Raw genomic sequence first — 288,358 nt, 5'->3', positions numbered from 1 at the left:
TTTCACCCGTACGTTTGCGCTTCACAGAACGTGCGGGCAAAGCATAATCATGATCCATAACTAAGTTATTGATTGAGGTATAAATACGAATATAAACAATATAAATATAAAATATAATAGTCTCGATCAAGGCTAGCTACTACTTTTTCTTCTTCGTCTCGTCTTTGCTTCTGTTCACCTTTGTATTTGGTGGTTCCGCAGGAAGTTAGATAAACTAGAGGGGTCAAAGTTTATATGACGCCATAGACGGGCGACAAAACGGAAATAAAGAAACGTGCCGTGTCTTCTAATAAAACTATAATTTTCTCCGGATTTGAAAGTTTGTGGAAACTTTCGGGATAATGTAAGTACACAACTAAAAAATATATATAACATAGATATAGTGATTTCTGCTATTTTTAAAGCAGAAAAATTACATATTGCGCCTTTTAGAACATCAGCAGCGTTGAAAACGTGGCTGGAACTGCACTGAATTGAAAGCAAATCTGCAAAGGCTATTATTTGCTAGCGATGGAGATCCTTATTAGATGAACACCGCGTGTGCCGTCTACTGTTTTACAGGTAATAACTTGGGCTACATTCGATTACAGTACACGATACCACTGTGACATTCGTTTGTTGTACGTGTGTGGCTTATAACAGAGGGGAGTCAAGTTGAATGCAGCTTCCAAAAGACAAAAAATAGCCGATTAAGATTTTATTAATTTTAATACAATCACACGCATTATAACCAATCACACATGATTCTTTTGAGCTTATAAAAAAGCATTGGCCAATCAGAGGCGTTCAGATGAGTCATCGCTAAAATGCCGGTGCTTCCTTCACTCGCTCACTGACTGAATACCTCTTTCTGGCGAATTCTCTCGTCAGAAACAACAAAGTGCAAATGTGTGTATGAATCCATAATTAAGATATTGATTTCACAGTGTTAACAGGTTCAGTGGAGTTTCTGAGAGTGATTGAAATCTAGACTGTCAGTGAAAATTATCTTTAATAATGTAAATGTTATTTGCTCTCTTTCTGAACAATGAAAGATTAGTAGCAATATTTATATCACATTAACTTTCAATGTTAAATTCACATTTAATACAAAGTCAGTCGTATTAAAAATATGTTATGGCATGACACCTATATCTGTTACTTAAGTAAACAGACAGGGTTTTATAATAAATTACATAAATTGGAGTAAAGGCTGATGAAATATATACATTTATACACGCACACATACATTACATACATTTTATCTATATATCTAAATAAAAATAGGCTCAGTATATATGACCCAAAGTAACTAGTAACTAACTACTTGAGTAGATTTTTTATCCGATACTCTTTTACTCTTACTCAAGTAACTATTCAAGACTAGTACTTTTACTTTTACTTGAGTAAATATTTCTAGAAGTACTTTTACTTTTACTTGAGTACAGTTTTTGGGTACTCCTACCCACCTCTGGGTATTTATGAATACTAAATCTTAAAGAGAAGAGATTCTTACACTATCCTGTCATTTACTGTTCTAATAAATCTTCACTGTGAAGCAAAACTTAGGCTATTGTTTTTGCACTGAATTGGAAATGATGATGTTTTTAAAAATACAATGAATTACAAGGCTGTTGGGAATTATATTCTGAGGTTTTAATTGAATTATTTTAATATAGTCAGTTGTGAACTAAAGTGAGCCGGTCTAAGGCATGAAACTCCAGGGCTGAAAAGGAGTCCCAATACAGCCCTGGGTACTAGTGTTTATTCTTTAGGTACTAGTGTCTTTTTTTTTAAGTTACTACTTATTCATTAGATACTAGTGCTTAATCATTAGATACTAGTACTTATTCCAATAGTGACTAGTATTTAATTAAACTCTTTGTGTTAACAAAAAAAAATAGAACTAGTACTTATTTTTTAGTTACTAGTAACTTTTTAGATGAGAGATATCTTGAACTTAATAGATGCTAGTACTTTTTAAATTTGCATCTCTGCCCATTATGGTAATTGTACGTTGAAAATTAATGCAACATATAGGAGTGAGATTAAACAGGAAACTGAAACAAGGAGATGGATGTACTTTTTTAAGAAAACCAAATAGAAAAGAAACAATTATTTGTACACAAGCACATAGAAAACGTTTTTTTTTTTCTTCAGTTTTTTAACTGTAATTTCGTAAATATAGTAGCCTAAGGTGTTTATTGGTCTTTGAGTGACCTCTGCTGGCAGGATGGAGATACGACACCACTTTTATTAGCTGTTATTTTCCTATTTTTCCTCCAGTAATATATAATAACATAATAACATATGTATGTTAACTTTTTTTTATTTTTTTATTTTTTGCATATACAGTCATGCCCAAAAATATGGACACCCTTGGTAAATACGATCAAAGAAGGCTGTGAAAATTCATCTGCATTGTTAACCTTTTGATCTTTTATTTTAAAAAAGTATATTCCCCGTCATATTCACAATTTTGAGTACTCCAGGGTGATTATGAACATGAAATTATCCAGCCATTGCTTCCTGTTTCACAGAAATATAAATGGGGGGAAAACAAAGCCCAAACGCCCTTAATCATCCATCACAATGAGAAAAACCAAATAATATATTTCTGATGTGCACCAAAAGATAACTGAGCTTCACAAATAGAGCAGAGAAAATTCCCATTTCCACCATCATGGCAATAATTAAGAATTTCCAATCAACAGAAAATGATACAAAACTGCCTGGAAGAGGACGTGTGTCTATATCGTCCTAATGTGCGGTGGGAGAAGGAGAGTTTTAATGCGTATTGTATTACCATGTGGACTCTGATTGGACGGTGGAGAGGTACTCATGTTTATGTAATGATCTGTTTAAATGAATATATCCCTAAATGCATTCTCACTAGTTCTTTGTGAGCTTGAAGATATCTCTAAACGAACAGGGACTCAGAGTTATTCTGTTTTTGATATCATCTTTTAATTTCTGAGTAGTAATTAGTGCAATAGTAACTAGTATCTATTTAAATATTACTAGTAAGTATTCATTAGATACTAGTACTTATTTTTTAGATACTGGTACTTATTCATTAAATACTAATTCTTATTTAATAGATACTAGTAGTTAGTTAGTAGTTCATTAGGTACTAGTTATTATTCTTCTTTAGACACTTCTTTAGGAGTGCCCATGAGCTTCAGTAGAAGGCACTCCACTCAGGACTCATTCTGAACTCCATTTCCCATCCTGCCTCATTCCTGGTACTGATTGCACACACACACACACACACACACATTCCTGCATCTGATTTCACACCTGCATCTGATTACACACCTGCAGCTAATACACACACACCCATATAAGCAGCACACTCACTCCACCACATTGTGGTCTTGTTTAGCCTGTCTGACATTTCCGAGTGGTTTTCCTAGTGTTTGTTCTTCCCGTGTATGATCTTGGATTGTTTAAACCGACTCTGATTCTCTGCTGCCTGCCCTGATCTCTGCTTGTTACCGTTAATGATTCTGGATATCCCTAACATACCTGACACCGTTCCTGATTTCTGCCTGTATGACCATTCTCTTAATAAAGTTCTGCACATGGATCCGAACGCCTCTGACTCCTCGTTACAGAAGACTTCGCCAAACCAGGATCCAGCAGCCTAATGAGTAAATCCGGGTCAGTCATGAACCCAGTAGCCCAAATTATGTGTCTACGTCAAATAATTCGGCCCATCAAGGACTGTGTGAGGGACTTTGTTGAGTTAGCCCATTTGTCTATCATGGACAAGATATGTCTGATGATAATTTTTCGTGGTGGCCTATGTGAGCCGCTCGGCTCACTCATGCCATTGCACAAACCTCACGGGACACTTGAAAGTTATATAGATCTGGCACTTCCAATTAAGTGGCATTTACTGTGGGTGTTGTGGATGACGAGATGGCTGCCAGCCCAGCGCCTCTGCACAATAGGGATCTTTCCAGAGTCTAGTCAGGTGCCCGTCGATCTTTCCAGAGTCTAGTCAGGTCCCTGTCGATCTTTCCAGAGTCTAGTCAGGTCCCCACTAACACCCAAGAGTCAATTAAAACAACAGTTAAACTTCATGTGTCAAGTCAGGTCCCCGTTGATCTTCATGAGCTAAGTCGAGTCACCATTAACCTCCATGAGCTAAGTCGAGTCACCATTAACCTCCGTGAGCTAAGTCGAGTCACCATTAACCTCCGTGAGCTAATGGCGGGACCCTGTTCCCGAGTTAAGCCCATGGCGGGACCTTTTTCCCGAGTTAAGCCCATGGAGGGCCCCTGTTCCCGAGATAAGCCCACGGCTGGCCCCTGTTCCTGAGCTGAGCCCTGTTCCCAAGGTAAGCCCACAGCGAGCCCCTGTTCCTGAGTTAAGCCCTGTTTCCGAGTTAAGCCCACGGCGGGCCTCTGTTCCTGAGTTGAGCCCTGCTCCCAAGTTAAGCGTACAGGGAGCCCCTGTTCCTGAGTTAAACCCTGTTCCCGAGTTAAGCCCACGGCGGGCCCCTGTTCCCGAGTTAAGCCCTGTTCCCGAGTTAAACCCACGGCGGGCCCCTGTTCTCGAGTTAAGCCCACGGTGGGCCCCTGTTAACGAGTTAGGCCACGACGGGTCCCTGTTCCCAAGTTAAGCCCATGGTGGGCCCCTGTTCCTGAGTTAAGCCCTGTTCCCGAGTTAAGCCCACGGCGGGTCCCTGTTCCCAAGTTAAGCCCATGGCGGGCACCTGTTCCTGAGTTAAGCCCATGGTGAGCCCGTGTTCCTGAGTTAAGCCCTGTTCCCGAGTTAAGCCCATGGTGGGCCCGTGTTAAGCCCACGGCGGGCCCGTGTTCCCGAGTTAAACCCACGGCGGGCCCCTGTTCCCAAATTAAGCCCACGGGGGGCCCCTGTTCCTGAGTTGAGCCCTGTCCCCACGGTAAGCCCACGGCGAGCCCCTGTTCCTGAGTTCAGCCCTGTACCCGAGTTAAGCCCACGGCGGCCGCCTGTCCCTGAGTTAAACCTATGGAGGGCCCCTGTTCCCGAGATAAGCCCACAGCGGGCCCCTGTTCCCGAGTTAAGCCCTGTTCCCGAGTTAAGCCCACGGCAGGCCCCTGTTCTTAAATTAAGCCCCACGGCGGGCCCCTATTCCTGAGTTAAGACCTGTTCCCGAATTAAGCCCATGGCAAGCCCCTGTTTCTGAGTTAAGCCCTGTTCCCGAGTTAAACCCACGGTGGGCCCGTGTTCCCGAGTTAAGCCCACAGCGGGCCCCTGTTCCTGAGTTAAGCCCACGGCGGGCCCCTGTTCTCGAGTTAAGCCCACGGTGGGCCCCTGTTCCCGAGTTAAGCCCACGACGGGTCCCTGTTCCCAAGTTAAGCCCATGGCGGGCCCCTGTTCCTGAGTTTAGCCCTGTTCCCGAGTTAAGCCCACGGCGGGTCTCTGTTCCCAAGTTAAGCCCCTGGTGGGCCCCTGTTCCCGAGTTAAGCCCATGGCGAGCCCCTGTTCCTGAGTTAAGCCCGGTTCCGGAGTTAAGCCCACGGCGATCCCCTGTTCCTGAGTTAAGCCCTGTTCCTGAGTTAAGCCCACGGTGAGCCCCTGTTCCTGAGTTAAGCACTGTTCCCGAGTTAAGCCCACGGCGGGCCCCTGTTCCCTAGTTAAGCCCACGGCGGGCCCCTGTTCCTGAGTTAAACCCACAGCGGGCCCCTGTTCCCGAGTTAAGCCCATGGCGAGTCCCTGTTCCTGAGTTAATCCCTGTTCCCGAGTTAAGCCCACGGCGGGCCCCTGTTCCAGAGTTAAGCCCATGGCGAGCTCCTGTTCCTGAGTTAAGCCCACAGCGGGCCCCTGTTCCTGAGTTAAACCCACAGCGGAGCCCGTGTTCCCGAATTAAGCCCACGGCGGGGCCCTGTTCCTGAGTTAAGCCCACGGTGGGCCCCTGTTCTCGAGTTAAGCCCACGGTGGGCCCCTGTTCCTGAGTTAAGCCCACGACGGGTCCCTGTTCCCAAGTTAAGCCCATGGCAGGCCCCTGTTCCTGAGTTTAGCCCTGTTCCCGAGTTAAGCCCACGGCGGGCCCCTGTTCCTGAGTTAAGCCCTGTTCCAGAGTTAAGCCCATGGCAAGCCCCTGTTCCTGAGTTAAACCCACAGCGTGTCCCTGTTCCTGAGTTAAGCCCACGGCAGGCCCCTGTTCCTGAATTAAGCCCTGTTCCCGAGTTAAACCCACTGCGGGCCCCTGTTCCCGAGTTAAGCCCACTGTGGGCCCCTGTTCCCGAGTTAAACACACAACGGTTCCCTGTTCCCAAGTTAAGCCCATGGCGGGCCCTTGTTCCTCAGTTAAGCCCTGTTCCCGAGTTAAGCCCACGGCGGGCCCGTGTTCCCGAGTTAAGCCCACAGCGGGCCCCTGTTCCTGAGTTGAGCCATGTTCCCAAGTTAAGCCCACGGTGGGCCCCTGTTCCTGAGTTAAGCTCTGTTCCCGAGATAAGATAAATGGTGGGCCCCTGTTTCCCATGTTAGGCCCAGGAAGGGCTTCTGATCTCCATGTTAAGCCCATGGCGGGCACCTGTTCCTGAGTTAAGCCCATGGTGAGCCCCTGTTCCTGAGTTAAGCCCTGTTCCCGAGTTAAGCCCATGGTGGGCCCGTGTTAAGCCCACGGTGGGCCGGTGTTCCCGAGTTAAACCCACGGCAGGCCCCTGTTCCCAAATTAAGCCCACGGGGGGCCCCTGTTCCTGAGTTGAGCCCTGTCCCCACGGTAAGCCCACGGCGAGCCCCTGTTCCTGAGTTCAGCCCTGTACCCGAGTTAAGCCCACGGCGGCCGCCTGTCCCTGAGTTAAACCCATGGAGGGCCCCTGTTCCCGAGATAAGCCCACAGCGGGCCCCTGTTCCCGAGTTAAGCCCTGTTCCCGAGTTAAGCCCACGGCAGGCCCCTGTTCTTAAATTAAGCCCCACGGCGGGCCCCTGTTCCTGAGTTAAGACCTGTTCCCGAATTAAGCCCATGGCAAGCCCCTGTTTCTGAGTTAAGCCCTGTTCCCGAGTTAAACCCACGGCGGGCCCGTGTTCCCGAGTTAAGCCCACGGCGGGCCCCTGTTCCTGAGTTAAGCCCACGGCGGGCCCCTGTTCTCGAGTTAAGCCTACGGTGGGCCCCTGTTCCCGAGTTAAGCCCACGACGGGTCCCTGTTCCCAAGTTAAGCCCATGGCGGGCCCCTGTTCCTGAGTTTAGCCCTGTTCCCGAGTTAAGCCCACGGCGGGTCTCTGTTCCCAAGTTAAGCCCCTGGTGGGCCCCTGGTGGGCCCCTGTTCCCGAGTTAAGCCCATGGCGAGCCCATGTTCCTGAGTGAAGCCCTGTTCCTGAGTTAAGCCCACGGTGAGCCCCTGTTCCTGAGTTAAGCACTGTTCCCGAGTTAAGCCCACGGCGGCCCCTGTTCCCTAGTTAAGCCCACGGCGGGCCCCTGTTCCCGAGTTAAACCCACAGCGGGCCCCTGTTCCTGAGTTAAGCCCTGTTCCCGAGTTAAGCCCATGGCGAGCCCCTGTTCCTGAGTTAAGCCCTGTTCCCGAGTTAAGCCCACGGCGGGCCCCTGTTCCTGAGTTAAGCCCTGTTCCAGAGTTAAGCCCATGGCGAGCTCCTGTTCCTGAGTTAAGGCCTGTTCCCGAGTTAAGCCCACAGCGGGCCCCTGTTCCTGAGTTAAACCCACAGCGGAGCCCGTGTTCCCGAATTAAGCCCACGGCGGGGCCCTGTTCCTGAGTTAAGCCCACGACGGGTCCCTGTTCCCAAGTTAAGCCCATGGCGGGCCCCTGTTCCTGAGTTTAGCCCTGTTCCCGAGTTAAGCCCACGGCGGGCCCCTGTTCCTGAGTTAAGCCCTGTTCCAGAGTTAAGCACATGGCAAGCCCCTGTTCCTGAGTTAAACCCACAGCGGGTCCCTGTTCCTGAGTTAAGCCCACGGCGGGCCCCTGTTCCTGAATTAAGCCCTGTTCCCGAGTTAAGCCCACTGCGGGCCCCTGTTCCCGAGTTAAGCCCACTGTGGGCCCCTGTTCCCGAGTTAAACCCACAACGGTTCCCTGTTCCCAAGTTAAGCCCATGGCGGGCCCTTGTTCCTGAGTTAAGCCCTGTTCCCGAGTTAAGCCCACGGCGGGCCCGTGTTCCCGAGTTAAGCCCACAGCGGGCCCCTGTTCCTGAGTTGAGCCATGTTCCCAAGTTAAGCCCATGGCGGGCCCTTGTTCCTGAGTTAAGCCCTGTTCCCGAGTTAAGCCCACGGCGGGCCCGTGTTCCCGAGTTAAGCCCACAGCGGGTCCCTGTTCTTGAGTTAAGCCCACGGCGGGCCCCTGTTCCTGAATTAAGCCCTGTTCCCGATTTAAGCCCACTGCGGGCCCCTGTTCCCGAGTTAAGCCCACTGTGGGCCCCTGTTCCCGAGTTAAACCCACAACGGTTCCCTGTTCCCAAGTTAAGCCCATGGCGGGCCCTTGTTCCTGAGTTAAGCCCTGTTCCCGAGTTAAGCCCACGGCGGGCCCGTGTTCCCGAGTTAAGCCCACAGCGGGCCCCTGTTCCTGAGTTGAGCCATGTTCCCAAGTTAAGCCCACGGTGGGCCCCTGTTCCTGAGTTAAGCTCTGTTCCCGAGATAAGATAAATGGTGGGCCCCTGTTTCCCATGTTAGGCCCAGGAAGGACTCCAGTTCCGCCTGCTCTGCCCCGGTCCCCGGGCACTGCACTTCCACACGGACCTGGCCCTCCGTCCCTCCCCCTGTTCTGCCTCCGCTCCACCGCCCTCCTAGGGCTATGTCACGATCATTAGCTGGAGTGCCCATGAGCTTCAGTAGAAGGCACTCCACTCAGGTCTCATTCTGAACTCTATTTCCCATCCTGCCTCATTTCTGGTACTGATTGCACACACACCTGCATCTGATTTCACACCTGCATCTGATTACACACCTGCAGCTAATTCACACACCCATATAAGCAGCACACTCACTCCGCCACATTGCGAAGTCTTGTTTAGTCTGTCTGACATTTCCGAGCGGTTTTCCTAGTGTTTGTTCTTCCCGTGTATGATCTTGGATTGTTTAAACCGACTCTGATTCTCTGATGCCTGCCCTGATCTTTGCTTGTTACCGTTAATGATTCTGGATATCCCTAACATACCTGACGCCGTTCCTGATTTCTGCCTGTATGACCATTCTCTTAATAAAGTTCTGCACATGGGTCCGAACGCTTCTGACTCCTCGATACAACACTAGTACCTTTTTGTAATCACTACTAGTAACTATTCTTATCCCACTAGTCAGTTCTGACTTTTGTACTCATCTTATTTTATGACTAGTCCAAATGGCTACAGTAGAGTTCAATAAAAAAAAATTACTAGTAAAATAAAAAATCATAATAGTAACATTTAGAATAAGTACTAGTATCTAATAAATGTTTACTAGTATCTATTAAATAAGTACTAGTATCTGTTTAATAGGTACTAGTATCTAATGAATGAGAACTAGTTTTTAATAAACAAGCTGAAGTACCGAATGAAAAAGTACTAGTATCTAATAAATAAGTACTAGTGTCTATTTAATAGGTATAGTACCCAATGAATAACTACTAGTACATAAAAATGAAGTACTAGTCACTAGTGTAATACATACTAGTCAAAACTGAATAGTTGATATCTCAATGACGGATCCCCATAGAAGTCAATAGCAAAAATTATAAATTTGTTACTAGTAACAATATAAAAGTTATTAGACACTATTGAATTATGTACTAGTATCTAATGAATAAGTACTAGTGTCTAATAAATAAATATTAGTATCTAATAAATACTAGTATCTAATAAATAAGCACTAATATCTAATGAATAAGTACTAGTATCTAATGAGTAAGTACCAGAACCTAATGAATAAGTACTAGTAGCTCTACTAAAGACACTAGTACCTAAAGAATAAACACTAGTACCTAATAAATAAGCACTAGTAGTTAATAAATAAGTACCAGTACTTAATATACTAGTGTCTAAAAAATAAGTACTAATAACATGAAAAAGATACTAGTGCAGCTTATAGATTAAATGTTACAACAGCTTTCCATAAGAAATTAACATTGTCACTAGTGACAATTATTGATATAAATAATACTATTTTTTACTTGTAGAAATTGAATTGCTGATATCAAGAATTCAATTTCTGCTAGTGATGATGTCATTGTTGATATCAAGAATAAACATGGTTAAAATAGCAATTGTTACTAGTAGAAATCTAATTCCTGATATCAAGAATAAACATTTTAACTAGTAAAAATTGAATTGTTGACATCAAGAATACATATCCTGAGAATAAATAAAAGTCGACTCACTGATGTAATTGCATATTGAGTCCACTAGAGGGTTGACTGCAGTGGGTTTACCATGTCAGACGAGTTAGACAGTGGCATACATGAGCAGATTAGCAGCAGGAGCTGCTTGTGTTCTGTAATAAATATGTTTTTCTGAGTTGTAACTCTCTGTGTACATAGTCTATTGGATACACTGCAATTGAAGAAACACTACAACGACCGAACTACAAACTTTCAAGTGATGAAATGTATGTTCACTCGACAAGCTTGCATGTCTCCGCTGCTGTGCACTCAATCCACTTAGTGTGCTTTATGAGCTTGCGCATGTCAGCTATACAGGAATTAATACTAAATGTTTAACATTATATTAATTGCATAGATATCCTACGTGGACAACCTTAATCTCTAAAAACTCCATTCTGCTGTCTGTTGTTCTGTTGTCTATGTTTCTTTGTCTGAATATGGCACTTATCACATGCTCTGTTGTATCGGCATTTGGTATCGGAGCATTTTAACGATTATGAGTACAGGAGCTCAGTATCGGGCACGATACCGATACCAGTTTCATTATCAGTGCATCCCTAATAAATGTATTTAAATACAAAATACATTCAATTTTTCCCAAATATATTTAAAATATAAAATAGTATTGAAACTAAGGATGAAAACCTGAGGATGAAAACCAGAGGACATACTGACACTTTCCGCCAGTAAATGACAAAACTCCGTCCAAAATTTAGAAACAAATTAGGCTTTGTCAAAACAACCATATTGCCCTGGGAAAGCAGAAGGGCAGTGACAAAATCGAGTGCAATGTGGGACCAGGGTCTCGAAGGGACAGACACCCCTCCTGGGGTCGGTTGGAAGTCTTACCACGAGCACAAACTGAGCAGGACAAAACTAAATCCTGGATGTCATGAACCATGGAACGCCACCAGAATCACTGTTTAATAAGAAGGTTAATACAATTCACTCCCCGATGACAATCCACATTGGAATAATGACCCCACCGAATAACGTCAGACAAAATAACCAACTCGGTGGGCAACTGGGAGGAGGTTTTACCCCTTTCTAGTTCTACAAACTGGTTAATTTTGACAAGACTAGAAGAAAAAGTACAAGAAGTTGCACATTTAGTACATTCCCATAGCGTCTGAGCATCAACACCACAGAGTGTATTAAAGGTGCCATCTGTCATGTCTGGCAAAAAAATCAAGTCATACTCCACATTCCATACCAGATGGGGGCAGTATGCCTCAATAAATTGAATTGGTCTACTCTAGAGTAACAAACGAGAAACGGCATAGTCTCTATGCTCCGCCCCTGCCTTCACAACAACCCTAGAGCATAGCCGAAGCCTACAAAACTGCGGTTCTCAATTGCAGTCCTTGCGCCCCACTGCTCTGCACATTTTGAATGTTTCTCTTAGCGCTTCAGACATTTGTTCTATTCGAACATAAGTGCCCTGCGAAGTGGACATCACAGGATATTCAGCCATGATTCCAGTTCGAAGCGAACATGGCTATATGTTCCAATCAAAGTGCATTGAAGTGTGCAAGACGTGAATTTAAATTGTATCGATTTACAGATGTATATGATGTCACAGTTGTCCATGTTTAAAGACGCTGCACAGCACAAATCAGTGAATGAATGTTTCGATGTGAGGTAAACTTCAACAGATTTCCCCTGCTCAGGGAGTAGGGAGCAATGAACAATTGGAACACAGTTCATGTACGGAGTTCATTTCTAACAAGCTGATTATCTGAATCAGGTGTGTTAACAAACAGAAACGTGCAAAATATGCAGAGCAGTGGGGCGCGAGGACTGGAATTGAGAACCGCTGCTATAAGAGGACGTTTTGCCTCTAGAGGAACGTTGGGTGATGGCAAGTGATTTTGAAACATGACATCTTCGAGCTACTCCCCTTCACCTTTACCAGTGAATATGTTCCTATTCGTTTTGTTCATATTACATTTTGAGTTGTATATACACATTATTTGAATTAAATTAATTTGACAGACAGCATTCTGTCAACATCATTGGTCAACATCAGACAGCAAGCTAGCGCCAACCAACGTAACCAGAGCTGCCAACTCTCAACCATTCACCGTGAGACACACGCAATTGACTCTTTTCACACGCTTTCACACCACACATCAATTTTCTCACGTACAGAAAAACCACGAAGCAAAGAGGACACGGAGACTAACAGACTACACAGAGCAAACGCAGCTACGGTTAGCCATCGCTAACATTAGCACGTTTATCGAACAGCCTTCGATACATTTCTATGTTATAACTTCCCGAAAAAAAATACACAAACATATAAAACAAACTTCTAGTGAAATACTAACAGCATCTAACTTACCAATCCAAAAGAAATGTTGCAAGTTCGGTGTCAAACCTCATTTCTTTCAGGTCCATCAGTTGTCTCCAGCGATTGAAAGCAGTGCCGATGTTTACTCTGGTTCGGCTCCTTTTCTTATCGGATTTGATTTGTGATTCCGAGCGCGGTTGTTTCCCTGTAGCGGGTGGTGGTCTCTTGCCAAGAGCTTCAGTCATCCTTCCGCTCTCTTCCCTGAACTGAAATGAAGTAGTGGGCTGTACTTTCCACACGATTGACATCAGGTTAGATTACGCCCACAAGCCGTGCGAGTTATTAATGTATTGCAGGTTGGCTGGTGGTTATGTTGCCCGCATACCCCCTCCCATGGCCGAAACTGGTATTACGACACCTGTTGGGCCGGGGCTAGTAATGCTAATGCTAATTAAGGTTGATATCTCTGCAGCACTATAACTTGACATTTTTTTAATGACATCATCGCCCTTATTTCTTCTCATTCTTTTGATGCGTGTAGGTCATTTTTTGGATATTTTTACCTTAATTTTTGCACATGGCACCTTTAAAGGCTAGGAATTCCTTTATATGGTATTTTAAAGAGTTAATAAATACATGATTTGTGAGTAGCAAAATGTTAAAGCGCCATCTAAGGGCCTTTGACGTACCTCTAGATCAGTAATCCTCAAATCTGGCTCACGAGATCCACTTTCCTGCAGAGTTTAGCACTAACCCTAATCAAACAAACCTACCTTTGATTTTCTAATTCCTAAAGACATTGATTAGCAAACTTAGGTGTGTTTGTTTACGGTCAGAGCTAATCTCTGCAGGAAAGTGGATCTCTCTATCTCATTTGGACAGAAAATAGAAGCCAGCACTATCCTGTCATTATATATGTTTTGAAAAAAGTGTCAAAAACTGAAATTCATTGACTGACCGCTAGAGGCTGACTCCAAAAGGGAGTCAGTCCCCATGTTAAAATGCCTAACTTTACAGCAGTAAAAAAAAAAAAACGTTTACAGCCTTGTATAAATAGTGGTTTTGGTCTTTATAGCAAATTTTGCCCTTCATGACAATTGTGTGGGGGGTGAATTTTTTTATAACTCATCCGTTTAAATTATATAAAGCCTTAAAGTTCTGCATATTTAAGGGAGTGGCCACTTGAGTGACAGGTGGATTGCCGCTGCTGACACTGCCATCAAGCTATGTCGGTATGTTTTCAGCAAACAGCTCCTGCCTCTTTGTCCATTTTTGATTATCCTGGAGTGACATGTGGTGATGCACTGCCAAGATGGTGAAGGCCCGTTCCACCCACTTTGAGCTTCAAAAACGCTCTTCAGAAATCTATTAATGATGTCGCGGACACTACATCCAAGTACTTATACAGTCGTAGAACTGGGTAGAACCAAAAATAAAAAAGACAACTCTATACAAGAAACTAAACAGATTGAAAACTAACAAATGTGTTGCTCTGAATAAACAGAATAACATATATTTGATATGTGGTCAATCCACTACAATGCAAACTATGACCCCAAATGGCCCACTAAGTCTTTAAAGTCAGCGCTTTAACAGAATCGTTGATTGTTTGTATGTCCATAAGCAGGTCACGCAATGCAGGGGTCAAGACAGAGTCTCCAGTTTCTCTTACTGTTGAGGCTACATTTGAATTCAATTTACGCTGTTGCTGCTCCAATGTCAACATAATGCCATTAGCGATAGCAGCGTCAAGATCATCCCTGGAGATTGAGTCTTTGAATTTTTTCTTAATTAGTAATTGCTCAATTTCTCTTTTCCAGCTGTCTTTGATTAATGAAGTATTCATGGTGGGTTAAGCTGAGTTCAGACTGCACAATTTTAGTAGTCAGGTCACTGTTCTTTTTACACTGCATGACTTTCTTGGCCAGCATTCAATCGCTTCTGTGTTCACACTGCATGATGGATTGGTGACAGAAGATTTCACACTGCTTGACTTTACAATAGGAAGAATCGCAGACAACTCTGTCTGGCACGCAAACTACATTTCACAACCAAACACACGCGAAATGTGACAATGAAACAACTCAATATCACGTGTGCAAGACCGGAGTTCTCACGTAAGAATGGGATTATTATTAAAAATGGTAGCCCACAAGTGTCACGGTTCGTGAATGCACCGTCTCCAGCTGTATTCATGTTACGTCATGTTGATTGTTTCATGTGGATGTTGCCGCTGATCATCTGATCATCAGGTGCTACTCATTCCAACTGTCTATTTAACGCCCTGTCTTTCGTCTCCTGTTCGTCAGATCGTTGTTTGAGGTCATCTGTGTCTGATGTCTGATTCGTGTGTTCCTGCCTTGCTTTGTCTCCTGTTCGGTTTCTGTTGGATCATTACCTTCGCTCACGGATTATCGTCACCTCACTTGGATTTACCACCGCCGTCATCATCATAAGCGCACTCAATTCACCTACTCACCAGTCTGTGCTGCCATCGCAGTTCGTGCATCATTCTCCAAACTACCATCATCTCAAATATTATAATAAACTCTGTTAACTTGCTTTTGCCTCCTGTCCTTCAAAAACCAGCATCACAGAACGATCTGACCAACATGGAGGCAGCAAGTACTCAACCATCTGTTCTGGAAGAATTTCTCAGCGCCAGTGTTCGGAGGATGGACTCCCAGGAGAGGAGTCTTAACGACACTGGTCGCGCGGTTCAAGCCCTGGTGATGCAGGTGTCCGAGCTCACCCAACAACTCCATCTACTTCGAGCTCCCACTGCGCCACCCACACTGCCGGTTCTCCCTATACCACCAGTTACCGCCTCCCCGCCAGAACCACGCCTCCCCATCCCGGAGACATACTCGGGTGAGCCTAACTTCTGTAGAGCATTTCTAACCCGCTGTGACATGCACTTTTCCCTACAGCCCAGAACCTTTGCTAACGAAAGGGCCAAGGTGGCCTTCGTGTTGACACTACTCTCTGGGAGGGCGGCACTATGGGGGACGGCGGTGTGGGAGAACCAGGATCCATGCTGCTCCTCGTTTCAGGCGCTCTCCGCCGAGGTGAGACGGGTCTTCGATCGGGTCGTCGCAGGATGGGAGGCGGCCAGCAGGCTGGCGGAGTTACGCCAGCACGAGAGATCTGTCTCAGACTATTCTATCGAGTTCCGGACCCTGGCGGTGAAGTGCCATTGGAACGAGGAGGCGCAGTGGGACATGTTCCTGCATGGGCTGGCTAACCGCGTCCAGAAGGAGATCTACGCCCTGGATCTCCCCACGTCCCTCAATGGTTTGATCGAGCTGGCACTACGGGTCGACGCACGTCTGACACGGATGGAGAGGTGGAGCCACCCCAGCACCACATCCAGGGGACCGGCAGACGTGCGATTCAGCGGCGGGGACGCGGCCAGCCCCGTCTACGATCACGAGCCCATGCAGGTAGGGCGAGCTCGGCTTTCCCGGGAGGAGAAGGAGAGGCGGAGGTCCCTGGGCCTATGCCTTTACTGCGGGGGAGCCGGACATCAAGCCCACACCTGTCCGGTAAAAGGCCAGGCCCGGTAGTACGTATGAGGCTACTATCGAATGGGATCTCCGCCGAGAAGGCCTCATCACCATCATCATCATCATCTACGCTCCTCCCGGTAAGACTGTGGTGGTCAGCACAGACCCACCACTGTCAAGCACTACTGGACTCTAGGGCAGAAGGTAACTTCATGGATAGCACATTGGCACACAAACTCCACACTCCCCTCAGACCCCTTCCACACCACATTATGGTTCATGCCCTCACTGGACAGCAACTCCCTACCATCTCATACATCACTGACGACATCACACTCATCACATCTGGCAATCACTCTGAGACTATTTCCTTTCACATCCTTGACTCTCCCCTGGCACCCATTGTCCTCGGGCACCCTTGGCTCCTCGTCCATAACCCCAAGATAGTCTGGTCCTCTAATTCCATTTTGTCCTGGTGTAAAAAGTGTCATGAGTCCTTTTTAGTGTCTGCCTGTCCGTCTGTGTCTATGTCTGTGTTACAGGAGGAGGCGGTGGATTTGTCTAACGTGCCCGCTGAGTACCTCCATCTGAAGGAAGTGTTCAGTAAGTCTCGTGCTGCTTCTCTTCCTCCGCATCGTCCCTATGACTGTGCCATAAATTTACTGTCAGGTAAGTCTCCGCCTAAGGGCAAACTTTATTCACTTTCTGTTCCAGAGAGGGAGGCTATGGAGAAATATATTTCTGATTCTCTATCTTTTAAATTCATCCGCCCTTCCTCTTCTCCTGCGGGGGCGGGGTTCTTCTTTGTGGGAAGGAAGGACGGATCACTGCGACCTTGTATTGATTACCGGGGACTGAACAACATCACGGTTAAGAATACTTATCCTTTACCGTTGATGTTTTCGGCCTTCGAGAGGTTGCAGGGAGCGTCAATTTTCACAAAACTGGACTTACGCAATGCGTATTATTTGGTTCGGATCAGGGAGGGGGATGAATGGAAGACCGCTTTTAACACCCCCAGAGGGCACTTTGAATATTTGGTTATGCCCTTCGGGCTTTCCAACTGCCCAGCGGTCTTCCAGGCACTCGTCAACGACTTGCTGCGAGATATGATTGTTCAGTTCATTTATGTCTACCTGGACGACATATTGATTTTTTCTTCCTCTTTCCAGTAACATGTGCAGCACGTCCGACGAGTGCTTCAGAGGTTGCTAGAGAATGGGCTTTTTGTCAAGGCAGAGAAATGCGAATTTCATGCACAGTCAATTCCATTTTGGGGTATATCGTGTCGACTGAGGGAACACGCATGGATCCCGAGAAAGTTAAGGCTGTGGTAGAGTGGCCAAGTCCAGATTCCCGTAAGGCCCTACAGAGGTTTCTGGGGTTCGCTAACTTCTACCGGCGTTTCATTCGCAACTTCAGCCAACTAGCCACACCTCTGACTGCCTTGACCTCCGCCAAGACTGCGTTCAGGTGGTCAGACACAGCTGAGGCTGTGTTTACCAAACTGAAGAGCCGGTTCATTTCAGCCCCCATTCTGATTACCCCTGACCCTACACGTCAGTTCGTGGTGGAGGTCGATGCGTCAGAGGTCGGGGTAGGAGTGGTGTTATCACAACGTTCTCCCTTAGACGACAAGGTCCATCCTTGCGCGTATTTTTCATATCGTTTATCTCCTGCAGAACGAAATTACGATATTGGTAACCGAGAATTGTTGGCAGTTAAGATGGCATCGGAGGAATGGCGACACTGGTTAGAAGGATCGGGGGTTCCTTTTATAGTATGGACTGACCACAAGAATTTAGAGTACATTAGCACCGCCAAAAGGTTGAACTCCAGGCAGGCTCGATGGGCACTTTTTTTTGGACGTTTTGACTTTACTATTTCGTACCACCCGGGTTCCAAGAATATTAAACCCGATTCTTTGTCACGTATTTTTGACCATTCCGAACGCCCGTCCACTCCTGATTGTATTTTTCCTGAGACATTAGTGATCTCCACTCTCACATGGGAGATCGAATCGAAGGTCAGAACGGCCTTAGAAGGGGTAACGCCTCCGCCCGGGTGACCACCGAACCGCTTATATGAGCCGGAGGGATTAAGGTCTAACGTTATCCAGTGGGGACATTGCTCTAATGTAGCTTGCCATCCAGGAGTTAACCGTACTAGATCTTTAGTCAAACAACGATTCTGGTGGCCACTTATGGCTCGCGACATTCACAATTTCGTTTTGGCTTGCTCGGTTTGTGCCACTGGTAAGACTTCCAATCGGCCCCCTGATGGGTTACTCCAACCGCTGCCTGTTCCTTCGAGACCCTGGTCCCACATCGCACTAGATTTTATTACCGCCCTCCCAGGGCAACACGGTTGTTTTAACCGTGGTGGACCGGTTCTCGAAGGCAGCCCACTTTATTCCCTTGCCCAAATTACCCTCAGCCAAGGAGACAGCGTTGACCGTCGTAGACCACGTCTTTCGTTTACATGGCCTACCGATTGACGTGGTTTCCGACAGGGGACCCCAATTTGTGTCAAAATTTTGGCAAGAATTCTGTAAACTACTGGGAGCGACTGTAAGTCTGTCCTCAGGGTTTCACCCCCAGAGCAATGGTCAAACCGAGAGAGCCAACCAAGATTTGGAAAGGGTGTTGCGATGTTTGGTCTCCAAGAATCCTTCCTCCTGGAGCCAACAATTGTCTATGGTGGAGTACGCCCACAATACCTTACCAGTATCAGCTACGGGCCTATCTCCTTTTGAGTGTAGTGTAGGTTACAAGCCACCTATTTTTCCCAGTATGGAATCCGAAGTTGCGGTCCCCTCCGTTCACGCCTTCGTCCAGAGGTATCACCGCACTTGGACCAGAGCCCGCGAGACTCTACTCCAAGTGGGGGCGCGCACCAAGGCCAAAGCCGAACGCCACCGGTCTAGGCCTCCCGTATACGTCGTGGGTCAAAAAGTGTGGCTTTCTACCAAGAATATTCCTCTCCGTTCCGTATCTAATAAATTGGCTCCCAAATTTATTGGCCCGTTTACTGTCACCAAGATCATTAGTCCGGTGGCAGTCCGCCTTAAACTCCCTCCTACGTACAGGAGAATTCATCCCGCCTTTCACGTATCCAAAATCAAGCCCGTATTTCATTCTCCCATTAATCCGCCTACCCTGGTTCCTCGTAGATGGGGAGACCACCTATTTGGTCAATCGCATTGTGGACTCTAGACGAACTGGGAGGGTTACAGTCCGGAGGAGAGAAGTTGGGTACCTGCTAGGGACATTCTGGATCACTCCCTTATCGATGATTACAATCGACAGGTAAGAGATTCTGGGGACGCCAGGAGGCGTCCTTAGGAGGAGGGGTACTGTCATGGTTCGTGAATGCACCGTCTCCAGCTGTATTCATGTTACGTCATGTTGATTGTTTCATGTGGGCAGGTGCTACTCATTTCAACTGCCTATTTAATGCCCTGTCTTTCGTCTCCTGTTTGTCAGATCGTTGTTTGAAAAGTCATCCGTGTCTGATGTCTGATTCGTGTGTTCCTGCCTTGCTTTGTCTCCTGTTCGGTTTCTGTTGGATCTTTACCTTCGCTCAAGGATTATCGTCACCTCACTTGGATTTACCACCGCCGTCATCATCATCAGCGCACTCAATTCACCTACTCACCAGTCCGGCTGCCATCGCGGTTCGTGCATCATTCTCCAACCTACCATCATCTCAAATATTATAATAAACTCTGTTAACTTGCTTTTGCCTCCTGTCCTTCATAAACCAGCGTCACAACAAGAAGCTTGCAATACGAATTGCCTACTAATTTTCTAATCCAAATAGACAGAGAAGAAGCCTTTTTCTGAAACGAAGCCATGCTTGCTGATATTGTGGTCTATCCCAGAACTCCCCACTGCTCTGTACCTTTTACTCTCATTGGCTGTCGGTCATCGCCAAGGTGTCTTCTAATCCACCTGTCATTTTATGTCAAGTCCAGAATGACTGTACTTGCCAGTCATGTCATGCCCTCAGAGACACTTTCTTCCAGTCATGTTCACAGAGTCCTTTTCTGGGATGTTGTCAATGCCTGCTGTCAAATTCATGGAGGCCGTTCCCAAGCATCCTATTCTCATGGCTGCAGAGGACTTTTCTGAATCTCTTGCCAGTCTCATCCAGTCCAAAGAATAAATTCTTGCTACACTTGTTGTGGCCACCAAGTATGAAATCCCTGAAAGCAAAACTCCAGAGTCTGATCTAGTCCTTGAGCCTGCAGAGAGGAAGTTGTTTCTGAGCCTGCTGCAGAGGAGGAAGTTTCTGGGCTTGCCGCAGGAGGAAGATGTAGTTTTCAAGCCCACTTTTTAGAGAGTGGTCACAGAGCCCACTCCTGCTCCTGAGAGAGCAGTCCAATTTTCAGCTCTAGCCCCTGAGCCCCTGAGCAGCTAAGCATTATTGGCTAATAAATTGGAATGATGGTATGAGGGCCTCAAACATTTGTCACACCATGGGTGTTCCCATAGTGATGACGCAATCGAAGAATACATTTAGGGAACCAAGGTTAAATATGTAACTAAGATGTTTTCCTTCAGCTCATGTACAGCAAACAATGATGGTCCTGATTGATAATAGTTGATAATCAAGCTAATCTCTGTAGGAATATTGGTCTCAAATAACATTTATAAAATAAACATGAAATATTAAATGGGTGTTATGTTATAAAATGGTCTTTAGAAATATTCATTCCAAAAACTATAGACTGTTAGATCTAAACTATAGATCTGTTTTCTTTTTATTAATTTATAATATTTTTCATTTCATTTATTAAAATAATGTGATCATAAAAATAATTTGTTTGTGATTGGGATTACATGCACTCTATGGTTTTAAGTAACAAAATAAAATTGACTCATGAGAATAATTTGGTGGTGAATCAGATGAGGTGATCATTGTTGCACTGCTTTTTGGTGAGGGGGGTAGGCAGGTGGGTAATGGGCACCAGTTGCTAGTATTAGTTACTGAGGCAGGTTTACCTAATATGTTTAACGATAAAATACCATATGGAAAAACAGTGTGTAAAATACACACACACACTGGTATCATTATGGGGATATTACATAAATGGTTGTACTGTACAAACTGTATTTTCTAACCCTTTTACTCCTAAACCTACACCCTCACACAAAACTTTCTGCTATTTTAGATTTTTAGATATACTGTAGATCTCATTCTGTATTATTTTTCAGCTGTTTTCATCTTGGGAACCTAAAATGTCCCTTGTGCAAAAAATGCAAAAAACATGCAAAGAATAAATGTGCTTAACTTGATACAATAACTAAAGTGATGATAATGATGATGATGTTGATGATAGTGGTGTGTATGTGGTCAGCAAACTTCCTCTTATTGATGTGGCAGAAGTTTGTTCCTGTCTTTGCTTCAGAGCTGCAATAGACTTCAGCTTCAGTGTCTTGAGGAGGGAACAAGGTTTATTTACAGCAACAACATGAAGATCCTTCAGCTTCTGTTCTTTGAGTTCATTTCATGTTATGAATATATTTACGTGCTAACAAAAACTGTATAAAATGGTATGCTTTAAAGTGGTTTTAAAAAATGTAATCATAATTATTTTTATTATAAATTTTATAAAAATTAGTTTTTTTTCTTACAGATGTATTAATCTGTTGTCAAGCTGCAGTTTCAGATCTATTGACTGATCTGGGATCAAATGTGACAATAAACTGTGATCTTGATGAAAATGAGGTTTATTGGATTTTACTGAAAACATCAGATCCTCCGACAGTGATTCTATGAATATTTCCACACCCCAAACCACCTTTTTACCCAAATAAATCATTCAGAAACAAATATTCAGTGCAGTTTAAACATCATCTGGTTATTAATAATGTGACTGCTGATGAATTAGGAGTTTATTACTGTATGAACACACGCACTCCTCCAAAACTCAGCAACAGCACCAGAATATACTTCACCAGTGATTTCATGTATCCTTCACGGATAAAGACATATTGCTAATAAATACTTACAATTTTGTCTCAGTTTTTTAAATACTTTTAAATAATTATAATTATATATCCATGTATTATCTCCAATGTTCTATATATTTTCAGTGACAAAATCACAGCCATTGTACCAACAGTAAAAGTTGTTATAATAACAGACTGTGGACACTTTCTTTTCAGAATCAGCTCATCTACCTGAGTGTCACAATCATACAGTGGTGAGGTTTATTGACCAGAATCAAACACAATGGCAGATTATTATCATCATATCTGCTCTGAACGGGCTTCTGATAATTGTGCTGATAGGTGAGTTAATTTCTACCATCTGTAAAAACATTGATATGATGCTGTTCTCCTGTAAAGGTTCTTAGTTTTTACAATTTCATTGGTATTTTGCCATTTATGTGACATTTATGTCTTAATAATTATATATATATATATATATATATATATATATATATATATATATATATATATATATAATACAATCTTTAGTAAATACTACATTGTATTAAATCACTGTTCCTTTTAGGAGTAATAAAAGTTTTTGTTGTTGGAAAAAGAAGTTCAGCAGAACAACTCAATAACAGCAGATGCAAGTTATAGAACAGCATCAGGACCCAAACCTACTGTGTGTGTGTGTGTGTGTGTCTGTAAGTGTGTAATAAATTAAAAATACTGTAATATTTTGCGTAGCCTATGTAAAATATGTCTCAAGAGAAAAATAAAAGATTAAAATGACTACGTTTATCCCTTACGAAAATTAACCATGGTTTTACTACAAATAAAACCAAAAAACCATGGTTCCTATAGTTAAACCATGGTAACCACAAATTAACCATGGTTTTGCTATATTAACCATGGTTTAACCATGGTATTTGTAGTAAATCTGTGGTTATACAAATGGTAGTCAACACGCCAAAAAACCATGGTTTACTACAGTTTTACTATAATAAAACCATGGTTATTTTTCGTAAGGGATTATACATTTAATTATATATGTTTACATTTTATTCAAGCTGTACAACTAATGTAGGTAGCCTAGTATTTTGCAGCAGTGGTATCTTGGTATAATTTATAAACAACGGTTTGAAACAAATATGATGTTATTTAATATAAAACTATGCAGATGGCGCTCTGTGGCGCGGCAGGAATTTGAACAGAGTTCTGAGTCGTAGCTGGGCGCCGCGGACAGACGCCGAATGGCGCCGCCGGTGTGTATACAGTCATTGAGAATAATGTGTTCGAATTTTAAAGACGTGGCGCGACGCGACGCGGCGCTGCGCTTCTCATCCGGTGTGCGACCCCCTTAACATTCTACATCAGAAGATTTCAAACTGGGTCGGTAGAAACATTTTAAAAAACATAGTGTAAAAATGTGTTTTTGTTTTTGTTTGTTTGTTTGTTGATGTATTAAAATGTTTAATTTGATTGAATGTTATAAAAAACAGTTTGAAAACATTAAATGAATCACACATGTACTGAAAGCTATAGTTTTATACTTATTTTTAGGTTTATATAGTACATCTAAGATTATTCTAATAATGGGCAGGGAAAAATATGCAGTTTCTTAAAAGAAAGTAAAAAAAAATTATTAATATTTTACTTTTATTTAAAATTGTGTTATTGTTTAATATTGTATGAATGTCACAATGTTATACATGAAAATATATAACTGCCTTTATATTTTAGGGTATTGTCATATTCTGGAATGTGTGGCATCAAACGTATGGAACCCCTGCTTCAGATTAAATATTGTTTAAGAGTGTTTATAAGAATCTTTTTGTTTACTATTTGGTCTACTTTCATTTCTGTTAGCAAGCATACCTTTGTCTGTATATTATATCTTGACACAAATGGAAGGATCTTAAAATATCGAATGTGAACATTATTTATCATTTTTGTGGAGCCTGTTTGGTTGAGTTTTTACATGCGTTTGGACCTAGAAGAGTTCGAAATATCTGGAAGATTTCCAAATTATTATTATTTAAATTTATTTTTAGAATAGAGAGAACTGCTTATACTGCTAAAATGCTTTATTAATACCTGTGTAATTTAATCTTAAAAAAAGTAAATCATCTTTGATAGTTAACTTAAAGATTTTGTTGATTAATAACAATTTATAATTGATTTTATTAATTTTTGCCTTTGTAAATATTTTCTGGATGGGAAACATTGTTTTATTATTAAACAATTAAATAATATAAATGACTCTCTTTAATACCTTAAATTATTATATCTACATTAAATTTGCAATTAGATTTACAATAGTTTATATATATATATATATATATATATATATATATATATATATAAACTATTGTAAATCTAATTATATAGCGTCATATTAAATAAAGTCACAGTCTCTTTTGATGAGTGTATGACTGTATGAACTCAGTATGAAACACTGACTGTATGAAACACATCCTTATCAGATACAGTGTGTAAATAAATTTTCAAATGAATAATAAGTAAACCTTATAAAAGTCTTATGAAGTTGTATGTACTCGTTTGTGTGTGCTTATAGGCCTATATGATACACACTGCATTCAAATATACACACTGCACAGTGTGGTTAAACTCAACTGAAGTGCTAAACCAAAACCATGAATATGTTCCACTGGTTGTCACTTGACAGCCATTGACAAACAAGGTCTGTCACCTTTGTCTAGAGTGGAGGTTTAACCTTAATAGAGAGTAGGTTTTCTTTTTCCGGTACCTTTATATATTTATGTATCTCAGTTCTCATACTTGTGTCTAAACCTCAAGTGGAAACCTAGCAGTGTTGCAGTTTGCTGTCTGTTTGTATACTAGGTCTACATATTTACTGTCAGATAATTTTATATTAATTATTATTAAGTGCTTTACCACATTGACTCTTGATACTGAGTGTTCTATTGCCGTGAATATCCAACATTTAATAGACACCAAATCTTAAAGCCATCTCACATGGATTTATAGAGTCTTTCTCAGAGGCTTTGATTTAAAAAAAATTGTTGTATTATAATTGCTGAAAATCTAGGGCTCATTAAAAAGAAAAAGAAAAAAGAACATAACATGAATGATTGCAGTTTTTCAAATGGATTGCTGGCATGTAGGGATTTTAACTTGAAAACTTGTTCCATTTAATTTGACTATCATTGTTTAACCCATATAAAAATAAAAATCAAGTTTCACACTAATGTATTTGATGAACGTGTTTCTATAATTCATGTACATTGAATTTACATAGTACTTCATGGTACATGTTTAGAAAATAATGAAAATACATGGTGGTGAGTGTGATTTCACCAAGTACAACATGCAATGTATACTGTTAAGTGTGAGTCTGTCTTTCTTTGCAAACACGCAGAACCTGTGGCTTTGATCTAGGGCAGACCCTGTTTCCCGCCCATCTTACAAGCAGTGGTCTATTCCAGTTTTGCAAAGTCGCTTGAGCTAAACCCCCACAGTACTCATTTAAAGTATTGGGTCACTTATAAGCCCAGAGTTTGAAAACAAGCAGCCACATGTAACCAGCACTGCGCTTGTGTAGAGATGCACCATAGTTCAAACAAATCTCAGTGACATTACACAGACATTCAATACTGACAGCTGAGTGAAGATTTATTATTCGGTGTCCAGGGCCGTCACTACCGGGGGGAAAGTGGCGATAGAGTACATAGGGGTTGAGAGGGGCCCAGAATGATGTTCAAATTGTTTCATAGCAAATTGTTTACTGGTTTATAACGCCCCACCTGAATCCTCTCCTCCATTACTCTGTGAATAACTGTTAACTCCTGAGTAGATTTGTGTGACAAAATCACATATATACACAGAGATGCAAAATAATAAATCGACTGTGTAGATTGAACCTTATTGTTTTTTAAACAAAAAGTCCCATAATGTACACAACATAAAAAAATCTATCACATAATGTAAATACGTTGACCCAGAATAAGAATATGTGAATAACTTAATTTTGACAAAAATGTCAGATAGAACCTTATAATTTCAAGGGGACGATATATATTTCTATTTTCTGTTATCACATAAACTTGTTGTTACCTCAGCTCAATGTTACTAAAAATAGAAAGATTACCAATAATTTAAACAATGAATTAGCTTATAAAATGCTACATTTTTCATGTACAGTCGTGGCCAAAAGTTTTGAGAATTACATAAATATTGGAAATTGGAAAAGTTGCTGCTTAAGTTTTTATAATAGCTATTTGCATATACTCCAGAATGTTATAAAGAGTGATCAGATGATTTGCATAGTCCTTCTTTGCCATGAAAATTAACTTAATCCCAAAAAAAACCTTTCCACTGCATTTCATTGCTGTCATTAAAGGACCTGCTGAGATCATTTCAGTAATCGTCTTGTTAACTCAGGTGAGAATGTTGACGAGCACAAGGCTGGAGATCATTATGTCAGGCTGATTGGGTTAGAATGGCAGACTTGACATGTTAAAAGGAGGGTGATGCTTGAAATCATTGTTCTTCCATTGTTAACCATGGTGACCTGCAAAGAAACGCGTGCAGCCATCATTGCGTTGCATAAAAATGGCTTCACAGGCAAGGATATTGTGGCTACTAAGATTGCACCTAAATCAACAATTTATAGGATCATCAAGAACTTCAAGGAAAGAGGTTCAATTCTTGTAAAGAAGGCTTCAGGGCATCCAAGAAAGTCCAGCAAGTGCCAGGATCGTCCCCTAAAGAGGATTCAGCTGCGGGATCGGAGTGCCACCAGTGCAGAGCTTGCTCAGGAATGGCAGCAGGCAGGTGTGAGCGCATCTGCACGCCAGAGGTGGAAAGTAACGAATTACATTTACTCGCGTTACTGTAATTGAGTAGCTTTTTTGTGTACTTCTACTTTTTTAAGTATTTTTTTTAATCTGTAATTTTACTTTTACTTAAGTATATTTTGTTTGAAGTATTGTACTTCGCTACATTTTAAAACACATTAATTACTGAGTAAAAAAAAAAAATCGCTCCCTGGAAGGTATGGCAAACTGGCGCAAAAATCACAAGAAAGATGCAGACGGACAAAACAGGCGTTAGTGGTGCAGACACCGCTGAAAACGAAACCCCGTCATATTCTGAAGTTTAACTCGAAGGAAATGAAGTGAACCCCTGGCCATATGTATGCTCTATTATGCTGTGTATGCTGTGCTTGCCTAGGGAGACCAAACTAGCAGTTTATAAAATCTCGACAAGACATCAACCCCACGTAAGCATATAGAGGTGAGCTAAATAATTGCGTCATTGCATTGGTGGTTAAAATGATGCTTTGACATTTTAGCAAGAGGTTTTGCACAAATTAGCCAAAAAGACTGGTGCGGAGTGTGCGATATATATTGTCTGCGATAATATCATAATTGTTGTTTTAATGATGTACGCGCGCATTTAGAGTGTTCTTTCACTGTGTGATTCAGTCTGTTGAAATGCATTTAGAATGAAATCAATCAAAATCATTTAGAATCAAAATCACACAAAGAATGCTGTCTTTTCCTCTAAAAATCATAATCACACACACACACACACACACACATATATATATATATATATAGATCAGTGGGGATTTCTTTAAGACTGCAAGGGAAGCTCAGCTTCCCCTCTAATGTAAAAAAAAACCCAACGGTTAAATATGTACTATTGTGTATTATGTATTGTGTTAATCAGCTACATGTCGGCTGACTCGATTTTCTTCTCATACATTCCCGTAGCGTCACAGTGCATTTCCCTGTTGAAGCCGAGCGTCCATTGACTTCGATGGGGCTGCTTTGAACAGTTTTTTTCAGTGCTCCGAAGCTAGACGGTCATTGGATAAATGCTGCGATTATGTCCCGCCCACGGACGCTCAGCGTCTCTGGAGGTGAATGAGGACTGGGCTTCCGCGTGATGATTGGAGGATCTGTCGATCTCCTTTTGACTGACAGCGGTCTGCACCATAAGAAGTCGGCAAGGCTGTTTCACGCTCAGTCCCATGATCGCGGATTTCTCAAGTGTATTCGAAAGACAAACTGCGGCAATATTTCTTGATATTTGTAAAATGCAGAACCACCACAAAATTAAATTGGTAACTAAGACAGATTGAAAATGTGCGCGCGCACACACACACACACACACTATAGCCATCTAGTGGTTAAAGTGATTTATTACAATTTTTAAACTGAATTTCCCCAAAAATGGGCAAAAATCTTACATTAAACCTTATAAAATTATCCATGGTATCCCCATGTATGAAAGTTAGAAATCTGGGTCTTTTATGAAGTGAATTTTACCTGAAATGCTTTTTTCTTTTTTTGTAAAAAAAAAAAAGCCTATTTAAATAAATATTTATTTATTTATAGAAATGTAAAAGATTTAAATCCTCCAAAAACTGTACAAAGTTTAGTAAAAACATAAATGAACAGAGTAAAATTATATTTGTAAAAAATTTAAATATTTTACTATTACAAAATGAAATGTTATTGTCTGGGGTCAAAAAGACCCCGAGTGTCACTACAAATGAAGACCATCAGAGGGTTATAATGTAGGCCGAAAATGAGCTTCCCCTCTTTGAAAGACCAGCAGCCGCCACTGATATATATATATATATATATATATTTTTTTTTTTTTTTTACAACAGGACAGTAAACTAAGAGACTTGCGTTTTAGACACCATATTGCCATTGTTTTTGCTCTATTTCTACAACAGAAAATAATTCCAAACACAGCCACCAAAGCAAAATTTTGCATCTCTGAGCAACATGACAGTGTTTTGTTTCTGAATGAATCAACTGTTTAAATGATTCGGTTCAATCGCAATGACTCACTTATTAACAGTGACTTGCTGACACATACTGGCCATTTTAATTTCACATTTAAAGTATCTTTTGATTTTTTTTTTTTTATAATTAAGTTTTTATAATTTCAAATGAGTATTCAACATTTTATGTCTGGCATATCAAAACATTATTCATGCATTTGTAACTGCAGGTTAAATGCATTCTTGTCCTGCACTAAACAGTGTAATACATCTAAATGCCACTTCCAATGAATCTTCTGCATTTCCTCTGCATTAAAAGATGAGTTTGTTGACACTGATTTGCCTGGTAACAGCCCAAATGTTTTATTATTCTAAATAACTGATTCCTTTAATTAAAAACAACTAGTTTGAGATTAATAGACCTATCCCAGGGGTGTCAGACTCAGTTCCTGGAGGGCCGTAGCCCTGCAGAGTTTAGTTCTAACCCTGCTCCAGCACATATATCATGTAGTTTTCAAATAAACCTAAATGATTAGATTAGCTGGATCAGGTGTGTTTAATTAGGGTTATATCTAAACTGTGCAGGACTGTGGCCCTCCAGGAACTGAGTTTGACACCCTTGGTCTGTCCCATTTTTGACTCCCTCCCACTGTTAAAATGTAACTAAGTAATTTTTACTCTGAGTAAATTTTAAATGAGCTACTTTTTACTTTTACTTGAGTGGATTTTTTAGACTGGTACTTTTACTTGTACTTAAGTAAAATTTCATTAATGTAATGGTACTTTTACTTGAGTAGAATATTTTTGTACTCTTTCCACCTCTGCAGTGCACGCACAGTGAGGCCAAGACTTTTGGAAGATGGCCTGGTGTCAAGAAGGGCAGCAAAGAAGCCACTTCTCTCCAAAAAAAACATTAGGGACAGATTGATCTTCTGCAGAAAGCATAGTGAATGGACTGCTGAGGACTGGGGCAAAGTCATATTCTCCGATGAAGCCCCTTTCCGATTGTTTGGGGCATCTGGAAAAGGCTTGTCCGGAGAAGAAAAGGTGAGCGCTACCATCAGTCCTGTGTCATGCCAACAGTAAAGCATCCTGACACCATTCATGTGTGGGGTTGCTTCTCATCCAAGAGAGTGGGCTCACACACAATTCTGCCCAAAAACACAGCCATGAATAAAAAAATGGTACCAAAACACCCTCCAACAGCAACTTCTTCCAACAATCCAACAACAGTTTGGTGAAGAACAATGCATTTTCCAGCACGATGGAGCACCGTGCCATAAGGCAAAAGTGATAACTAAGTGGCTCTGGACCAGAATGTTGAAATTTTGGGTCCCTGGCCTTGAAACTCCCCAGATCTTAATCCCATTGAGAACTTGTCGTCAATCCTTAAGAGGCGGGTGGACAAACAAAAACCCACTAATTCTGACAAACTCCAAGAAGTGATTATGAAAGAATGGGTTGCTATCTGTCAGGATTTGGCCCAGAAGTTGATTGAGAGCATGCCCAGTCGAATTGCAGAGGTCCTGAAAAAGTGTGTGTTTGTCTTGTCCTTTGTCAGATCATTGTTACTGGTTCTCTGTCTCGCTCCATGCAGTGTCCTCCAGTTCCAGTTTGTTGGAGTCTTCCTGCCACTAGTGCTAGTTCCTGGGACTGTTTACTCAGGTTGGCATGTCGCCATTATAGCTTCATGTTTTTGGTTTGTTTCTTCAAAGGATTCTGCCCACTGCAGTCCCTGCGCTGCCAAGGAAGAACTGCCGACCAGAGACTTGTACCTACTATCTGGCCTTGTTTGTCCTCTTGAGCATTTAAATAAACATCATTGTTCATTCGCAACTGGATCCAGTGTTTCTGTCCCTGACATAACGATCTGACCATCATGGATCCAGCAAATGTAACCGAAGTACGAGAGATCTTAAAGATGAACGACGTTTGGTTTGATCGTCAGGATTAACAGATCACTGCAACCGGTTGAACCGTTCAGGCCTTGGTAGCACAGGTCTCGGATCTCACTAGCCAGATACAACATCTGAGAGTCGAGTCTGTCTACGTTCCCAATGTGCCTACACCATCCGCAGTTCCACCCACCAGCCGACCTACCAGCAACACGGAACCTCGTCCGTCACCTCCTGCTGCTTATTCGGGTGAGCCCAAACTCTGTTGTGCATTTTTTACTCAGTGTTCACTGTTCTTCGCTCTGCAGCCAACATAATTTCCTACTGAGGAGTCCAAGGTGGCACTTGTCATTACGCTGCTGTCAGGGTGAGCGGCGCTGTGGGGAACAGCAGTATGCGAGTAGCGACATCGGTGTCTGGATTCATTCCAAACTTTCAGTAATGAACTTAGGAAGGTGTTCGATCATGCTGTGTCTGGCAAAGAGGTGGCCAGGGTGTTGACGGATCTACGGCAGCACGTCAGGTCGGTGGCTGACTACTCCATCAAGTTCCGGACGCTGGCAGCAGAGTGCAGCTGGAACAACGAGGCGCAGTGAGACATGTTTCTTCATGGGTTGGCCGACCGTATCCAGGACGAGATATACACTCTGGACTTACCTACAACATTGGATGGGTTGATTGACCTGGCCATTCGAGTGGACGCACGGCTGCAGCGTCGAGATTGTCTGAGACAGAGAAACCAGGTTCCAGACATGGAGACTCGTTCCACCACCCCTCCATGCGATACGGTCGGTACCTCACTCGATCCCGAACCCATGCAGGTGGGCAGAGCTCGCCTTTCCCGGGAGGAGAAGGAGCGTCGTAGAGCACAGGGACTGTGTCTATACTGTGGAGCAGCGGGTCATTTCATGGTAAAGTGCCCAGTAAAAGGCAGGGCCCATCAGTAGCAGGGAGGTTACTGACGGGTGGCATTTCCTTGTGTGAATCCTTCCGAGAATCGATGCTCCTCCCTGTCAGACTGCAGTGGGCCACCTCTCACCATCAGTGCAATACCTTGGTGGACTCTGGGGCAGAGGGAAGCTTCATGGATCAAGGCCTGGCCCACAGACTTGGACGCTCCTTCTCCTCCCGGGAGAGGCGAGCTCTGCCCACCTGCATGGGTTCGGGATCGAGTGAGGTACTTGGGATCCCCATCATTCCCATTAAACATCCCATCGCTGTCAACGCTTTGGGTGGTAAACTCCTGTCCTCCGTCACACACTCTACTGGACCGGTGAGTCTTGTCACGTCTGGCAACCATGTGGAGGAGATTCGGTTCCTCCTCATTGACTCTGCTGGTGCTGGTGCTGGTGCTGGTGCTATCATTTGTTCTGCATCAGGGAGGGTTATCTGTCCCCTTTCTAGGATTTATTGTGTCGTCCGAGGGGATGCGCATGGATCCTGACAAGATTCAGGCAGTGGTAGATTGGCCAACTCCAGATTCCTGCAAGGCCCTGCAGAGGTTTCTAGACTTTGCCAATTTTTACTGGCGTTTTATTCGCAATTACAGCCAACTAGCCGCGCCTCTGACTGCCTTGACCTCCACCATGACAACCTTCAGGTGGTCTAGTGCAGCTGAGGCTGCATTTACTAAACTCAAGGACTGCTTTGTTTCAGCCCCCATTCTTGTTGCCTCTGATTCCTCTCGTCAGTTTGTGGTGGAGGTTGATGCTTCAGAGGTCGGGGTATTATTCGTGCCAGAGAGGTTACAGTCCAACGTTATTCGATGGGGTCATTGTTCCAAGGTGGCTTGTCATCCAGGAGTAAATCATACTATTTTTCTTATTAAGCAACGGTTCTGGTGGCAATCTATGGCTCTCGACACTCGCCATTTTGTATTGGCCTGCTCGGTCTGCGCTAGTTGTAAGACTTCTACCTGACCTCCATAGGGGCTGGCAGCAGACTGAAGAAGTTGTGTGATGGGAATGTGGGATCACATGTGATGCAGAGGTCTTTGTGGGTGAGACGAATTCCATAAATGTCCTGGAGGGAGGGGAGAGAGACACCAATGATCTTCTCAGCTGCTCTCACTATGCGTTGCAGAGTCTTCCGGCAGGATGCATTGCAGGCCCAATACCACACAGTGATGCAGCTCGTCAGCATGCTCTCGACAGTGCCTCTGTAGAAGGTGTACATGATGGGGGGCGGGGCTCTGGCTCTCCTCAGTTTTTGGAAGAAGTAGAGACGCTGCTGTGATTTCTTGGCCAGTGCTGCGGTGTTGTCGGTCCAGGAGAGATCCCCTGTGATGTGCACACCCAGGAACTTGGTGCTGCTGACTCTCTCCACAGTAGCACCATTGATGGTCAGAGGAACATGCTGAGTGTGCATTCTCCTGAAGTCAACAACAACAATCTTCTTCATCTTCTCCAGAAAGAGATTGTTATCACTGCACCACCTGGCCAAGTGGCTTACTTCACTTCTGTAGTTTGTCTCATCTTTGTTGCCAATGAGACCCACCACAGTCGTGTCATCCACAAACTTAATAAAGAGGTCGGAGCTGTGTGACAGTGTGCAGTCGTGGGTCAGCAGAGTGAAGAGGAGAGGGCTCAGCACACATCCTTGGGGGGCCCCAGTGTTCAGTGTGATGGTACTGGATGGGTTGCTGCCGACCCGTACTGCCTAAGGTCTTCCAGTCAGAAAATCCAACAGCCAGTTGCACAGCAAAGTGTTGAACCCCAGCTAGACCAGTTTGTAAATGAGCTGTTGAGATATGATTGTGTTGAATGCTGAACTGAAGTCTATGAACAGCATTCTGGCATATGAGTCCTTTTTATCTATATGTGTGAGTGCTGAGTGGGGGGCAGTTGCGATGGCATCATCGGTCGAGTGGTTAGACCGATATGCAAACTGGAAGGGGTCCAGGAAGGGCAGACTTGATGTGGTACCTGACTAGCCGTTCAATGCACTTCATGAGGATTGGAGTAAGCGCAACAGGATTGTAGTCATTGAAGCAGGATTGAGATGACTTCTTCGGAACCGGAATGATGGTGGTAGCTTTGAAACATGTGGGAACAACAGCCTAACTTAGTGAGATGTTGAAAATGTCTGTGAATACAGCACATCAGTGAGTTCTGCTGCACAGTCTCTCAGTAGACGCCCAGGGATGTTATCAGGACCCAGAGCTTTGCATGCATTGATCCTGCTGAAGGCTCTCCTCATGCTGTCTGGGATCAGCATCATCACCTGGTCACTGGGAGGAGGTGGAGTCTTCTGTGCAGTGGTGCTGTTTTGTTTCTCAAAGCGAGCGAAGAAAGTGTTCAGCTCGTTCAGCAGAGAGATGTTGCTGTCACAGGTCCGCAGTGGGGGCTTGTAGTCTGTACTGGTCTGTATCCCCTGCCACAGGCTTCGATTATCTGTGCTGTCGCTGAATTGATGGGCTATCCTTCTGGAGTGCTGTCTCTTAGCTTCTCTGATGCCGTGGGACAAGTTGGCCCTGGCTGTTCAGGCCCACCTCATCTCCAGCTCTGAATGCAGTGTTCTGTGTCTTCAGGAGTCTGTTGACCTTCCCTGTCATCCAACATCAATACACTTGGTGATGTAGGCAGTGACAGTCTCAGAGTACTCTTGGAGGTCAGTGGTGTTATTGTATGTGGCAGCCTGCTTAAACATATTCCAGTCAGTTGTATCAAAACAGTCTTGAAGAGCCTGTGACGGTCCTTCCAGCCACACTTGAATCTATTTTTAAACTGGTTTGGTGACTGTAACGATAAAGACCTTCATATTCGGAAGAAGGAGGCGGGAACCGGCGGACAATCAACATGAAACTTTAATTACAAAAATAAACACAAAACCGCGCACCAGCCCCTCACGGACGACTGGTGCGCTCAAATAAAAACCTAAACACAACTAAAAGCCCAGGCCTGGTCCTCTCTCGTCCTTCACTGTCGTCGCTCCAGTTTTATATCCTTCCATCTCCTCCGTGGGCCTCGAGACCGGCGGGTCGAACAGGTGTAGCTCATCTCCAATCACTCCACCGGCCTCGATCCCATGTCCCTCGGCCCCGCCCCACTCGTCACATACCCCCATCGCCCCTCGCAGGCCGGGGGGTACTCCCGAGACTGCGCTCTACTCCCCCCCCCCTCCCTCCGGGGGGGACCGCTCACGGGGACCTGCGGGAACCTGGGGGTAGGACAGGCGAGGCGAGAGAAAAGGAGATGGAAGGAGGAGCGACAGAGACGAGAGAGGGGAGAGAGGAGAAAAAAAAAAAAATCTGGTTCCCAGACGCACCGCTGCTCGGCCCTCCACCAGCTGGGTGATCTCCTCCGCGGTGCCTGGCGGTGGCACTGGACGGCCCTCGGCGGACGGCACGACACTCCTCCGCCGCCCGGTGGACGGCGACGGCTCCTCCGGTTTTGGGCAGCCGGCAGGAGTCCCCCGTTCCCTGCTCCTCCCCGTTCCGGCGGATGGCAGCAGGCTCCGGCCACCTGGTGAACGGCGCCGACTCCTCCGCTCCCTCACGGACGGCAGCCGCCCCTCCAGATAGCGGGCGGTCGGCAGCGAGCTCGTCCGTCCCCGGCAACTCGCTCCAGTCCACCGCCTCGAGCGTCCATGGCGGCACACTCCTCGCCAGCTCGTTGGCACCGCGGATTCACCACAGCGGCGAGGGATCTTCAGCAGCGCGTCCCTCCTTCTCCCGGGCTTCGGCACCACTGTAACGATAAAGACCTTCATATTCGGAAGAAGGAGGCGGGAACCGGCGGACAATCAACATGAAACTTTAATCACAAAAATAAACACAAAACCGCGCACCAGCCCCTCACGGACGACTGGTGCGCTCAAATAAAAACCAAAACACAACTAAAAGCCCAGGCCTGGTCCTCTCTCGTCCTTCACTGTCGTCGCTCCAGTTTTATATCCTTCCATCTCCTCCGTGGGCCTCGAGACCGGCGGGTCGAACAGGTGTAGCTCATCTCCAATCACTCCACCGGCCTCGCTCCCATGTCCCTCGGCCCCGCCCCACTCGTCACAGTGACTTTAATGAGTGGTCTGTATGCAGGCATTAGCATGACAGTGATGTGGTCTGAGGCACTAAGGTGGGGGAGGGGAAGGGCTTTGTAAGTTCCTCTCTGTGATGTGTAAACAAAGACTAAAATGTTATTATCCCGTGTTGGAAAGTTAATGTGTTAGTGTATTTTTGGAAACACACTCTTTAAGTATGCATGGTTGAAATCCCCAGCTATGATGAGAAAAGCATCAGGGTGGGCTGTCTGCAACTCACTGATGTGCTGGTATAGTTAATTTAGTGCATCGTTCCTGTTGCAGTTGTTGTTGTTTGGAGGAATGTAAACAAAAATGAGCAGTATGGCAGTATATTCCATCGGTAGATAGAACGGCCAGCACCTAATAATCATAAACTCCACCAGGGTTGAGCAGTGTCTGCAGATCACAACAGCATTGCGGCACCACACATCATTGATGTAAACACAAAGCCTATCACCGCTGGTTTTTCCTACCGCAACAAGAGCTCTGTCCGCTCGATAGCATGTCGGCTGATTGAGCTGAATAGCGCCGTCTGGAACAATGTTGCTAAGCCATGTTTCTGTGAACACAAAAACACAACAGTCTCTTACAGTCCTCTGAGTTGAGCATAGTAATCGGATGTAGTCCAGTTTATTGTCTAAAGAGCGTACAATAGCCAGTACGATGGTGGGCATAGATGACTTGTGTGGGTTAGCCGTTAGCCTAGCCCGGATACCTCCGCACTTACCCCTCTTCTGCTTCCTCTCACGCCACTTGTGGTGCCTCCGCTGTGGGCGAGATGCAGTAGTCGGGGTCGGTGATGGTAAAGGTCTCCGGAGCATCGCAGATCCCGCAGCTGTTCTGCGTGCACGGAGTTTAACTCTAAAAATGCGGTTCTGCCAACATCCAGCAGAAATTCACAACTGTATGCGCGCTTAAAGACAGGTAGACGCGATGAAGACGTACAAAAACAAGATACGTGGGCAAGAATCAAAAACCAGGAAATACAACGCAAAACATTCTTGGAGTCTCTTGCATCTGGTGTGCTTGGTTAGGGAGACATACAAAATGTGCAGTGTTGGGGCTCCAGAAACAAGGTTGAGAATCACTGCAGTAGATGAAATACTGCAGCTGTTCTCTGCTGCCCTCAAGAGGCTGAAAATTGTAGTTTTCCCACCCAATTCACTAAGATCCAACCACACCTGATTGATGTGGAAAGGTTTTTTTTTTTTTTTTTAGAAAAGAGATTTCATTCTGAAGCATTTTAATCACAACAGCATGAAGGTCATTCAGTTTCAGCTCTGTGAGTTTATACATGTTATGAATATATTTACATGCACTTCTTCATAAATTGTCTTATGTTAAAGGTTCAGCGTATTAATCAGGTAAACTTAAATATGATGTATATTTATCTATTTTTTTAAATCATACATATGTATTAATCTGTTGTCAAGCTGCAGTTGCAGATCTACTGACTGATTTGGGATCAGATGTGACCATAAATTGTGATCTTGATGAAAATGAGGTTTATTGGATTTTACTGAAAACAGCAGATCCTCCGACAGTGATTCTACGATCATTTCCGACAGCCAAAATCATTTTTTTACCCAAATAAAACTTTCAGAAATAAATATTCAGTGCAATTTAAACATAATCTTGTTATTAATAATGTGACTACTGATGAATTAGGAGTTTATTACTGTATGAACACAGAAACACCTCCAAAACTCAGCAACAGCACCAGAATATACTTCACGGGTGAGTTCTTTTGCTCTGTGATGGTTTTCATTTGGTATTAACTAGTTTTATTTATTTTTTTTACACTAAAAACATAACTGGGCATCTAATTTGTTTGCTCAGAAATAATAATGTCATCGATATTGCAGTCATTGTGTGATATAGTAAGACTGTGGACATTTTCTTTCCAGAATCAGCTCAAGTAACCGAGTTTCACAATCATACAGAACTGTTTATTGATCAGAATTAAACAAAATGGCAGGTTATTATCATCATATCTGCTCTGATGAACGGACTTATTATTCTTCTTTAATTAGTTCAGCCAAAAAGGAAAATTATTTCATTTATGACTCACCCTCATGTCGTTCCAAACCCGTAAGACCTCCGTTCATCTTCGGAACACAGTTTAAGATATTTTAGATTTAGTCCGAGAGCTCTCAGTCCCTCCATTGAAACTGTGTGTACGGTCTACTGTCCATGTCCAGAAAGGTAAGAAAAACATCTTCAAAGTAGTCCATGTGACATCAGAGGGTCCGTTGGAATTTTTTGAAGCATCGACAATACATTTTGGTCCAAAAATAGCAATACTCGACGATACTACTATCTACATCTACATATTTAATATCAGATCATTTGATAAAACATGTAAAGGGCTTTCAAACTTGGTTATACTTCTGTAAATGTTCAACAATGACTCAGACATTTCTTTCATAATGATATTTCCCACCATTTTAAATTCTTAAAATCCAATGAAAGGTCAGATTTTTACGAAGGTTTTAAATAAAATATCAAAAGGATTTACAAAGCAGATTCATTTTCACAGCCTCTTTAAAAACAGTGACACCATGTGGTTTTCTGATTCACTTAGAAACAATGAAATAAAATGGTACTGTAACATGTATCAGACCATAGTTTCAATTCAGATTTATTTTTACATTGCCTTGACAATGACAAAATGACAAAGCCACTCTCCAAAACCCTCTTCCTCTATGAAATTCATGTCCATGGTATTTACATAAGGAAGCAATCATGGTAAATGTTTAGAAAATCACTGTAATACCATACTTCCTGGTGCGTTGTTGAATGTGACATGTAAAGTTTAAGTGTGAGTATATCTTTAATACAGAATTACCAAACTTGTAGTTAGTATCTATAGCTGACCCCAATCTTCCATAACTTAATAGTTAATCACTGTTACGCCTGATATAAACCCCAGTACACTAATAGATCGGTGTGATAAAATCACACAGATTTACACGGAGATACAAACTAATAAATAACATTAATTCTCTCAAAGATGAACAATCAGCAATGACCTCCAAAGGGCAGCAGAGGAACTGCTGAGCTGCAGAGAAATGAATAGCAGCAAATGTTTAAAATATCACGTGAACGGATCTTACTGAGAAAATATGCCTTTTTGCTGGTTAATTTTCAAGTTATATCTACAATAAAGATATATATTTTTGAAATATATATTATCATATAGACTTATTAATTGATATACCAAGCTTGATTTGGAACGAGAAAGATTCCCAAACTTCATGTATAATCATTTTTACCTGAACAAACATACACAGTCAACACCAACAATAATTGTAAATAAGCGCTTTAGTAAATGGACTGCATTTATATAGCGCTTTCAACAGACCACATGGCCATCCAAAGCGCTTTACAATTTGCCTCACATTCACCCCTTCACACACCGACTGCAGTGTCAGCCATTCAAGGCGCCATCCAGCTCATCGGGAGCAGCTGGGGTTAGATGTCTTGCTCGAGGACACCTCGCCACTTGGTCAGGTGGAGCCAGGGATTGAACCACCAACCTTCCGGTTTGTAGACAACCTACATGAACCACTGAGCCACTGCCGCCCCAGTAAAATTCGTAAAGTTAATTTAAAAAAATTAGTAAAATTCAGCAAGTGAATTTAAATCAGTGTAAAACGGAGATTAGTGACAGTATCTTGTCTGATCTTCTGACGCTGTTGAAAATTCATAATGTGAGCAAATTTGTTTCCTGAATTTGTTTTCTTCAGAATGAACAAAATCGCCTTCTAAAGAAAAGAACTAACAATCACAATAATTTAACAATGAACAGAACAGACACACTGTAGTACATTTTAATAATGAAGTGAAAGTGGAGATTTGATCATTGGGGAACAACAGATTTGCATAGCAGCTTCTTCATCAGTGGATTTTGTGTTTAGTCACTTAATATTTTTATCGTATAATTTTTAACTTTATATTTTCATGTTTGAAAATCATACACATCATACTTTTTCTACCTACACTGCCTATATTTAGCAATAATGCTGTGCATCTTTCCAAAGAAGGACTGAGTCTGTCTTTGACTCAACGACTCTTGTCTTGTCTACGTCACATCTCCTCACCGAAGCCTCTACAGTCATGATCTAAAATAGCAGCAGCTGAAGAGCTTCCTTCTTGAAACAACTCAGCTCAAAATATCCTGCTCCTTAATTTAGAGGTTTTTTTATTTTTATTTTTTGCATTGGCAACATTGAGAGAAATTAAGCAGAACAACAGCAAGAAACAGTAAAGTATATATATAAACGAAAAAAAAAATAATTTGTTAAATTTGGTCCTTAAAGGGACAGTTCACCCAAAATTTGTTGAAATTGTAAAAACATCTCAATAATTCACAACTAATAATCTTGTGATGTGAAAAGCTGTGTGTTTATATTAAAGTAAAATCCTATCTATCCAGAATATTGCTTTCTCCATGTCATCTTGACTGAATCAGCAAAAAAATCTGCACAGATCAAAACAGTGCTAAACAAATATGTGGGTGGATTTTAATGAGGAGTAGACTTTTTCACTGAGGGAAGCATTGTTTTGGATTATGGACTCATGTTTTGGTCAGAAGCAACAATTTAAAGTTAAAACTACTTGATGTATTTGTTTCTTACAAACCCTTAGCTTGCTTTTCACAAGATGTTGACTTATGGTTACTTGTAGATTATTGTGATGCTTTTATCAGCTGTTTGGAACTTCATTCTGACGGCACCCATTCACTGCAGAAGATCCATTGGTGACCAAGTGATCTAATGCCAGATTTCTCCAAATCTCTTTCGATGAAGAAACAAACTCATCTACATCTTGGATGGCCGAAGAGGTTTTGGGTGAACTATTCCATAAATTCTTGCCTACCCCAAAAACTGTATAATTGTATTTATTTTCCTGTAGTGAATTTATCACTTTCAAAAACCCTTTATTCAGGGAAAAAACGTGCTAAACCATGTTTCCATGGTTTTAAATGATGTGTTGTGTATGTTATCAGCTGTGTATGATGTTGGGAAGCCACTCCCCCTGCTGCCCTCCATTGAGACTGTAGAAGAGACAAGCCAGAGTCTCATTCAAACCAGCCACACACTGAGACAGCAAGGAATTCACTCACACACACACACACACACAGAGAGAGAGAGAGACAGATACACACACACAGACACAAGCGCATATTAATACAGACGTGCTCCAGTACAGAGGGTTTCAAGGGGCTTCCCTTGTGAAACCACTAACACACAACTGTGTCTAGACTATATCACTTTCTAACTATTGCTTGCATACACACACACACACACACAGACACACACACACACACTCTACACAAGCAACAGCTGTCAACATGTTGCTGCCAAGAGCTTTGACCTTGTTCATCCTGTGGGGTAAGTTTTTTTATGTATTTATTTCTTTATTTAATTTTTCTTCTGAATAATTGACTGAAGATTCTCAGTGTTCGGTCTGTCAAGTTTGAGTTTCTGGAAAACTTCTGCAAAGTTAAAGGGAGAGGTTTCTGAATTTGCATCACATTGTGTCACAAGTTACAATACTCTCTACTTTTGGACATTGTTGGAGAATTATACATTCTTAGTTAACATGTTAGCGTGTTACAGCCTAATTGGTCAAACCTAGTGATCCCTAGTGTTTGTATGTGATACTTAGTGTTTCATTAGGTATAAAGTAATGTTTAAGGCATAACAGGCACAGTGAACAAACTTCAAGGTCAATGTACTTACATGATAAGTTTTTATTGCATGTGAAATAATGCTAATTTTAAGCCAAATTTTTCAACTTAATTAAACTGTATCCACACTACAGTTATGTTGTATGAGTTAAAATAAAATTTAACATTCATACCTATACGCAATTGGGAAAGTAGTGGAAAAGTATTTGATAATCTTTATCAATTGGAGTTTTGGATAAACTTACCTGTTTTTTGCATTAATTACTCTTGCTCAGTATGACTCTGCTCAAATGTGACAATATTTATTCATGTATTAAACCTCAGAATTCACTGAATTTTAACAGGACAATCCTCAGCATTCTTCTTAGAGAATCTCTTAGAAATGTCATGTTTGCAACTGAAACACTAACACCTGAAACCACCCGTCAAATAAAGGTGATAATAATGTCCTGTATCTGTATTATTGATAACTAACAATCGTACACATAACAGAGGCCCTGACATGAGTAATATGTCTGTTCTTACACTGGAAACATGACTCAGCATCTAAGATTATATGAATATTTCAGTGATACAGCATCCGACTGATCTGTTTGATAAATCTGCATGTGATCTGCTAAAATGAAATACTTGAAATCACAGTTTTATAGACTTCCTGAAAAGAATGAAAATGTTTTATACTAATACCCAGGGCTCGAATTGAGGGTAGATGCAGGTCTGGTGAAAAGAAAAAGAGAAAAAGCACCCCCCCCCCCCCTGTTAAACCACCCCCCCTTTAGATTAATACTGTTGTGTATTATGAAAAATGAATTGTGCAAATTAAATGTTGAAATTCCCTACTTATAATAATTCACAAATGAAGTAATGGTGATTGGCCAATCAGAACTCGGTAACAAGCTCCCGCAAGCTGAAGCAATTTCAGTAATTTTTCATGCAAAATGGTTCAAGCGCAACTTCCGAAGTTCTTTAAAAATAAGACAACAGAAGGAATTCTTTTTTCCTTGATTAGACTTTAAAGACATTGCCCTGACACAGTGGTGTAGCCATAATTTTATTTTTGGCGGGCCAGGGCAAAAGTGTGCTGGCATACAGTGGCTTAGCGCAAAGCAGCAGCCCACAATCTCAAACCCTGAGCCAATGGATATCAAACAAGCAACATGAAAACTTTGCGTAAGAGTTAGGCATTGAAACTCTTGAATTTCTTAATCTCAGTTGAAAAAGACGGTGCTTTTGGCATCACATGCTACATTGACGACATATATTCTCTGAGACGCTGAGAAACTAATCTACTTCATCAAAATAATTAATAAATAAATGTAAAAATAAAGAAAAAAGGGTAGGCCTATTTTGTGTTAAAGAGGTTGTTCTTTCTTTTTTTTAAAAGTCGGTGCTTTAACTAAAGCTTTTTTTATATAATAATTTTAATTTTAGGCCTATAATTAATTGTATAATAAACCTCTTTTAAAAAACATTTTCAATGAGGAGCAGCCTAAACTAGTCTAATCTTTTTTTTGTCCTCGCAGTGCGTCATGCCGTGATGCGCTATGAAATTACTTCGGGGGAAATTAATTGTAATAGAAACACAATTTTTTTTAAATTGTAATAATTTAATAATAAAAGTAACTTAATAATATGAATAGGCCTAATAATCAGAAGAATGTAACTCAAATTTGAATGTAATTCAACACGCACAAATGTACACGCGCAACATGCCCGAAACAGCCTGGATAACAATTGGCTAACACGGCTGTCAGTCAAACTCATCAAGAACTATGCAAAAACACATAAGTTTTAGTTATTTCAGATGTTATAATAGTTATCTAATTGTGTTAAAATAGATGAAACTATAATTATTTAACAAATATTATATTTGAATAATAAACTGGGGAGGCTGTGCCCGCCAGGCCCGTCCGCTGCCTTTGCCCCTGCCCTGACATAATATAATTGTGCTGTAGGTGTGACTGTAAGGGACTGAGACGAGCTGACGGGTATGTCACCGACTTTGCAAAAAAGAAACAAAAGCACATCTTGAGAATCCAGAAGCATTCACTGCACAAAGACCATTAGAATGCAGTTAGAATGTGTAAAGATAAAGCTTCCTAATCATTGGGAAGAAGGAGGCGGGAACCGGCGGACAATCATATGAAACTTGGATAATCAGAAATAAACACAAAACAGCGCATCAGCCCCTCACGGACGACTGATGCGCACAAAATAAAACCAAAACACAACTAAAATCCCAGGCCTGGTCCTCTCTCGTCCTTCACTGTCGTCGCTCCAGTTTTATATCCTTCCATCTCCTCCGTGGGCCTCGAGACCGGCGGGTCGAACAGGTGTAGCTCATCTCCAATCACTCCACCGGCCTCACTCCCACATCCCTCGGCCACGCCCCACTCGTCACAGAATGCCATTTTAATTCCAGCAATGAAAGAAAAAATACCCATGTATGAGTTTTTATGTTTTAATATTCATTGCACAAGCAATGTACTTTTCTGAATATCGGCACATAAATATGCTAATAATTTTATACAACAGTGTAGACTAGAGCAACACAGTGTTTCATTTCTTGAATGAATCTGTTTTTGAATGAATCGTGAGCCAGTGATTTAACTGTCCATTCACTTGTTTTCCACCATATGCACATAAACTGACAGTCACTATTGATAAGCTACTACTAAATATTGTAGAAACTTAATTTTCTTAATGATTTGTATTGTAAAAAGCGCTGTACAAATAACCTGAATTGAATACAAACCCCAACCCTACCCCATACAAAGAAATTGATCACACCACCCTCCCCCCAAATTTGCAATTCGACCACTGTTAAAACTTATGACATTTTGTGTATTCCATTGACTCTGTTCAGGTTCTGCCTCTTGTGTGCAGTATCGGGCTGACTTCAACATGATGGGAGTCACTGGTTGGATCCTTTTTGACTCCACAGAGCAGAAGTCCACCACTAATCTCACAGGAACCGGCACATGTCGAATCAATATCTCCCTCACTATATTCCCGGTTATGTACGGCCATTTTGCTTCACCTTGTCAAAAGTCACACATAGGAGAGAGTGTGTTCACATTTTCTGTAGATCAGCCTCAGGCTGTTGTGAATGTGTCCACTCTATTTGAACAGAAAATTAGCCTCGATGACCTCTCTGTATTTGTGGACACATGCACTGGCACAAGGATTTGTGCTGGACTTACATCAGAGTCCCAGGTAAGGACATGGCAGGCACGGTTTTTCAGTCCCATAGCTGGAAACATCTACATCCGGCAAGTGACAGGAGAAGCAGGGGCAAGGGTTCTCTCAGATCTAAAAAATGTAGATCAGACCAGGACTTTTCCAAATGTCACGATTTTAGTGTCACAAAGCTCTGCCACCACCTGCAATACACTTCTTGGTAGTCTGGATCCCAAGAGTCTTACAAAGCTGGGTGTTTTGAATGTGGGATCACCTCTAGAACCTGTGAAGTCTCGGTTGGAAATATCCACTCTCAATTCTAATGTCCACTTTGCCATTCTCAACTTGACCTCAAGCTACATGTGTGCAGAGATCCGAAGCGTCGCAATGAAGGTAGTTAATGCTGTTGTGAACATGCAAGGGATTAAAGGCTACTTCACCTTCCATCAACCATCTCCGTTTGATCTCACCACCATCATTGTTAACCTGACAAACCTGGACAGAAGAGTTGGCCCTTACCACGTTCATCAGTTTCCCCTGCCCCAAATGAGATCTCCATCTGATAGCAGCTGCAGTAACAACAACCTTGGGGGTCACTGGAACCCCTTTAATGTGAATACTCAGGCACCAGCGTATCCGCCACCAAGAGGCTCCACTCATGATCTGTTTGAGGTGGGAGATCTGAGCGCGAAGCATGGATCTCTGGAGAAATCAAATAACTTTCAAGCCACTTTCACGGATTGGAACCTACCTCTGTTTGGGCGGAATAGCATTGTGGGTCGCTCTCTCGTTATGCACCTTCCCAATGGGACCAGATTTGCTTGTGCAAGTCTCGGCTACCCAGGCGAAGTGTCTGTCGCCAAGGCTGCCTTTCGTGGACTGGTTGTGGGGACGGTCCTCTTCACCCAACTCATTAGTGACCCATATTCCGATGTCTCTCTATTTATGGACCTATCCTATGGACAACTTTCTGCACCTTCTACGATGAATCACAACTGGCATGTCCACAACTATCCCATCAGCACAGAGACTGACAGTGACAAGGGAGGTTGTCTGTCCACTGGAGGACACTGGAATCCATACAACGTAGACACCACAGGGAGTGTATACACTGTTAACTGTGGTCCCAACAGTCCTTTTGCTTGTGAAGTTGGGGATATCTCCGGCAAGCACAAGACTGTGGACCTACAGTCTCAGATGGGAACAGTGGCAACCAAGAACTTTTTTACTGACACCACCTCTTGGTTGACTGGAATGGTTGGACGTTCTTTGGTGATACATGGTCCAAACCAAGCAGGTCCACGGATTGCTTGTGCAAACCTCACCTTGTACCGTTTTCCCTCTGCTTGTTCGGATTCTTGGCTTGGACCTGGAACTTCTGAAGGTCAAGTCAGATTCTCCCAAGTTTCTCCTCAAGGGCCAACAATCCTAAATATCTCCTTTACTGGGCTTAATGCGAGAGCTGGTGGCTACCACATTCATATTCTTCCAATCAAGAGCACCCAGGAACCTTGCTCTGACACCAACATCATGGGACACTTCAACCCGTTTTCTGTGAACACAGCCTCATCTCCAGCTCCAGGGAATGGCACAGTTGACCAGTATGAGATTGGAGACATCAGTGGGAAGTTTGGAGACCTGACGGGTCAGAACTACTTTCAGAACCAGTACACGGATGGTTATATGCCACTTTCAGGACCGTACAGCATAATTGGCCGGTCTCTGGTCATCCATTACGCTAACGGATCAAGGTTGGTTCCTTTTACGAATTATACATCCTCAAACATTTTGACCTTTAAAATAAATAAAAGCTATTAGTTTTCTTCTCCAAAAACTATTAGAAGGGGAACCATAAATAAGTGAGACAGGAAAACAACTGCAGGTGCAACTGATTCCCATTTCTGCATTTTCTCTTATTATTATTATTCACAGAATGAGATGTGCAAATATCTCAGCAGAAGTCTCCCAAGACGGAAACTGGGTGATCGCCAAGGCCATGTTTAGTAATGCTGTAACTGGGACAGTAATGATGGTAAAAAGCAAAATACATAATTTGTATACATAATTGTATATTTCTAGCACATTTTGTCCAGAGCATTTGACATCTGTCTTTAATTTTTTAACTTTGCTTCAACCCATTCCTAAACCCCACCCTAAAAACTAAATATTAATTTAAAAACAAATGTTAAATGTAATAAATTAATGCTAAGTGATACACTGTGCATGTCTTCAGTCCCAGCTATCCTTTCCAGATAGCAGCTTTGGTGACGTTATGTTAGAAGTGGATGTGCGGGCATCAAAGTCATCAAATGTAAGTTATATTTTATCCGTTTTTTATTAGTCATGTCAGCTATCACAATGATATTTAATTTAATTGAATATGAGGAATTCTGCTATTGGTTTCTAGTTTGCAGAAGCGTCCTGGTACATTGCAGATAAGCCGGTGGAGTCAGATGGTACATGTCCTGGTGAAGAAGAAATGTATAATCCATTCAACATGACAAATGTGAGAAACTGCTATTTTCCCATACATAGAAATACTATGCAAAATAATTTAGACAGAAATCATTCTCTCTCAGATAAACAACTGTTCTCGGGACAGGACTTTGTCCTGTTTGGTTGGAGATCTGACGGGCAGACATGGATCCCTAAGTTTTAAAAAGAGACAACTGTACAATGACATTCTGCTGCAGTTGGCTGGAGACTTCACAGGTAGCACATGTGAAGAACTTGCACAGACATGATATTTTAGAATAAAATTCTGCATAACGATCAACAATGAAATTGTCTCAAATGTTGTTCCCCCTAGTTGTCCATAGGGCATTAGTTCTCAGACTCAATAACACCACAACCGCATGTGCAGATATTCACCCAGAATCCCCTTCTGCCACCCAGATTTTCCCCACAATGGCCTCCTTCAGCAGGTATATTCTTCAAATTGATGTTCATGCTAAATATTTAGATATATTATCTGTATCAACGTTATAACAAAAAAATATATATTTTTTTTAAATATTAGATAAGAGAGACGTAGATCCTTAAGGTGACAATTGCATATTTTCCAAAAAATCATGGATGGGAAATAATTATTATAATTCAGACGACTTCTTGTTTCATGTAACACACAATAGTTCACCTTCCTGTTTAGTTTAGTTCATCTTCATTTATTTCCCAAAGACAAATTTGTTGCAAGCATATCACATAAGATTAAAATGCACAAACACACAATACAAATAAACACACTCAGTTTCCTTCCTATTATTTATTTATTTATTTATTTATTTTTGACCAGAAATTTAAAAACTTTACAGTTGAGGTGACAAATGAATGTCTAAACCGATATATTTTACTAATAGGAGTTCTGTACTGAATGCCAGAAGGGAGAAGGTGAAACTCGTGATACATAGGGTGGGAATCGTCTAATAATATGCTCTGGGCTTTACACAAAACCTGTCTATGATAGAACTGGGCCATAATCATCTGCTTCCTTCCCGTCATTTTACTTCCTTTGACAATTCTTGTTTTCACATTTAGAGAACCACTGCTTCATGAACATTGGTTTTGAAACTTGTGAATCCATTAGGTTTCGATTCATATATGCACAGATTTTTACATGCACCTCTAGTTTTCTCTTCCTCTTCTCTAAAGCAGCACAACATGGCCTAGCCCCCTTTGTTGCAGTTTATCTGGGTTTGTGATGTAACAGACCCAAGAAGAAGCTTGTTGTAGTCCCTCACCAGGCGTTTTTGAGGCATTAAACTGCCAGAATTTTAAAAGACATTTCCATTTGCAATGAACTTTCAGCACTGCAACTTTGCAGATATTCTTTATGCTCAAACAGCAACTTTACAAACTAACTTAAGTTAAAAAAAGTGAAGATGCAACCAACCACCCCTTTGACTCTCTGTGTTCTCTGCACAAAGAAATCTAACCCAAAATCATTAAAGAGTTTCACAACTAAAATATGAGGCTGAATGGTATAAAAACGTTTTTTAGTACATGCTGTTATGATAATGGGATTTATTTATTTTTTTATCCTTTAAAGCATAAAAGAATAATCACAGGTCAATTATTACATTATATGTAAAAGATATTTTTTGCATAAGAAATACATGCTTTATTATGACACATTGTAATGTGTAATAATTTTGTGTACAGGCATGATTTCCGTAAGAGAGTGGCAGATGTGTTAAACCTGCACATATCCAGAGTTTCCATCTTACCTGGTTCTCCTTCTCAAGGGCCTGATGGGAAATGCCAGCAGGTTAATTATCTGGTGTCAGGTAAACAAAAGCACAGAATATGAAGTGCAGCTTTTGTCGCTTTTCAAGGAATTGCTTTCAGCTTCAAATGACCTCTTAAAAAAAATGAGCCCATTGAGCGAGACACTGAAGAAGAAAAAAAACAGTGAAATGTTCATCAGACACATGTATACATTGACCAAAAGTTCAACACAGCTCACTGTTTAATGGCATAGAAATAAAATGAATAATATATTGTTATACAATAAACTACTCTATAAACTATTCTATAAATATCTGTATGTATATACAAACATATTTTATAATGTGTAAATATATACATTTAAATATTATGTAACTAAATCAAACGCAATTTATTTATTAACACTCCTAAAATGTGTAAATGATTTTATGATTTATGTGATAATTTATATGATCATCTGTCACACATGGGTTGCTGCAGGAATGAGAGTATGAACTGACTTAGTATGCTTTGTCTGTTGAAACAATGAACAATACTGTCCTTTCAAAAGACACACAAAAAAAGAAAAATGTTTTATATGAATCACTTTGAATTGTACACCTTTAGAGTAGTAAAAAAAAAATTGCCCTAGAAATATAAAATACTAAATTATCTATTACCAAAATGACCAAAGTTATAGTGACAGGTTAAACAGATAGAAACATAAATGTTGTTGTAACAACTTGTTTTCCAGGTGAAGTGAGCCAAGAGAAGCTGAGATCAGTTAAGACGAGTGACATGATGGGTGTTTTCAAAGAATCAAAGACGTGCACACCAAGTAAGTCTGTGTTTCTTAACATTTGAATCATTATTAAGTATTTTACACTTCATTACCCGGAATCCCTTCCTTCCTCAGCTGGAAACACGGGACTGATGCTGGTCCCCTGCAGGATGTTACTGTCGGTTATGACGGCTGCAGTCTGTCTGATCAGGTTACTGAGACACTAGATGGACCTTGCAGTGATAACACAGCACTGCCTTTACTTCATTACCTGAATAAACCAGGACACCTTTGGCCCAACTGCAGGGATACATCAAACTGTTCAAATCATACCAAATCTTTAGAGAACATTCCTCATTTTGTCATGTTACACAAAACAAGTAATATGATCATGTTTTTGGATCTTGCTGCTCTGTTCTTAATAGTGTGTTATGGGATTAATGGAATTGTATTTGTTCTAAATTCCTCAAAAACCCAACTTAATATTATACTCCTTCCCTGTAACTCTGATTTATTTCTATTCAGTGTAAATTTGTATGATGCAATCTGTGTGAATACAATACCTCCCTTGTTTTCATGCAACACACTCTATAATTTGTTATATGAGCCTGTGAAACGAAGTCTTACATCTTACATTGTTTGTGTGGGTTTTTTGTTTTTGTATTTCCGGCAGGTGATTTGCTAAGAATATTACTCATATAAATGTTATGTAATTGTGGGGGATGTAAGAATTTTAAATAAATAAAGTATTCAGCAAGGATATAAATGTTACACTGTTAAAAATACATTATTTCAAATTAACTTTATGTCAAAGAATTCTGAAACCAGCCTAACTTGTTTTCAACGTTGATAGTAATAATGTTTCATGAACAGCAAATCAGTATATTATAATTCTTTCTGACACTAAATACATAATGATGCTTAAACTGTTAAAATATATTCATTTTTAAATATATTTAAATTAGATTAGTTAGTTTAATTTGTAGTTATATCTCAGAAAAAGGTTACAATATTTGTAATAAAACAATTGCAACCTTGGTAAGCATGCAGTCCTTTACCTAACCCAAATATGCATTATATATCTCCAAAACAAAAACACAGATGTAACATAACACATTACTTTTTATAAAAAGTAACAAACACATTTAGTTACAGTTTTAAAGAATAACGTGTGTGTGTGTATATATATATACACACACACACACACACACACACATTTAATATAATATGTACTTTTTAAAATGCATTCCTCTATAACTAAACATGTCTAATGTCTATTACACTGCTGTCAATCCAAACACTGACCGCTGCGCGCGCCACGTGACAGTCACATGAGCGCACGCGTCATCACTGTAATGGCAGCTTCCTTTGCACACTAACACAAGGAACAGCAGAGTTTTCCCAATAGTTTACATTTCAAGGCTCGCTTCTCTAAGGTAACTGGTGAATTGCTTGATGTCAGTCGTTCGCTGTATGTGCTCCATGCTCAGGAAACAGTGGTTCGTGCAGCGCGAGTGTTATTGTTGTTGTTGTCGTCACTTGCATAACACGCGTGTGTTTTGATAAATGGAGAAGCGTTGGCACGGATCACAAATTCTCCCTCATTTGATAAGAATGAAGATATGTCATGATACAAGTGCAAATAAATAACACAAATAAAGTAACTTATGTTTGCAGATTAGGATCATTGTTTTGTTTTGGAAGCATTCCATTTAGATGATACGGAACGATACGGAAACTGCCACACCTACCACGAACAAAACATAATACAAATAACTTCCATCCAAGTTTTCTTTCTGTTTAATTTAATTTAATGATGCGTTGTCATTTCCTCGTACACTGCCGATTTTCCGTGTAAATTAATGCTTAAATGTTTCGTTGTTTATGTTGTCGAACTGTGGATCCAGTTCGTCCAATCAGCTTTCGATATGATAATTCCATCGACATGATTGGATGATGCAGTGTTTGCCTTTTAAGAACAGTGCGTTTTATTTGTGAACGAATGAATGAATTAGCACAGCCCAAATGGGTTTTAACCATACACATAAATAAGAGGTATTTATGATATCTGTGACTTGAATTTCCTGAAATCCTTACAAAAATTAATTATAGTAACCATACTTTCCACCAAATTACATAGTACTTTTATAAGTACTATAAAATTTTAATATTCCTTATTCCCTAATCCCTAATAGTTCCTTATAGAAACAGTGTAAACTTGAATCAGAAAATATATTTATTCATTAAGTTGATTCCCTCATTCACTGATATCAATGACAGAAAGTGGTATCTTTGAAAGAGGACGTTTAGTGTCTTTTGTTTCGCATTTGGTAAAGGTTGAATGATCACAGGGCAAGATGACAGTAAATCTTTAACTATGGGATGGCCGCTTCATGCCACCCGAGAGACCATCTGTGCAAGGTACAGGTTAACAATCTCATATCTTTCCAACTTTGAGCTCCATGTGACCAGTAAAGTCTCAGGTTCACAGAGAGAAAATGGCTTCAGGTAATTAATTGGTTACAAAAGGCTTCTTTTTTTGTTTTTTGCACATGCACACATTTCTTACTTTGCAAGTGTGTTTATATCTCTGTTCTGTCAATGCATTAGTAACTTGTTAATTGTGATTTCATATCAATAGACATTTATCTGATATCACTGAATCTAATATCAAGGTTACATTTTTTTCTCTGTCTTGGTTAACAGGTCTGAAAGTGAAAGGTCATGTGTACTAAATTAGATATTGGCTAAAATATTACATTGGAAAATTAGTGTGAAGATGACTAGTGTAAATTTGACCACTTCTCTCAGCAGACGCTATGTCCCCAAAGATCACAGTGGAGTTGCTCAGGCAGCTCCGGCAGGCCATGAAGAACAGCAAGTACATCACAGAGCCCATCCAAGCATACATCGTCCCGTCAGGAGATGCACATCAGGTGATATCTCAATACACTCAAACCTGCTCTAAAAACCCCTGAGCTGGGCTCCACAAATGTGATTTCTGTGATATATAAACATACGGCCTGTGATTTAAAAACATACAGCTTGTGGTGTGTAAACATGTAAGCCTCTAAACACACAACTTGTGTTGAATAAACATTCCACATTATAAACATAGCCTGTGATTAAGAAACATTCAGGCTTATAAATATAGAGCCTGATTTAGAAACATACAACCTGTGATTATTAAACTTGTAACCTTGTAACCCTAAACTTGTAACATACACCCTGTGATTTATAAATGTACAACTTGTCATTTGTACTTTACTATATACTGTTTTTATAAACAGAGCCTGTTATAAATAAGCTTTCAACTTGGATTTACAAACATATAGCCTGTGATTTGTATAAATACTGTTTGATATGTTTATAAGCATTTCACTGTGTAAACATAGAGCATGAGATTTAAAAATGTTCAGCCTGTGTTTTATAAATGTACAGGCCGTGATTTATAAATTTACTGTTTTTAGACACACAGCCTGTGATTTATAAGCATTCAAACTCAAACAACTTGTGATTTATAAATACAGAAAGTGTACAACACTTTCACAAACAAACACTTTATCGTTTGTAAAAACAAGTGTGATTTTATATAGCTTTTTTATTTCTAAACATTCAACCTGTGATTTTTAAACTCACAGCCTGTTACTTCTAAACATTCAACCTGGTTTATCAACATACAGACTGTGATTTGAAGAAAACACTGAATGTGATTTATAAACATTTCACCTTATAAACCTAGAACTTGCCGTTTATAAACATTCACCCTGTGATTTGTTTTTAAAACATTTAACCTTATAAACATCCAGAACCCTAGAATCATAAAATTACATAATTCACAGTGTAGTTGTGTGTGTGTAGTGTCTCTGTTCCCTCAACACCCCCGACCCAAACCCCAAATCAGGTAAATCGGCAGTAATTATGACCGATTGCTGACAGAGCTGATCTCACTTTTTTCCTTCATCTCTCTCTTTTACTCGCTGCATCTGTCCATCCTGCAGAGTGAATACATCGCGCGCTGTGACTGCCGTCGTGAATTCATCTGCGGATTCAACGGCTCTGCAGGTGCGTGCAAAGGATTCACTTTTATAAAATGAACTACAGTAACATTTAATACCCTTTTTACTCAGTCACAGCGGAGATTTATCAACTATACAGAAACGAGTTACAGAAACATTATAGGTAAATGATGGCATTCATATAAAGATACTGATTATTTACATAAATAGAAATAGATCAAAAGCAGACAATATAATCCCATAGTTAAAATTGGCAATTCTTGACATTGTCAAGACGAGACAATGCTGTTCACTCAACGAAATGCCATTCAATCAAAGAATGGGGAAGTCAAACTGGGATTTGAGATTTATATTTTATGACTATGAAAGGCTGCTTATTGTACATGATTTACAGGTCAGTGGTGTGACAGGTTTTTATTTATTTTTGGACTGTGGAGGTCCATGTGGACACAGATTCATTCAAGGGTGGCATGAGGTGTAACTCAACTCAAACATGTAATCAGTGATTTACAGATGTGCAGACTGTGATTTGTAAGTACTCCACCTTACAAACATGCTTGTTTCAGGTACTGCTATTGTGACAGAACAGCATGCTGCTTTATGGACAGATGGGCGGTACTTCCTGCAGGCCAGCCAACAGATGGACACTAACTGGACCTTGATGAAAATGGGTACAGTGAATGATAGCATAGTTTTATGACATGCGGTTGCTACAGTAGTTCATTACATCTGTTATGAGATTGTTGTAACGTAATCGTGAAAGCATGTCAGCCAGGGTGCTGCTTTTCATAAACCATGGCAAAACATCTATTAAAATATATTGTTGAATGTGAGACTCAATTTGATGACTTCACATAAATCAGTACTGAGCATATACACAATGATTAGACTATATGCAACATTGATTCTGCTGTTTTGTATTGTCAGGACTGAAGGAAACACCCTCTCAGGAGGACTGGCTCATCAGCGTTCTCCCAGAAAACTCCAGAGTGGGAGTTGATCCTTGGATCATTGCTGCCGGTGAAGAACTCAAGACCATAATGAATAGAGTTTTGCATTCATGCAAATATTTTCATTCATATTAATGGGGGTGGCATGTTTTTTTTTTTTAGGGGAACGTGTTATGTATACAAATATATGTTAAAGTTATATTAATATTTATTTAAAAGTAATTTTATTAATATGCTAATGAAAAGTATTACTTGTCTCTTCTGCATATTAATCTAGACTACTGAAAATAATGAATATAGTTATCCATACAAATATTTTCATTCATATTTTTTTTTCTTTACATTTTTGTGCAGATATTTTAGTGAATTGAGAATTTTTTTTGAAATAGTAATAAAATTATAATTGTTTTAAATATTAATAATTAAAGTTTAAAATAATTTAATAACTATACTATATTGAGTAATATTTTTTTAATCTGATTTGTTTCAATGTGCATGACACTTTAGACTATTGAAATGAATGAATATACGTCTATATCGATATTCATATCAGTAGGACTGTAATGCAACATTTTCTTTATTTTTATTTTTTATAAATAAAAAATATATATAATAATTGTATTACTGTTTAATATTCAAGATTTAGCATTCATTTGTTTCTTTTATAATATGTTATCCTGGACCACAAAACCAGTCTTAAGTCACTGGAGTATATTTATAACAATAGCCAAAAATACATTGTATGGGTCTTAAGTTATAGATTTTTCTTTTATGCCAAAAATCATTAGGATATATGTTCTATGAAGATATTTTGTAAATTTCCTACCGTAAATAATTTAAACCTTAATTTGTGTTTAGTAATATGCATTGCTAAGAATTCATTTGGACATTTTTAAAGGTGATTTTCTCAGTATTTCGATTGTTTTGCAACCTCAGATTCCAGATTTTTAAATAGTTGTATCTCGGCCAAATATTGTCAGATCCTAACAAACCATACATCAATGGGAAGCTTATTTAGTGTTCCTGTAGCTCAATTGGTAGAGCATTGAGCTTGGGGGTTGAGGGTTTGATTCCCCGGGAACACATGATATGTAAAAATTGATAGCCTGAATGCACTGTAAGTCGCTTTGGATAAAAGCGTCTGCTAAATGCATACATTTAATTTAATTTTAATTTATTTTATATTTATAATATAATGTATAAAACATATTAAAAAATTTACCCTTATGACTGGTTTTGTGGTCTAGGGTCACATATTGTCACGTAGTATTGTGGAGATATCCTAATTATTTGAATTGTTAGATTGTTAGTCATGCGGATGCATCATGTGTCTGTGCTCGTGTTTTTCAGACCAGTGGAAGAACATGTGGAAGGCTTTGAGCAGCGCGGGTCACTCTTTGGTTGCGGTGCAGGACAATCTCATTGATGCCATCTGGGAGGATCGGCCACCTCGTCCCAGCACCAAACTCATCGCACTGGGACTCAAATACACCGGTCAGCACATCTCACTGGATGATAAACGATATAGAAATTTGTTCCTGAAGGTCAGTTATAAAGCCTCTACACAAGTTTGTGCCACAGTAAAGTAAGAAAAATGTTTTTGTGGCTTTTTTCCCATGCAGGTCTCACATGGCAAGATAAAGTTACAGCTCTGAGGGGGAAAATGGCAGAAAGGAAGATTTCCTGGTTTGTGGTCACAGCTCTAGATGAGATTGCATGTACGTATCACCAGACTGCACACGCTGTGTGTGTGTGTGTGTGTGTGTGTGTGTGTGTGTGTGTCACAACCCAGCCCTTGTTCCCTCTCCACTTTCTTATTAACCCCGGTGTGTGTGTGTGTGTGTGTGTGTGTTTGTGTGTGTGTGTACACCTATTTATTATTCACATTCTTAAGACTTTTTTCTGCATGAGAGAAGATTTATGAATTAATACTGAGAATATGAAATTACTGTTTCTCTCCACAGGGCTTTTTAACCTGCGCGGGTCAGATATACAGTACAACCCCGTGTTCTTCGCCTACGCGATCATCGGCATTAGCAGCATAAAGTAAAAATGCATTCCTGATTCTTCACTTTATACTGAAAATGTCCCAGATTTCAATTGAGCTCACTTCTTGTTTTTAGATTGTTTGTGAACAGCAAGCGTCTGTTGGACCCTGTGGTCCGGGAGCATTTGAAACTGGACAGTCCCAGCAAACCAGATCTGACCATACACTGTTTTCCGTACGAGTCTGTGTACACGGAGCTGCAGGCAGTTTGTGCGGCGCTGGCACCCAAAGAGAAGATGTGGATTTGTGACAAGGCCAGCTGCGCTCTTACACAAGTCATACCCAAGGTGTGGCTCAAAAGTGTTACTGATATATTATTTCTTAACTATATATCAGTATATGTTTTCAATGTAAATCATATTATGGAAGTTAAATGTTTTTTAATGGTTGCAGTAGGACCAGTCCTCAATAGCTAAGGAATAGATTACCAAAAATTGTAATTAGCTACAAATGTACTAATCACTAGGCCATCCAAGATGAACCAAGAGAATTTTTGCATTGCATCACTTGCTCACCAGTGGATCCTCTGCAGTGAATGGGTGCCGTCAGAATCCAAACAGCTGATAAAAACGTCACATTAATCCACACCACTCCAGTCCATCAGTTAATGTTTAGAGACAACAAAGGCTGCATGTTTGTAAGAAACAAATCCATCATTAAGATGTTTTAACTTTAAACCATCACTTCTAGACAAAATACCAGTCCATAATCAATAACAACACTTCCTCCAGTGAAAACATCCATCCTTTGTTGTCCTCTCACATCAAAAACATTGTTATACCGTGTTCTCTTGTAAACAGTGTTTGATCTGTGTATATTTCTCACCCGATTCATTAGATAAATATAGAGGATACATCGTAATGATGGATTTGTTTTTACAAACATGCAGCTTTTCCCTTCTCAACACATTCATTTATAGACCGGATTGGTGTGGATTACTGTGACGTTTTTATCAGCTGTTGGGACTCTCGTTCTGACGGCACCCATTCACTGCAGAGCAAGTGATGCAATGCTACAATTCTGTTCTGATAAAGAAACAAACTCAAATCTATATCTTGGATGATCTGTGGGAGAGTAAAGTTTTAGCAAAGGTTCATTTTTCTGTGCACTATTCCTTCAAGAGGTCTTGATATTTGACTTTTTCCATCTAAAGTGGCTGAATATGAATCAATATTGTTGTAACTGTCCAGGCCCACAGATCTGCAATCCCATACACACCTTTATGTCTGGCTAAAGCCGTCAAGAACCCCACAGAGATCCAAGGCATGAAGATGGCACACGTAAGTCCACGTGCCTAGAGATATTTCAGAAACCCTTCACTTGACTTGCTTTATTTATTCTCTTTAATTATTTTTTATCGCAGATCAAAGACGCAGTGGCGCTGTGTGAACTTTTTGCTTGGCTGGAGAAGGAGGTATCATTGTATACAGATGTTTTATTAATTGGAAATATAATTAGGAGTCTTTCCTGATGTTTATAATATAAATTCCTTTTTTATTGAATGAAAGAAGAAAATATGAGGCTTGTATTTTTCATTTGTACAGATTCCCAAAGGTACGGTTACAGAGATATCAGTGGCAGATAAAGCTGAAGAACTGCGTAGGTGAGTCAAACATGCTACATTTGACCTGCAAAAATAAGAAAATAATGAATTTATCCACGCTCAATGACTTAATTAAATTTGTATATATTTCTATAAAACACTGTAGCATTATAATACAAATTTTAAACGCTGCCTTGTCTTGTTTTTGGCGCCACTAACTGGTGATCTGTGGAACTGCAGACAATGAAAAAATAAAGCTACTCTCTAATGAAAATCTTTTATTTCTATCTAGTCAACAGAAAGACTTTGTTGGGTTGAGTTTTCCAACCATCTCTAGTGTGGGACCAAATGGGGCTATAATACATTACAGGTCAGCTCTTCAGCTCTTGATAATCCAGTATTTAAGGAAACACTTAATGGAATTTCTTTTCTATTTTTAAGTACCCTTTTCTATCGTGTCTTTTAGGCCTCTTCCAGAAACCAACAGGACTCTTTCTCTAAATGAAGTTTATCTTATTGACTCCGGGGCTCAGTTCTTGTAAGTACATGAACACTGCTCAAAAGAAATCACAATCAACCTAAGATTACATGTATTTGTAAAGTTATGTGTTCCTGAGTGAAATGTAAAAAACACATGCACATTTCTACACATTTTTACACATGCATATATGCTATATATTGCAAAAAATTATAATGTTATATATGTCAAATAAAATATTTGTACATTTTTAAGATTATTTTATGTTTTTGAAAGCATTCTCTTATGCTCACCAGGGCTGTATTTATTTAATTACAAATACAGTAAAAACAGTAATATTGTGAAATAATATTACAATTTAAAATAACAGTTTTCTATTTAAATATATTTTGTATATATAGCAATTTATTCCAATGATTTAAAGCTGAAATCATTACTGCAGTCTTCAGTGTCGCATGATCCTTCAGAAATATGCTCAAGAAACTTTTTTCCTATGAAGTTTTTGCTGCTTAATATTTTAGTTGAAACTTACTTTTTTTCAGTATTTTCTTATGAATAGAAAGTTCAAAATAACAGCATTTATTTGAAATATAATGTTTTATAAATGCTTTTTTTAATCAATTTAATGCATTATTTCTATATAAATTCACCTTTAAGAATGTATATATATTATTGTATATTGTAATGAATCATTTTAATTTAAAAGGGAACATTTATTTACATTGTCTGAAAGAGCAATAATTTAAATATGTAAATACCTGAGTTCAAATAAATACAAATAATATCTACTATGAAATTATAATTTTTTCTATCTTTGGTATTCAGAGATGGAACAACAGATGTGACGCGTACGATGCACTTTGGGACTCCTTCTGATTATGAGAAGGTAAATAATAAACCATTTTCATTATTTTTATTATTTTTAACACTCCTACTTCACAGTCTGAAAGCTATCGGTCTACCCATAATGCTAATAGTTCTGTCCTTCCACGCTCTGATCTCCACAGGAATGCTTTACATATGTCCTAAAGGGACACATCGCTGTCAGCGCTGCTGTTTTTCCCAATGGAACCAAAGGTACGTCTTTAAAACCAGTCTTACCAGTGAAGCTGAGAGAAATGTTTTGTCTCAGTGGACTGTGCTCTTGTGTGCAGGTCATCTGTTGGACTCGTTTGCTCGCGCTTCTCTCTGGGACTCTGGGCTGGACTATCTTCACGGTACCGGCCACGGCGTCGGATGTTTCCTGAACGTGCACGAGGGTCCGTGTGGCATCAGCTACAAAACGTTTGCAGATGAACCTCTGGAGGCTGGAATGATTGTCAGTGATGGTACGGAAATGCATACGCGCTTTAATAATTATTTTCTTTTTGTTATTTGAGTGATATCTTTATATCTTACATAGGAATGACATCTGAGGTAAATTTGAGTCTCGTGCATGTTTCGTTTCCAGAGCCTGGATACTATGAAGATGGATCTTTTGGCATTCGCCTGGAAAACGTTGTCCTGGTAATTCCTGCCAAAACTAAGGTAATTACTTCATCAGGTCCCACCATAATCTGTTCATATTTATGTCTATAAAATACATACATTTTCTGACACAGTTCATTTTAAAGATGCACTAGCTAAATTGTTTTCTGAATGTCTGTGATGCTTCATCCACACCAACAGGTGTCAGTGTTGAGTTCAAGATATAACGACACTAAACCAAAAACTATTTAATGCATCTTTGAAAGGGCTAGTGTATGTTATTTCAGTTTTTCCTTTCCTTTCTTTCAGTATAACTACAGAAACAGAGGTAGTCTGACCTTTGAACCCCTCACCCTGGTCCCCATCCAGCTGAAGATGATCAACACAGACCTGCTCACACAGAAAGAGGTAAGAGCAGCCCAACAGATAGTAGGGTATAGTTGTATAAACACCCCCAATTAGCATGCTAATGTTGTTTTTAGTTATTAGGCTGTTTGTAGTCTATTACTTTGAAAAAAGTCTCACAAACATTGCTTGTTACAAAGTGTTTATTTCACTACTCACTGCTGTGTGTGTGTGTGTGTGTGTGTGTGTGTGGATGGGTTAAATGCAGAGCACAAATTGCGAGGATGGGCCATACTTGGACTACACGTCACATACATACCTTCCTATTTAAAGCCCAAAGTATACTTTAGTTTTGACACGAATGTTAGCATACACTTGTAGCAGAACACACAACCTTTCAAAGTAATACTCAAGTAGTTGCATTTGCATTAGTTTGTTGTTAATCACAGTGGGTCAGTGTTGCCACCTTGTGGACAAACTAATTAGTGCAAAAATATTTACAATATTTATATCAACAATATTTACATCATTTTGTTACGATTAGGTCATTTACATCAATTCATGACATCAGCACACATGTAAAATCTGAAGTTTACTTGCTTTATCCTTGAGACCTCGTGTGAGACATTTGAGTTACATAAGTCCTTCAGACCACCCTGAATTGGCTTTCATTATAGCATGGATTGCTGTAATAACACATATTTGTTGTCCTGCAGCGTGACTGGGTGAATGACTACCACAGGAAATGCCGGGAGACGATTGGGGCGGAGCTCGAGCGCCAAGGCAGGAAGGTGGCTCTGGATTGGCTGATCCGAGAAACTCAGCCGATTGTCTAAAAATATTGTTAACTGGTTTGTTTTGTCATCGTCATATCGATGGCCATTGATTTTTTTCCCTCTTGTTCTCTCTCTCAGTCTTGGTCTATATCTGCTTTTCTGGTGGATATATTTCACTTTCTGCTTCTTTTGTAAAGCACGCTTTCATCAGCTGTTTTATGAGCCAATTAAACCATATGGAAAAGATGCACAGCCTTTGTCTTACACAAGCATTCGTTTACATTTTAAGAAAAATAGCAGCACGGACATTCTGCTAAACGTCTCTTTTTGTGTCGTATCACATGATGGTGAGAAAACGGTTCCTGAAATACTACCTTTCTACAGCTGCATGTAAAAAAGGGGCGGGGCTAGGATGATGCCGCTGTAGGGGGCGTTGGTGTAGTCCTGCAGTGGGAGAGGGGTGTGTATGGACACCGTGTGAGGGGGGATCCTGTCCTCCTCGTGTCCCACAGGCAGAGGGTTGGTGTAGATGTAGTGGATGTGGGAGTTGTCCTTCAGTTTCTCCTGTCTTCTGAACAGAGCAAGCGGGTTACAACAACTATGGGTTTTCCTCACACACGTAACACCCACCGGCTCTTCAGGAACCTCGCAGGCCACGGCGCTCTCATAGACGTGTGCACGCTTACACTTCCTGTGACACAAAGATAGATAATGTTGCAGATGTTAGACACACTTTAGGATCCAGTTAGATAGTCTAGACCGAATAAGACTATAAGGGACCTGGTGATGGAAAGAAAACTTTTTCAATGCTTTTGCATTCTCTAGCAAACTTTGGAAATTCTTGAGAAACTTTGTATTCGCACTCAAAACCTTTACATTCTTTTGCAAAAAAAAGTACTGCGCTTCTGTGGAAAACTATGCATGCACTTACAAAGTTTAGCTTTTTTCCTGTGAATTTTTGCTTCCTCTCGCAAAACTATTTAGTTCCTCCAAAAAACTTGACTTTGCTCACAAAAGTATGGAGTTTCCCTGAAAAACTTAGCATTCTCTCGCAAAACTATTGTGTTCTTTTACAATAAACGTTTCCTTCTCAGGAGAAACGCAGTCTTTTTGCAAGAACAGGCAAAAGTTTTTCCTAGCAAACTCAGAAGCCTTGGAATAAATATATTTCAATGCTTTTGCATTACCTCAAGAAATTTTGGATTCGCTTGCACAACTTTTGTTATGGAAATAATATAAGTTGGGAGAAAAAACTCAAAAGTGCTAAAATAAAGTATATTTCAATGCGTTTACATTCCCTCATAAAAATATTGTAATGCACATAATAAGGGGGGGGGGGGGGGGGGGGTTGCAATACTTTTGAAAGTGAATGCAAATTTTCTCGGAGAAACGCAATACTTTTTTGAGAAAACAAAATCATTACAATATTTTTTTTCTCCCATCTCGTATACTTCATCATCATGTCTCTGCTCTAAAGCTATATAAATACATATATCTTTATTTATATTTAAAAAATACTTTTTTTTTTTTTTTTACAATATATATGATTTTAAAATAAAAATTGCAAACTTCATGTGAAATAGTTCGCTAAAAAAAATTGTTTTTGTGTTGTTTCATTGCAATTGTTTTTCCCCATCTGTTTACTCACCTTCTGTGTCTTCGGTACGAGATACAGCTGAGGATTCCTGTCACTGTCAGGATGCACAGAGCCACTGAAGAAAGGGTGATATTGAAAACCTTGACTTCTGTGTGAGAAAAGAAAATATATAGATAGATAGCATAAGCACATTTGCTTGGTGAAATATACTGTTCAAGATTGCTAAATTCTAGCAGATCATATTAATGAGTTAAAACACGGTTTACTCACCATAGAGAGCGGCCTGTGTTTCTGTGTCATTTGATTTCAGTAAGGTGGTCCCGTTAAAAGACAGATCGATCCCTGTTAAGCTCATGCTGATGATGGCATAGGCCAAAAGTGACCAACAAACTGGTCGGTCTGGAAGGAGCTGGTGAGAATATTCATTAGTATGAAGCCATGTGACTGTGTGGATTTGTTTCCACAGAAACTCTGCTACCTCATCGCCCCAGTGGCCCCCTAACTTCATTCAACTTTGACAGTTTGGGGTCTTTAATCATCCAGGCCACAGCCCAACAAAACAGAATGTTTTTGTGCCTAATCCAAAGAATCCAGAGCACAAGATTCATTTGGAAACTTGTTAAAAGTGTTTGCACAAAATAAAATGGAAAATGTCATAATGTGTGCAGCATCTCTTTCAACAGGGCCTGCTGCAGTCTGAACAGATAAACACAAAGCCTGCATTCATTAGCATCCATGCTTCACTTCATCTGGGACTTAAAAAAAAACAATATTACATAATTAACCCTGGCTCTGGACATGAGAGTGCTTGGAAATATTCCCATGATGCTCACACATTTTCCCACATTGTTTACAAAATGCTGCATATTCTTAACCCTCAAGGTTCTTTTCTGGAATATTTGGTTTCTATTATTAGAAAATCCCTCTGGTCTTTCTATTTATAAAATAAACAGTTTTCGGCTGAACATTCCTTAAGACACAAATCTACACTAACATTGTGAATCTGGCCACAATGTGTTTTTCAAGATTCAGACGGTCCAGTAAGCCAGCGCAAATGCATCGTACGTCTTCAGCGTCTTCATACATGCTCTGATCATATTTGTTGAGATTATGAAAGCTGTTCCTTATTAAGCCAGACCTAATTTCAAACGGCATATTTGTACACAAAACACATGTACACACATCTAAGTGCAGTAAATGTAATGATTTCATGAGTCTACTGCTCGTGCAATGCTCTGACTAACCGCTAGATGTCAGTGTCGACGCTCAAATCATGACGATACTCAGGATATTATTATTGAAGTCAATACTAATTTAATACAAATTATAGACACATAAAATGTAGAAAAACATATAAATGTATAAAACACGAATCTGTTATTTAAATATAAAAAATAAATACAAAGGCAGCTTTGGAGTCTTGTATTGTTTCAATGTTTTCAAAACGATAAATAGGCTACTTTTGATAATTAGCAATCCATTTTCTTGTTTTCTTCGGCGAATGTACAATTTGGCGACTAGTCGACTAAAAGTTAAGAAACTGTTTGTTTGTGAACACTTAGGGGTTCCTGACGAAACGTTCAGGTGATGTTGAACTCGTTATGTTCATTAAGTTTACGTTTTTACACATTATATCAATAACAAGTCATGTGAATTGCCGTAGGTGAAAAAATAAACATCAGACTTACCGTATAAATATTCGCGTATATCGAGTCTGTATCGAGCACGCGCAGGACGTGCTAAAGTTACACGTAAATATGAGCAATAAAACGAGTCATATTTCACATTACTACACATAAACCTCTCTGAGAGGTTTTGTAATGAGTCATGAATCATTGGCCTCTGAGCTGCAGATTTATTGGCTCTTCACTCAGTAATATTTGTGTTTGTGAATGTAGGCCTACCAGTTTTCCTGGAGGAAGTTTTGCTGTTGTGTCTTGTAATTTTACAGCAAATGGAAATCAAGTATTTTCTTCTCTTTTTAGACAAATGATGAAAGGCACAATCATATTGCACTATATTTAAGGCCTGATACCAACATGTGGAATAAATTACCATCTCGTTTGGTCTCCAGTCTGATCATGGGTTGTAAACGAGCACTGGGATTAATTATTTGTTTAATTGTGTTTCTCTTCAAGTTGTGCCAGAGTAGATTTGATGCAGAACCGTGTGCCCGGCTGGCGCATAAGAATTCATGGGATCACTGACACCTCACCGCCCTCCACAGTGTGTTTGCTGGACAGCTGCTGGGTAAATATAGTTATATTGGACTCAGACATGGGTCAGTGAGAGGCTTCAATGCTGATTTATGACAAATGCCAGCTATAATAACACAGACAGATCATTCTCAACATATGCCAAAGGCCGCCACACAAATACCAATCAATTCCTGTGGGTCGTTCCCAGTGTCTGCCTACAATTTTCAATTCAAGAGTCTGAATTGTGAGATATAAACTCAGAATTGCACCAATAAAAGTTAAGTGTGATATAAAAAGTCACAATTACCTTCAGATGGTGCAGACTCCAGATTCCTATGAAATGACTGGATTTCATCTGCGAAAATTTGCCAAACAATTAATTAAACAATAACAGGTGACTGACAAACACAAAAAAATCATAAAGTGCATAAGAATGCCAGTACACAAACCAAGCATGATGTTTGTATTTCTGCAGAACCTACACTTTATGTAACCATTTATTTTATTGGGTTTATGTTATGCAAACTAGACGTCTGATAAAAAAGGAAACATATAAAAATTAAATGTTTACTGTCTTGCTAATTATATCCGAATAAGTCTATGTTTCCACATTTGGAAATGGCATATCTCAGTGAAATATAGACTACAAACTGCATTACAAATGGAAACTATTTATGTGCATGATGTATATAATATATCAGTAGTTTTACATGGACCATGACCCATTAAACAGACTAATAGGGGTTTTGTGACCCTAGTCGACCCTACATACATACAGAGGATAAACACAGGAAATTTATAATGCATAAACACACAATATATACATATGGACATGCAACATAAAAAAATGCAACACAGAGGCATAAAACACATTATGAAAACAAGTATTTAGTTAAAAGTAAAATTTTGAAATGCAGAAGTAAAGTATAACAGTCCATTTTATATATAATGTTCTAACAATTTGCAGCAGTTTCCTGAAGAAAACAGTGAATAGTGTTATGCAACACAGTCTTATCTAAAGCATCAGAATATGTTCATTCATCTGAGAAATATTGCTTCAGAACCAGCATTGAACTATAAACGCACAAGGTTCTTAGTCTCAAAGTCTGACTTCATCAAGCAAAAATGTAAATCAAATTTATATTCCTCATAATGGTGCTTTTGTTTTCTTCTGCTTTATTTTTGATTACATTTTGCTAATTATATTTTAACCTAACTCTGCAGGGTTATATAACCTAACCTTAACTTAGAAACTTTTTTTTTAATCGTTTGATGTTCCATTTATTTAGTTTCTTTGTAGGTTTGGTTTTATTGTATGCATTTGTGTTACTCAGACTCAGCGTTTCTTTACTTTGCCATTTACTTATTTTTTTAGTTTTAATTTAATCTCAACTTAATTATTTAGCAATTATATGTGATAGTTAAATTTAAAAAAGAAAAAGTTTGTTTGAGTTTTCATTTTAGTTTGGTTTAGTTTATTATTCTTTTTAAAAATATTTCTATTTAGTTTTCATTTGTTTTTTTTGTTTTAATTTTAGTTTGGTATAGTTTAGTATTATTTTTTAAATATTTCTATACATTTTTTGTTTGTTTGTTTTATTTGAGTTTTAATTTTAGTTTGGTTTAGTTTATTTTATTTTTTTACATATTACTATATCTTTTTTGTTTGTTTGTTTGTTTTTGAGTTTTAATTTTTAGTGGTTTTAGTTTTATTTATTTCCAGTTATTAATTTTAGTGCTTCATCTTAAAAACTTAAGGCAATAATTGTAATTTTATTTTAATCTACTGTAATTTTCTTAGATTTATATTTCATAACTTTCTATATTTATATTTTATATTTCCACTTCATTTATTTATTTATTTAAATAAAATATTTCTTCTTCTGTCTAGAAACAACCGTTGAGATTTCAAAATAGTAAAGCTTTCTTTTAAAAAGTTTTTTGTTCATAAATGATAGTTGGACTCTTAAGATAAATGACTTATTTAAATGATACTGACAACATTCAGTAAAATGTTTGGCAAAATATGCTAGACTGAAAAGTTGTCTGAAATAATTTAAGCTTAAGGCTTCCTACACATGTTTATTGCTGCGCTGATGCATGCATTTAACAAAGAGATGGGGTTTGATCTCCTTCACGGGTGTTTGTAGGTAACACCTGTCCCATCTATAGAAATGCAGTCATATTTGGTGCTAGTGGCCTTTCAGAGTTGAACTGACTTTAATCCAGACGCTCAGATGTGTGTGTGTTCGGCTGGACTCTCGAAAACCTGCTGGGCCAGAGCTATTTCTGCTCACAGGACTGCTTACAGTTTGACAAGTGACCCGTGAGCACAATGTGGGAAGAGTTCATTCATTCAGTGAGTCAGAGACAGAGCCGAATGACAGTGAATGGAAGCAGCGCTCAGACTCTGTCAACGATTCAAACACAAACGTCAAACTGCAGGTTAACAACATCTTACCTGACAATGTGCAGGAGAAAGACGCTGTGCTGTGAATCGTTTCCAAATGTGACGCGGCAAGTCTAATTAAACTTCATTTGGTAACTTACAGTAATAACTGTATCCCTTTGTAAGATTTTCAGCTTTGAGAAAGATCACAACATGTAATCGCAGCACTGTGTTGATTTGGAAAAAGTCAGATTTTTTATTTATTTTTTTGCTTTGCCAGCAATTGCTCAGACAGTTTAAATCTGTCCCATTAAAAAGAAAAACAAAATGCAGAACATCAGATGTCTTTGTAGTTAAAAATATTATAATAATTTTGTGCCAAACAATGTTACTATTTACATTACCACACTGATTACAAATATGACATATATAATGACATATATTTTGTTTATCTACAGTGTGCAATAATAATAATGATAATAGGCAAAAAATAATTTTCTGTTTTCCTCTCCAAAATGTAAAAATACAGTATTTAAAAGCAAATTCCAGAAAATGTAAAAATCATTTATAACATATATGTTATATATATATATTTGATTACTGCTTTGCACACTCTTGGCATTCTCTTGATGAGCTTCAAGAGGTAGTCACCTGAAATGGTCTTCACTTCACAGGTGTGCCCTGTCAGGTTTAATAAGTGTGATTTCTTGCCTTATAAATGGGGCTGGGACCATCAGTTGTGTTGTGCAGAAGTCAGGTGGATGCACAGCTGATAGTCCTACTGAATAGACTGTTAGAATTTGTATTATGGCAAGAAAAAAGCAGCTAAGTACATGAAAACGAGTGGCCATCATTACTTTAAGAAATGAAGGTCAGTCAGTCCGAAAAATTGGGAAAACTTTGAAAGTGTCCCCAAGTGCAGTCACAAAAAGCATCAAGCGCTACACAGAAACTGGCTCACATGTGGACCGCCCCAGGAAAGGAAGACCAAGAGTCACCGCTGCTGCGGAGAATAAGTTCATCCAAGTCACCAGCCTCAGAAATCGCAGGTTAACAGCAGCTCAGATTAGAGACCAGGTCAATGGCACACGGAGTTCTAGCAGCAGACACATCTCTAGAACAACTGTTAAGAGGAGACTGTGTGACACTGCTGGTGACACTGTTGGGGATTTATTCAAAATTGAAGGCATACTGAACCAGCATGGCTACCACAGCATCTTGCAGCGGCATGCTATTCCATCCGGTTTGCGTTTAGTTGGACCATTTATTTTTCAACAGGACAATGACCCCAAACACACCTCCAGGCTGTGTAAGGGCTATTTGACCAAGAAGGAGAGTGATGACCTGGCCTCCACAGTCACCGGACCGAAACCCAATCGAGATGGTTTAGGGGTGAGCTGGACCGCAGACAAAAGGAAAAAGGGCCAACAAGTGCTAAGCATCTCTCGGGGAACTCCTTCAAGACTGTTGGAAGACCATTTCAGGTGACTACCTCTTGAAGCTCATCAAGAGAATGCCAAGAGTGTGCAAAGCAGTAATCAAAGCAAAAGGTGGCTACTTTGAAGAACCTAGAATATGACATATTTTCAGTTGTTTCACACTTTTTTATGTATATAATTCCATATATAATTCCACATGTGTTAATTCATAGTTTTGATGCCTTCAGTGTGAATCTACAATTTTCATAGTCATGAAAATAAAGAAAACTCTTTGAATGAGAAGGTGTGTCCAAACTTTTGGTCTGTACTGTGTATATATATATATATATATAAAATGATTTTTAAAAATTAATTGAGGGAAACAAAATGAGGCTGGAATATACATTTTTTTCCAAACCAAACTTGACACGATCAGACCATACATCACCTTTGAACAAAAAACATCATTAATTGTATAACCATAGTACATTTAAAAGAAAAAAATGCAAAACTGCAATCCAATCCATAATGTTATCTACACATTCTAACTCCTGCATTTATCTGTTCTGATTGGCTGTTATTTTATCACATCACACAGCATTTTCAGTTTGAGAGTGAAAATGACTTGCTTTGTGTTTTCTTCGTGTATATTTAGTATGCAGTACAATCTAGTTTTGTTACAGCACGTGGTGTAAACCTGACCTAAAGTATAAATGAAAGCTGTCAGGTTGAATCCGGCAACATGAACATGCCACTGGGCCTCATGTCTGACCGTATGTGGGTGGCTTTGATTGTTTGTATGAAGTGAAGTGGACCAACTACTATCGGCACACTGGTGATTGTGTTCAGTGAGCTGCGGCGCCTTTTACAAAAGATCAGAACAGAAGACCACCCAACACACACACAGGGAGGGAAGCCATGCTGAAACAAGGAGGATAATGGTGTGAATATAGATATACATGAATATAAATCAGTCATTAATATAAATCAGTCATTAATGCATAGTATGTGTCTGAAATGGTGTTTAAAAGTCATGTATGAATTGTAAGCAGTTGTAAAGTATTATTTGCCCACTCTGTGCCATCAGCATGAATGCTCTATATGTCTGACATATTTCAGGCTGAATTATATATCACAGATTAGTCTCTGTCTGTTCTTCACTTCAGCCTGTTGTACAGATCCTAGACGGGGGATCCTGACAACCCACACAAACACCCCATTTGAGACGTCCCAGCGTTTCTTTAGTGATTGCAAGTCCTGTCTGAGCCTTTTACTTGTATAAACACAGATTCTGTCCAACTTCAGTGGAGTAGAAAGAATGAATGAGATGAAAAAAGAGAAAGGAAAGGAAGGGTGAGACAGAATGTTATGATTAATATCCATTTCAGTAAGACGAAAACATCTGATCACAAAGTTGTCCACACTGTTCCACCTCACTGACAATATTAACATTTGCCTTTTTTTTTGCATATCGGTGAGTGAGAAGGACAGAAATCTTGAAGGGCCAGGTTTCTTATAACTTTGTTTGTCTCCATAGCATGCCAATATACAGCAATATCACATGGCTGTGAGTGTAATATTGCATTCATACAATAGTTCGTAAGTACATAAGAAAATACATAAGAAACTTTAAAAATCCTATTTTGTTTCTCAGTTTGCTTCATTAAAAGCTTAAAGCGCTCTGTTTTATATGTAGAGTATTATGAGAGAGAGACTGAGCAAGTGTAATTACATCAGTTTACATCAACAATAACATTAGTTTGAATATCTGCTGACGATATCTTTGTTGTAGTATCCTTTCATCTGTTCAGGGTGATTTCCGATGACAGCGCTGCTCACTGCATTTGTTAACTGTGTCTTACACGCTGTTGTTGAAAGTAAAAATAACTTCCTTGTTTACAACCCAGTCTCAACACTGTAACTAAAATCACCATCACAAACACAGTTTCTCAATTCTAAATACTATTATTAAATACTACTATGATATATATATATATATATATATATATATATATATATATATATATATATATATATATATATATATATATATATATATATATATATATATATATATAATATGATTTATTGAACAATAATATTTAATAAACAACAACAGCCATTATAAAGTATCCCATGGGTCTCAAACTCAATTCCTGTAGGACTGAAGCCCTGCAGAGTTTAGCTTCATACACACACACACACACACATATATATATATATATATATATATATATATATATATATATATATATATATATATATATATATATATATATATATATATATATATATATATATATATATATATATACAGGTCCTTCTCAAAAAATTAGCATATTGTGATAAAGTTTATTATTTTCCATAATGTAATGATAAAAATTAAACTTTCATATATTTTAGATTCATTGCACACCAACTGAAATATTTCAGGTCTTTTATTGTATTAATACTGATGATTTTGGCATACAGCTCATGAAAACCCAAAATTGTGCCAGGTCGTGCTGAAAAACGAAATCTTCATCTCCATAAATCTTTTCAGCAGATGGAAGCATGAAGTGCTCCAAAATCTCCTGATAACTAGCTGCATTGACCCTGCCCTTGATAAAACACAGTGGACCAACACCAGCAGCTGACATGGCACCCCAGACCATCACTGACTGTGGGTACTTGACACTGGACTTCAGGTATTTTGGCATTTCCTTCTCCCCAGTCTTCCTCCAGACTCTGGCACCTTGATTTCCGAATGACATGCAAAATTTGTCCAATAGTCCAGTGCTGCTTCTCTGTAGCCCAGGTCAGGTGCTTCTGCCACCGTTTCTGGTTCAAAAGTGGCTTGACCTGGGTAATGCGGCACCTGTAGCCCATTTCCTGCACACGCCTGTGCACGGTGGCTCTGGATGTTTCTACTCCAGACTCAGTCCACTGCTTCCGCAGGTCCCCCAAGGTCTGGAATCGGTCCTTCTCCACAATCTTCCTCAGGGTCCGGTCACCTCTTCTCGTTGTGCAGCGTTTTTTGCCACACTTTTTCCTTCCCACAGACTTCCCACTGAGGTGCCTTGATACAGCACTCTGGGAACAGCCTGTTCGTTCAGAAATTTCTTTCTGTGTCTTACCCTCTCGCTTGAGGGTGTCAATGATGGCCATCTGGTCAGCAGTCTTACCCATGATTGCGGTTTTAAGTAATGAACCAGGCTCGGAGTTTTTAAAAGCCTCAGGAATCTTTTGCAGGCGTTTAGAGTTAATTAGTTGATTCAGATGATTAGGTTAATAGCTCGTTACGAGAACCTTTTCATGATATGCTAATTTTTTGAGATAGGAATTTTGGGTTTTCATGAGCTGTATGCCAAAATCATCAGTATTAAAACAATAAAAGACCTGAAATATTTCAGTTGGTGTGCAATGAATCTAAAATATATGAAAGTTTAATTTTTATCATTACATTATGGAAAATAATGAACTTTATCACAATATGCTAATTTTTTGAGAAGGACCTGTATATATATATATATATATATATATATATATATATATATATATATTATTAATGTATACAACTTTATACATGTTATATTTAAATGTTTACTTTAATTTTACAAAGTATATTTTATATAATATTTTCAGAATACTGAAAATTACAATATATATGTTCCTGTAGCTCAGGTGGTAGAACATTGCGTTAGCAAGTGCAAGGTTGGGGGTTCCAATCCCAGGGAACACGTTAGGAGAAAATTGTTAGCCTGAATGCATTGTAAGTCGCTTTGGATAAAAGCGTCTGCTAAATGCATAAATTTAAATTGAATATATATACAAAACATATACCAGTATAATATATACAGTACAGTATTATTTTTTTTATAAATGTAAGATTTTTTTATAAAATATATATATTTTAATACTACTGTATATTGTACAATATATAATAAATATAATAATACATACTTAGATTACACTTATAATATAATAATATATTTAATTACAACATATTTTTGTATATTTACATTTGATAAAATTATATTTTTTGACCTACACATTAAAAAAAAAAATCACAAAACTTTCTTGCACCTTTGTTGTTTTTACGCACAGATATAAAAAAAAAGAAAAAAAAAAAGTAAAAATAAAAAGAACTGCATCAGTACACCTGCCCAAACATGACATCCATAAAAGCTTCATATATATATATATATATATATATATATATATATATATATATATATATATATATATATATATTAATAACTATGGCTAAACCAATCAGCATCACCGGATCCTGCTTTTGTGGAGGTGTGGATTGAATCAAACTCATCCCTGGAGCAGAAAGCATTTTGAACTTCACTACATGTCAACACAGCCTTTGAAAAACCGCCAGTGTGGGGCAGTAATTCAGTCTCATCTCGCATCCATCTGCATCATAGACGGACACGTGATGATTCATGATGGGAGTGTGAACACAGACACAAACCATGCCAGAACACAGCAATTCCTCTCTGTCTGTTGGCTGATAACACACATCGCCTCTCTTACCTCCTGCAAAATCCCTCAGATCAGCGGTGACAGAGGATTCATGTGTCATACCCATCACTGACTCGATGTTTTATGAATGAAATACCATCTTTTACACCTACAAAATGCAAAAACAAGATTTGTACATTTCTGGAAAAAACTGCCACTAGCACTGAAAAAAATCACCACTTTAAAGCTACTGTTGGTGTTGCTATGTGGTTGCTTAAGAGGTTATTAGGCCACTTACAAGTTAAAAAAGAAAACATTTTAGGAATTTAATTAAATATTTTCTTGGATTTTTATATTAATATAATACAATATAATACACACATTTTGGGGTAATTTGATTACTTAATTTGTAACACTTTAGTCATGCTTAATACTTTAATTCAGCAAATACACATTAAATTGATCAAAAGTGACAGCGAAGACATTTATAAATTCTATTTCAAATATATATATTGTTTAAATATTACATTCACAAGAAACTTTCAAAAAAATTTTTTCAAAGAAATTATTTAATTGAGCATCACAAAAATGTATTAAAAATTTATAGTAATATTTTTCGAGTATACATATATACATACATATATACATATATATATATATATATATATATATATATATATATATATATAGAGGACTTATTTCAAATTAAAAAAATTCTTATAAATTCTTATAATTATCAAATTATATAAATTCTATTTTCATACTTATTTTAAAGTGGTTGTATTTTCAATGAGTGAATGTTTAAATTTCCTTCTTAGCATCGACAAGTGGAAACTAGAGAAGTAGATGAGGCTTATTTAACCCAATTCTAACAACTGCCAACACAGCTGTGTGTGAAGATAAAGGCGCAAACACGCTAATGAAGGCTGCAGTTTTAGGAGCACGTCCAATACATCTGCAAACACTGAAAATTAGGTTCTAAGGGCCCGAATGGAGAGCTGGGTGCATGAATCCTGCTGAGAATAAAACTCAAGATCAGTCTCATTTAACCATTTCCGGCACTGTAATATACACCCATTACAAGATCATTAATCTTCAAGTCTGACAGCTATTTTCCCTCACACTCCATGCTCTTTACGAGAGACATTTTATTTCTGCCGTCTGTCCAACAAGTTTTGCCGCTGGAAAGATCCAGCTCAGATCCATCAGGTGGGTCTGGCACTATAAGAACAATGTCAGGGCAATGTGTTTCTGTACAGCTTCAGACTTCTGAGAGTGTGCCTGATACTGCACAGCTAGCGCTCGTATCAGCCGCCTCGGCACTACCAAACGCATTCCAGCGGTGAAGTTTATGCCAAGGAGCCGTTTTGCTACATTACATATCCGATGCTATCAGCAGATCTCTCCTGAAGCAGGAAAATAATGCTGGTGTAAAAAAAACCATGAGGAATGAAGCTGCGTTTATTGAGGTAAATGTATTTACTGCAAAATGGCAAATGGAAAAATGAAAACGGTCTAACTTCTATCAGTCTTAAGTTACGAATGGGATCTAGGGACAGTTTGTGAGTAAACTCATGCACTTATATCAGTGGGAGGAATTTCTTGCAAAGTTTTTTGTAATGTAAAAAAGCTATTTTTGTATTTTCTGATAACCAAAGGGTTGTCATACCGTTGCTAAGTGTTCTCATTGTTTAGGCCATTGCTAGTGTTTTCAGATTGGTTGCTAGTGTGTCACCATTCCCGTTGTAATATCTGCCAGATAAAAATCTGTCTGATCAGATGGAAAAGAAACAGTATCTAAAACACATGGTTGGAGATATCATTCATGCTCAAAGTACAGTTTACAGCAAATTACATGCCAAAATTCATTAAAATCCCTAACGCAACAGTAATACGATGCTAGCCTTCATAAACACTGCTAATGAGGAGTGTAATATTCTGTATCTCTTCAGGAGAAACACTGTTTCAGACTAGCATACCTACATGAACAAACTCACCTTGGAGTCGTTCCAGAACAGATGTAGTTTTGGAGTCCGTCCATCGTTCGCCTCCTTTGAGAAAGTACAGAGCCGAATCTTTTGATTAGCACAAATCCAAGAGATTCATCGTGACACATTTACGCTGCAGTTGTGGAGATGAAATCTTAAACACAAAAAGATGCGGTTCTCATTTCTACAGCAATATAAAATATCTCGCCACCTTCACATTGGCTTTGAGTCAACTGTGATTGAATACAACCCACAAAACAGCTATAAAACTGGCAGAAATCTTTATTCCGATGGCTTAATTTGAGCATTCAGCAGGCCAGACATTATAGGACTGGTAAATCTTTTTAAACCTTTAAGTGGTTAAGATTAACCCATCGTTCAAACTTTCAACTCTTACAAGCAGAGTCTGATGGAGGAACTTGTTCGTATGTGTCTGGTTTATGGGAATATGCAAAAGATGGACACTTTTCCATGGGCACAAACTCATCAAGAAAGATATTCTTGCAAACACACTCTCGGTTTCTCTGGGAAAGAGGCTCGGAAACTCTGGGGAGAGATGGATGTGGGGAGGCAGGAGGAGGCACAAAAATAGATTGACATCTCTCACATGGATTGCGTAGGAAAAATGTGCCCTCTGAAGAACAGTTTTCACAGGAGACAGAGGATCACAAACTGTCAGAACATCTCCAGAGCACCAGAACCTATGTATAGTCTTTTAGAAATTACTTCTGCTTTCTGAGGATATCCGTCAGTCCAAGAACAACATGGCCTAGTCTGGATTTGACATTGTATAAGTAACAGGTTACAGCATGGAGACCACCAGGGTCCACAGAGGAATAGTCATATAATATGAAGCCCCTAAATATGAATATGTAAATGATTTTGCATTCTCTTGCAAAATGTTTGTGCTCCCCCAAGAAACTTTGCATTTGCTGGCAAAACGTTTGCGTTGGAAATATGATGATGTGAAAGGACAAACCACATTTTAATGGTTTTGCAAGTGAGATGAAGTTTCTCAGGAAGCGAAATACTTTGGCAAGACCTAAAGAGTTTTGCAAGCAAACGAAAGGTTTCTTGGAGCGATTACATTAATTTTGTGTATATTTTAGAAATAATATTTCTCTCTTCCAAGTCATATTTTTCTATTACCATGTCTCCATAGGAGCTCCGTTATATAAAACATTCTTAAGAATAAAATTCTTCTTAAATGCAATTTAGTTTTTATCTTCTAAACTTTAGGAGGGGAAAGAAATAGGAATGATTTGTATTCGAAACAAAAATGCTTTATAAGAATTGTTTTTTTAAGAAAAGATTTTTAAAAAATTATCGTAAATAACTTCTAATACTTAATGAGGGTAATAGAAGTTTTACCATGAACATTTATCAGTATTGAATTTGTTATATTAAGGTACAGTCACAGTCACTTCTTGTGGCCTTATGGGATAGTAAAGTGCCCATCAAATGCAAACTTCGGAATGTTACCAGAAGTAGTAGGTTTTCTGGGAACTTTTTGCGTACTGTTCTACGAGTACTAAATTATATATGGAAGAAAGCATTATTAGACACAGGGAATGACTTCTTAAGACAATCGTAAATAATGGCTTATTACATTATATTATCAAACCTTATTAAGCTATAGTCACATTTACCATTGTTCTGGGAATTTTCGTGGGCGAAATCCAGTCATTTCAACAGGAATCGACGTGATTGGGAATTTCGCGTTTTTACAATGGGCTAAAGTTGATCATGTGAATTCGTCAGTGAAAATCAGCAATGCCAAACTATTGACAAAATACATTTTGCAGAAATTACAATTATTTTTTAATTTTATTCTTAAGAATTACTTGCTTTTGTTCTGTCACATGACAATGATGACCTGTCGAAAGTAGTATGTCCAAATTTCATGAAATTTGGATGTGTCTTACATTTGACATGTCATCATAGTCATGTGACCTACAGTGTCAATTGTGCGCTTCACTTTCATTCTCAAATCCTCTACCAAGGCCTCATGGGATAGAAATGTGTCCAGCAGATGCACACTTCAGAATCTTACCAGAATTAGCAGGTCTTCCGGGAACTTTTTACGTACTGTTTTATGAATATAGACATACTACTCAGCTCACCTACATTATAGAATGGAAGTAGGCATATTCGCAGTGAATGAGTTTGCAATGGTAAATAATCTGTAAATAATCGTATATACAGTATATATTAAACCTTTGCTAAAATGCTAATCAAGCACATACATGACCACTGCTACACTCAGATTCAGCAGGTGCAAGACTGGTCTCTCCAGTAGGATGCTCTGTGAAATATTCCCATAATTGGAGGAGTTTTTCAAACAATGTTTTGTGCGAATGCCTCTCTTTTTTCCTCAGCTATTAGATGGGCTTTCCTGAGGGAGGCAGCAGGCAGGTTTAATCCACGTAGCCAACTTAAACACTGAAACTTCATCTAGTGTAGTTTACGCTACAGTGCACGCAGTCATCCGAGCGTGGAGGTCCGGAGAGGGGAACAGAGCCGGACTGTGTCCCAAGAGAGGGGATTTAATGGGAGCTCAAAGCAACGATCCCGCCGCTGCCAGCTGCAGCTCGGGGGAAAAGGACTGTCCATTCACTCTGGATCCTGCTGTTTTAACTGGCATCCCTCAGAGAAGGACCAAAAACACTGTTCTGACAAATACGTTGACTGGGATGTAAAACATAAGACATACAGCATGATTAGACTCTTATATGTGGGATTTACTGTAAATGAGAGTCGGATCATGAGCTGATTGTCAGGAGCTAAATGTTTGCTTTTCCAGTGCTTTGTGTGCAGGACGAACTGCATGCACTCAAAGCAGCAAAAATGTGCTCGTGATGATGGTCAGTTGTGAACGATAATTACAGTGTCCTCTGAGAGGTCCAGATGGAGAACAGTATTTCAGCAAACACATGGAACTATTTCTGAAAACAATATATTCCAGGCCAGTTTTCATTAGTTGAGTCCTACATGCTGAAGGATCAGAACAGTCATGTTATTTACCAGTAAATCTTGGGATCAACTATGAATAAATACATCAAGAAAACAATTCATACATTCAACAATTTGAATACATATTTTCTAGATAGAATAATCATTTCTAAATTAAAGTTCTTTTTAATATTTTTGTGGGACATAAAGTCAAAATATCAATGGTCCTGATGACAAAGAAGAAATATAACCAACAATTGACTTAATATTATGCCTCTCTCCCTCTCTCCCTTCAAATTAATTTTTATGGGCTGTTTCAACCACCTAGAACAGGTTTTTTTCAAGGTGTAAGAAAATTTTATTACTTTTAATTTCATGGTTACATGAGACACCTTTTTTAAAGCGATTAAATTAAAACAAGCTGAAAAGTTTTAGTTTTAAACACATTACTAATAACTCATTTCAAACTAGACCTCCATTGTCATGAACAGACAAGTAATTGTCACTGATGAATTGCAAGAAAAAGAAAAGTCAAAGGTTCAGTCTGCCGCGCCCCAAACGTCAAGGTTCTCACAAAAAGAAAAGCCAAGAGGTTGAATGAACACTGAACTTGAGTCAGAGCCACGAATCCATGAGCCAGACCCTTGACGATCTCTACTGGATCACTCTCAAAGCTGTCACAGTGTCTAAAAGATGAAAACCATATCAAGAAATCCACAGTAAGACAGTTATTCCCAAGCCTTCAGCCTCTGTGAAATATTCAAAGTTCAAAGGTGTAAATGTGAAATGACTGTAAGCTTTGTAGGCCTCAGGTTTCTAATTTATTCTACTTCTGAAGGAGTGTTTCTCAGGCCCTGCCAACACATATGTCTACCATCATGTTTATTTCCAAGTTCGTTTACAAATCTGCAACACTGAAAATGTATATTGAAACATGAAATCACATTATGCTAGGTAAGATTATCTACAGGTAGATGGTTTCCTGAAGTCCTGTCTGCATTACAACATAAACAACAACCTTTCCAGACTCACTGTCAGTATGCATTGTGTTTGATGAACAATGAGGAAACTGTCAGTATCAGTGTGTGTGTGTGTGTGTGTGTGTGTGTGTGTGTGTGTGTGTGTGTGTGTGTTACAACATGATTTATTGTTAAAACCTTCCAAACTAAGTGCATGTTGATGTCAAACTGTCCTTAAATGATGTTTTAATTTTGTTTTCAAAGGACATAATATAAAATGTAGGAAACAAATACATATTTCATCATAAACAGCTTTTTACTGTGTGAAAAAAAGTTACGTTTTCATATAAACAGCTTTTTAATGTGAAAAAAAAATTGTTTTGCAAATTGGTTTTGTACTGAAGCCAAAGCAAATTATTAAAACATTATCACAAAAATGTTTAATTAGCATTAGAGTTTATTTTCATTGTAAGTGTATAAACATAAACCCTAGAAACTACATAGCAACACTCTGGTGATGCGTGGGTCGGGGTTTTTTTTTCCAACCGCGGGTTATAAGACTTCGGAGACATCGCGCAAGTTACATTGCTATACGTAAGCCTTCACATTGTAACCTTATCAAAGAACCGAATACAATATGAAAACAGATATTCCAAATGTTCAATATAGACTACAGGGAATTGCACGCAACATATATGGATTTTTTTATTTTGTTTTTAATGACCCGCCCCACAAATAAAGTGACAATGTCTTTACCCGCCCTAACCAGACCCAGGGGTTATGAGATGAACCCTGCAGCAAGTTTCACACCCAAAAAAAATGTAAATATAGCTTAAAAAATTTTTTTCCCGAGTAATCATTACGTCATCACATCAACTGCATGAACTTCGCTCCAGTTGTGAGAGGTTTACGTGTTAGGAAGAGCGTTGACAGTAAGCAGGGAAATGCCTTCAGAGATGTATAGATGTGGCGGACAGTAGCTGTATTGTGTTTGTTACGTACGGAGTGGTGTAAAACAGATCACTGCCTGCTCACCCTCATCTCACACCACCCAGATCACTGCGTACAGACACGCCTGAGCGACCGCCAGCACTCCCACAATGCTCTCTGCTCCTTCATACTCAACAGAGAACAGGAAAGCACATTCTGCAGCACAGTACCTCTAATTTACCGCAGTAAAAAAACACTTCAGAAGCACTTCTACAGTGTTTGCAAGAGCTACTGTACCCTTTTGAAAATGAAGCGTGGTTTTACTACAAATAAAACCAAAACCATAGTTAGTAATATAGTTAAACCATGGTAACCACAAAATAATCATGGTTTTGCTACACTAACCATAGTTTTACTCTGGTATTTGTAGTAAAACTGTGCAAATGGTAACATGGTTACTACACTTTTACTATAATAAACTCATGGTTAATTTTCATGAGGGTAGATTTAGCATAATATCTTTCTCAGTGCTAATATGCTAGCCAACATAAACAAACCTTTGTCTCACAATTAAACATCCAGTAATTTCCTTTGTTCCAGCTGGTTCTACACCCACGATTCCACTGGGTTCACCACACCCTCAAAGAAAGGGTTAGCAAGATTTTAAAAACACAGCGCTCTGAATTAGACATCTGCTTGACGCTAATTGCTAGGGAAACTGGAACATATTGACGTGCTAGCGCGCTACATGACGTTTTGGGAGATATGTGCTCTGTGAGAACTGACTGGAGGCCCAAATCAGTCCAGAGTTGATTTCCAAATCCCAAATAAACTGATTTGAGTGGGTGGCATTGACAGCTATTTCGCTAAGATATATAGCTTTGTTGAGAAGAGGAAATGAGTGGAGCCACAAAGCTGCTCCTATAGTGCAGTCTGAAAGTTAAATGAAATAATAAAAATATGTATGCATAAAATAAATAAAATAAAGGAGCCACACCCAATTCACTCAAATTTTCACACATGAAAATGCATATTCATAAAATAATCAAATTAAATATAAAAAATAAAGGAAACTACACTTTAACTCATAAACATAAAAACACATGAACAAACAAATAAACAAAAAGTGACTGTAGAGATGAGAGGAATGTGTGTGTGTGTGTGTGTGTGTGTGTGTGTGTGTGTGTGTGTGTGTGTGTGCGTGCGTGTGTGTGTGTGTGTGTGTGTGTGTGTGTGTGCGTGTGCGTGTGCGTGTGTGTGTGTGTCTGAAAACATGAAACATGAGGGTCAGAAATGTGTTAAGTGGTCATTAACTTTTATGGCTAGAGATCTTTAGGCGTGTCCTAGAGACGGTCAAGCATCAGGAGTGGTCGTGCTGCTCATCTCTATGAAGCTGATCTAATGCACACTAATCTTCTGCGGTGACCTTCAGAAGTGTCTGGACAGAAGAGGTCAGACACATACCATAAAAACAGCTGCCAATACTGATTTCTCCAGTTACTTTTCATGCTTTTAAATGTAAGAACTTGGGAATGTAGCTTGCAACATTTCAGCAGCTTTAAAAGAATTTGAGTTATTGAAGCTGCAGTTTTGGGATGAATGGAGCGAAAAATTAAATTTCTCTTGTGTGAGTTCTTGAATACAAAATGTTATATATCTATCCTGTTGATAAAACTTGTATCCAACCAGGAATTCACGTCCTTGTTTTCTCTCATAACTCACATTCACTGACTGCGACTTTAATTTCACGGTTTATTGTTTCTAAAGTGCTTGAAAGTTTTTGTCATAATTATTCACATCATTCATGCTGGCACGGTTATGTTTAAGCACGACATAAAGACATTATTTTCAACTAACTACCAACTAAAACTTTAAGCCAATTAATATTCCCCCTTTTTATGACAGATCTCGAGCCGGAGGCCCGGGACTTGACACAAAACACATTTTCTGGCTGCTTAAATGTGCTAATAAGGAGGAAATGTCTGTGGGGCATGAAATTCAGGTCAGATAGAGTGAAAAACCCTTTCAAATAAACCACTTTCCTCTTATCGCACCACACTGAGTGAGGGGACAAAATGTGTCATTTTACACAGTATGACCTGGTCATCAGTTAACAGCCGAAAGAGCAGGACTATCACACAGCGTGGCCTCTCTTACTGTATTTCAACAGCCAAAAGCAATAAACAAAGCCGAGGATGTAGATAGTTGAAAGCCACTCACCACTAGTCAGAGAAAACACACATCACTCAATCAGAGAACCAAACCACAACACAATCTCAGCCACATGAATGAGTGACGAGGAGACGAGCGTCAAACACACACACGCACAGATCAAACAGAGGCGTCTGCTATATATAGATGTGAGAAAGAGATATGAGATTCAAATACAGATATATTAAATATACAGTGATCGCACACTGTGGAGTTTTTTTGTTTCTTTTTACTTGGATTTTGTTATAACAACTTTAAGATGTAAAAACATAAAATATTATGGCTTTAAAATAATGTATTTAAAAACATTTAGGATGTCAAAAGATTAAAATAATTAAAAATAAATAATATTTCAATTTAAAAGCATAACGTATTCAATTCGTTTTTAAGGAAGGAAAAACAAAATACGTAAAACAAGGTGAATGTTTTCTAAACATGTAACTGCACAGCTGGAGAATCAAATTACACAAATTAAATTATATTAGATACGAATAAGTAAATAAGAAAGATCAGAAAATGCACTCACAGTGCTCACACATAACACAAAAACTAAAACCAAAACATGGTAAAACTAAAAAAACAAAAAACAAAAAAAAAAAACAAAGAAAACTTAAAATAAAAGGCAACACTTAATTAACTCAGATGCTAAAAATGACAAATAAAAAAATAAATAAAAACATTTAAAACAAAGCAATGATTACTTTTGCACAATTATTACATTTTGTGAATTATACATTTGTGTGCACTTGTGTTCATTTTTATTTATTTTATGTTGCAAAATCAACACATCTTCACTAATATATTGATAACAGGAGGACAGAAAATACATAATTTAAAATAACTTAAATAACACAGTATGATTTACTTTATGTTTCTTATCCTAGACATGCTACAGATCTCTTGTGGAGAATTTTTCTCAGGCCAAAATCTGACACCCATCAGAGAATCAATCATAATTAACAGAAATACATCTGTATAAAGGAGGACAGTTTCTCTCTACAGGCTGATGATCACAGGCTCAGGGTTTGAAGGTTTGTCTTGATGTTTCTGGCTGAACTCCAAACCTGCAGCTTTTCATCCTGAGCTGTGCTTGTTAGTGATGCATGGCGCTCACTCGAAGATAAACACTTTTAACTAGTGGCTATCAGGATATTCTCTTTAACCGCACGAGAAAGACACAGGGGAGGAGTCATCAGCTTCATTAGTCATTTAAAGTAAGTGTACACTAACAGATGTGTGAAGTTTGCCCGCCTGTAAATCACACAACCGAACACCTCCGAGCTCTAAATCCTGAAGCGACTGACAGAATTTCAGGAACAGATTCACTCAGTATCACATAAGCAAGATGTCAGACACTGAGAGCTCTGTACAGGAGTTATGATGTGAGCTGAAGGAATGAGCAGAGCCTTTCTGGCTGGAGGTTTGTCGATCCATCAAAAACTGCCTTTATATTAACACAAATCATACTAAGGTATGTGCACAGTATGCAAATTCTTTATGTTTAGAACTAATACATTTGCCAAACTGCACAGTATACAATACAGCAAACTATGAAGAATACTGTCTTCCACAAAGCAATGCCCCTAAAGTAATACAACCCATAATTATTATTAAAAAATACAATTGACATGGTACATAATCATACACATTTGCAAAAATGCACCATCTGAGAGTGTAAGACACCACATTCTAAATTAAATGCAACTTCATAAAGTAACGTGACAACAACTTACTGTTGTTGTACAAAATGTAAAAAAATAAATAAAAATTACTAAAACTTAAACTAAAATTAAAATATAACTGTGTTCATTTTGCCTTGGCAACCAACTGAAATAAGCAGTTGTTAATAAGCAAATGTTGAAGTTGAAGTATTAATAAATACCATAAATGTAAGTAATAATAATAAAAATCGGCCAACTGAAAAATAAATATAAATTTTTTTAAAAAATTATTTTGCATGAAGAACAAGTATTTGTACAAAAAATGTAAAAAAAAAAATAATAATTACAAATGATCTTGCATGAAGAACAAGTATTTGTAAAAAAAAAATAAATAAAAAAAAACATGATTTTTATGGAGGGGCATCAGGTCCATTCAATGTAAGCAGATTGTAAAAAAAATAAGTACAAGTTAGTTTGTTCAAAATAATAAGAAAATCATCAAAATGTAAAAAAAAAAGGTTACAATTTGAGAGTGTGTTGGAACACCACATGCTAAATTAAACACCATATAATAAAGTAATGCAATAAACGTACTATGATATTACTGTGTGAACATTTATTGCCATATTATGGGTCCTTTTCCATTTTAAGACTGACCCACAATGCATCTTGTTGAATGATTCCCTGAGGATCATAAATTACTTGTTACTAGTTTAAAAATATGCAACATCGTTTTCCAATTAAATTAGCTATCGTTTCCTGTCAAATCGAAAGTGATTTCAATCAATCAGTCAGTTGTAGTCGTGCAGCTGTCAGCATGTGTAAAACCAGATTAAAAATACAAACAATAAAAACCAGAACAGATCCACATGTTCGTGATGACCTGCACTCTCACTAGAAACCTCCAGTGACGAGCACTGCTGACCTCATCGTGTCTGCAGTATCCCAGAATGCTCTATTCAGTTTTAATGGAAGGCTCGTTAGCTCTGATTGACAGCCCATGGGATCTCCCTCCATTAAGTTGCAGCAGTAGATTGACCCTTCGAGTAGGAAACATCATACAGTATATTAACTCAAATGGGTTGAAGACAAATCAAAAACTTAAGCCAGCTCTCCATCCTGAAGGAAACTAGACGATAAAACACAACATCCTATTTTAACATACAATGGTAAAACTAAATGACAGGAGATTTTGGTAATTATATTATGCACTAATGAGGAATTTTGGTCACACTTTATGTTTAGATCCAATTCTCACTATTAACAAAACATTAACAACAACTTTTGCCTCAATAAACTTTTAATTTTCTGCTTATTAATAGTTAATAAGCAGAGGTGGAAAGAGTACAAAAATATTCTACTCAAGTAAAAGTACCATTACATTAATGAAATTTTACTTAAGTACAAGTAAAAGTACCAGTCTAAAAAATCCACTCAAGTAAAAGTAAAAAGTAGCTCATTTAAAATTTACTCAGAGTAAAAATTACTTAGTTACATTTTAACCAGTGGGAGGGAGTCAAAAATGGGACAGACCAAGGGTGTCAAACTCAGTTCCTGGAGGGCCACAGTCCTGCACAGTTTAGATTTAACCCTAATTAAACACACCTGATCCAGCTAATCTAATCATTTAGGTTTATTTGAAAACTACATGATATGTGTGCTGGAGCAGGGTTAGGGCTATGGCCCTCCAGGAACTGAGTTTGACACCCCTGGGATAGGTCTATTAATCTCAAACTAGTTGTTTTTAATTAAAGGAATCAGTTATCTGGCAAATCAGTATCAACAAACTCATCTTTTCAATACAGAGGAAATGCAAAAGCTTCATCGGACGTGGCATTTAGATGTATTACACTGTTTAGTGCAGGACAAGAATGCATTTAACCTGCAGTTACAAATGCATGAATAATGTTTTGATATGCCAGACATAAAATGTTGCATACTCATTTGAAATTATAAAAACTTAATTATAAAAAAAAAAAAAAATCAAAAGATACTTTAAATGTGAAATTAAAATGGCCAGTATGTGTCAGCAAGTCACAATGGCAATATGGTGTCTAAAACGCAAGTTTTTTAGTTTACTGTCCTGTTGTAAAAAAAAAAAAAAAAAAATATATATATATATATCAGTGGCGGCTGCTGGTCTTTCAAAGAGGGGAAGCTCATTTTCGGCCTACATTATAACCCTCTGATGGTCTTCATTTGTAGTGACACTCGGGGTCTTTTTGACCCCAGACAATAACATTTCATTTTGTAATAGTAAAATATTTACATTTTTTACAAATATAATTTTACTCTGTTCATTTATGTTTTTACTAAACTTTGTACAGTTTTTGGAGGATTTAAATCTTTTACATTTCTATAAATAAATAAATATTTATTTAAATAGGCTTTTTTTTTTTACAAAAAAAGAAAAAAGCATTTCAGGTAAAATTCACTTCATAAAAGACCCAGATTTCTAACTTTCATACATGGGGATACCATGGATAATTTTATAAGGTTTAATGTAAGATTTTTGCCCATTTTTGGGGAAATTCAGTTTAAAAATTGTAATAAATCACTTTAACCACTAGATGGCTATAGTGTGTGTGTGTGTGTGTGTGTGTGTGTGTGTGTGTGTGCGCGCGCACATTTTCAATCTGTCTTAGTTACCAATTTAATTTTGTGGTGGTTCTGCATTTTACAAATATCAAAAAATATTGCCGCAGTTTGTCTTTCGAATACACTTGAGAAATCCGCGATCATGGGACTGAGCGTGAAACAGCCTTGCCGACTTCTTATGGTGCAGACCGCTGTCAGTCAAAAGGAGATCGACAGATCCTCCAATCATCACGCGGAAGCCCAGTCTTCATTCACCTCCAGAGACGCTGAGCGTCCGTGGGCGGGACATAATCGCAGCATTTATCCAATGACCGTCTAGCTTCGGAGCACTGAAAAAAACTGTTCAAAGCAGCCCCATCGAAGTCAATGGACGCTCGGCTTCAACAGGGAAATGCACTGTGACGCTACGGGAATGTATGAGAAGAAAATCGAGTCAGCCGACATGTAGCTGATTAACACAATACATAATACACAATAGTACATATTTGACCGTTGGTTTTTTTTTACATTAGAGGGGAAGCTGAGCTTCCCTTGCAGTCTTAAAGAAATCCCCACTGATCTATATATATATATATATATATATATATATATATATGTGTGTGTGTGTGTGTGTGTGTGTGATTATGATTTTTAGAGGAAAAGACAGCATTCTTTGTGTGATTTTGATTCTAAATGATTTTGATTGATTTCATTCTAAATGCATTTCAACAGACTGAATCACACAGTGAAAGAACACTCTAAATGCGCGCGTACATCATTAAAACAACAATTATGATATTATCGCAGACAATATATATCGCACACTCCGCACCAGTCTTTTTGGCTAATTTGTGCAAAACCTCTTGCTAAAATGTCAAAGCATCATTTTAACCACCAATGCAATGACGCAATTATTTAGCTCACCTCTATATGCTTACGTGGGGTTGATGTCTTGTCGAGATTTTATAAACTGCTAGTTTGGTCTCCCTAGGCAAGCACAGCATACACAGCATAATAGAGCATACATATGGCCAGGGGTTCACTTCATTTCCTTGAGTTCAACTTCAGAATATGACGGGGTTTCGTTTTCAGCGGTGTCTGCACCACTAACGCCTGTTTTGTCCGTCTGCATCTTTCTTGTGATTTTAGCGCCAGTTTGCCCTCCTGCCCATTATTTACTGACATACCTTCCAGGGAGCGATTTTTTTTTTTTACTCAGTAATTAATGTGTTTTAAAATGTAGCGAAGTACAATACTTCAAACAAAATATACTTAAGTAAAAGTAAAATTACAGATTAAAAAAAATACTTAAAAAAGTAGAAGTACACAAAAAAGCTACTCAATTACAGTAACGCGAGTAAATGTAATTCGTTACTTTCCACCTCTGTTAATAAGGTAGTTGTTAAGTTTAGGTATTGGGTAGGATTACGTATGTATAATATGGTCATGCAAAACATGTGCTTTATAAGCACTAATAAACAGCCAATATGTTAATAATAGGCATGATAATAAGCAACTAGTTAATAGTTAGGAATACTGTGATAGTTAGAACTCTGAGACTAAGCTCATTACTCAATCTACACTTTGATGCATTAACCAACAGTTTATGTCATTTGGTGTTACCTACTTTTGACCAAAGTAATATAAGCAGACAAAGATGTATTCAAAATGGCCATTTTTAGTAAACTGCCTCTGTTAGATGCTTGAGATTTTACTGATGCATTGATCCCAACAATGGTAGGTAGGCTACTTACTGTACTGTGCTGCACACGCTAAAGGGAAACCATGGCATCACCAACCACATTAAACATACCTTCTTCTGTGAACCCTCATGTAACAGTCAAACAAAAAGTGAGGTTTTTATCATATCTGATACACCAAAACTGTTCCAATATGACCCTGAAGATAGATAAATGGGGGGTAAAAACATACAGACATACTCCCTGCCTGTACAATTTCGGACAAATTATCAAGATAACATCACCATTAAGCTCCTGCTGATGACATACTCCCCGTTTTCCCATTCCTGCGATGAGGAAAATTCCCTTTCACCGTTAGCTTTTGAAATCAAAACTTGAACAAACAGAGTGGTGCGCAGAAGTGCTGGATGTCTAACTATATAATATAAACAGCTGAAGACATGCACTCATGTTAGATCTGACACTAAAAGCAAAGAGAAAGCGAGAACATTGGACTGGCTCCTAAGACCCCATAGCTACATGAATCCCAATATTTTTGATAATGACAAATTATCTCAAGAGTAGAATGTAGTTTTTTCACACAAAATTATTTTTAAAACCTCATTTCTTTTTTCTAAAAAAATAATTACAGAGAAAGAGAGAAATATGAAGCTTATATATTTTTAAAAAGCACTAGGATTAATTAGGCCAATAATTTTAACAATACTTTTAGAGTTTAAGGGTGTATAGCTTTATGTTGTCATGGCGATATAAAATTAATGTACATATTATCTGAACTGTGGACAGTGTGCAAATTTTGTATGTTTGAAATACATGGATGAATTTATATATTTGCCAAAATGTACAGTATGCAACAGATAAAACTGCAAACAATACTGTCTCAACAAACATAATAATATTGGCCAAGAATATACAGTATATATATTTTTTCATAATTTAATCGACTGCCAAAATATTATGGAAAATTGCGTTAAATGCACAATAACTATATTTAAATTTCAAGATATAAATTGAAACCTAACTCGATCTCATTGGAAAACGTATCTATTTTACGAGTTGCCAATTTTATATGAATTTGTACAATTATATTTGTATGAAAATGTAGTTTTAGGGTTTTTTTAAGCAAAAATGTACGAATTAGATTTGTATGAAAGCATAACAATTCTCCACCAGTTCCCTAAACCATAAACTAGTTGCGAATTTGCCACCAATTTACAAAAAAAAGTTTAAAAGTTTTGCAGCGAATTGGGACACCACGATCTAAATTAAACATAATAAAGTAATGTGACAACAATAGCACACTACCGTTTGAAAAATGTGTTACTGCCGAATGGATACTTTTTTTTAAGTCGTAGTGATGACGCATGTTATCGTGCAACTCTTTTACCAGGTGTTTTGAAGGCAGATCAATGTTTGCAATTAAAAAATATGTGCAAACTGTAATGAAGCAGAGATCAGTTAGCTCTTCACTATCGAAGCTGAGATCGTTCGCAAGCTTAAATGAAATTTAACGTGCATAGTGTTTTCGACTCGTACATTACACGTAACATCCTGATGTCACGTGTCTTTACGGGACCTTTACGAGTTGTGTGTGAAAGCACGCACATATTCCAGATAATCACTGGCAGTGTGAAAGTGCAAAATCTAGCGACCCGGGAACAATTGCCGGGACACATTACCCATGTATTTTCCAGAACGTCAGTGTGAAAGGGGTTTAAGTAGCGCAACAATGCATGGAGGAAAACAATCTGAATCGGTTGGCATTTTCTTCAAGCGCACATGCGGCACAAACACTAACTCTCCCGGTTCTGGATCAGTGGAGGCTGACATGCCGCTAGGATAAACAGGAATGGAATCCATGAGACAGCTTAAAGCCTGGCTTTCTGGCATGAGGGCGGGGGTTGTAAAGCTGTCTTACTCAAAGGTGTCTTCTTACCTTCAGGTCAGGCCAAGAGGAGGGGAAAACCACAGGCTGACCCGCTCCCTGCATTCCTAAGGGATCTAAATGACATTTTATGAGGAACATACAGGCCCAAAGATCATCAAGAGTTTATAGCCAACAATAAACAACAATAAAGTGAAACGGAGCTACGGAAGCCCGTGACACATGTCCTGTCTCGAAAGATTAGGGCTTTGCCCTTTTAAACCCACTCTCTGGCTTTTCCTTTCAACATCTCTCAGTCGCTTTTATGAGCGAAGCGCTGGATTAATGCCAGCGGTCGTTTCACACTCCATTGGTGCTATAAATCAATAGCTATAATTCTGACCATACAAGGCTCTTTAAAAACATTTAGTTTTAGGATTACATTTATTTGACATCAATAGGTGTGTTCACCTCAAATCATGCTGCTTGTTGAGGATGTGCTCCAGTGATTGAATTTGCAATCAAAAAGACACTTTTTTTTTTTTTTTTTTTGATTTACAAGCAAGGATGTCATAGAGATTTGGAGGCAAGTTTTTTTTTTTTTTTTGCTTGCAGCCATATATCAGCACACTAACAACCCCTCCGATCACCTTACTTAGAAACCACATAACAACACAAAAATCTGTGTAAAAATTTATAAACACTCTTCCATTCAAAGACATGATGATTTTGGCCCATAAGCAAGTGCTTGTTAAACCCACCGACCTGTTATGAGTCACACAAACATATTGAAGGTTCATGCTTATTGACCTCTGTCTCTGAACACACACTCATATTTGAGCCTTCAGTACCACCCGAGGAGGAGGTGACAGTACTCACTGAGTAGAACCAGGCCTGCTCTATAAACCAAAGACTGGGTCAGGAGCAACAGTGCTGAGGAACCATGGCAGTGATTTATGCTTAAACCAACACAGTGTGACTGAAGATCAAATGCCAGGATAGATGCCTGCAGAGACGAGTCGAAGGGATAGACAAATGAGATGTCATCTAATATTAATGTTAAGTGTATTTGTCGATGTACGTCATTTTGAGCATGTTAAGAAAGACCTGCTGAGCTTCAATCAACATCCCTGCAAAGTAGTTGATAGCATAGCTAGCTAATATTTTGAGTATCTTGCCAGAAACTGTAGCTATCCAAGTAAATTTAATAAAGACATGGCCGCGTCGTGACTGTTGCTGGAATGTCTTCAGTTTAGTTTATTTTCCTTCTGTTTAACACTTGTAATGACTAGCTGTTCCACAGATAGCAGCCCAGAAATCAGAAAGCCTTTTACATAATTGAGATTTAATAGACAAACTGCTGCATGGATGATGAAGCACTCATGCTTATTATGTAACCAGCTGTGAAAATATGTCTCAGGTTTCACTGAAAGGAGGGTAAATATCTGCCACTCTCTGCCAAAAAGAGCCCACTCATTTCAAATATGTGTTTTATGACACAAACTTGATTAGAAAGACATTGAGGTGCTAAGCAGTGATATTCCGGCAACATTTTACAGCTAACATTTAATTACTACAGGTATTTATGAACTATTATTTATGGCTTAACTGCGCTAAAGGCTAATGCTAATCTAAGCATAACGCACTGTGATTATGTCGTTTCCTCTCGACTATTTGCTGTCATCTCATGTTTATGAAGTGTCCTGTTATGTCTTCAGCCTATGGTCAGATATCTACACATACATTTTCACATAAAAAGGTCCATTAAGTGCTCACTCTCACCAGCTGCCTACTGCAAGAAAAATACAACATAGGCACAGGAGTTGCTGAAAGGTTGAAGACTATGGCAAATAGACCAATCAGTGGCTGGGCCTTTGATAAGCAGCCCGGCTCGGAGGTCAGGCACTCTCTGTGAGTGTGTGTGAGGTACAGATTGACCTGAAAGAGGTCCGGACAGCCATAATTCAGACTGAGAGGGTACTGTGAAAGGGTATGTGGTAGGATTTAAACTCCTCTGCCCTGACAAACATTTCTTTTTTCTACATACACAGTGTGTGACATGTCTTAATCTCACTCTTTAATTATAGATTGCAGTCTGTCTGCAAAGAAACACAGATCTAAGACTGAGCTACAATGGGCTTAGTTAAGTTGCTAGTCTTCTTAAAGGGACAGTCCCCCCCCCCCCCCCCCCCGAAATTCCTAAGAGCATTTAACAATTCATTATGCAAACACTTAACCGATGAACAATTCAAGTTTTTTCATCTTAATCTTGCAGGACTGGTCTTAATTTTGTAAAAGTCGGTTACATAAAAAAGTAAATTGGTCTCACTTGAATCCAAAAGTAAGACTGATCACCATTTGGGTAACTGCCTGTCAGTGAAACTAGTTCTTAAGACAATGTGACTATGATTATGCAACTGGTCCTTGTTGGTGTTGTATTAACAACACAAACATATAAAATGTTTTTTGAGCCAAAAATATTTATTTTATCTGACATCATGAATTTCATCATGCATCACATGATTTTTTTATGCAAACAATTATCCTATGGTAAATTAATTTAGAAACTTTATCGACAGTCACAAAATTTGTTTCTCATCAAATGTGAAATCGACACAGTATGCAATTTTTACCCATGACCCTTTGTTTTTCTAAAAGGGATTTTTTTTAATGCTCACTCAATAAGTTCTGCAGACGTTTTGGCTATGAATCTTTCATTTAGCAGATCATTTGTAAAGTGGGTGTTGCATGTGTGAGCAGGACAAAGAGAAACAAGTTAGATTAATGGAAGCCATCTTGTAGCCGTCCGTGAGGAAACCTGTAACATGTTACTCTAAATCAGTGTAGCTAACCGATATAAATCAAACGTCTTTGTGACATTTAAATAATAATCCGAAACATCTCTCAACGCGTAAAGGAAAAAATAACCATTTATTACACACAATGGCTTTAAAAAGAAAAGGGGGCACTTATTCAAAGAATGGTGGTTGAGTTTGACCTTCAACCTTTTCTCTTTAAAATCATGTTAATGGGCATGTGTGAATAGTGTGAATAGAGAACAACTCCGTCTGAATGCGCTTTCACACTTCACAGTTCAAAGCCAGACTCAGACGGAGACCTGAAGGTTTTTTTGTTTTTTGCTATGTGAATGTGCTCTTGCGTTTACATTTGTGTGCAGAATAATGAAAAAGAGAAGATTTCTTTTGGCAGAGAGGGCTACAAACTCAATGTCCAGACTGGAGTCTGGAAGTCCAAGCATTGTCTGCAGAAGTTTGGAGTTCAGGGAATTCTGATCGGAATTCTGTGAGCGACGCTGCCTGTGTAAAGTGGTACTTGTGAAAGAAAAAGTGAAAGAAAGGGAAACACAAAGGCAATGATTGAGTCAATAAAGTGACAAATCCCACCTGATTACAATTCAAGATGTGGCGGAAGTGCAATTTGATTTTCCATGATAAAATCTGCAGTTACAACCTGTTTTGATCTCTTAATCAGGCTCATTGAGCAATAATGCTCCTATATACTATAGTTCTGAAATGGCAGGTCTAAAGTACAAATCTTTTTCTAAGGTAGTAAAAGAATACTGTAAGGAAGTTTTCCAGAGTTTATTTTAATTGAGTTATCAGGAACAGGTTTTAGAGATGGCAATAAAGTCCAGGAGTACAGAGCTCAACGCATTCAACAGAGTTTGTATGTAGGAACACTAGGGGAAAAACGCCAAAGCCTCTAATCCAACCATTAACACACACAGATCTGACAAGACTCTTAAATCAGCTCTTTAGTAAAGCTGTGTTTGACGAGTGGCCAAAATGTCTGTTCCTTTTGCCCAGTTTAGTTCTCCCTGTAAACAGCACTGAATAGTCAAGAAGTTTCTTACTGATTTAGACAATGTCTATTTAATCTAGTGAACTGTTTTTGAATTAAATCAGCTTTTAATGCCCTAAAGAGACTTTCCAGCTGACACACGACATATCAGTTATGTCATTTAATTGGTACTTTTTGATAATTTCATTACTTACTAACATACAGTGTGATGTTGCATGAATGTAATTGCATTACCATAAAATTACCAACTCTCAGCATTGTCAGTATGAACCCTTATAGCTACAAGACAACCAAGAACAGCCCAGGTCCATACTATTTTCGTACTATGGTACTTTGTTGGCAATATAACCAAAAATTTCATTACCATTATATTACCAACTCACAGCATCGCAGCACAGCCTCCTAAAGTAAATAAGAAGGTAATAATAATAAGGTGAATAAGAACATTCCAGTTACATACTATGTTTTTAATACTTTGGTAAATTCATAACTTATTGGCAATGTAACTGCGATTTCATTACCATTATATTACCAACTCACAGCATCGCAGCACAGCCTCCTAAAGTAAATAAGAAGGTAATAATAATAAGGTGAATAAGAACATTCCAGTTACATACTATGTTTTTAATACTTTGGTAAATTCATAACTTATTGGCAATGTAACTGCGATTTCATTACCATTATATTACCAACTCACAGCGTCGCCAGCATGGCCTCCTAAAGTAAACAAGAAGGTGATAATAATAAGGTGAATAAGAGTTACATACTATGCTCTTCCAGTTCATTAAAATGTAAACCTGCTTTTTGGACCCACACGTCCTGGTCTAGATCTGGCTTTTGTGGTGTCTAGTCTTGGTCTGGTCATGACTTCAGCTCTACTTTAAAGCAGAGTGGAGCATTTACGTTTCCAGATGCAGGAAATTCAAGATGATTAATCAAAGTCAAGTAATACAGATTGCAGGCCAGTTTTTCTGAATTTGGCTGCTGTTTGCTGCATGCATTGGGCAGCTGTTCATATGTCACAAACTTGGCAGTAATCACAGATGTGAACTTGTAACAGCTAACTGTTTTGGTGATTAGAGAAAATCATATTTTAAAACTAAAATCTAAATGTTTAAACAGACGGACACATTTATTTCCGCAAGTTCCACCAGGACAACCAGAAACATTTTATGGGGCCAAATGCATTTGCAGGAGAAATCTAGATGTTAAACAATGTTCTGATCCTTAGAAACACGTAGGGCACCATTCTGGTGTTAGTTTATGAGATTTTCCTGAAAATCAAATCATCCATGTCTCAACAGAAAACTGACATTCTGTGTAGATGGCAGAGATTGTTGGCGCCTGATAGAAAACAGAGATCTGAGATAAACCTCCATCTGATAGCAGCTCTCTGTCCATTGTTAGGGTACATGACTGTTTATTATTGCCTCTGTAGTAAAGATAACTAAAGATGTCCTTATAGCAAGCATAAGGATCAGCAACCTCTAAAGATTTTCATTCGTACAATGTCAACATCAGCCACGTTCTGGCCAGAGTAAAATCCATTAGAAACATCTAGTATACACTGGACAAATATTTTTCTATATAAAAACGAAAAGAGATCATTAATTGTAAGAGGAAAAACCAATAAAAAACTGATAGTGACCAGGTTTTGCCACCTATCTTTATTTATTTCACTCTTTCTTTCTTATTTTAATAGAGTACTTCAATACCATAAACAGCATAAAAAACTGAAACCAGCTGAAACTGAAGTTAGGATATTTGTATATATATATATATAAACTGGCATTAAACAAAAATATCTGTAACCATTTGAAATTAGAGGCAACCACTGCATTTGAATCACAATCCAAACAAAGATGCACACATGTTGCATGAGCAGTTGTTTTTGAATCGAATTAGATTTTATAATTTTAGGATTTAAAACAAAAAGAGAACAGTCTGATTTTAGGTTTTATTTTTTATATTTATTTATTTATTTGCTGTATAAAACAATAGACTGTATAAGATCGTAGGTTGGCGACCACTACTCTAAGGCTATGTCCACACAAAGCCAGTGCTTTCCCCATCCAATCTTTTTTATTTCCTCGTCTCAAGAAATATCTGTATCAACACAAAACCACAAAACTGACGCAAAACGATGTAGTATACATACCAGACCAGAATGTGGCACTGTAATTCTTCAACGGAGATACACTAAAAGGGAGAGGAAGACTTGGACTATGCACATAAACCTTACACGCGGTATACAAACTAACATAGAACAATACGTTATTAATCTGTGTTAATGTTAGTTAATAAAAAGACAATCGTTCAGTGTTTGTTCATGTTTTTGTTGCTGTTACGTGATGTTGCGGGGCGAGACGTGGGCTGATGACGTCATAATTTCAGAAAATTTCAGAAATATGGATTCGCTGTCCACACGAAAATGGAAGAGCGCCATTTTCAGATTTATCCACTCTGGAACACGGTTTAAAAAAATATCAGTTTCACGCTACCGAAACGCCTAAACGATACAAAATTATTCGTATACAGTGAAATGCGTTTCCGTGTGGACGGGGCTTAAATCCATCAAACCAGACCAGTCTAACAAGTTTAAAGAGCCTAGAGAACCAGCTAATCAGCAGGATTGTTAGCATGTTAGCATAGTTAATCTGACATTTTAACTATCAAAATTTAAAATTTCCACATTTCAAATCTTAATGGTTTCAAAAAAAACAATATAACAACCAACTGAGAACATCTTACTGCCATATTTCACATTAGCGGAACAGTCCAATTTTGTACACTATGAAAACATGCACATTCAAGTAGCTAAGCTTCCAGCACTTGCTCTCGTTAGACACAAGATCATATTCTTCTAACGCACCGATTATGGCTTTTGCTGTAGTCTCAAATGTAAACATTTGTCCCCCAGAATGATCATTAGTGGTGGGTTATGGATCACAAAACTCATTAAGAGGGAAAGTAAATAAACAGCTGAGAGACCAGGTGGAGGAATGTGTGTGTGTGCATGGACAAGAGTCAATATTTCAGTCACCACACCAGGACTGCTGCACCAACACACCCTCACCCAACTACCTGAGAGTATTTTTCTTGTTCAGGGCAGTAAACGTGTCTGGGAGGAAGTCATTAAAATGATGTGTTATCTGAGCTCCAGATGAGTTTGGTGTGTTTATTCCCTGCTAGTTTAACTGACTGTCTGACTGCATCTACACATATGTAGGCTGTTGCCTTCAGCTATTTTATATTGTCTGTAAAAACATTTCTTAAATTATGATCCATTTATCACCAAAAACAACAAACTTCTAGTTGACCCTGTGACCCCCCTGTTGCAGCTGTTTGCTCTCTGTAAGTGCTTCTTGAATGTACTTAGAACATTTGAACAGCAGAGTAAGATCTCTAGGAGTTCTTCTTTTACAAATCCAATACAAAAGCTATGAGACCCTTCATTCTGTGACTTGACAGTTATAGCCATCTTGATGGGGTCAGGGTAGTGTTAAGGCAAACCACAATCCCTCAAATGTGTTTGTTGGTGTGACAAAAAAACAAACATTTACCTGAGCACAAAAGCCACTCCATCTCGAAGGCAGCTGCTGTGAAGAGTTTACAAAGGCTTTGGGAGAGCATGGTGGTCTGGGGGTCTTTTTTCCCACTTTTTCTCATATCTATCAGCATAATTTGTTCAGCCCTGAGAGTGATTCCTTCACTGCATTACATCAAATGGCCCATTTATGCTGGAAAATACAGTCAACACAGCCTTTTGTTAGGTGGGAAATGTTTCCAGTTGGCATTTACAGCAATTAGCTGACTAAAGAAGTTGATCTGCTAGACTAGCAGTTGGCAAGAATGAAGTGAACCTAGCGGTCTATCTTGGTCAAGTTTATTAGAGATGCTAGAACCCCTTGACTAAGCTCGTAAATGCTATACATGTGGGCCATAGCTGTTGAGGTCCACAGGGTATCTCATTTGTCATTTTATGATTCAGAAGGGTGCTCAAGATTACCCCTGTGTGTTCACGATGGTCTCTCGATAGTTACTGTTATCAAGTCCAAACTGAAGCCAATTCCTCAACATACTACTACCTGGTCAGTAATAATGCCACTAAAGTGTGGTGTTTGAGCTGGACAGCAATTGCTGAGGGTGGCATTTGTGATGGGACCTTGGTCTTAAGGCCGGGACACATCAAGCCGACTTCAAAGAACTAGCAGCGACGAAACCTTTGTCAAACCCCACCCCTCTATTGAACACAATTTTGAGGGGGCCTTATAGAAAATTCTGAGCAATGGGCCCATAATCACTAGCAACTCCACTGACTACAAGTAACAGAGCAGCTACCAACTGTTTTGAAAGTCATTCCCTATTCTCCTCTCCTCTCCAACCAACCCCCCCTCTTCAGTTTAAGTCCCTGTAGGAGCATTCCTGCAGGTTTATTGGCACTTGTCGTGAGACAGTGGGTCAGGGAGGGTTGGAAGGACATTTTGTGAGAGACAGGGGGATGGGTTCAGTGGTCAATCTACCCCTGCACTCTGGCCTCTGTCACCCCTTTCTCAACACTGTTGAGTTTATCTGTCAGCAGATGGCAAACCCACCCGCATACTGTTGATTCAGGCAAAGACACAAAACAAACGGAGAATTCACTTTGGGCTTAGACCTGCTCTCCCCGTATCCAAGACTGAATGTGTCGTTCACCTATGGCGCCCTGAGTACTCCTACCACGTCCACGCTATGGTGACACATTGTCACATGGACTGCTGGGTAGAATACCAAAGTGAGTTACACAGCAGTTTGGGCTTCATTAGGGTGCTTTGGTGGCAACTGAAAGCACACATTTGAAACATCAAATGACAAATGGGACTTCCTACAGTCTCGTGGACTTCACAGATACACAACAAAGGCAATGCGTATACATGTCCACATTAATGCTTCATTTGAAAAAAGGTCAACATCACTCTGACTCTATTCCGAATGATTAATTTGTGGTATACTTCTAAACACTTTGATGACATAATACAGGGATGTCCAATTCTCCTCCTGGAGGTTCACTTTCCTGCAGAGTCGAGCTCTAACTGTCTTACCTGGAAAAGTTCTAGTGATCTTAAAGACTTTGATTAGCTTGTGTTTAATTAGGGCTAAGCTAACATTTCCTCCAAGAACACCCCTGATGTATGCAAAAGTGAGGACTTTGCAAAGAATATACAGAGGGTGTGCCAAGCATCTCTCAGAGCCGTGGATATACTTAAGAGAAGGCCAAGAATCTGCAAGTCCATATCCTACAGTCCTAGGCCCAGTCAAGTAAGATCACTAAAGATAATTAATCTTTGGCTAAAGATCTCAGCATGATAAACAGGATGTGCAGGAATCTCTAGGCAGCTCTCTTGTGACCAGAGCATTGCCAAAGTAACATATCATGGAAATATTAACCTGATGGGCATAGCCAAGTTCACCATTAGCAGCTATTTCAAGGCTAACTTTATCTTTGTCATAGTTACACACTCCTGGGATTAATAAGGACTAATCTGGCTTTGGGTGGAAGGAAAAATGAGCAAGTTTGTTTTTAGATGCAGGGGAAGGGTTGAGAATTATTGCTGTATGGGTCGGTTACACACAATACCACTGAGAAGCCTTTGTTTGAATTAGCGCCAAGTCATCTACCATACTAGACTACATACCTAAAAACAAAGTCAGAACTTTCGAATGCACATTTTCAGAAGAAAAAGTTTGCGAAAATAGGCCAATACTCTAAGGATGCATAACTCTTGTTTACTGTTTGCAGAGAAAAACAATGAGAGAGGAATCTTTGCCTCGATGGGATGGTAGTTTACCTCATGCAGAGTTCAAGCATGCCAACCTCTACAACTCCTTTAGGGACAGGAAATGTCACCCAGAGTCTCATAAAATGGGATGTAAGTAGCTGAGTATGGAATTTAGAAAGGAAAAGTGCTCCACCTTTCTCCAGTGTCCCTTTTCCAAAAAGATTTTTCACATGATACATGTGATTAAAATGGCAAATATTGGTACAGTTAAGGCAACTTTAATATATTATTATCATAATGTCATTCCAAACTTGTATGACTTCATGTATGACACAAAAGGTTTTATTTTTTCAAGAATTGCACTAGCTTTTCCATGCAATCAGTCAATATGATTTTTTTTTTTACATTTACTAATATTTTAAGGACAAGAATGTATCTTAAGTATTTATGCTGACATAATTTTTAAATCACAGACAGGAACTATGTTGGTATGTCCTGTTGAGCCTTGTTGGTTTTGCTTTGTTGGTTTCCAATGAAGCAGCCACTTCACCATCTGCTCCTGCATTCAGAGGAACACGAGCCCTGAAGTCTGACCCTGAGGCCTGGGATGTGAGGTCGCAGAGGACGTTGCTGGACAATGGTTTGGCCAAATGACCTTCTCTCACTTCAAATTAAAAAGCCCCAGAAGCAATAGCCTGGACTCATCTCCTAATGGCCTCACCTCTATTACTGGAGGGAAAAGCCCTTGCCAGTGCTTGTTCATCAAACTGTATCCAAGACACACGGGAAAATTCAAAAGAACATATTAGAGAAATGCATGCAAACAATTGAGAATAAAATATGTTTTGTCAAATAAGCGAAAACAGCCACACTGGAGATACATTTGATGATAGCTCAGTGTGGGAGTTTTACAAGTACAATAGCTTGTTTAAAAAAACAATATCCTCTTAAATTTGCTGGCATGATTTTCCTCTCCTAATAAAAACACAATTGGTCAGTTTAAATAGTCTTTATCAGAATCTGTTATTGAACATCTGTTTGGATCATGTTGGGGGAAAGATAAACATTACTTATTTAAAGCTTTAAAAATGACTAGTTAGAATCTAAAACAACTTACAAATACTTTTTTTTTAAATAGGTTAAAATATAACATTTTAATGAATAAAATGTGTATTAAATTTTTTAAAACTTAACCTTAAACTTAATCTTAACCTTGATTAGACAGTGAGTGAGAATTTTACAGTTGCATTTAACATCTGGGATCCATCTTTGAAGCGGCCTCAATCAATGTTTTTTTTCTTTGCGTATATGTCTGTACAGTCTCTTCTTTGTATGCCAACTCGAAACACAAAATACACAGAATATATGAAAATCAACATGCAAAATACAAAATGGTTGGCAAGTTTTGAAAAAAAAAAACAACATGACAAAAAAATATGGTATAAATATTATAGGAGTAAATGTATAGCAAATTTTTTCTCTAATTTAAATACTCAACTTGGAAGAAGAAAATTGCAGGTTTAAAGTCTAAATATAAACCATTTTGACAATTTTGGCTTGATTGACAATTTGATAATACTTAAAGGTGCCTCACTTTTCTGTTCAAACAAAATGAACACTTTAAACATCCTTTTCATCTAAATCGCATGCAATCATTGTCCATAATTATGCATGTAATGCGGCTAAGGGTTAAATGACCAGCGTATAGACCACTTGTCGCTGTATACGGAGGAGAAGAGAGCAGAGATGATTGTGTTCAGAGCATCGGGGGAAGACAGAGTTTAGCTCTAATGAACATGCAGCACCTGCTTCCAATTGTAGCTTCTTGGCTGAGCAGGAGGAAGTTCCTCCTCCCTGATTATGTCACAGAAATGTGCTTTTAATGTGTCTGTCCTCCATTTCAGTACTTAGAGGGAAATTTAATGCTCCGTAATGTGCCTCATTTTTCTTTGTGTAATATTCAAATCAATTTTCAATTCAAGTTTATTTGTATAGCGCTTTTTACAATACAAATCGTTACAAAGCAACTTTACAGAAAATTATGTTTCTACAATATTTAGTAGTAGCTAGTAGTTTGTGCACGTTTGACAGGATTTTAGAAAAAATAAAAAAAAATAATAATAATAATACAAGACGTAGTCAGCTAGACGATGAACTATCAATATACTGTAAATATACTAATAAAGGGACGACACACAAAGCAATCAGCTCAAAGGTGCATATAAGTTAATTGGAAATGTATTGACCCCAATATTAGCCTATCTGTGTGAACACCAATCATTAGAATAGAATAGAATAGAATTTGTAGGTTTTTGATACTATATTATATTATAATTTTGTCAGAAATGTATTGATGTTTTTGTAGTGCCAAGTTTTGTCATGAAATTGTGCAGGCTGATGGGTTCGATGTTAACTGATGATATTCACAGTGTTAAACTACTTGGCACAAGCTGATTGGTTCATGTTGCATCCGCAGCCAATGAGCTTGCTGCTTTACATTTAAATGGTTGGTTATCAAAATCGCAGCACACTTTCAGAGCTCCTCTGAAACCCTCCACCTTCCCCAGCTCCACCTGTATAGATCTTCTATGGGTTATTTTATATGCAATTTGTGCAGCAACAGTATGTCTTAAATACTCACAGCAACGATCGGCATATGTATTGGCAGTAGCAAGTTCCTGTACAAGTAAAACAGGAGTAGAGATGTGCGCTTGCCCTGCTGGGGAACTAAATCTGATGTCATGCGCCCTGTCTCGGCCTGCCACCATCTTTACTGACAGTTAGTGAAGAGGGAATCTCAGGACAACTTTCCCAAATTACTTACTCAAATCCCTTCATTCTCACTGATGGCCCATAATCAGTGTATTTAATGTCATCACTTTATTATGTTTCTTCAATGGCTTAGATTTGGAAGATCAAGACCTTTAATCTTCAATCTTGTCATGCTTAGTTCTATAATATCTGGAGAAAACAATCCAGTAGCATTCCCATTCTTGTATAAGAACACACAGCTAATTTAAAATTACAGTCAATAGTTAAAGATTCTTTTTAGGTTCAATTGCTGTATGACATCTAGCAGCAGAGGCTAACAGGAGGATAAGCTAACCAGACTAAACCCTGACCTTATGGAGTTTCAGCCGTACTGCCTCAAACTAGCAAACAATGAGCCCCCTCAGACTGACATCAGGGTCCATGGAGATGGGGCACAATTCTAAATATGCACTTGACAAATATCTGCCATCTGCAGAATGAAAGTGTGGGGTGGGAGTTTCAGGGGCAGAGCGTTTACATCTTTTGTTTTATAGAAAGAAGGGGGAAAAATGCATATGGGGGGGATCCGACACTCAATGCCACAAAGTAAACCTCTCGCCAACACTTAAAGAATCTTTTTTTTCTCTCTCACAGGAACAGTTTAAAAGGAAATTAAAAAAAATATTCACCGGGTGATTGCTGAAACAAAGACCACGGGGAATTGAACAGAAATAAGGCATTCATAATTTTTTAAATGTGGTCAAATTTCCCTGTCAAACCATTTGATTCTTATATGCATTTCTAACTCTGATATGCATCTGATAACAGATTTATAAATTAATCATTCACTAGCAAGTCAAACAATTCAAGTTATCCACTAATATGAGCCAACTTGGATGTCAAGATTTTTAATGAGTAAGAACATAAATTTCAGTTTGTTTCTCACACAAAGTTATCTTTTGTCTTCATTAGACATATAATATAGAGCAATAGCCGCATGCACCACTTTTATTTATTTATTAATTTTTTGTTTTGTTTGTTTTTTTGTCATTTTGGAGCTTCAAAGTTTCAGTCCACGTTTATTGTAACTGGATGGAAAAGAAAAACACAAAAGACAATATTTTGAAGAATAAAAAATACTTTTGAAGAAGTTTTTGTTTATATAATGAAAGTGAATAAGGTCCAAAATACCTGTCTTTCTTTGTATTGACATAACCTTTTCAAAATATCCTCTTATGTGTTCCACAAGAAAAAATTTTTTTATACAGATTTGGTTTTCATTTTTGGGTGAACTATCCCCTTAAAGGGGTCATATGACGTTGCTAGAAAAAAAACCACATTATTTTGTTTATTTGGTGTGATGAAATGTTTAGGCGGTTTAAGGATAAAAAAAAATACATTATTTTCCACGTACTGTACATTACTGTTTCTCCTCTGTGCCCCGCCTTTCTGAAACACATTGATTTTTACAAAATTCATCATTCTCAAAAGTGAGGTGTGCTCTGATTGGCCAGCTATCCAGTGCATTGTGATTGGCTGAATACCTCAAGCATGTGATGGAAATGTTACGCCCCTTACCATACTGTGATACTGTCTCCCGGCGCGACAAGATAAAAACAATAAAACCCATTACAAACGAGGCATTTGTTGCTTCCAGTGGGGACACAATTACTGATTAGAATAACTTATATTGTGTTTTTACGCGTTGCATTGCATCGCACGGTGTAAACTTAAAACCATGTCTGCATTTGTGTCAGTCCGCTTAAATTTCATATGAAACCGGCGTCAGACCGGTCTCCTCTCCGTCTTTCAGCGCGCTCTTCAATCCGCAGACCGCGGCGGAGCAGCGTGAGCTCAAACAGAAACAGAGGACACAACGTGTGTGTTTATCGATAGATTGTTAGAATGTCCGTATCTGTGCAGTTCTTCGTCATAAATACGGTTTCACAAAAGGTCACGAAGAAGCAGTCGCTTTCTTATCTACTGTAAAGTTTTCGCTTGTCACCGCTCATCACTAAACAGCTGTTTCCTCCAGCGAAAATCTAGCCCTTAACACTAACATATGAACGAACACATACTTTAATTATACTTATTTAAATATACTTAATTTAATCATACGTACTTTATACATACACTAGCAACTGTGCAGAAGTCTTAGACACGTTAGTATTTTCACCCAAAAGAATGGTGTTCGGCCAGTTATTTATATATTTTACTGTAGTGTGTCAGTATAAAATATCAGTTTACATTTCCAAACATTCATTTTGCCATTGTCAAACTGCTTGTGCATTCAAAATTGCACCAGATTATTGTTAAAAGTAATGATAAAAAAAACTGATATTTCCTACGGACACACTACAGCAAATGATATAAATAACTGGCTTAAAACCCTTTTTTGGGGTGAAAATACTATTTTTTCTTTTCCATAAGACTTTTGCACAGTACGGTATTTAAAAAACGACATTGTTGCTTCTTTATAAAGAATGAGCATACAGTAATTCACAGAACTGATTAAAGACAGTGACAGACAGCACTCATCTTAACTAAATATCAGAGTGAGTGACAGATACAGTAGAAACATTATGTGTGCTTTTGTATTAAATAATGACCCAGATTGTGAAATACATTTATTAGCCTTAGCTTAAGGGAAGCACAACTTGGGAAATGAGAGCATCCAAGGTGAAAGCTATGGTTTATTTAAAATATTTGTAATGTCCTTTAAAGTTATCCATAGATTTTTTTTTGAGGTTCTTTTTTTTTTTAAGTATCGGTTCAGGCACCGTTTAGGCGCCGGTAACGTTTTAAAAGTATCGAAAAGGCACTGGACCATATTTTAAAGTTATTATTTCTCAATGGCTCATTTACCAAATGGGTGCTTTCTCTTCCTCCTCCACAAATTAAGCAACTGTAGGTAGTTCGGTAGCGAGACGTTTTAATAAATTCTCGTTTGCGACTGACGACGCGATTGACAATGTTGTGATAAGTAGGCTATAACAACTTTGTAACTCATTACCCCCCACACTGGACATAGCAGACATATGTACCGAATACAAGAAGCTATCAATCAAGAAGGTATCAGGATTATGAGTTATTTTTCATTTTTAGTTTTTGATTAATCACTTCGATTAATCATTAAAGGTCCCGTTTTTCGCGCTTTTTTGAAGCTTTGATTGTGTTTACAGTGTGCAATATAATGTGTTCATGTTTCGCGTGTAAAAAAACACAGTATTTTTCACACAATTCACCTATCTGTATACCGCTGTTTTCACTGTCATAAAAACGTGCTGATACCTTCCTTGTTCTATGAAGTCCCTCCTTCAGAAATATGTAAGGAGTTCTGATTGTGCCAGCGGTTCCTGTGTTGTGATTCGACAGCAGCTTAGCGCACGCTGCCCTCCTGGAAACGCGATTGGACTAGTTTTGAGAAGCAAGTGGACAGGAGCATGTGCTGGAGATGTACTTATAATCACAGGAGCGTTTTTACTGACGAGATGTGCATGAAAATCGCACAGCCCTAACATCTAGTTAACAAAGCTAAACAGTGTTGTCCTTTGTGTAATAAGTTACAGAAACTATTAAACGCACCAACTTAAATAATAAAATACACTTAATGGTTGTGGTCCATAAACAACGCCTTCTCCAGACAAAGAGGGAACTGCTCCATCTTTCAAGAATAATCTTTGTGCGAATCCGGCATTAAACTGATTGAGATTAAGAACTTGTCCTCAGTCCTCAAATGTGCTGCACATAGTTTTACATGTGGATTATAATTTTCGGGAACCGAGTTAAACATAAATTGTAACCATTAATCTCTAAGTACAGCGTCCCTGGGAAGCCCAAACAAAGATGATTGATCAACGACATGGCGACAAACACAAAACGCAGCTCTTCCTCCTTCTCCGTCGGAGCGCAACAAGACCACGCCCCCTTTTTGTGTATTCCTGTGGGCGGAGGTTAGTCAAAAAACTGTTTTAGTGACGTCATTACTGCAGAAACTAGAGGGATGTAGTCCAAACGGGTCATTATTTGTAGGCGAATTCTGTTAAATAAAATATCTCGCTTGGCATTGAACTTTGAGCTTTAGAGTTTTACAGATAGTATTTATACTCTAACAACAACATTACACACTAACTAAAGTTTGAAACATGGGATCACGAAGAAGGGGACCTTTAATTTTGACAGCAATATAATGTTTATTGTATATAGACAACCATACAAGAGTAATTGTTACTAAGCCTGCACCAATTTTCTTCTCCTTTGCCCTCACAGATTCCTGCAGCTAAGCTTGGATGTACATTAACATTCCATTAAAGGTTATTGGTGACATGACTCTTAAGTTTGACTTTTTGCACCATAACAATACTTATTGGCAACTAGTCATCATATCTCTAGCTCTTTAATGTTTTTGCATTGTACTAAAATGCGTTCATTTTCAATGGGCATATATGCGCTGAAACAGGTAGCCTAGGGCATCCCAAATTTTTCAACATGAACATTTTAATATAACATTATAGTCATTATGGTCTTTAGAAAAAACATTTTTTTGAGGAGGTGGGGTAGTGCACAATAGGCCCCTGTGGCACGGCCAAAGCTTTTGTTCTTAATGGCATTTTTTTCCTTACATTACTTTTACTTTTATACTTTAAGTAGTTTTTTAAACCAGTACTTTTACACTTTTACTTGAGTAAAAAGCTTGAGTTGATACTTCAACTTTTTGAAACCCTAGTATCTATACTTCTACTTGAGTAATGAATGCCAATACTTTTGACACCACTGGTTACACACGTCTGAATATTTGGGCTGAACTGTTCTGGAACAGTGTTGTAAATACTGTGTCCTCTTTTGGAAGGCCAAACAAACTAGTTTGCTTTCACAACGAAACACAGCATCTCCAAGACAACAATACTACAGAGAGAATCAAAGTTATGCTTCTTTCTTTACATGAAAATTTGGGCGGCGTTATGCAAATCTTCCCACATCGTGACGTAGACATGTGGGGGCGTGTTTAAACCAGGCGTTTAGGGGGGCGTGAATGAGTCTTAACTTTTATAAAGAATATCTCTTTGGATTTGAGACTTTAGTCTTTGCAACTCTAAGGATCTTATCTACTCAACGAACAGCTTGTAACTCTACAAAGAGAAAGGAAAACTTGAAATCGCATCATATGACCTCTTTAAGGTATGTGCCAAAATTTCAAATGTGTGCATTCAGCATTAAAACTCAGCCTAAAAGTCTTAACACATTTTTCCTTTGGCTCGTCACGTCTGTTACTCAAAGGAGTAATAAAGAAGCAAAAAACCAGACTGAACTTAGACAAAAGTCTTCTCTCTTTGTTCAGAGCTGCTCCTTGTGAACCTGTTCTGGGTAAACCGATTAGACCCAGTCTATAGGGGGTCTCGCATGCAGACTTGACAGGAACCAGCTGAGGCTCCAGGAGAAGTGTTAAACTGATAAATACCCCCAACACCGAGACCCCCCAGCATACACTGTTTACACAGGATGGACTTTCCCTTATCTGCTCTGCATCTGATATGTACTTAAAACACTGGAAACCATTTCTTTCAAATATGCAGCTGAGTTCTTTTTCACATTCACTTAAGCTACCCTTCAAGGCACTTTTATTATTTCAGATACTTACTTTGTTCCTAGAGCAAAACCTACTGTAGCACACAGTAAATGCATTTTAATGTAATTTGATCAAAAATACAGTAAAAACAGTAGTATTTTTTACAATAAAATAAAAAATATATAGAGCGTAGTCAACTCTGCGTGGGTACCGAGAGAGTCTCTGAGCACTGGTGTGGGCCAGCGTGAATCAGACCTCAGCGTTTGTTTTGCTAGGATTGAGTGCTACGTCACACCTGCTTCTAGATGCCTATCGATGACTTGAATTCTGTCATCATTCTGATGACTTGAAGCTTGAGAGTGGCTCGTGGTTAAAGTATATTGTTTCATGGGTTTGTGTTTCTTTGACTTCTTGCCTTTTTTTGTAAGGGTTGTATGTTCAGTATATTTGTATTAACTGTACTCACGAATGGATGTAAATAATCTCCCTATGAAGTATTGGAACAACAATATTCCATCATCGCATTCATTCAAGTTTGTACTAAATGGAAATTAATACTGAAGCATTTGAAGAAACAACCTACACAGATGAGAGATGGAAACCTACTATAACACAAAAAAAGGAAAAATCTCAAAATCAATCAAAAGCAATTTTAAACGCATATTTCTATAATGTAATTATATACAATTATATAAAGCCAGCTGTATGAGAAAATAATTATTTAATGTATAAATTGTTTACAGGTTACACACGTATTATTTAGCATGTTGAATTCATATTTTAATATGTATTTACACATGTATTTTAAGTGTATTTTATATTTTTTTAAATACATTTATATTAATTTATTTATTTACATTTTTTTTCATATAATATTATATAATTTATTTGAAATATTTTAACTTCGAATAAAAAATACATTATTAACCATGGATATATTATACTACTACTTGGTAAAGTAAATACAGTAATATAATATAATATAATATAATATAATATATATATTATATAATAATATATAAATATAATAATTAAATTTGTAAATGTATTTTTAAATATATATTCTTGAAAATACATTTATTTTTTATAATATTTAGATTTTAATTTTTATATGATACAACATTTACAACTACACAATTTTTGTCATTTTATAATATGTGTTTTGTACAATTTGTAACTTTCAATTAATAAAACAATATTATTTATTTGGCTAAAGATTAGCCATGAATTATTAATGAAACATTTTTCCTAAAATGGTAGCTTTAGGTCAGGGGTGTCAAACTCAATTCCTTGAGGGCCAGAGACCTGCAGAGTTTTGTTCCAGCTCTGCTCCAACACACACACATACCATGTGGTTATCAAATAAGCCTGAAGGCCTTGATTAGCTGGATCAGATGTGTTTAATTAGGGTTGGAGCTAAACTCTGCAGGGCTCCGGCCCTCCAGGAATTGAGTTGGAGATCCCTGCTTTAACACTATTTACAAATAATATTACTTTAACAAATACGATTGCAAAATGTAGAAAATTGTTTAAAAAATATTTTCCCACCAGGATTGCTAAAATAAAAATAAATAGTATTTAAAAAAAAAAAAAAACTGGAATGGCATTGTGCATTACTAAACTGTTGATTCTCATTTATGAAAATGCATTCCTGTTGATTAAACCCATTTTCTCTCATTTCCTCCTGCCTAGAAGGCACAGGTGAAAAGTGGCACGGACTAATTCTCTGCTTAATAGATTCAGTGAGATGTAAATAAACTAGAAATATAAAGTGATTTATTCCCTGTCCTGCGTGACACATTCATCTTTAGTTGTCCGTCAGCTCTCGGTGAGAACAAAGTGAAGGAAAACGTTTCTCTGAAACACGAAACCTGAGGATGTGAAACGTGCCCTCTGCCCTCTAAAGTGATACAAGTTGCAGAGTTGTCGCTTAGGTCAGTAGTGATGTTTAGTAATCTTTTCAACATCCTCCTGCTCACTTGCACTTTGAAAAGGCCAAGGGTTGAGATCAACAATGTGTACATTAACACGAGGTTTACAAATATCACCAGACGCTTCAAAGACAGAAAAAAACCCAACAAGTCTAAATGCTTACATTTTAAATGTTTGATCTCAGATCAAAAGGGATCAGTGAGGTACTCTTAGTAGCCATTTAAACAACAAAGAAAACATTTCTGTTGTTTAAAGTGGATGATTGTTTTTCCACCCGAGATGTTGTGTGTTATACGTGCCAAACTTCACTCCTCTGACTAAATATTATGAATTGTGACGCATTTGAAGTGACACTGAAACAAAACAGACTCTCTGTTACTTCAAAATGTAAAGCAGAATTAATGTTAAGTTTGTAAACTATTTTGTTTTGCACCACATGCATGTTGTTTGCACCTGGGATGGCTGCTTGATAACTATCAACACCCTCTAAAGTTTACGGGCTGTTAAGGGGGTTTGGTGATGCCGAGTCTCTCAGCGTGAGGCTCTGAATGCTCTGCCTATTAAAAGTGTAACACAGTGTCTCCACTGACTCTCTTTGAAAGGTACTTCAGCAGCCACTGTTTTATGGACACTTACGCTCAACATGCATCTGACTTGATCTGCGCTGTTGTTCGTCTTCGCATCAGCAGCGCCAGTTAAGCGAAAGTCGAGCTCCAGGAAAACATGACATGAAACAAACAATAACAAATCGAACCACTGAGAAACAATGATACTGTGATAACAGCAGGAGCTCCACTTTCTCCTCTCCTCTGAGAAAGAGATGCAGAGGAAGACAGAAACAAGAGCAAGAGAGAGAGTCTGAGTCTGATCGTCGATGCTGAACCTTTGCCAGAACATTTGAGGAACTTCGCTGAAGACGCAGGCTTTCGGAGGAGAGGGTCCAGCCCCACTCCCTCCTACTCCTCCTCCTCCTGAGAAAGGGGGGAGTGTTTCCCGATGGTCCTCAGTCTTAACACTTCACAGAGTGCTGGGACGGCACACTGAGCTCTGGAAGCTAGCTGTGACGGACAGAACCCACACACACACACTTGGCATGGACAGCAAAGTCCTAGTGCTGGTGGCCCTGCTGACGGTCGCCATATGGAGCCCAGAGGCTGACGGTAAGAGGGTTACAGCTAATATTTACAGATTAACAATGTTTCAGTTTTCAGATGATGCTTTGAAGAGTTGAGTTGCAATTTAATTAACTAAATAACATTTCCAAGATGGATATTGGTTTATCATTCAGGGTTATGACAGTTATCTGAATCTAAAACAATAAAAACATTTCCGTTGCTTGAAATAAAATAAACAGTGAAACATTTAACCTTTTCAGCTAGTTGCAATTTTTAGTTCGAGTTGATACACTTAAAATAATTAAAAGTAAAACTGAAAAAAAATTATAATAATAACAGACTATATAGATAATTTCTGTAATAAATAAATACATTAATAAAGTAAAAAATAAAAATGTCAAAAATACAACAAAATTATTAAAACTTAATTTTACATATTAATAAAAACTATGCTAAAATCTAACCTAACACTGCTATTATTATTGTTATTTTTTAATAACACAATGTATTAATTATAAATGTGTTATTAAGCATAATATATATAAATATTTTGGCACATATAAATTACTAGACATAACAGGCTAATATCCCTTCTAAAACAAGACAAAACAAAAAGAAAAGCAAAACATAAACAAAAAATTCAATTTCAATTCAACTGTCACTATATTTTGTACACAGTACATTTCAATAAGATTGTTACAAAAAAGGTTAGTAACAAATTGAAATTTTGCTGATTTAACTGATTAACTATTTGGGTTTTAAATTGCAGAACTGTTTCTTATTAATAGAGTAAATAAAATAAAATTATTTTTTCCAGAATAGTGTATATTTTCAGCTAATGATCATTAAGATCACCTTGCAGCTTGTGCATAAATTTCCATATGTGTCTTGATGTTAAATACTTAGATGTACATGTCTTCACATGTTAGTGGGTCTGAGTTAAGCTTTCAGAGAGATGTTTGACCAGCTGAACTTGGCAGCTCTGGCTTTGTCGTTTCAGCTGTGAAAGAAAAAAAAACATAACACTGTTCACCTATCCGCAAGCTCTTTAATTAGTGTCTAATTAGGGAATAGTAAGCAAAAAAGTCCCTGCGCTGTTCACTTGGCATGGTGTTTAGTCAAGGCTTAATGGGCCGGTGTTTAACATGACAAAGGGAACAGAGAGTGTCAGAAAATCTGTGGGAATTTCAGAGTTTGACTTCCCTCATAACCACGTCCGTTTCAGCACAGCGCAAAGGAAACCAGGGAGATGTTAAACCATTCAGAGAATGTTCTTCAACAGATTCATTTAATGCACATATTCAGGACCAACTTGAGAGGTGCCTTGAGAGGGATTCGGCCGTATTTAATGTTGAGGACCCTCTTTATGAAAAACGTGGCGAGTGAAAAGGCAGACCGGGCTCTGTGTGAATGGACGAGAGCCACTAGAATGGCAGACTAATCTCTTTTTAATGATCAGGGCTTGTTAATGGACGCAGGTGATCGGACACTTTCAGATGCTTTTACAATAAAGAAAAGTTCAGTGATTTATGTTGCACTGGATGATTATATTGCATTAGCATGAATTATGGATTGCTTTAGTCGGAAATTAAGTTTCTAAAATGTGATTTTAGAAAAGTTCACAATACAAATGCTCTGTTGGTAGAATTTAAAGGTTCAGATCGGATAGAAAACAGCTCTGTTTTAAAAACTTTTTACAGTGAAAAATGTTGCTTTACAAGAACATTCATCTTGTTATAACATAAACTTACAAATACTGTAATAATCAGTGACAATATCAAAAAAGTACTGGGTAACTATTGAATTGTTTTACATCAATACATACAAATTTAACAGAAGATTTGCTCTGTTTTAACACATTTATGAATGAATGATGAAATATCTGTATTTTGAAGTATGTACTTTATTATTAAAATACTTTTTTATGTTTTTGAAAAAAGTCTCTTTTGCTCATCAAGACTGCATTTATTTGATCAGACAGTAAAAACAGGTATATAGAGAACTAATATTGCAAATTAAAATAGCTGTTTTCTATTGTGATATATTTTAAACTGTAGTTTATTCCTGTGACGCAAAACTGAATTTTCAGCATCATTCCTCCTGTCTTCAGTGTCACATGATCCTTCAGAAATCATTCTGATATGCTGCTCAAGAAACATTTCTTATTATTATTATCAATGTTGAAAATAGCTAAAATTTTCATAGAAACCCTTGATTTTTTTAGGATTATTTGATGAATAGAACATTCAAAAGAACAGCATTTATGGGAAATAGAAAAGAAATGAAAAAAAAAGAAATAACTATATTAATATAGCACTTACTATATAATGAATTATCTAAAAACTTCAGATGCATTTTTCTTGAGTACTGACTCTTTTGTTCTGATCTCATCCCAGCTAAACCCATCAGTCTGGTGGAGAGATGTTGGTGTCGGTCCACTCACAACACCGTCCCGCAGAGGAGCATCCGTGAGATTAAGTTCCTCCACACACCCAGCTGTCCTTTCCAAGTCATGTGAGTCCACTTTCCAGATCCATCTGTCTCACAAAGATAAACCGTATTCTGTCTGCTTTACATGGCTACATTAAAATACACCAATTAACGTCATTTTGCAAAACGAGCCAGAAATAGCTCATAAAGTTTCCAGTTTAAGGAGTCAAATCCTGTGTGGGAATGTAGCGATGTGCTCTATTGTTCACAGAGTATCACAAAAAACAACCAAATGAGAAAATATGGGAGAGCGATTTTGTCCAGGTTTTCACGACACAATAATTGTCAAGGGTCAAAATGATTTCTGTTGCGGGCAACCTTGTCGTTTTCATTTTCACACGCATTTGGAATTTCTTCAGTGGTCTGGAATGAATTAAACCGAACCATTTGTACCCCGTCGATCAGCAAAAAGCCAAAGCGTTACATGGGGGATCAAGGATATAGGGGTTACAGAGGTTAGCGTGTAGCCGAGGGTCATTTGGGGAACAAACTTTGGCCGGAGGAAATCACCTTTAATCTGCTGTCTTCCACACATCTTGTTTAGAAATCCTTTTGGATTCATTGGCCCAGATGAAAGACAGCCACCATCCCTCTCCCCCCGAGACTCGCACATCACTCATTTTGTTGTTAGCATTAGCTAGCTGTGAGGTAATTACTACCTGCTGGCTCGGTCCCAGACCACCGACAAGCTCGCTCAAAACATCGTTTAGACTAGCTAGATTAACCCAGAGCCCAAATCACAAACAAACAAACAAATACAGATAGAGTCAATGGATGACATCCCGCCGGAGAACAAACAGGGATAGCATTACACTTTTATTTAGCTTACTGATGGGGAAGTTGATTGTGAGGATTGGTGTGTAGATTTGGGGTTAAGCGGATCTTTTATCTGCACCGACAGGCTCCATTTGTCTAGACAGATTGAGGGATCCGTGTGTGTGTGTGTGTGTGTGTGTGTGTGTGTGTGTGTGTATGTGAGGTGTAAATAACACGAATAACCATTTGAATGGCAACGTGAGCCGCTAAATCTCAAACACAACCTTTTGGCGCAGAGGTGCGAGGTCTGGGTGTCATGTGCGTGGTTTTCTCCATGTGTGGGTGAACGAAGCATTCGAGGGGATTTTCCTGAATGTGCCAAAGCTAATTTGGAGGTCAGATATCAGTCAGAAAGATTTCTGTTTGAGGGTATTTCAGACCCTTGCCTTGACATTAACTCTCAAATCAATAGATCACTAATGGACACTTTTTACATTTTTTAAGGTTTCCCTTATAAAAATTAACCATGGTTTTAATATAGTAAACGTGTAGGAACCATATATATATATATTTTGTCTTTTTGGTGTATTGAGTACAAATGGTTAAACTATGTTTAATGTACCAAAACCATGGTTAATTTGTGGTTACCATGGTTTAACTTTAGTAACTTTTTTTTTTGTAGAAATACTATCTTTAATTTTCATTTCTGTATCAGAAGTCCTCATAGTTTGGCAAATTTGAATAGTGGTGAATGGAAACTACAACAAATATAACGTTTGTGTTCCCATTTGCTCCAACAGTGAGATAAAAAAAAAAAATACAAAACTGAGTTTTCCCAACTATCCAAAAGAGGGGAAAAAAATATTGCGAGATTGATTACTTAGGTCATAAAAGACAAAGATGGCAAATTTGCCATCACTCACACAACAGCGTTTACCAATTGTATTAAATTTAATTCAGAGGTAATAAAACATATGGTTTTATATTATATATATTATATATTATAAGTGTACATTATTTCTTTTATTAAAATTAAAAAAAACATATTTTTCCACTATATTTACAGTGTTAATAACTGTGGCAACATGTCATCACAGTAATTTATTTAATAATTTTTTTATAAATTTCATATGAATATTAATCAGAATAGTTGGATTATTTTTGTATTACAGTATCAGTGTATTGATGAAGTAAAGTATACATTTCATTTCAGAAGAAATAAATTAGTATGTTACTTTAGACACTTTACTTCAGTAATATATTTAACTTTGTAACTACATGCACATGTACAGTACAGTGCTGGGAATCACGGTCAGAATCTTCCGAAATTTCCTACAGCACAACATTGTCCTCACAAACCTCCTCTAATTCAGTCCTGTTCTCTGGAGCGCAGTACAGTAGAATAGAGGTCCTCGAAGAACAGCTGATATGATCTGATAAAACACACTGTAGAACTGCTGAGGGAGAAAGCTACAGTCTCTCTTTTTTGCTCTCATCTGAAACAAATCCCTTCTTTTCTCTCTCTCATTACCAGTGCCAAGCTGAAGAACAACAGAGAGGTCTGCATCAACCCCAAAACCAAATGGTTGCAGCAGTATCTAAAGAATGCCATTAGCAAGTAAGAAGACACTCTTTCTGCACTAGAAAAGCATGAGTTCTGATTTTTACTCAGAAATTGTCATTGATTGCAAATGATTACAAATAGCAAGGAACATTAAATTAAACAAGAATTTTAGAAAGTAATTTTCTGCAAAGTACTTCTCATCCAAATATGTCGTACTTAACATTTAAATGGCATATGTGGAGTGTTGGCTAATTTAAGGTCATAGAAATTACCCGTTTTCCTAAGAAGGTAATTAGGCTCTAACACAGAGCCCTAAGCATTTAACCCCTGTACTTTAATTACACTAATTGTAGATTAATGATGAGGTAACAGGCAGAGCAGAAAGATTTTACAACACTATAATCAACCTCCTATTGTGCCACTGAGCCAAACACAAAAACACTATTGACTATTGTCAAGTCAGCTGCTGTTACTGTAAACTAAAACAAAAACTATAAAAAAACTAACATTTTATTATGTTACTTAAAAATTAAAAAAATTAAAAAATATTAGACAACATTAAAAAAATGTTTTTGCCCTGGCAACTACCTGAAATAATAATAATAATAATAATAATAATAATAATAATAATAAAGTTTATATCAAAGTATTAAAATTACTAAAATTTAAATTTAAAAAACTAAACAAAAATTTGTAAAAACAAAACTAATAAAATTACAAAAGCATCAAATAAGCTAAAATAAAATTAATCCTGATTAAATATAATAAATACTATATAAATAATACTTAAATAACTGGGTCTAAAGTTTACTGACTCTCTAAACATCTCCCATGGAAAATATGTAAAAGATAAATAGATATTTTTTGATTTACTGCTACTGATGTGACAGTTTTTACAATAAAACTAAAACAAAGTAAAAAATAAAAATAAAGGTTCAAAGTGATGCAAAAGATTGTTAGGTGCATAAAAGTTCACACAGAAATATATTTCATCCTCAAAACCTGCAAAAAAAAAAAAAACAGCTTTGACATCTGCAAAATTTGTCTTGAAGTTTAGTATCAGATGTGAAATTAAATAAAATAAGTGATTTTTTTTTCATGTCTAACAAATGATTGTTCTTTCTTTTCCAGAATAAAGAAGAAGCGCTCAGAGTAAACAGTTGAGGAAGTGCAGGAGGACCATGGTGCATCTCTGACCTCCAAAGAGGCACACGTCCTCTTCTCTCGCTCTCTTTGATCACTCCTCCTCTTAATGGACTGCTTGCACAAACAGCACTTCACCTAAACCTGCCTCTCAAGCATCCAGACAGACTGCAGCTCACCAAAACACAAGCCAACACCTTCCTCCTGACGCACTGCTACTGCTGGCTGTGATCACTGACTGGTGCACGTGTGCGTGAATGAAGCGACTGAATGTGACCGCGACCGTTTGAATGGGAAGGCAAGAGAGATATCTACAGGCTTTCCACAACTTAAAGGGCAGTAAAAATGAGAGTTAGTGTCATAGCTGTAATGGATGTCTAACCTTTAGGATAGTTTGGGATTAATAAGGGACATAAGCAAGTGAAAATGAAGCAGAAATTTAAAACTGCCCTGTTTAAGCTTTCACGTTTTATTATTTTGCTGCTCATAACTTAGTATTAGTGTTTAAAAGCTCACCAGCACACATGAATGATCCAGCATGCTAACACTAGCCCTGTTCCGAAACCTAGTGAGCCACCTACTGCACAAAAAAACTGGTGTAGACACAATTTTCAATCAGAAATTTCTAGTAGATATTATATTAAATTACAAAGAAATGGCAGTTGACCATGACGTTTTGAAGCAGAAAACCTGTAAAACCTACTCCAATAACCTTTCAGGAAAAATGTACAGTGTGAAAAATAGCAAATTAAACTGCCTTTTAAAATTTAAGGAAGCATCAATTATATTTAAGATATAAAGCAATCCCAGAATGCATTGCGACAAGCTTCGTAAAAAGATGGCGGATGTGAAATGTGAATCATAAATATACCTAAATTTCATTAGATGCTAAATAGAAAGTTAAACATTTACTATTTTCCCAGTATTTGTATGTGTTTTTATTCTTAAAGTCGCAAATAATTATTACGCAATAGACCTTAGTCAGATTAGATGCTATATGGAATTTAACGCAAAGGTTGTGAGGGATAGACTTACAGTCTTTACAATGTCAAACACTGTATAAAGGTCCTAGATCATGGTATTTTTTTCGTAAAAACATTGTACTTTACTTCTATCCCTCGACTTCATTCCTGCCAATAATTCAATACGCCACAACCCTAAGGTCTATTAGCTTAGCAACATGCTAACATTTGGAATCCATTTTTGGTGGAGCATTTCAAATCATTGAATTACAAAGTTCAATAACAACTATGGTGCTGACCTAGAAGACAGTGGAAAGTAGTGCACTTAGCAGCGCACTATGTAGGCAGCAGAAAGCAAGGTTTTGATATAGAGACAGGTTTGACAGCTACTACAGGAAGCAGAATCCCAGTTTCCTGCCTTCTACTTCCTCTCTGCTACCTGTGTGTAGCAAATGCCAATCACTGAAATTCAAGCAATATGCCGTTTAAAGCAGATATGCTGTATGTATAAAGCAGGTATCATTAATGCAATCATGCCACAGCAGCTTAAAACTTCTGCTCATGTGTATAGAGCAACATTCCATGACTTAGGCCTAAAGTAACATAATTAGCATTCAGATCATGTGTCATACTGGTTGTGATTTGGATCCAGCAAAAACAACCAAAATGTAAATATTCTCCAGCACTAAATGGCTGTCAGTAAATGGGTTGAACAGGGACCAAAACTGAAAAATGCAAGCTATTTGTAGGCTAAATTAATATTACTTCATGTATTCCATATGTATCTTTTTCTTATTTTTGCCACAGATTTAAGGGATGTGACTGTGATTTTGGTTTTCGTGACATTAACACGTTTATCTAACACGCGTTGTTTCTGTTCTGATAGTGTTTTGACTCAAATGCCAATTGCTGTAACATTTTTGAGCCACTTTAAAAATATAAGGATTTTGTAATGTAATGTTTATTTTTGTATTTTGTATTGATCAATATGAATAAAGACACAACAGTACAATTTTTTCGACAGAGTATAACAGTTGCACAATTATTCATTAAAATTATATATAATTCATTTTTTTAAAGTCAATGTTCACTATTATGTTGCTGCCTTATGTTGAACTACTTCAGTTTTTTCACATCGGTGTACACTCCACACAGCATAAAGACATAAAAAAAGTAACAATTCTGCACATGTTTTACAAATTAAAAACTGAAATGATTACATTTCATAAGTATTCATACCCTAGAGCTCAGAGATAATACAAAACACAAATCAAAGATAACAGCAACAATTCACCAAAGGGTAAAACATGCATGGCCAAATAAGTAAAACTCAATGCCGCAAAATATACAGAAAGCCTTAATTATAATCTAGCCCGGAGCAGTCTGAACCTCAGACCCTAAGCACACAGCTAAGACAATACAAGATTGGCTTATGAACAACTCAGTGAATGTCCTTGAGTGACCAGCCAGAGCATGGGATTTAACATTTCTGGAGAAACCTGAAAATGTCTATCGGCCCCCATCCAAGCTGACACAGCTTTAAGAGGTGAGGCGAAGAATGACAGATAATAGCCAAATGCAGATGTGCAAAGCTTGCTGCATCATATCCAAAAAGACTTGGGGCTGTAAAGGTGCTTCAATTAAGTAAGATATGAATATCCATGCATTTTTGTTTCATTTTACATTTATATCTAAAAATACATGTACAACATATGTGTATATATACATACATTATTTCCACTGTAGACTCTGAAAACCATAAACAAACAGCCCTACATATGCTTTCCATCAGGCCTTTCTAATAAGCACTTGAAAGATGTATGTTACTTTTGTTTTCTACTGTTACTATATGTGACTTCTTAAATTATAAAAATGTCCTATTAAAAGGGCCCAGTGTGAATGTTTCCTTAGGGTCAGCAGAGCCAGACGTCTACACCCTAAAACAAGGACTATTGGAAAGTAAATATGCAAGACTGTACCATGTCAAATGCATTAATAGTTAAGATCATCAAGGAAGATTTTACTTATTGAGAAGTTACTGAGTACTGTAATTTGTACATTTATACATCACCTTTTTTTTTTCTTCAATAAATTAAAAAAATACATAGTCTCTGAGACATATAATCGACAACCACACCTTCATAAAGGTGGTTCAGTTTAACTACACTGTTGGTTTGTGTCAATCAGAGATTGTCGGTCGGTTCTTTAAATAATAGAGCAGTGAAATCAATACAGCTGGTATTTATTTTAAAAATCACTGTTTAAAGCAAACACTGTGAGATGTTTGACCTGGAGTCTTGGTGGGACCCCTGGACTCATTTTTAATACCTGTGTGTCTGATATCAGTGATGAAAGTTCAATATGAGTCCACCACATCAGGGACAGTCTCCAAATACATGAAAGTGTCACTTCTAATACCAAAAACATATGGACGCAAATTGCTTTCTTATATGACGCTTTTATAAGTAATTGTGTATTGTATAACACACACATGTAAATCAGCGACACTAGCGACACCAAATATTAGGCAACTCAAACTGCAGCATCCAAGTAGGTTTAGTTTTGGTATGTTAAAGAAACTGAATGTAGGTTTGTGTATTTTAGTGACTTTTAGTGAAGCAATTCACCCTTTTAGCAGAATTTCATATGGAGCCGTGCACATAACATGCGGACAAAAATTTCTTTATCGTGGCTAAGAATTAAGAATTCCTTCCCTCATTATATAAATTAGCTTTTTAATTCAGTCATGACTCATGGCCCAAATTAAGAATTCGTTCACACAACTTATTAGTTAATTCCCTCATTTTACAAAATAATGGCCATGTTGTAGCTACTACTGTAAGTCGAATTAGTAAAAAGTGTCTATCATTTAAACAAGAGAACGATTTCTAACAATTTAACTAAAATTACGGACTGACTAAATTAGAGGGTGTTTAACAAAAAAACTAAAACTTTTTATGAGTTTTAGCTGTTCACAGTAGCATTTTGGGGTCCTGAAAACAATACTTTTGAAAATGGGTTTCAAAGTGCATCCACTTGGGGCTCCACAGGCTATAAATAGAGCCACATACCAAAATCAAGCCCTAGACCTCATATTATTTACATCCAGATGTTCATTAATGAAATGCACTGATGGTCTACCCATGTTGCATATTGTGCTGCGATAATCTAAAGTTTATAGGCTATGTTTAAAAGACTTGGTAAATTCATGCAAGGCCATCAAACTGAGTTTAAATCAAGAAGAAATAAATCTAACACCGCGGGACAGCGGAGGCCTGTGTTAGCCCATCTCTGGAGAGCTCTGAGACTCGGTCATGTTTTACTGTACAGATTTGAACAGCTTAATCTAGCACTAATGAGAACCACACAGGGCTCGCTCTTTGGGCGGACAGGTACCGCAGTGCGTCGGCCTCAAATCACATGGTAATTTGTCACGTCCTTCCGCAGTGTGGGAGAACACGCTCTGTGACAGCGCGACGCTGAGGGAAATGCACGCGCACATTTCCTAAACCTCAAACACAAGTCCATTTCCTCCAACTGTGCAATCATCAACCAAATAAATGAAGACTTATCAGCAGTGTGCTGTTTCATCTGATACGCCTGTAGATCTTCATTTACGAAGTTCTTGGAAGGTTCTCGGGGTTCTGCAAATTGTTATCAAGAAAGTAAATTAAGATCCTACGAAATGTTTGAAACCGCTCCAAACCACACAGAAACTGGAAAATCAGTGTCAAAGCACTTTGTCTATTTGCAAATATACTTAACAGACTGCAACAGAGTGACTGATTACACAGCAAAAACATTTCTTAATCAGTATTCTGTCTTGTTTTCGAATAAAAAAATAAATAGAATAAAATACAAAATTTTAAACAATGTATAAAACAAAATTGCATCTTATGAAGAAAATACATCTTAGATATTGTAAATGTTCTTATTTTAAGCATTTATTTTGTTAGATGAATGCTTAGAATGTAATATAGGCTATATATATATATATATATATATATATATATATATATATATATATATATATATAAAAAGGCCTATGATATGTTGGTCTCTAGTTATGGCTCAAATGCTCCATCAGTATATTTCTATGGCATTTATTTTTGCCCATTTTTTCATCTGCCAGGCTGCTATGGCAGCAAAACAACATAAAATCAACAAGATTGGATATAAATAGCAATTATAATTTTCTGGTTTGGGCCAAGCTGTCAAAAGTGATTAGAGGCTACATTAACATGGAGAGTCCTGAAAGACAAATGTCTCAAAGCAAGACAAAAAGTTCACAGCACTACTATCAAAGATCCCTCTCATCTGACAGCGACATCCATAATGGGCCGTCCATAACAGTAAACAGATCTGGAATTCACCAAGATCCATCATGACTGGGGGAAAACTGTTTCCTTAACCCTGGGATGGAGTGAAGGGTCACACTGCTGCTGTGGGCCTATTGAAAACAGGCCGCTCTGAAGAATGAGATGGAGAAAGATGGAAAAGGGAGAGAAAGGTGAGACCTTTGATTCATACACGGGCTGGGGCAAATGATTTATTGATGTGATTTTAATGGGATGATTTGTCAACTATGTTATAGCTGCTCTGGTTTTTCACTGGTATGGAACGTTCCTATGTTTGTTCATTACTCAAAGAATAATTTCTTAGCTGGTCTGAGCATTTTTGTCTAGAATTTATTCATTGGCTTCGTCATGTCCATTAATTTATATTCAAGATTAATAGGTTTGAGTTTTGGCTTCATGACTCCTATAAGATTGCAGCACTAGTGTGCCTTGATTTTTATGATACACTCTTAAAAATAAAGGCTCCAAAATGTTTTTTTATTGTGGCGATGCCATAGAGAAACTATTTTTGGTTCCCTAAAGAACCTTTCAGTAAACAGCTCTTGAAAAAAACATTTTGTTGTTTGGATCATGCTTCGTGCCTACAGATGAATCACATACGTGTTATTAATTCCACTTTTTATACAGCAGTTCAATAAATATGAAGTTAAAATTGACGTTTTAGACACAACATCACCAGATACTTTGTCCATTTTTGGCCTGCTGGCGAAAATAATTTCAAACAAAGTAAATGATCACATCTCCAAGTCAGCAGTGATGATTCATTTTGGAAAGAATCAGTGTTTGTGTAGTTCGAATCATTCACAAACTATTTTATATCACATTTATCGCCACCTAAAGGTGAAAACTGCTAAATATCTCCACCATTTACAATCTGCCTGCAAACAAGGACAAGCATAGTTATACAAACAGTGGAAAGTGTTCGAAGGAGGACTGGACCTAACGGTTGTATACTGTAGAATAAATTTGGTGACCTGCTGGTGCTGAGAATATTTAATCTAAATTACACAGGCATCATATTTATGTTAGTCTAGGCTGTAAGTTCATAGAAAATACATAGTTTGTCTTTAATTTTGAAAAAAAAAAAGTACAAACACAAAGGACCGAATTACATGTCAGCATGAACGAAGTGGTTGTCAAGTCACACTGAAGTCAGCCGAAAGTCTAGTTTTCTCAGAAAACCATTTATTTGAAAATGAACGTGAATATTTTCATAAACTCAGCAACGCAGTAAAGTCGATCATAAATGGTTTCACACATAGACCTAACCTTTTCAAATGCACCCAATATCATATTTACCCACATTTCGGCTTGCCGGATCTTTCTGTGTGACATCCCTTCATTGTTGAACTGTAAGAGCACATGGAACAGTTATAAAACCATGTTTAATAACACAATAAATTATTTAATATACATTCTTCTGTGAATATTAATTGTTATTCTCAGTTCTAGTCCCAAATTAATAGATGACTTGGCCATGTTGCTCCTTGCAAAATAGGAACAACCTGCTCTGCGTTATGGCTTCCTATCTCCAATTAAAGGAAGTTATTTTGGGGGGCCGAATAAGCAAAGCTTTCATTGAGAACAGATGAGATATATGGCCGACTGGATCACTCAGCCCAGGCCATGTCAGAGACATCAGGAGCCTCTGTGGGTCCTGCAGGAGCAATAACCACAGTAGCACATGAACTGATCCAGGTTCCTCTAGTGCTGTCTAGGGAGCACATCAGTCTATTACAAGCAGATACCTTTTTAAGCATTGATAGAAGGTTCAGCGAAGACCGAGATTAGGTCTGTGAGACCGATCTGACATTCACAAGGACCACACAGGTGAAAGGTCATGGGACCCCGGTCTGGGTGGCATGATGGAATGCTCTCCAAACAGTGCCCCTGGGGTACCATGAGGACATTGTGAAGCAGCAGTGGATCATTTCATGGATCATTTTGCGTAGCGTGAAAACATGAGTGAGTCCATCCTGTTGAAGCATCCATCTTAATATTGTAGATGTGTTTTAAACATGAGAGCTGGTTCAAGCTGCTGTGGCCTAATGGTTAGACAGTTGGACTTGAAACCCAAAGGTTGCAGGTTCAAGACTTGGTGCCGGCAGGAGTTGGGGGTGGGGGGTGAATGAACAGCACTCTCTTCCACCCTCAATACCCATGGCTGAAGTGCCCTTGAGCAAGGCACTGAACCCCAATTGCTCCCCGGGCGTTGGATCTATAGCTGCCCAATGCTCCAGGTGTGTTCACTTCTCACAGTGAACTCGAACCCGGGTCTCTCACACCAAAGGCATGTGTCTTATCCACTGAGCCAACACCTGGTGCTCCCTATGGGTTAAATAGGGAGCACCAATTCAGTGTATGGGCTACCATACTTGGCAAATGTCGCAACTTTCTTTTCTTTTTTCAGATGGTCTAAACAGAGCACTGAAGTGATTACATATTTTTGTAGGCCAATCTAGAAGTTAGGATCACCCTGCTTCACTTAAATTAAAAGCCACAAGGGTACTGGTTATTAGCTGGTCAACCAGCTACCATGTTCCAAACTTCACAATGTACCAGCTCAGACCAACTAACGAAATAATGATCAGCTTGAACTAGCTAAAGAGTAAACGACCAGCTTGGAATAACTAATAATCTAATGATGCTTGGACCATCTAACAACCAACTTGGACTAGTTAATGAGTTAATGATCAACTTAAACTATATATTGTGCTAATGATCAGCTTGGACTTGCTAATCACTAGCTATTAAATGAGCTTGACCTAGCTAATGAGTTGATGACCATCTTGGACTAGCTAATGAGCAAACTGGACTAGTTAATGAGTTACAGTAATGATCAACTAATGAACTAGATAATCACCTAAACACCAGACTGAAGTAGCTAATAAGCTAACAACCATCTTGAATTAGCTAATGACCAGCTTGCACTAACTAATAAGTTCATGAACAGCTTGAACCAGTTAATGACCAGTTTGAACTAGCTAATAAGCTAATGACCATCTTAGACAACTAAAGAGCTAATAAGCAGCCTGGACTAATGAGTTAATGAGCAGTTTGAATTACCTAATTAACAGCTAGGACTAGCTAATGAGTGACTTTTATCAACCAATAAGTTAATGACCAACTTGAACTAGCTCTTGGAAAAGCTAATGAACCATTGACAAGCTTGAACTATCGAATGAGTTAATGGTCAACTTAGACTAGTTAGTGAGTGACATGATGGTCAAGTATGGTAACCCATACTCTGAATTTGTGCTCTGTATTTAACCCATCCAAGTGCATACACACAGCAGTGAACAACCTCATGACTGAACTGAAACATCAAACCAGGCCGGTTGTTAACCATATACCAAGTGTCAAAACACAGCAGGATGTTTATCAGAGTAAAAGCGGTGTACAAATAGTTGTGGCTAATGTCAGTGGGTTCTTTGGGACTGATGCTGTGTGACTGTATTGGTCTTCATGTTCGCAGAACCGCTTGGCACAGTTTCATCACCATCCTGGGACCATAAACATAGAAGGTTGAGGCAGAAAGACAGAGAGGTCTGACCTCTGGACATTTATCTTCAACGCTGACCAGTCACATCAGACTCAACGGCCCACCGGTGACCACTGGCACTCCCATAACAAAGAAACAAACCTCTCTATGTCCATACACAGTCATATCCAGCTACACTAAATCATGTTTTTATAAGCAGTAGATGACAAGATTGCATGGAAAACTCACAATGCTTCAGTTAAATATGAGATATTTTATGCCAGAATTCATGATCACCAATTTGATAGTCATCTTTATATATAGCTATCGTAATTTTTTGCCATAATTATAGTATTTAGATCTTAATCTGCACTATAATAAGCAATATTTGGCATTATCATTGATTTACTTGGATTATATCCGAACATGTTCAAAACAATACAAAGTTGTCTCTGTGGATGTTTGTTTTGAGCTTTAGCACTCTTAAGAGTTATATAATTGTTAAAAATGTAAGTTTTTTATGTTATATGATCACATTTTTATAAGAAAGTGTTATCAAACTTACCTGTGTGAGTTGCGGCTGTTTTGTTAATGTACAACATGGCTAGAGCTAATCATTTTCCTCATGCTAACTCTGCTAATGAAGCACCAATTACACAGATATAAATTAAGAAATGATTTCTAAATAAGGTGTTATCATACTTATGAATGTAATTTAGTATGGTGTGATATCCAGAGCTGGGTAGATCACATACAAAGTGTAGTCTGTTATTGATTACCCTGATAGCACATGTAGCCTACATCACATCACATCAGTGTTTAGTTATTTGCATAATTATTTAGGTCTAATTGCTTGAGATGTGCCTTTTTCCACCCAAAGATAAGAAGCATGGTTTGCAAATGTATTCACACAACATTTGTAAATATATGAGCTAATGTGACACACAGTAGGATTTTTAGAAAGATAAAAATATGCCTTACCTTGTTCAGGAAAACTTATGTTTGCTAATCGCTAAGACATCACAAAGCCACATTAAAACAAATAAAATCTGTACTTTTAACTTCTGTAATGAAACATTTCTTTGATTGAAAATGAATTTTGGAAGTAATGTAATATAGGACTTTGGCATCTATTGGATCCTAAAAAGTATGCAAAGATATTATGGGTAATATTACTGTATTTTTCTATCTATGCAGCCTGCATCAATAGAGAAGAAAAAGCTAGGAAAGTTAATGAAAACTGCGACAATAATAATTTCTTCAAAATAATGCAGAATGATGGTCTACCAACAAAATAATGCACATGAAGGTCCTAATCATAATAAAACATTGAACTTTTCAAGAAAGAAAAACAGGTCAATTGTGATTCATTCATACTGTCTTTAATGCATAGCAAATTTCTAAAGGTTCTCATGGGAATTTTGGACGTCATATATTGAAGCATGTCAAAAACGGCCACATACTGTAGCTGAGGATAGGTCCGTCTACAGCAGAGAGGTCAGATGACTTGACTGTGGACTCTAGAGAGACGGACGCCAATGGATATTAGCTTGAGACCTGAGATTCTGCTCTGGACATCAAATAGCTGTAAACATGGGAAAAACATGCTTTCTCTTCTAGGAAAACCTTCTTTGACCCCCCTCAGTCAGACCACAGACGACCCAATGGGAGTGAGACGAGAGGGACACCGAGCTCAAACAGAGGAATACAGTGGGATGCGGCAGTTTTGACCATAGCAGTATCAGATTTAGAAGTCCTATTTGAAGATATTGTGTCCAAAATGAAAATATGGCTTAATTAAGACAATTATAGAATTATTCATTGTTTTTTTCCTTGCATATTTGTAGGAAACGGCACAGTTCACAACAGCATCATACATTATTTTTGTCTCGATTTTTCAGTAAAATAAATGTGTAAATGGTCTAGCTGAAGGATATTTTACTTAACGTGCAGTCATGTAATCAGTCATTTCTATGATTTATTGTATATATATATGGGCATTTCACTCAATAGTTGTAATAATAATGGCCTGTTCTGGAAAATAAATCTTGAAGATATTGTATATATCTTGAAGAAATTATTATATAAACCTCAATAAATTTTGTAAGATTGATGCTTAACTAGTTAGCAATAGGTTAAGTAAAATAAGCAAACAACAAAACAAAAACAAAGGCAACAATAAACAAAAATGATTCAATACTGGTTGGAAATCATGAGATTATTTCATAATTATTATTTTTAATCATTCATAAATGTAGAGAAATAAATTTTAATTTAATTAATTTACGCTTTCTTTTGTAGGCTTGATCTGTGAATTCAGGAGAAGCTTTCTGAAAGTCGGGTTTTCTTTCTAATGATGCTCTGTGGGACTAATTTTGGTCACTTGGAATGCATTTTGTTTATCAGTATCCTCTCATGTTATGCCAAAAAATTACTCTAAAGTTCTCTAAAGTTTACACTATTTGCATCGACTTAAATTATCTCTCAACAGGCGTTTAACCTTTAACATAAAATAAAGCCATCCGTTTTTGACCACATGATTGTTCACAGTGTCCAGTAAAGTAGAAATGTGTTTAAATCATCTGTTCAATAGCGTAAATGTGATTCTTCCTAGAGCAGCTATGAGTTTTCCAGATGTGAGCTGCGTTTTAAGTATTCACAAAGGATATGTCACATTAAATTAACTGCTGGTGGTAAGTCCCTGGGCTTATTTTAATTGAGATGAAGTGTCCTTTTATTATGAACAGAAAGACTTGTTTATTTTAGAGGCGAGGCGATATTGAAAAGCCCGTTTCAGCTATAAAAGAATACATTTAACAGGGTGCACGCAAGTTCATAGGAAATGAAAGGAATCAAACAGGGTATTTACACTCAAAACACAATGAATATGTATATAAAAAATGTGTTTTCAGCAGGATATGTTGTCTGGCTTACATTAAACAATATAATAAAACTGATGTGTTAAGGTTCACCTGTCAAATATTTTCCCAGAACCATCTCCAAAACAAGCTTCAGTTATCAATAGCGAAAAGAAACTTGTAATGACATGATGTGACATGAAAAATGTGTTGTGCAGCAATGCATAAATAAAATTAAATGCTCAAATGTATTAGTCATATATTTATACTGTTCCAAAATCTAGTGAGCTGCCTAACTGGTACCTATAGACAGCATTTTTTGTTAATGTAAACACAACACGAAGGCTGCGTTCCAAAAGATGCATTATGTTACCCTTTTAATCCTTCTGCTGTGCTGTAAATCCAGTCAAAATATGACCAGCCTTTAAAAAACTGCTTGTTATTATCTCCTTATTCTTATTCTATCAGTCATTTCTGACCTCGTACAGCACTAGTATAACAAATGTGTGTGTGGGGGGGTTTGATGCCCGCCTGATTTGTTCAGAAATAACTTTATCTAAAGGTTACATGCATATCTTCAGTCCTCCGGGTTATAAACTTATACAGTGAATTTCATTATAGGTCCATATGTTTCATATACATACCCTGTTCAGCCCACTACCAAAACAGTGGGCTAACAAAGAGGCTTTTATCTGTGGAGTTATTAAATGGATAATCTGAAATCAAATTCGGGATAAAGGTTTGCAAAACATTACTGATGGTGTATATTACACTGAAAAAAGTGATGCTACTCCCAGTTTATAAATTTGTCCTTAAAATGTACTGATCTACAGCTGTACAGTGGAGTGTGTTAGGACATTGCAGAACCTTTGGGAGGATTGTTTTGCTTGCATTTGTGTTGTGGGTGAATAGGGAGGTTCTGATTCCTGTTTGACTTGTTGAAGGCCGGGAAAAATGTTTATTAGTCTAACAGTTGGACACCAGTCTCTCAGGGTTGAGTGAACTTGTTTGATACAGTTTTATATACTTAACACTTTGGCACATTTATTGGCATCAGCACAATGGTACCAAACAAAGAAAAATGTGAGTATTGCTTGACTGCGCAAAACTCGCATCCTTTATTCTGGGTGGTTGCGAGGGTGTCGCTGTGTAGTTGTTAGGCTGAAATCTGATCAATTCTAATCACTGGGGGAAGACTTTTTCACACGGGGGCCACAAAAAAATATGCTGAGCAGAACAAAACAAAACAGACAGCAAAAAAATAAAATTTAATAAATTAAAGCAAAAAGAAAATTAAACAACCAAAAACTAAAAAGCAAACAATAAAAAGGCAAACAACACCAAAAAATAAATAAAACAGCAAATACAAAGCAAACAACAAAATTAAAATCTAAGCAAACAAAACTAAAATCTAACCAAACAATAAAACAAAGCAAACAAAACAAAAATAAACAAATATGAAACAAAACAAATGAAATGACAAAAAAACTTAGAAAACAATAAAACAAATCAAACAACAAAACAAAGACAGAACAAAGTAAAGCCAACAACAACAAAAAGACCAAACTTATTTATTGCCTTAAAAAAAAAAAAAAAAAAAAAAAAAAAAAATATATATATATATATATATATATATATATATATATATATATAATTTATAATATTTTAAGTGTGAATGGGTATAATAGAGCACAGAACACCACTAATAATTCCAGTTTGTTCATGTAAAACATGTCTTAGGCATGTAGAATACCTTAATAAAATTATCCAGGCATACCTGAAGCACTATTGCATTAACAGCCATTTAAAAGTTTATTTTCAGGAGTCTATAATGCCACAGACGGAAACCCTGCTTACCTTTTCAGTACCCAAAATCAGAGACGCCCTCAGGGCAGCCATTATGCAAACCAAAGAGTCCGACCCAAGATCCTCCCAAGACTAGAGCAGCAGAGGCGAACATCATCCACACATGTGTGTAGAACAGATCCAGCTGGAGGTGAGTGAGAGGGTTTGGTTAAAAACACTTAATAGGTGTTAACATAATAAACCAGGGCTTATTCTGAGAATAAATGGCAACTGATGTTGTTTAAGAGACTTGCTGAAGGCCTGTGGGCTTCAAAGTCTCCACGCGGCAGCTGAGTAAATACGACGAAGGAAACCAGGGGTCAAAAAGGGGGGAACGAGATGGAGGCATGATGAGAAAGATGTTAGATGCAAATGCAAAGTTATCTATATGAATTACCGGGAATAAAAGCATTTCGTAAGATCAAAAGAGTCTGAAAGCATAATTTATCATAACTGCAGGTAAAAGGACACCAAATTAGTGAGAATACCCAGATATGAATGACTATTTTCGGTTCACGACAGTTTTAAGTGCCACGAGAGACAAAAACCAGCCGTGGCCCTTAAAACACAATCAGAAGTTAAAACAGTTATGATTGCTGAAATAATATTTCTGGATATGACCCATCACATTCCTAAAAGAACATCTGTATTTCAATGAGAAACTCCATTTTGTCTTTTTAGCACTGCTTGAGTGAGCCAGAACTAATACTTCAGAGTTTTAATATGCTTTGCTAGTCACACACTGTCAGCGCTGCCAGTGATGTAAACGCTGTGCTAATTCGCCAAATCCAACATAAAAGGACACCCTGGGGTCTAAATCAAATACACTCTCATTCACAGAGAGACCTCACAGAAGATAATCTGGGCAGTGTAAATGTCATGCTGTAAAGGATTCAAGCAAAGTTACTTGTAGTTCTGGTCTGTTTGGTTTTATAAATGTGAACTGAACAACTGAAGTTCAATCTTGTTGCAGCATGATAAATAAAGCCTCACTCATGCCTGAATTACTGGTGGCCAAATTTTTGTCCTAAAACAATAAACTTTTAAAATCAGTCAGAGGTATAACCGAAGAAGAAAACGTAATAAGATCTCTGTTATATGTCAGTTCTTTCTCCACGACAGTAATGAGTGAAGAAAAAGGCTTCAAAGTAAGAGTACATTAGTGCCTACCCACTTTGTCATCTGCACTTCCGGAAGTATTTTTCCCATTCATTTTTCCCATAGGGATTTTAAAAAGTCTTCATTAATCCATGAACCAAACCAATCAGCTGCGAGGTGAATCACAATATTACAAACTTTGATTGGAAGCAAACAATGGATATGTTTTGCTCACTGCGACTCTGATTGGTGGAATTTTCTTCACGTTATCATGGGTAATGCAGTTTTTCACCAGGGATCCCGCTGCTTAACACAAAGTCAGAATGAAAAAGTTGCAGAAATATGAGATTTAAATTATAATATTGTGAGAATAAAGGCAATAATAATACTTCTGACTTTAAAAGTTGATGTTAAAGGGATAGTTCACCCAAAAATGAAAATTATGTCATTTATAACTCACCCTCATGTCGTTCCAAACACATAAGACCTCTGTTTATTTTTGGAACACAGTTTAAGATACTTTAGATTTAGTCCGAGAGCTCTCAGTCCCTCCATTGAAGCTGTGTGTACGGTATACTGTCCATGTCCAGAAAGGTAAGAAAAACATCTTCAAAGTAGTCCATGTGACATCAGAGGGTCAGTTAGAATCTTTTGAAGCATCGAAAATACATTTTGGTCCAAAAATAACAATAACTACGACTTTATTCAGCATTGCCTTCTCTTCCGTGTCTGTTGTGAGAGAGTTCAAAACAAAGCAGTTTGTGATATCCGGTTCGCGAACGAATCACTCGATGTAACCGGATTTTCTTGAACCAGTTCACCAAATCGAACTGAATCGATTGAATAGGTTCGTGTCTCCAATACGCATTAATCCACAAATGACTTAAGCTGTTAACTTTTTTTAATGTGGCTGACACTCCCTCTGAGTTAAAACAAACCAATATCCCGGAGTAATTCATTTACTCAAACAGTACACTGACTGAACTGCTGTGAAGAGAGAACTGAAGATGAACACCGAGCCGAGCCAGATAATGAACAATAGACTGACTCGTTCACGAGTCAAGAACCGGTTGCATCGGTTTTCGGATCACCAGTAGTTCTTTCGGACAGTTCGAGTCAATAAACCAGTTGAAGAAAATGGTTCACCGGTTCTTTTGCGCTCGACGTAATGACGTCATTGGCAATGATTGCCCTTCATTAAAGCCTTCGGTTTACCTGGGCTCATAAAATGAGCACAGAATCAGTTCAGAATCAATCACCAAAAGAATCCGTTCGGTTCAGACGCTCTGTGTGTCAGTCTGCTTCACGCTGAATCACACATCTGCAGTATCATCAGCTCCTTGGTTCTCGAATCAGACGCGTCCGACAGAAACGGTTCTTGACTCGTGAACGAGTCAGTCTATTGTTCGTTATCTGGCTCGGCTCGGTGTTCATCTTCAGTTCTCTCTTCACAGCAGTTCAGTCAGTGTACTGTTTGAGTAAATGAATTACTCTGGGATATTGGTTTGTTTTAACTCAGAGGGAGTGTCAGCCACGTTAAAAAAGTTAACAGCTTAAAGTCTGCGTGAACCGGAAGTTGCAAACGACTTTTCTCCAGTGTTGTGACATATTTCTGAGAGAAACAGAAACAGAATACTAAATGAGGAAAAATAGTGGGCGTGGCTTTATTTTCCAACTAGCACCTGATTGGATCTAGAAAAGTTATGTTGGCAGCCCTAAATGATGTTCAACATCTCAAGAGTTTTGTTGTAGCTAGTTCCACTTACCGTCAAACTTTGTGAGGTACCAATGTCGTACACTGACGGGACTGCATTAGCTGTTAATGACGGATATCTCACAAACCCCATTTCATGTTCTGTCCAATTTTTGAAGCATTCGCGTGTGAAGTGCTTCGAGCACATCCGTGACCTCTCTGAATTTTAGGGAATGGGAGAAGTGTTTTTTGAGTTCCACAACCAAAAATGCACCTCCTCGCCATCTCTCCTTTCACGCGCTGTCAATGCTCGCAAACACACAGGCAGGCTGTCTACTGTCAGTTGGAGGGGCGTGGTTACGGATGCTAAGCAGACACCCAAACCGTCAAACCTACGTCATCAGGGATGGTCCTCCAGTGCAGAGGGGAGGGGCATTTTCAGATTTTGATTGAAGATTACGAAGCCAAAATTTTTTTTTGTGTGGATTGACTTGGCATGGTTGAATTGTTCACCACAAAACGATCAATTTAGGCAAACAAAGTAAAAATGGTAAATTTTGATTTCAGTTGGACTTTAAGTCATTTGTGGATTAATGCTTATTGGAGACGCGAACCATTTCAAACGATTCAGTTTGATTTGGTCAACTGTTTCAAGAAGATCTGGTTACATCGAGTGATTCGTTCGCGAACCGGATATTACTACACTGCAGTGAACACACTCACAACAGACATGGAAGAGAAGGCAATGCTGAATAAAGTCATAGTTTTTGCTTTTTTTGGACCAAAATGTATTTTCGATGCTTCAAAAGATTCTAACTGACCCTCTGATGTCACATGGACTACTTTGATGATGTTTTTCTTACCTTTCTGGACATGGACAGTAGACCGTACACACAGTTTCAATGGAGGGACTGAGAGCTCTCGGACTAAATCTAAAATATCTTATACTGTGTTCCAAAGATAAACGGAGGTCTCACGGGTTTGGAACGACATGAGGGTGAGTTATTAATGACATAATTTTCATTTTTGGGTGAACTAACCCTTTAACTTTATTTTGTGCATTAAATTATTAAATAGTTGAATGTTTTAATGCATTAAAAATATATTACATATTTTTATATGCATGTTTTCAGACATATGTTTTAGATATTTAGATATGTGCTAAATAATAAAATGTTTCTTTGGATAGAACAATCTAGATTTCTTCACTTAGTTTTGAAGGTCTTGAAAACCAACTCATGCAGGCCTGTTTTTGATGGCTCTGCCCATAAGAATCAAGAGCTGTTTACCTGCATCAGTGTTTACCAGGGAAAGTCCTCTTTCTCCCCAGAGACTGACTGATCAGTGAGATTGGGAAGGAGGAATCCACATGGGTTCTGAGCACAATAAGCTATTGGGTGTGTAGTGTGTGAGTGCTTTGTGTGTGTACCCCCTAACGAGGCCATTGCCGCCAACCTAAACTCTCCGGAAGCATTGGCGACTGCAGCGCAGTGACAGCAGGAGACAGGAAGAGCCACAAATACAGGAACACACAGTATACCAGAGACAGAGAGCAGACACAGGGAGTTATGAGAGGAGAATCACACATCCACTAATCAGACAGCGAGCGAGATGGGGGAATATAGGTAACAGAATATAGTCATGGCATAGTGGTCGAGCAGGTGCTTACGCCACATTTGTTTCAATCTGGCCTGCATCAAATAAACCAATACCTTGCTCCTACTCATATAATCCCAATCTTTAAATGATTTTTACCTGGCAAGAGGGTATTTAAGGATGGATATGAGCCAGATATAGATGCCAGAATATTATAACGCCACTAGTCAACCACTTAGAAATCAACAAAAACTCCCTCAAAACCACCTAGCAACACCATGGCATGATATTTTCATTTTAGCATTTTTTAAAATCATGTTTTAGCATTTTATATCATGCACTAGTATATCAATAAAGAATTTTTTTTTATTAAATACAAATAATTAATTTTACATTTAAATGTTAAATATTATATTGCATATTATTCATACTTTTAGCAAAATAATACAATTAAACTAGCAAAGATTATTATAGTTAACTAAAAGGATTATCTTTTAAAAACATTTTTGTTAACCGAAATAAAACTGAAATAAAATATTAATATTCCATTAAATGTTTACACTAAAAGACAATTAGAAATGTTATCTTGTTTCAATTAAATGAAACAATTTTACTTAAAGTTTAAGCACTAAAATTACTAAATGAAATTTTTTTACTAAAACTAAAATAAAAGATTATGATTAATTAATATTTGAAAACATAACCAAAATTAAAATTAATACTGAAAATATACAAAATAAAAGCTAATTTAAAAATATTAATATAATAAAATATAAATACTTAACATTGCCATCCACAAATGCATGGAGCACTAAAAAAATAAAATAAAATGAACTGGAAATCAATTAAAAATAAAATGGACTAAAACTAAATCAATTTAAATAGGAATATATATATGTATATATATAAATAATAATAACTAAAAGGAAATACCTAAAATAGAAAAATAAACGCTAATTTAAAATATTAAAGAAATTATAATCATACACCAATCACATGACAACACACACCCTTATATATGAGGACAGACATGTTTACATGCATACTCATGTTCAGTAACAATTCTTTGTACAGAAATGTCAGTCAGACTCAACACACAAATATGTGCATTCAAACCTGAACACACATTCACTGCTCTTTTGAGAACTGTGTTTAACAGCAGTTGTGCATTACTGGCAACACAATCAGTGGACTACACAATGGATCCATGTCATAATTTATGTTTGAGTCTGTAGACAGACCATCTATGAATAAACAATTGTTTCCCCAGCTGCATATTGTGCTAACATTAAGTGTAGCAGGAATCCCCCAAGGCTTTGTCCTCAGTCCCATTCAGTTCTTGTAATGGTCTATAACTGGCCCTCTGTGAGCCGTTTCGACACAGGGAACCCGGATCACCTACTCCCTGAGACCTGCTATCTGAAATCAGCTGCCAAACAGAACACAACAAATGAACTTTATCGCCATAAACCATGTTCACTACAGATTAGACTTTAAGGAATGGATCAAGGAAGTCAAAGAACGAGGCAATAGGAACCATGTAAATTGCAAGAGAGGTATTGTCATATGTGTCTGTGTGTTTTCACATATGTGTACAGAACAATCCAAGCTAAGGTTGGGTGTATTCACTATGAACACCCTGCTGGGACAGAGGCCTGGGTCAGAGCTATTCAGACAAACAGTTCGAACCCTTTATCCAGCCTCGAGAACAGACCTGTGAACAGTCTAAAAGGATGAAAACAGAAAAGTCCTAATTTCTTAGGAAAAGTACTTTCTTTTTTCCATCATACAGAAAGATAAAATTTAGCAGAATGTCCTAATGCAACAGGCTAGGTTTGAAACATTATGGATGGTTCAATAATGAACCAACAACTGACAACACTATTTATAGAATGGGTTAATCTTGGTTAATATAACTAATTCTGCATTTAATCTCTCTTTAATTTCAATTTATTTGTTCATTATTAGTTCATACTACCTAATGTAAAAATATGCAAACTTACTTTAAATAATATGAATAAATAGCAGTCTCAAGTTTAATAATACAATTCTATTTTTATACAGAACATTCATGACTGGAGTTCTCATAAGATCTGTGTCTTCTGAATGTTCCTATATATCAAACTAAACACGACAGTTAATTGGCCATATAAGGGTGAATTAAGTTATGAGTAATTATATGAAATATATTTAAACCAGACCAAATAAGGCAATATCTACCAAATAGAGCAGTTTCTAGCTTTAAGATCATTCTTCCATGAAAAAGAATGAGAGACATACATTGAAAAAGAAAAAAGAAAAAAAAGAAAAATGGAAGGCAAAACCAGGAATAAATGTTTGGATTCTCTCAAAAATAGTGGTTTTGGATTCTAAAAGGAAGACTCCCAAGTGAAAATCCAAGGGAAAATGGTGTTCCGCCAATTTGCCGGGTCCGACGTGCAGTGTGAAAGGGCCTTTACTGATGCAGATGGGGAATAAAGGCTAGTTTTATCAGAACTAATCACACAGAAGAGCTAATGTACAACCCGAATTCCGGAAAAGTTGGGACGTTTTTTAAAAGACTTTCAAATCACATGAGCCAATATTTTATTCACAATAAAACATAGATAACATAGCAAATGTTTAAACTGAGAAAGTTTACAATTTTATGCACAAAATGAGCTCATTTCAATTTTGATTTCTGCTACAGGTCTCAAAATAGTTGGGACAGGGCATGTTTACCATGGTGTAGCATCTCCTTTTCTTTTCAAAACAGTATGAAGACGTCTGGGCATTGAGGCTATGAGTTGCTGGAGTTTTGCTGTTGGAATTTGGTCCCATTCTTGCCTTATATAGATTTCCAGCTGCTGAAGAGTTCGTGGTCGTCTTTGACGTATTTTTCGTTTAATGATGCGCCAAATGTTCTCTATAGGTGAAAGATCTGGACTGCAGGCAGGCCAGGTTAGCACCCGGACTCTTCTACGACGAAGCCATGCTGTTGTTATAGCTGCAGTATGTGGTTTTGCATTGTCCTGCTGAAATAAACAAGGCCTTCCCTGAAATAGACGTTGTTTCGAGGGAAGCATATGTTGCTCTAAAACCTTTATATACCTTTCAGCATTCACAGAGCCTTCCAAAACATGCAAGCTGCCCATACCGTATGCACTTATGCACCCCCATACCATCAGAGATGCTGGCTTTTGAACTGAACGCTGATAACATGCTGGAAGGTCTCCCTCCTCTTTAGCCCGGAGGACACGGCGTCCGTGATTTCCAACAAGAATGTCAAATTTGGACTCGTCTGACCATAAAACACTATTCCACTTTGAAATAGTCCATTTTAAATGAGCCTTGGCCCACAGGACACGACGGCGCTTCTGGACCATGTTCACATATGGCTTCCTTTTTGCATGATAGAGCTTTAGTTGGCATCTGCTGATGGCACGGCGGATTGTGTTTACCGACAGTGGTTTCTGAAAGTATTCCTGGGCCCATTTAGTAATGTCATTGACACAATCATGCCGATGAGGGATGCAGTGTCGTCTGAGAGCCCGAAGACCACGGGCATCCAATAAAGGTCTCCGGCCTTGTCCCTTACGCACAGAGATTTCTCCAGTTTCTCTGAATCTTTTGATGATGTTATGCACTGTAGATGATGAGATTTGCAAAGCCTTTGCAATTTGACGTTGAGGAACATTGTTTTTAAAGTTTTCCACAATTTTTTTACGCAGTCTTTCACAGATTGGAGAGCCTCTGCCCATCTTTACTTCTGAGAGACTCTGCTTCTCTAAGACAAAGCTTTTATAGCTAATCATGTTACAGACCTGATATCAATTAACTTAATTAATCACTAGATGTTCTCCCAGCTGAATCTTTTCAAAACTGCTTGCTTTTTTAGCCATTTGTTGCCCCCGTGCCAACTTTTTTGAGACCTGTAGCAGGCATTAAATTTTAAATGAGCTAATTAAGTGGATAAAAGTGTACAATTTCTCAGTTTAAACATTTGCTACGTTATCTATGTTCTATTGTGAATAAAATATTGGCTCATGTGATTTGAAATTCCTTTAGTTTTCATTTTATTAAAATTAAAAAAACGTCCCAACTTTTCCGGAATTCGGGTTGTAGCTCAAACTGCTGAAAATGCTGGCCCTGATACAAAGCTGTAAGAACTCACAGTGCATTGCAGTTTGCTGTGTATGGGGCCACGGAGGTGGCCGTAGACAGGTTAGAGTACCCACGATTCGAAAGATTTAATAAACCTGTTTATGAACCGGGTATCTACTATATTTCCAGCATATGGAACAGGTAAAAGTATTACAGTATAAGACAAAGGAGGTACAAATTTATAACCTCTATCCATTGTTACTATGACACCTGTCATTGACAACAGACCGGATCTTTTTTAAGAACGACTGTAGACAGAAACATCAGCGTTTGCAGGTGTCTGTGACAGTTCCGAAACCTTTATTTTCTTTTGTGGTGTATTCTGTTTCTCATGGTTGATATATGTCCGTACAGTGCATCTGGTGTTCAGCAGGGCTCAGGGAAATGCTTGTGCATGAAAGCTGTCAGCAGGAGCAGTTTTTCACCCGGCTCATAACTCGATCCACCCTTGAGAGTCATTCATTGCCTTGCATGCGTGTCACAAAACAATCTCTGTATCTTGGGGGAAACTGTAAAATCCTATCTAAGAACCGTTTCCATGTCCCTCCTGTGATTATGGGCCTTGTATATTTAAGCAAGCAGGCAGTCAAGCCAACACAAATGTTTAGAAAGCCTCCAAATGATCAGTACACATTATTAACGGCATTTCAATCGTCTGCTACACAATACATAAATGGTGTCTTGGTGTGTAAGTCTTGTTTGTGCGATTTAGTCACGGATTATTCATCGTTAGTCAACTTGGAGCTGGAGTTTGTGTGCCCCTCGAGGCCTCCACTCTTTGCCCTTCACCTGTGTGTGGTAATGAAGGAATGAGGGACGTCCCAGAAGAAATGCCAAGCTGCAATCACGGTACATGCCTGCCTGATGTAAACACTTTCCTTTCTTTGTTATCCAAACCGTTTCCTCCGCACAGCGCGAGGCATGTTTCTAATTACAGTCCAGCAGAGAGACGCAGCGGGCTCCCGACAACATGTGATTCATGGTGCAGGTGACCCAGAGACTCTTTCCTAGAACGTCTGGAGGAAAAGAGCTCGCTGAATTTACTGTCACAGAGGCTCATTCAGACGCCGCTGTGCTAAATCAATGCTGCACTAAAGGCACTACTGTAAACCATATTTTATGCAATTTCACCTAGTAATTGGTGGTGTTTGCAAAGACTAGCATCACTGTTATGACTGCTAATAGTTACAGATAGTGTTGTAGCGCTAGTGCAAGAAGTATTAAGATAATTATATTTTAGAAACCATTTATAATTAAATTTTTTTAATCGCTATTTCGGCAACAAAAATAGCCCCCCCCCCCCCACCACACACACAAAAAAAACAGCAATCCATAGAAACTGTTGTGTTTTTTCGAGCAACACACAGCAGTGATTTGTTACTAAACAAATCAGCTGATTTGAATGAATCAATGAATCAGTTGAATAAATCAGTTAAGTGATTTGCCACCAGTTAGTCAGCTGGTGGGTTTAGTTTAATATTCATATTCAATTTATTTTTCCATCCTATTTCTATATTCAAAATTTTATTTTTAAAACCTTACTCTCAACTACATTTATGCAATTGTAGTTGTACCAATGTAGATGCAACTTCTATGCCACCTCTGCAGTGAAAATATGAATGTTGTTGTTTGTCATTTCATTTGATTGGTAACCGCTCTAAATAGTGTCTTATAATTATAACGGTTTTTAATGATTAAATATTAGATTTTTTTTAGGCTGCAAATGTGGACCTTTCAGATGATTTGGTCTCAACCCCTAAAAGTCTTGGTGTTGGTCTTGACTTGATCTCTGTTTAGGTGGTCTGAACTACAACACTACTTACAGATTTGAACAAACCACTAACCTCAAATTGGAACTCTATGGAACTCATCCATGGTACTTGAAATTATGTGGCTCGTTTACTCTGTAGATTACTTTCTAAATGTTTAAACATCAGCATGACCTGACCAGGTAGACCACCTAAAGCTGCTTTTTTTCAACAAAGGTCAGCTCCTGTAATAGGTTCAGTCTGTTTTTCTGAAAGTAAATGCTCCATTTGTCACGCCCTTGTTGATTATTTTATTTAAACTGTTCATTGGAGAAAACAAGGGGAAATCCTAATAGACAGGAAGGTTCTCCTTTCATAAAAACACGACTCAAAACTGCAGAGCCAAAAATATTCAAGCTACAAAACAATGTGAGGGCAAAATATCTGGATGACAAATTTGAGCCTCGACGACTCAACCGTGGACAAACAATTGATCGGAGTGAAGTCACCGCCACTATTATCGACTGCAAGTATATTCCTGTGATACGTGTATGGGAATTGAGCCCCCGGTGACAATCACTCTTGAGTCCCAAATATGCACATAAACAAAGGAACTCGCATTGAGTATGAAATAGCACAGTGGTGAAGTCAGGGCCAAAGCTATATTGTTGATCTTAGGAAGCTCTTCCCTAATAAACACAGAGGTGGGCGGTCATCATGGGCAGCACAAAATAAAGAAGTCAAATTGAGTTTCTGGAGCACTCCAACACATAAAAGAGCTATGAAGGTGCCAAAGGTCTTTTCAATACTCGGACGTTTTCTAGAGGGAAAATGTCTTTGTTTCTTTGTTTAGGTGGAGCAGCTTGTCTGGTGATCTGATCTAAGGTGTGTTATATAGTATTGTATCCTTATGTGCAGGACACACATGCTTAATCAAACACATGGCAGGCTGCTCCCATATTACTAAGAACACATTGACTTTTGCATAAATAGCAGGAAGTACTTCAGATCGCTACGCTTTGAGAAAACCCGATTCCTGATGATGTAGTAGGTCTATATGCTGATAAAAGACGACAAATGTGTTTTCTGACATATGTGCTTCCTGCATCTTATGATGGTTAAGCTTGAGTGGAAGCTTTTTCAGTGTTATAAAAATATACTGGGCTCACCATTAAGATCATGTAAGCTATGGGGCTTCATTTGAAATTCTTAGAAGTAATAGTAGATACCGTTTTATTAAGTATTTATGGCCAAAAGCAGCATTTGTGCCTAACTGCTAAAAGGAAGTGGAATAGATTTTCAGGTTTTTTGAAGAAAACTCACCGTCTAGACCAGGGGACTCCAGACTCGGTGCTGGAGGGCTGGTGTCTTCCAGAGTTTAGCTCCAAGCCTGATCAAACACATCTGAACCAGCTGATCAAGAAATGTCCAGGCGGTGTCTTGAGGCTAAACTCTGCAGGACAGTGGCCCTCCAGGACTGAGTTTGGTCTAGATGCTGGAGTCGGCCGTAGAACTTCACCAGAAAACGCTAAAACTGATGTTGAAGGTGTTCTGGGCAACAACAACAACAACATCAAAACAGCCCATCAGCAAGTCTCAATGAATAAGCTAAATGTACTGCGAGTCTATGGTAGGCTACAAGTGATTTTTGAGCCCGTTTTAATGTGCAATGCTTTGATTGGAGAGATGATCTAGTTTTTACTGACATCTACTGTTGAAAAGAGTAATCGCTCCGATAGTGCTCAAACAATTGACGATCTTAGGTCAAAATGAAACTATTATATTATATTTCATGGATTTAGCAGACAGTTTATCTAAAGCAAATACCGTTTGAGCTACTGAAGCCTATTATATTCATATCATATACTCCTTCCTAGGGAAATATGAATTAGCCGATTTAAATCTGGCTAATTGTTTGTCTTAATACATATCTCAGAAAAATGTTATGGAGTTTCAAATTGGAATTTGACTTTTAGTCACGAAACAGGGCATGTCTTCTGTAGAGGACACCAGGACAATCATCATGTAATTTACATCACATATAAATTCTAGATCAAATATTACTATGAAATATGAGATATTCCCTCAAATATATTTACATGCCGACTGTCTTACACTAGTCAATGTCATGAGCATTTACTGGAAGTTAATTCTCACTAATATCAGAATGGATACGAGTTGCGCAGTAAAGACTTACACTAGAAAGGACATGATTATTATGCTTTAGAACTATTGGCGTAACAGCGACTAAATTTAATTGGTCTTGGTTGGTTCTCAGCTGTGTAATCTTCCGCATTTGCCTTTATTTATCACACAGAGGACCATGCACAAATACAGACATGATGGCTGCAGACTCAGCAGTGTCTAATGGAGGAGAGAACATGCTGAGAGCATTGATGATATTCTCGGGTACCTTTCGGTGATGTATCTTAAGTTATAGACAATGCATCCATATTGGCCTTGTCCTAACCTGACAGGCTTGTCATAATGTGTATAGCTTCAGGATGAACTTGTTTTGAGGGTCCATCAAGCTTCTCCACACATTAGAAAATGTTTACACCTAAATAAGTGAATAGTACTTTTGACAAAATGGGATGAAGACTGCAGTCAGCGGTTTGGGGATATCTATTCAGAATGAAAAACAAGCACTATTTAAGGTTGGATTACACTACACAACAACACAACTTTTTTTTTCAGAGACAGACCCTCTAAGATGTAGATGAGTTTGTTTCTTCATCAGAACAGATTTGGAGAAATGTTGCATTTCATTACTTGCTTAGCAGTGTATCCTCTGCGGTGAATGGGTGCCGTCAGAATGAGAGTCCATACAGCTGATAAAAATATCACAATAATCAAAAAGTGTGGATTACTTGTGGATTATTGTGATGTTTTTAATCAGATGTTTGGATTCTCATTCTGACGGCACCCATTCACTGCAGAGGATCAATTAGTGAACAAGTGATGAAATGCAACATTTCTCCAAATCTGTTCTGATAAAGAAACAAACTCATCTACATCTTAGATGGCCTGAGGGAGAGTACATTTTCAGTGAATCTTTAATTATGGGAGAATTAAGTTATGTGCATGTATGTACATAAAAACATTCATTTATAATAGTGATTTAGATACTTCCTTTTTCCATGTTCTTTGGAAACGCAACCTACGCATGTAAACAGTCCACAGTACAGATGATTCTGGCCACATGGGTCACTGCTGTCGCTGGATTGGCTGCTTGGTACCTCACGTGGTCACCTTAACCCGAGTCAGCCAATCAGAAACTAAAACAGGAACAGGTGGGCTTCAAAGTGGAACTCTTTCACTCACTGGGTTACTTTGTGGAAATGATGCTGCAAATCTTATAAATATGTAAAGTCACTGACTGGACTTTTAATCCATGCCACATATTTGTAGTAAACACACTGCTAAATTAGAGGAAATGATGACAGTCTTCATTCTGTTTTCCTTCTCAGTCAGGAGTGCATGCACACTTTCAAGGGCATACAAGAAGACATGCTTAAAAGGAATCTGGCCAATGGACATCTGTGATTGCACTGGCACATTTTCATAGAAAACATTCAGCTATGTCACTGTGATGCAATGAATAATTCATAAAAGTGCTGTCAGTTCAGATTTGTTTGTCCACAGAGTGTGGCTTTATAACCAAGTGAAAACATGGTAATTTTACATTTTGTACATGCGATTATTGTATTGTTACCACCCAAACAATCAAAACAGCAAATATGACAAAGAAGGTCTCAATAGAAGATGTTTTTTTTCTGTTTTCTAACACCGTAAACATCTGAAATGGGTCACTGAGGCTTTGGCCACAGTAATAGTGAAGTGAAACCCTGGCTTATATAGAATCATGCTCTTATTTTACATTCAGCACAGCGTTTATTTGCTACGGTTTGCTTTAGAGATGCTCAGTCTTCACGTGAATATCGCATCCCAGACATTTTTTGCACTCTTCCGTTTGCAGTTTCCTGAAACCTATATTCATGTCTCTTATTGCTTTCCTATAGGTTTCATATGAACACGCGATTGCACTTTTGCCTTTAAAGTCTTTATACATCATCATGACGGTTACATCGCTTGATAAATATCGCCTGCTTTCAACGTGTTCACATTTCCAGTCACTGATAGCTGGATGGAATGATTCAATGTGTCGGTGAATTGGCGACAGATCTATTTTATTGGGAGGTGGGTGTCGCCCTCTGCGGTCTGGAGGAGGAACAGCACTGGACGTGTTGCCCGTCACGCTGACAATCATGCTGTCGTTTTTCGGGTGGTATCCCAGTGTGGTTAGGTAGAAGGTTTTGCAAACATCTTGAGGTTGCCCGAGGCTGTTATTTAGATGATACTGAAAAGTCTTGTTGCGTCTGCTGGGACCTCCAGTCGTGACACGCGTTTTCAATGATTGGGTCACGGAGTGAAATACAAAAGCCCATTTGTCGTTGTGTGACATGTCTTGATAGGCATCAAATATCTCTTTTCTCCGAGAATGCGGGATTTTCGCCGTACATTTCTTTCCACATTTAGGACCACAGGGTTTGCCCATCTTTGGTGCCCGTTGATCTCCTTTTTGTACGGGACAGGATTCTTCATCCTTGAGTGTCATTTCATATTCTCCACTCCCTCGGTCTGTTTCCTGTTTCATAGAATTGACTTTGAAAGTGCCAAGCACACGGTTTGTTGATCACCGTTATGAACCGATTCAGATCTCTGATAAATCTAGCACTGGTTAATACTGATATTAGACTTATCAAATTAGATCAATTATTCAAATATTTACAAACCTTTTTTGTAAAATAAGTTTATGCTTTAGATTAATCACACATAGGGGTGGGTGATATGACCAAAATCTTATATCACAATATGAGTCATTTTGTTTCACGGTAAGAAGATATTTGACCATATAATTATTTTTGCTTTAAATAAGGTCTTTGTGTTATCTAACTTTTTGATACAATAGAAATTGCATAATTCTTGCCACCAGTGTCAATATCACAAAAAACTAGCTTAAATACAAAAAAAAAAAAAAAAACATACAATCAGCGATTAAAAATCGCAACAGGACAAAAAAAAGAACAAATAAATAAGAAATGCTACATACATTGTATAAGATAATCAAATGTATAAAACCACTGCGTATTCTTTACAGTGTAAATTAAATATATATTTCTTCTTATTAAAGTTACAAAAGCGATTTAGCTGTCACTTTACAAGCTACCCTGATCTAATATACATTTTTCTTTTTTTTAGCTATTTGCTTTCACTTAAGATCTAAATTACGAGTTATTACGAAAAGTTCATGATGATACTTACATAGACGGCATTTTGACACGTTCAAGTGTGTGTGTATTTAACCTCTCAACGCCAATGAAGTGGCAAAAATAACCCAGTTCAATACAGTCTCTCAGACAGTGCGTGCTTATAACGAAATTAGTTCTCTTTTGCTTTCATCCTCACTTGTTTTTAAACCACGAAGGCTAAAAACGTGTGCAAATGATATGTTTTCGTGACCATGTAGTCTCTACCAGTTAATCGTGTCTACCGGTATACTTCCACCCCTAATAACACAAACCATTTCATTATAACAGTAATTACAATCAGGCTTGTAACTGATAACAGTAGGCAACTATGATTACCTGACACGGTTACCTACCACTTTACATCTCGTTTCCGGACAGGAACGAAGATCACTTTCCAGGGAAGTTACTGACTTTAGATCTTCCATCGGAAACCGTTTTGGACTTAAATGGTTAAGCTCTGTGATCTCACGGACACTGTTGGCTTTGAGATCTTGCACCATCCTTATAATGCTCCTCTGCTGCTCCATAAGAATTTCTTGTTTAGTTATTATGTCATGGAGAAGTGCTGAAACAATAAACACAGGAATTGCAAGGTTTAGCACACCACCCATGCTATGAGCAGTGAATAAAAGTTCGAAAACAGAAAGGAGTCTCACATGTTATGAATGGGTCACAGCTCGAGAGCTCTTTTCTCTGGGGTCTGAGTGTTTCATGATGCCACAGTAACTGTGCCGTCTGTTCGGGAGACTGTACAGTTGTGTCCTGTGGCCATGTCAGTTCACTCTTATGTTCTGTGGTGTCTTGAGAAGCTCTGGCTGAACTTCTCGCTTGCCAAGGCTGCTGGGAAATCTGCTGAGTTTTTTCATGCCACTCAGAGTTATCTGGACTTCTCTCCAACAAGGATGGTCTTGAAGTTTCTGCAACCTGTGTCACACCCGGGGACTTTTGGTGCCAAACAGAAGGCTGCATTTGTCTTTGTCCTAGAGGACTTGGTTGTAGCTCATCAGAAGATGAACAAATCCTTTTGGATAGTGGCTGTATTTGAGGGGCTTGTGGCAAATTGTTATTCAGGGGTTTGGTAGCCTCCTCATCACTGTTATAATCATCCAGTAGGCGCCTGTTTTGTCTTTAGGGAAGGCAAGAAATGTAATAATTACTGCATTTGATGAAGTGAGGGTGGTATGTTAACTATTCAGTGACATATTCCCTATTTGCGGTTCAAAAAGAAGTGTGCATGTTATTTTTTTTTAACTGCACAATGAAACAAGGACCTGTTAGACAGGTCTGCATTATATAATATACACAATCTTACTTTATTTTTCGGTTTGGAGGCCTTCGGGAGTCGGGCTCAGCCTCGGACTGGAGATCGGTCTGCTGTTCTGCAAGAGGCAGCTTCCGGCATGCTTCGTTATAATTATCTACGAAAGACAGAATTAAAAAATCCGAACAATCCACAAAGTTGTTTACCAGTTAAGCTTATAGGATTTATACATACTTGCAGTATACATAATTGTAACTTTATAGGCAGACCAAGACTCCTGGGGTTGCTCCAAACACTTGGCCGCTCTCTGAATTCTTTCCCCCTCGTACGGAGGCCATAAACACACACCATTCTTCACCCAGATTACAGGCACAACCTCCACTTCTTCAGTGTCAACAAAGCTGACAATGTGGTACATGACTTCTGCAAAAAAACACAAATGTGGATAAAAAAAGTGATATAAAAGCAAATACATACAACCTATTGTAACTCTTAGATGTCATATACTAAACAACAAACTTTAAAGCTTTAAACGAAACAATGTTTTCTAACTGAACAACAACATTGTTAATCTCAATACAATTATCACCTTCTGAAGTTTTAATGACCTGCAAATGCATATAATCATGAGAAAAACAACTAACCATGCCTATATTGTTTTGACCACAGGTGAATGTTCTTAGTGCTGATCTCCAGCCACAGTTTTGATTAAAAGGCTCATTCGTCCTCTGAGATGCATGGATCTAAAGGAAATCACGCGGTGGTTCATGTAACATCTGTTTATAGATCAGTGGTTTGAGCACTCTTGTCACATCCAGAATAGCCAGAATGAGATTTAATGCATCTGACAAGGGCTCTAGCAGATAACCACAAATAACAAATCCCTTTCTCAAGTTACTAACTCCTTTACAGGAGCATCTAGGTAACGTTAACGTAGTCCGAGGGAACACAATCCTGCAAAACACCCAGAACGGTAACTCGCAGCAGAAGAATGGGTTAACAAAATAAAAAATGTAAACTTACGTTTTTAAGTATTAAAGTTCCAAAAGACAGAGCGAAAGACCGAATCAGAATCACACCTCCAGACTGTTGGTAAATATTAGCGGCTGGCTAACTGCTACGCAACTCCCGGATCCTCTGGCATGTGTCACGAAGTGCACTCTGGGAAAAGTAGTCCATTTTTGGTAAAGCGGATTTAACGACGGAGTGGTAAATCAACTACTACTTGCATGCACTGCCCAACTACGTCATATACAATACGTTTGAACCGGTAAACAGCACACACATCTTACAAAAGTCTGTTTTACTTTAATTCACATTCGTACCAGAGATCTTTTATTTACTCTTCGGGTAATCATAACTTTTATTTTCTTCTTCTGAAGGACCAAACTCCAGTCATCTCTTTGGCTTTTTTTTTTTTTTTTTTTTGAAAGAAACTGATTTCTCTAATCAAAACAGATCAAAGCAGTTATAACTTATAGATCAAGAAATCGGTTTCTTGAATGTTAAATGTAATAAGCGGTGTAACTGTTTCAATTAATTTATTAATGTAATTGATTACATTTGATTACGTTTTTAAATTTCTATCAAATGTTCTCAACTGTTAAAATGTTACCGTTTAAAATTATAACAAGAAACCGTCAACTTCTATTGGTCACAGAGCTTATTCTCTGCAGCAATCCAAAAGCCAATTTTTTTGTTTGTTTGTTTAGTGAAGGAACCACAGTGATGCACTTCGAGGTTGGCCTACAAAAATACATCATAATATGTGATTCTCTACACCATTCTATTACGATTTTTCATGCATGTTAAATAAACTTTAACATAACATCTTTATTTGTCACTTTTAAATGACAAAAACAATATCCAGTGGCCTATGTATGTACACAATAATACAATAAAATGTATTAATATCAACAGTTTATGCAGTTTGGAACACACCATCTCAAAGTCAGTTATATTTCAAAATGAAAGTCACTGTTGTGGAAAAAAAGGGACAATGTATGAACTCAGTTTAAAAGGCATTTGCAAATCGTGTTCTAGGCAGCTGAGACATATTAATCACGAAGAAAACAGTTCTTAAAATGTACTAAATTGAACTGTTTATGCAGTTTTCAACGAACTAACCGTATCCAGAGCTTCTGTGAAGCTGAACACTTCATAATAAAAGGAGTTGCAATAAAAGAAAAATCATAAACTTTTCAAATGTAATGGTTTTTTTTTTGTTATCTAAAAATAATAATTTATTAAATTATTAACATCTTGAGCTCTAATCTCATCAAGCAGGCTAAACAGGTTTCGGCAAGATACGACTCTTAGAAAAAATGCATTAATTTAGGATGTCATTAATATCAGTCAGAGCCATATAGAGAGATATTTCTCTATATGGCTCTGATATCAGTTCAGCTCAACTGGTTTGGGGAAGAAAAAAAATCACGCTCAGCTCAGCAGTAAAACTGGTCACGCGAGCGATTTCACAATGCATCCGTGATGTCATTAATAGAGTTTTCATGACAGTTCTTTAATGCAAGTCGGTCTGACATACAGCTGAATGACAATGAATGACTCGAGACTGTACACTGCGGTGTCAACTTTTTGATGACACCCGATGCGGATTTCATCTGTTCATCTTGCATAGCTCGAGTAGCTGACCGTTGATCCTCCATGTTGATTGATCACCGATTGATTAGTTGTAGTTTCGTTTTCTCATCATGCTTCATCTAGGAGATGAGCTCACGCTGTTCTCTGTCGTCTTTATCGTGGTTCTGCTGGGAACCAGAAGCGCCGTCTGGCCCGCTGTGCTCACGGGCTCTCTCTACCTCTTTATGGTGATGTTCCGGTTCCCCCAGGTCCCCTCCAGCCGGGCCAGACAGGTGCTCCGGCCCGGGTCTAGAGTGTCGTCGGGCGGCGTATCAGCGGTGGCGCACCGCGGTGCAGGACACGACGCTCCGGAGAACACCATAGCTGCTATACGGGCGGTGAACACTGCATTATTCTGGTTTATTGTCGATTATATCTTTATTTAAATATTTAAATATATATTTTTCTCTTGGCAGTATTAATTTAAAGCAACTGCATGTTTATTTTTAAAGACCACACATAAACAGCACCGATGTTCGATTCGTGAAGGAGTCGGATCTTTTCAGTGAATCGGTTCAGCTTATTTAAATTAATTTTACAATGAATCAAATAGAGCGGTTCATTGGCTGATTGAACAGAGAATCGTTTCTTTCAAACATGTCCGACTCGTGATGAACCGAAAGTGTTGTAATGCAAATATGCATGCAAATCTAGATTATTTACAAAACAAAATTTGCACTTATGCGTTTGTCAGATGTTTTTTTTAATTTTTATTTTTCCAAAGCGACTTAAAATACAGGAGCACGAAGCCAACAATATTCAAAGTATACAATGTATAACTCAAATTATATAAAATGTGTTGCATTTATGAGGCCAAGTTTTAAAAATGTGTATCTAAACTTTGAACTTTTATTTACTTGCGTACTTCCATTTGCTCCATTTAATTATTTAATGTATATTATTTTACTGCACACTGAATATTATATAAATGTCTATTTACATTTCTTTCTTTCTTTAAATCACCATCACATGTTCTTTAACCTCAAAAGCTAATTTCTTGTATTTTTCAAACATTGTGCAAGTATTGCATTAGCTGTGGTTTTAAATCTCACACCAGTCACTGGTTTCTTCCTCTTACAATGACTCTCATTTCTGAGTGACAGGCGAGTGAGAATGGAGCCACGGGTGTGGAGCTGGACCTGGAGTTCACGGCTGATGGGGTTCCCATACTGATGCACGATGACACCGTGGACCGAACCACGAATGGATCAGGACCACTGAGCAAGCTGCTCTTCTCTGAACTGCGCACACTGGACGCAGCAGCTAAACACAGATTCAGGTTAGATGGGAAGAAAGACAGCTTCGTTTCATGCATAGAGAGTAAATAATCAAAAACCAAGTTAAAGACAGCAGGTGGCATGTTTTTGTTGGTTGCGAGCAGTGAGCGTTTCCGTGGTGAGAGGGTTCCAACTCTGCAGGAGGGAGTAGAGGAATGCATCAAGCGCCAGTTGACCATCTACTTTGATGTCAAAGGTCATCCAGATGAGGTACTATCGACTGACAATGGTCCATTGTTGGTGGGAGTGATTCTGTGCACCACAATCTTGATCCACAGGTTCTGATCTTTAGTGATTCTTGCATTGGGAAACCAAAACATTAATGCTTTCATGTATCTGTTATCCACAGGCAGCTAAAACACTGAAAGAATTATTCCGGAAGTATCCAGTGCTCTACAACACAAGCATCGTCTGCTCATTTGAGCCCAAAGTCATCTATAGGGTAACACAATCCAGTCCGACTGCATTTGCTCTTTTTTTTTTAAACAATTCTACACTAATATAAAAGTGTATTGGCTAATCTTTTCCAGATGCGACAGGTGGATCAGAATGTGGTGACCGCATTGACCCATCGGCCGTGGAGTCTGAGTCGCTTGGGCGACGGGACGCCCCGGTTCTCGTCCATGTGGAAGCACCACTGGATGCAGGTGCTGGACGTGCTCCTGGACTGGGCTCATCATCACCTGCTGTGGAACCTGTGTGGAGTCTCCGCCTTCCTGGTGCAGCAGAACTTCATCTCGCCGTGAGTCACCATGACTTTATTGCTATTTTTAGATTATTATTGTGAAGTCATGTCATTATGTGTATTACATTACCGCAAGGCGTTTAACAAACCTACCGCAGGTCCTAAAATAAATTGCAAATATCTGCCAGTTACAGAAAAGCAGCCACTTCATTTAACTTAAGCCCCTTTCACACTTCGATTCCGGAAAATACACAGGTAATGTGTCCCGGCAATTGTTGATGGGTTGCTAGATTTTGCACTTTCACACTGCCAGTGATTTCCTGGAATATGTGCGTGCTTTCACACAAAACCCGTAAAGGTCCCGTAAAGACACGTGACATCAGGGCATTACGTGTAATGTAAGAGTCGAAAACGCGAGGCACGTTAACTTTCACTGAAGCTAGTGAACGATATCAGCTTCAGCGTGGATAGTGAGGAGAACTGATCTCTGCTTCATTACAGTATGCACTTTTTTTTTTGTTGTGAACGTTGATCTGACTCCAAAACACCTGGTAAAAGAGTTGCAAGATAACACGAGTCATCACTACGACACACCCTATACAGCATTGGTGCTGGCTTTTGTTCGCACAACATCGACTCGTTCGGGACTGAACCCGGCAATGTTACTTGGTCCCCGACCCGGGATCAATTCCGGGACATGTTGCATTCACACAGAAGGTGACCCAGCAATGTTCGGGTTATTTTCCGGGTCAAACGTGCATTGTGAATGGGGCTATAGAAGTGAATCTAGCTGTATCTGTGTAGGAACATTCAAAGCTGATCTAGTCATCAGCCCCACCTATAGTACATGAGTGTGTATTGCACTTTAAAACAGTCACTGTGTTTTTTAACCAGGGACTATGTTCAGTACTGGGCAGCCCGAGGTGTAGAGGTGGTGGGCTGGACGGTGAACACGGCTGTAGAGAAGCAGTACTACCAGCAACTACTGAAGATCAACTACATCACTGACAGTCTCGTTGAAGACTGTGAACCTCACTACTGAAATGCCACATTGTACAATCACTGGTTCAGTAATTCAAGCAACTAAACTATTCTGCTTCCCTTCAAATATTAAAGTATGCGTTTTTAATGAATTGTTTTGATTAAGGAAGCATGCTGTAGAGACTTGAAATTTACAGGGTAACAAAATGCTTTCATTGTTATAATATGGGGGATAAATATCAACGTTCGAATGTACTGTACACACCCACTCAGGTGAGCCAATTTGACTGTATAGATATATCATTGTATTATTTCCATTTTAATGGCATTATTGAAGAAGGTAATTTAGTAAACCTACTTTTCTTTTATTGCTACTTAAATTGTGTAGAAATGGAGCATTCAAAAAAAAAATGCTAAGCTACAGAATGTATGTCTTTTCTCTCCTTCATGTAATTAGCTGTGTATACCTTGCTATTTGGGTTTAATTCATGCTTACAAGTCTGGTACTGATAGCTAATTGACAGGTTACACATAAAACCAGATTTCTGTAGTTTTTCAATACATTTATAATCTGAGCAATAGATCTTGATCTGAGGCAAGATCTCAGGCAGCTACCAAACGTTGGACACATAATACTTATTCAGGTTTATTTGAAAGTGGCATGTTCCTGTTTTCTCTGGTGGTTATGCTTGAATAAAATACAATTCTTAATTAACAGCCATTTTGTCCCAGTAGTTGTATCTCAAGGACTGTTGTACAACAGTGGTTGTGTAACAGATGGGCTTTCCTCTCTTCTCTCTGGTTATATTTAATCCTATTGGTTTAAAGAGAGTGAAAGGTGTGATTTCAGTACCTGCGTCGCAGATTAGCGAGATTAACCGTGTGGTTTGACCCAAACAAACTGTTAATGTGGTACCAAGTAAAGCCTGGAGGGTTCCACATGTGGTGCGCGTAACGCGTCATAGCCGCGCACATTTTAGCCACCCGTGGTCTCGATCTCGAACGCGCGCTCGTGTTTCCTCCAGTTTAATCAGTTGTATGTTTGCAGAAATGATGAAACCCGTGTTTAGATGGTACACAGAGCCGGTTTGATGGTGTCCACAAGGTGAGTAGGTGAAAGGTGACCCCGGTTGAACGTCGCGGGGGGCGTGCCGTGACGTAATGGAAGGATCCTGCGATCTGAACGTCCCAGTTTATTACAGAAGAGTCCAGACCGAAGCGGAGCTCAGAAAGTCTCTCAGCACCGGACATCCGAAGCGCAATCAGGGCAATAAACGCTCGTAACCTTGACTGACCTCAAGTCAACGCACGGCGCTGAAGTCCTCTCGCATATGCCGGTCGCGAGCGCCTGAACGGCGGATTTGAGATCGGGATCGCCGCTCGTTTCCACGGTGGCTGCTGAAGCTGGAGCGCGTGACGTCTTCTGGTGTGCGTATAATCGTGACTTTGGCTCTGAGCGATCCGTAGACGTCGCGCAGAAGGGGCTTTTCACAAACCGTCTCTCACATGATGTACACAATAACCAGAGGTCCCAGCAAACTTGTTACACAACGGAGAACAGGTATTTCACCAGTCCACCATACACGGTGCGTTGCTGATTTAGCCTTCTTTTAACGCTATTATAGTAGATATTTAAGAATAAACCACGTGCATCTGTTTAACAAGGTTAATTGCATTACGTTAAGTTACTTACGTATTAACAGAAACTGTCTCTTGCAGGCCCTACGCAACAGATTGAGAGCAAAGCGACCGACCTGAAACAGAAGCAAAGCCACTGGCTCGCACCGAAGTGAGTAATATAAATAACATTAATATGTATTACTCATATTCATATTTCCTAAGAGGAAACTTAAAAATGATTTAACTGCGCCTTTAAAAGCGTGCCCGTCTCGTGTATGAGTTTAGCACACAAATTTTGCCTCTTTTATAAGCTAGGACGTCCCGTTTTTACGCTTTTGCCAAAGTCGCTTGTTTTTTTTCCTCGCGCCGTGTGTGACCTTGCAAGTGTAGCGCGCGCGTGACCGAGAGCGCGTGGACTGTCGGTGTTTTTGAAGATTGTATTCGTCTTCATTTCAGTGCAAGTGTTAATAACTAACCTGTGGGGGTTATCATAATGCGAGCACATGCTTGTCACACCCCCCTCATATTCCCACAAGGACGTCGTGTAGCTCCGCGTGCATACTTTACGACAGACGTTGAGTTTGAGATTTCACCAGTTTAATTTAACGTAACTTATAGTCGCGTGTTGTTATGCTGATATAATAACCGGGATTCACAACGTGTCGCTGTTGTTATAGTAACGACGTTGTATAAGGAAGTATTTGGACTTAAAGGAACAGTACACCCCAAAATTCGCGCTTAGTCCTTAGAAATCTGAATTAGTATTTTTATGTTAAATAATGTACTCTTTTTCCATGTAAAGAAATTTTTAAATAAATACAATATCTGTATTTAAATTTAAAGTGTGCAAATGAGAGATTAATGCAATGTAAAAACAAAAAAGAGCAGGAACTGAAGGAGACCCGATGTAAAAATCCAAGGACTGATTCTTGAAAACTCATACTGATCAATTGTTTGTAGTTCACCAGCGCCTAAGATTGTATTTCACCGGCTGAACGGAAAGCGGTTCCACAGATCAACCTCTCCGAAAGCTGAAAACACCAGTGATGGATTCACCCCAGCACACGAGGAAAATGTCCGGTTTGTTTATGAGGGTGAGTTCATCTTCCAGAACAGCAGTATTGTTGAATCCTTGACCTTTGAGACCTTGAGGAGGGCTGAGGTTAGGGAAGCAGTTACCGTGACCTTAATGAACTTTGAAGAGCGACCGAACGGATTCAAGGCTCTCACGTAACTTGAAGCTGGTACAAGTTTGCAGCTCGTCTTGTTACTTTTGTAGTTTTGTTACTGGAAACTAAAGTTTCCAGAGTTTAATTGTGTGCAAACTAAAGTTGTGAAAGCCTGGGATTCAGACTCTTATGAATGTACTTTATAATGAGGTAAGTTGAGCAGAGTTTGTGTGAAACAGGGAAACTCTTATCTTCAGGAGGAGGGTGTTTGTCCGCAGGCCAGGCTCCAGCTCCACCTCCAGCGGCTGATGCAATGGCCCTCAAGGGCAGGTTTTATGCTCTTTTGTACAATGACAGGCTAGTCAACTGAATCTTAATGTTTTGTAAACCTGCTTTAGTCAAGAGAAAAGAGCTGTATGATCCGGTAAAATCTTGCAGCCGGTTTAGGGAGTGTAAAGGCAGCATTTAGAATTGGTCAAATGTGTCCACATTTACTTCTACCGAGTTGCCAATGAGAAGATCATGTTTTTCTAGATCTTAACTCTTCTTTTGTTGGGATGCATTGCATTTTTATAAGTATATGTTGGGATACGATGCAAATTAGGACAAAACATGTTGGTTTAGTTTGTATAACTCTCCATTTGTTTTTTATCACTGAATGAAGGGTTTTAAAAGACATTCAGATATAGACTTGTTCTCAAATGAATTGTTCTGGCTGCAACGTGAACATGCATTGAAAAGAATCAATTAAAACGAATGATTCACTAATGAATCAGACATCACCACGATTTGGAAATTTTAATCTACATGAGAGCAGTACGTAAAGAGTTTCTGCAGATTTTATGAAGATAAATGTAAGATTTATCCAATAATTTTTTAGACCAGTTAAAGAAAACCGAAAGAAAGAATTAAAGGGAACATAAAACATCAGCAGGTTTTATAAATGCAAATGTCTAGGAAACCCATATGAGTTGTACAAACGGCATTTTAAACTTTGAGATACTACTTCCTATAGAAAAGTTTCACACTCCGTTGACAAAGACCTATTTTCTTAGTAAACAAGACTTCATATCATTTTGCATCTCAAGTAAATGTATCTTGATTTAATAACGTAGATATTTGAACTGGAAAACAAGACCAAAATACATTGGAATTTTTTTTTTTTTTTTGCAATTGTTGCAACATTAAATACCACGACTGTGAATTTAAGATTCCTTCTCTGATTTAAGACCTCTTTAAGGTGTTAGTTGGTGGAGGATTGAATTGTGATTTTAAACTGATACAATATCTTATGATCACAGCTTGGCAGGAGGTGGAACAGAAGCTCGGAGAGGGATCCCAGCCGGAGAACGGGAAAGGCCTGGTTCAGTACGCGGAGAGAAGCCCCAATCCCGGCATGAAGAGTCAGTCTAGGACTTCTGTCCCATTCACTTTCTTTAAATAGTCTCTATTTTGCTGACTTGTTCTCTCTTCTCAGCCTATTTTGAAGGTCTCTTCTGTCTTCCAGATATACAAATATCCAATTTCATGTCAAATTTCAAACTCATGTAAAAATTGTCATTTACTCACCCTCATGTCGTTCCAAAGCTGTATGAATTAGCTTCTGGAGCACAAAATGAGCCGTTTTTCACACTACAAAAGAAAAAAAAATCCATACATTTTGTGCTATTGTTTAATTCAAATGTCTCAAAGAACTCACCCAGTCTCTTGTCTTTTTTTTTTTTTCAGATTTTGTGCCTATTGATCTCGAGGAGTGGTGGGCCAAGCGTTTCCTGGCCAACATTGCCAACCTGTCATGACAGGTGCATGATGGGGCATGAGGAGATGTGTCTGAGCGGTCCGGACTGAGGCAGTGCAGCCTGACTCTGCTGATAAGCTCAGGTGATCATGCCAGAGATTCGCACACTTCCTGTGAAACCGTTTGCCCAGCTGGACCCAGACTCTCTCTCATGCACACGGAAGATGATCAGATTTTTCTTCTGCTTTTCTTTCTTTGTTAGAAAGGGAGATCTCTGTTTTTCTCAGCAGCTCTTTGCAAAAAAGTGATGTTATGAAACATCCCATAAAAAAGTCCAGTAAAAAGTTTTTCCAAGACGTCTTTGGTGATTTTGTTCACTGTTGGTCTCTTTCTGATGTCACTGGGTGCAAAGATATTTATGGGTAATATTTTATATTTATTATTTATTTCTTTCATTTTTATTTAATCATTTTTGCATTGTGATTTATATATATATATATATGTATGTGTATATATATATATATATATATATATATATGTGTATATATATATATATATATATATATATATATATATATATATATACAGACGTAGAAATGGAAAAACAATACTTATTGTCACACAATAATGAAAATTATTTTTTTTTTGCATTACAGGCTAATGCTAGAAGTATATGAAAATATACTTCTTTGTCATGAAAATATTGTCACAATGCAAAAATAATGCAATTTTCATATTATTCAGCAAAACCGGTTGACCACACATTATTACCGTTTTCGTAGTTTATTATTATTATAATTTTTTTTTTGGCACAGAGTTTGTTTGAGAGGCACATTTTGGTTGAAGAAATCTCTAAAACTGTTGTATGAAATTTACAACATATAACAGCTTAAAATTAACCAATTCTTGTATACAAACATGTGACATATACATTAAGAAATGTCTTTTAATTGCATAATCCAGACATTAAATTAAATTCATTGAAAATAATATTTTCATTTCAAACGTTGTACAAAAAAAACAAACAAAAAAAACAAATCTGGAACTGATATATAAAACAAATGCATTTTAATGTAAATCCTTTCACTGGAAGGTTTAAGACCCTTAGTATGTGTCAGAAAAGATGAAGACCACTATTGTCCTTTGACAACTTATTCTTAAAATCATGAAGTTTTACCACATTATTTTATTTCAGCCCTCACGCTATTCCTCCACTAGGTTTAGCTGCTTTTTTCCTCCCTCTTCCAGCTGCAGCACCGCTGGTTGTCGTTTTCACACGTTGCTTCCTGCGGGAAGATGCATTCTGGCCTTGTTTGGCCGTGCTGAAGGTAATGCACTGAGAGTCCAGGAAGTCTAGTAGTTTAGCAGCACCTAACCTGATGCCTGCCGCTTTCAAGCCGGAACGCAGCTCTGCCAGGGAGAGAGGTTGATACTGCAGCACTCGGGCGTACAGTTTGGGGTCGGATAGGATGAACTGACGAACTGCGAGGAGTTTATCCTTCTCGCGCACAACAGCCTGAGACGCCGTGATGCCCTCACTGTCCGAGTCATCGTCTTCAGACACACACAGCTCTGGGTTCGACCTGGAAAGAAGAAAATGGTTGAACGAAGTTTGCTTTGTAGTATTAATTGGGCATATAGCCATATAGGAGCTGTACCTCTCAGACTCTGCAGTGGAGGATGTATTCGAGTTTTGAGAGGCTGATAAAGGTTCATCTTCTTCACTTGGTGGCAGTTTCACAGGAGAGACAGCAGGGGGCGCTGTAGGCTGCTTAAAGGAGAGAGGAGCAGACTGGGAGTTGGAGGCACTGGGATGGTGTTGGGGTCCAGAGACCTCCTCCTCAGACTCTGAGCTCTGCAGCTGGTGGGTGTATTGATGGATCTCTTTCAGCTTCCGAACCATCTGCTTCTTGGGCAGCGGACGCACACCAAACCTGGAAAAATACATCTTTACAGCTCTGTGTTATCGAACGAGTTGCTTTGGCTTTGTGAGGCCAGAGTTATAAAGCAGACACAACTGGATAACCAATTTTTGGGACCATAAAACATTTTTTGTTTTACATTGCAGCTTTATTTTAAAGATAATATTTTCAGCTTTCCGTAATGTGATATAAATCTAATTATTACTGTTCGATAAATGTTTTATTGCTTAAAATCACAATTAAAATATGATTTTTTATAATATATATTTATATATATATATTAGAGCAAGCTATTTCACAAAGTTTACATTATAAAAGAGAAAAACTGACTTAATACGTGCACTAAAAATGAACTTGTAAAGTATTAAAAGTCATTGGAAAAGGTCATTTTAGTTTGTTTTCCACTTTGTTTGTTATTGTGCTATGCAATGGCATTAATACATTCGTTAAGCATTATAATGTCTATATTCTTGTTATGCTCACCTGTTGAGTCTGTTTTTGAGCTCTGGTGTTTCCATATCAGAGAAGCCTGGCATGGGAGTGATGGGCACCAGTGGTCCTTCATTCCTCTTTCTGCTAGCAACTGTGCAGAAAGGTAAAGTTGATTGTAAGAAAGTTTTCTAAAGCAAAAAGGCCTTTCTGAATGCATAATTAACATCTGTGTAGCCATAACAAATAAGAGCTCTGGTGAAGCATAATTAACACAGAGGATGACACATAACACGTCTTACCTGGAGTCTTCAGTTCAGCAACTCTCTTGGCAGACGGGGCTGTCAATCTCTGAGAAAGAGGAAGGGGAGCCACCTCCTCTTCCTCCCAATCATCCCACATGTCAGGGTCAGGTAGGCTGTGATTAAACAGACCTGGACTTGGATCAGGAGTTTTGTTACAAGCTCCAGTTGCAAGAGGAGACGTGGACGTTGGTCCTTTACCCTCGAAACCTGGTGGACTGACTGTACCTCCGCTGCTGTCAAGTCGTAGACTAAAGCAGGGCTTCTGGCTTCCAACCCCTCCATCCAAACCCCAGGAGTCATCAAACGCTATAGGAGGCTCATCCATGACACAAAATGAGTTTCCTGCAATATCAACCACTTTGTCAACACTTTGACTTGGATTCTCTTCTCTCACTCCTCTTCTAGTATCGTCCATGTCACAGGAAGAGTGTACCGCAATATCCACCAATTCTTCAACACTCTGATTTGGATTCTCTCCCAATTCCATTCGTTCTATCCCATCGTTCTCACTCTCTCTCAAACTTTCTGGACGAATGTATCTTGGAGAGTTTGGGGCTGGACTGGAGTATCCCTGCTGAAGAGGGCTACACTGCTGCTTCTCAGGCATTTTACCAGGAGAACTCAGTTTCCTACTGAAGGATCTAGAAGTACCTCTAGAATTCCTAAGCCCAAACTCACGGTCGTCAACCATGGGGGAGCAAAACGGGATCTGACGTTGTAAGGAAGAGTCTGAATGGAGAGGAGTGCTACTGGAGGGCTTGGGGACACCCTGGATTGGATGTCCCATGATGATGCCAATGTGGGAGCCATCAGAAACATCTGTAGAAGAAACCTGAGATAGTCTTAGATGGTGAGGTGCTCTCTGGTAACCTGGAGAGCGATCTGTATCAATTCTCTGAAGTTCTTTAGAGGGACTCCGATATGATTTGTGCAATTTGGACAAGGTTGCTGGTTTCTCTTTTAGGCAGCTGCTGCTTGAAGAAGCAGAGCTAGCAGGTTTCAAACTCTCAGAGACAGAGGAAGAGGAAGAAGAGGATGATGACTTAGGGAAGAGCTGGGTTCGGCGCATGCTGATGCAGGTCTGGGCAGAGCTACAGCGTGTGGATGGTACCGGAGTAGCTGGAATCAGCCAGGAAACCTCGGCAGAGCCATCAAACACACTTTCATTCGCAACCCCAGGGCTACAGTGCTCTGATTGGTCAGACTTTGCTTCTATATCAGTCGCCATCAGCTTGGAAGCATCTACCTGTTTACCGGCATGGCCTTGGGATCCAGATTCTTTGAAAATGTTATCTTTGACTTCACAAGCATAGCTTGTGGTCCTCTGAGGAAGTTCTGGGGAAGATTCGAAAGGAGACGGAGGAGTCAAAGCATGTGTAGTGGTAGCAGCATTTTGGTCACCATTATCTATATCCATTTCATCACCAGAATCTGAGAGAACAATGAGCTCTACCTGCTTGCTTTGAGATTCTGGAGGGGAAGGAGGGTTTTCAATTCCCTGGCATCCTGAGCTGTCTCTTCTTGGTGGAGACTTACCGGTATCTTCACCCTCATGTGGAACAGGAGACACTCCAGGGATGGGGAAGGAAGTCTCGCCTGACACACCTGAGCTCGGTGGAGGGCTTATAGATAGGTCAATCACCTCATTGACACAGGACGGGCGAAATGGGGTGGGTGTGTTTTGCTGTAGTGTGCTTGATGGGTTGTAACATTGTTGCTGAGAGCAGGACGCTTGCGTCTGTGATGGTTCCATGTATTCACCTACAGATTGGGAGAATAAACAGTCATAACTTTTGTCTAGACTGGCATCCGAGTCTCTGTTTTCATCTAGCTCTGGAATCAAACAAACTCTCTCAGTCTCTGAATTGGGGTTTTTAGGGTTTTCTGTTGGACTTGTTACCATGGCAGCCTCCGTCCCATCTTGTTTGTTACTATAGCAACTGCTGGCAGATTTCTCTAAAAGGCATTCTGTCTCTTTTTTCTCCTTCCCTTCATCCTTCATCTCATTTCCAAGGGACGTATTTGCACCTCCCTCCTCTTCCTCGGTCTCAGTCTCCAACATCGTCTCTATCTTCCTTTGTGTCGCTGCAAACACATAGATCTCATCAAGCTCTTCCTCATCCACCCGGTCCTCTTTCTCTCCGTCTCCTCTCTCTTGCTCCTCTTCCAGGTCTCTTTCCTCTCCGGCAGTTTCTTTGAAGTCATCCTCTTCTTCGCTGTCCCCATGCTGCCACATTGACTGGAGGAGCTCCAAGAAGTTGCTTTCTGCCAAGTTCGGGTCTTCTTGGTCCCTGAGATGAGGCTCAGGTACTGGAAACAAACCTTCAGATTCATCTCTTGGGTTTTCCTCTACACTTCCAGAGTATCCCTTACACTGCTGCTGCAGCTCAACCAAACCAAATCTGAAATACAACACATTTATTATCCTAGAATCAATTTAGATCCAGTAAGATTGGGAAATAATTGTATCATTCTAACCTATCGGCAAGCTCCTGTATGTGGGGTAGCAGAGTGTGTGTTAGAGGACAGTGTGCTGTGTAAAGATACTGCAGGAGGGCCAGTACTGCCTCCCCAAGCACATTACCCAACAACACCCTCTGAGAGACAGGCATACCCTCCTCCTGCACGCCAAACCCTGAGTCATGAACCTACAGACACATGGTAACAGTTTGGTTATTCGTCTGCACTTCTTGATTATTAATTCATGCATGCAGCTGCACTGACCATGTTGGCCAGCAGGGGACATCGTGTGTACAGCATGAACGAGTGCGTGAAGAAAACATCCCCACTGTCCACCTGTAACTGCACATCACTGAGTTGAGGGTTGTTCACCATGCTGCTCAGATCTGATGCTAGCTTTGAAACGTACACCTGAAAAACACAAAAATGGACTCTAAGACAACTCTAATGAACATTCATTTAATATGGAGCCACGACAGTACAGTACATGTGGATAAAACTGTAGGAAATTCTTACTGAGGTTTTCTTTGACGTCTTGTTGTCATTTGTCTCTGGAACAAATCCACTTGAGGGAAGTTCATTCACAGCGTTGTCCCTAGCTAAAGAACATGGGACAGCGTGAGCTTGAGAATAAAAAACAATATATATATATATATATATATATATATATATATATATAAATTTTTTTTTTTTTTTTTGTGACAGAACACCAGTATTACCTGATTTGTCCTCTGCGGTCGTATATGTTGTGTATCCATACTGGGTGAGGGTCATGCCTTCCTCTGCGAGCTCCATCAGGTCCTGCAGAGCCTGGGAGCCTGGTGTACCCGAACAAGGGGTGGGAGGTCTTTGAGTTTGGTGTTGTGCTGGGTTCTGATCAGAAAGATTTTCCTGGACTGGATCAGCCTCTAAGGTCACAGCTGGAGGTTTCTTGTTTGGAGTTAATTCAAGAGACTCGACCTTTTCCCACTGAAGTAATAATGTAAAGAAAGATTAAGCATCAGCACCCACAACACTTTTAACTTCTGTAATGTGACACATTTCTGAGGGAGAGTAAAATTCTGAACTACTGGCTGCTACTACTACAGAAACAAAATAGACCTTTAAGATAATTAATTTCTATATTCTTAACTAATGATTTGTACTACATTATATGAGCTCATGTTACTTTATGTCTTTACTATGTCTTTCTAACTAACAGGTACTTCATTTTGATTAATTTTTTTGTGATCATTTTTTTTGTTTTTTGCTAGAGTAACATTTTCGTCCAAATAATGCACACTGGTAAATTGTGCACATTAAGAAAAATAAATAAATAAATATATGCATTAATAGGATGAAAACAATTTAAATAATAAAATCACTTTCGGTAAAAAAAAAAAATACTAATGGATATTTTTAAAGCTATTATTTTATTGCAAATTATGTAATGAAACAAATGATAGCATATTTCTTTAATAGCGCATTTAAAATATTTTCCTGACAATACAGTTCATCACTTTTTTTTATTTACATATTTATTTTTGAACAAATGATTTGTTCATTTTAAGTAGCATGTTGTTAGTAAATTCCCATTTTTACAGTTATATATTAAAAGTATATTTTTTATATGCACATTTTTCTTTGAAATAATAAACACTGTTGAATTATGCATAATAAGACAAGGTGAATTTATTAAGAAAGTGAATATCTCACCTCCGGTGCAACCCATGGCTGAATGAATTTGCTTAGTTCAGAGGTGTAGAACTCTGAAATTGAATCTGGTCCTCCTCCGTGAAGAGCACTTTTGTCCCAGAGGGGGGCATGAGGATGAAGAGGAAGGGCGGAGGGGGACAGGGTTGGTGTTGGTGGAGAGGGGGGTCTGGAACGAAGCAGGAGAGATGAAACCCGCTCCTGTAGACGGTTCAGTGCTGTCTGAGGGTCCTGTATGAGGAGAAGAGGTGGGTGGACAGGAGATGCTCCCTTCCTTCTCTTCCCGCGGCCCTTACCTGAAAGAGAGCAGGAATGATGCACTGTGAGTGATAACCTGCAATTTGACTGCATACGTTTAACTGAAAAAGATGAGTTTACCTGCACCAGGTTTCCACTGTAAGACAGGAGCCACTGTCCCAGGAGGACTGGAGAGGTGAGCCAGAATCTCCCTTTCCTCCTCCAGCTCTCGCTCCTTCTCCATTTCCTGCTCGAGTATAGAGCGGGACAGAGCCAGCGCCACCATGGTGTCCTCGTCCAACTTCTGGGCTTTCCTCCTGGATCTCTTTTTCAAAGGCATGCCATCCCTCTGAGTTGTCTTAGCACTACCTAGTAGCTTTCTGCAGAGAGAACAGAAGGAACATGTACATATACATACACACATATACATATATATATAAGCACTCAATTAAAGAAAAGACGTTGATAAAGTGGCCAGTGGCTGGCTTACGTTTGGTCGGTGGTGTTGTCGCTCACTCTCTCAGTGGCCTGTCTCCTCAGAGCCTGGAGAAGATCATTAGGTTTCACACCTAAATTGGTTGAGCAACGCTTTAAGTGGACAGAGCGGCTTTTTTCTGATTTAAAACTCTTTCCACAAATGGGACACTCTGGGACCCGTGGTCTAGGGTGTGAATGATGGGATGCTGAAGGAGCGCTGCTCTCACTTGCATCCAGACATCTGCAAAGCAGGAGAACAAAGCAGAAGTCAGATGTGAAAGTCTAACTGTGTGTGTATGTGTGGGATATGAAGGGTATCTCATGATGTAGTGTATACAGTGGTGGTGATGCACCTGTTGATGTGCTGCGTGCGCAGCGGGGGGCTCATGGCTGACAGGTCTTTCTGACAGAGCTGGCAGAAGAACAACGCTTCATCTTCCACATCTCCAGTGGCCCGAGCCTCACAATCCAACTCCTGCTGAAGCCGAAGAGCCAGGGCTTCATCATCACCCACAGTTTCTGAAGGAGAACACACACACTTTTTGACTTTCATTGATTACATTAAACATGCCATAAAACAGATGTACATTTGATCTGAGATATTTTTAACATCATTTTTGATAATTGTGCTAAAAGCAAAACTCTGAATTTATATATATATATATATATATACAGTACAGACCAAAAGTTTGGAAACATTACTATTTTTAATGTTTTTGAAAGAAGTTTCTTCTGCTCATCAAGCCTGCATTTATTTGATCAAAAATACAGAAAAAACTTTAATATTGTGATATATTATTACAATTTAAAATAATTGTTTTTAAATTTATTATACTTTAAATTATCATTTATTTCTGTGAAGCAAAGCTGAATTTTTAGGATCATTATCACATGATCCTTTAGAAATGATTCTAATATGATGAATCATTATCAAAGTTGGAAACAGTTCTGCTGCTTAATATTTTTTCAGAACATGTGATACTTTTTTAGGATACTTTGATGAATAAAAAGTACAGAAAAAAAAGCTATGTTTTTAAAATATAAATATTTTGTAATAACAATATACACTACTGGTCAGTAATTTTTTTTCCTTTTTTTTCAATAAAATAAATACTTTTATTCAGCAAGGATGTGTTAAATTGATAAAAAGTGATAGTAAAGAAAATATATTATTAGAATATATATTATAAGATTTTTTTTATTTTATTTTGAATAAATGCAGTTCTTTTTAACCTTTTATTCATCAAATATATTAGACAGCAGAACTGTTTCCAACACTCATAATAAATCAGAATATTAGAATGATTTCTAAATGATCATGTGATAGACTGGATGTGACATGTGACACTGAAGGCTGGAGTAATGATGCTGAAAATTCAGCTTTGCATCACAGGAATAAATTATTTTTTTTAAGTATATTCAAATAGAAAACTATTATTTTAAGTTGTAATAATATTTCACAATATTACTGTTTTTTCTGTATTTTTGATCAAATAAATGCAGGCTTGATGAGCAGAAGAAACTTCTTTCAAAACTTTTGGTCTGTACTGTATATATATATACATTTTCATATATTACATGTACAATTATTGCAAATTAAAACAATAATTTTTAATATAACATCTATAATTTTAATGTTTTAGAACTTTAACTGCTTAACATAAAATGTATCTAATGTAAGACAACACACGCTTTTGACAAATGACTTTCAGTGACGACATTAAAAATTTCAAGCCATAAAAACATGTAGGACTACACTGGGTTTACAATGATATTTAGTTTTGTATATTACAAAGCAATTTATTTTTATGACCGATTTAAACCATATACCATATACAGTTCGTGGTTGAACAAAAAATTTAAATAAATACAAATAAATAATTATACATTTATGGAGTTATACTTTAGCATTTACAGTTATCATTAACAAATGTTGTTGTAAAGATAATCATTTTTAAAAATGTTTTATATAAACACACACACAAACACACACACACATATATATATATATATATATATTTAATATACTGCAATTTTTATTTACAATATTACTTACAAATTTACTTTTGGTGGAGGGCCATGAAATCATTGCTTGGGCAATTACATGCTAAAAATCTACTAATGCTAACTTACAGGGATAGTTCACCAAATGTATGAATTTCTTTCTTCTGAAGATATTTTTGAATAATGTTGGTAACCAAACAGTTGACGGTAGTCATTGATTTCCATGTATGGAAAAAAAATACTAAAGTCAATGGCTACCATCAACTGTGTCATTACCAACATTCTTCCAAACATCTTCTTTTGTGCTCAACAGAAGAAAGTCAAAAAAGTTTGAGGTTTGTCATAGAACATGAGCGTAAGTAAATGATGCCAACTTTCATTCTGGGCTGCACTACATTACATAATGTGGCACAGTGAGATTGTGTTAATGAAAGTTGAGAGACTGCTGGACACCACACCTGTGTGCTGGATCCTGACAGTGGAGGGATGGTTTCCACCAGACTCTGTGATTGAGGGTTGGTTGATCTCTGCATGCAGGAGTCTCTCTGGACTGGCTCTCTTAAACCGCTGCATCCTCTGGATCACTGCATCTGTGACTGTCCCTGTGCCAGACCCTTCAGGAGCACGCTGGGACACATCTCCAGACCCTTCAGGAGCACGCTGGGACACATCTCCAGACTCTTCAGCCCGAGTCCTGCCTCTGATCTGACTCTTAATTTCAGTCTGAGCAGCATCCTTAGTCCTCTTTCTCCTCTTTGGGGGGTTTCTCTGGGAAGAGGGGGAGGAGGATAGCTGCTCACCCTTGACTGCTGATCTCTTTTCATCTCCAGATGCTCCTGCTCCTCTCTTCCTCACTCTTTTGAGGAGACGAGAGCAGAGGTCTGTGAAGTCCTGGTCCGAGTCGTTCATGATGAGTCGAACACACACATGATCTGTCCTGTTTTTATACAGTCTATGGATCTGTCACGTGTCCGCTGTTATACGGATCCATATTATTTAACGTAATTTGAAATGTGTATATTGTGGATAAAAAGCTTATCTGTTCATACGCGTTGTATAAATACCAAGGAAGCGTTGCATGTAAGGACATACATCACATTTACCTTTGTTTACATTTCACTCTGCCACTATTCGGACCTATTATATCGGTTAACGTACCTTATTGCTATTTATTTCATAACGACTTGAATACATACCGTTGGTAAGACTCACGTCATTCTATATATATTCTAAACAGATTATTTAATATTGTAAAACGACGGGTTTCTTATCAAATGTGCTGCAGCGGCGGATACTGTTGTTCAAAATACTGTATCGCAACCGCCGCCGTCTACTTCCGGTGACGTCTAGGACGCGCTGACGTCGCCGTGTCACGTAACTGACCTTACGAAATGGTGAAATTGCAAAAAAGATGGCAAAATACACTTAAGATTGCCAATAACTAGTAGTTTAATTTAAGTATTTATTACATTTAGCATTCTTCTGTTAGTAAAAGTAAAATAAGTCAAAGAACGCGACAGCCTAATAACGTTAACTTTATTTCAAAGTAGCTTTAATATACTATATAAATAACATTAAAGACACGAGTTTGATCTGTTGCACACAGTTTATTTAACAATATGGTATAGAAGTAAGAAATACGTTTTTTTTCAACCGGTTTATACAGTGATTTTATTCTTTCATCCTTATATTTATAGTATTTTGCTTAACTTGCATGATTTACATAAAGGGAAACAGTAGAGCCCCTGTTTGTGAGAGAAATGAGGGTCAATAGCAGAATCCATTCTGTGTTTCCATCTAGCAGTCAACCAGTGATCGCCCGCTCAGCTTAGGGCCCTCCTCTCTCCCTCTAGCTCTCTTTGTATTTATTTATCTGTATGACAAAATTCTGACAAAAAGCAACAATATTCTACATCTGCAAGACAGAACCTCTGGATCCAGGCCAGTGAGATGTTGTAAATGTGTACTGTCCTCTTGGGGTTTGTCTGAGTGATGCTTGTTTGTCTGCATATACGTGTATGCACAGTTCCTATCGATACAAACAAATAGTTCTCCTCATACATAAAAACTTCACAATGAGAAAAGGAGGAAACGCCTCTGAATAAATGTCTGAAAAAGTGGTACAACACTAGAATACAATCGCAAGGAAGGATGAAAGACGGGGTAGAGAAACCCTGACCCAAACTTCCAGACAAATTATTTTACAGCCTTCCAACACAGAAATGCTGCAAAGTTAGATAAGGTATAAAACAAAAAGGTATGAATAATATAATGAAGTTTCGTTATTTTCTTTAAAAAAAAAAAAAAAAGAAAATGCATGAAACCAAACTGTCCTCCCCCCAAACAAAACCAAACGACAATTTAAAACAAAACATTGACCACACATAGGTCTAAACTGAACAAAAAATATATTCTTTGTGATTTATATTTCTTTTAAACAACAGTCTTTCAAATCCCTCTTAAAAGGAAGAAATCAGTCATATGTTTTTAGGGAACATCAACATTCCCCATTCCTTTTAGACATTTTTTTCATACATTTCTTCAAACTTTACATGTCAGTACAAAAAAAATTGAGAATATTAGAGAAAACCAACTGAGCCACAAAAAAGTAAACGCTACAATCCCTCCACAAATTTCTCCAGCGTGTCTCCGGTTGTGTCTCCCACCATTCCTAAGTCACTGGGCAGCCCTCCGCGGTTGGGTGTATTGAGTTGCGGAAGCATGGCACTCTGCTCAGGTGTGCCCAGGTGCGCATGCTCCAAGGAGCCAGGAATGGGTGTCGTCAGACCAGGGTGTGGTGATCCTGTGTGGGGCGGCGCGTGCTGTGGCGATGGCTGCGGCTGAACCTGCGGGGAAGGACTGGAATGTGGAGGAGGTTGCTGCGACGGAGGTCTGGGCGACTGTACAGGGGCTGGTGAGCACACCTGATTACTGAGTGCATTAGCCATGGTTTGGCCGGGAAGGTGTGCGCCTTGCGGCTGGCCGGAAAGCAGGTGAGTTTGTGGGCTCATTGGACTCGGTTGCGCTGGTGAGCCCATTGGAGGCTTGAGGACGACTTGTTGTTGTGGAAGCTGCTGCTGCTGGAGCATGCGTTGGTGGAGGAGGTTGGATGTGCCGTCCATTCCCATCTGGGCCATAGGGGGCAGCTGGCCCATGGGTCCACCTGTTCCCTGCATGGCCAACTGTTGCTGCTGCTGCATCCGGAGTTGCGTATAGTTGGTAGCAGTGCCTTGTGTCTGCGGGAACTGGCCATGTGCCTGCGGCATCACTTCCTGCTGCTGCTGTTGTTGCTGCTGCTGCTGCCGCAAAAGCTGACGGCGGTACAGCTCCTGGAGCTGTGGGTTGTTGGCGTGTGCAGGGTTCATGAGCTGAATCTGGGATCCAAGAGCTGCCATGCCTTGTGGTGCGGGCTGTTGCGGTTGCTGCTGCGGCGCCATGCCAGGTCGTGGCACTGCCTGCATGGCTGCCAGGTTCTGCATTGCTGGCTGCGCTGCATGCATGCCCTGTTGCACTTGCTGCTGCTGCGGCTGGTTGGCGTGGTATTTTGCGGTCCTCTGTTTGATGAAGGCGGCCATGAGTTGCGGGTTCGATTTGAGGATGTTCAACACCTGCTGCTGTTGTTGGGGCGAGCTCGGCGACTTGAGGGTGAGTAGCAGGTCTTGCAAGGCATTGGGGGCAATGGCTCCGGGTCTTTGGGGTGTTTGCGGTCGTGGGCCCTGTGTGGGCACCATCATACGTGGCTGTGCAGCCTGCTGGGGCATTGTCGGTCTCTGCATAGGCATGGTCTGCGGAGCGCCCGGTGCGGTCTGTTGTGGAGCAACCTGCTGCTGAGCCGCTTGCATGCCTTGCTGAGGGCCTCCAGTCCACTGTCCTTGTGGCATTGGTGGCATGACCTGTTGTCCGCGTGGCCCAACATGCTGTATGGGTTGCTGCATTGGGCCTGGCATGCGTGGCTGCTGGTGGTTCATGGTCAGGCCATTCATGGTCATGCGATAGTTCTGTTGGTGTTGAGCTTGCGCGACCATTTCTATGTGCCGTGCCATTTTGACCGCCATAGGTGGAGGCTGTTGCTGAGGCGGTTGTTGTGGCGGCTGCTGCTGCTGCTGAGGTGGTTGCGGGAGAGGAGACTGCTGCTGGTGAAGTGGGGAAGCTTGTGGGCCGGGTTTGCCCTGTGAAGCTTGAGGAGGAGGTTGTCCATTGCGGGGAGCATTGGGATAGGCTGGGGACATGACGCCCGCATTGGGAGTTGTTGGTTGGTTGGACAGCGGTTGTGGTGTTTGAGGGGTGTTGGGTTGCTGATGCGAGGTGGGTGTGCTGGGGGCTGTTGATGCAGGCGGTGATGGTAGGCTCTGAGGCATGGCTCGGCCCTGCATTGTAGCCATGCGTCTCCGCATCATCTGCGCCTGCTGGACCCTGTGCTGCAGCTGCTGCTGACGCAGTTTGTGCTTGATATTGAGGCAGAAGGGCACGGGGCACTTGTTCTCTTGACAGTGCTTGGCATGATAGCAGCAGAGAGCTATGAGCTGCTTGCACACCGGACAGCCACCGTTTGTCTTGCGTTTGCAGCCCTTGGTATGCTGCACCACACGCTTCATCTTCTGGCAAGATGGCAGAGAGCAGTTGGCATTCCGGCACTGGCAGGCATGCACCAGAGACTGGATGCAACGCTGGATGCTTAGACGCCGACTCTCCTGAGGACTCTTGGAGGCCTCGCCACTTTGGCTGTTGTTGTCATCGTCCAGACCAAGACCCCACTTAACCATCTGGTGCTCATGGCCCTTAGTGTTGTAGCAACTAATGCACAGGTCAAAGTCCTGCAGAAAGATGAGGGTACAGTGATTCACCAAGAATTGAAAGGAAAATCAAAAGTCATCTCATTATGAAAGACAAGAATTTATTACAATGCATCAACAACAATTGGACAAAACATGTGGAAGATGTGTTACACTACTAGTAGAATAGATATTACTAAAAGATCCCATGGCTCCCCAAGTTTCAAAATCCCAAAGGTTTTCTTTTCTAATGTGCTCAAATCAAAACAAACCCAGAAACACCCATCCACTACTGATGATAAAGGACAGCTGTAGCGTGTTACAGGAGCCTCTGTATCTTACCTCGCAGACAGTACAGTGCCAGCGTGTTTCGACATGATGTTTACATTCGTTGCAAGTGTAGACAAAGCGGTCCTGGCCCTGGTTGTGCAATTCCACTAGCATGCACATAGTGCTCCACTTGCAGCGCCGCAAAGAGCTGAACTCCCAGTGCTTATCCCGCGCTAACGTCAAGAAGGCGTCCCTTCCGTCCATTAGGTCGCAGTTCAGAAGGGGATCAGGGTCAACGATAGGTAGTAATGAATTGACTATAGGCCCAGAGTGCAGATGGATTACAAAAAACACCTGGGAGAACAAGTGGGACAAGGTAAGAGGTTTCTTATGACTTTTCCAGAGAAAAACATTTGGCTTATATGTAAATATATCAAAAGGTGACATTTGAAACAGTGAAAAACTTCCAAGTTAAACAATGTACGTGACTCATGTCTTGGAGAGCAAGTTAATGATCAGATGAAGAACTTATGGTAGACCTCTTTGTGTTTCTCCATTGTGGCGTAGAGTTTCTGAGAAAGATCATTGGCTACATTCGGCATCCCAGGTTTCTTTTTATTAGCTCGGCTCACACTGCTTTTATTCTTATTTGTTTTCTTGTTGTTCTTCTTCTTTGCGTTCTTACTGTCCCCTGGCGTGCCCTGTTAGAAAGAATAATAAGTGTCTATAACAGATGTTTGGAGTTTATAAAAGAGATAAAAGAAATTAATCTACAGAGTATCAAAGAAAATTAACCTTATGAAGAGTATCCGAAAATTTAAAAAAAGACACAAGGCTTCTCTCATTCACCTCTGGAGTTTCACAAGCTGCTGTGTTTTCTTCTTTTTTCCTCTCCTCTTCCTCTTGCTGCAACTCCTTGATACTCTCCTCCAACACATTGGGCCAAAAATCACCCTCAAAATATGAGAGTTCGTTTGCACTCGTCAAACGGTCCTCAGTGGCTTGCTTAAAGATGTCCTATTAAACACAAACACATCGTATTTATACCATATAATTGTGTAATTTTGTGAATCTTTCCATTTTGACAAAATTAAGCTTTCGAAAGATCACATGGTCCCTGCTATACCTTGTAGTCATGCAGTATCCGCTCAGCAAAGGCCTTGTCCAGCATTTTGCGGTACCACTCCTGCAGGCGCTTGGGTTTTGGGATTTTCTGGTCAGCAGGGTGACAGTGGAAGATATAGTCATCACCTTCACTAGGTGGACATGCCCAGATGTGTGCTGTAACGTATCTGCGGCGTTCAAAACGTTCAAAGTTCAGGGAATTGAAAGGGAACTATATTTGCAGACTCAAGGAAGATTTATATGATGAAACCTACCCAAGCTTCTTGACGTATTCCAAATAGCCGATGAGGATTTCATGATAGACTGCTGTTCTCAGCATGCGAGGTCTGAAGAAGTGAATACTATCAAGGTACGATACATATACCCGTCTAGATAGGTACAAAAAAGACGAAGAGACTTTTACCTTCATTGCATGATAAAGCATTACAAGCGTTGCAGTATATGTCTGTTTTTTCTCTAATGAACTTGTGTAAGAGTTTACCTGGTGTTAGGGAAAGGGCATTCAGAGCCATACTCTTGCACGTGCATGCCAAAGAAACACAAGTCCACTCCATCAATTTCCTCAAAGGCGAAAAGTGCTTTGGTTCTGTAGGGGAAGCTCTCAGGCATCTCTCCTGTGTCCACAAACCTGAAATGAAGCAGGGGATTAAACCCACCTTTACCTCTTCAAAGAACATACACTAACACACCACTATAGCATCAATGTTTTGTTAGATGAACCAATACTGAAATGGGTGAAACTCTGAATAGTCCTTTTTTTTCTTAAGACCAGATAATTTATTGGATCTGCATTTGAACTTGCCCTCTGAAGGGTCATCTGAAAGACTGGCTAACTGGAAAAATAAAAGGTAAGGACTGAGTTTAAGTTTACCTGGCCTTCATGCCAGGTTTGACCTCCACCGTTTTGTCTGAACTGGCTACAACTCGCACGAACACCTCTCCAGCTTCTGGATGGTTCTGCCTCTTCAAGTACTTGTTCACCCGATCCTCTATGTACGTGCCTAACCGTGTCGTCTGCAACCCTGGATCGAAGACAACAGCATTTAGCCCAAAAACACTTATGAAGACAGGTTTAAATTAAACCTGATATTTTTACTGAAAGCTGAGAGACTGGTCAACTGATATATCGCAAAGGCCGATATATCGGCTGATATTTGGCATTTTTCAAATATCGGCATTGGCAAATATATTTTTCTGCTTGGCCGATGTGTTCAGAGGTGGGACTTTTATTTTGACAGCGCCTGAGCACACAGTGCTCACATTCTCCTTGTTCTCTGTCGTTGTAAACCGTTCTGTCTAATAATCTAATAGAACAGTTAAACTAAGGAATTACTGTATACAAAAGTATTATAACGATTGCTTTTATGTTATCAGTAATAGAAAAATACTTTCTCGTTGGCCATCAGCATTAAGCAAATATGCATTTATATCATTTAAACAGATCTTTGAATCATTAATGAACATTTGATTTCACAAACCTTGCAAACTTGGTCGAATCCAGCTGTGAGATCTTGTGAAGTGTGCATTTTTATCCAGCATGATCGCGTGTTCTCTGTGTGACGGCTGAACTGTGTGAACTGAATGCTTTAAACTCGTGATTTGAAATTATGGTGCGCTTTATGCATTTATCCACTGTCATATTAATGTCATTTTCTCTGTGTGCTGTATGTAAAATGAGGGTTACCCTGGCTTTATTTGAAAATAAAGATTCCCAATGCACACGAACTTCCAAGAATACGGAGTGCACTTTTTGGTTATAGTTTACTTCCTTTTTAATTATATTTTTATAAATATTTATTTATTTGTGAAAAATACAGTCGTCATCTAAAGTGCAAGTATGTTTATTTTATGCATGTATTTTTTTAATCCATTGTCAAATAAGTTCACATTTCTTAAATATATTTTAAAAAAGAAAATTATATATATATATATATATATATATATATATATATATATATATATATATATATATATATATATATATATATATCGGCCCCCTACTTTCCTTTTAGGAACTTTTAGAATTGTCATCTTTGGTTGCATGGACTTTCAGCAGAGAGAGAAAATCTCCTGGGTTTCATTTAAAATACATCTGTGACGAGTTGGGCGGGGCCGAGGGATGTGGGAACGAGTGAGGCCGGTGGAGTGATTGGGAAATCAGCGACACCTGCGACCCACCACCGGTCTCGAGTCCCACAGAGATGGAAGGATATAAAACTGGAGCGACGACAGTGAAGGACGAGAGAGGACCAGGCCTGGGCTTTATTTTATGTTTTGGTTTTATTTTGTGCGCATCAGTCGTCCGTGAGGGGCTGATGCGCTGTTTTGTGTTTATTTTGAATTATTAAAGGTTCATTTTGATTGTCCGCCGGTTCCCGCCTCCTTCTTCCCGAAGATTACGGAGTTTTTATTATTACAACATCCATTTGTGTTCCAAAGATGAACAAACATCTAACAGGTTTGGAACGACATGAGAGTAAATGAACAAAGTAAACCATTCATTTAGCATTAATGCATCACATCAACAGTCTTATTACTTACTTTTAGCCGAAAACTTGTTCTCTTTTCTCGTCTTCCCGCTCTTTTTCAAACAGTTATCACAGATAAAACTGCAGAGAGAAATGCTCATTAGTGCTGGCTTCCCGCAACGCATCCATAATTGATATCAGAGCAACTCGGTTCACTCTGAGGTGTTTACAAACTCACCCTAAAGGCCAAATGACCTCATAATGCAGAACACATATCTGATGCATCTTCCGCCCGCAATCTTTACATTCAACAAACCTGAGAGGAGGAGAATTGATTAGTGGGGGATGCAATCATTTCATGCCCTTTCTAGTCTGGCAGCTTTTATTTTAGCGAGTGTTTGAATGCGTAGTCAGTCACTAACTGTGAGAGCAGGTAGTAAATATGAAATAAATCATTCAGCTTCTTTTCCTGACCAAGGAGGTGTGGATTTGGACAACTTATAGATAATACAATTGCTTGTAGACTAGTGTTGGGGGAGTGTCTCTATGCCCTATGTTGCTGACAGCAGGGGGCACCAGTGAGCAGAAGCCATGCAGTGTAACCAGTCCAGAGCAGACAAATGTGTGAGCCAATAATGACCAGTATAGCACTATTAGAGCATGTGCAACTAGTGCATTGATAGTCGCCTCATGGAATTCTGGGAAATCAAGTGGAGCATTTACTTACGGCTCAGGATCTAACGTGTCATTCTTCTTCCTTTCGAACTGGTCTTTAGAGATCATGCTGCATACAAAGTACAATTTGTTGAACATTTAAAACTTTTTGAAACAATTCAGTTCATTATGGAATGGAGAAAATGAATCATTCGGACTGATTTCGATGATAAAACCTCCGCAACTGAGCTTGAATATAATCACAAAAAGAGAAGGTGAACGATCACTTACGTCTGGGGCTGAGCAGGATCATCTCCTAGCGTCACATTGTCTCCCTGAATCTCATTGAAGCACTTCTCGCAGAAATGATACCTGTATAGACACAAACACATTTCACTTCAAGATATACAGAGGCGCACAAGAGTGACTTTTTAATTCATTAATCCAAACAGAATATGTACAAAAGTGTACGATGATCATTCCCTTCAAATCTTCCAATGCTTTAATCAGTATCACAGTGTGAACGTAATGTGAATGGCTTCCAAGGGTTCAGAGGGAAACATCAAAATGTAACTGTTCACCTGAAATGAAAATTTGCTGAAAATTTACTCATCTTCAGGCCATCCAAGAAGTAGATGAGTTTGCACAGATTTGTAGAAATGTAGCATTACATCACTCGCTCACCAATGCATCTATTGCAGTGAATGGGTGCCGTCAGAATGAGAGTCCAAACAGCTGATAAAAACATCACAATAATCCACACCACTCCAGAATAGGGCTGCACGATATTGGGAAAAAATGATATTGCGATATTTTATTTTTCTGTGATATATATTGCGATATTTTTTCTTACAAACAAAAATGGGGTGAGCACACTTACATTCTCATTTTAAATTATTTAAACATCGCCACCATCGCGTCAATTGATTAATATGCGGGAGGGAGAGAGCAAGACAGCACTCGTGTTGTTTGAAGAGTGAAGACGGCTCGCTCTCTCTCCCTTTGTCTCTCTCACGCACGCTCTCTCTCTGTCTCTCTCTCGCGCGCTCTCTCTCTCTCTCGCGCTCTCTCTCTCTCTCTCTCTCTCTCTCTCTCGGTCTCTCTCTGGCGCGCGCGCTCTCTCTCCCTCTCTGTCTCTCTCGCCAAAATTTCTGGCCAAAATATGAGTTCCTTCTGTGAAAAAGTTTATCCCCTGTTGTCCTCTCACATCAAAATATTTGACTTAAACTGTGTTTGATCTGTGCATATTTCCCTCCTGATTTAGACAGCATGACTCTTTCAAAGGAGAAAGCAATATTATGAACAAATGACTCCCGATTTTAGCCAGAAACAACAGTTTTGAAGTTTAAAACACCTTAATGATTGATTGATTACTTACAAAGACGCAGCTTTTCCCTTCAGAAGATGTAAACTGATGGACTGGAGTGGTGTGGATTACTGTTTTTTATCAGCTGTCTGAACACTCATTCTGACGGCACCCATTCACGTCAGGGCTAAATTTCTCCAAATCTGTTCCAAATGGATGTGAGTATATAAGCAAGAGCGGCTGTGTCTGTTAGCCAATCGTCTTATTTGGAGGTTCTGCAGTGACGTGCTCTGTGCTGCAGGGGGCACAAGGGAGCCTGTTATGAATAAGCAGGCAATTCACAGCAACTAAAACGAATAAATGTGCCAGTGCAAATATTACAACTGCCAATAAATGAGGGCTGGCTGGAGACTTCAAGCAGTGTATCCATGAAGACAGAAATAGGGGGAGGGGATTGTAATATGTTTAGAAAATACATATGAACAGGCCTGAGAGTAAACTATGTTAGTGTACACACCGGCACACGAGGAGGTTTATCGTCTGATCTGCCGAATGTGTGTCCAAAACCACACACGACTGAATGAACTACACCACAGGAGAGAGAGCACGTCTGCTTCAACTCCAGTGTCCTCCTAAATGTTTTCTAAGGCTGTCGAATACAAGAAATCTACCTAAAGAAAGGGCACGTGTCTCATCTCACCTGTTCTGATAGCTGTAATAAGTGCCGTCTCGGGGTATTGTACATAGCTGCTTGCCGTAACAGCACAGTGTCTGAGGAGAAAACTCGTACTGTGGGAGGAAAGAAGAAAAGAGAGAGTTCAGACACATGACCGGAAAAGTCAGTTTATATCCAGTTTCTGTGCAGTCGACCAGGAGTTGAACAGCTAGCATCAAAATACTGGCGGTAACTAATGTTGGATTAATATTGTGTTAAATAAACTAAATATTACAGCTGCATTATTTGTACGGGTGTTGTGAACAAACATGCATACCAAATTTAAGATATTCAATTTTTTTTTTTACACCTCCGTAATTCCAAATAATTCGCATTTTTACATTTCCTAAACAATACCATTTAGTATACATTTATTTGCCTATTACTATTATTTTTATTAGTACTACTAATACTACTGTGATTAGTAATAAGACTGAATGTCAGTTCCCCTCACCTTCCTCCCGCAGCAGTAGCCGAGGCTCTGCATGATGGGGTCGATCTCCAGCTCGAACACCTCGGCCAGTTTGGAGCAGTACTTGTACACACGCGACGTCTTCCTGTTGTACAACCAGGCGTTGTTGAACATCAGCCACACGTCATCTACATACTGCCACGGCTCCTGATACTGACCCGTGTCCAGCTTACGCTTGATCGTGGACAGGTCTATGGGGTTCTTCACGATATCAAAGTAGTCCTGAAAGCATGAAAGCAAACAGCTTCATAGTTCAGTCAAATGTGTACTTCATATATCATTCAGTGAAGATACATGCATATATGTATGTGAGACTCACAGGGATGCCAAGAAGCATGGGGTCCACCGGCTGCCGGAAGGGCAGAGACTCTGGATCTTGCCTGTACAGAGACTCCAGAGTGGGCATCAATGCCTGCCGCAACTCTTCTGGCTTAAAGACTGAGAAGAGAGACGGGGACACATGTACGATTAAAGAAAGCACCAGAAATAAAAAGACTACGAAGACAAAAAACTGTAGAGCCTACAGAAATATCAGTTCATACTTTTCCTGCGAGACTGAGAGGGTGAAGAGGACGCTGTGCCGTTCGTCTTGCTTTCATCTTCTTCTTTGGTCTCTGTCTTCAAGTCTGTCTTTTTGTCCTCGGTCTCCATTGGCTCCTGCTTAGCCTCCGACCCCTCCAGCTCCTCCTTTTTGATCAATAGAGAGCCTTTGTCGTCCTCCGTCTAGCAAAGGCAGAACAATCATGAAAATCTGAGACTGAAATGAAAATCTGGGTTGGAAAGACTTTATTCTAATATGCTGAAACCTTCAAACTTCAAACATATACACAAAACACACCTCCATCTTGGGCTCTGTTTTGATGCACATGTCGTATTCTTGCTCTTCTGTTTTAGTGTTGCTGGGCGGTACATCAGACACGGCATGCTGGGAGTGCAGCTCGGCACTGGCTGCCGATGCTGGAGTGGGCACACGGTTTTCACCGCTCTGAAAGACAAAGCATCTGATTTACTGCTTGAAATAAATATTATTTGAATTTTGTCTTCAAGCTGAGAAATTTATGGCACCGTTTGGAAAGATGACATCACCATATATTTGTTCCAAAACCTAGTGAGCGGCCTACTGAGGTCAAAGGAGCACTTTCCACACAAAGGCTGTTTGAAATGATGGCCATCAAGCTTATGCTGTATTCTAAAGTTGAAGGATTGCTGTCGGCCAATGTGAGACCCGGACTGTATTTTGTAAGAAGGATCACTCTGATTGGCTGTTTAGTTTGGCGAGCTAGTGTACTGAGAAAAAGAAAGAACGCTACAAAACAATACTCTCTTTGCTTCATTTTATGGTTTGTATATCGTCAGTCCTAGCGATTCAAGTTTTCCAGGAAGAATACAATGAATTACAATTAATGAATACTTCCACTTGCTGGTATGGAGAGTTATTTATGCAGTCTTTGAATTGCGTTCAAGTGCAGACTTTTGCATCAGATGCAGGAGGCATGAGGCGACACCACAGCTTTGGTTGCCACTAGTTCTTTGATGTCTGTCTGGTGTGTCTGGGCTTTAACGCATTACGTTTAGGCTGAAATCAGGCAGCAGTTCACATATCCTTTGAGAAGAATGCAATCCTAGAATGCATGGCAATTTGACCAAATATGACTATTAATACTATTTTGATGAAAAATAAATAAATAAAATAAAATAATTCTAATACTTGAGCATTCTATATAGGTTTGTGTTTAGTGTAGAACTGTGATAATAGCTTGGCAACATGCTATTTTCGAACACCTTTATAATCAATTTTGAGTTTCTGTTAGGTCTGCATGATTAATAAAAATAAAAACAAAATCACCTCATGGCTTAGTGGAGTTATTAAATCGCAAAGGCTGTGATTTAATTAAATAAATGAGCTGAGGTTTTCAGAACGAAGCGTGGCACAGTGTTCATATGCAAGAAGCTCACGAAAATAGTAATATTGATCATTTTGTTTAATATTATTATTTAGTAGTAGCATATTAATAATATTATCATTTAATAGTAGTAATATTTTTTTGGATATATAATTTAATAATATAAAATAACAAATATTTTATTACTAAATAAAAATATTTTATTTCTTAATATAATTTACTTATAATATATATATATATATATATATATATATTTTTTTTTTTCCAGTTTACGATACTAGTATCGGAAATATCACCGATACCACAACAAATTCTAGCATCGGCGAGTACATGACCCCATATACCGATCTGATACCATTTTCAAGACCTAGTTATGACCGCTAGCTTTGTCTAACCGCTGCACGGTTCTTCTTCGCTGCTCAGAATGCATTGTAAACACAGGAAGTTGTGCTTTGTTGCCACAAGCAACCCCTGTTTAGAGCAGCGAAGAAGAAATGAAAACGCGTTAGCAGCACTGATCTATATATCACTGGATCGCTCATCGCATTCTAAACTGCCAACAGACAGTGAAGCCGCTTCACTATTAATAGTCTCTATTAATAATAATTATGCCTAGATGATTGCTTGTTTTTTACTTGTTTTGTTGTAAAGAGATTATCTGATTAATATATCATATTTTATATTCCTAGACTTATTTGTTGCAGTTTTCTATACAGTTATATTGTAAAACTAAAATACCTTTTTTAGTTTGCAGTGTTAGATTTTTGGCTGCATTTGAAGTTCTTTTTCGCTAAAGAAAATAAATAATATTACTGTCAAATTCATGTCAGATAATAAATATAATACTGTAATAAATACAGTAGTTCACCATGTATTTGTTCATGTTTTATTAAGGGATAAGTCTGAAGCACACCATAAATTAATTCTAGCAATTTACACATGGCTAGTAGTATATACAGCTGTGTATACAGATACACTCAGGTATCGGATCAGTACTCGATATTGGCCGATACCCTGAGCCCAGGTATTGGAATCGGGAAGAGAAAAAGGGTATCGGAACATCTCTGATATATATATATATATATATATATATATAAGGGTTGCACGATATTGGGAAAAAATGACATTGATATATATTGCGATATGAAATCTAATAAAAAATTTTCTTACAAACAAAATTGGGAAGAGCACACTTACATTCTCATTTTAAATGATTTAAACACTGACACCATCGTGTCAATTGATTAATATGCGCGAGGGAGAGAAAGCAAGACAGCGCTCGTGTTGTTTGAAGACGGTGAGTGTGCGGCCGGGACTCGCTTGCTCGCTCTCTCTCTCTCTCTCTCGCGCGCGCGTGCGCGCTCTCTCTCTCTCTCTCTCTCTCTCTCTCTCTCTCTCTCTCTCTCTCTCTCTCTCTCTCTCTCTCTCTCTCTCTCTCTCTCTCTCTCTCTCTCTCTCTCTCTCTCTCTCTCTCGTGCTCTCTCTCTCTCTCTCTCTCTCTCTCTCTCTCTCTCTCTCTCGTGCTCTCTCTCTCTCTCTCTCTCTCTCGTGCTCTCTCTCTATCTGCCCTGTTAAACTGACAGGACTAAAAAACACTGTGCAATTAATCCGCGAATCACATTCGTCAAGGGCCGGGGAGCAGCTCGCCCATACGGTTAATGAATAACGGATCAACTACGACAGCCTACATCGCACATCCTGTGATGTGACTATCGTGGAATCGCGATATCGATGCTTAAACGACACATCGTGCAGCCCATATATATATATATATATATATATATATATATATATATATATATATATATATATGTAAATCATAACTAAATATATAATATATAACCAGGGGTGCACATAAGTGGTCCGCTGGTCCACCATCGCGACCAAAATAAAAAAATAAATCTAGGCTATGCCTACCGTTTCAAAGCACAATACAAAACTGTGACATTCATCCACTGATGCTCTTTAATCAGCAGCAGCGCTAAATCAGGAAGTGTGTATACTTACTTGCCGGTAACCAGCCAAAATAAAAGCCTGCTGATTTTAAGTTTGAATATGATGAAAACGCTTTTATTTATTATTAGACGCTTTTTTCCAAAGCGACTTAAAATTGGGGAATAAATAAAGCGATTCTTCTTAAAGAGCCAAACAAACAAAGTAGTAGTAAAGATTAGCATTTTATTTTTAAGTTTATTTACTATAAAATAAAAGCATTTGTATTTAATACTTTTTTATTATTAATAATATTATCACACACTATTATTTAGTTTATTTACTATTATTTAATTAAAAAAAAAACTAAATAAATAAAGTGTAATAATATTATAACTATTATTAATTAATTTCTTATAGTTGCATTTAATGGGTCAGGCTATATGCAGTGTCAGGACCAAACCAAATCTCCAGGTTCTCTTATGAGAACCAGGCTGAAAAAATTATGTGCACCCCTGTATATAACATAATATTTGGTAATATTATTTAAGAAATGTATTTAGTAGTAGTTGTAGTAATAATAATAATAATAATTATTATTATTAAGTTAGGGTTATTTTTATACATACTGGAATATCATAATATTTTGGTCAAATTGTGCATAACTTTTTTTATTTTACAGTGATATATTACAAAAATACTAATTTTTATATTATTATTTTATAGTAACAATTATTTTTATTATTATAACTACTTATATTAATAATTTAGGGTTATTTTATAATCATAGTGGAATATAATCAATATTTTTGGTTGCATTGTGCTGCAAACCTAGACTCTATATATTTTTATTTAATTTTACAGGGAATTTTTTTATATAGTAAATGAAATAGTAGCAGCAATAATAATATGATAATAATAATTATAATTATTATTAATAATTATAAAAAATAAATAAATAGAAAAGCAAACAGGAAAAAAAAAAAAAAAAAAAATCACAAGATTTTTCCCCAAACTGTGCAATCCAAGCTCCTTGTTGGGAAGTGCAATGGCACCCAACTCCCGACTACCTCACAATCAGTCAATTATGAGGTTTCATTCTAGTCAGGATGCTACCTATGTAGGAAGCTCACGAGGTTTTGGGTCTGAAGATGGATCTGCGGGTCTCACCGGTGTCCCAGGGTGCTGCTGGGCAGGGAGGGGCAGCTCGTGAGGCGGGGTGCCCTGAACAGGGGCGGGGGTGGGTGTGGAGGCCTGACTGGGCTGCAGTGCTCCTGGCAGGTTAGTGGTGCTGGTGGTGGCGTTGGGGGGCGGCGTGGTGCGGAGTGGAGCCTGAGGGGGCGTGGGGCAGCTTAGTGGAGGGCCCAAGGGGCCAAGTGCATTCAGGGAGAGGTTAGCGTTCGGCTGCTGCTGGGGAAGGAGAGATCGCACGCACCCAAGCAGGGACAAAAAAAGTTTAGTAGGGAGGTGGCCGTGCAGAATGAGATCACTTTAGGACATGAGTGCATGTGCGCACCTGTGAAACGGCCGCCTGCGTGTTGGGCTGGCCTATGTTGACATTCATGCCGTTGGTGTTGGCGGGAAACTGAGGTTGAGCCATGAACTGTGTCTGGTTGGCCGTCTGTGCCACCATGTTCCCGCCTTGAGCTCCCAGCATGCTTTGTGTGGGGTGTATTCGTGTGGGAGACATATTCATCTGTGAAAATATGATGAGAATGATACAATGAGATATGTGTCCAGAGAGCAGAAATGAGAGGGATCCAGACATGGAGACTGACCGTCGGGACTTGGTTCATATTGATCTGTTGATGGTTTATCGGAGAAGCGGCACGTGTTCCCATGGGAGCCTGAGACATCGGCACATTGGGCATTGCGCCGAATGGATTCAACCCTGTTGGAAAAAAACAACAGATAAGATCGATAACACAGAGATGTGTGTTTAGAGTACAGAAAACAAATGCATCTCCAACTGTTATTGGCTACAAATGGGACTGAAGTACCTTGAGACACCTGCATGCGATTGATGATCTGATTTGGCACATTGGGCAAAGGCACGGATCCATCTGAAAAGAGGGAAGAGACTACATGGGATCAGAAACTGGTCAATTTTGTGCATTTGTGTGTTTATGTCTGTTGTTTTAAGACATTAATTAAGTATGGCATTTTACATTCCATGCATTGCTGACAAACATGATGCCGGGCGACTGATGACCGAGCGATGTAGCCTATTAGAATCCAGTTAAAGACCCCAAAACTCATGTAAGTTTTTGTCTCCTATTTATGTCATATGATACAGTTTAGCAATATCACTTAAGCAATTGTGCTGTTTTTTTCCTGAAAATCTGGACAATTGCAAAGGTGATACTGATTTTATACAACAGTTCAATAAACAAGAAGTTAATATTGAGTTTTAGAAACAAAAATTGTTCCACAGAAATCCACAGCAGAACAACCTTTCAGAGCGAATAAGCAGTTTTCAACTAGGGATATGCCGGTATCAAATTTGATCAAATTGATAATGCTTTTATCACGGTATACGGTATTATCACGGTATTGAAATTTTGTACAGGTTATATATATATATATTAGTATAACAAGATAAATAACTTTTTCTTATAACAAAAATAACTAAACATTTAAAACAATAAAGCAATACAGAAAAATATATCAAAGTTAAATGTTTTACACATCAAAGTGCAAAAGAACTATAAAAACCAATAGGTATCACTTTACAATAAGACCTCATTAGTTAACCTTAGTTAATGCATTAACATTCAAGGCAAGTCAAGTTTATTTATATAGCGCATTTCGTACACAATGGTAATTCAAAGTGCTTTACATAAAAGTAAAAAAAAAAGTCAAGAATAAAAATAAATCACAAAAATAAAACAAGCAATTTAAGAACTTGAAAATGAAAATGATTTAAAAATTGACTTAAAATGAATTTAAGACCGTTTAAAAATAGAAAATGATTTTGCATAAAATACAGTGCAATACATAAAATATAGTGTAATCAGATCGGACATCGCATAGTGCGTGCATGTTTTACATCAGAACGCATGCGCTCTTTCAAGCAGAATACAGCGATGTTGTGTATTTTAAGCAGCTGATGGGAATAATATTCTTAAAATGCATTCCAAATTCTGAATAATTTGTAATGTATATTTATTCACAGTATTTAGAAGTGCTCACGATAACAATATCGTGCATATTAATCACCGCAATATATCGCATTACCGAATACCTGCACAAGTCTAAATTCAACTAATCAAGTGAGTCAATTATTTGGTAACTCGTTTATAAAGACAGTCACTTGCTTTTTTCTGAATGAATTAGCCATTTTGATGAATTGGTTAAATGAATGATTCACTAATTAAGACTTTGCCCACCTCTTACTGGTGGGTATAGTTTAATATTCACAGTATAATGTTACATTTTCAAAAAACAAACAAAAAACCTTAATGCTTATTTAAAACCAATTAAAGTCAGTGAGTCAAACCTAAATGCACTTCAGATGCAGCTTCTGAAAACAATGTTAAGGAAAAATTCTAGCCTTCTAATATTCTACTATATTTTATCTTAAATATTAATACGTTTTTATGGGTAATCTTTCAGCCCAAATTGATGTGCAATTAATTTGATAAATTAACCGGTATATCATGTAATTAGATCCAAATTTGAATCATATGACAGCCCTAGTTTTTAAATGACTTACTCTGTGGCCGAGGTCCCATGACATTAGGCTGGTTGAGGGCCGGTGGCTGTTGTCCCGCAGCAGTCATGGGCGTCTGGTTGATAATCTGCTTTTGTAATCGGGATCTTCTCTTCTCCTCCAGCTCCTTCTGGATCTTATAGATCTTCTCCGCCAGAAAGTGATAGTACTCATCCTGTGCAAGACACACAGACAACAGTGTTCATATCAACATAATCCGTAAGCCACTTAAGAATGCCACTCTATCAGCCTTTCAGATGAGGTGTATCCCTGAGGGTTTATGCTCACTCTACTATTGGCCGACTCGTACATATCCCCTTCCACTTTCCGTGCATACGCCACCAGGTTCTCCATGCGACGGTCCTTCAGGGCGGCGGGGTCTGGCGTAGGGAAGATGGCCTGAACCCTAAACAGTCACAGAGAGTAAAACACTTTCACTCAAAGCCATCTTTTCATTTTTTTAATGCTGTTTACTTCCTATTTATGAAAGACTCCTGGAAAAATGGTTTCCACACCCAAAAAAAAAGAAAAAACATTAAGCAGCTCAACTGTTACAATTACAATTGTTATATTATGATAGAAAAGGGTTATTTTAAACCGTTATAATGTTTCACAATATTACTGTTTTTAGGGTATTTTTTCTTGCTGAGTGTAACAATTTGAAAACATAAATAAAATATATATAGTTTAAAGGAGCATTGCATAGGTTCTGAAATTTCTAACCGTTACTGACACCAGTGGCCGTTAGAGGAACTGCAGCCAGTCTCATGCTCGTTCTCAGTGCGCACGCTCTTTTTTTTTTTTTTTTTTTCTTACGAGGAGTGTCCGTGGGTGTCTGAATTGTGCTGGAGGCTGGTCGCTTCTTTCCATCCGCAGAGTCCATTTGAAAACACTATTGCCGCTGCTTACTATAATGGCTGGCGTGCCGTACGGTTGTAAGCCCAAGTAGACGAGAACGCGCATGACGTCACATTTTGTGAATTTTCGCGCCAATTCGGGCCCGACTCCTCCACACACAATTGAGCCTACAGGCTGATAGAGGCAACCGTGGTGGACAGTCGAGGTGTCATTCTTTTTTTTACATCATGGTTGGCTCATACATGTACAAATGAAAACTCTATCTTAAGAAAGATTTTTTTTTTTAAGTAAAAACCTCCACAAAACCTCCAACCTCCTTTAAGAGCAGCATTCACTTACAGTTTGTGCACAAGGTGGTTGCGGAGGTCCTGTGTGACGTGCTCGTGCCAGGCTTTCCTCACACCGGTGGCTGACAGAGGGGCTGCTGTGGGCAGGTTACCCATGCTGCCTACCGTAGGGCCGTCCAGCATCAGCTGGCTGAGTAAAGAGAATCAGGAGATATTCAGTAAGCAAACAGCATTAAGACAACAATTCTGAGCAATTACGAGCTGGGAGTGTGTATTGATTAGTGTGTGTCAGAGTCCTACTTGTTAGGGTTAAGTGTTGATGGCACAGTGCCATCAGGGAGCAGCTTAGCCTGATCTGATGTCGGTACGCTGATTGAGTTCATCTGACCTCCCCCTGGACAAACAAAAACAATAATAATACATTCAATTAAAATACATAAAATAAAACTCATAACTATAATCTTTAAAAATAATAATATAAATAACTGAATAGCAAGTGCTATAAAATAATATGAACTGCTAATACATAAATACATACAAAAAAAAAAAAAAAAAACTATAAAACTATAGTCCTAGAAATGCAGTCCTGAAACTGCAGCCTCGGGTATTGCAGGAATACCCCACTCCAATAAAAGTGACACATATACATATATATATATATATATATATATATATATATACACACACACACACACACACACACACACACACATACATACACATATGTACTCACACAATACTTAAAATAGTGAGTAAAAGTGATAAAAAATAAAAAAAATCTATAAAAATGTAAAAGTATGTAACTAATATTCCCTAAATAAGATTTAATGTTATTTTTCTGTACATTTCTATATCTATCCATCTATCTTTATATTAGGGCTGTCACTTTTGAGAAAAATCAAATTAGAACGGATATTGAATATCATGCAATGTATTCGAATATCTACGTGCCCGCCCCCCCACCCATATATATATATATATATATATATAAAATAAAAAATAAAAAATAATAAAAAACACCGTAGCCTAATGGAGATTCAATCACAAATGTATTAACAGTGAGTCATAAACAGTACTATCTGGATTTTTTTTTTTTTTTTTCTTAATGTTTGAAACTGCTGGATATCAACTTAGAATATCAACTTATATGAAGTCCCACTATGCATATCCCACATTAGGCTAAATGAAAAAAAAAAAAAAAAAAAAAAAAAAATTCAGAACAGACACAAACAATAACGTAACAACTTAAACAGCAGCAGGAGTAAGGCCAAAGTCCTTTCAAGCAAGTCGTGCCACTCAGCCGCCATCTTGGCAACGCCTCCGGGCAGCTATTTCAGAATAACAAGACCAGGCTCCTATCTAAATGAATGGGCAGAGAGTCAGAACTGCACTTTCACTGGTCACCGGGACATAAAAACAGCTTGTATAGAAACAGAAGTGAAATATGATAAAAATGGCTGAAAATTTTTTATGACTTTGCGCCAAAATAAGGTTTAAAACGCCTTTTCCCCCACAGGTTATACCTTTATTACGCATGCGCAAGGGTTCCTCAACTGTGCGCATACATCAGTGGAACCAGATGATAGGCTTAAATGTTTCCCGGCTTGACTCTTAAAAGCAGATGATTGGCTTTCCAGCGGGAGGGGCGGGACATGTGCACACAACCGCCATCTTTGCTGTTACGGGTTTTCCTTATATAGTTGTATTGAGGAAGTGGCATGTCTCTTATAAACGGTCTCTGGTAAGGCATATAGCCTAGACTAATTCATTTCTTAATATTGTTTGCAAGAAACACCAGTCTATCAACTTGATCTGGATTAAGTGCGGCTCTCTTTTTATTTACAATGTTCCCCGCGGTGTAGAACACGTTCGGAGCGCACAGACGTGCCTGGCTACTAGCTCTTATTCGCTTGATTTGGTCATGGGTCTACGCTACAATACGTCTAGACTGCCCTCTACTGGATAAGATGGCAAAGAATAAAATAAAAAACAAACGGTCTAATCATAGACTGTAAAAAAAAAAGCGGATATTTTATTTATAGTTCGATTACGGATATTTCACGTCATGTTCGAATGCATATTCGAATATCGAATAAGAAGTTACAGCGCTACTAATATATATATATATATATATATATATATATATATATATATATATATATATATATATATATACACACACACACACAAATATAATATTTATAATTATAAACATTTAAGTAATAAGAAATAAAAAAATATAAATAAAAATGAACAAATATGTTATTCATCTTCCCTAAATCAAACATAATATAGAGTCTCAGATATTTATATGAAAAAATAAAAAGAAATGATGTATAACAATAAATACAAATATATAAACTAATACTCATAAGCTCAGTACATATATAACATACACATAGACCTTATTTTTGGTATTATTCATATAATATATTTTCCAACAATAAAACAGTAGTTTACCGAGTGTGCTGATGGATCTCATTTGTGGCGGCGTCTGCGCGGGGCTCTGCGTCTGTGCAGGGGTCTGGCTGCTGTAAGGGAGGCCGAGGGCAGCGTACGCCCGCTGCATGGAGCTGGGGTCGATGGGTGTAGAGCTGGGCAGAGCAGGAGCCGTCTGCTGCCCCGTGCCGACCGTCCCGATAGAGCTCTGCAGACCAGTGTTGGGGGGACTCAGCATTGCTGTAACGTAGAAAAGAGATGCTGTAAGACGACATCTGTGCATTTCAAACCAAGATCTGCGTGAGATTTCACGTCTGATTCCGCTTAAACACTTGGCAGGATCTGTCCATCAAAACAGAGGAGTGCAAAAAAATAGAAAAAGTTCAATCCCTTTCAAACGGCCGCCTGGAAGAAAACATTACTCATCTGCACATTGTGGAAAAATCATGGGAAGTAGAAAGGAAAGGGGAGGGGGTCCGAAACGTGACTCTCCAATATGTAAATCCCCCAGCACAAAAACAAACACTTTAGCACTCTGCAGGTTTGCTGTGAGATTTTAATGAGTCACTGCAAACACACACAACATTCACAGCTACTGAACCAGCCTGACAGCATCCTGCTGAATAACTACACATCCAGAAAAACACAGTGCAGCTGAAGGAGTTTCACCCTTTAAACATACTAAATTACCGAAATAATAGACTAAATTAATACATTGAAGTGTACTAATGAATGTAATGGTTACAGACACTTAAATAAATGTTATTTACCATCAAATGACAATTACAGCTGGAATATATTACATTTACATTATTTCCATAAATGGAAATGTACGTGTTTAAATGCCTTTGTGAACAAATATGCATTTTGGCTACAACTGAACTTCTTTATAAAACTATCTTTTTTGGATACGGTTTAAAAGCACACCCTTGTGAAAAAGAAGTGTTATCAGTATTATTGTTATTAGGTGTAATAAAAATTCTAAAGACGATATAATTTACACAGTAGTATTTCTTAATGTACACATATGAATTTAAATGAACATTCTTATTATGCAAATGTACTGTGGTGAAGTACAGAGCAGGTGTTTGCTGGAGGAGGAGGGACTCACGTTGCTGGTTGCGTTTGTCACTAGCGTTCTTCAGCGGGAGGCAGACGGGACAGTCGTGCCTCGTGCAGTTCTTCCAGTGCGAGATGATCTGCCTCGATGAAGCACAGTGAGCCACTGCAGAGACAGAGACAGAAGAAAGCCTGAGCAAAACTGGGAGCAAAAAGATCCTGTGGGAGAGCAGGTCTGTGCAGAAGTGATTTCACCAAACCCATAGCAAAGAATCACGTTTATGTCTCCAGTCTTTTTTTTGTCCTCACATGAAGTAAAAAGATACTACAAATGACAAATCACAGGCAAACGGATTATAACTGATGTTTAATTAGTTATCTGGAAAGGGATTTCCAAACAATGAAATTCCACCGGAGGAGGGATTAAGGGGAAAATAAATAAATAAATGTGATATTTATAATTACTAAGAGAAAATAATTAGAACTTATATTTTATCAATGTACTCAAAATACAACTTCATTTATATGTAAATAAACTTTATTCACTTAGTATAGACTTAGAACAAACTATTAAAATGAATTTCATTAACTTGAATAATTCTGAAATAAAACAGAACATAAATACTAGATTAAAAACTTTTCATTTACTAAATTTAACTTTGCCGTGGCAATGAACAGAAATACGTACTAAAAGTACTAAAGGTAATAAAATTAAACGGAAAAATAAAGCTAAACAGAAATATAACAACTAAAAAGTAATAAAATGAAACATAAAACTAAAAACTAATTAAAAATAACCCTAATGTAAATTAAAATGATACTGAAAATATTAAAATAAAAGCTAAATCAAAATTCGAATAAATACTATAATATAAAATAATAAAAACTGACTACATTGTTTTTACTACACTCCCTGTGGCTTGATTATGCTCATATTAATCAAATTATTATAATTAAACAACAAAAAAAAATTACATAATTTTTCACTTTATTCATTTTAAAATTATCATTAATTATAATTTATTGTTATAATTAACACTACTAATTATCTTGAATTTATGCTAAATTAATTGATTTAATATGGGATTATTAATTATATTGAACAAATTATTTTATTTACACAACTAATTTTTGTTTTTCAATGATTTAAAACTGAATATCCATAACCAATTCACACAAGATATACACATTATAATATAATTATGATATTTTCTCTAATAGACGCAAAGCTGTGTGTCAGAAATAGTTATTTCCCATTGTTTAGAGCAATTTTGTAGCTATTACAATAGAGTTGTGTCCCACAGCTCGTTCCCAGTATCAACACAATTATGATTTATCGCTGCTGTGTCACACCTGGTTTGGTTGCCGGTTACAGAAGGAAGTGAGTTCTGCCAGAAGAGCTTTCAGGAGGCACCAAACACACAGTCTGCAAACACATGATGCTTTAAGAGTCATCTGTAGCCTTCATGCTCTTCCTCAGGAGTCCAAGCGTTGAGATACAGGCTTCACAGCGGGCAGTGAAGAACAGGAAATGAGCTGGCACTGTGGATGGCACGCTTGGCACCAGGCTTATGTTTGAATTGAAATGAAGCCCTGTGCTCCGGCTCCAACAACAACTAAAGCTCTGCAAGCAAAGCAGCCGGCGCAAGCCCTCTCCTGCCGTTTGCCAAGCCCTTAATATTGCATTATACCATAAAGAGCACGAGTTTCTCTCTAAACAGACTGTTATACTTGAGACAGAGCAGAGCGTTTGCTCTAGAAATTCCCAGTGTGAGTGAGTGAAATGTTACTGGTTGTGAACCCAAAGGTGTTTGGCCAGAAGTACACTTAAAGGAAGTGATCTGATGTAATATAGCAGGGATTGATGATAAGGACTGCCTGAGGGCCAGTTGAGGGATTTTTCACTGCTGCATCATCAAAGAAATGTATCATTTGCATGCGTTTTTAAGCCTTTCTGATTTCAATTCAAGCAGTTTTAACAGCAACTATTTTCTTTTTTTGTGGCAGGGCCAGTAAAAATTTAAAGCAATAGCCAGACCACGTCAGTAGAAAAAACTAGTGAACTTGTTTTAATAAACAATATTATTTTTGGTCGATCAATATATCGTCAAGGCTGATATATCGGCCCATATTTGGCATTTTTCAAATATCAGCATCAGCCGATAAGTTTTTCTGCTTGGTCGATGTGTTCAAGGTGTTATTTTGACGGCGCACCAGACTTTTTTTTTGCCATATACTTTCTCGTTTGCCATTAGCATTAAGCAAATACGCATTTATATAATTTAAACAAATCTTTGAATGACTAATGAACATTTCATTTCACAAACCTTGCAAACTCACGTCAAATCAAGCTGTGAGATCTTGAAGTGTGCATTTTTATCCAGCATGATCACGTGTTCTCTGCGTGATGGTCAGTCCGTGTGAATTGAATGCTGTAAACTTTAAACTTGTGATTTCAAATTATGCTGCACTTTATGCATTTGTCCACTGTAATATTCATGTCATTCGTACTGTGTGCTGTATGTAAAATGAGGGTTACCCTGGCTTTATTTAAAAAATGTGATTCCGAATGCACAAAAAATTCCCAGGGCCCTGTTGATTACAGTGTTTACTTTTTTTTATATTATAATTGTATAAAATATTTATTCATTTGTGTAAAATACTGTCATCTAAAGTAGAAGTATGTTTCTTTTACACATTTATTTTTTAATCCATTGTCAAATGATTTACAATTTCTTAAATTAATAATAAAAATATTATATCGGCTATCAGCACCCCTGCTTTCCAAGATATCGGCATTGGCTGTCAAAACGCATATCGGTCGACCAATATATTATATTTTGTATTGCAATTATATTATATTATAATAAAGTAACATTTTGTTAATTCATATCTTGATACAAAATGTGAAAATAGTAATTAATACTATTCCATTGATACAATGTACATTATATTTGTTTAATGTAACACTATCTGCACAACTTTTCATGTTGAGGTCAAAGCAGCATGTGACACTCATGTAGAAGCCCAATCGTGTGGATAAGCCTTACGTTATCTGGCAAGCATTTGAGTTGGGATCAGCTCAGGCGACGGGCGTTTGACGTTGACTCACCTTGGCAGGATTTGCCAGCCTGGCAGTGCGTCATGTGGTTAAGGACGTTCTTCATGGTCCTGCAGTGGGGCAGCGCACAGGCCCGCACCTCGCCGTTGGCCTGCTCGCGCCGCTGGCACTTGTGGGCATGGAGCAGCAGAACCAGCTGCTGCTGGATCAGCTTTCGCTTCCCCGGGTCGGCCGTGGGGCCCGCGGACACACCCTGACCTGCCACCATCCCCACCGACACCTGCTGCTGCTGGGGCTGTGGGCGAGAACCAACAACGGCGTCACAGAATGAACTTTCGTCTGCAAGCTCACTCCAGTTAGTGTGCGTGATGGGAGACTCACAATGTTTGGCACACTGGTGACCGTCGCTCCCTTTAGGTCAGTTGGAAACTGGGGCAGGCTTTTAGGAAGGGCGCCTTTATTCTGAGCGTTCACACCAGCCGTGCCCATCTGTTGCCCTCCACCCTGGTACTGACCGAACGGACTGCTGCCACCAGCCGTGCCCATCTACAAACCCAAGAAAACAAGAAATATCATGTCAGACGAGTCATCAGAACATTCAGACACAGGATCTCACATCTAAAATAACACCTGGTCATTACTGTTACTATAGCATAGGATAAATAAGCATCATCCTGTGAATTTTAATGGGGGGAAATCCACTCATCTGAATAGGAATGATTGGGAATTTTGAATGAGGGCAAAAGATTTCCCCATGTACATTTTGTAAGTTGGTCATGTGAATTCACCACATTCAGCAACAGAAAGCTGCTTGGTTTGAAAGTGACTTCTGAGTGAGCTGTGCATCATCCAGCACTGCATTGTTGACAACAAACAATAGACGTTTTGTGTCAAAGTTTTGCTAATGAGACCGCAGATTAACAGATAAATTAATACAAATACATCAATATATATCAACTGATGCATAATATACAAGCAACATTTTTGGTTTCAGGCAATTTTAGATTTGATATATTATCTCCTTTTAACCATTCTTGGGGTATAAATCCAAACATTACACATTTAAAGATCTCTTGTAGGAGAGTAAGTATTCCTCTCCGATAGACCTTAATAACAGAGCAGTCCCAGAAAGTGTGGTAATGATTTGCATTTCGGTGCCTTGGAGCATTTCCATTGATACCTCCATATTATTTTCCATTTCTACACTAATTATTAAAAATTGAATTAATTTTTTATATTTTTTTGTAATTTTGTTTGTCATTTTGTCAGGTTTTATTAGTTTAAGTTTTTTCAGTTTTTGAGTTTCTATATAGTTTTACCGATTTTTATTTCAGTTTTAGTTTAATACATCAAGCTTAACTAAATAAAAAATAAGAAATAAAGAAATAAAACCCTGCAACAATTCGTTTTATTCATCGTAAAACACATTTCTAATCAAAAAATAATCATTTACTCCATTTTACCGCTCACACTACACCAGGGCTATTCAATTGGCGGCCCAATCATCTCCATGCGGCCCGACGGCACCAACCTCCCTCCTCTTTTCGCTCCGATTGACCTGAGAAACGTTTTACGTGTGAATATTTCAGCAGTTATTATATGTGTCCCGAATTTATGTCGACTGAACCAGCGATAGGCTACCAATCCTTCGTGAATTAATCATTCTTTTGGTTCGATTCTTTCTAAACGCGCTTGCATAACGGTCTAAAACTATTCGGATTCATTCGGACCGCTCCGTAACTGAATCATCTGAAGCGGTTTCTCGTTCAGTACGGTTACAACAAATAGCGATGTTTTCAGTTGTTTCACTAGTTGTTTAAACACGGCCCAGCGCGGAGTTGCGTTTACTCCCGGTCCCGGACACACTAATATTAAACAGCGTTGCGACAACCAGTGGAAGCGTTTCAGTTCGACAAAAACATTTCTGTTACAAACCACAAATCACTCGATGATTTAATTAGTATTAAATCGGATGAAACAGCCTCAACATTCCCAACAAGACTGATGAGGAAAGCAGGAGAAACATTGTGGCATGACCGAAATTAGAAGACTTTAAATCCCCTAATCACCCTTACAAACATTTACCACATTTACTGTAGTAATTTACCATGGTTGGGCAGAAATGTGCAATATTTATATTGAATACTATGTAGTAATAAATAAATATAGTAAATATATACTATAATATTATATAGTTTAATAGTAAATATAGTGATTTATATTGCATTAGTTTTATTAGGTGGGTAGAGGAATATATATTTAATGCTTGTTATGAAATTATGTCAGTTTCTTTGTAAAGGTGCGTATAGTTTTTAACTTGTGTTTAGGCATTTTCTATACAGTGGGAGCCTGTGGTTAACAAGTCTCACTGTCAGAATATTTTCATTTAAGCATAACAATTATAAATAAAATAATTATTATTTCTCACCAACAGCTATAAGTTTGTATAAATAATTTATTTGTTCCAAGGAAAATAGTTGTACACAGCTGTAAATTATCAAGTTTTTATTTATTATGGTTTTATATATTTGCATACTGTTGGGTACCACATTTCCAAGTAAATACCACACTTCTTTAGGGTTACTTTAGCTTATTTATTGAAACTGTTATGTTTCAATAAATAAGATAAACCCCCAAACCAACCCACCGGCCCACCTCAACTTTTCGATTTGATAATGCGGCCCTCGAATGAAACTAATTGAATAGCCCTGCACTACACTTTCATTCCACTGAATTCCATTCATACACGTTTACGACTGTGGGAGAGCAGAAATGCTAGTGTGTAGAAGTTTTGCATTTCACTGCGTTTGTTCGGTGAACTCTCATCTGCAAATTCATATCACATGAAACCATGTGACCTACTGAAGACCCCCCCTCCCACATACACACACACACTTCCTGAGTGTGTGTCTGTGCTGATGTCCAGCAGCGTGCCGGCCGTCTGCTCTCCTCTGTTGACATCACTCCAGCAGAACAGATAAAAGAGTCCAGCTGAGTGGCACACGCACCGAACGCTCCTCCCTCGCTCTGCTCTGCTCACTCATTCATACACACCAACCCACTTCTCACGCTACTCTCTGTGCTTACTCATCCACACACACACACTGTCTGTCAGAGCAGCCAAGATTCACTCTTCCAGCAGATCTGCATCGTGCCCAGGATTTCCTCAATCGTGTCAATTATTCACCCTCATGTCAGTCTAAACTAACATGTAGTTTTTTGTCAGTGGACCAATGAAGACATTTGAAAGTAGACTTTTATTGCGCATTCAAAAAAGAAAACATGCACGGCGGGACTTGTTGACTGGATGGAGGTAGATCTGAATGAAAGCTTGCAGTCGATTGTAAGAAAGCAGATGGATTATGGCATATTTTGAGAGTAGGTCGACTTGTTGACAACCAATGAGAATCAATCCACTTTTAAAAAAGAAGAACGTTTAAAGTAGCAGATGACAAAACTGCAGCATAATATAATAACAAGAGAAACTTTTCAGACATTGGTCTGGAAAATAATATAGTTATCGTTTTTTTTAATTATAACATTCATTTCACAGTAAATGTAATATTAAATTGTAGCTGGACCCTATTATAAACACATTCACTGTTATATACAAAATGTCCCATTGTGTTCAAGCTGATACTAATAGAGCACTTTTAACTACAGTAAGATGGCATGGGATGCAAAAAAATGTAAAAAATAAAATAAAATAAAATAAAAATACGCAATGCACCTACGAAAGCTGAACTCATGAATAAGCTGAGTGAACAGGTTGTACAAGCAGCAAAAGCTCAATGTTGGATTGTACCCTTATCGATCAACTGGTAAAAAGTGTGTGTGTGTGTGTGTGTGTGTGTATAAAGTAGTGGTAACAATTTCCTCTCTGCACTCCAAGCATTCAGTAATCACAACGTTCACCACTCCACTTCTCGCTCAACTGATCAGAAACACTGCTCCGCCTTCACTCCATGATGAAAGCTAAAGTATTTAACATTTCACAAAGTTCTGTTCAGACTAAACAAAAAAAATAAATACACACTACATGAATAGTTTTAACGTGTTTTCCTAGAACACTATAATCAGCACACGTCTATATTAAATGACTGTGCAGCGTCTCTCTACTATGGAGAAGCTGAGGGTTGCATGTGTCTATGTGCGCGCGATCTGTACGCAATGTAGCAAAATATTAGTTTCGAGTGCAGATCAACTACATGCACAATTTTAAAACGGGAATTCACCCAATCAGTATTGAGTATCCATGTGCTACAAACACTTTTATCCATAGCGACTTACAGTGCATTCAGGCTAAACATTTATTTTTTACCAGTAGAAGTGTTCCCTGGGAAATGAACCCACGACCTTTTGCGCTGCTGACGCAACGCTCTACCACTGAGCCACAGGAACCTCCCACACTCGTCCATTGCAGTCATTATAACCTTCACCTTTTTTCTGATTTGAGTGAAGCTAGCTAATGATGTTTAATGCATGAATTCTTGATAAAATGCGGTTATATTATGGGTTATTGGCATTAATTATTTTGGTTTTATATTTTAAATCATGTCATTACTTTGTACAGATGGTCAGCTATTCTTTCCTTAAAGCTAAAAACATGATGGAGAATGAGATACTAAGATCAACCAAAAAACATTCTCGATCAATTCTGACGTTTAAATCTAATGTTTCAATCTTAATTGATTTACTTGTTAGCATACATCACAGCCCTGCATCTTGAAAACAATTCTGCTGATTTGCAAAAAAGGTCTAATATTATCAAATCTGAAGTTTGGATTGATAGATTCTTTTATTTCTTTCTCAAAATAAAAATATATTATGTATCAGCTTTAATGCACTTATCGAAATAACAGAAGCAGTCAAATATCAAAAGTTTCATCTAGAAGTAGTATTCAAAATGTATAATGTAACAATCTCTAAAGGATTGGGGGAAATATGTTCAAATACTCAAATGTTATTTATTAATTTGTTCTATTTTTTAAACAAACTTTTTTTCCTTATTTTTTTTTCTTTTATTTCATTTCATTTTCCACAAACTGTCTTGCATTTATTTATGGACTCCTTTTTAATGGTTACATTAAATTTTAGTAATCAAAGGGCATGTCTAATTAATTGAAATCATGAAACTTATAATTAACCAACAATTTATTAAAATGTTTATAAACATTACATTTTTGGGGCCCTATGAAATAAGTTTCCAAATTCTGCGTCCAATATTTAATTTCTCCTGAATTCCATTTTATTGGTTTAATAAAAAATTTATAATCAGAAAGCATGTTATCATCAATTGAAAGTAAAAAAAAAATTAACAAATCTTATTTTTCATAATAATAACTATATTTGGAATCAGCACCTGAAATTGGCAAGAAACAACTTTTAATTTTTAAGAAATGCAAAAATCAAGCATTTCTTTTTTAATTTGTTTTAGCCCTAACCCCTATAAATTACTAGGGATTTGAATTCGTAATACAAATGCACACACTAGCCATTTCTGACATTCAAGTGCTACTTTCAGACCCATCATCATAGAGACTCGTTTTGCTCATCAAATTTGCATAGAGCACAGATGAGTTGTGTATGCATGTAACATGCCACTTTACACTGAGAGCTTTTCAGCTGCCTTCCCATCAAGCATAATTCTGGCGTTATCGCAGGACTTCAAACAAAATGGCAGAGTTTAAGAGAGTTCTGGCACGCAACCGCTCTCGCAATACAAGCTTTTAAGCCTAATGAAAAACACAAGAGCAGGAATGACTCATATAATCAAACAATGAGGCAGCACAGCGCGGCTCAAGATAGAGAGTTATAACGTGAGTCCGTCTGCTGCTACAGTGACAGATCTAACTGGACGCACGGCTTCATTTACAAACTGATTCCATCGCAATACTGGAGCGTTACAGAAGATATAGGGCTGGGCCATGAGACAATATTATCGTATATTGGTGATGTCTCATAAGTATCACGATATCGATGTCAACAATCAGGTAACAGACGATTATCAGGGGAAAAAATTACAAGTTATAAATCTAGTAATATACCGATCCGATACCATTTTCAAGACCTAGTTATGACCGCTAGCTTTGCCTAACCGCTGCACGGTTCTTCTTCGCTGCTCAGAATGCATTGCTAACACAGGAAGTTGTGCTGAAGAAGAAGAAATGAAAGCGCGTTAGCAGCACTGATCTATATATGACTGGATCGCTCATCGCGTTCTAAACTGCCAACAGACAGTGAAGCCACTTCTATATTATAAATCAGTGGTTAGCAGTATGTCCGCTGTTTAGCAGTATTTCAGACTGGACCAACCAGACAGTAAAACGGCGACTAGGGATGCCACAAGTACTGGCACTTCACTACCAAGTCGGTGCTGAAAATGTAAAAATGTGATAGGTAGTAAGTTACTGAGTATATTCGGTACCCGCAGCTGGGTTCAGTCGCTTCAGTGTTAGTCTAAGCGCAGGGCTCCAGACTGTAGCCGAATATATACTACTGTCTGTGAATATTAAACTGCAAAATACCATTTAAATATTACTCCTGCAAATTCTACATCTCTGTGGGTGACGGGCGCAGATGCGCGGGAGCTCGCTGTTTTGTAGTCTCTGCCGTGTGTCACTATGTGAGGACACAAACGCATAAACCGTCACTTCATGAGAATTTAACATTTCATTTGAGAAAACTGTCATATCATAAACACAGACACTCAAAGATATTCATGGCGAGTAAATTGACAATATATTAAGCTAATGTTGTAGCCTACAGTAGGTTTAGCTGTCTCTATGTAGTAATAATAATACGTCTCTATTAATAATAATAATTATGCCTCGACGGTTGCTTGTTTTTTACTTGTTTTGTTGTAAAGAGATTATCTGATTAATATATCATATTTTATATTCCTAGACTTATTTGTTGCAGTTTTTTTATACAGTTATATTGTAAAACTAAAATACCTTTTTTAGTTTGCAGTGTTAGATTTTTGGCTGCATTTGAAGTTCTTTTTCGCTAAAGAAAATAAATAATATTACTGTCAAATCCATGTCAGATAATAAAAATACTGTAATAAATACAGTAGTTCACCATGTATTTGTTCATGTTTTATTAAGGGATAAGTCTGAAGCACACCATAAAATAATTCTAGCAATTTACACAGGGCTAGTAGTATATACAGCTGTGTATACCCTGAGCCCAGGTATCAGAATCGGTATCGGAAAGAGAAAAAGGCTATCGGAACACCTCTAGTTAGTGTGTAATGTTGTTGTTAGAGTATAAATAATATCTGTAAAATTCTAAAGCTCAAAGTTCAATGCCAAGCGAGATATTTTATTTAACAGAATTCGCCTACATCGAACGACCAGTTTGGACTACATCCCTCTAGTTCCTGCAGTAATGACGTCACTAAAACCGTTTTTTGACTAACCTCCGCCCACAGGAATACACAAAAAAGGGGGCGTGGTCTTGTTGCATTCACACGGATGAGGAAGAGTTGCGTTTAAAGAGAGCGTTTGTCGCCATGTCGTCGAAACGCTGTTATTTTCATCTCTGAGTCCAATCATCTTTGTTTGGGCTTCCCAGGGACGCTGTACTTGGAGATTAATGGTTACAATTTATGTTTAACTCGGTTCCCGAAAATTATAATCCACATGTAAAACTATGTGCAGCACATTTTGCTGAGGACAGCTTCCTTATTCTCAATCAGTTTAATGCCGGATTCGCACAAAGATTATTCTTGAAAGATGGAGCAGTTCCCTCTTTGTCTGGAGAAGGCGTTGTTTATGGACCACAACCGGTAAGTGTATTTTATTATTTAAGTTGGTGCGTTTAACAGTTTCTGTAACTTATTACACAAAGGGCAACGCTGTTTAGCTTTGTTCACTAGAAGGTAGGGCTGTGAAAAAACAGCCTTACTATAATTTATCCTTTAGGCCTTTTCTATTTTGATCTGCTGTTTAATAAAAGTTAAACGGAAAGAAAGTCAAAAAGTAGCACTGCATGTGTTTCTGAATATTTATTTCTACTATAAATGACGAAAATCCACAGACATAACAGGTATAAATAAAATACGCAAATTCAGCACACGTTTCAGTGCAATATTTTCACAGATTTTTTTAAACTGTGTAATTATGCTGAGAAATTCTTCATTCATTTAAAATATTAGTAGGCTTTTCAGCCCATCACTGAATATAATACTGTGGGCATTGTATTTTGATTAATAAAATAAAAATGATAAAAATGACCATACAAAAATGAAATTTCAAATTATCCCCTCTTCTAAATAAAGCAGTTATTTTTATTTCATTAAAAAAGGGCCAAATGAACCAAAATGAACAAAAGAAACCTTTTTCTCAAAAAACAAACAAAAAAAAAGACATACAGTAGATTATTGTTTCTCCTATATGCATCATTTTTTACAAAGCTAATCAGACTGAAAAGCGAGGTGTGCTCTGATTGGCCAGCTATCCACTGCATTGTGATTGGCCGAATGCCTCATGCGTGTGATGGAAATGTTACGCCCCTTAAGATACTGTGATGCTGTGTCCCGGTCAGAACACCACTGCCACAAGACAAAAACAATAAAACCCATTACAAACAAGCCAATAGTTGCATCCAGTGGGGACATAATTACGGATTATAATGACTTAAACTGTGTTTGGAATCAAACAGCTTGAAAGATCAAAGACCATTTTTAACATAACTCCAACTGAATGGCACTTAAGACACTTAACCCCTAGTTGCTCCAGAGGCGTGCGACCTCTGACATATATAGCAATTGTAAGTCGCTTTGGATAAAAGCGTCAGCTAAATGAATAAGTGTAAATGTTTGGGGCCTTCTTTCTTTGTGGGAACATTTGGGCGGCGTTACGCAAATCTTCCCACACAGTGACCCATACAAGGACTAAAAAGTATGAGCACATTACCCGTCTTAGCTTCACTACACTGGCTTCCTGTCCACTTCAGGAGTGATTTCAAGATTTTGTTTGTTTGGTTTTCATGATTTTAAATTAACTTCATAAAGAATATCTCTTTGGGTTTGAGACGTTAGTCTTTGCAGCTTTAGGGATCTTGTCTATTCACAAACAGCTTATTACACTCCAAAGAGAAAGGAAAACTTGAAATTGCATCATATGACCCCTTAAAGGAAATTTATTTTACCATCATGAAATGTGTCTACACAGGTGATAATGCCAACAAGAAAGAGAAACATTGGAAAATAGGCATATTTTATTCAAGACATTATGACATCAACATGCATTTATCATTCTTACAATCACCGCCAGAACGTCCAACTTCACCATGATGAACTAAAAATTGGGTTATATATAGAAAAAAACAAATTCAAGCACAATTTTAATAAGATCAGAGTGGAAATTATTAGAAACACCAAAATAACAGCAAAGCTAATGCTTTCTGTTTAAGCACAAACTAAGAAAAGTAAAACCAAACTTTGAGGCAATAATTAAGACCAAACTGAACATGGTGCATGTCGGCAATGTTGTCTCAGCGGGGGCGGGGCATGGTGGAGGTGGGGCTTAGCTAGAGGACAATATCACATATTGTGATATTTTTAAAGGTGATTATCATTAAGATATTTTTGCCAAATCGCACTGCCCTAATAGATATGAAACAAATTTCACAAAACATCACTGTGATAACTTTCCACAGAGCCTCTTTATGGTATATGTGAATTTAAACGGAGGGATGCACCAATAATAAAATGATAGCCGATGCCAAAAATCCAATATTAAAATAGCTGAATTCAATGGTGAATCTTGATTGCAAAAAGTGTTCTAATTTACTGTAATTCACCCTACTATTTTGTGGAAGTAAAATAAAAATATAAAAATATCACACAAAAAAAAAAAGCTGTAGATGCTAAAAGTGATTATTGGCATCACAACATGATAATGTACTCTAGGGCTGCACAATTAATAACATTTCCAATCATTTCCGATTACAATTATGGATGCCACAATTACGTAATCGTTCAAAGCGACAATTAATCGTTCAAAGTCCACTTATGTTATTTGGTGAGCTTAAGATGAGTTTCATTATTTTAATTTCAGTTTTAGTATAACATTAATACAAATCATATTTTTACTTTTTTATAATTTAAAGAAGAAACCAATCTGATGTATAGTTGACATTTGAGGCTTAACGCTATAGAAAACCACTAAAGTTTTTTCAGTTAGAGTGTATTCAGCTTGTTTATTTTCATATAAAAATACACATGCAGTTGCATCAAACAATGTTATAAACATCAATGTAAATTGTGATAATCTTAATTACAATTTTTTAAGGTAATAATCGACAAATTATTTGTCAATCGTCTAGCCCTAATGTACAGTACGAAAACAGACAGTAATTTTTTAGATCTGCAAAGATTACATTTAACAATGTTAACCCTTGCATTGCGTTCGGGTTTGTGGGAGCCACTTTCATTTTTTTGAAAATTTTTTGATTTTAGTATTTTTTCAAACTCAGACTCATTGGTCTCGGCTCATTTTCTGTGAAGAACATTTATCAGGAAAAATGTTAAATAACCACACTGTACTGTGTGTGTGTGTGTGTGTGTGTGTGTGTGTGTGTGTGTGTGTGTGTGTATTAACAAAAAATTTCATTGTGTTGAATTAAAAACCCCAAAATGCAGCGGGTACAAAAATATAAACACTCAAGGGTTAATTATTACTGTTGTTAATGTTATTTTCCGCCATATGAGCATTAGATAATGGCAACGGTAAATTTACATGTAAAAAAAAAAAAGAGCAAAGGAGACACATTTCAGCTTTATTTTATTTTCATTCGCATTATAGAATTTATATTTTTATATTATTTTGTATTTTTATATTTTCAATTTTAGTTTTAGTAATTCTGTATTATGTTGTTTTTTTTGCTTCTATTTAGCTTTATTTTAGTTTTAGTAATTTTAGTAATGCATCAACTCATCTTATTTTAGTAAGCTGCCAAGGCCAAATTTTCATTAAAATTGAACAATCAGGTAATATTTTATTTAACCTTTATTTCAATTAGCAAAAACTATTTAACAAACTGTTTTAGCAAATAACAACAACAATGGCACAACTGAAATGGTAAAAATCTGAATACTGAAAATAATATTTGTAGTTGTAGCCACTGATCAAGCCACCATCACTACTTTAATAAATATATTAAATGATTTGCGGTTTATAGCGTGCAAACAAAACACTAGGACAAACTAAATGTCTGCTCGCCATCAGCGTCAGCAGACATCAGAATATTCTGGAAAGTAATAGCCAATTATCTGGAGAAATTATTCAGTGACATGACCTGAGGTAAAGTTACATGATTTGTGTGATGCTCCACTAGGAATTTATACAGTAAATGTGTAACAGAATGCAATTTTTTTATGTGCAATTTGAATTGTTTCCAAAGGATTTTTGTACAAAATGTCAAAATTTATATAAATGCACATGATTGATAATAGGGATATTCATCAGGGACAGTTGTCATTCATGCCATCTTAAATATTTTCATGACTCTGAACTCAAAATGAGTGAAACTGACCATCTCACCTTGTTGATATTTCCGGCTTGCTGGGTGTTGATGCCCATCTGCTGCGCCCCCTGTGTGAGCGTCTCTGCCAGGACACTCCCCGCTCCTCCTGGTACCGCCGCCCCCCCTGCTCCTCCCGCCCCTACAGAAGGTGCCACCTGCATGACGGCACCCTGGTATTGCATCCCCGGTGCTCCTCGACCACGGCCTACAGAGCCCAAAGTCCCATTGATCACCTGACCCTGCTGTCCGGCTGCGTTCGGTCCCATCATGCCGCTGTTCAGCATGGCCTGGGTAAATCCCGTGCCGAGTCCCAAGCCAGCCGAGCTGGCATTATTGCCCTGCGCCCCAGAAGTGCCGCCTGGTTTCTGTGTTTGAGAGGGGTGGGAAGGGGAGCCCTGGCCCAGGGGAATCTTTCTAAGCCCACCCAGCTGAGGTCCGATGCCGCCGGGCTGCGGACTGGCCGAGTTCATCCCAGCACTGCTTCCAGGCCGTAGGAGCTCAGAGAGCTGCTTGTGCTTGGCAGCAGTGTCAGGGACCATGGGGCCGTAACCGCCTGTACCTGCAGCCCCGCCGTTAGAGGACATGGACATCAGCCCCAGGTCTCCATTAGGTATCAGCTCATCAGGAAGATCGTTCTCCAGGTCATCCCAGGAAAGTGAACCCAACTCTGAAGAAACAAAGTGTGTGTGATTATTCTTCTTATAGACCATAATGCACATAAATTTGACTTGAACGAAAATGATGATTTAAAGAATGTTACAAAAACGTCCCGATTTCAAATCATGGGAAATTGCATAAAAATCTGAAAAAAAAAAAAAAGTTTCCACATCTTAACCTTGAAAGATTCAAATTGGCGAATTTCGCCTCCACATTCATAAAAATAAATATTCTGTCAACTCTGACTAAGGTCTATTATTTCAATTTCATATTATTAAGGGTATAATGGAAGCTGTGGTTAAGACACCTTATAGATATTAAGCAGTTCCATGCTGTGAGAGAAAACTAGAGAGAGAGAGAGAGAGAGAGAGAGAGAGAGAGAGAGAGAGAGAGAGAGAGAGAGAGAGAGAGAGAGAGAGAGAGAGAGAGAGAGAGAGAGAGAGTAGTCTAAATCAACATGCCTGCATGAGGCTCAATATGCTGCTGAGTCTGCTAATAGCTTTAATAAATCCACCTTATCTACTAAAACCTGCTAATGAACGACTGACACGTTACACACACACACAGGAGTGTGTATGATACATCAGACCATCAGGGAGGAAGGAGAGGTTCTCAATCACCTCCGTGACAGCTGTTAGTAAATGCCACCAACACAACAGGACGGAGGCTAAGAGATGATATCACCACTGATTCAGGTGCACAATTCATGGATCTGATAATGATACGCTCAATGTTTGTCTAATGAGAGCGAGCCCGCTTAAACTGTAGGCAGTATATATAGCACATACTGCATAATACACTATACACTAGTGAGGTTAAATGACAACCACAGTTTGTAAAGTTTGTTGCAGGACTGTGTACACTGCATTGCCATTCGCCACACACAACTGAAGTTTAAGTGACAATGTAGCATACTGCTATTTGTACTATTTTCACCAGTAAGAAAGTATTTTAAAGTTTGTTGTTTTACAGAACATCAAAGCTAGGACTATATATGACATGATAATAAGGCCTGAAGTTAGGAAGAACATTTTAAAGGAAAACATAATTATATTTTCATAATGATGAAAATATAATTACTTTTTATATAATTACCACTTTTTATATCACGGAAATTCGTCCCCCACACTTTTTCGGTCAAGTGTGTTCGCACAGAGGTTTTCAAGAGCTGGTGTGAATAAATATAGGTTTAAACTCAAAGAGACGGGATAGTCTGCACATGATTTGATATTTCATTCGGACTCAGGATACAGCGAGATGAACATCACAGAGCGCTAAACTCTCCTGCAGTGTGTGTTTCATTCATACTCGAAGCCAGAGGGCGCTCTCACACAGAAAGTCATATCAGGAAATTCCTAATATGGGCAAAATCGTCCAGCTATCGCTGTATGAAAACAGTTTTTACACAGAAAAAAAAAAGGCCAGAAACTTTTGGAAACACGAAGACATTAAACATACGATTGCAACAATATATGGTTTTTCAAGTCATCTTCAGCAGGTGATAAAGTATGAACAATGCAGTGCTAATTGACAAAAACATTTTGTAGTATATAAACAAATCATTATTATTTGTTATTGTCCAGCAGTTATAGATTTCTAAGCCAATTAAAAGTTAGAAATTTGAGGAAAAATTTAAGTTGCCTATTGTATCCACTACCAGTCAACAGTTTTTGAACAGTAAGCTTGTTAATATTTTTTAAAGAAGTCTCTTCTGTTCACCAAGTCTGCATTTATTTGATCCAAAGTACAGCAAAATAGAAAAATTGTGAAATATTTTTACTAACCTATTTATATTAACTGTTTTTTATTTGGATATATTTCAAAATGTAATTTATTGAAATTTCAAAGCTGAATTTTAAGCATCAATACTCCAGTCAGACAATCCTTCAGAAAAAAAAAAAAAAATAAGGTTTCTTTGATGAATAGAAAGTTCAGAAGAACAGCATTTATTTTGAAATAGACACACACAGGGGCGGACTGGGACCAAAAAGTGGCCCTGGACTTTCTGGCCCACAGCAGCCCACCACATCAAAACGCAAACGCCCCTGTTTTGATGTAATTTATTTATTTGATATTTAAGTATACTGTTTGGGGATTTTAACCAATAGGGCAACTGATCCTCCATTGAAAAAAAAAAAAAAAAGATAACCTGCGTGCTGCAGCTGTTCATTTAGCGACTCCTAGTGAGCGATACATGTTCATCACGAGACAAACATTCTCCTAGAACTCACACTTTGCATTCAATTAACCAGTGTTGGGGAGTAACTAGTTACATGTAACTTAATTACGTAATTTAATTACAAAATAAATGTAACTGTAATCAGTTACAGTTACTAAGAAAAAATGAGTAATTAAATTACAGTTACTTCTGAAAATTTTAAAGATTACAGTGGGGATTACATTTGAATATTTACACACATCCACATACAGATGTAATTGATTTCTTTCCCAAATTGAACTGACTATTCTGAGACGTACGGCCCTATAATTTCCGCGATGCAGAAACATAGTCTGGTTAGTAGAATCCAGTCATAAAAACGGGATTGCTATTGCCTAAACCTGAATGGTGTAAATGTTTGAAGATGATTAACAGTTGCAAATAAACATTTATTGGAGATTTTGAAAAGTAATCAAAAAGTAATAAAAAGTAATTAGTTACATTACTTTAATAAAGTAATTAAAAAAGTTACACTACTATTACATTTTAAATAGGGTAACTTGTAATCTGTAACCTATTACATTTCCAAAGTAACCTTCCCAACACTGCAATTAACAGATGCATGAATATGCGGTAATATAAGTTCATGATCCGATTCGTGAACAGATTATTCTCTTGAGTAAATCTTTTAAAATAATCATTTATTTTGTTTAACGAAAACATTGTGGAAACCAGTGGTTCACAAACTGGATAGATCTGAGGTGCAGGGCTCGCAAAATCGCTAGCCCGACGTCCAGGGGCTATTGTGTTTTGCAGTCGGGCTCCAAAATGTATCACTGCTCTTCCCGACGGGCTATCGTGAATAGTAATTTAAAATTCGCGTTGTTCACTCGCTTGGAGGGGTGAAATGTATCGTAGTTGATCGTTTTCACTTGTTTCTAAATCTTGCTGATTTAACTTTTTTAAACAATTTGCGCGCGTTCGAAGCTTGCGCGCACTCGTTCAAAGCACGCGCTGTGAGCAGCATTTCAGACAATGCGCGTACAAAGAATTAATTCATCTTTTGGGTATCCTAACTTCTGAATGAATAAATACACACAATTATTTCAAAATAATTGTCTCTGCAAGTATTTTCGTAAACACAGTCGGTTATGTTTTAAGTGAACGTATACAGTGGCCTGCTGCTCAGAGAAATTCGCTGTACCAGATGAATCTGTCTCTCTCTAAATTAGACGAAAACGCGCTTGTTGGCTGCGCGATCGACTCACTCATCCATTTGCATAGAAAAGAGATGTAATATTATGATTTCCGTCAATTCAAAAAAAAAAAAAAATATATATATATATATTTGTGTACCGGGTGGGCCAGCCCACATTGGCTAGCGGCCCACCGGGAAAAGTCCCGGTGCTCCAGATGGCCAGTCCGCCCCTGGACACACACACCGAGAACACACACCCGGAGCAGTGGCGGAGAGAGCAAACGTTCCAAAGTGTGGTTATACTTCACTAGAGTTGATGCAGACAACACTGGTTGTCATAAGTGCAACAACATTTTTGCATGTAAGGGCGTATACACAAGCAATCTGTCAAAGCATCTTTCAAAAGTGCATTATGTGCAGACAGAGAAATGCAAAGTGTTCGACTGCCTAACACAACACAAAGTAACACAACACAAAGTACCGATAAGAATACCGTTAAAGTACCGGACCATTAAGCAGTATCAGTAAGAGTAGTAATACCGTTAAAACCTTAACGATACCCATCCCTAGCTGGGACTCCTTCAACATTTATGCACAATTTTTGGTTCAATCGGACCGAATTCATTCCGATTGATGAATCTGAATAAAGTGTTTACATGAACGCTAAATAGCGTGATCGGGCTGATGTGCGGGTTTATGGGTCACAAGCTTCAAATCGCTATACATTTTTTTGTGACATGCGCACACTGCACAAATATAGAGTTTCTCACTGATTGCACATAATAACCACTGTCCTACACTGTTTCTTTATTTAACAGCAAAATTAACAGCAGTGAAATTCTCTTTCACTTGTCCCGTCACAAAATCCACTTTTAACGGACAAGCGTTAACGGCGAGCCATGATGTTGCATCTATCCGCGTCTCTGATTGAGATGCAACACGGGTAACACTGAGCTCACACCAGTTCGAGAATAAACACAGACAGTCTGCCAGACGCTGCAGGTGATAAACACGAGGGAGGCAGGAGTAGGGATCATCCCATTTCTTTCACTCCCTCACGGAGCAGCTGGCTGTTTAATGATACACATCATGGAGCCAGACTCGTGCACATGCTCGCTTACACACTCCTCTATCCAGTGCCAACATCCCGCCCCCTCTGTGCTTGGAGCCAAGCCAAAATGCAAAGCAACATACACATTCGGAAGCACTTTGAAGTCCCAACAGGGATCCAGATTTCTCCCTCCATCACTGTGCTGAAGCTTGTTATAGTGGCTCTGGGAGCAGGCTATAAATAGTCTCTTCACACGGCAGCAGACCACAGCTGTCATTCCCAGCGTCTGAAAGACCGCGGGCCGTCTGAGCTGAGACAGGTGCGCATCGTCTGGGATTTCACTCGGATGGGGAGTAAAGCAACGGATACAAATAAACCAAGACTTTTAGCTCAGCTACATCTAATCTCAAATGAATGAGATTCAATTGTTTAGGCCACGGGATGTTAAAGAGACAGTATATTCAAAAAGTTTAATTCTATTTACCAACTGTTGTTCCAAATTCATTCTAATTCTGATTCTATTTCTCAGTTATGATATCAATTTTGATACTACATTATCGCAATTAATATTTGTGTTCAGTAAGGATGCAGAAAATTTATTACAAGAGACAAATAAAGAATAATTACATTTTTAAATATATTCAAAAAAAGAGCTGTTTTAAATTGTAAGGATATTTCAAAATATTACTCTATTTTTGATCAAACTAATGTAGCAGTGGTGAGCATCAGACCTCTTTCAACTTTCAAAATGATACCAACCTCAAACTATTGAACATTAATAAAGAAATACACTCTCAGCAAATGCTGTAAATAAACAGGGATCTTTCCAACTTTGCACATTACAAAAATATTAATAAAAAAAAATGAACAGAGCCCACTAAACAAAAATAATAATTCAACCACAAACTGCTCTCCAGATACTAACTGAAATCTCAATTGCATTTCATGTGTAAAATGTATTGTTATAAGGTGTAAAATCGTTATAAAACTATAAACTCATGAACACTTAAGCCTTAAATTCTGCATTGCTGTGGTCAAATGTGGTTTAGGAAACACTGGCATAGGTTAAAAAACTTGGGATTTTAAGAATGAAGATTTAGCCAGTCCTACTTTACGTCCTAAGAACAGCAGAACAACAAACTGAATCAGAATCAAACATTTTGGGAGTGTAAAATATGCCAAAATTAGAAAATATATAGAATAAGACTTAAATAGTTTTGTTTAAATTCAAAATGTTTTTTTTTTCTATACAGTAAATCTATAAGAAAAAATAACATATCTTTTGAAAAATAAAGTATATATCGCACCTCCGTCATCAAAAACACACAAAAACCCATAACAGACAAGAATGTTGAGCTACAAATGATAGCCCTTTGAGAAATTTGGAATCTATACACCTTTGCCACATTTTCTGAACTGATTGTTGGGAAAAATCTGCAAAATGTAGCTTACGACATCACATTTGTACTGGTAGCCAGAAAGTCACCTGCTAAATCCATAAACGAAGATGCAAAGACAGGGAATGTGTCAAACTTTCTACGGGCTCTGTGCAGGACTAGTTATAACCTTACAAAACTATAGATGGGTTCACACATTTACACACTATTCTAGGGGTGTAATGATATACCACGCTTCGGTTAATATCACGGTTTGGTTCTATTTGCTGTGTCTGTAGGGTTCATGGCACGAGCAATGGTAAAGAAAACTAGATTCACTTTTAACTTAATAACAATAATCTATTACTTAAATGTTAATGCATTAACAAATGAGACTTAGAAAATTGGTTAACACTTTATTTTAAGGTGTCAGTGTTACACATTATACGTACTTATTATTATAATAAAAATTAATTATGCATAATTACATGCAAACAACCCTAACCCTAGTACATTATGGGTTAAAACAGCTTGGATGTTTAAATTGGCATGACTTAAGATGATGTGCAAGTGACAATTCCCTGAACTGTCCAAAACACACACTAGTCTTGTATTCCTTGCAGAGAAAAATGAACATGGATATTATGGAAGTGAGGCTATTTGTGCATTTTGAGAGAACGGGAGAAGACGCAGTACCACTCAATCACAGTCACTCACAATTTTTGCAAAATTCTGTCTCACAGAAAGCTTTAAAATTACTGATCAGCTCCGATAATCTGTTTGGATTCCAGCTACAATCTTTAGTACATAAATGTTTGTGGGAACTTCCAGCTTTATAATCGTGAACCCTGCAGGAATGTGTAGAATTATGCACAATGCATGCAGCGAAATTGGGGCCCTGATTATATTACACAAAATCAAGCACAAGTGAACTTAAACGTTGTTACGTAGTCAGAATGTGTCAAGTCCTTCTGTGCACGTGCTTTGCAATGCTGAAAACCCTAAGAATTCACAAACATTTTTAAAATAGTGCTCTCAATATAACATTATGTATATGACAATCCTAGTCATAGTTATTAATGTTCTGCATTTCTGTTTTGAGCTGCGTGCGCTGAAGATCACCAATGAAGCATTTTGACTGCAAGGTTTTAATCAACGGGATTTATCTCATATAAGATACAATTAGTTGTTTATAATACATAACCTTAACATTAAAATAATGTATAATTTCTGCAGTGCAGAATATGTTGATTGTGCCATTGAACCCAGTTATAAAAATAGAATGTCCAGTATAATTTGAAATGTCTCAGAATGGTGCAAATTTTAAATAAATCAAAAGTAGGGCTCAAGGTATATACTACTATCTGTGATTTGGATTTAGTGTCTTGGGCTAACTTCTCTCTGTGCACGCAAAGAACTTGCACTGTGAGACTGTGTACACACAGTTATTTATGTTTTCAGAGCAGGACAAAACATCTGATATTGAAATAGATCTGTGTGTGAATGCAGCTTGTTAAAGCTGCCACTTTCTATGATCTCATCAGTAATAATCAAACGGCAATAATGATGAGGGAAAAAAAGAAAAATCCTCAACTATTGTCTGTAAGCTTTCGGACACTTAAAGAACGGATTTTAAATAAGTAATTGTTTTTAAAAAATAGCCTGCTGTGCTTGTATAATAAGTTAATTTTGCACAAAATAAATTTGATATAAAATTTATATGAAAACGTAGCCATGTGCAGTAATATTGAAAACTGAGAAGTGATATTGAGTTGATAATGATAATCGTAATTAAACTGAATTGTGAAACCAGTGAAGATTCAGACACTATATTTTTAAGATGGCAGTACTGACATAAAGAGATTCCAACTATAAAAAAAAGCATAAAACTGCAATTTTGTTTAAGATGTTAAGTTGTAAAGATTTATTTGCACAGAAGAAGAATTAATTGGGTCAAAAATGTACATCAAGAATAGTTTGGGAATTGGATCGTGACTCCCGGAATCGGATCGGATCGTGAAGTTCCTGAAGATTCCCACCCCTAATAGATGTACAGGTTGTATGACAACACTGTGATGCATTATTAATCGTAATCGAATTGAATCGTGAGATACCCATAGATTCCCACCCCTACAGTTTAGTGCCAACCCTAATCAAACTCACCTGAACAAGCTAATCAAGGTCTTCAAGATTACAAGAAAGCTACAGGACGGTGTGTTTAATTAGGCTTGGCGCTAAACTCTGCAGGACAGTGGCCCTCCAGGACCGAAGTTGCCCAGCCTTGCCATAGAACAACCATTTGAGTTCTGCAAAGAACTTTCGCAGAACAGTTCTGAAAAGAACCATTTATTTCTTAGTGTGAAGAAGACCCAAAGTATTGTATTCCATTATAAAAACTAAGGATGCACCGAAATTAAAATTCTTGGCCGAAGCTGAACAAAATGAAACACTGGGCCGAATGCTGAAGGCTGAATACCAAACACGGTTTTTATTTTTATTTTTCCTATTTTGCCAATTTTTTTCACCATTGCAGAAATTAAATAACCAAAATGTGCTTTAAAAATATTTACCTAACACTGAATATTTTAACATTCTAGCAGACATTGTACCAATAAAACAATTTAATTTAAAATGAATAAGTTAGTAAAATAATATTTTTTGGCCATTTTTGAGACCCCCTACTTGAATCAGACATGCATTTTTTACTGTACAAATAAATGTAGCCTCACTAAACAGAAGAGACTTACAGATCCCAGTCTGAACACTATGTGTGAATGCTATAATAAATGTATTAATAGAGCTGTTGTAATTATTATTATCCTTATTATAATCTTTTTAAATTTCATTTTACAGAACAATAGTAAAATTACAATAATAACATTTATTAATGCTGATGGAGTTCGTTTTTTCTCAGCTTTTATGTTTGCAGAAACCCGCAGTAAGGCCTCATTGCTTCTTTTTGTTGACAACAGGAGATTTATAAACGATTCTCATTATGAATTTGGGAAAACGTTTGTTGCACGTTTCGCATTCTCACATGCCTTGTAAAAATTCATAAAAATGTTGCTAAGCAACTGATCATTGTATCAAATCACTGCCAGCCATCTAAACGACCACTAACCCATGCATATGAAGAACTCATCGTGGTGTCTCGATGCATGTTCACAGCACTGCTGCTGGACACATCTCTGGTGTGCACTACTCAAGCTCTCGAAGCAAAGGCATGTGTGCGAGTGAACCAACTCTGCAGAAGTCTAAGTTTCAGCTATTGGGTGGCCTGTATGGGAATGTTACCGATGTTGCTCTTTTAGCTGATTCCTCACTAGTTGACTAATCAGTTTTAAGGAAACCCTGTACAGCTAGACTGGTTTTTAGGTTCACTGCACCAAGATAGGTCACATCTTGTGTTTGAAAGAAAAAAAAAACAGCTAAATGGCGTGCAATGAAATAGAACAAAATGTAAACAGTTTGAGATGCATTTTTAAAAGACTTGACATGTCAATAAAACAATGCTTGTCACAGGATATTAAAAAGAAACTGCAGGAGACACGATGCATCAGCCAGTGGCATCTATCTTAATGTCAATGGTGCTTTTAAAGTAAATATTATAATAATAATAACAGGTAAAACACAGGAAGCTAACTGAAGTGTATCCACTGAAAATACCAAAAAAAAAAAAAAGTCACTAGTTGAGTACCTGGATCGCTTGATTTTGGTTCATTCACACTTCCAGTGATTTTTTTGAATCTGGAAAAAAAAAAAAACTAAGCATGTAACCATGTGAATACAATCTTCTCAATCAGATTACAGTGCACGTGACCTATATATTTACAAAATGTTAAAAAATTAAAAGTTATGGGCTGATAACAGAACTTTTCAGGATGAAATTTCCCAAACTTGCTACAAAGAACATTTACTGACAGAATACGAACTGCATACTTCACTATTCTAGAAAACCATATTCACATCACTACTAAGAGGTCGACAGATAGTGGCTTTTATGATACCGATAGCTAGGTTGAACCACACTGGCTGATACGGATTAATCAACTGGCTATAAAAATTTTATATAAATAAGTTCATTAACTAATGTTAACAGAAGCAACTTCAAAATTTTCAAATGTTTTAACAGTTGAAATTTACACATTCTATACAGCCATCTTTAAATATCTAGCCATAGCATTGAAATTACATACATATAGATGTATATGCTCACAGTTTAATCGCTTCCATTCTAGAACACATGATGATAATCTAATCAAAATAACAAAATATGGCAGTCATACACCAGGCAAAAAGCACAGTGTCACGTCTAGATCTCGTGGGTATAAATAAGCTTTCTATTGATGTATGGTTTGATAGGATAGGATAATATTTGGCTGAGATGAAACTATTTGAAAATCTAGAATCTGAGGGTGCAAAAAAATATAAATACTGAGAAAATCACCTTTAAAGTTGGCAAAATTAAGTTTTCAGCTATGCATATTATTAATAAAAAAAATTAGATTTAGATATATTTACAGTAGGAAATTTATTAAATATCTTCATGGAACATGATCTTTACTTGATATCCTAATGATTTTTGGCAACTTAAAGGGGTGGTTTACAAGTTTGATTTCTAACATTATTCTATCAACGGACATTTGCATCGATAGTCTAGTGTTATAATTGATTTGCGTTTGGTGCACTGTGGAGCGGGTAAAACGGTTTTTAATGGCTGGCTAACATATACCCATTGACTCGCGCTAGCTTAGCATCAGCTATCTATCCAAATATAAAGACTGGATAATTTAAAAAAAAAATGTCTCCACTGATGAATAATAACCAGGCTGACTTAAAAATGAGGTCCGATGTCAAAAATCCCGAACCACCCCTTTAAGTCCAGGGTCACAAATATAATGTAATTTAATGGAAAACTCAGCCTCATATGTCAAAACAAACAGACAGGGATGTCAATGATTCCCCCTCTAAAGGTCGCTCTCGTAGTGTATAATCAGCTACTCCAACAGACGAAACCCGGAAAAACTATCGGCTACTATTTTGCAAATAGCCGTTAGTTCCAACAATCAACTATCTAGGGGTGCACCGAAATTTCGGCCGCCGAAAAATTTCGGCCGAAATGGCATTATCGGTTTCGGGCCGAAATAAAAAAAAAACAGCCGAAAACGTAAACCGAAAATGAATGTCACCCGCCCCTCCCATCCTTGCGCAAGCGCTTAGGTTTCACTCACGGTCGAGCTGTTATCACGCGTCTGCCTATCAAAGATTAAGCATGTCAAAGGGCTGTCACAATCAAAAAAAGCTTTTCACAAAAGCTGCACAATCGATCGGACCAACCAACACAAGTTTCGAAAACGAAAACAGGGAATCGATTTTAACGGCCTTCTCTCGGAGCGCGTCACACAGCAACTGCAGGTTCTGACACACACACAGACACACAGCCTATTAGTGCATAATATCAATGTAGCCTTCAGTAATGTTTTTCATTGATGTTATGGCAGTCCACATTGCTGACTTGTTCGCGTCTCAAGCGCCCTCTTTACGTTCGCCCTAATACCTGTTTAGTTGTCGGTGGATTTGCCTATATTTGGCGTTGAAAAAGGATCAACGCCAAATATAGGCAATTTACTAACGATTCAATGAACACTTTGCCTATGTCTCAAATCGAACAGGATTTTTTTTTCACAAAAGTGACAGCCCTATACGAGAGGACACCAAAGTTGCAATATGTAACATTTGTTCTGCAAAAATCTCCAAAATTGTGGATTTTTTTTGCACAATTTTTAATAAACTATTTTATTTGATGGAACATAAAACTTGAAGAATAATTATTATTTATATTTATTGTTACAAATATTTTATGTTTTGTTATGTAACTGTTAATAAAAGTTTGATTATTATATTGTGATTTTTCAATTCAGATCCATTAAATCCAAGCAATATATATATACGTTTTTAAAAGAAGCCATTTTCGACTTCAGTTTCGGTTTTCGGCCAAGTGCATCCTAAATTTTCGGTTTCGGTGCAGAATTTTCATTTCGGTGCATCACTACAACTATCGGTGCCGATTAATCGGCAAAAAAACGATACATCAGTTGACCTCTACTCCTCTCACTACAGGCCAGGCACGTGCACACATAGACATGAAAGGGGGCTTGAGCACCTGCCCTTTTTATTCCTGGAGTGAAAGTGCCCTTTTTTCTGGGATGCTTTTTTTTTTTTTTTGAAAAATAATATATATTTCTGTTTGCACACAGCTTCCCTGTCAACAAATATATTTATTGAAATATAGTATCTAAATATCAGGTCAGGAGTTCTGAAGCGCTCCCTCTCCCTCTCCCCCGATTGTTAAACCCGATTGTATTGCTTCCGCTAAAGAAAATAGTCCGCTCCGTCTGTACGGTTAGAATCCTGTGAGTCCATAGCAACGCTCTGTTTTTCATGGCAATGGTCTGTTATACTCCGCACAGCGGTCTGTTGGTTATAACAGACCGCATTCTACATTGTAATTCAACCAGGCCATGTAATAAAATAAGTTAATAAAATAAGCATATATCACCACCAGGTGATATGCTTTAATTATTTTGTTTATCCTATTTACCTGCATTTCCCTGTCAATTAGATGCAAATGTGCGCATTTTAACTAGTTGACGCCTAATTTGCATACAGAACGTCCCCAGTTACATCAAGAGTCTTTCCACCTGAAATTTAGAAATCTTAATTGGTGAATTTAGAAGAAATCTACAGATGCAAACAGATGGAGGATACACTCTAAAAAATGTAGTAAATCTGAGTAACTGCATCTGGTACATTAATAAAACTGAGTAGAAATAAGTTAACATTAAACTTTAAAAATAACAATATTTATAAATTAACTATTTAAGTAATTTAACTTTTTTTATTTCCTCGAAACCTTTATAAAATAGTATTCCATACCACCACAAATACATACATGGCATTGGCTTTTATTGAATTTTTACTCAATTATTTTGGTAAGTTTAATTATAAAGTGTTATGTATTCTGATAACACCAAAATAATTAAAACGATGTAGTGCCTTGTGCAAAAATAAACAAATTATTAGTAAAACACGCCCCTCTGTTTGATGCAGTTATTTAGGTTATTCTAAATATGAAGAGTTCAGATGAAAAATCCTCTAAGTGCCATCTGAAGTTTCCTTCAATAATGATCATTTTTATCAAGCTTGTATGTTTATGTTCCCTTATTTCACATTACTGGCAACTAAAATTACCTATTAATTGTCATTTAAGTTAAATTACTGAACTTAAATACGAGCTTGAAAAAAAGGGCTCATAAGAAAATTTCAGATGGCACTTAGAGGCTTTTGCATCTGAACTCTTCATATATACTTGAAACTAGTAGCATAGAAAATGTTTTCAAAACATGCACATTGTGGAATGCTTTCCTTTACTGCTATAGTGAATACTAAGGAGACCATGATTTCTGTGAACTGATTATTTTGTAGTCATCTTTTGAAAATAAAACAATTGCGTGAGTTTGAGGAAGATAAAATTAATTAACTTTTTAAATTATTTTTTTTTAAAAGGAAGTCAGAGTTGCGTTAATATATATATATATATATACTTTTTTGTTTAAAAAAAAAAAAACCCATTATGAGAAGTGCCCTTTATTTCACTTGAGCCCCTGCCCCTCAAAATGTCTGTGCACGTCCCTGCTACAGGCATTATACCTGCACTGCTCAAGTCCGAATGCAACTGGATACTCCATACTTCCTGAAACAAATTATACACTTCACCTGTCAAAATAACTATATCATGAAGTAATATAGCCTGAACGCACACAGGCAAGATAGATGCTGTAGCCTGTGATGGTCCAACAAGCACTACTTTGTGAATGAACAGCATAGAAACTAGAGAAACAGGTCTCTACAGGTGCAACAAGACTTCTCAGCTATTAAACAGAGCTCAAGTTTACTTACAAACACACTAGCTGCCAGTAGGGCTGCACGATAAATACCGCGTTCATTATCAGCGATTAATCACCTGCGATAATGAAAGCTGTTTGCGTAGCTTGTCAGTGAACTATGGCTCTGCGTAGTAAATGTCACTTGAAAGCACATGCTGGAGGTTTACTACTAATCACAGAACCGGCTTTATTGACAAGAGGTGCATGATAAACGCATGAGATTTATCCTGCAACCCTAATAATCAGTCAAATTACATGCTGATTGGTGTAAAGGAAGGGATGCTGAACTTCATACAACCTGTATGTGTCGAGTTTTTAACACATTTGAGCACTAGTCATCACACGCATGATGCAAATCTGTAGCATGCACACGGTGATGGACACTACAGCCATTTATGTGGTTAATGACAGCTGAGGTGACGCTTCAAACAGGCCTAAAAGTAACAGGTTTACAAGCTAATACAACAAAGTGCTAGTTAAACACTAGGTTTACTAGTCTAAGCACACAATTAACTATTTAGACTAGAGAGCACATAAACCGCAGAACAGCATATTTCTGAACTCGGTATGGATTGCGTTTATGCTCATAATTTGAGCAAAATTTATCCCACTGAACAAAGCAGGAGTGCTTGCCACATTTGAGACAAACTGAGAGGCTTCAGCTAACTCACAAAGCACTAGTTTGGCTTCCCGAGTGGCCAGCCATGCGCATTTAACAAGTCTCAAAAGTGCACTAAATACGTTTGTATCTTGTTTAGGTTGTTTACGCTTTGTAACGCGACAGGGTTGGTCACGTGACCTCAAAAACTACGCTCCATGAGAAACAAAAACGCCTTTTCTGTGAATATTAGCTTTATGAGCGATTAATTAACATGCCTCAAAAGTGCTTTTAACAAAAGCTAGCAACGTTTAACCCATGGCTGCTGATAAAACATTTAATTTTTTGTTTTTAACAAAAGGGACTTAAATGCAAATGGTGAAACTTAACGTACTAATGCGTGAACTTCCTAGAAAGCAATAATAACTGCGTGCACATTTATAACCGTATCATAGCGACCATAAACTAAAACTTTCGCTTACAGAAACTGTCCCGGGACGTTCGCATGGAGCTGTCGCTTCCTTCCCTGCACTTCCAGCTTTCAACAAACTGATCTTGAATGAATATTATGGCCGGATTGATGCAATGTGTTACAAAAATCTCATCTGGTTCTATTAGAAGGACAGCAGTTGGGTTTTCACGTGCACAGAGGTTTGATCGATAACTACTACTTGATTCCCTAAACGCTGGATACATTGTGATGTTATTATGTACAATATATCAAAACAGTACATCGGTGGAGTTACCTGTTATTATTTATCCACCCTCGTGTATGCAAAAACTCGAACATCTGACTTCTGTAAAGCACACAATATCTAAACACTGTATGAAAGCTCGCTTCTCTTTTACTGTCATGCGAGTTTTGAACATGAGCGGGACTAAATGATTAACGTTACATGTCGGGGTGAAGTAAGCGACCAGTAAAGCTAAGTGGGCAGTCCCTGGACTAATTTGACAGCTGCGTGAATAAAGGTGCTTCACAAAGTCTCTCAGAGGAGTATTTATCAGGTTTGGGACTGTTACCTGAGGCGTCCGGAGCAGGTGCCGTCAGCTTCGCTCGCTTCGCGCTGGGAGGGCCGCTTTCGAGCACTTTCTCAGCCATTGCGGTTAAAAAAGAGCTTCTGGTTGAATTTCGTGGGGAGAAATTCAAAGTGAAGGATCCTTTCGTCAGAAAAACAGATGTTGGCTTACTTTTGGGGAGTGTGGAGCGGCTCGGCGGAGGATTTTCTCAAAAAAGCAGCAACAGCGCCCCGCGTCGCCACCACCACTCACCCCATGATAATCCAACACCCAACACCCACATTACCATCGTTATATTACCGAGAGAAAACGCCTCCTTTCCGCGAATTCAACGTTAAATCCCACATTAGATATCCACAGGAATCCTCGCGCGCAAGTGTCGTTAATTTTGCAACGACACGCGATCCATTTTCTGACGTCGATTTTTTCCTTGCAAAAACCGTTTGGCTGCGTGTAAAAATGCACGGTTGCATGAAAATGAGATATTTTTGCAAAATAGTGTCCTCGGGGCTGTCTGTCCTCCAAAAGCGTCTGGTAAATAATAACAGCTCGGAGCGAAACACGGACGCAAGCGCCGCTCTTGAAGGGGAAATCAGATAGACGAGGGGTTTGTGGCCGACAAACGCAGATCAAATACAGGATTTTTCGCCAAAAATTCCTTCGCGGCTATATAAAGGCGTCATCGTCCGCTGCACGGTGTCGTCAGAGCTCGATCTGGATGCGCCGCGTCCAAAAATACAAAATTATGCTCTATAGAAATCCTGATTCCGAGCCGAGACAAGATGGCGGCTGTTGATTCCTTCGATACAAAAAAAGTTTTTTTTTTCTTTTCCAAATAGACGGAGTCGAGGGGGCGGGGGCGCGCGAGCGCGATCACGCCCTACGTCAAACCTGCTCTGAACGCGCGGAGCGGCCGCTGGAGGCGCGAGACGATCACAAATCAGCACTGGACTCTCATTAACGCATGTCTTTATTTACATATAGACAAAATCGTATCGGGACGAAACTAGTTTTACATTTAAGCTAATTTAAGCAGTGCAAATTTTATTAATTTCAAATATGAAACACTTAATTGTTTATATTCGGAGAGTTTTTGTATTTCTTCTGGTCTTGAATTATATTTTGGCCCTCATAAAACACATCTCTTATGATATTATCCATTTGAAACATTCATAATAATGATTAATCATGATTTAAAATAAACATTTAAAAAAACAGCCATTTCTTTCACACATAAAACAGACACATGCCGCTTCTGGTTATCTTTTCATTGTTTTTCTACTCTCCAAATCTGGCACATGCACATGTATTATCAACTTTGAAACATAAAAATCAAATGAAACAATACATGGTATGTACATACAAAGTGAGTGCACTGTGCAAATGTATACAGATTATGCTTTTTGCCTGAATATAATGGCTAATATATCAATACCCGCTGTGTTTCATGTGCATAAGAACAAATGATTGATGAACTTGTGCTGCTGGGGGAAAAAACAACAGCTACAAAAATATCTGTCTTGCAGCTTCCGCCCACACTATTAAAAATCTTTGGTATACACATATTCCCATAAATGGCACAAAATAACTAATGCACAGTTAATAAAAGCATGTGAAGTCATATTTAAGGGCATATTTGTTTAACACTCTTGAGCACCAAAACAACTTGGTTTTAGATTTGCACTCAAATACGTCTCTTAACCAATTGAGATTTGTTCAAATTTATACAAAAACAAGAGTGAAGCAGTGTGATTCACGTGGGAACAATCACATAAAACAAGATCAAATTCACAATTTTCCATTTTAGTTGATTTCAAATATCATAAAACTTTAGTAGAATTGAATCGGAGGCACTTTTCAAGAGTTTAGGCCTTCGGTGCTTATGTCAGTTGAAACTGAGTGCAAAAACCCATTTCTCCTTGCTTTAAGTGGCTCCCTTTCATAAATATGCCCTTTTGATATTAGGCTCTGTGGCTGCACACCAATTCATGCACAGCCCCAATAAATACAAATGCATTTAATACAAAACCACATACAATATGCACAATTAATTATAATTCAATACTGTCAGCACTGGGTTTCTTTAGCCAATGGAGTGATGCAAGAACTCAAAGGTGAATGTGTTGGCTGGAAAGCAGTGCACCACAAAGCAATTAACAGCAAAATCAAATCCCTTTTCCATCCCGAAAAGTTCCATTTTAAAGATACACAGTGTACATAAAAAAAGGCTGGAATTATAATTCACATCAAAGACGAAATAATAATAATAATGATACAAAAACATAAAATTGCAGGTGTGAAATTTGCAGCATCAAAAGACCCCCGATAGTTTGACTCTGAAGCAACCTGCTATTACGACTGAGAGGGAAAAAGAGAACAAAAAGGCACTGGATTCTGTCCATTTTTGAGAACAAACTAGTGATCGCTGTGTAAACAGAAATAAAGAAAGAAATCTGTCCTCCTCAAACCTCAGAGCCAAGCTTATTCACTATACATGACGGTAGAGGATGCAGACTAAAAAAGGACTTGCTTTGAGAAACTAAAATTGCTTTGTTCGACTGATGATTGAAATGTAAGACACATCGCGAGATTTACTGCAGAATATTAGATTATCTAGTGTTATGAACTCATCAGAGACAAATAAATCAGTTGGAGAGAAGCAATGAAAATCAGATCTCTGCAGAAATGTTGAAAAAAAAAAAATGGAAGAACTGCGGTCAAAATCTTAACAATTGACACACACACACACAAAAACTATCAAATACAAATCTTGTAAAAGAGTAGGCAGAAATTAATGTATTATAACAAAATTGCAAGCCGCTCGCCAAATATGGCGACATAAGAACCTTCTACCTCAAGGCCATGGAGTGAACGGGTATCACAAGTGCAGTGAAATCAATAAAAACTATGGCAATACCAACTCCGACTCTGGTGGCATGATCACAGTGAAAAACAACTGATTCGAATATGAAAAAGTTTGAGGCACTGAATGAAATTAATTTAAATGCACTGATAAACAATTCAGCTACAAAATCTGTTCAACTGAACACTTCATTGAAGGCTTCGCTGGCTGAAGTTTACTGGATATATTTAGTGGAGAAAAAAAAAACACAGTGCTCGTTCTGCTGTGTTAAGATCCTTAAATACTGTTGAGTGCCATGCTAAGAAAAATAATATATATATGTTTGTTAATTTAATTTTGAATCCTGTAGGACATTCCCTCAGGCAATGAGAAACACTAAATTGTGTGGCAAAATTTTATGCAAAAAAAAAAAAAAGCACTGAACCTCCAAACACAAACATTATACTCTGATTTTCCTAATGCATTACAATCTCGAGCCCTTGTGTCCTTTAATGAAGGGGAGAGCGTGCACAGCATGGTTTTTACCATGTTTTTTGATTGCATTTTAAAAAATAAGGCTGATTGTGCCGTTTTCCCTCATTTTATGAGTTTAGGGTGCTATTGTGCGTGAGACATTTTACCTCCCATCGATAAAAGCTACATTGTTTCCTGACATATATACTGGATATTAATATTGGCATTGTGGACAGAAGTGCTGGAAGCTCATCTATATCTATCCACCCTTGCCTTGTGACTGCTATACTGTATGTTCATTAGAAATAACCTTAAAACAACCAGTTTCTAATTAGCAACTGGCTCGTTTTTGATTATTTTGAGCGAGAAAGAAATACTGAAATAAATGAAAAAAAAAATGATTATGGCATTAGAGGTGTAATACATTACAAAACAAAACTGCATTTTCACTGTCCACATCTCTTCAAAAAGCCATGCTGATATATTTGTTCAAACATTTCTTTCATTTGTTCATTTGACTGATCTTACATATTGTGAAGGCACTTTATAAACAAAACAAAAAAAAACTAATTGGAGAACATCAGAAATATAAACTCCATCCATTTCCCTACTCTGTGCTACACTGTGATCCACACAGCAGATGCTCAGAGCATCCATTTTTCTATTTAGGTCACGTTATCAACACATATTCTCTATACAGGCTAATGCTACTCGTTGGAACTCCAACAGTTGTGGTCAGAAAAGCCCCTTGAAAGAAGTAGAGTCTGAAAATTAACTGCTGATTAGCTCTTAAAGAAGGTCAGCTGATGTGAGGAGGAAACTTGAATCACTCCACTGCCCTGAGCTTTGTACGCTCATCTGCAGCTTCATCTTCCTCTCCTTGTAAAGATGTCTCTGGTCTGGCTAATGGTGCGTATAGTTGTGCTACTGATGTAAGTTGTGTACCACTTAGTGATGGTGCTTGATAAGGACTCTCGTAATCCTGTTCTGTGAGCTCTTGGACAGGAGAATTGTCCTTAGTGTCTTGGTGTAACGCCTTTGTAATCTGAGACGGGCCTAATACACGGCCCTGAGGCACACCGTGGCCACTGATTGAGGCAACATTGGGAGGGGTGGATGGGGGGTGTAGTGGTGCAGCGGATGTTGTTGTTGTTGTTGCATTGGCAAGTGTGCCATCCACCTGGCCTTGTTCCAGGCTTTGTGTGGACCCCGATCTGCCTTCGTTCATTTGTGGATACAGGTAAGTCCTCATCTGCCCTTTTCCTTTCACGTTTACAGTGCCACGATAATCAAAGGTGTAGTTCATTCTGTTAAGCACACAGTGACTCTCTTCGCTAACTTGTATGCGGCACTCCACTCCCGTGCTGTCCATGCGGCTAGCGATGTTGACCGTGTCGCCCCATATGTCATAAAGCAGCTTGGTAGTGCCGATGACACCGGCAGTCAGGGGCCCATGGTTGAAACCAATTCGAAGCTTGAACTTGAAACCCAACATGTTCTTGTTAAAATCATCCACCACGCGCATCATTTCAAGGGCAAAGTCAAAGAGGGCACGTAGGTGGGCGTGCGGGTGTGGCTGCTCTTGGCACTGCTGTCCATTTAATCCAGACGCTGCCATGTAGGTGGCACCAATGGTTTTAATCTTCTCTACATTTGAGAATGCAGGCTTGCGCAACAGTTCGTCAAAGTCTCCGATGAGTTCATTAAGTACTCTGTAGCACTCTTTCCCGCCCTCGTAGCTCTCTTCGTAGAACTCGCTGAAGTTGACAATACTTGCGAAGATGACTCCGACATTCTCGTGATTTTTAGAGTAACTCTGGTTCACCTCCAGATGCTCGGCAACATGGATGGGGATGATGTTACGCAGTAGCCAGTCCGCTTGATCTCGCATGGCTTGGATCTTGATGCGATGCTTGTCAGCTTCCACATTCCCGTGGTAATGCAGGCGGTAGCTGACCTCGAATTCCCGGTTGAGAAACCAAACCAGCATCAGCAGGAGGAAGAAGGAGAGTACGGTCTCTAGGACGAGCAGGTCGAGAGCTGTGGGCGCAGAGTCCAACTCACCTGTCTGATCTACTTCGACACTCTGGTTACTCATGTTCCTGAAGACAAGAGAAAAAGATTTCAGATTTGAGTGGTGTGTTCTACAGAATAATGACACCAACAATAGAAGGTGCTCAAAAATATCTTTTCAATTTTAAGAGGTTTTAAATCTTCCACCATGAATGGTGCTAGGGATGGGTGGACTTGTCACCTTGTCTTTATAAGTAGACATTTAAGCATGCATTAACCAGAGATTAAATGTTGGAATACGCTACATGACCATTGCACAGATTTTTGCCTAAATTTGCCATTGGGATGCCATTCGAGTTACCGAAATTCAGAGTCAGCTTGCAGATTTTCAGGAATCCAACTTGATGGATTTTACACACACACAAAAAATAAAAAAATAAATAAAATCGGAAAGTGTTTGATGGGCATAGACTATAATTTTCATCTTTAGACTATGAGTCCATTCAGTCAGGATTTCAGTCATGTTTGATATTTAAAGATATTTTAGAATTCATATTATTATTATTTGTCATATGTCTCCTAGCAACGAGACATGTTTCTATGTGGGTTTGTTGCATTTAGAACGACTTGAAACTCAGGTGGTCCATTATTAGAAAATAGTGTATAATAGAAAATATATATGGTGAATTTTTATTTAATTTCGACTAAGATTAAAGGACCCCTTTTAGTTTTAGTTTGAGTAATATTAATAATGTCAATAAAGTTACTTCCTGCATATTTCATGATATTTTAAGTGCATCATATTTTAACATTTTGTTAACATGTTCACATACAAAAAGTAAAATCTTAACGATTTTACAAATGTCAGCTCAAATCAGAGTTGGTATTAGGAATAGTTTTCTTGACATAAGTTGATAAAACACTCACCTAGAAGCTGGAAAACTGTCAGTGGCACTGCAAAAAGAAAACAGTTATCATCATAAATCAGAGTTCTCTACAGCAACCATTCATGTACACCGGAGAGAAGCAGGCATTTTAAATTCACTCTATGGAAGCTGAATGGTAGGTTTGTGTGGGGGATTGTGGAATTGATTGCTTTAAAATTTAATTTATTTATTAAATGATTTTTACAGACACACTTCTGTTGTCTTGGGCGGTATCGGATGGATTTCTTCAGTACTGGTGAACATGTACCATCATGAACAGTCATGAGTCAAAAAAATAAATAAATACACAAAACCATACAATGTTCTAAAAGTATAATGTAGTCAGTTTTAATTTTAAGGAATAGTTCACCCAAAAATGAAAGTTTGCTGAAAACTGATTCACTCTCAGGACATCCAAGATGTAGATGAGTTTGTTTCTTCATCAGAAGAAATTTGGAGAAATTTGCTCCATTTACGATCACTTGCTTACCAGCAGATCCTCTGCAGTGAATGGGTGCCGTCAGAATGAGTTCAAACGACTGATAAAAACATCATTTTGGACAATTTTCTCTTGTAAATGGTGCTTGATCTGTGCATATTTCTCTCCTGATTCAGAGAACTTTTTCACTGGAGAAAGCAATATTATGGTTCGAAGGCATTGCTTCGAATTTAAAATTGTGGATTTGTTTATTTCAAACATGCAGCTTTTCTCTTCACAAGATGTTAACGGATGGACTGGAGTTAGGGCTGGGCGATATATCGAATATTAGCGATAATATCGGAATAATTTTGACGTCGATGTACAATTTGAATATATCGGGAATATCGAATATTTCAAATTCAAGCATACTTTCCCAAAAGAACGCGCCGAATGTCCGACAAAGGAACCTGTAACTGCTGACTGCTCTACGCCCCTCTACTACGAGAGCTTTAATGATAGCGGTTGCCAGATAACAAGAGTTTAAATCTCCGAATCAGAGCTCCACTGTTACAAGGATACATTTTCTGCCCGGTGTTTGCTTATTTTAAGCAATCTGGCAACCATGTGCACGTGCTCACTCCTCATTGCGGAAGAGCTGCCGACGATGATCTGAAAACACTAACAAGCTGGAATTGAGCGATCTAATGAAAGCGTCATTCAGCCGGTCTGTGTTCTGTCGTGAGATCTCAACTGTATTGTTTGCATTTGTGATCGCAAAATAAATGCACTTACTCGACCGCTGATGTTTGAATAGAGAAACATAGGCTATGGCCATTTGGAATTACTATTGGGGAATTTCACTGATATGTTTACCAGTTTCCATAATATAGACAGAGAGAATGCAAAAGTCTTTGGTATTCATTTATATATATTTATATATAAGAAATAGCTATGTGCTTCAGCAACTAGCTCCCCATCTAAGAGGGTTTTTAGTGTCAGCAGGAACATAGTTTCATGCCACAGAGCTTCTCTTAAAACCACAGACAGTTGACAGACTTGTGTTCTTAGCTTAAAAACTTGTTAAAAAAATTAAAATAAAATACTTATCCCAGTTGCATAGTTTAAATTGTGAATTGCATGAACTAAAAAGTTGACAGAATGCACTTTCTGTAACTGTTACTTAATTTGCACTGCTTCAGTTACATATAGGCCTACATGTATTCATTTAATAAAAAGCAGTAAGTGATCTCTTGGTCTAGATTTTTTAACTGCTTAAATTAGCTGTTTAATCTAAATATTATTATTATTTTTTTAATGGGCAAAAGAAAATCATGTTTTATTTTTTATTATTTAAATGCAAATGCAAACATATCGTGATATATATCGAATATCGTAAAAATTTTGACAATATCGAGATATCTTTTTTTTTTATATATCGCCCAGCCCTAACTGGAGTGGTGTGGATTACTTGTGGATTACTGTGAAGTTTTTATCAACTGTTCTCATTCTGACGGCACCCATTCACTGCACAGGAGCCATTGGTGAGCAAGTGATAATGCTAAATTTCTACAAATCTGTTCCCATGAAGAAACATGCTCATCCACAAACTGGATGGCCTGAGAGTGAGTAAATCTTAATTTCATCAAATGATTACACTAAGTTTATAATGGTAAAGTTTGTTGATACTTTGCTAGCCAAACAGGTAACAAAAGCTGAGGATGTCTGACCTGGGCCTGGTGGTGGCACTGTAGAGCAGGATGAGTAAAGACACACCAGCCACGGTGGCCAGAGCGGAGCGCATCCAGAAACTCAGCTGGCAGAAGTTACAGTACTGGATAATAGCAATAATGAGAGCACAGCACAGGAACATGGTCACCTACACAACCAGAAGAGCACACATTAAACAGTCAACCAATCACAGATACATATTTACACACTGGGGCTGCGGGATTGTCTGTGCACTTAGACTGAGTAATGAGATTGACAGCATAAAGTGCATACAAATATAAAAGCCTCAAAGCATACTGTATAGAATCATTTCTGATTATTATCAATGTTTAAATAGTTGCTTAATATTTTAGTGAAACAGTGATAACATTTTTTGTGATTCTTTAATGATTAGAAAGTTTGTAACATGATAAATGTTTTTATAGTGACTTTTTATCACTTTAATGAATCCTTGCTGAATTAAAGCATTCATTTCCCCAAACCTTTGAGCGGCAGCAAAAGGAGGAAGGCCTCACCTGGATGGGCATCTGCAGACTGTAAGCCAGGTGGGAGAAGACGGACACCGCAGGAAGTGACACGAGCACAGCCCCGATCACATGACGCAGGAGCCAGCCAGACACCAGCTTCAACAGAGAGCGGGTACAGTTCTGTACATCGTCCAGACAAAACACCATACTGCAGGAGAAAGATGGAGACATCGTTCAAGCCATTTATTTTAAAAGATTTAAACTTCACTGTTAAATCATTATATATACTATACATTATGTCAGACTTAAAAAAAAGTCACTTTAAGAGAGAGAGAGATAAATGATTGAAAAACTGATCTAAATATAGTAGTACAAAGGTAATGACAGATCACCGAATGGACAGAACGAGAGAAACCAGTTCCAGCAGAGCGGCTGTGATGGCCACACAGAGTGTGGCTGCCAGGGGCGTCTCCATTGTAACAAGGGGATACAGGAAGCAGGCAAAGGTCAGGGCGAGGAAAACGGCACAAGACAGCAGAACATCGAGCAGCGAGCTGAAGACTGGACTGGCAAACGTCCGCACCGGCACCTGATTCAACACCTGGAGGAAACACAGATGATGAAACTCACGATTAGACACTGATGTGATGAGGCTGCACTTCTGGGAATAACCAGAAGAGGTCCATGTGTGATCGTATGGAGATCCACATACTCTCTTAGGCAGGAGTGTGTGTGTGTGTTTGTGTGCTAGTGTTTTATTATTTTAACATCACTGAGATGCTATTATAGTTACATAACATTACATACATTAGTTTATTCATATTTTTAATGTTTTATTTTTTATGTTTTCAGTTTTTATTTTAATTTGGTTAACATTTTTGTATTTTATTGCACATTTTGTTATTTTCATGGGTTTTTTTTAATGTCTGTATAGTTTATTTTTATGTCTTAAACTAGCTTAAATAAAAAAAATTATATTTTTATATTTTTCCAGTTTTCTTTTAAATTTTAGTTAACGTTTTAGTAACTGTAGAGTTTGTGTCATTTTTTGTCATTTATTTATATAGTTTTTATTTATTAATTTAATTTATTTTATTTTAGTGCATCAAGTTAAACAAAAATAAAAAAAATTTATTCATGTTTTGAATTAGTTTTTATTTTTTTATTTTTCACTTTTCATATTTCATAGTTGATACAGTTTTGAATAATTTTATTTTAGTTTTATGTCTTTTTTTTAGTACATCAAGTTAATCCAAACGAAAATGAGAAATGTTGAAATAATTTTTAATAGATGAAGTAGTTTTTAATTTTCATAATTTCAGTTTAATTTTAGTTAATCTTTGATTAGTTTTGTTGTTTCTCATAATTTTTTGTAGCTTTTTTAATATACGTCTGTACAGACTTTAGTCATTTTTATTTCAGTTTTAGTTTTTAAGCATTAAGTTAAACCAAATAAAAATGAGAAATGTGTTTTTTTTAACATATATATATATATATACACATATACAGTCGTGGCCAAATGTTTTGAGAATTACATAAATATTGGAAATTGGAAAAGTTGCTGCTTAAGTTTTTATAATAGCAATTTGCATATACTCCAGAATGGTATGAAGAGTGATCAGATGAATTGCATAGTACTTCTTTGTCATGAAAATTAACTTAATCCCAAAAAAAACCTTTCCACTGCATTTCATTGCTGTCATTAAAGGACCTGCTGAGATCATTTCAGTAATCCTCTTGTTAACTCAGGTGAGAATGTTGACGAGCACAAGGCTGGAGATCATTATGTCAGGCTGATTGGGTTAGAATGGCAGACTTGACATGTTAAAAGGAGGGTGATGCTTGAAATCATTGTTCTTCCATTGTTAACCATGGTGACCTGCAAAGAAACGCGTGCAGCCATCATTGCGTTGCATAAAAATGGCTTCACAGGCAAGGATATTGTGGCTACTAAGATTGCACCTAAAACAACAATTTATAGGATCATCAAGAACTTCAAGGAAAGAGGTTCAATTCTTGTAAAGAAGGCTTCAGGGCGTCCAAGAAAGTCCAGCAAGCGCCAGGATGGTCTCCTAAAGAGGATTCAGCTGCGGGATCGGAGTGCCACCAGTGCAGAGCTTGCTCAGGAATGGCAGCAGGCAGGTGTGAGCGCATCTGCACGCACAGTGAGGCCAAGACTTTTGGAAGATGGCCTGGTGTCAAGAAGGGCAGTAAAGAAGCCACTTCTCTCCAACAAAACATCAGGGACAGATTGATCTTCTGCAGAAAGAATAGTGAATGGACTGCTGAGGACTGGGGCAAAGTCATATTCTCCGATGAAGCCCCTTTCCGATTGTTTGGGGCATCTGGAAAAAGGCTTGTCCGGAGAAGACAAGGTGAGCGCTACCATCAGTCCTGTGTCATGCCAACAGTAAAGCATCCTGACACCATTCATGTGTGGGGTTGCTTCCCATCCAAGGGAGTGGGCTCACTCACAATTCTGCCCAAAAACACAGCCATAAATAAAGATTGGTACCAAAACACCCTCCAACAGCAACTTCTTCCAACAATCCAACAACAGTTTGGTGAAGAACAATGCATTTTCCAGCACGATGGAGCACCGTGCCATAAGGCAAAAGTGATAACTAAGTGGCTCGGGGACCAGAATGTTGAAATTTTGGGTCCATGGCCTGGAAACTCCCCAGATCTTAATCCCATTGAGAACTTGTGGTCAATCCTCAAGAGGCGGGTGGACAAACAAAAACCCACTAATTCTGACAAACTCCAAGAAGTGATTATGAAAGAATGGGTTGCTATCAGTCAGGATTTGGCCCAGAAGTTGATTGAGAGCATGCCCAGTCGAATTGCAGAGGTCCTGAAAAAGAAGGGCCAACACTGCAAATACTGACTCTTTGCATAAATGTCATTTAATTGTCGATAAAAGCCTTTGAAACGTATGAAGTGCTTGTAATTATATTTCAGTATATCACAGAAACAACTGAAACAAAGATCTAAAAGCAGTTTAGCAGCAAACTTTTTGAAAACTAATATTTATGTAATTCTCAAAACTTTTGGCCACGACTGTGTATATATATATATATATATATATATATAATTAATAATTAATTAATTAGAGTGAACTATAGTAACCCAGGCAGGTACCTCAGCATGGTAGCTGGTGCGATAAGCTGACTCCAGAGATTTCTCAAGGAAGTTCAGGCTTAGCTTGTTGATGGGCGGTTTGAAGAAGTAATCCTTCATCAGACTGAAACAAAGACATTATGGAGAAAACCATGTGAAAATGAACTACTGAAATACAAGATGATTCAAATTCATCTTCTCTTCCTCACCTGTCTCCCTTTATCACTTCCACAAAGTGCACGTCGCTTTTCTCCCTAAAGTTCTTGGAGCGCAGTGGGAGGATGGCTGAGTGGTCCATGCCTCCTACGGTGGCCACACTTCCTACCCAGCTCCTGTCCTGGAGTTTGTCGCACAGGGACGACTGGCTGACCGTCGCCTGTTCCTCACACTGAGGACTCAACAGCCCGTTCAGGGTTTTAGGGCTACGGCCAACAGGATACTGTGCAAAAGAAGCAGAATTATCTCAGAAGAGTCATTCGTTTGGGATTCAGACTGCACTTGATCAGTTCAAAAAATGATCTGTTCGGGAATCGGACAATACTGGTTGTGCTGTAGGGTTCTCATTCTTCAAAATAAAAATAAAGCAAGTGGTTCAAATGCAGATCACAAAAAGACTTAGTTCGTTTAGGAATTTTTTGATTTCATAAAAAGCAGCAGTTCAAAACAGTCATTCGTCCAGAAACAGACTACACTGGCCACACTCTATAATTCAGACTGACTCAAAAGAATCAGTTCAAAAGAATCATTCATTCAGGAATCAGTTCTAATGCACTCAAAAGTGTCATTTGTCTGGGAATCGGACTACACTGTCCGCACTGTGTGTTTTTGATTCACTTAAAAGAACCGATTCAAAAGACTCATTTGTTCAGGAATCTGTTCATCACTATAAAGAACTAGCTTAAAAGAGTCATTTATTTGGGAATCTGACTACAAAGGCCACACTGTATGTGTTTGATTCATTCCTTTTTATGGGATCAAAAGATTCACTTGTGCATGAACTGGACTACATTGGTCATGCTGTAGGTTTCTGACTCATCAAAAAGAACCATTCGTCCAGTAATCATTTATAAGGCTGACTAATTGATTGAACTTCAATATTTAGTTTGGAAAAGAGCAGTGTTTTGGTGAAGTCATTTCAAATCTGCCATCTCCTAATGTTTATATAGGACTAAAGGTGTATTAAAACTCTTAGCTGAGATGTTATACTCCTATTTACATCAATATTGCATACTATAGATCTATAAACGGCCACGAATGACTGGCATTTCAGTGTCTGCTGACGAACTCCTGCTGAAATAGTTTCGGGTTCTTGGGTGTTGTGCATTCATCATTGTTAGTTTTGTTTTAAACCTTGCTGCTGTTGTCTCGAGGTTCATCCTGGCAGCCATTTCGAGTTGCTTCATCGGCTATCGGACTGTCAACAACAGCTACAGAGATGCTACATGATGTACACACAGGCTGCGAAAGAGAGAAAGAGAACAAATAGCTCAATTGAAGAAAATGAACTGAAGAAAGTTTTGAAATGAGAATTCAAGTGTATCACATGTGTAATTGAAACACAGCATCTCTCTCTCTCTCTCTCTGTGTGTGTGTGTGTAGAGAGAGGGCTGTACCTTGTCGTGCGAGAGCGGTTCAGCGGCGACGCGGTGTGTGTGATCTGGAGTGTGTGTGTTTGAGGACGGGCTCAACATCTCGCTGAAGTCTCGACCCAGACTGACCTGGGAACAGCCACAGTGCGAGCCCATCTTCCTTCCCGAGATCAGATACGTCTTTAAACCTACAAACACAAGACACAAGCACAGATGTATGCATCTACAGATTTCCCATCAGTCCTTAGAAAGTTTTCCCACAAACCTATTGCACATATCTGTTCGAAAAAAATGTATGCTATTATAAATGTTTCTAAAGTCACCTTTAAATCAGTTTAATGCATACTCGCTAAATTAAAGTATTGGTTCATTAAAAATAAAATTCAGATCTGAAGTAACAATCATTGGGATGTATAAGAAATCTCCATTGACTTGCATGGTCTGAACGTTCAGGTTCAAAAACTGTCCGCATACAGCTTCAGGCTACACGATTAATGATTTAGAAGTGTAAAATAAACTGGACAATCTCGTTACCGCAAATCTTCTCTCTCCGTGCGTGCAGACAAGCACTGATCCTACACAGACACACAAGCAGTGCTTCAAAGCACCTGAGCAGGTTTGTTTCAGCTCTGATGTTTACATTAAACAATACTAAGCACAAGGATGAGCACTTCTGTTGTACTAACACACACACACACACTCGAGTGCACACTAACACAGGAGAAATCAAACAGAAAGCCCTTCCAGCAGGTCAGTATCAGCCTGAGCAAACATACGGCTCACAAGCTAACCGCGCTACGCTCGTATATAATCTCCTAAAACACACACAGGCTAAGTGTCAGTGCTAACACTGCTGCGGGGAAATGCTTGCGCATATTTGAACATAAACTACATTGTGTAGCCTGCAGGAACACTCTCTCAAAAGCTCAGGCGAGTTCCTCCAGCTTCTGTGAGACATGAAAGATGCGGCAGAGTATAAACAGGTCCGTACGCTCGGCCGTGACTCGCCTGGATGGGAGCGAGCAAACCCTCAGAAAAGATCAGCTCTGCTGTTTCTCACACACATCCAGTCCAGACAGACGCCAGGGGTCGCCAACAGACAGAATCGGGTACCACCAAGACTTGACACTGGAATAAATAAATGCCAAACACCGTTTTATAATTGAATCTCATTTGTATCAGGCACATTAAGGTCAGCTCAGAACGCCATGAGTTGATACTGTTGCTAAGTTCAGAAGTTTCAAGGCTGAAATGTGAAGTTTATCGTTTTATAACACCTTTTGTTTTCGTGAAAAACCTGCATCTGAACTGTAAATCATGCTTTTCACAGTCATAGTAGTTTTATATGAGCATGTCTTAAAAAAGATCTTAAAAAGGCTTAAATTTGAGCTTAAATATCCTGCAAATACCCCAGTCTGGTAAAACCCCTTCAATTTGTTTTTCTGGACCTCAGCTGGTGAGAAGGGTTCATTACTGGACCTCAGGCAATTTTAGCTGAAGACTACTGGTCTGCGCGGTTATTTAAAATGTTCATATAAAAGTGATAACCATAACTCTGCACTTCAAATTCTAGTCACATACTACCAGTCAAAAAAAAAAAATGTTTTTAAGTGAATATTATAAATATTACATTTAGCAAATGTCAAATTTGATAACAGCATTATTATTATTATTAGAGAAACTATATTTATTTTTATTTAAAATATTTATTTTATATATTTTACATTTTATTATTATTATTATTATTATTGTTACAAAATATTACATTATTATTAATAAATAAAAATAGATGAGAAACATTTCATAAAATTATTTTACGGTTTTTAATATGTTATGTTATTAGTATTATTAATAATAATATATTTTATGAATGTTAATAATAATAATAATAAAAATAATAATAAGAGAAACGTCTAGTGAAATTTTACATTTTATATACACACAGATATATTATTAATATATTATTATTACATATTAATATATTAGTAGTAGTACTAAAAGAGAAAAATTCTCTCTTATTTTTATACATAGTTATATAATATTAGTACTATTATTATTTCTATAAATGATAACATGACAATACATTTTTTTGTATTATTAGTATTACTATTTCAAATTGTATTAAAATGGCATTCTACCCGTGTGCAATATTTGTAACATTTATTAACACAGTTAAATAGTATATTGCAGTTATTTGTTTGAAAATGTATCAATCATCAGCCAAAGTTTAAACACGACAGTTTTAGTAAGAATGACATAAAACAATATGCCCAGTTTTTCTGATGTTTCGTTTATACTCTTCACAAGTCGACCTACAAATGGCTTATTATTTCCACATTAAACTGGTTGAAGAGTCTTAACAGTGCATGACAGAGTCTGTGGTATCCAGATGAAACTTCAGGATGTGGCCATTTTCCCTCTCTTTCCCATCACCAGCACTTACTTTCAGTGGATATCTCAAGCAGGCAAACTGATTTTCAGCCTCTGTTTCATGCTCAGCCACAGTGAGCCATTTCTGAACAAGCTTGGAGCCAAAGTACGTACAGATCGGTACACATAAAACTTACAGCCGTCCAAACACAATGGGCCTGCGGGGGCCACATCAATGAGCCATTCACAAACATCAAGTCCCTTCTAGCTTCTTTGTGCTTAGAGACGCAGATTAATAAAGACCTGAGCCACAGAACCTGTCTGAGCTGGATGGCCATGTGGACCCGCTCCTCCCAAGAGAGCTGGACTCAAGGAAGTCATAAATACTCCTTTGACCTCTCAAACATGGGAACTGAAAGCTAGCTGGGATCAGGGGATATTCATGCAGTACACACAAGCCTGGAGGCACAGCCGTCTTTTCAAGGGAACTGCTATAAAATAATTCAACATAGCTGGGAATCCCAGCCTGGGATTTAACCGCGAGCTTCCCCGAGCTAGAATTTCCATTGACGCACATTAGCATACAGAACCACGAAGAAACGGACTCGTGCGAACATTTAAGAAGGTGCAGCCATAGTTTATAGTAAATGAAGTCTGTCCTGTGACTTATGGAACATGAGCATGTTCAGATCTGTTGCTATATGTACAGTGCATTTGTTCGGCTGGGACACGAAGAGCTTTTATAATAACACAAGTCATTTACATATAGAAATGATAAAGATACAGTAGCATAGAGAGCAGATTTCATTCTAAGGGTCAGTGAGAGGGTGAAAACATGGTACACATTTTTCTACAAGAAATACTGACTAAGACCAGTGGTATTCAAAGGGGAAAATAAGCGAAACTAAATGCAGGTTCTTTGCCTCTGATGCCATTTCCTCTCTAGCAGTATCTATTGATTTAGTCACCGACAATAGAAACTGTTTTGGGTTTATTGTGGGTTCAGGTGAAGTAGCATCACAACTGATGTAAGTATCATAAGACCACATAGAAAGCAAGTGGGAGCGTCATCCCAAGCATAACTGGAGCATTGATTCCTTGCATTACTCTAAAAGATCAATGAAAACTTTGGATCTGATAAAAAGCAGGTCAGAGTTCATGTGGTCACTGATCAGAGGAGGAAAGACCATCTGCTGGTAAGCGAGATAGCGAGAATGAGTGATCTCGATGGACTTTATAAATCGCCATTAATAGTGAAGCATCCATTTAGCATGCCTCGGCACAAAATTTAGCTAGTTGGGATACTGTATCCTAACGATAAGAAGGTCAATAAATGATAACTGTGACTGTAACTGTGACTATTACGTAAGCGGTCGTGGTTGCCGAACAAATGCACTTATTAAACCGCTGTTGTTTTAATAGAGAAACATTGCAATTTGTAATTTGAATTACTATTAGGAATTTTACTGTTCAAATATTTTAGTTTTTTACAGTTTTTGCAAGTCTTTGATATTAATTTATATATTAAATAGCCTATAATAAATCAGTACAGTAGACTATAGGGCTGTCAAAAAGGCTGAAAAACTAAATTAATTTTTTTTACTTTTACAAAAAAAAATATTTTGTAAAAAAAAAAAAAAGCTTTTGGCTACTGAGGCAACAAGTGGGCGCATTGAGCAAAGTAACATGCACGTTTCTTCAAAGCATAATAAAATAACACGACTATCTTTGATAAAAGTGCATAATGTTTAAAATAATGTTTATAAGCCTTATATGATTAATAAATTTGCTTAAACGATTAGAAACAAAACAGCATCATTCATGAATGTATAGTTTAAAACAAAGGACCAAAAACCAATCACAAAGAGTACTTTCTTCATTTAAAACCTTGAGATGTAACGTTTTTGCATTCGAATGTGGATTTTTATTTTTAATTCGACGAATATTCAAAAATCCATTATTTTTTTTTATTTTTTTTGACAGCCCTCCTAGACTAGGTAAAATAAACCATTGGTCCACATTCTATTGATTTGTGCTTATTGGTGAAAGTACAATACCTGAAATGTAAAAATACATCTCAAATTTCTCAAACAATCTTTTTGATTCTAATTTTGAGCAAACAAAAATGTATGTTTAACCATTATACATGTTGAAAATGTGACGAAAAGATTTCATTGACTAAAACGCTCAGACATTTAGTCAACTAAAATTTGACCGGAACAAAAACAGGACAAGCAGTAAAATATGATAACTAAAAAGAACATCTGACACCAGGACTAAGACTAAATAAAAACTGGCTGACAAAATCAACACTACATAGAGGTCACGTTTATAAAGAAGTCTTACAGGTACAGTAGCCAAAAAAGGAGATTTATAATACCTGGAGGAAGCTAACTGTTACTAATCTTATTTCATCTCGATGGCAGTTGCTCGTCTAGTCCATGTCTTCGCCATCTTTCCATCAAAAAGTGGCTGATGGCACCACAAGGACATTCACAGTACCAAACTCTTCCCTAGCAACTAACCTGTTGTTGCACACAAGAGATTGTTTTCCAGGGATCTCTAAAATGTGACATTTCCATCACCAAGCTAAGTTGGCAAGCTCAACTGATTTGCATACTAATGGAGCTGATAAACTCAATGTGGACATGGTCAGATTGAGAGTAAACACAAAGCTGCTGTCTGAACTACAATTGAAGCAGAAGTGAAGTTTGCAGCTTGAAGGCAGATGTTGCCACTATAAAAAATAAGGAGTAGATAAATGTTGCATCTCTAAAAATCACACAGCAAGAAGCTGAGAGCTGTCAAAGTCTTGAGGAAGCAAAGTCTTGATTAGTGAAGTCCTGACCGTACTTGAAGGCACAGGTGGGTATACATATAACTCATATAGAAGGGCAATCAAAAAGCAAAGACCTAGACACCAGGACAAGAAGGAATAAACTGAGGTTTGTGGGAATAAACGTGAAGGCTAGCAAGGGTTTTGTCATCACATCTGTCAGAGCTAGGTTTGGCCTATATTGGTGCTTTTCCACTGCATGCTACGGCTTGGTTTGTGTTTCCACTGCAGTTAAGTACCACTTTAGAATGGGAAGAATTATAGACGTGTTGTTATAGTTGCGCTGCCTCTGCAGCTGTGCTGAGTAACTTCCTGAAAAACCTTTTCATTCTGCGTCGTCCAATCAAACTCTCGCTGGATCCGCTCCTCGGATATCAATGAGAGGAACATCTCTACTGCCTCAACAGACCGCGAATCAGCCATTATTTTGTTGTTTAAAAAAAGGTGCAGTCATTCGACCATTGCGTTGGTTCAAACAAAGTTGTGTTCGATCCTCACTTGCCATGCTGATTTAATCTAGCAGGTCTAATATCTCTTGTCGCAAGTTCAATGGCGCAGGTAGTGGCGATTCTCTCTGACCAATCAGTGATCAGCAGCATTTACACATCATATTTTGGTAACAGATATGGCTCACGTGGTACCTCAGCCTAGGTGGTACTGAAAAATGTACCAGGTACTGTAGATAATGGAAAAAAAAAACTAAAGCGAGCCGTGCCGTACCATGCAGTGGAAGAGTGCCATATGAGGTGCTTTCTTGTGGATCAAGCTAATCGGATTTCACAACCCAAGCATGGTCAACCGTATGAGGCAAGGGTGTCAAGTTCTGCTCCCAGAAGGCAACAGTGTTGCAGAGCTTATTTGAACCCCAATTAAACATGCCTATGCCAAATAATTAAGGTCTTGAGGATTATAGACGGGTGTGCTGGAACAAGGTGGAACCGAAATCTGTTGGACAGTCACCCGCCAAGAGCAGGATTCACCAGAGGGTTTCACCAACCCTGCCCCTGGAGGGATACCATCCTACAGAGTTAAGATCCTACATGAATCAAACACACCTGAACCAGTATATCAAGGTGTTCAGGATTACTCAGTAGCACAGTTGGAACTGAACTCTGCAGGATGGTAGCCCCCCAAGAGCATCACATAGAGATTACCTTACAATTTCCATGCAATACTACAGAGCATCTTAATAGTGAGGTCTACACTGATAACCAACTGCAGCAAACTTGCCCTGCATTCACTTCTTGTCACATGACCTTTGACTCAAGCAACTGTGGTCTATGCCCTACTGGGTCACCTGCCCCTATTGAACTAAAAAGAGACAACTTTACACATCTAGAGTGCCTGGGTTTATCATAAAACCTATCTTTTGGCTGACAAAAATACCCAGTTGAAATTTAACAAGCTAATTAGCGCAATGCGATGAGGACCTGTCCCATACTCTCAATGCATCTCAATTCTCTGAAAGACAGTAGTAACTTACTCCCACTCTCTCTCTTCCTCTCCTGTCTAACCACAATGTTTCCACTCGTTCTGCCAACCTCCGTAGTGCAGACAAAAACAGAGGGAAGGGGAGCAGAGAGGAACAAAAGATGCAAGAGATGATAAAGTGATAAAGTGTGTGTGAAGCATTAAATGACATTCTTTCAGTTATTTTATTTTATTTTTTTTGTGGCTGCAATCGTTTGGGGTTCATCTCGCAAAACCTGATCACATCATGTTCCGAGCAGAATGGAAAGATGCTCATCGGCTCTAGGCCAGATGTTTTTACACCGTTTCCTGTTTGCTCATCTTTGGTTTTCTCTTTATGAATATCTCTCAGATTTTTCCACTCGTCCATTATCCCCGTTCTTTCTTCTTTCTGACTTCCTGTCTCCAGCTCCCTTTCCGCATGTGTGTCTTCTGTGAACTGTGTCCTTGCTGTTCTGCTGATAATTCGGCTTCCATTTCTCAGAGATGGGCGGGGAATGAAGAGACGAGTAGAAGAGGATGGAGAGAAAGAGAGAGTGTGCGTCCAGTGTGGTTTGTGATGACACCATATTAGGACACAGTGATGAGCCCAAGGATACTGCTCAAGTCCCACCCCCCCCCCCCCACTATCTCACTCGCTTATTCTCTCTCTTGCTCAATTCAATTTTAAGCTTTATTGGAATGACATATCTGTTTTGTATTGCCAAAGAAATGACATTAAAAAACAAAACAATAGAAGCTATGAAATGTTAAACAAGTACAGGCCACAATAATAAATTAATTTGCTGAACAGATGATCAATTTACTAAATCTAGCACTAAAAATTATTTTATTTTTTTGTTTATAGGTAAAGAAGCTCTTGCTCTCTCCCTCCATTAAAACTCTGTTGTTGTGGTTACAATGCTGAAATGAGCCCAGGGAGTGCAAAGGGGGTCCCCTCTCTCTTTTCTATTGGACTCAATCATACCCTCTCGTTCTCTCTGGTGTCAAGCATACAGGATGACGCACAGGGTGAGCGAGATGCGTCATAAGGACACACAAGGACCTACAGCAATGTCCCTCAGATGAACAGTGGCCGAAACGAATGAGACACATACTTTTCTCTTCCTAAGACAAGCACACAATGGTTTGCTGAATCACTGATACATTAAACCATATCCTGTCCCGAGAGCACATTATCATCCAATAGCATGATTGGGCATGCTGCCTTATGGTCTCATTTCTCTCGCTCACACACACACACACACACACACAGTACCTGATGACCACCCAAAGAAACCACTCTGAAATCAAGAGCTCTAACTGTAGAAGTGCAACATCTATTATTCATAAACTTGTTTATCTCTTATCCCATGTTCCCTTCTTAAGTATTTAGGCAAATATAAATATATGCATTTGGCAGATACTTTTATCCAAAGAGATGTATATTGCACTCATATCTTAGTACTCTCAGCTCCGTTTAACACATACAACTGTAGATCCATTTTGCAGAATACCAAAAACGCTCCCAAAATTTGGACTGAACGAAGCAAACATTTAATTTAAATTTGTTTTTATTTTATTTTTTATTATTGTATCAAATGAGGACAGGCCATATTATTCTAATGTTTTTATATAAAGCTAAAGCCAGCACCATGTAAAATAAAGTAAATATATTTAAATTTTAAATCATCATGAAAAGCATTATTACTTAACTAAAAAGGTTAAATCTTAAAAATTACAGAGCCGAAAAATTTAAATATATAAATTATTAAAATTACTAAATTCAAATTCAAATATGAAGTGGTCCATCAAGTTGCAGATATCAGTGTCTAATTCTGCTGCCCAAGTAGCATTACAAAAGTAGCGTCACTTTCCCATAATGCACTGGAGTTAACTATCCTTATCACATGCGCTGGTTTCGCACTGAGCCAGGATGCGTGAACACTTTTTTTTCGTTGAAATAACATTTCTTCTTTTGTGTACATTAGGATTTTATCTTATATCTAATATTGATTAATGTTTATTGCATTATTTCAGAATCATGTGCGTCACCATGATGGTGTTTAGTGTTTGTGTTGAATGAGACTGACACCTTCTCTATATATACCTTCTCAGCTTGTGGAAGAGCTTTTCATGATGGCACTCGTTCATCATGTGACTCAACACCACCTGTTTTTGGTGGTTATAATTACAATTGTTAAAAACAGATATTAGTGCTGCAATATGCTGGTTTATTAACATAACATTAGTTAATGAAATACGTTTTTTTTTTTTTACTGTTAATTTAAGTCAAGTCTTTAAAACCTAAAATGTTGCTAACATATTTTTAATGGGGATGGTCTGGCAACCACAGATTTTTTTTTTTCTTTTTTTACAGTGCAGCTTTATGTGTCACTGCTGGGAATCTGGCATACCAGATCTGATGCTACAGCCCTGCGTATGTGGGCAGGTGTGACAAGATGAAAACATGCAACACGTCATGCAACTCGCACTGAAGGTCACATTGTGTGTGTGGAGACAGTCTCCAGTCTGAGTCAATGCCCTGTAGTAGCAAATGTGTAATACATGCATTGAACAAAAATAAAAACTGAGACAACACACACAGAGACACGTTTAAAATGATAGTTCACCTTCAGCTGCTGATCCCCATTGACTTCCATAGTATGGAGAAAAAAATAAAAAATAAGCAAACAATGCAAGTCCATGGGGACCAGCAAATGAAGGTGAACTACCCCTTTCACTGGCTATATAAATGAAAACACACAATAGGCTTCAGGGCTCGCAAAATTTCTAGATTCCTGGTAGTCTTTCGACAGACATTCTTCAGATTTTGGTAGCCCAAAATTTATTTAACTAGCCAGAATAAAAAAAAGACTCAAAATTACACAAAAAGAATGAAAAAAAACTGTATAATGTTTAAGGAAAATATGTACTAATAAAATAAAAATAAGAATTACACAAAAAGTGTAAAACATCATTCTTAAATTGACAAATGCATACAAATGAAATAAAAATAAAACAAAAAAGAATTACATAAAACATTCTAAAAAATGTTTAGGTCAAATATATACAAATAAAATGTAATTATTAATAAGTAAATTACACAAAATGTAATTCTGAAAGTTTTAGTGCAATTAAAATTTAAAGAAAATAGAGAATTAAAAATAAAAAATTTAGAGAATTAAAGTTCGTCCATCATCTACTCACCCTTGAATTTACCCGCTTACCCTCACTGAAAGGCTTGGAAGAGCAAGGAAAATTTTTAATATAACTCTGATTGGATTATTCTGAAAGAAGAAAGTCACATACACCTAAGATGTTCCGAGGGTGAGTAGTATGTTTATAGTAATATACATATAAATAAGTATACTACAGATGCGCGCACAGATAAGTATATACAAACAAAAGTGAGTGTAGAGCACGATGGACTGCAGTAGAACCCTTTCTGACTTGTATTTATCATTTATATCAGAGGTCGGCAAGTAAGTTTGGCATCGGGCCAAAAAAAAAGAAAATTGCCACTAGATGGTGGACCAGAACATAGTCAAGGGATCAAAAAAAAAAAAGCCACATTTGTGTGATGGTGTCCGGCAGAGTATGTGAGCGGAGTAAAGCGTCAACAATTTCCCCTCCGCGCTCGGAGCATTTAATAATCACTCCGCGCTCACTGAAATCAGACACACCGTTCTGCCTTCACTCCACTGCTAAAGTATTTCAGTATGTTTGAAATATCACAGTTATGTTCATAACCTATATTAAAAAATAAAATAAATGAACAGGAGAGTTTAAACATGGCTTATTGGAACACTAGTGTCCAAACTTTCTTCCTACCACATGACAAGCTAATAACATGGTTGTCAGCATTCAAAGGTGTGCCTGCTGCTTTTTGTGGTGCAAATTTTGTTTGCGATGACAATAACAGTAGCTATGTTTTTCGTCAGTTATTTTACCTACGGATCACTGTTTTTCCTACAGATTTCTGCTCATTTGAAATCGGATACAGATGAAGTAGCACTAGGTGCGTTTACATGGACACTTTTTGCTTCCATCGGAATGAATTAATTCTGATCGATGAATCCGAACGTAGTGTTTACATGAACGGTAAATAAAGACATCGAGTTGATGTGCGTGTTTACATGTCACAAGCTTCTGATCGGATTTACTCTTTTGACATGCGCACACTGCAGTAATATACAGAGTTTCCCACTGCGGTTTTAAAAAGCACACATTATATTTATCTACTTCGGGTCCTAATTAGGCGACGACCAGCACATAAACTGTTGTGCTGCTTAACTTTACTTTAGCACTCAAAACTAGTCGTCTGTTGATGAGAGTCTTAAACGAGGACTGGTGGGACGTGGTCCTGTTCCACTTCACATACGCTGAGTGAAAGGGGAGATTTATAATGACAGGACACTTATTTATGACACTTTATTCACCAGGAAGAACACCTCGCTCCGCGCGTCATACGTTATTACGCTATTTCTACGTCACTGCGCATGTGCAGTACTTTTCCAGTTTCGGTTTTCAATCCGATCAAGTGTTTACATGTCCTCTCGCTCGGACTACAAAAGGGATAAACCAACCCTTACAATCCGATCGAAATTGTAGTCGGATTGGGCTAATTCAATCCGATTGACGTGTTTACATGTGACATTTTTATTCTGATTGTGCTTCTAGTCCTATTACAATCGGATTAAAAGGGTCCATGTAAATGCAGCTACTATAAGATTACATTTGTTTTAATGCATTATTAAGAGAGCGACTGCATGTGAATAAGTGTTGTACTTGTTTAAATCATGCTTTCAGCTGAACATAACTATATCTAGAAGGAACAAACAAATTCCTTGAGAACTATAACTTCCTGTTTATGACCACTGCCATCATCATAGCTTTCACATTCTCTCATTCTGACTGATCCTTCATCAAGCTAGCTAAATGTTTAACATGTGAATTCTTACTAAATATGCAGTTATATGACGGGCTGTTGGCATGAACTGCACTCGTGATGGAGCGATGGAGGAGCGCTCTTGGAGCGAGTGAAAACCAAGACGCTCCGACTTTTAAAAAATAATCCACTCCTCGCTCCAGTCAGAATAACACCTCTCCACTCAAATACTCTGATTGTGATTAACTTGCCGTCATGACAGATCTATTTCAGAACCAGCCGCTATCAAAATAACATGGCTGCGGGCGCAGGCCAGATATTATTGCTGGCGGGCCAGTTTTGGCCACAGGCCCCTGTTGCCGACCACTGATTTATTGGATCATTTATTGTACGACTCTCTCACAGCGCATGCTCCATAATACACACACTTTCACACGCACACACACACAACATGACTCTGACCTCTGCCTACAGGAAGGTGTCTTATCAAAGTAATTCCCTGACCTGTTCACAAGCAACACAAGGCCAAAGCCTGGCAAACACACAAAACCAACCAGCTGTGTCAACACACACTCTGCAGTGCTGCGGTGAAGTAAAAGCTGAGCCTTAGAGAAACTGAGAAAATATCTGGAGCTGAAATATGCCTTCAGTTTCAGAGCATGAGTTAGTGAACATGCCAGGGCATGAATCTCCAGAAAAAGAGTTAGATTGTTTAGATTAGTAAAAAACAGGTCATGACATCACCTGACAAGACTGTTACCCAAAATCGCAGTCAAGAGCTTTAGCTCAGGGCAGATGGGAATCTTAAAACATGAGGGGTGAGTGTGTGTGTGTGTGTGTGTGTGTGTGTCTGTAATGTATCTTTAAAGTTTACTGGCTGCCAGAAGATGACACAGAAGTTAACAGAGCTAATTCTGAGTTTAAAGCAATGGCCTGGAGTTTGGAGAGTTTTCTATACAGAATTGAGATGTGAAAATTACCTTTTTTTTGGTCAAAACCGGTCTATTGAAAACAGTGTATTGATTTATGAAGCACAGCGCGCACAGAAACCAATTTCACATCAAACATGTTTCTGTTGGTCGACGTGGCGAATATGAACTAAACGCCTTGTGCAATCTGCGCAGAGAAATATTTAGCCAAAATCCAGACTGGATTTCGCCCACAAATATTCAACAAAAAACTCCAAACCACAACAAGCATATAATAAAACCTAATGTTCTCATTCATAAACTACAAGCACAACATGCAATTTCTAGTGCATAAAACATTTTTTGTGTCTGTCTGATTTAATGTGACTATTCATCTAAGAATGTTTTGAACATTATGAACAATTAAAATTCTTCTTAAGAATGAGACCCATTTAGACGCACGCCCCGCGATAATCTTTGATTTCTGAATGAATCTTTTTTTTAACTGGTTCTCTGGATGTTGACTGAATTGACTCAAAGCTTTTGCACATCGCTTGAGTACAACTTTGCAAAACAAAGGTACGTAGTAGTTGATCCATATAATTCATAAACAATTAAACAATTTTAAAAATCACATGTGCAAGACTTCTGATAAACCTTTGGGACTGATTTACTTTTTTTATTGAAACAAAGTGCCAAATGAACTGATTCACCACAATAAACACTTAAACCTTTTTTTGTTTGTATGTAGCATGTATACTGAGTGACTAATGTAAGTTTTTAGTATGCAAGGAAAACCCTAAGTACCTACATTAGCAGAGAGCAATTTTATATAGTAGATTATACTGAAAAATACTATTTCCCATAATGCAGCAGAATTTTAAACTTTCTCTTCCAGATGACTGAAAATCTGGATTGTCATCATTTAAGGCTAAATAGGAATATAACAAAAACCTTATTAAAATGTTTTTTTAAGAGCTTCACAAATAAAATTAATAACATACGAGCGGGGTAGGGCAATGTCTATGGTAACATAAAAGCATGATTTACAGTTCAGAAGCAGGTTTCCACAAAAAAACTTTAATTTTTTGATGTTTTATAAAATTATAAATTTCTGACTTTTGTCAATTACTAAACATTAAACAATTATCAGTAAATTATTATATTAATTTAATAACATACTAAATAAATCTTAATGTCTTAATTGTTTGGATCTTAAGCTTCATTGGCTTCTTGTTGATCCACCGTCTCACGTTTACAACTACATGTTTGACGCGTAAAAATACTGCTTATTTTTCAATTTGGTCTGAACAAAAACAGCAGACGGCTTATTGAAAATGCAAATTCATCAATTTGTTGTGGCAGAAATAGAGCAGTAGAACACAAAGCAGCACAGCAGCTTTGACTTTGAAATGTGTAGCACTCGTATTTAAATCATAGTCTTTTGAAGTTTATTCGTCACTTTCAGCCATATCGTAATTCTTGTCTTTCCATCTCCAAATTGAAGACCTCCTGAAATCATAATTAAGACTTTCTTGTAGCCTACCATTTTGACTTTCTGGCCTTAAACTTCATACAACTGAATAGACTTTAAGACTTAAGGACCCAGGGAAACCCTGTAAAGTGACTTGAATTACATTCAAGGTATACATTTTTATAAAATCCTGATTTCCCTGAGAATCGAACCTATGACCTTGGTGTTCCTTGCATCAAGCAGGATAGCGTGAACTTACAGAGATCCCATGGGGACGCCACTCACTGAATTAAACATGCAATGTAATAAGGTCATGTAGTTATAAAAAAAATCCCGGTCCAATTGCCCTCTCTCCTCTCTAATGGTTTTCTATTCTGCCCTCCTACTGTCCTGTCTACATAAAAGGCAAAAAAGCCTAAAAAAAAATATATATATATATATATATAAAAAAAAAAAGTCAGCAGTATATAGCGAGCTAGTTTTCCATTCCAAAAGTCTTCTATACATAGAACAAACTCATTTTGGCAAAGATGAACCAGATGTGTGTTTACACATTCGTTTTAGTGATTTCAAATTCACATCAAAAATGTCTTTTACACCTCGTTAATCAAAACCAAGACATAATGGATGTTGAAAGACAGATGTCTAAAGCCTCAAGGCTGTGTGTATCTACACACGCATACATGTGTTTTGTGGCTGAAGTTTCTCGACCGAATGGACAAACCCGTCCATCTCAACCCGACTCGTGACCTCAGAGTAACAGTATGGCATGAGTAAGAGAGGAATAAGGACAGACAACATAGACTCTCCACGACATTAGCGTTCAGTGCACAGACTTTGGCTCAAGCTCTGTGCCATTACACTGAGGGCATATGTATAGGACACAAAAACTATGCAAAAATGTGACTGTTTACACATGTCTACATGACTAAATGGAGGAAGGGAATTTCTTTCCCAAATAAAGAGCTCGTCTGTATCTCCTGACACAAGTTTGTCCAGCAGGGTTGGGCTCCTTATCTACAAGAACAGACTTCCATCTGCTCCACCAACAACACAACTTGCACTGGGAGTATGGCTGGCTCCTATAGCTTTATGGCTAGTATGTATTGTTACTGCGGTCTAAAATGTCAACCATAACAGCTTTTTTTTTCATGTATACATCGACATGTAAATAAGTTGGCGTGGTCAACTCACAATGCAGCACACGTGAGACTGTCAAAGAAACATGGACAAAGATGAACCAACAGATCAGAAGAATCCACAAAAAGGATTAGTCGTGACGAGTAGAAAATGGCCTTAAATAATGTAGTTATTGGCAGCTTTCCACCTCTTATGTGTACAGTTAATTTTTACTCACGAGAATCGCATTCAACGTGGACGTGCGGTAATGAACAACCTGCTTGTTAAAGTTAATGCACATAATCTAAGGCAAAATTAAATATTGAGAATGCAACAGCGCATATTATATTTTTCTAACTCCAAACAATCGGACGCTGATCAGAACCAGCTGATAATAACCTCTAGTGTTTCAATGCATCTCTCAACTTGGCGCTCAAATTAACCAATCACATTTTAATCATTGAAAAGACATAAATATTAGAGCCTTTGTTTGAAAATATTAAAACTTAAGTGAGTCTGAGAATATTTTCTCTAATTTCTTAACCCTAACATATGGGGTCATATTTGATATGCACATTTCTAAGGCCTATAATTCATCAACATGATTAAAACTTTGCTGAAACCTACTACATTCCTTCGATCATCTAATTGATCATTTATACTTTTTAGTATTTGTCTGTACCACTATTATTTCATACCCCTGACTTTACAGGGTTAAAGCTAAAAGTTTTATTTTCGGTCTTTCTATATGGTTGTGTTGACCAGGGCCAGATCACAGTCCAACAAGGACCCTGGGAACACATTTTGGATCCCCTTCCAGCTGCATTTACTGCATTACAACTTACAATACAGAACGGCCTACTTTGAGCTTGAGATGTGCCTGAACTGGAACAGACTTCAACAGGTGAGCTAATTGGTGTACTGAAGCGACCAACAATAGCTAATTAGGTTTTACTAATTCTCAACAGAATTCATCATTAATAAGGAACCAAACTAAACAAGCTGCAACAAATACAAGACAGGTTTTGTATAACAATATGACACACGGGTTTACAAATACTGTCATGATTCTTTGTCCTATCGTTATAGCCACCAACTATCTCTGACTGACAAGAGGACGTCTGAAGTGATATAGCTGATAAAGAGGGAGGAGATCCCGAGAGGTTCAGTTAGGGAACAAAAACAGGGTTCAGATTAAGAACAGGGGCAGGGGAGAGGCCCAAGAGAAGGACAAGTAGAAAGAAAAAAGAGGGACCTCTGCTTGTGTCTGTCACTACGACTTTTAAATCAAGAGCTTTGCTGAATGTGGCTATTCAAATAGCCACTGATGCTACTGAGAAAGCAGAAGCGTGAATTCAAAAGTGTCAAAGGGAGGCCACAATAAAATAACTACAACAGCAATACAATAGAGCTACAGACGAACAACAACGAGCCTTCAATGACACAGTAAGTCTACAGTTAAGATACGAATGAGATTATAAAGGAGCAATAAAAATGAAAAAGATCTACTTTTTTTAGCATTTGGCACTTGGTGAGTTAATTTTGGACCAGATTTGGAGCTTTTTATACAGGGTCCTGCGAGGAAATCGCTACAAGCCATATAAAAATGTCAAAACCGATCATCGTTTTCCATTTTTTCTACAGCTTAGTTACGAATGATATTATATGAGTGCGCAATAAAAGAATTTGAATCCCTTTGTACAGAATCCTGAGGGGACACGACTATAGGGTGCACAATAAAACAATCATCTTTCTCCATCTTCACATGGTAACAGTAGTCAATAAAAGGACACAAACACAACAAATGTACATGGCTAAACAACATAATAGTGCAAGCATAACTAATGTAACGTAACTGAAATCTAGTAAAGTCTAAAAGTCTGACATTGAAAATCAGGGACTCAAAATGAAAATTTAAACCTAAAAAAAAAAAACAGATTTAAGATTTGGAAAAATGTAAATGTTAGAAGGTAAAATGAAGTAAATTTAAGTAAATGGGTGACATCATGTCATTTGTTTTTAATGAAGCACAAGATGCCCTTTGGATCATTTTTAAAATCACACTGAATAACATATCTCATTAAGCTGTGGTGCTGCTGAGGGGACAGATTTTTTCATTTTCAATTCGATAAAAAAGCAAAACAGAAGAATTTTCTCTAACTTTTGCTCCCTAATGCATGAGTTTAAAGAAAAAAAAGATATATTTTTCTTGTGTCTTACCTTTCAGCTGATCAGTAACACTGTGCCCAACACGTTCCATCACTCGTCCATCCTCCCTCTCATAACGGTCATCCAAAAAACTTGCTGTGATCTCCGACAAGTGCACCTTTCCCGCCACGCCCAGCTGTTCCATAAGATTGGCCAAGTTGACATCATTGGACCAAACGTCAAACTTAAAGCGTTTTATTCCCAGAATACCACAGAGCACTGTTCCGGTGTGCACGCCGACACGCATGTCCACGGTCTCCGACGTCTCCTGGCAGAACTGCTCGATGGCCTGGATCATCCCAAGCCCCATTTCCACACAGCAGTACGCGTGATCGGTGTGTGGCTCAGGGCAGCCCGCCACGCAATAGTAGCAATCTCCTAGAGTGCTGATCTTCTCGCAGTGGGTCGACTCACACAGACGATCAAAGCGCCCGAAGAGGTCATTAAGCAATCCCACCAGTGCAGGGGCGGACTTGTTGGCACTCATTTTGGTGAATCCCACGATGTCTGCAAAGAGGATGCTCACCGGCTCCATTCGCTTCATGTTGAAGGGCCTGAAAATGATTTGTCCACGAGGGATAGAGTTCTTCTTACGCTTGTTGCTTTTGGGGCTGGACGAGGTTGCGGTGGACGCAGCGTTGACGGAGCAGGCACCTGCGCTGTATCGTTTCCCAGAGCTCTCATTTTCCTCATCTCCTTGCTTCATGAGCTCGTCCGCCACCACCTGGGGCATCACGGAGTGGATCATCCGCTCCTTCAGTGCCTTCTCCACCTCAAGGCCCTTCCCGTGCATGATTGCCTGACCTACCTTGAGAAAGGTACTCCGAGAGCGCACTTCGGACATGATGAATATGTGGATGCCAATGATATGTGCACACAGGTGCAGCAGGACTTTACCTAGGACAAGCCAGCTCAGAGTTTGCAAGTCCAACCTTTCCGACCCTACATAGCTATAATCCATCTGAGCAAGGTTCAGCCAGCCTAAAGCCTCATAGAGGACAGAATATAGCAGGCCGAGAAGCACCGACACATACAGGGGCAAATGCAACACACTGTACAGCAAAAGCAGCACCTCTATACAGAGGGAGAACGTCCCAACGGGTGATATACACGGAGCATTTTGATACGTAGGTAATAGTGACTGATTTTTTTGTACATCAAAATTAGCAAAGTGTGCAGTGTGCATTTGAGGCGCCAGGGTGATCCCAAACATGATCACCGTAAGTAGGAAGGATGTGTGGTTGTAGTAACGTGCATATGGCCTTGAGAACGTAAACCAGAGGAGGAGGAGGCACAGTACAAGAAACCCTGCCGTGGGGACCAGGAACTTTGTAGGGTCACACCTGGTGCTATTGATCCCAAAGTATATCCCCCACAGAAGCGCGGCGGTAGCCAGGTAAAACAGTATGTAGCGGAACCTCCTCTGCATCTGCGGGAAGCAACGTTCCCTGCATGCCTCCTCCAGGATGGCCGAGTTAAACTTGGGGTCCCAGCACTGCGCGGCAGATCTCTCAAAAAGTGGCGGCACTCTCCTTGGTCTGCTCCGATGAGTCCTCACAGCCCTGGGAACACCCAACTCCCCCGAGCTGCAGCTCGACGAGATACTGTATTTGCAAGGTTTGGAGGAGCCCATGTCGACAGGGTCGCCCTCCTTACCTGGACCCACCTGTTGATTACGGCTGTCTGTTATTTGCACAGTAGCAGCTCCCACTTCACTATCACACCTCATCTCCGTCTCGTGCAGAGGCTGGTGCTGCTCTGGCAATGCCATGGTGATGAGACAACAACTGACTTTTATTTAACACATATCACCTACTGCTGACAGTACAGAGGAAGTGGCACTTGACATGGATTCATGAGAGAACAAAAAGCACTGTTTGTATTAGAAAAGAGTCCAGCTGGAAGTAAATTACAAGGGCATTCACTGTGAAGATGGACCGGACTCTTGAGCAGTTCCTTATCCGTGCTGGGATTACGTCAGCACTCGGATTCCATTATATTCTTTGGCTAAGTGGCGTGTGAACGCGCATGAGTGTACTTTTGCTCCGTACGCGCGGCCGACAGTGACGCACTGTCATCCGCTCGATCCTGCTTTTTTGAGCACATCGCTTTAAACACGAATTCAACACCATAGGAGCAAGTACGTATCGTTAGGATTAGAAAAAAATATCTATAAAATAAGGAGGTTAGATCACATATATAGGGTGTTCTTCTGAAGCGGCTTTTCAATTAGTTTTTTTTAATTCAGTCAACGCTGTCCCTCAAACACCCTCTCCAATGCTCGACGATGTTTGAATTTACTTTCCCTTCCCAAATGACATCCAAAGGTAATACAAGTTTAAATTTCATATTTCCAAATGCCAGATTTTACACATTTCTTGTAAATTACTCGGTTTCAGTTTTAACTCCACAAACACCAAACGTAACGGTCACTGTTTTTCCACAGAATATTAGCTTCTAAAAAAGGCGCCAGTTTCTGAGATTTATTTTTTTTTTTTTTAAGTGCGCCACTTTTCCCTTTATGCGGTCAAAAAAAAGAAAAAAAGAAAATGTATTCAGAAATAACTAACAGTGTATTCCCTTAGGTTCTGACATAACGAAGTAGCGAGAATCGTCCTTATACTCCGTAAACTGAGGAAAAATAAATGCCTCACGGGAAGACGTTAAAGCTGCCCGTGTCTTCCCGTCAAAACTCAAGGCCGATCCCGTCACTGCCCTGTCGAGGGTCAGAGACGGCCTATTCCCGCGGAGCAGCACCGTGCTTTCCTGAACACCCGCTCCCGATGTCCACCGTGAGTTTTCCAGCTTTCAAAGCGCATAAAACACTTCAAGCTCAGGTTGACGTCGTGACAACTTCAGATGACATCAGCCGTTCGCGTGAGGGATCAGCGCGCTCGTGCATATCTGCCAACTCCAGAAGACCAATTCTGAAAGATTTCAACTTCCAAGAAGAAGAAAACACTGATGGCATTTGACAAGTCAAAGTGTGCTGAGGCAACGTATATCCTTGCTTGTGTGTAATAATCCCTTTTAACCAGTTACTTGGAGATAATATCAGTTCATTTCAATGCAAAGTGTTCAAAATAAAGACGAAAGTTTTTTTTCTCTCTCCCAGGCCTCAAGCCGTTTGATCGGGCTGGCAGTTCAACACTCGTGGAGTTCAGAGAAAGAATGAGCTCTCATACTCTAGTGCTTAAAACCCCGCGCCAGTGCTCCGACATTATCCACCTCTTTAATCTCCACTTTGTCCGTTTAGCATTCCTCCGAAACTCCGTTCGAGACCGCTATGTTTCACGGGCAAGCTCATGCCAGGCGAACGCTCCGCAGCTGCGTCGCGTCGCGTCCTCTTCCGTTCGCTCTCGGTTCTCCTCCCCGTCTCCACGAGCCTGTTAAAAGGAACGGCGGCTTCAGGCAGGAGTTGGACACCGCTGGTAGACGCTTTACCCGGGCGCTGCGATCACGAGCACCACCACCATGTTTTGAGCACACTCGGAAAAGATGGTTGTGGGCGTGCGGTGGGGTGGACAGCTTCACACACTGTGGAAATTAGGGGAGGAGGGGGATAGTCGCTGGGGAGCGCGCACGCAGGGCTCTTTAACGGAGGCGCGCACGCACGGGAACAGCTTCACTCTCAAGTTTGACTGATGTTCCCTTGGCCTGGAGTTCATGTTATACCATCAAAAGAACAGGTACGGTTAGTATAACTGTCGCTCTATTAGTCTCTGAGAAATTCATAGCTGTTATATAAGTAAGTTAGTAAAAAATAAGAAAGTAAATAAACTTGTGTACTAAATTGTCAATATGTATCTATTAATGTTTATTGTTATAAAATATATATATAGGTGTGTGTGTGTGTGTGTGTGTGTGTGTGTGTGTGTGTGTGTGTGTGTGTGTGTGTGTGTGTTTGTGACCCTGGACCCTGGTGGTCTTACCTGTAAGTCGCTGGAATATATTTTTAAAAAACATCGAATGGGTCAAAATTATAGATTTTTCTTTTTATACCAGAAGCCATTGGGATATTAAGTAAAGATCTTGTTCCATAAAGATATTTTGTAAATTTCCTACCATAAACATATCAATACCTCATCTTTGATCAGTAATATGCATTGCTAAGAAATTCATTTGGACAACTTTAAAGCTGATTTTCTCAGTATTTTATTTTATTTATTTTGCACCCGCAGATTCCAGATTTTTAAATAATTGTGTCTCAGCCAAATATTGTCTGATCCTAATAAACCATACATCAACGGAACAATTATTTATTAAGTTTTCAGATGATGTATAAATCTCAATTACTGGAAAATTGACCCTTATGATTGGTTTTGTGGTCTATATATATATATATATATATATATATATATATATACAATATGGAATTGCCCATATATACAAATAAAGAGTAAACCCTGACTTTCAATGTGTTCCCATTTAAATTATCATAAGTGTGCATGTGTTCCTTCATCTGGGAACATACCTGAGATTCTGGGACGCGTCTTGACCTTTGATTTATCAGATAAATCACATCCAAGTGATAATCATCCCGCGCTTCCTGTGTCAGACATTTATCGTGTCCAGTTTCTGAGGCGCTGTGTTGTGTCAGACGGGAAAGGTTATGACACAAGAGTGCGTTCAGGAATTTGACCGACACCAGCCACAGCTTTTATTTCTTACTGACCAACTGTGTCTCTGACTCAAAAAACACAGCTGTGGATTACTAAACAAACAAGAGTACAACTAGCTACACAGTATTTAGAGCACATCTCTTATCAGTTGTATACTCCGACTGCCACTTTATTGCAGATATTACAACATTCACACTTCTAGGAATCATAAATACTTGAGAAGTGAGCTTTCATGTGGTTTAGCTCTATTAAATAAATGTTTTACACATATTGCCCTTCTTGAAACTGTATTTTATATAGACAAATGCATATATTGCTGCTATCAAACAGAAAACTGACACAAACTGCACTTTTTATGAGACCAAAGGTTGTCATTGAACTGTGATCACCATTTTTAAATGATATGTTACACCACCTAGTGGATATTTTGGATCCTCTTTTGTTGAAGTGAATCAGCTGCAGCTGCAAAATCATTATCATTTGTCTCACAATTCATCCATGTATTTATTTTCTTTAAATGTTTTATTAGTAGTAGTAGTAGTATTGTCTTAAATATACAGTTTAACGTTTAATTTCCATATTTGGTAACTCAAGAGCCAAAAAAAAAAAATTATTTTGAAACATGCAATAATGTGAACAAATACAGCAACATTTATCATCTCATGTACCAACACCAGTAAATTGTACAGAGGAATATGATCAATATGTACAAGTGGAACTGAAGTAATGAAGTCAAGATAAACGTTCTACCACATACAGCATATTCATTGTTTCAATCATGGCATAGAGAAAAAATATAATAAAATAAGGTAATTGTGACATTTGAGCTCACATTTCAGAGTTATGAACTCAATTAAAAAAAAAAAAAGTCAGATCTGCTACATAGACACTGAAGAATTATGGGTATTATCTACCAGTTCTGACTTTTTATCTAAAAAAAAAAGTATCATAAGGTAAAAATTCACAATGAACTTTTTTATCCTGTGGCAGAAACAAGCTTCCATAATTCACACTTTCAAAATGGCATTCAAACAATAAATAAATAAGATTATGACGTTATTTATTTTGAACAGTATAAATACATTTTTTGCAAGCGGAGTTAAATTAGAACAAGGAAGAAAAACAATAACAGAAAAGGAAGAAAAATAGCACACTGCTCCCCTTCACTCAGGTCTGCTTTATAAAGAGTGGTAAAAATCTCTGTACACACTGTGTTTAACTGGCTTTCCATTGATGTGAATCTCATCTGTGTCACTTCTACTCTCTCATTCATCGCTTTGGTGCCACTCTTCCATATTCCCCACATCTCCCATCATTCTTCTATTGCTGTCTCCTCCAACGGTTTTGGGGTTTCTCTTTGGTTTCTGCAGCTGCCTCTGCCTTGGCTTCCCGTTTCTCTGCCAGACTGCTGATCAAAGCCGGCAGCTCATCTGTGATGGCATTCTCAATCTTCTCCAGCAGGCATCCCCCTGACCAGCCGCAGTATGAGGAGAGGAGCTTAAAGCCACCAGGAGGATTGACTCCGAAGAAATCCCGATACGCCTCCGCTTCTGGCAAGTCGAACTTACTCACATTGGTCTTGGCCAGAATGGACTTGAAGATGTAGAATTTGTCAGGATCACTCACAATATCCTTGAAAACCTCATGTGGGTCACTAAACCAGCCCAGCTTCTCATAATATGTCTGCAGGTAGCGGTCAACCAGGAGGGCGTGGATGCGCACGCGGATGCCGTGCTGCCGAATGAAGGCGATTTTGTTTTGTAGCCGGTTCTCGATGACCTGATTTAGGTCCTCCAGCAGAGAGATCTCTTCACGTTTAAAAAGTTCTCTGTTTGTGTCGGGAGCATATGCCTGGGGCCAAAATGAGCTCACGTACACACGTGGTGGCTCTGTCACATTAATCAAGGGTGCCATGCTCCAGAAGAGGGCGCCGTACACGCGCATTAGGTCCTGGGTTGTTAAACTGTCAGCCTTGTTGAAGATGATACGGATCTGTGACTCGCGTCCCTTCATCTGTCTGAACAGCATTTCTAGTTCTAATCCGACGTCCAGTTTGGTTGGGTCAAACACCAGAAAGATGAGATCAGCACGGTCGATAAACCACTGGCAGACTTCACTGTAGGGGTACCCTAAAATACAACAACAGTGTTTTAAATATGTCCAATGGCAGAATGTTTTAGTTATACTTCGTACTTCATAATGATCTGATCTGATGCTCAAAAAACATTTATTATCATTATCATTGTTTATATCAGTTGTGCTGCTTAATATTTTTGTAAACTGTGATGCATTTTTTTAGGGATTCTCTGATAGAAATTTCAGAAGAACTGCATTTATTTGAAATAGTAATCATTTGAGACATTATAAACGTCTTTACTTTCCCTTTTGAACACTTTGTTCATACCAAACTCTTTCTTTCGAGTCTTTGTGAATATTGTTTTCTCACCTCTCTCTTGTTGTTTGCGGTTCTCGATGATTCCAGGCGTGTCCACAAAGGTGACGCGCTCCAGGAGTTTGTGCGGCATCTCGATTCCCACCAGCTTCTCCAGAAAGCCCTGACCAAACCTCTCTAGCGGTGAGAAAGAGCGGGAACTGTCTGCCGCCATGACAATGCCCTCGATGGTGCGAAACTTCTCACCATGCATCAGTACAGTGTATTCTGAGGTTGTGGGCTCAGCCCCTGAGCAAAAGCAAAAGAGGGCGAGATGAAGGAGCATAGAACTATATAACACCTCATTTCATTTTACAATCATTCATTTGATGATTGATATGTTACCAGTGTAAAGCTGTTGTGAAGTGCCTGTGAGACCCAGAAGATAATTGATCATGGAAGACTTGCCAACGCTCCAAGGACCAAGGAACAGAACCATGGGCTTAGATGTGATCTCTGCATCTGAACAATATGAAGAAAACAGAGTCCAACTGAGGATAGGAGTTCATTTAGACCCTTTTCATGGTAAAAGAGCAGTATAGTCTGAAATGAAATGACGTTTTAAAACCAATCCAATATCAAAAGACGTTACCTGACACTTCATGCTGCCGGAGCTCATTGTATTTGTAGGCCTTGTCCAAGGGTTTAATTGCAGTGTTGTAGACATGCTGCAGCTTCTTCAGAGCATCTACGAGAGGAAGAGTTGATGAAATTATGCTAGAAACTGACTCATACTGCTACTTCAAAAGTTACCTATTTATCATTTGGAGACTTTGGTGAAGCTAAATTGTGATTGGTTAATGAAATAACTGGCTTTATATGGTACATACTGTATCCACCTGTTTCTTCAACGTGGAAGTAAGCCTATGGGTGAGACTTCTGGTTCATTAGCCGAAATAACAAGGAGAATAACAACGTGCAGTAAACGGTAAAACTGTTTGCACTACACACCAGTGTGCTCATAATTAAGATAATACATTAAAATAATATGATAAGACACCAGTTTTAAACATCAAGCAGCAAGACGAACATTTAAAGTTTAAAAAAGCTGGACGGGGTGGACGCAGATGAGACTGGAAGCCAGACTCATAGAATTTACAAATGTGCCCATTTTTACGACAAGAGAAAGGTGGAAAGCCCAGAAAGGTTATACTTTTTACTTTACTATACTTTGTCTTTTTCTTCTTCTTCTTTCATTTTATGACTCACCGACAAATTCCTGTGAAGGTTCAGCTGTTGCCAGACGCAGCGTCTCGTCAATGTGAGACTGATCTCTTGTGGCAGAACCTGAGGGGGTTGCTTTATCCACTGCCAGAGGAAAAAACAGCCAGTCAAAATCAGCATAAAACATGAAGCTCATATATTGTAACATTTTCTTTCTTGTCGACGCACAAAACAAGGGTATTATTATTTAGCATTTTCAAAAAAATTTAAATTCTATTTTAAAAATGTACTTTACATTTCATTTTCTTTCTTTTTTTTTGGTAAACCTTTTCGTTTTTATCTTGTGGACGTATTTCTAAATTGGTTTTATGTCATTTATCTTTATTTTGATTATTTACAGCTAAGAAGTCTGTTGTGGAATCAACAGAACGTTGCCAGAATTGAGATTTACATCTGAAGTAAACAAGATCTCTGAGGTAAGAAGCTGCATCTGTATTTACACAAGAATCACAATAACAGGAAACAATGTGTCAGCTCAATGTGTTGCTTGTTTTATTTTTTAATGCGCAGCTAAAAGCTAAAAAGACCAGCTTAGATCTACGCAAATGGTGATGTCCTAGTCATGGTTAAACATACAACAGACAAACACTTCCATTATTTATTTTCATTGATTATTTTAAGTTCACATCATTTTTTAATCAGTAGTGTTACAGAAATAACCAGTCTCCGAAACAGCTGTAATGTTGAATGGATCCATCTACTGCTACATGTACATCAACTGCCTATTTGAAGCCAGACAAACTCAACCAATGTACTATTAAAAGCATCTGAAACATTTCTTCCCTATTACAAAACTGTCCTCCATGCAGGCCAGAGAACATGTTGTTATGAATGGCGATGGACTTGTGCCAGGGGTTATTTCTGTTTGGTTATTTTGGTGGTGGGTTTATTCCTGTGCCACCTTCGACCTAAGTATCAGGTGGAGAAGCAATAGTGTGCACCTCTGCTCCCTGGGGACGGGACAACAATATAGCGCCTTTTCTCTGGTTATTTCCACAATACTGGGCTTCAACAAGAGGCTTTATGATGATTCTGAAGCTTTTATGTATTTTTTATTTTAACGTATTTGATTTTAGATTAGTATAAAGGTGCATTCACATTGTCATTTTATTTTTCTCAAAAGTCACTTTCAAACAAAGCAGCTTTTTTTTTTTGTCCAAACTGAACATTAGCAAAAATCTGCAGAGGAAAATGTTTTGCCCTCACGTGAAAATCCTGATTGCATGGATTCTTATTTAAGCGACTGAATGGACTTCCTCAACTTTGTTTAGTGAATATACGATGTATGAAATCCAGAACTTGTGAATTTTTTTTACTTTTACAAATGCACTTAACGATTCTAATTCAACAATTAAATGTTATTTTGTTTCATATTACCATGAAATGTCCAATGTTATTTATGCTGACTGAATCCTATTGTACCTTTCACAGATGCTTTGGTTGCATCTTGAATCTGAAGAACCTGCTCTTCCTCAACTGCCTCCTCTTCAGTCTGAGAAAGCTCCTCTTCTTCACCTGCTTCATCTTCAGTCTGAAGAACTTCCTCTTCCACAACCACCACCTCGTTAGTCTTAGAAACGTCCTTGTCGTCCTCTTCCACAGATTCCTCAGCAACCATTTGTGATTCTATATCACTGTCTACGTCTACATCTTCATGTTCCTCCTTAAGAACTTCCTCTTCCACTGCTTCATTAGATTCTTCTAACTCAACTTCTGCCTTCTCCTCAAATATCTCTTCAGATGAGGTCTCCTCTTGACTCGACTCCTCAGATTTCTCTTCTGAAACAACCTCCATCCCGTCTTTGTCCTCGTTAGAACTGTCATCTTCTGCCGAGGTGTCAGTGTGTGCACCAGTGCTACAGGGTTGGCACACAGGTCTGTTCGGTGCAGGAGTGTCATTGGAGGAGCTCTGGCTTATATCCTCTGTGCCATCACAGCAGTTGAACAACTTGCCTTCAGACTTCGGCTGGAACGGCACAAGAGGCTCAGTCTCAGAATCCACTGCATCTGCAGAGGAAAAACTAAAATATTAACCAAAATATGAAGGTATATAACCCGGCACATTCACACTGAATGATGAATTAACCATACTTGATATTACAACATAATGGCAACAAAAATGTACAAGTCATGTACAAGTTCGGTTGATTATTTATTTTAATTTTTTTACCGAAACATTATGAAAGTTGGCCGAAAACCAAAACCAAAAATATTTCAGTAATTACATTTGGGTAGTTATGGGTAGTGAGTAATTGATTTGGTACTATGTTTAGGGTGTGCTGCATCATTTTTGGTGAAGGTGAAGTGCGTCCACAATGCTGACACAGTCACCTGTTGTAGTTTATTCACGATGTGAACACAAAATGGTTGCAAAATGGATCGTTGGAGAAATGTTAACCATCATACCTTTGGCCCTCCAAAAGTATTTCGACCAAATGTAAAAAATATTTTTTAGCCCAAATTTTGGTGCATCACTAGTACAAGTCACATCACTGTCCACCACATCATATCACTTCCCGTGAATAAAAGTTATCTGCTGCTGTAGGTATAACATTAGCATTAGCGTTCAGTGTTGGAGACAGTATAATCTACGACAGAGGAGCCCGATCCTGTTCCTGGAGCTCTACCTTCCTGCAGAGCTCAGTGCAAACCCTGCTCCAACACACCCGTCTGTAATTATCGCTGGTTCATGTGTGTTTGATTACAGCTGAAGCTGAACTTTACAAGAAGGTAGATCTCCAAGAACAGGATTGTGCACCCCGATCTATAATGTCACAGCAACTCAAACAAAATAAAACCATGGCTACTATCCTCAATCATGTACAGAATCATATCTTAAAGTGGTTTAGCTCTAATAATGTGGTTTATGGATTTGAATATGACTTTGTGGTAGAGCTGCTTTGGTGCAAATCTGTAAGTCTGTGGCAATGACCCATCTCTGTGATTCATGTGGCGATGAATGCTCTTGATGAGAGCTAAATGCTTTTCATGTGAATCACATCCTGAAATAGGGAGCAGAGCTGGCAAAAGAAGAGAACGCCAAGTCATTTCTGTTCATGTGGATCATCAGAGCAAGGTTTATTTTTCATACATTCATCTGGCGAGGCGGCTCTGATAAAGGTGTTAGCATGATAGTTTTGTACCAGATTTTCACCTCTAATTTTTATTTCAAATGCTTCCATTGGAAAGTACAGCTCTGCTTTTGAGCAAATATTAATCAAATTTTAAACAATGATGCATTAAACAGTCATTTCAGTGGCCTATAAACTGTAATCCATATCAAAGTGTAAAAAAAATCACATTCAAAAGTGCTTTTTTTGACTTAATTCTAAATTACCCTCAAAAGACAAACCCTCAATTCATTAAAAGAGTCTTCGCAATACACTTAAGCAATGGTTCAACAACATACTGACAGCAGATGGCACCTATATGTCTATAGTTAGTTCAGATAAACCTCTTCCACCTTTGGCATTTGACCACTTGCTTGTAAAAAATGCTCGCTGACAGGAATATGTGTTCCTTAGATGTCTCTTATTAATTGAATTGGCTCTACTCCGTGTAAATGAGATATGTTTTGAGCATGTAGACACATGCTCACATACCCAGGATAGCTGTATTTAGGCCAAAGACATGAGTGCAACAGTGTCACCAATGCAACCGTCAGACATTTTGAACCGCTCATATTCTGCTTCATATCATAGTCTGCCATGTTGATTTAATTAAATTAGAGCCAGTTGAAGTGGTAGGAAAGAGCAACAATGCTACCCTCTCCAAGGACCATCCCAATCCACACAGGTATTATTTTGACAACTGCTGGGGAGCTTTCAGTCACAGTGGAGAAGGGACATTTGTTTGTGTGTATTGTGTGTCTCGGGTGACTCCTGTTGAAATGATTAGATAGCATCGGGCCTTGTAAACTACCCCAAAATGAAACCAACTAACTCTTATGAGCCGGTTCTTTTTAGTGAATCGAATCATAATTTGACCAGTGACATGATTCTCCAGTGAATAACTCTTTTGAGCCGGTTCTGTTTAGTGAATTGAATCATAATTTGACCATTGATGTCTGATTCTTGAGTGAATAACTCTTTTGAGCCGGTTCTGTTTAGTGAATTGAATCATAATTTGACCAGTAAAGTCTGATTCTCGAGTGAATGACTCTTTTGAGCCGGTTCTGTTTAGTGAATCGAATCATAATTTGACCAGATTTGACCAGTGATGTCTGATTCTCGAGTGAATGATTCTTTTGAACTGGTTCTGTTTAGTGAATCGAATCATAATTTGACCAGTTAGGTCTGATTCTTGAGTGAATGACTCTTTTGAGCCGGTTCTGTTTAGTGAATCGAATCATAATTTGGCCAGTAAAGTCTGATTCTCAAGTGAATGACTCTTTTGAGCCGGTTCTGTTTAGTGAATCGAATCATAATTTGACCATTGATGTCTGATTTTCGAGTGAATGACTCTTTTGAACCGGTTCTGTTTAGTGAATCGAATCATAATTTGACCAGTGAGGTCTGATTCTCAAGTGAATGACTCTTTTGAGCCGGTTCTGTTTAGTGAATCGAATCATAATTTGACCAGTGAAGTCTGATTCTCGACAGAACGAGTCTTTTGAGTCGGTTCTTTTTAGTAAATCACAACATAGCACAACCTGTCAAATCTGAAATATATCAACACTTTAAAAAAATGTATTGGTTTACATTTATTATTGAAATGAGCTCAACATTTGATAACAGCACTGTATTTTTTTATTTATTTTACGAGGTGACGATTTAGTATAAATTTCTACAATGTGATTTATGTAAATATATGATTTTTAGAAAGCAAAAAAAAAAAAAAAAAAAGCTTGAAAGCCCACTCCTAAACCTAACAAAATGTAAATATATATGAATTTTGTGTTGTGTTTTAGAGTACGACTATGTACGACTTGCTGATATAAGTATTGTGTGTGTTTTATTTGTTTGTATAGCAACATGGTTTACTATGGCTTGCAAGTGCAATGTCTCTTTAAGGTTGGCTGAGTGCACTGTAACAGGGAAAGCCCCGGTGCTAAAACAGGCCACATACAGTAGCATGGCAGTACAGAAGCTTTAAGTCCTACTGTTAACATAATGGTTGCCCTACAAGGCCTGCAAGACAGAAATAAATAGTGATTGAGACAGTACTGTTGTGACAGCAGCTGTGGACTGTAAGTGTATATGTGGATAGAGAGTACAAGGGGGGTCGTGAAAGCATGACCATGCAACTGCTCGACGAACAGTGTCTGATTTCATGGTGAACTCTAGGCCTGACCATGCAGCCTGACAGCACAGACGCAACAAGAGCAGTGCAAGGACAGACAAGGATAATACAGGAAGAAGTTACAGTCTCTAAATTAGCTGACCAACAGTAACTGTTTTTCTTTGACTAGAGACAAAGGATTACAACAATCACAAAGTCAATGAATAGGAAATTTAAATAACAAGATATAAGAATTAATATTCAAATTTATAATAATAATGTTATCCACTCAGGAGAATGAGAATGTTTTTTTTCTTATTTGCATGCATATTCATAATGCTCTATTAACTTACAATTAAATACAAAAACACAATTAAAATGCAATTCATAGAGCAACTTTAAAACACCTCTTCTATGATGAGCATGTTTTTAATTTCTAATTTTAAATATATGTCTAAAATTAATTTAACCGCTTCTCAGGGTGATTCAAATAATTACGTTCTTGTAGTCGAAAACTTTATTAAGTAGTTCGATGTGTTTTATTATCATTGCTTCTACAATAATAAAAAATGGCTGCACTGATTATTAATACTTGAATTATTAATATTAATATTTGTCTTCCAATTCAAAATTATTTGTTGTTACTGATAAAGTCATGTGGTGTAACCAGCATACAGAAATATATATATATATATATGTATGTATATATGTATGTAGATAGATAGATAGAAATATGACAAAGCAAGGTTAGTTCAGGTCATGTGGTGCAACTCCTCAAAATATCAATAATAAATGACAATTGTAAAATTTTAAGAAGAAGAAGTGAAGTGAAGTGAAGTGAAGAAGTTTACTTTTAAAAGTACTTCTAAAAACTTTTAAAATCTATGTAGCCAACATTAATATAAAAGGTATATTTCAAGAAATTAGTATACATTTTAAAGAAGAATTTTAAAAGATTTTTACTTTTCTTTTATCAGTCAATAACCCATAAAAGTGTGATTAAGATGTATGACCCAGTGTAATTTTAGAATTATTTAAGATTTATTATAGTTTTTGAATTTTATTATTTTTACTGTTTTACTGTTTATATTTTTTGTCAAGTTTTTTTTTTTAAATGTACAGTTTTCATTCATTTTTATTTCACTTTTAGTTTTTAAATACACCAAGTTAAACTAAATGAAAATGAAATATTTACCTTGTCATGTAGTCTATTTGAAATTAAAGGGTTTTATACATTTTTTATTTAGTTTCATTTAAAGTTCATGTAATTTCTACCAACTATTTTGTGTGTGTGTGTGTGCGTGTGTGTGTGTGTTTTATGGTTTTAGCTTACTATAATAATCAAGTGAACACAGCAGATGTCAGAAGTTACATAATTCAACAGAAAAGCAGGTCATTCAGTTTTTCAGGGCTTTGTGTGTCTATATAAAGCCCCGAAACAGCAAGAACGAGTCCCAGAAACACCTTTTCCCGCACTACACATACAGTTCAATCCATCCAGAAACTCAAATACACTTGTACTGAACATACTGTACTTAAACGCACTAGATGACTCTTAGTGAACGAATCAAAGAACAATTAGACTAACTTACATATTCAAGTTCACAACAACAAGACAAGAAGCCCCACGTCTTATATACATTCTGTAAACTGTACACTTCTCCATATACACTTTCTGTATACAGGCAAGCACAGATGCAGGACGCTCATCACCAAGGACAAGCAAGCTGATCTAGGATTTCAGACACTTATCTTGAGGCCTAATACTCTCAGACTTCAGCTGCATACAAACAGAAGTCACCTGCAGCTGTAAGTTCAGCAGTCCACCTGCATTCGAATCCAGTTTTTAAACGTCTTACCTGCAGTGGCGAGTGCCAGTAGAGGCAGCAGGCAGCAGACGGGGATGAAAAGCCTCATTTTGACTGCCAGGACTGCCCGGGTCCCTTCTCAGGCTATATATACCCCCGGAGAGAGGCAAGAGGGCATGCGGAGGTTCTGGGGGTGGGGCGGCCCTCATGGACATTGGAGGATTTACACAAGCGTCAGCACTGGGAGCAGCTGCTTTCTCCAGTCATGGCTTTTAACCTTTGCCTGTTTGTAACCGTTTCTGGGTAACTAACCGGATTTGATAAAAAAGTCTGAGGAAGATTGAGTCCAGTGATGGGGACCAAATATGGTCACTTAAAACAAGAACTTTGTTGAGATTAATTAAATGTTAGGCTTTTTTTTTTTTTACTAGACGTTTACACTATATATATATATATATATATATATATATATATATATATATATATATATATATATATATATATATAATATGTTTTTGGACATTTTAACGTGGTAATACAACTTACTTTGAGACCTAGGGACCTTATTGCGCCATATATACTTGAATATAATCATAGTCTTTTGGTACTGTAGCCTGAAGCACTTTTTTGTTAGGCTAATTTATACAGAAACATCTTAAATACTTGGCGGACGAAACAGAAATACATGTTGCGAACTTTTTCCAAATTAATGTCTTTAAAGTAAACAAAGTAAGTGCGTTCTCTCTCTCTCTCTGTCTCGCCGTCTCCGTGAGGGGGCGTGGTCACACAGCAGGGAGGGTGGGGCGAGAATAACACAGTAATCTGCGAGAGAAGAGAGAGAGAGAGAGAGAGAGAGAGACCACATCTGGAGGAAAATAAAGAATCATCACTTCATGTCCTCCACCCTCTGTCTTATTCTCCGCCCTCTCCCTCCGTCTGTTTTTCTGACTGGGGAAGGAGCTGGAGACAGTAGACAGGCGTCGTAAGCAAGCGATGCTCCTTTGAAATGTATTTATTTTAGAACGATTCATCGTAACTTGACACAATTCTATATCTCCTGACAATTTGATCTGCTCGTACTCTAACACAACAGTTTGCGTTTTTAGTCTAAGTATAGCATTTAGAGTTGGATATGGTCAACTGGATCCAGGAGTGTTTTTGATGAAGACATCTGGCGCTTTAATCGTTCCGTGTTAAACGGACCGCGCGCGCTTCGAGTCGACTCGGCGGTCACGTATCTCGGAGTCAGACGGAGTGTCTTCGTTGAGGTAAAACCGTCGGGCATGTCGCGCACATCTGGACAAGCAATCCGTGTCAGCGCACATCTAGAAAAAGATTAAGGATGTGTGCGCGCGTGTGTTATTCTGCGCAAGTTTTATCCAGACGGTCTGACCCAGTTTCTTAAATACTGAATAGCTATCGAATACTACTGAACTGGAATAGGTTTGGTAAACAGACTCCGTCATGAATAGAGACCGCCTGCTGTTATATAACTTGTGACAGTCATGTCAGGACAGCTACAGGTGTGAACGGAGGACACCTGAGCGCGTGGGAGCTTCGAATGTTTTTTAGAATACTTGATGTGTATACTGTATATATAAAACACTAATATAAATATAAAACACTAATATATATATATATATTATGCGCGCTTTATATTTCATGTTTATTTTTTTGTTTAGTGGATTGTGTGAAAACCTCGTAATTTACAGTCAGTATTTAATTATGCAAAGTTAACCCCTTCAGCATGAAACAAGACCCTTATGTTTCATGTCCTTATGGGGTTTATTTTATTTTTATGCACAGGGCCAACTCCTGCATTATTGTGATATCTTGTCTTAGCTAATCAGAAAAGCTTTTCATAATCATTTAATGTTAAAATAGTACTGTTGGCTTGCTAACTTAACCCCTTCAGCATGATACAAGATCCTTTCATGTCCTTATGGGGTTTATTTACATTTTATGTCAGGTTAAACGAAGAACCCATCCTGCTTTATTGTGATACCATGTCGCAGCAAATCAGAAGTTTTTTGTAATCATTTAACATTAAACTAGTAGGCTAAATTGTTGGCTTGCTAACTTAGCCCATTCAGCATGATAAAAGACCCTTATATTTTGTTTCCCAATAGGGTTTCTTTCATTATAATGTTGGGTAAAACTATAATCCCATCCTGCGTAATTGTGATACCTTGTCATAGCAAATCAGAAAAGCTTTTTGTTACCACTAGTAGGATCAATTATTAGCTTGCTAACTGAAAACAGCATGTTTACGTTTGACAGTTTTAGCTCCAGTAACAAGATGCGATAGCTAATTTAATAGACAGATTACAAAAAAATACACCATATAAAAATTTTCGCAAAGGAAAATAACAATTTGAGGGTAGATGTACATTCCGTTAAATAAGTCGTACTGTTTTGAGATCATAAATCAAGTCAGATTTTTTACAAGCCATGTGTATTGGTTTTTCTATATACACATTTTATATGCAAACTATTATATATGCCGTCTACTTTAACTGAGGGTTCATTATCACTCACATATATCGCAGATGCACACAAGTAACCAAGATTAAGGGGGTAATAAAATGTGCATTCAAATATGCATTTATTGAAAAACCCATATTGATGACTGCTAATCTGATTATGTGGGCGTTTGCCGTGTCCAGCTCAGTCTCTGCGGTTGTTATGCCAGTACTTTGGGAGGTTCTCAGTGCAACGTCAAGCCCAGTCCTGATGCAACAAACTGCAACATTAACAGAGGGTCTGAGGAATGGAATGAGAGACAGATTGTGGATGAATTTGTGGCAGAGGGAGTATGCGTATGAATGTTTCAGTGGGTTGTGAGATATTGTTTGCCGTGATTACAGAGGGATGTGTCCGTCATACATCAGTTTTGACTTATAATGTGGTCTTCCCTTTTGCATTGGGGTTCGTTGGGTTCGCTGGAGAGAATGGGTGAGGAAAGACAGAAGGGAGAGATGAAACCACACATTCTCTTCTTTTGAAACACCAACCACCAATGGCTACTTCTGAAATTCTTCAGCTCTATTAGCTCCTTATTTAACTTTACATAAACGAGGATGCCTTGTACAGCATTTCCAAGAGAAACAGAGAATTCCTTTTTTTTTTTCATCAACCCTTACGTCTCATTTTATTTTTCTCAGTCTCTCCCTTTGGCTTGAGTTTGAGGTTGGACAGAGTTCCTGGAGGCCTTCCGAATCATGAGCAAGGGGAGGAGGAAAGGCATGGAAAGAGAGAGCGAGTGAGGAGAGAAATATGAGAGCGCGAGAAGGGAGAAAATGATCAGTCTGGAGAATTTCGAATTGCACTTAATCCACACCGTCCATTGGATTCTCAGCCGTGCCGTTCTCCCAGACTTCCTCTTCGCTCCGCGTCGCTGGTGAAACTGTGCGCGATTGCTGCGTTGGGTCCACAGCTGGTTCTTGTTATTGTTTATGAGGTTGGCTTTCTCTTTGCATTTCTAATGTACACTTAAAAGCGCAGTGGAAACAAATTGGGTGAATCTGCTGTGGCCAGAGGAATCTGTGTATGTGTGTCTGGATGACAGACTATACAGAGAGAGAGAAGGGGAGAAGAAGGAATGGGAAATTTAGAAGAGGGGAGGCTGTGTTGACCTTGTTCTGTTGCCAGACGCAGGGGTGGAAAGTGAAAGAGCGATGTGGCGCTCATTGCCTTCTGTAGGATGTTGTCGTTTCTTCCTCATCAGTGATTCATTATTTAGCTGTGTTTTGTTCCCCACACTCATCATGTTATGGATGAATGGCAGAGAGTGTTTTTAAGGGGTCCTCAGAAAATTTGAGAGGGGGAGAAAATTAACTATAAGAAATAAAAACCAAATAAACAAAGTAGTTTTAGATAGCTTTAATATGTTGGCTACTTGTTTTAAACTACTTTGGATTTTATATATGGTTAATTATTCAAATAAATGTTATAAAGAAATTGTTAAACAAACAATGTATTTAAAGTCTTTAATTGCACACACACACACACACACACACACACACATAAAAAATATTAAACTATTAGTAATATAAATATGTTATTTATTTATTTTTGCCACCAAAAATAAATGGTTAAATAAGTAAATAAATAGTCAAATAAATTACATAATTTAATGTAATGTCATTTCAATCTTTTTATATAGAAATAAATAATTAATAATATATAATCCATGCTTTTAAAAATCAAGATACATTCTACCCTTTCTTTTTTCTTTTTCTGGCTCTTTCTCATGCTAGACACTGAGATTGCAGGCTGAATAATGGGATTGCATCACTGAGGAAGGAGGGAGTGAAAAAGAGAAATAGGAAAGGAATGATCACCACTGCTTTTCGGTGTGAGTCGACAAAAGGAGGGAAAGAGCCAAAATTTCAGACACTTGCAGATGTGGAAGAATGAGAAACCTATTTTAAAACCTATTGAATGTTACCGGGAGCTTGATACGTTCAGAAATATGTGCAATATTTGTGGTGCTTGTACAGTATGTATCAGTGTTTGTGTGGATATAAAGCCCAGAAAGTAAGGGTGGAGCTTGAGGAGGAAGTTAGATTGAAAACAAACCCCCATGCCAGAAACTGAGAGTGAGGGAGGGACATGGATGGAGATGACGGGAAGTATTCAGCACCCAAACCTTTTGCAATACTGTGTAATATCATAGAGAGAGGGAGAAAGAGGGGAATATATGTGTGTGTGTGTTTAGACAAATTGTAAAGAACTTTAATATCGGCCATAACCTGAAAATAATCAGTGTTGGGGAAAGTTACTTTTAAAAGTAATGCATAACAGTTAAAAAAGTGAAAGTGACGTGACATTCAGCCAAGTATGGTGACCCATACTCAGAATTTGTGCTCTGCATTTAACCCATCCGAAGTGCACACACACAGAGCAGTGAACACACACGCACACACACACACACACTGTGAACACACACCCGGAGCAGTGGGCAGCCATTTATGCTGCGGCGCCCGGGGAGCAGTTGGGGGTCCGGTGCCTTGCTCAAGGGGCAGTATTGTGTTATACAGTATTGTGTTACTCCATAAAAAATTTACTTAGTTACTTTTTTATAGAAAGTAATTTTATGGAAACCAAATATTTTTTAATACTTTAATGGAGAATAGTTTCATTACTTATGAAAAAGTAATGCATTATGTTACTTTTGAGTTACTTTTTGTCATCTGAGCTGGGCATGCTTAATTATTTTTAATAAAAAAAATACAAAGTCATATTTTTGGCAACTGTAAAAAGGCGCTTTCACACCAAATGTGAAATTAATAAGCGTTAGCCTGAAGCCTCTGCACTTCTGTCAGTGAATAAATTGGAAAACAAAGGAACTTGGGTTATTTATTTGAAAAGGTAAAAATGCGTTCTTGTAAATTTAAAAGTAATGTGTTACTTTACTAGTTACTTAAAAGAAAAATAATGTAATTACCCCAACACTGAAAATAATTATCAAACTGATTTTTTTTTTTTACTATGGCGCGTTCATAATTACACCTAGTGGTGTTTTACTTTTAGACCCTATTGTACAAACACACAGATGTGGAGCCAGAGGCCCTCTCTTCATCAGTTTTCATCAGGCGAGATGGGAGGAAAAGAATGAAGGAAAGCAAAGAACTCAGATTTATATATCTTTGTAATGCATTCTGCATGTTTTGACTGCAGTGGGGCTGCTGGTGTGATGAACTACGCGTGTGTGTGCGTGACTTGTCTGGCAGAAAGAAATGTAAATGACTTACAGTTGCTGAAGTGAACGTGGAGCTGCACGTGTGTGGGAGTGTGTCTGCCTGTGAGGGAGAGACATGGTATTTCCTTCTACAAAATAAGCTGCAAAATCACAGTTGGTGCCGCTGTCAAGAGTCACAATGGAAAAAGAAAAAACAATGTTTCCATATAAAAATATGGTTTGATTTTCTCAGGCTGGTGGATGAAAGCCATGCTGTCACTGGACGAGCCCCTGGACTTGAAGATTTCCTCTGGCCGTGACAGGACGCTGAGAATGTCCATCTGTGCCCCGCTGCACTTTTCTCGTGCTCGAATATCCCGTGCTTTGCACAAGCCCAAAAGCCCTGGTTAGTTAACTGACCACACAAACCACTTCAGTTATTACATGCACCGCTACTGTCATATACATCTCAACGGAATGATGCGATTTATATTATAAACTTACAGTAATGGGGATGTTTTAGTAACTTGTTTCATTCCTGAATGAATCACTGTTTTTGAACAAATCAGCTGAATAACGATTCAGTGATGTATTCATAAAAACAGTATTTTGAATAAATCAATCAGCATTTTTTTAACAAATTGGTTCAATAAATGATTCAAAGACTCACTCACTCACTCTCTGAAGACAGTCACTTGTTTAGTTCCTGAATGAATCAGCTGTTTTGAACAAAATATTGAACGAATGATTCAAAGACAGGTGGGCGACTATGTCCGAAATTGCATATTCTCTGAATAGTCACTTCTTTTGAATAAGTAATTACTTTGCAACTGTTAAAACAGTATAATAGGAATGTGTGTAGCATGAATGTAATTCAGATGCACTACATTTGACTTGATATCATTTTCATGTTACCAACAACATCAATTGGTAGCCTCTGTAGCTTCATATGATAGTAAAGTGTCCATCAGATACACACTTCAGAATCTTGCCAGAAGTAGTAGGTCATCTGGGTACTTTTCACCAACTGTTTTATGAATACTATGAAGTCGGACATACTACTCCTTTCACATAATGTTTTTTGCCTGCTCTATAGTAGAGAAGTATGCATATTTGTAGGAAGCCAATGTCACAGATTTCATTCCTCAGCTGATTTAAATAAATCAGTTGAATGAATGATTCAATAACTCAGTCATTTGTTTTGTTCCTTAATCAGTGTGTTTGAACAAATAGGTTCAATCAATGAATCAGTGACTCAATTATTGTGTCTTTTGCTACCTTCTGCATAACACTGTAGAACTGCAGAAAGAGTCATTGAAAAATCCCCACCACTAATGCATAGACTGGCAGTCTATACCACAGTCTCAGCTGTACAAAAACGAACCTCCTTTCTTCTAATCTCCAGATGCAGCTGACAAGGACATGTCAGATTCCTCATCGTCCACGGTGGTAGATCTGAGTCTGTCTCCATCTTCCTCTCCCTCACCACCCTCTCCTATAGATAGTGGCGCCAGCTGGAGCCCCAGAGCGCCTCTTCTGGCCTCAGTGAGTAACTTATACCTCAAACTCTATGACTTCTTTCTAACTATTGTTAAAGTTTTATCTATGTGGTAAATGGATTCAAATTATTTAAATCACTTTCAAGAATCAAAGTACAGTTTCTGCGATCTCAGAAGCCACTTCATGTGCACTTAAAAGGATAGTTCACCCAAAAATGAAATTTGCCATCGATTTACTCACCCTCAAGCCATACTAGGTGTACGCCATTTCGTCTAATTCATGTGTATTTTTGGGTACAAATAGCAGTTGAGATAGATCAGGCAGGTTATTTGCGAATCTTTCTTTGGTGGCTGGAACAATAGTTCTGCCCAGACGGTAACGCTGAGACATATAGTTAATATCAGTTATACGCAGCATGCACGATACAAGGAAATGGTCTGTAATATCATCACTTTGAGGTACAGTATCTATAGCAGTAAGATCGATTCCATGCGATATAATTAAATCTAGTGTATGATTAAAACGATGAGTGGGCCCGGTGACATTTTGCTTGACTCCAAAAGAGTTTATTAGGTCAGTAAACACAAGTCCTAATGCATCATTTGTATTATCAAAGTGAATGTTAAAATCTGAGACAATTAGTACTTTATCAACAGTAACCAATAGGCCTGAGAGGAAATCTGCCAATTCTTTTTAGGAAATCTGTATACGGCCCTGTTGTTCTATATAAAGACACAATAGATTTCTTTTGCATATCTGGCATTGTATCATTAAGCAGAAGTATTCAGAATGAGTTAAACCACCATTTTTCTGGTTAAATCACGATCAGTTTTTTTTCTAGAGCCTGTATTAAATGTATATTTTGACCTCACTATTCGGGGAACAGACGCAGTCTTAATAGATTGGACAGTGCGAGTACTTCTGTCATTTAAGTGGGTAGAACAAAAGTCATCATAATAGTTATTTGAGATTTGTCTTACTAGTCAAATGGAGCAAAGTGTCCTGGAGATGTTGTCAGAGAGCAGCTCCGCTCCGACTGCTGGGGTGCAGACCATCAGCACGAAAAAGCCTAGGATGCTCCCAAAAAAGAATTATTAACAAAGAGCAGTTTCTGTTCTTTACACCATGACAATAACCATTCATTTAAAGCAAAATAGTAATAGCAGGCCCACAACTGATTAAAACTATAATTTGAGTTAGCCAGAGTGTAAAAGTACATATTTTGCACGCTCAACAGAACATCAAAGCTCAATTATTAATCATACTTACAGGTTGTGAATTGGAGGAGCAAGCTGTTCCAGACAAACTGGGCAATGACTCATCTTTCAACGACAACCAGGTTACAAATCCCGCATTGAACTTTCAGAGATTGGAGATGCAGTCATTGGTGAAATGATAGGAACACAGCAAAAAGTTGTGATTATATTGCTGTGGTCTCTTAGTAAAGATGAATTTTAAACAATGATTGTTCAGCCTCATCCTTTGGAAGTGATAATAAACCTCATTCACTTTCAAAGCACAGGGCACAGCATCTTCTCAACATTACGTTATTAAAATTACATTACATTACGAGCAACAGCGTTTGAAGTTTGTTGTCGCAGGATGTCCAAGCTAGATATAACTGGGCATTATACAAATGTAAGAATTTGTGATGCATGAAATTTGTAGAATGGGATTTGAATTTAAAACGACTAATTACAGCAGTTCAACAGCAGTGAATGGGCGTTAAGATTTTGAAGTCCAACAAGAAGCTAAAGTCCAAGTGGAAGTTAGAGGTTATGGTTTATAAAGTTTTAAATATGGATATTATTCTTACCCAAATGCATCGATTCACTCCAGAAAGATTTTTAAAACTCAATACCCATTCACTGATCTTATAAAGCTTGAAAGAACAAGGACATTTTTAAAATATAACTCCAATTGTATTCATTTGAAAGAAAAAAGTCATATACACCTACAGTAGTGTAAGGTAGTGGTACAGTGGTTCAGGCTGTAGGATTGTCGAATGACTAAAGAAACATTAACAGCACGGTGGTATAAAACTGTACATTTTTAGTCTATTACCACCCACTGCCACTTATACCAACGACGTAAATAAGCGCAGTTACAGTAGCTAAATATGTGGAGAGCGTTGCTATTAATTGACTATATTGTATTGCAATAAGCATTTCAAAGCAAATACTGAATGAAGACTATTTAGCACATAATAATTGAAATGGTTTAATAACAATATAGTGTTATGGTCACACTTGAATTGGTTACAAAATAAATGAAGGATGGTAAAACATGGTTAATTATACCCAACATGTATGCAAAATATTACCTGAGAGAGGGAGAAAAATAGGGAGAGAGAGAAAAGCCCTGAGAAGAGAGCTCCAGCAAAGAAAAGAGTCAGCAAAGAGAAAAGAGTCAGAGCAACAGTTACAGTCTTCTTTTATCGATTCCTTGACCATGTGACTAAAAACCAAATGTGAGACATTCAAACTGACCAATCAGCAGATTACAGCTTCACCCACTGTGCAAAAGGTGTGACAATTAGAAGACCCCCAGTGTATACACATGTTGGCCTACAGGCCTTGATCAATATCGGCACTTCAATGGCTTCAGGAATGCCAAATGGCCCTTTTGTTACTCAAGATAGGTTTGGGACGGGAAAACAGAAGTCTTTCATTATCTTTGACCCTACAGTAGAATGGCTTGAGGGTGAGTAAATCATGGGGTAATACATTTTTTTGGGGGGGTGAACTATCCCTTTGTGTTTTTAGCTTTCTGTGGCATAAACAAAATTTCTTTGACAAATAAATGTAATTGTACTGGAAGAGAGACTGCCTTATGCATCACTACCATAATTCAGTTCCCCTCCACACTAATTAATTTCAATCCAGTCTCACACAGTGTCCTGATCTGAACCCTTTCTAGGATCAAAAATAGAGGGTAGGTTTGGGAACATGTCCGGACATGTTTGGCAATGTGGTGGTCTCTTACTCCCCAACCAAGATGAGTCAGACATGATTCAGAAACAAATTACTGATAAATAAGCTCTTCTACTTGCAGGAATCTGAAAGCACCACATACCATGAGGACGGCGCCTCTCATCCTCCAGGTTTCCAGTTCTTTCTGCCAATTGGTGCAGAGGGGCCCCTGTGCCTGCCCTCCTCAATGCTGATTGGCCAGCACTCCCCTGAGCCCTCGAGTGATGAACAGCTGGCCTGCCGCTGGCTAAAGGTGAGTGACAGAGAGCTGGTATTACTGTTCTCTTTAATATGTTCATTCAATGTTAAAACCTATAGAGAGTGAGCAAATGTGCCTCCCACTTGCTCTCCATATATTGCCTGAGTGCTCTCATGCAGATTCGCTGTGGAGTTTAACCAAGATTATTTATGTCCCAGCCCGGGAACACGCAAGGCCATTTCCTTCAGGTAAGATTACGTTTAATACACCGTGCCATCCGACTTGGAGGATTTTGGGTCCACTTCAGCTGATGCTCTCCCGCCTAGCGGCCAGCAGGCGTGGCCTTCTGCTGCCTATTCTGAGCTAGTGGACATGTTAGTGAGTGCTACCAAAAAGATTAGTATTGAGTGGCAAGAGGAACTACGTGAGTCCCAGTCCTCTAAGCTCGAGGAGCGCTTCTTAAGTGGCCCTAAATCTTGTTCTCCATGGAGAAAGCTGCCATTTTTCATCGATCTGCATCACAAAATCTCCAGATCTTGGAAGCAGCCTTTCTCTGCTCGCCTAGTGGGCTCTGTGGAGCAGGGATAAGCTGCTATTCTGGCAATCAAGGACACGCTGGCTGCTAACCTCTCACCCAGGTATATGGATGATTAACTTATCTTGGACCATTCCAGTGATTTGGTGAGTCGTCACAGAGACTTTCTTCTTCAACACCTTCGATCTCTTGACATCAGTTTGAACACTGAAGAGTGTTCTCATCCCTGCTCAGCAGACCATTTTCTTGGTAGTCAAAAGGTGTTTTTTGGTATCAAAAGGTGTTTGAACCGCTTCAAGCTAGGCCGTCATGTTTCGATATCAAACGCGTAGGGGATTTGCAGGGTCTCTCTGTTAGCGAGCCATGCATGGAGTATGCTCCGGGCCTTGTTAAAGTATTCCTACGAACCAGACCCGGTTATGTCCCCAAGGTCTTTTCCATGTCATTTTGCTTCCAGGTGGTCATGCTTCACTCCTTCCTTCCTCCTCCTTTTACTTCTGTTGAAGAGGATAGGCTTCACCTGCTCTGCCCTGTTTGAGGTTTGAAGCTCATCTTCAAATGTATCTTTGAAGGGAACTGATTGTCTTGATGTCATTTTCATTTAATCTTTCCTATAATGCCAGATGAAGTAGCGTTCATGAGTGCAGCACTGTTTTGATTACAGCTGTTACTGGGGAAGCCACTATTTCTGCCTGCTAAACCACCTCCTGCTGGGAGAGAATGAATTTGCATTTTCAATAAGCCTGTCTGCTGTTTTACATTATATACATATATATTTTCCCCCGGGGGATGTGCCGCCACACATAGTGTGTAAGTCTATGGGAAACATTGGACTATCTAGAAACAATGCACTAAATCCACTCCAGACACTTTAGAAAGTACATAGCAAACGTGTATCAATATCTTTCTTCTGCTGAACACGATATTTTGAAGAATGTGGATAACCAAATAGCCATTGACTTCCCTAGTATGAAAAAATATTATGGAAGTCAATGGCCACCATCAATTGTTTACCCAATTGCTTACTAACCGATTACCCATATTCCTCAAAATAACTTTTTCTGTGTGCAGCAGAACAACAACAAAAAATCATACAAGTTTAGAACTTGAGGGTGAATATTGATGACAGAATTTTTATTTTTGGGTGAACTATCCATTAAAGTCCATGATATTAGATATTAAAAGAGCTATTGAAACATTTTATCATTCTGTTCTCCTTTTCTTCCTCCCTGCTCCTGCTCCGCTCTCTGTCTTTACTCTGTAGTGCCATCTGCTGTTCGAGAGCCTGCAGGATCTGGTGGACCATGTGAATGACTCGCATGTGAAACCAGAGGAGAATTCAGGATACTGCTGCCACTGGGAGGGCTGCGCACGCAAGGGAAGAGGATTTAATGCCAGGTCAGAAAACATGCACGCATTCAAACGATTTAAGATTTATTCTTTAAAACAAGTGCAAATGTCTTATGCAAATTTGTTTTTGAATTTATATCATTTAAAGTAGGCCTATTTGGATATTTTTGCTGGAAAATGTAAAAAAACTAAAGCTATATATATATATATAAGAGAGTAAATGTTAAAGTTCCATCCACTCCAAGATATTGAGAAACTTAAATGCATCTCGAATGTTTGCTTTTGGATGGTGTGCGGACATCACTAATCCGGGGTCCATTTGTATAACGCAGGTACAAGATGCTGATTCATATCCGCACACATACCAACGAGAAACCTCATCACTGCCCTACCTGCCACAAGAGTTTCTCACGCCTAGAGAACTTGAAGATACACACCCGCTCACACACAGGTGAGACAAACACATTTGCAGTATGGACCTGTATATAAAAAATGCACCAAAAATGCAAAAACAGATATGGCACACACATAAGATCCCATTAGGGTCCCAATAGGGTCTGAAATCTCAGAGGTAGATACCAATACCAGTATAATTCGACTTTAATATGCTGCTCAAGACCTCCTTTATTTAAAGATTTACATACTAATGTCAATATTAAAAAATAAAGCAATGTCTAAGCCTTCAACTTTTTCTGATTCTAGTAAATAGTGCTTCAAATAAGAAGTCAAATGTGTTAATCAAGTCAAGTATAATGAAGGTTAAATAACAAGTGATTCATTTTAACATTCATTAGTAAAATAACTATAATAAAACAGATGAACAAATTGCACTAGAATAAAGAAAGCTACAAATAAAGTAAAGGGTAGGCCCACTTGATGTTTTACGTAAATAAATATATTCAATAAATAAAAATAATTATTAATATTAACTTTGATAGTGACGAGGGCCAGCATTTATTCTCTTTTATACCATGGGGTGAGATTACTACACACACCTTTTACACAGTCTCACACAATTTCCTTTTTTATTGAAGGAAATTAAAGTATAATTAATGTAAGTTGTTTTTAATGATTTTATTAACTATAAAACTTGTGCAGTTAAACTAATTCAGAAGGGAAATTTTGTCGTCAGTTAACAGCAATATTACCCCAACAGGCCAAAGTAAACATATCAATTGCATTGTCTGTACATTTGCAACAAACAAATGTACAGAGGTCTTTTTTTTATTAGTGGCCTACAGAACATAAGAGTTATAAATATATATATATATATATATATATATATATATATATATATATATAACAAAAGTTTATTCCAAATGGCACCATAAAATAACCGGGTATCTGCTGCATAACAGCAGAAGCCTAAGTAGCCTGACTTGTAACGTGCATCACTCAAATTTATTCAGTGAAATCACGGCCTTTTGAAGTTTAATCATCATATTAATCTATATAGCAATTCTTGTCTTTCCTTCCCCAAATTTAAGACCTCTTATAATTAAGATTTTCTGTATCATTGAAGAGTTTTCATGGCCTTACATTTGAACGATTTAACTGAAGACTTTTTAAGGACCCCCAGAAACCCTAAGAAGAACATAGTTTCAGTGCAAACATTTCTGTCATGCATTTGGCAAAAGGCTTTTGTTGACAATGAATTTTACCTTTGAAATTTGAGGCAGATGCAACTCTGGCGTCCCCGTTGTTTGTGAGTAGTAGTGTGATGGCAATTTAAATAAAAATACTGATTTCCAAACACTCCAAGCATTTCCCCTTGAACTTTTTAAAAAGACAATCTGTTTACCATCTTTACTGGAAAATACTGTTTTCATGGTAAGGTTTTCATTTATTATTTACTAACTTTAACATTAGATTGCACGTCCTACTGCGATGAAATTAATATGGGGAGTGGTTGGAAACTAGGTTGGAAATAGTATTAACATTATTAATGGAATGTGAAAATCTTTTTAAAAAAAAGTGACTTCTCAAATGTTTTAAAATTGATAATCGGAGTCTAATATGTTCCAGCAGACATTGAAGGCCATTTACAACAGTTGTCCATCCCTGCTTTAAATGCTCCTCTGGGCCTCTTTGGTCACTATTGACTGAAATTTTTTACATCCATAACACGCACGCAGTCAAAAAAAAAAAAAAACTCCTACTCTAACATTCCCACACATCAACATTTTCCCACACAAAAAGACAAGTCTCTACAGGCTTGTGCCGTCTGGTTGTGACAGTATGTTCTTCTCGACCCCTGCATTCCTCCAGTACAGCCTTTGATTATTTCTTGCTCTTCTGCCCTCTCAGGAGAGAAGCCATACATCTGTCCTTACGAAGGCTGCAACAAGCGCTACTCAAACTCCAGCGACCGCTTCAAACACACGCGCACGCACTACGTCGACAAACCCTACTGCTGTAAAATGGTGGGCTGTCTGAAGCGCTACACTGACCCCAGCTCTCTCCGCAAACACATCAAGGCACACGGCCACGCTGTAGTGCAGGAACGTGCTGCCTCAACCAGAACCAACAGGCTGGATGGCGTCTCATCGATGGATCGATCTTACCCTGGAGCGGCTCGTTTCGTCCTACCAGGTGCGGCGACAACCTTATTTGGGGCTCACACCTACGCTGGGCCCCTTAGCGGTCATCCCCTGGATCTCTCCAGGCTCAGTCCGCTTTTAGGAGCCAGGCCAGTGATGTACCCCAACTCAGGTGCTCTTGGGATTGGGAAGGTGCCTATCCTGCACCCCTTGTTGTTGCCGCCATTCAGTCTCGGTTTGGGTCAAACTGAAAGAACAGTTGAAGAAGAAGATGATGTTGATGATGAAAATGAAGGCAGGATGGGAGTAGGACGAGGCCCTCACTCATGGGTCGTGATCCCTCCGGGCATGCTGTTCTTGAAACAGATGGCAAGCACGTAAAGAGACACATAAACCTTGTTCACACTGCACACCGGATTTGGATTTCAAATCAGATAACGGTGTCATTTTGCAACCGCTGAAATCATATATGTTATCAGATATGTAAATCAGTTATGTTATGTCCCCCCCCCCCCCAAAAAAAAACTACTGGGAAAAAAATTATTGTTTAGATTTTAATTGGATTTTGAACTGTTCACGAATTTGGTGTGAATCTAGTTCATCTGTTTTCCGTTCACACTTCAAAAGCTAAACTGGTTTGAACCAGGTATGCCAAAAAATGCTTCTTTTGATTCCAAACAAGGCCTTATGGGCCGTTTACACCAATAACAATAACTTTCAGAAATATCCATTTTCCAGCTGATAAAAAATTGACAGCCAGTCAGAATCCACCCAACTTTAAAGAGCATGAGTGTTTAAAGCAACAAGCAAAAAAAATAACTACAGTGTTTACTTACATTGAACATAAGGTTATTGTCCGTTTATGTGAACTCTATTATAGTTATCTTTATATTCATTGTTAAAAGTGTGAACGAGCCACTCACTTTAGTACTTGCAATTTACAAGGACAGGTATGTTGGCTTTTAAGGGAATAATCTGGGAGAGTGTTATTACAGAATGTTTAAATAGGCAAAACAAAGGTAATTCCAATATTTATTTTTTTCCCCCAGTACTTCTTGGTACAATGAGCAGAATTCATGCACCATCAGTGCACAATATCAATCAGTATGTCATGAAAGACGTCAGAATGTATGTAATGGGATGTCCGGCAAGAAATTCAGAGAAGGTGGTGCTTCATAAATAATAGTATGCCCTTGATTTGCGTAATAGTCTCCTGGAGAATGTTGACAGTGACCAAACAGAGAACAGGATGTGATATGAAAAGCATACATATGACACACGTTTTTAGATTTATGCTAAAATGCACCTGCTATGAGCTAACAAATCTTTGTCTACTAAAACTATAGGACATAGAAAAGGCCGGATATGTTCATTTATAATAATAATAACAATAATAAAAACTAAAACACTAAAATCTGTAGTTTTAAATGCTACAAGTGAATTTATGCATTACAGCATTTTAATGTAAGTATGAAAAAGGATATTCATCTTGATATTAACTTTTAAAAGTGCCATTCAGTTTGTTAATTGTTGTTAACGTTAAATTATCATTAGAATGCAAAGTTAAATCAAAATAAAAATGTTAAAATATAAATATCTCTTATAACCAATTTGGTCAGTAATGTAGTGTCTATTAAACTAACTAGTTGTTGAAGCAGATGTGTGTCTTATTCGCAAATTTTTAAATCTGTATGTTTCTGACAACCAAGAAGTAAACAATTTGGGAAATATAGTTACTTACAAAGTTACATTTAAATAATGACTTAGCGAATTGAGCAAAGACGTGCACCCTGATTGCTATAAGTAATAATCAGTTTGTGTTTTCATTATTAGCCATTTAATGGTGCCGCTTTATGTTTTGTATGTTTCGATGACGAGACATTGACTGTGTCAAAACTGTGTCATGTGATGACATGAGTCCACTTGGACTCCACTATTTGTTATCCATTATTTAGTCCTATGGCTAGCGGATTGGTAAACCTTTATGCATGGCTGACCTTTCTCATTTAAGTGTAAAACCAGAGCCCGGTTTGCACCGGGAACTGCATATATAATGTTGTATAACTCTTATTTGATATCTGCCATGCATAATGGATAAATGCTAAGACTATGGCCTGTCACGGTCAGCTTGTGTGTCGTAATGAACTATATTTGCACAGGATATTTTATTGATTTTTTACCAATACCAAGTGCCTTATATTGTAAGGTTGTTGTTGACGAAATATGATTTACGAAATCCATTTGGATGTATATTGTCAGTTCTTGTATGTATATTTTTCCAGATTTAGTTCAACAGTTTTTCCTGACGTTGAGGCTAATGCCTCATGTAGTTGAGCTAACGCTAATGTGTCTTACCACAGGACGTCTGTCAATGTGACCAGAATGAAATGTATGAAATAGAGGACAATGATGCATAAGTCCAATAAAGAGTGCAATGACTAAAGTGTGTACAGTGTGTTTATCTAAAGGAGATTTACAGACTTCCGATTGTTTCGACTTTCAAATAGTTTGGTTAGCATAATGTGTGGTTTGTACAGTACAAATCAATCAGCTGATGCCTATTTTGCATTATTAATAGTTATTAGTAATACAACTAACAAAAAAGTTTAGAATGAACACCTCCCCTCCTCCCCCTCATCTTCAGTAAACACCTGTATGAGGTGGGAGGGGGCGGAGCCACCTATAATTCTACAGCAGCTTTACCTCTTAGGTTTTCAGCTAAAAGAGCTATTGATTGCCTTGAATCCAGATGCACACATATCCAGACATGGAGGTGAAACTGTCCAAGAGAAATAGATGGAAGAGGTGAGGTCTTTTACGATTTAAGGCATGAAACTATGCTAAAAATTTATATGCAGATATTTTATGGTCATCTGATGTTTTAATAATGCAATGATGTGGTAAACTGCAACTGTCTGGATATGAAAAAAATATGCTGAACTGATCATAACTCATAACTGCACTCATTCAGGGACAACTTTACTGAAAAATATTTTAATTTAAATTGAGAAAATTAATTTAGATATACTTTAATCTGACTGGTAGATGGTGCTAAAAACAAGCAAACAAACAAAAAAGCCTGTAGCCTTCCTTAAATACAGCTCAGTTTGGATAAAAGTGTTTAAACGTGTAAATTTGAATAACCTAAACTTAAGAAGGAATGGGTAGAGTTGTGAAGTCACTAACCAACGTAACTCGTAGGGTCCTGAACAGCGTGTTTGAAGCTCAAAGTGGGCGGAGCGGGCCGTCGCCATCTTGGCTGTGCGTCACTGCGCAACACTCCCAGATAACCAAGAATGGGCAAAGAGGCGGAAGCTGGAAGCTGAAACCACGCCCACTTATGATGGCTGTGACACTCCAATTCATAATCCACCTGTCACTTAAGTGGCCGCACTCTTAATTATGCAGTATTTTAAGGCTTAATATATTTTAAACGGATGAGTTATAAAAAAAATTCACCATCCTAATAGTTGTCTTAAAGAGCAAAATTAGCTATATAGACCAAAACCATTTTTGTACCAGGCTGTAAACATATTTTCTGCTGTAAAGTTGGGCATTTTAACATTGGGGAGTCTATGAGACTGACTATGAGACTGACCTTTTGGAGCAGTCTCTAGTGGCCAGTCGATGAATTGCAGTTTTAGTCTCTTCCGTGTAAACTTCTTGAGAGAGAGCGGGAGCCGGAAGGTTGGGGCTCAGTCTGAACAAATAGAGGTGGAGCGCAACCACTTTACATCACTATTAACCGTCTGCTGAGGGAACAATCAAATTTGCTCACCTGAAACGCTCTCTCTCTCTCTCTCAAATTCAAAATCTTCATGTAATGAATAGATGTATTTAAAACAAACAAAAAATTTAATTATTTTTGGTAAATTATGGTGCTTTTAATGTTTGATACTGACTCTCAAGAATGTTCATTCATACAATGTTTGTTGTGTCAGCATTATTGGATTTTATATTATTGCATACCTTTTCCCTCCCGTCTTTCTCATGCAGTTTGGGTCTGGACACAGCTCCGCACAGGTGTCAGATTAAGACAGGATTCGTTCTGCTACTAACACTGGCGTTCTTACTGACTGCCGTTGCTTATGTCTCTGAATTCTCTCTCAAGACTGCTGTGCTCCCTGACACCTTTTATGAAAAAGTGCTAAATCAGACACGCTCCTATTATGTTGCGATTGAGTACCCATCTGCCAGTGAAAATCAAACTAGTCCTACACAAATTCCTTCACAATCCACAGACATTTCAGTGCATCATCATGTGGCTCATCCAAGCAACTATCATTTCATTCTGGACGAACCTGATAAATGTAGTCAGTGGGATCCGTTCCTGGTCTTGATGGTCCCTGTGGCGCCCCATCAGGTAGAGGTTCGTAACGCCATCCGGAGCACATGGGGGAATGAGAGCTCAGTGCAGGGAAAAGCAGTGCTGACTCTGTTCTTGGTGGGTTTGACTGGAGGACCTGAAGCTCAACAGAAGCTGGAGGAAGAGAGCCGTCAACACAGAGATTTAGTGCAGAGCAACTTTGTGGACTCCTACTTCAACCTGACCATAAAGACAATGGTGATCATGGACTGGTTGGGCACTCGTTGCCCTCAAGCAGCTTATGCTATGAAGATTGATTCTGATATGTACATAGGCCTGGAGAACCTGATGAGCCTGCTATTGGCCCCCAACACACCCAGAGAGAACTACATTACAGGCTACTTGATGTGGAACCGGGCTGTCATCAGGGACAAAAACTCAAAATGGTACGTGTCAGAGGAATTGTACCCTGAACCGAAATACCCCACGTACCTGCTGGGAATGGGATATGTTTTCTCCAATGACCTGTCAGGAAAAATAGTTGAGGCTTCCAAGAAAGTAAAGGCCTTTAACATTGAGGACGCATATGTGGGCGCTTGTCTGAAACAGTTAGGCATTGCACCCTCATCTCCTCCAGACCCTTCACAGTTTAGAGCCTATCTGGGACAATACAAGCGAGAGGGTTTTCTCAGAGTTATTACAACAATCCTGGGATCCCCGCAGCAGCTAATAGACATTTGGAAGGATCTAAAGAAGACCACATAAAAGGAATCAAATTGGAATAGATTAGTGGTTGCCTTTATTTGATTAATAAAAGACTGTTATGTTGGAGACAGAGAACTAAAGACAAAAAAAATAAAATACTATTAGTTTAAATAGCCCATAAATTAAATGGTTATTTATAACAGTATATTTTTAATGATAGCTTTTTTTCTTTTTTAGAATATTTATATTAAGTGATTTAAAATACCAAAAGTAAATATTATTTGATTGTTGTAATTTTCAGTTCTGCCACAACTCAAGTGTTGACAAGGTCACATTGGAACCTTCATCTTGTATTTTGCATATGGAAATGTATATGAGGTGGCCACTTTCAGATTACTATAATGCCACAGATCTTCAAGACATTTAGACATTATATTTGGAACCATCTGAAATACTAAGTTGCCTCATGATGATTATTGTTTTTTTTTTAGTCCTAGTTGGCATCAGAAACAGAACTAAAAACGTTTGCAGATGGAGCAGAATGAATGAAAGATGGGTGGTAACATGATCCTTTTGAGTAACAAAATTATTCTAGAACCTTGCCAGCTCGCTGTGACACACTCCATGGCCTCATCAGGTGTTTTTAAAGGATCTAATTGGTCAAAGAAAGGACAAGGAGGAGCTCAGATACAGCGACTCTGAGATATGTACAAGATCGCTGTTACTCTCAAGACAAGGTATGTTCAAACATTCCACAGAATTGATTTTGTATTATGTAATGACTTCTAATAAGTTCTAAACGCTACCAAATTATGGTTCTTCGGCTTGCAACATTAACAGAACTCTTTTTGGTAGAACTGTTTTTAATAG

At 38.4% G+C, this 288,358-nt stretch overlaps 13 protein-coding genes and 1 long non-coding RNA gene across 22 annotated transcripts in view; 9 read left to right on the top strand and 5 right to left on the bottom strand.

The window, feature by feature from the left end:
• The first annotated feature begins 44,978 nt into the window (after nucleotides 1-44,978).
• LOC132131407 (uncharacterized) lies at nucleotides 44,979-50,612 on the top strand. Its single transcript, XM_059543422.1, has 9 exons — nucleotides 44,979-46,342; nucleotides 46,524-46,623; nucleotides 46,825-46,902; nucleotides 46,999-47,097; nucleotides 47,171-47,303; nucleotides 47,401-47,515; nucleotides 48,750-48,874; nucleotides 49,549-49,632; nucleotides 49,711-50,612. Exons 1-9 carry the CDS (start codon nucleotides 44,979-44,981, stop codon nucleotides 49,800-49,802), a joined length of 2,190 nt encoding a protein of 729 aa, XP_059399405.1. The 3' UTR covers nucleotides 49,803-50,612.
• Nucleotides 50,613-50,875: 263 nt separating this feature from the next.
• On the top strand, nucleotides 50,876-61,444 carry LOC132131176 (xaa-Pro aminopeptidase 1-like). 4 transcript variants are annotated; one of them, XM_059543167.1, is made up of 20 exons: nucleotides 50,876-51,011; nucleotides 52,387-52,511; nucleotides 53,577-53,640; nucleotides 54,161-54,265; nucleotides 54,522-54,614; nucleotides 55,895-56,038; nucleotides 56,167-56,262; nucleotides 56,509-56,590; nucleotides 56,668-56,878; nucleotides 57,782-57,871; nucleotides 57,955-58,005; nucleotides 58,136-58,194; nucleotides 58,427-58,504; nucleotides 58,601-58,672; nucleotides 59,438-59,498; nucleotides 59,620-59,689; nucleotides 59,767-59,940; nucleotides 60,063-60,139; nucleotides 60,389-60,487; nucleotides 61,141-61,444. In XM_059543167.1, exons 2-20 carry the CDS (start codon nucleotides 52,395-52,397, stop codon nucleotides 61,258-61,260), a joined length of 1,863 nt encoding a protein of 620 aa, XP_059399150.1. In that variant the 5' UTR covers nucleotides 50,876-51,011; nucleotides 52,387-52,394; the 3' UTR covers nucleotides 61,261-61,444. The 4 variants fall into 4 exon arrangements, with proteins under 4 accessions (XP_059399150.1, XP_059399151.1, XP_059399149.1 ...); XM_059543168.1 differs by having other exon boundaries at nucleotides 50,886-51,011; nucleotides 52,390-52,511; XM_059543166.1 differs by lacking the exon at nucleotides 50,876-51,011 and adding an exon at nucleotides 51,830-52,083 and having other exon boundaries at nucleotides 52,390-52,511.
• Nucleotides 61,445-110,880: 49,436 nt separating this feature from the next.
• On the top strand, nucleotides 110,881-117,684 carry LOC132131261 (stromal cell-derived factor 1-like). The gene is made up of 4 exons (XM_059543284.1): nucleotides 110,881-111,086; nucleotides 113,438-113,555; nucleotides 115,822-115,905; nucleotides 116,983-117,684. The coding sequence occupies exons 1-4, from the start codon at nucleotides 111,020-111,022 to the stop codon at nucleotides 117,005-117,007; spliced, it is 294 nt and encodes a 97-aa protein (XP_059399267.1). The 5' UTR covers nucleotides 110,881-111,019; the 3' UTR covers nucleotides 117,008-117,684.
• A 25,394-nt stretch (nucleotides 117,685-143,078) lies between these two features.
• On the bottom strand, nucleotides 143,079-148,481 carry LOC132131406 (uncharacterized). Its single transcript, XM_059543421.1, has 7 exons — nucleotides 148,373-148,481; nucleotides 147,584-147,772; nucleotides 147,401-147,506; nucleotides 146,745-147,214; nucleotides 146,442-146,653; nucleotides 145,298-145,424; nucleotides 143,079-143,140 (listed from the first exon to the last, which is right to left on the bottom strand). Exons 2-7 carry the CDS (start codon nucleotides 147,765-147,767, stop codon nucleotides 143,079-143,081), a joined length of 1,161 nt encoding a protein of 386 aa, XP_059399404.1. The 5' UTR covers nucleotides 147,768-147,772; nucleotides 148,373-148,481.
• A 1,318-nt stretch (nucleotides 148,482-149,799) lies between these two features.
• On the top strand, nucleotides 149,800-153,649 carry LOC132131097 (glycerophosphodiester phosphodiesterase 1-like). Its single transcript, XM_059543032.1, has 6 exons — nucleotides 149,800-150,327; nucleotides 151,093-151,268; nucleotides 151,371-151,476; nucleotides 151,616-151,708; nucleotides 151,797-152,008; nucleotides 152,846-153,649. The coding sequence occupies exons 1-6, from the start codon at nucleotides 150,061-150,063 to the stop codon at nucleotides 152,991-152,993; spliced, it is 1,002 nt and encodes a 333-aa protein (XP_059399015.1). The 5' UTR covers nucleotides 149,800-150,060; the 3' UTR covers nucleotides 152,994-153,649.
• Nucleotides 153,650-153,877: 228 nt separating this feature from the next.
• LOC132131099 (MAPK regulated corepressor interacting protein 2-like) lies at nucleotides 153,878-157,815 on the top strand. The gene is made up of 5 exons (XM_059543033.1): nucleotides 153,878-154,493; nucleotides 154,652-154,721; nucleotides 155,513-155,646; nucleotides 157,023-157,124; nucleotides 157,450-157,815. The coding sequence occupies exons 1-5, from the start codon at nucleotides 154,439-154,441 to the stop codon at nucleotides 157,518-157,520; spliced, it is 432 nt and encodes a 143-aa protein (XP_059399016.1). The 5' UTR covers nucleotides 153,878-154,438; the 3' UTR covers nucleotides 157,521-157,815.
• Nucleotides 157,816-158,510: 695 nt separating this feature from the next.
• LOC132131100 (structure-specific endonuclease subunit SLX4-like) lies at nucleotides 158,511-168,344 on the bottom strand. Its single transcript, XM_059543034.1, has 13 exons — nucleotides 167,444-168,344; nucleotides 165,335-165,500; nucleotides 164,995-165,222; nucleotides 164,646-164,884; nucleotides 164,271-164,563; nucleotides 163,295-163,544; nucleotides 163,092-163,174; nucleotides 162,840-162,986; nucleotides 162,594-162,763; nucleotides 160,113-162,517; nucleotides 159,865-159,964; nucleotides 159,118-159,393; nucleotides 158,511-159,042 (listed from the first exon to the last, which is right to left on the bottom strand). Exons 1-13 carry the CDS (start codon nucleotides 167,892-167,894, stop codon nucleotides 158,658-158,660), a joined length of 5,193 nt encoding a protein of 1,730 aa, XP_059399017.1. The 5' UTR covers nucleotides 167,895-168,344; the 3' UTR covers nucleotides 158,511-158,657.
• Nucleotides 168,345-169,598: 1,254 nt separating this feature from the next.
• Nucleotides 169,599-222,392, bottom strand: LOC132131444 (CREB-binding protein-like). Of its 5 annotated transcripts, none has more exons than XM_059543464.1 (32): nucleotides 221,562-222,392; nucleotides 206,028-206,221; nucleotides 205,572-205,997; nucleotides 194,401-194,565; nucleotides 194,071-194,314; nucleotides 191,011-191,124; nucleotides 189,921-190,139; nucleotides 187,761-187,854; nucleotides 187,513-187,650; nucleotides 186,604-186,721; nucleotides 186,319-186,490; nucleotides 184,604-184,666; nucleotides 184,382-184,494; nucleotides 184,120-184,299; nucleotides 183,774-184,013; nucleotides 179,606-179,752; nucleotides 179,310-179,490; nucleotides 179,087-179,205; nucleotides 178,750-178,989; nucleotides 178,281-178,369; nucleotides 176,566-176,646; nucleotides 176,348-176,404; nucleotides 175,859-175,936; nucleotides 175,694-175,761; nucleotides 174,024-174,174; nucleotides 173,634-173,780; nucleotides 173,407-173,520; nucleotides 173,154-173,319; nucleotides 172,823-173,044; nucleotides 172,567-172,728; nucleotides 172,100-172,381; nucleotides 169,599-171,799 (listed from the first exon to the last, which is right to left on the bottom strand). In XM_059543464.1, exons 1-32 carry the CDS (start codon nucleotides 221,638-221,640, stop codon nucleotides 169,601-169,603), a joined length of 7,062 nt encoding a protein of 2,353 aa, XP_059399447.1. In that variant the 5' UTR covers nucleotides 221,641-222,392; the 3' UTR covers nucleotides 169,599-169,600. The 5 variants fall into 5 exon arrangements, with proteins under 5 accessions (XP_059399447.1, XP_059399449.1, XP_059399448.1 ...); XM_059543466.1 differs by having other exon boundaries at nucleotides 187,761-187,848; XM_059543465.1 differs by having other exon boundaries at nucleotides 183,774-184,010; nucleotides 221,562-222,391.
• Nucleotides 222,393-225,155: 2,763 nt separating this feature from the next.
• Nucleotides 225,156-254,476, bottom strand: LOC132131656 (adenylate cyclase type 9-like). 2 transcript variants are annotated; one of them, XM_059543718.1, is made up of 10 exons: nucleotides 252,406-254,476; nucleotides 235,163-235,326; nucleotides 234,900-235,007; nucleotides 233,759-233,988; nucleotides 233,571-233,673; nucleotides 230,822-231,030; nucleotides 230,478-230,637; nucleotides 229,962-230,110; nucleotides 227,815-227,841; nucleotides 225,156-226,976 (listed from the first exon to the last, which is right to left on the bottom strand). In XM_059543718.1, the coding sequence occupies exons 1-10, from the start codon at nucleotides 254,162-254,164 to the stop codon at nucleotides 225,701-225,703; spliced, it is 4,185 nt and encodes a 1,394-aa protein (XP_059399701.1). In that variant the 5' UTR covers nucleotides 254,165-254,476; the 3' UTR covers nucleotides 225,156-225,700. The 2 variants fall into 2 exon arrangements, with proteins under 2 accessions (XP_059399701.1, XP_059399702.1); XM_059543719.1 differs by lacking the exon at nucleotides 227,815-227,841.
• A 109-nt stretch (nucleotides 254,477-254,585) lies between these two features.
• Nucleotides 254,586-256,186, top strand: LOC132131657 (uncharacterized). The gene is made up of 3 exons (XR_009428914.1): nucleotides 254,586-254,720; nucleotides 254,979-255,392; nucleotides 255,509-256,186. It is a non-coding gene; the product is annotated as an uncharacterized LOC132131657 (long non-coding RNA).
• Nucleotides 256,187-257,971: 1,785 nt separating this feature from the next.
• On the bottom strand, nucleotides 257,972-267,858 carry LOC132131405 (sarcalumenin-like). Its single transcript, XM_059543420.1, has 7 exons — nucleotides 267,750-267,858; nucleotides 262,093-262,677; nucleotides 260,656-260,754; nucleotides 260,039-260,134; nucleotides 259,792-259,908; nucleotides 259,462-259,695; nucleotides 257,972-259,144 (listed from the first exon to the last, which is right to left on the bottom strand). Exons 1-7 carry the CDS (start codon nucleotides 267,805-267,807, stop codon nucleotides 258,336-258,338), a joined length of 1,998 nt encoding a protein of 665 aa, XP_059399403.1. The 5' UTR covers nucleotides 267,808-267,858; the 3' UTR covers nucleotides 257,972-258,335.
• Nucleotides 267,859-268,564: 706 nt separating this feature from the next.
• LOC132131240 (zinc finger protein GLIS2-like) lies at nucleotides 268,565-282,905 on the top strand. The gene is made up of 7 exons (XM_059543260.1): nucleotides 268,565-268,966; nucleotides 273,635-273,787; nucleotides 274,787-274,926; nucleotides 277,936-278,106; nucleotides 279,852-279,985; nucleotides 280,270-280,388; nucleotides 282,245-282,905. Exons 2-7 carry the CDS (start codon nucleotides 273,643-273,645, stop codon nucleotides 282,856-282,858), a joined length of 1,323 nt encoding a protein of 440 aa, XP_059399243.1. The 5' UTR covers nucleotides 268,565-268,966; nucleotides 273,635-273,642; the 3' UTR covers nucleotides 282,859-282,905.
• Nucleotides 282,906-285,244: 2,339 nt separating this feature from the next.
• On the top strand, nucleotides 285,245-287,626 carry LOC132131404 (beta-1,3-galactosyltransferase 2-like). Its single transcript, XM_059543419.1, has 2 exons — nucleotides 285,245-285,282; nucleotides 286,474-287,626. Exons 1-2 carry the CDS (start codon nucleotides 285,245-285,247, stop codon nucleotides 287,546-287,548), a joined length of 1,113 nt encoding a protein of 370 aa, XP_059399402.1. The 3' UTR covers nucleotides 287,549-287,626.
• A 567-nt stretch (nucleotides 287,627-288,193) lies between these two features.
• The window catches only part of LOC132131403 (beta-1,3-galactosyltransferase 2-like), a 1,512-nt gene continuing 1,347 nt past the window's right edge, over nucleotides 288,194-288,358 (top strand). Inside the window, exon 1 of the mRNA XM_059543417.1 lies at nucleotides 288,194-288,225. Within this exon, the coding sequence (XP_059399400.1) occupies nucleotides 288,194-288,225 (32 nt within the window). The remainder of the gene's footprint in view (nucleotides 288,226-288,358) is intronic.

This window comes from Carassius carassius, chromosome 48, assembly GCF_963082965.1.
Source record: "Carassius carassius chromosome 48, fCarCar2.1, whole genome shotgun sequence".
NCBI classification, from domain to species: Eukaryota; Metazoa; Chordata; class Actinopteri; order Cypriniformes; family Cyprinidae; genus Carassius; species Carassius carassius.
Note: the sequence above shows the minus strand (reverse complement) of the source record. Positions and strands in the feature narration are given on the sequence as shown.

Excerpts from the sequence above, each read along its gene's own strand:
- LOC132131407 (XM_059543422.1), top strand. The coding sequence starts at position 44,979 with ATGAAGGTAGTTAATGCTGTTGTGAACATGCAAGGGATTAAAGGCTAC. Across the intron at positions 47,516-48,749 it reads ACAATGGCCTCCTTCAGCAG|GCATGATTTCCGTAAGAGAG; the intron begins GTATATTCTTCA and ends TTTTGTGTACAG. Across the intron at positions 48,875-49,548 it reads GGTTAATTATCTGGTGTCAG|GTGAAGTGAGCCAAGAGAAG; the intron begins GTAAACAAAAGC and ends CTTGTTTTCCAG.
- LOC132131097 (XM_059543032.1), top strand. The coding sequence starts at position 150,061 with ATGCTTCATCTAGGAGATGAGCTCACGCTGTTCTCTGTCGTCTTTATC. Across the intron at positions 151,709-151,796 it reads AGCCCAAAGTCATCTATAGG|ATGCGACAGGTGGATCAGAA; the intron begins GTAACACAATCC and ends AATCTTTTCCAG. Across the intron at positions 152,009-152,845 it reads CAGCAGAACTTCATCTCGCC|GGACTATGTTCAGTACTGGG; the intron begins GTGAGTCACCAT and ends TTTTTTAACCAG.
- LOC132131176 (XM_059543165.1), top strand. Across the intron at positions 59,690-59,766 it reads TTTTCCCAATGGAACCAAAG|GTCATCTGTTGGACTCGTTT; the intron begins GTACGTCTTTAA and ends TCTTGTGTGCAG. Across the intron at positions 60,488-61,140 it reads ACCTGCTCACACAGAAAGAG|CGTGACTGGGTGAATGACTA; the intron begins GTAAGAGCAGCC and ends GTTGTCCTGCAG.
- LOC132131406 (XM_059543421.1), bottom strand. The coding sequence starts at position 147,767 with ATGTACCACATTGTCAGCTTTGTTGACACTGAAGAAGTGGAGGTTGTG. Across the intron at positions 146,654-146,744 it reads CTGTGACCCATTCATAACAT|CACTTCTCCATGACATAATA; the intron begins GTGAGACTCCTT and ends TTATTGTTTCAG. Across the intron at positions 145,425-146,441 it reads CGGAAACGAGATGTAAAGTG|GAAACAGACCGAGGGAGTGG; the intron begins GTAGGTAACCGT and ends TCTATGAAACAG.
- LOC132131656 (XM_059543718.1), bottom strand. The coding sequence starts at position 254,164 with ATGGCATTGCCAGAGCAGCACCAGCCTCTGCACGAGACGGAGATGAGG. Across the intron at positions 230,111-230,477 it reads GTCTGCAGATGCCCATCCAG|GTGACCATGTTCCTGTGCTG; the intron begins GTGAGGCCTTCC and ends CTGGTTGTGTAG. Across the intron at positions 226,977-227,814 it reads GACAGTTTTCCAGCTTCTAG|GAACATGAGTAACCAGAGTG; the intron begins GTGAGTGTTTTA and ends TCTTGTCTTCAG.
- LOC132131444 (XM_059543464.1), bottom strand. The coding sequence starts at position 221,640 with ATGGCTGAGAAAGTGCTCGAAAGCGGCCCTCCCAGCGCGAAGCGAGCG. Across the intron at positions 184,014-184,119 it reads CGCAGGCGGCCGTTTCACAG|CAGCAGCCGAACGCTAACCT; the intron begins GTGCGCACATGC and ends CTCCTTCCCCAG. Across the intron at positions 171,800-172,099 it reads GGCACTGTACTGTCTGCGAG|GACTTTGACCTGTGCATTAG; the intron begins GTAAGATACAGA and ends ATCTTTCTGCAG.
- LOC132131099 (XM_059543033.1), top strand. The coding sequence starts at position 154,439 with ATGATGTACACAATAACCAGAGGTCCCAGCAAACTTGTTACACAACGG. Across the intron at positions 154,722-155,512 it reads AGCCACTGGCTCGCACCGAA|TTCACCAGCGCCTAAGATTG; the intron begins GTGAGTAATATA and ends AATTGTTTGTAG. Across the intron at positions 155,647-157,022 it reads TGTCCGGTTTGTTTATGAGG|CTTGGCAGGAGGTGGAACAG; the intron begins GTGAGTTCATCT and ends TTATGATCACAG.
- LOC132131405 (XM_059543420.1), bottom strand. The coding sequence starts at position 267,807 with ATGAGGCTTTTCATCCCCGTCTGCTGCCTGCTGCCTCTACTGGCACTC. Across the intron at positions 262,678-267,749 it reads ACTGGCACTCGCCACTGCAG|ATGCAGTGGATTCTGAGACT; the intron begins GTAAGACGTTTA and ends TTTCCTCTGCAG. Across the intron at positions 259,909-260,038 it reads CCGGCAGCATGAAGTGTCAG|ATGCAGAGATCACATCTAAG; the intron begins GTAACGTCTTTT and ends CATATTGTTCAG.
- LOC132131404 (XM_059543419.1), top strand. The coding sequence starts at position 285,245 with ATGGAGGTGAAACTGTCCAAGAGAAATAGATGGAAGAG. Across the intron at positions 285,283-286,473 it reads AAGAGAAATAGATGGAAGAG|TTTGGGTCTGGACACAGCTC; the intron begins GTGAGGTCTTTT and ends TTTCTCATGCAG.
- LOC132131240 (XM_059543260.1), top strand. The coding sequence starts at position 273,643 with ATGAAAGCCATGCTGTCACTGGACGAGCCCCTGGACTTGAAGATTTCC. Across the intron at positions 273,788-274,786 it reads GCACAAGCCCAAAAGCCCTG|ATGCAGCTGACAAGGACATG; the intron begins GTTAGTTAACTG and ends TCTAATCTCCAG. Across the intron at positions 279,986-280,269 it reads GGAAGAGGATTTAATGCCAG|GTACAAGATGCTGATTCATA; the intron begins GTCAGAAAACAT and ends TGTATAACGCAG.
- LOC132131100 (XM_059543034.1), bottom strand. The coding sequence starts at position 167,894 with ATGAACGACTCGGACCAGGACTTCACAGACCTCTGCTCTCGTCTCCTC. Across the intron at positions 163,545-164,270 it reads AGCCATGGGTTGCACCGGAG|TGGGAAAAGGTCGAGTCTCT; the intron begins GTGAGATATTCA and ends TTATTACTTCAG. Across the intron at positions 162,518-162,593 it reads ATACAGGAGCTTGCCGATAG|ATTTGGTTTGGTTGAGCTGC; the intron begins GTTAGAATGATA and ends GTTGTATTTCAG.
- LOC132131261 (XM_059543284.1), top strand. The coding sequence starts at position 111,020 with ATGGACAGCAAAGTCCTAGTGCTGGTGGCCCTGCTGACGGTCGCCATA. Across the intron at positions 113,556-115,821 it reads AGCTGTCCTTTCCAAGTCAT|TGCCAAGCTGAAGAACAACA; the intron begins GTGAGTCCACTT and ends TCTCATTACCAG. Across the intron at positions 115,906-116,982 it reads CTAAAGAATGCCATTAGCAA|AATAAAGAAGAAGCGCTCAG; the intron begins GTAAGAAGACAC and ends TTTCTTTTCCAG.